Consider the following 250,936-nt stretch of genomic DNA (forward strand, 5'->3'; position numbering starts at 1 on the left):
CTGACCTGATGTATATAAGAGATGTGGATCTGAGTCAAAATTGCTATCACATCTTATGTTGGACAAAGTGTGCAGAGTGAAGAGCAATGAGGTTTGAAGGGATAGAAAGGACTGAAGCAGTGTATGATGGCTCCTTTGAATTTATTAAATATAACGTCCAAAAGAATTTAATTTGCTGAATGGGCTGTCCTCATTTAGTAGATAATTCCAGTCCAGAAACTCTAAATTCAATTATCATCTCTCACTGTTTTATTGCTAAACAATTCTGAAATGCAAGATTAATTTAACATGTTTTTGAGCATGCGTTCAGCAAAGTATAATTTATGATTTGTTTGGATTTTTTTTCATTAGACAGATTTGCTGAGAGTCAGTGATTGCTTAAGAGGTGACAAACAGTTTGGAAAGCATTAATCATTTAATTTTTGGTTCAGCTGTAATGTTGTTTTGTCATTTGGTTATCTGTAAGACATCACATTTCTGAAACCTTTTTTGGGCCCTAAAAGTCAAATGAATCACAAGAATTAATGTTCTCCCAGTGAGTTATTATTCCTCAGAACTCAAGTGCAGAGCTCTTCCTGTAACACAGCAAAGAGGTGGACCAAGGAACTGAAGCTGTGTGTGCAGGTAAGAGGAATGATCCAGGATGGGAATTGGGGAAATATGAAGAGGGGAATGGCACACAGCAGGTAGGCATCCGTAGTCCAAAGAGCAGGGGTCAAAATATGAAAAGCAAGTCCAAGAGACAGGTCGAGGTTCCAAGGGTGTGATATGAAGGATTGTGGCTTGAAAGCAAGGGTCGAACTTCAAAGAGTCATGGCTGTTGTCCAAAAAGCAGAGGGGTCATAATCCAAAGACCAATTGGAGTCATCACTTGCTATTGATTACATTAACCTTTATGCAGGATTTTGGTACATAGCAGGGACCAATATGGACACATACACACGTTCATACACTGAGGGAAACAGAGGGTCACCAATTCACCTAAAAACACATGTCTTTGAACTGTGGGAGAAAACCGGAGTACCTGGGAGAAACCCACACAAGCATACAGAGAATATTCGAACTCCACACACACTGAGCCCTGTTTAAACCCACATCTGATTGCACAACCCAGGAGATACCTGCGCAGCCTCACTGTGTGCCCCGTTTTAGTCGCTTCATGTAAAGAAATGATCTCTTGGTTTCCAAGCAGTTTTGTATGTTTGTTATTCCCATTTTAATGCTACCACATTTTGACTGGGCATTAATATAGGCAATAAACATTTTGCTCCATTTTTCTCAGTGTACTTTTCAAACAAAGCATTGCAAAGATGGCACATTCATTTTCAAAAAAAGGGGACAAGAAAATTGTTTGATAATGACAAGTGATTATCTTTCCTGATATCTAGGTAATTTTCTTTTGGCAGTTTCTTTTATGTTTGTGTATGGAAGATTTTTATTTGTAATAAATTTACATTTTGATGCAGACAAAGTCTTTTTCCATCTGGTTTTGGGTGATTCACCCAAAATGAAATTATGACAATCTAAAAACTTTACTTGCTTATATGGTTAAGAGCATGAAACACTTTTCAGAGTTGTAACTGAAAACTCTTAGGCTATGGAGAGGTTTCAGCTTTTCTTTTGCAATAAACAAATATTCTGATGTGTTTCTTTATATACACTGCAGCATTTAGAATGAGTTTATTGAGCTAAGAAATACGTAATCATCACTTATCTCTTCAAAGTAATAATGATTCACAAACCTCAAACCTGCTAAAAATGTTTTCCTAAAAGTACCTACACATTTACAGTCCCATTAAGTGATGCAAGTTTTATATTCTTTCCGCACAAAGAACACAAATGTATGCAAGAGACTTGGATCCCTGAAATTGTTAACCTGCCCTAGAGCTCCTGGTAGGTGTCACGCCCCCGGGAACAAGCAGATCGGCAACACCTGTCTCTAATCAATGAGACCCAGGATATAAGGAGCTCCGTGACAATGACACAATGCGGATTCTTGCAAATGCCTTTGCGGTTTCGCGGTTTCAGCGGTTTCTTGCCCTGTGCCTATGACTTCTGTTCCTGATTTCTGACCATCGCCTGTTTCCTGACCACTGAAGTTTGTCTTGCCCTTGTTGTGACGTTCATGTCTCAAAGACCTTTGTCTGTCCCTGACCTTGATCCTGTCCTGCCCTTCGAACCTGGAGAAAAGAATAAAACCAACCCGCACTTGGGTTCACAACCTACCTGTCTGTCTCCAGTCCATCTGTTGCCATGACAGTATGTCTTCTGTCGTTCTTTTCTTAACAAGATTATCTTAAATACACCATACAAGTGGCTCTTATGACAAGTATCACCGTCAATGTAAAAATTAGCTTTATTTTGCCATCACAATAATCTGAATTCCTAATAATAGTGTTTGTATTTTTCACATAAATTATGAAATTGTTGACAAGAAATGTATTAATACAATAAATTTTGAAAGGCGGTGTAGCAGCATGGGACTGGACTTGGTGAGATGCTGATCTTTAACATGCCACCCATCTTCATGTGTCCTGACTGATGAAGCTCAGCTAGCTGCCTTTCCTGGGGGGTGAGTTGAATTCATTATTGTGACCAGCTGAGCTGAACCAGAGTGATCTGACATGGATAATTCAAAGGGTAGAAGAGTCTTTTTAGAGATTTTTTTAAAATATGTATTAATTTTCATTGATTATTATCCCATCCATCATCAACAGCCACTTGTCCCAAGTGGGGTTGTGGTAAGCTGTAGCCTAACCCAGCAACAGAGGGCGCAAGGGACACACCCTGGACAGGACACCCGCCCATCGCAAGGCACCCCAAGCAGGACTTGAACCCCAGATCCACCAAAGAGTGGGCACTGACTGAACCCACTATGCCGCCACGCCGCCACACCACCACACCCCCCCCTCATGAATACACACAAATAGTTTAAATATAATTTCCATATATCACAAACTATTTTATTTGTTTATTTTCCCCGGAGACTCTAAGAACATTTTTGGGAAAACGAATTAGAAAAACCACTGCCTGTATGTATTGTCTCATGGTCTGTTTGACAATGCTAATGTGAGGCTCATTTTATTCATATTGTGCCTCATGGCTACATTGTTATGTAGCTACATTTTGTGTTATTATTTGTACTGTACACAATGCTCTTTTGTCTTCTACTCCAATCTAATAAACTGCTCTGCTAAATAAACTACACCAATGTTTGCACAAATGATAATGAAGCAACACTTGCCCCACAAAATTCTCAGTGACAAAAGTGACACTTCATTTATACAAGGACCATAGGCATAATTAGTTTGAAAAAGAGACTTATTCGGAAAATAAGAAACTCCATACCAACTGCACCAGTTGAATCTCTATAAATAACAACTTCAGTATTGCTAGTATTCAAAGAGCACATAGAACTGGATTTTTTTTTTTTTTTTTTCTAATATACTGTCCTGAGGAGGATCATGGCACTATATATTATATGTTTCTATTTACCCACAAAAGACATTGTAACATATCCAAAGAATCGGGAAGCCTAAGTGACGTATAGTAAGGTTAGCTATCACACGACATAAAGCTCGACATAAGAGAAAATAACACCCTCATCTTCAAGAAATAGTATTCTGCTTTCTGCATTGTGAACAAGGTGAGCTAATCAGCAACAGATTTTATACTGTGCTAATGGAGTATTTTTCATAGGGGGTGTAACTAACCAATCACCTTATACAGCAAAGTGTATAAATGTTGGTCGCATTTTGATGATATGCAATACTTTCATAGGTGCTCTGAACTGAAGTTAATCTGAAAGATCTGCTGCCTTCTTCTAAAATATTGTCATTTCACCAAAGCTTTGTAATAATACATATTTTTCACTGTATTTGTCATATAAGTGTACACACACACACACTTTCTGAACCGCTTGTCCCATATGGGGTCGCGGGGAACCAGAGCCTAACCCGGCAACTCAGGGCGTAAGGCTGGAGGGGGAGGGGACACACCCAGGACGGGACGCCAGTCCGTCGCAAGGCACCCCAAGCGGGACTTGAACCGCAGACCTATCGGAGAACGGGACCCGGTCCAACCCACTGCACCACCAGGCCCCCCATTGTATAAGTATTAACTCTTTAATTCTCCTGAAAAGTACTTTCAGCTTGCAGCCCAGGATACATCAAGCATGAGCATGTCCAGGCAAAACTCCTGTGGGTCAGATCTTTGACTGGATCAGAGTTTATGCCGCAGAAATATAATTCATAACATTCTACAAAATGATTTTCATTACAAATAAGTCTTGCCTGCAGCAATATTTCCAGAGTGACATTACTGATTTATGCTTTTGGAAAAAGTGCTAATTTCTATCTGCAAAAATTTTTTTATAAAAAGTATTTCAACTATTACCCTCTGGACCACCCGAAGAGTTTAATCCAAATTCAATCTTGCCGAAAAAATGTTCCCCTTCTCTGATATAAAAGTTACAAGCTACATTTGGACTTTGCCCAATGATATCGTAATGCAGCTGTTTCTGTGTTTGCGAGATTATATTAAACTTTGGAAGTCAATGAAGTGATGCCTCTGTGCAAGTGGAGATAAATTGCCGTCTGCCTATATCCCCGGTTCCATCTGCTGCAGCGCTGGAGTGAACTCCCACTGCAGGTTGCACAGCTCACCTCACGGCGCTCACTTCTTATCACTGACATTTTGGGAACTGACGGAAATGTACAACTTACAAAGGTAACATTTAGGATGATCTAGTGGTTGAGAAGGTACAAAATATACATGAAAAAAAAAACTTTTCATTAAATAATATGCATTTCTTAGCAGCATTCATAAGATTACATACAGAATTTGCTGTATGTAATTTACATTGCTGAATTTATTTCAGTTACTCTATCTGACCATAGTTGTACATGACACATTTAAAGCAGTCTGATACACGAATGGGAAAAAATTTTCAAAAAATTCTCATAATTACTTCATACCCAAATCCTACTGAAAGAGGATTTGATTAATAAGAATATGGTAATTTCTGGTGGTTTGCCTTTCTAAAAAGAATGGGAAAATGAAACAACACAGGGCTAAACAGTCTGAAAGATTAATATTAATAGAATATTGTGACACACCTGTTGCTCATTTTCCCTTTAACGAGTTTCTCAAAGCTGTCAATCTGGCAAAAGTGGGTGTGGCCATATGGATTTAACTATATAGGTGTGACCAGGGCACATCAAAATCTCAGTTTGATGCTGTTTGAAATACCATTGGGGAAAATAAGGCAAAGATGTACCATCTGCGGTATTCAATAAATCAAATTGTTCAAAGATTACTTTTACTGATTTTTTTTTTTTTTTAACAGTTTTATTTTAAAATGCAATTGTACAGTATGTGTGGGCAGAACCAGTACATCCGTGTTTAAAAATGGATCTGTACAGAAACCACAAAAAAATCTTTATGTGAGGAAAGCAGCACAGACAAGAAGAGGACCTAGAAACATACTGACAGTGAATTGACAGAAAGGCGGTGATGGTGTGTTGAACTAAACAATGAACATGATTACGGTGATTTCTAAAATATGCTGCATGTCTTTTTATGATAAATTTTCAAATCATTCCCAGCCCATGTAACAATCAGCCCTGAATGACTTCTGATGAAAGTTTCAACGTCATTAAATTATTATTACTTTATTATTATGGTTCATGTGTTAGACATATGCTGAAATACAGAGATTTTTCTCTGCCAAATATCTATCACAGTTACCCTTTTGCCATCCACTTTAGAGCAGAGCAGCTCTCAGTAAGCCTCAGTAAGCCTCACTGGAATTGATATGCCATCAGTTTTTTGGAATTCTGGCTAGTAGTGTTAGCTGGGGATGCACCTTTAGTGACTCACCATCTCCATCGTCTTCCAGAGAGTTCCACAGTTATGCTTGTATAACCCCAAGAAAGGGATGATTGGTCACTGCAAACGTTTGACCTGCTTCGTGAAAGAGGCAGATATAATATTTATCATCCATTTAAAATGCCACTCAAGCTCCCAGCAAGCCAAGATTTCAAGCCGAGTGAATTTCCTGAGTAACCTGTGTAAGAGTAGATGCTATGCATTGTTAGAAGATGGAGACAAGAACTCCCAGGGATTTCTGAAGGCCTCAAGGTGAGAGAACAGTGAGAGAAATTCTACTGCTTTTACATATTGTAAAAATGACGACACTCACCCTAAGAAGAGGTATACAACATTTTAAGCTCTTTTGTACGTTTTATATATATACTTTTTTTTCTTTTTCCAACCACTGAATATTTAAAACATGTAAGGAAATGTAACCTACCCATGGAGAGCCTAATAATTATGTTTAAAGATTATTATTTATTCATTTAACTGATGCTTTTTTAAACGAATAAAGTCAGAGCTAGTCAAACTTGGGTCCTTCCAGTTCCAGGCAACAGCTCTAACCACTATGCTCTTTGCATTCAGTGCACAATGGTTCAGATATTATCCCAGAAGCACAATATCGCACAATGTCATTGAAATGTCCCGACACAGTGCTGCACAAAAAGAAAGAGAAATCATGCCTATTGATCAATGTAGCCATTGCTGGTGATACAAATATCATGAAACTCAGATGGAAACTGAGGTCAGTCAGACGTAGAGCATCAAGATCAAGATGGTACCAGTAGTGGTGGAAACACTGGGAACAGAAAAGAGACACCCGAATAACAATTTGGAGATTCTCCCAGGCTGACAAGTTACCTGGTAAGTGCAGTAGATCACACTGATGGGATTAATTTCTTTGTCCTCTTATTGAGATCTGAATTCACACCACCTGGTCTTTCTTGGTGTAGGTTCATATACTCTCCTGGACAGTTGTAACATATATTTCAATTTTTTTGTGGAATATCTTGAGAAGCTGCTTCTGGATGAATTATTACTGCTGTTGTTGTCAGTAGATTGAATTAGGACTTTGCAACTAACCATTTGACCCTGGTGATACCACTAGTGATGGCACTAGTACCTACATGAATATAGCTATTCCAGTAATATTTCATCCACTCCTGCAGGGCCACATCCAACAAGTTTTTGTTTCAGTCAGACAGTGAACCAACCAGTTCAACTCATTATCTTGACTGAACTCAATTAGATCTCTTTCTGAACTCTTGTAGATTCAAGAACATCTCAAAATTCTATACGAACTAGCCCCCAGGACTGTATGTTGTGGAAGCCAAAAGAATTGTTAGATAATTATTTAATATCCTGTTCAGGACTTCAGAAGATTCTTTACTTTTATAGCCAGAAGCTTTTTAAAACATTGAAACTCTTGAAAACCTTAGATTTAATTTGATTTAAACTGGTTTCTCTATTTGCAGAAGACATAGTGGGACAGTCTGTTAAATTTAATTTGGGAAGACAAAAGGCAAGGAGAAACACCTTAAAGGTAAAGTTGTACCCATCAATATCTATGATAAAGCTGGTTTTTTGAAACCTTAATTTTAACAATAAAACTTTTGTCCCTGAGTCTGTTCATTTGTGAATGAATGTGTGCCTTATTGCCCTTTGATGAGCCAGCAGTCAGCCTAAGGTTAACCCTCCCTTGCACCCTATTGTTCCAGGTTAGGCTTAGATCATTGTGACACTGTTTTGGATACTTAAAGATTCTTAATAAAGGACAGATGTATATGTCCCATTAGAGGATCTAACACACACTGTAAGCTCCTAAGCAGAGATCAAAAATATATTTCCCCAGAATATCATTGCATTGAAAGGTTCTAATTCTTCTCAAACACAAAATATAGTGCCATCTTCTCCTGCTTCTGAGTTCTGTTTCTGAACAGGTTTAAAAAACCCTCTGCATAATCAGTTACCATTATTTCTTGCAGGAATAACAACTGGACCCCAAATGCAGTATTAATAGCCTTCAATTTATTTAAATGCTTAATATTTCTTGGTGGGGGGGGGGGGGGGGTGCAGCAGGCTTGGCCAGGTCCTGCTTTCTAGTGGGTCTGGATTTCAAGTCCTACTTGGGGAGCCTTGCCTTGCAATGGACTGGCATCCTGCCATGGGTGTGTCCCCTCCTCCTCCAGCCTTGCGCCCTTTGTTGCCGGTTTAGGTTCCGATTCACCATGACCCTGCTCAGGACAAGTGATGTGTGTGCGTGAGACTAATGGATATTTATGACAGAAAGAAATAAAGATCACAGCCCATGCCTTCCACTCTGCAAAGCACACGGACATTAAGCCATTACAAGTACTGTGTAGAGCCACTAATTAATGTTTGACATTGTATGATCCTCATTTCTTTGTAAGATTAAAATTAACGCTTTATTTCCCCTAGTGTGAGGCTATTCTTGCTGTTAGAGCAGTTTACATGATTTAAATTAGTGAATTAATATTTACTTGTTCATAGTTTCTTTACAAAAGCAAGTATTAAACGTAGAATTTTAGTTGTCGTTAATGGTTGTGATTTCCTGAGATTGTTAATGTGATAGAGAAGTAGGTAAGAAGTAGTACATACTTTCTTTTCTATGGAAGAAGTGTGACCATGCTGATAATCTACTGCTTAAAGAAATATGTTTCTCCATCCAGTGCCTATATTAAAAGAGCCCAAACATTACCGCTGGAACCCTGCTTGTTCACTAGCAATGATTGGTTTTAGGACAATGTACTTCAGTCTACTATATTTAGCCAGAAAGTAGAAGGGCTGAAGTCACTGAGGGACAAAAATCATTTGGGATTGAGACTCTTTTGCCTTTAATACAAAATGTCTGATGTACAAACGAAGCAATGCCACTGTACAGAATAAAATACCCAGTGTGGAAGTTAATGACCACAAAACAGGCAGAAATGTCACTTTTACTGAATAAAAAGGCTATTGCATGAAAAATGGTTATATATTTTCATAAGACAGTGCAGCATGAGACCCCATTATATAAGGGCTGAGTATATTACATAAAGGACGCACAACTCATTCATCTCACACTGTCATTCTTCAGAAGAACTACAGGCTATTTTTGGAGGAAACTGAACTTCAGAGTTGCTGTTTAAGTAAAAAAAAAAAAAAAAAAAATTAAACAGTGGCCCAAATAGTGTCTCACTGACTATTCCTTGTCCCTTCTATTTCTGTGTCATTCGATTCCTTGCATTAGCAAAGTCGAGGCAGAATGTCCCAAATTGTTGCTTTCACATGAGATAACACTGACTTTTGGCAGCTGCTCATCACTGATGAACAAAGATATTGTCTGGGTTCTCTACTGCTAAAACGTAGAAGGATGATCTTATAAAAGACTTGCACAAACTTATTCAGTCTTTATCTTTTAAAATCATTGACAAGTTTTCTATTCTGCAAAATCTGTCAAAATATAAAGAAATAATATTAATAGCTACTTATTTCATAATTTATGTCAGCGGCCTTTGTTATTATTTATTCACCTATTTGCAAATGCTGCTCATACTAGAACACACTTATTTTTTCTGTATGGCTATAGCCACAAGCCATCCAGTATAAAAATATTGTGAGCTGGTGGGTGTACTGCCTTGCCTCGAGGGTTTAATGAGGACCAGCTGCTACAAGCTGAAGGAATTCAAGATATATATAACAGTAGCTGGCCTGAGAACTGGGAGAGGACTGCTTGGGGAGTTCTTACTTTGTTGTTGTTCTGCTGAAAAGGTTCTTTGGTTTTGTTGGTTTAAAATAAAAGCCTGTTTCTGGTGGAAAACATGCAGTCCTGCACTCGACTCCTGCCCATGTGGTTGCGTCCACTCCGTAACTGCCCACGGTATTTGTAAGGTTACCCACACTGTTGAATTCATTGTTAGTTTACATTCTATCATACTAGGCACAGAACAGGTAGTCTCGCTAGATAACTACGAGAAACTCTTCAGTTGCATATGTTGCAGCATTATCGTCTGTAATTAATGTACAGGTCAGAACGTTGCATACAGTATTTGCATGAAGTGTACAGTAATCTTAAATTCAATTCAGTGTATTTTTATAGAACACTCTTCTCATACAGTGACACAGAGAGCTGAACAAAGGCATAAAACAAAGAAACAAATAAGAGAGTTGACTATATACTAGAGTAAGACATTATCCATGCAGTTATTACAGCTATAAGTATGCCGACAGGTCACAGAGGAAAGAAACTAAAAAATTCCCAACTGAAAGTCAAGGGAGAAAAAAAAAACCTCTGGGGGTCCAAGCAGCAGTGGCTGTCCACCCCTACTGGACATTGTAGATTAAAAAAGACTTTTAAGTCAATTAAGTAAGTTAAATTGATGTCTCAGTTCACAAAGGTAGATCTTGAACATCAGGCAGTTGGTCATCAGTTTCAGTCAGCATGCGGTGCTGGTATGACGACTGGCGGGCCTCCTCTGCTCTGCTCCTCAGGTTAAATGTAAGACAAATTGGATAAGCTATACTGTATAAATCGGATAAACTATACTATATAGCTATACATCTCTGCCATTTTTGACAGCAATAAAAAGGTGCTACATGAATTTTTGCATATGCCAGGAATGCAAAAACACTAATACAATTATTTTTTCCTCAGTATGCAAATGTTTGGGGAGTTTTGGGGCTTTGGGATCAAAGCTGCTTATTACAGTGTGGATTTACTGCTGATGTAAATGAATCTAGCAAGATCATTCCTACTGCAAGCAGCCTTTGTAAACAGCACCAAGAATATAAATAGCCCTTTTATCACAACTTTGAAAGAAAAAAAAAAAATCTCTTCAGTAATTAATCTTAATTTAAGGGGAAAAAAGGTTCAGGAATATTTCTTTATCAATCAAGAGTGGTGCTTTTTGAGTGTTCAGAACTTTCTGTTGCTTTCAGTTTCCAATGCTGATTACTAAGCCGTGTTATTGTTTGAATACAATTGCAGAACATCTGTTGAAAATATAGGGTTACACTATATGCAGAATGAGTTTCAAGCCACCAAAGTACAAATTTATGATGCTGTGAAAGAAAAAGCCTCACAAATTCCAATTTTTGGAGAAGCCCATAAAAATTTTTGACAAGTAATTTGACAGTAGCTTGAGTGATACGGTAGCTATTCAGGTAACTTAGCAGGAGTTGGATGCCGGGTTAGTAGTACTAGACCACTCTTGACTTCTAGGTAAACATGGGTATATTAGCATAGCAATCTGCCACAAATACTGTTTCCCCTTCTGGTTCACCAGGTGTCTATATCAAGAGTCAATTTTCCCCTTGAGAGAAAGAAAAGCTCTTATTTCTGTTGTCAGCTTGGTCTACTTTGGTGCTTGGACAGCATTGCCTTGTATGGGCAGAGCAACAAGCTGAAGTTGTGCTTTATGAGCCTAGAGGAGGAGTTCAGGGTAACATAGACACGGGAAGTGGTACAGCCAAGGGTACTGAAGTGATCCATGGGACACAGCAGCTGAGATTGAGGTGGGGAAAGGAAGGAAGGGCAGTTTACTAGTTGTAGTGGGGCACAGTCTAGAGATGCGTACAGCAGCATCTAGAAGGCCTGATCTGGGCAGCATTATATCACTTTTCCTCTCCATAGCTGTTACTGAAGCTGTGTAGATGGCATATAGATGGCTATGGGTTCAAGGTAGTGCTGTCTGGATAACAGGCTGTCTGATCAACTAATAATATCACATTATCAATGATATAACCCAGGGTCAACATCGGACAGCCCTGAAGCACCCAGTGACCCTGGGTTATATCACTGATAATGTGTCCAGGAACATCACTAGATCTGTGTAATATATGTTGTTTTTTAATAAAATACATGAAGGATACTTAAAAGTCCTGTTTTGCATCCCACTCTTGATGTGGAACAATCACTATGGAGCCTGACTTGTTCACCTGTTTGGAGACTGGAAGTTTCTTTGTAGTTGGATGGGTGTTTGGCCTCAAGGCCCTGGGTGACAGATAGCACGAATAGGTATTTTGAAAATAATTATGAAGTTGGAGAAGTGTAAAATGTTTCAATATTACTCTACATTAACAAGAGATGTACTTAACTGTCTACATGATTGCAAACTGCAAGGCTCTTTATTATAATAAAGAGAAAAGGTCATAATATTAGATAGAAAGAATGCATTTGTACAAGTGAGATAACCTGAGTCACAGACTAAACTGAAGTGCAGAATTCAAACTGAAGAGAGTATAAAACACCACACATTTGGATCACAGAAAGTGTATACATACTAAGATGAACCAGTTAAAATTGCCAACCCAGAGAGGTTAGGTTGAAGGTACCACTCATGGAACCTCAATGTAGGTTCACATTTGATGTCTCATTGGCTGTTTTGCATTAGCCTCAAAATTCAGCCTAGCTTTAATTTAATTAACTATTACTCTTTTGAAATTTGTGGTAAAATTAATGCTTACATCAATATCAATCTATTCTGTGCTTTTTTGTATGCGGTTGGATATAATGTTGCATCTTTCCCCAGACACCTGCTGCGTTTGATGACAGCAGTACATCCTTGATCAGGTGTTTTTATTCATGGATAAGTAAGAAGAAATCACTTTAACAGCATGACATCCAGAAAAGCAAAAATAAGTGCAAGGGACCAGAATAACACCCAAAATAACTAGGCAAACAGCAAAATTATTTTATTTAATGCTTAATCTTGGCCTCATGCTAATATAATACATCATTGATGTTTTGTATTCTGAATCTAAAGATTTATTAAATGTATTCTCCTGTATGTATAAAGATTTGCTATAAATATATGTAAATTTGTGTGGATTTTGTTTCTGTCTGTCATGGGTTTAAAATTTAAAACTTTGATGCACTTATTGCTTTTTTCTTTTTCAGACTCTTGAGATTACTCTTAACCTATTGAAGCTTTCAGAACATGAAACTGTACTTTCAAGACCTTGACAGCGAGCTTTGGGAAATACCTGACATTATGTAAGTTGCCAAATGCAATTCTTCTGTGAGTGACAGGCAGGCAGCATTGCATAGATGAATATAATAAGCTACCAAAGAGAAGTATTTTGAAACTTCGCACTTTCTCTTGAGCTTCAAGGTCTTGGTGTCGTAACGCAAGCCATTAGTTTCTGTTTAAGTATTACACAGATTTCACAAAAGTTTGTATGAAAAATTCACAAAAAAAGTGCTCTTGAGATATACCAAATTTCCTTGAATTTTTATTCTAGTTTACGCGAACATTTTTGGTATTAAAGGCTGTGATCACAGCAGTTAAAATAGCTAATTAACCAGTCTGTATTTTTTTTTTTTTTTTCTGATACTGAGATTGTTTTAAACTTTAAAATTGCCCACAGAGGAAAACGGAGTAAGGTGTGCAACTCAGAGAGGCATAATCAGTTTGGAGGTCAGAGAGATGCAAAGGAGGGGCTTGAGTACAGGCAATCAATAGCACCACGCCGCAAGTCAAAATTAATTAGGTGGGAGTCCACGGAACTAATGACCACAAGAACAGTTATCAGAATGCAATACGCCAGATACACAATCTGCATCAGTACAGGGGCATAAACAGATAGTGTTGCTTGCCTGTCACTTGTTCGTGTCCATGAAGCAGGAGTGGTACTTTGTGGATGTTGAGTAGAATAACTGAGCAGCTGGCACAGATATAAAGGGCAGCCTCCTTAATGGAGCATGCCTCCCCCACCCTCGGTGCCAAATGGGATTTCAGTGATCTGTGTATATGGAGAGTTCTGCAAATTGGCATGGAACCATACTTTCATTGTACCTCTGTCTTTCAAATCTCATAATCAGCATTAAAACGCCATGATTTTATTGCACCCAAGATTTCTTATGGTGATTTCTTTTTTCTAAATTCACCCACAGCCATATTGCAGGTTTAAACTGAAGAACGGAAGCTTTCTTGTAAATAGAAAAGTGAATTGCTTCAAAAGTTTAGTAACTAATCTCTGGTAAAAAATAGAATGAGCTTCACGGTTGTGTTAATTATGTTTTGATAAAAAAAAAAAAGTTTTGCTGCGTGTTATTTCTAGATTTTTGTGCATTTTCTAAGAATTTCTCAGATGTAAATGATTTGTTTTATGTCTAATGACAAGAAACAAACAGAAAAACCTCAAAATCCCTTAAACGTGTAATTTCATTTGTAGTCACACAAATGGATCTTCCTTTTCACTCAATGTTAAACCCCTTTGCCCTCAGAGGAAGGAAAGTGTTTTGATGAATGCAGAGCTGTGTGCCCAGAAACCCTGCTTCAGTTTTCCACATTTGCATGGTTTTCCTTTTTTCCGCCTTTTTTTTCCCAAGAGGTACTCAATTTAATACCACAACTAAAGAAAGTAGCCATGAAAATGTAAGTAAGTAGGGCAAATTAAAACTAGCCACATGAGATGAGCTAGAGAACCATTTGAAGGTTAGAAGCTCACAGCCCAGAGGCAAAAAAAAAACTAATTTTACACGTTTGTCCATTTCCACAAGCTGGAAATTTTTAGGGAGCAAATTAAGTATTTTGTTCAAGAGTACTGCAGAAGATCCTTTCTTGCACTTATACCTCTCTGTAGACTCATGGTAACTCCTTGACATATTATTCTTGTGCCTGAAAGCCAGCTAACCTGGAGAAAAATTCAAAAAGACAGAACTCACAAGGGTATGAGGCATTAAAAGAGTCTTGACTGGAAATTCTTATTAATTGCTCTATAGATGGTCTGCAACTGCTTGTCCTGAGCAGGGTTGTGGCAAACTGGAGCCTAACTCAGCAACACAGGGCAGAGGGGGAGAGGACATGCCACCAGCCTGTCACAAGGCACCCCAAGCAGGACTCAAACCCAAAACCCACCACAGAGGAGGGCCCTTCCAAACCCACTGCACCACTGCACCAACACACCCTCCACATAGCCCCATACATCCTACGTTAAATTTAACCTATATATGACGTTCTTGTGCTCAAACATGTGACATGGAAAAGGGCCTTCTGCTAAATAAATAAATAAAATATATAAGATAAATAATAATACGAGCTGTCATATCACTCAAAGCAAAAAGCAAGGCATGGTAGGGCAAGTCACAGTGACATATGCGCTCCCATTTTAAACACTGGCAGCAGTCAAGCAGCAAAAGCTTACAGCTAAATCCAAGCCATACATTCTTACGTGACTTTAGGTGCCAGCACGCTTGAATGGTCCTTCACCTGCAGAACCCAGAGAGCTCATCAAGTGAGGAGGGGAAACAACCCCCATCAGGGAAAAAAAAAACATCTACCTTGAGGAAGGAGCTTCAGTGTGATTTTAGAAGAAGGATTTTTTTTTTTTAATGAATGTTTAATTAATATATTAGTCTTCAAAGGGGAGTAGTGTGAGAAGTCCCAGTATATACACACCCACTGTATGTCCACAGTACACACATTTACATTTATTCATTTAGCAGATGCTTTTGTCCAACATGACGTACATCTCAGCAAAAGTACAATTTATGCATTACGTTGTACATACACAAATAATTTGGTTAGTGCCTTTTTCCCCAAAGCCAGTTAAATTTAGAGAGTCTGGTAATTTCTACTGGAACAATTTTGCATAAGTCCCTTGTTCAATGGTACATCAGAATGAGAACATGGGATTTGAACACAGGTCTTTCAATGGGAAGGTGAAAACATGAACCACTGTGCTACCTGCAGGTTGCCAGACTTCAGTGAACAACATTTTATTTAGCTTGTAATACACAAGATATGAGGCATGGACTGCAGTAAGTGCTAACAGTAGATACACATTTCCTAAAAGGACAAAATCCAGTAAAAATATTTCAGTATGTTTTAATGGGGCCATAAGACAAATTGGAAACAAATGTTATTGAGAGCTTTTCTTTATGTCTGAAAAGCTGCAGCTGGCACACAATAAATGATACATTTCTCATAATGTTGCAGTTTCAATATAGCATATTTTATCCTGCAATAAATAACTAAATAAATGTAAAGTTTCTGAAATCTCACGTTTAATTGAAAAGTGTCAGCACATCAAACAGTCCATCATATGGATGCTTATAAAGTAGGTCTCTTAAGTTGTCAAAATGCCACTTGAGAATAGTAAACATTTAATGATGTCATGTGGCTGAACCATATTTCTAAGTAATAATACAGATTAGTGTCTCCCAATGCAATGGTACATATCAGTGTGTTAACTGTCAGGCAGAGGCTTTCAGGGGTATCCATTAAGAAGAGTTCAAGGCCTATGAGGAAACCAAGGCTCATGAGAATTGTCCCCAGCTGGGTCTGGGCTTACTCTGCTAGTGCCTACAGTGTCACTTCTTATATGTTCAGACACCCTGCGTGCTGTTTCCTGCACCGCTAAGAAGCAAGGCTTGTGTAAAACAGGAATATACGTACGTTAACCCCTCAGCGCTCTCAAAGATTTCTTTGAGAAATGGGGCGTTAAATGAAATTGCTCTAATTAATGCAGTGCTTGTATTGGTTTTCGTATTATTTAGTACTGGAAATAAGCATATTGAAACTAGTTTTGCCAACATGAAATATAGAAATATGCTTGTAGCACAGGATCCTGTGGGAGACGAATGAAGGACAGATATTCAAGTTGGGTGTGAAAAATGGTGTACTTTTGTTTCTTTCATTTATATTTTTTGGATGGGGCTGAGTGGGAAGGAGGTGGTGAGGACTTGAGAAATTCACAAAGGATTTTGTGTGGGTCAAGGCTGTGGTCGATGCCTTTGGTTCGAGCTCTGGCTCACGTGAAGGTGTTTGAAAACTGTGTATGTTCAATAAAATACAAAATACAGCACTGCATGGATTACTGACTCACTTTCACTAACCACTTGTTTTGGTCAGGGTAGACCAGAGCCTAGGATACCAATCCATGGCACGTAGCCATACAAACGCTCACTAAGGGCAATTTAGCATCATCAGTAAATCTGTACTGCATGTCTCTGGGTTTTCGGAGGAAACCAGGGTACCCAGGGGAAACTTCCGCAAACATCGGGAGAATATGCATCACAGACTCAGCTGGTTTTGACCTTACACCTAAACAGCACAGACACTAAGACATCACAGCATTACCCACTGCACCACTCTGCCACTTCAGCAGTACATCTTTAGATGATATCCACAGCTGTGTTTCAAGTACGAAGCCGTTCTGGGCGCTTTGGAACATTCATTGTGGGAATTTGATAAGATCCAAGCCTACTGGAACAATAGCACCTTATGGGGACAGCTGGTAGTATAGTGGTTGGTACTGATGGATTCAAAGGTTGATAGTTTGAATCTTGCCAATTACCCCAAAATTGCTCCAGTAAACTTATAAGGGGTAGGTCAGTTTGGAGAAAAGTGTGAACCAAATGAGGGGGTGCGGTGGCGCAGTGGGTTGGACCACAGTCCTGCTCTCCAGTGGGTCTGGGGTTCGAGTCCTGCTTGGGATGCCTTGCGACGGACTGGTGTCCCGTCCTGGGTGTGTCCCCTCCCCCTCCAGCCTTACGCCCTGAGTTGCTGGGTTAGGCTCCGGTTCCCCGTGACCCCGTATGGGACAAGCGGTTCTGAAAATGTGTGTGTGTGCGCCGAATGAATGCAGTTGACTTAAGTGTCTGGCTTTTTTAATATAAAGAAATTAATACTATACTTGTTACGTAGGATAACTTGAATGAACTCTAGAATATTAAGTCACCACTTTGGTTCTTCTTTGATAGAGTTGTATAACCCACATGCACACACTGACTGAAACTGCTTCTCCCAAGCAGGCTCAAGGCAAGCCAGAGCCAAACCTGGCAACGCAGGGCACAAGGCTGGAGAGGGAGGGGACACACCCAGGACGGGACGCCAGTCTGTCGGAGGGCACCCCAAGCGGGACTTGAATCCCAGACCCAACAGAGAGCAGACACAGGCCAAACCTGCTGCGCTACTGTGCCACTACACCCTGCCCTTTATAAATACTATACCCTTTACATTTGAGTTATATTATGTATATCGGGTTAGTTTCATTTTCTTGGCACATTGATTCTGTGCCTGGGTTATTGTGACCCAGATCTGTTAAAAAAAATAACTGTATATAAAATCCATAGGGTGGTGTGGTGGCAGGGTGGCACAGCGGGCTTCCCCAGGTCCTGTTCTTTGGCGGATCTGGGGTTCGAGCCTTGCTTGGGGTGCCTTGTAACGGGCTGGCATCCAGCCCTCAGTGTGTCGCCTGCACCCTGTGTTGCTGGGTTAGGCTCTGGATTGCTGCAACCCTGCTTGGGACAATTGGTTTCAGACAGTGTGTGTGTTTGTAATATCAATATACTGACAGTTTAGTATTGCAAAGATAATAAAAAATACATCTGTACACAAATCATACAGTAGTTCATGCTGCTCACTGAGGAGCAGAACATGAATCCTGATCCACTGCTCTCACTGCAATAATGTACCCTGGAGATTTCATTAATGCTTGTAATTAACCATGACACTGATCATGCGGAAACCACAGGTTCCTTGAAATCACCAAGCAAACGGCTGTCAGTTATGCCTTGTCTCTAAGGCACACATGATGAGAGATTGCTTCAAACAGCCCATCTCCACTTTTAATACCACCTGAAATTTTAATTAAACCTGAGATATATGGCATAGCAATGCTACAAAAAGCTCTCCAAAGAGATTTGTTATTTACGCAAAAAAGCAACTTGGTGACAGCTTTGATTTTGCTCTCACTCGGTTTTATTACTATACTCACCGTGACATTTTCTCAGCTGGGATCAAAAATAAAGTGTTTTGCCTGTGCCATTTAATAACTAAAAATAACGCAACCGTAATAGTAATCGCGTTTTTTTTTTTTCCTCAGATTTAAATGCCAAAATTTAACATTTGAACTGAACTTTTGAATTGCTGTTTATACCAGTTCTTTATTTAGGATCTCAGTTCCAGTTTCTTGTTCACGGCATTTGCAGCACAAAGTGAAACTGTGACACTCAGTGACATTATGGGATGTGATTTTGAAAAATTCCCAAAGACTGTGAAAAGCATAAAAAGCAAAGTAAATTCCACGATAACGCTGCATCGGTCGAAAAACTGCTTTAATGTTAAAACCGCAGCTATACTCGATAAAATAAACAGCTCATAAACACAGAAACCTGGTGTGTCCCATTATAAAAATTTTAGAGCACTTAGTCTTGGGTGAGTGGAAGCAATAATACTAGATTAGCAAAATCCAAATAGAAATGTACCCAAATGGGTCTTCAATGCAATGAGAGTAATTAGCTAGATGGGAGTCAAACTCATTCCTCATTTCTCAGGAAGTACAAACATGTGGTGCTGCGTAATTTATTAGAATGTCTTTGGGTCGTCATTTCTGCCCCATTACTTTTTAAGTTTTACTGCTTGGTTTTTACAGCAAATCCTGAAGGTAACCTTGTGCTGCACGAGAAAAAGCTCTCTGTAACTACTAAATCCAGGCAAAATCCTGGAGGACTATAGATATAAATGTTTAACAGACATACAGATCATTTTGGCCAACTAAAATTTCTGCAGTGGCAACTTGTTGATTGATATATTTTTTTTAATTTTTATGCAGTTTGCATTTAGACATTTTTGGAACCATTTTCTTATAAATTTGTCAGTAATGATTACAACATTGCGAGCAGCACACAAAGCACAGCAAGGCATCCCTCACAAGTTTTCAGGTACTCAGGGAAAAATGAAAGAACATTTATACTTTTAAATGTGCTAAATATACCAAGAGTGGCATTATTCTTTCATTACTGATTTTAAGATGTCTAAAAGCCAGTAAAACTTGAGACAGCACTATTTGTGCCTTTTATTACTATTATTTCTTAACAGCTTCAAACAGGATTTTTAAAATTTCTAGACACATAATTCTATGAAATCAGCAATCACACAACAAGATTTGATACCACGCTTTATTTGAATTTCTGGTTGTCACAATTCTTTTGTGTCACAGTTTTTTATGTTCTTCGTTTTCTCGAAGGTGAAAAAATCAGTTAAATTTAGTTACATTAATCGTAATTACATCAAGATATTTTTACAATGGAAAAGATTTTAAAATTTTGTTTTAACACTCAAGGAGGCAGGAGCCTCCACAAAGCACAAAATATATTTATTAGTTAAATACATAGAGTGTAAGGTTTTTTTTTTTTTTTTTTGCCTTCTGACTCGTTCAACGACAGTAGAAAGCAGCATCTACAGTGATAACGGGCACATCTTCTTCTTCAACAAAAGAGAAATTATGTCACATTAAGTAAAGACCAGTGCAGTAGATCAGACCTGCAGAATCTCTTTATCTAGTGATGACACAATGAGCATTAATATCTGAACACACGAAAAACTTACAGTGCTGGTTTGTATTTATCAGGCCTGGGTTCCTGGAAGACATTTGATTGTATACACTTCATTGTTGTAGTGGTTTGGTTTTGGTTTGGTTTTGTGAATAAGATTCACAGACTTTTCACATGGCTATTAAGAGTGGATGGAAATAATCCTCAGGAAACAGATTGAATCACTGTAAGTTTTGCTTAGGTGGCACATTTGTAAAAGTGACTTACAGTAGTTTGACCCACTTATACAGCTGTGAAATTTACCAGGCAGTTACCCTGCAATCACCAGCTGTATTGCAGTATGACGCTAGGATCAGCAACTTTCAGTTTACAAGCCCATGTCTAAAATCACTATATCATCTACAGCCATTCAGTTCCCAGCTCTTCTAAGCTGACAAAAAACAATATGTCCAGTTAAAGCAAGAAACGTGTCCAGAAATATTATAACTTTGCTGCATTTTGCAAAGGCAAAAAAGAAAGTGTTGTACTAATATAATTCAAAAAGCCTACAGAGATGATGGGGTTGCTGAAATCAAGGTTATGTCATTACCATACAAAGATTAGTAAGTGCTTTTGTATAATGGTACAGTTATTGAAACCTGGGAACATAAGATCTTAAGTCATGAAAGAAATACTTAATATAATTTTATTACCACACTTGAAATTGCTTTATCTAAAGAAATACAAATACAGTGTGTAACAATACAATAACAGAAGAGACAATAGGGCAGTTACCACCCTGTCTTTGTAATTTGTTAGGCGTGGCAAATACATGAATATACTTGAAGACTGTGTTCTTAGCTTTAGGTAAAAAGAATCTCTATTCAAATCATTTCCTTCTCTAAGGCTCTGCATTACCGTCATGTTCAACTTGTAATATATGAACACGTCAACACGTAAATGATAAAAATAAAAGCAGAGTTCAGCAAACCTTGTTACATTAATTATGACATCCATTTTTTCTTAATACCAGCAGCAATCTGTATGCTTTTTTTGAGTTCTTAGTAGTTAATACATGAAAGGTAGTATGCATCACATCCAACTAGCCTGTCCCAAAAGCATAGGGCTTGAAACTAAACAGGGCAAATCTTAGAAATCACATTAGTGTATCTGATGACACACAAAGACCTACAGACTAAGGCCAGCCAAGAAACACCAGTTTACCTAAAACACATATCTTTTGATGGTGGGAACAAACCCATGCAAGCACAGGGGAAACATGCAGCTTTGAACCAACACCCACATGAATTGCCCTGGCACTATGACACAACTGCACTAACTACTGTGCTACCATGTTACTCATAGGCCTTATTTAGCAATTCAAAAGTGATTCAGACATGGATGTCCAAATCTATGCAGTTGGATTTTCTTTCTACACAAGTTTTACATAAAAGTAGTTGAATAAAACAGAAAAAAGAGTACTTTTAGACAACAGAAAACAATACGATATATATTGATATATACACATACAGTATAGGATACAATTAATCAAATGTATATCCAGCTGCAGCAGGTCTCACAAAACATCCTTCCCACCATTGTCGGTAGCATATGGTAAGAAATTAACATTAAGGAGTTATTAATGAGGGGGTGCGGTGGTGCAGTGGGTTGGCCCACGGTCCTGCTCTCTGGTGGGTCTGGGGTTCGAGTCCCGCTTAGAGTGCCTTGCGACGGACTGGCATCCCGTCCTGGGTGTGTCCCCTCCCCCTCTGGCCTTACGCCCTGTGTTACCGGGTTGGCTCCGGTTCCCCGCGACCTCGTATGGGACAAGCGGTTCTGAAAGTGTGTGTGTGTGAATTATTAATGAATTAATGCATTTTTTACTTTAAATCACCTGTATGCTTTAGACTTGAAATCCTGCAGGAAGTTCAGCAAAAAACAAGGGTGAAAATTGCATGTAAACGCTAAAGAGGAACTTCATGCGATTTCATGCTTTCATAGCACTGCTTTATTGGGGAGGTGAACAAGGTGATGTTCTTCAGCAATCATTCCATCCATCTTTCTGTCAAACTTCAATGTGGAACATTAAGATGGATTTAGGAGTTGTTTTCTAACATTCTAGGAGAATAAAAAATAGATAGGCACTAAGTTCATAGAAAGCGCATTGGAAGTTCGGCAAATAAATGGATTGCTTGCACTTGCTCGACAGCAATAGTGTAATTGACTCAGGCACAGCATTTTTGTTCATTCAAAACATTATGTCTAATGACCATGCTGGGTTAATAATGAAAGGAGCTAAATTTTCGCCACCAGATTCTTGACAGTGAGTTTCTACATACATCTAGTTATTATGGAATTACTGAGATAAACTGCGCTGGTAAAGCGCTGATACATGGGGAACTCTACGGGTGACCTGAGATGGAGCGTAATGTTTTTTTCCACGGGCAATATGTCACATTTCTGTGGCGTAAGCTTTTCCTTCCAGTCCTAAAAAAATCATTAGCCAAGTAGATTTGTAATAACTTAATATTGTGTATCATGTGACAGAAACATATTGCATGGGGATGAAATGGGCTTAGTGGAATCCTGAAAGTCTTTGTGACTTATGCTGTTCTGCAGAGTCACAATAATATTTTCTAACTAGACACAGGTTAGGAAAGCAGGATGATATGTGCTCCTTAGACTGTGGGAAGAAAGAAAAAAACAGGAAAAGCAATCATCTTATAAATACAATCCCAGAGATAGACTGAACTTATAAATGAGGTCTGGTCTCGGTGGGGCACGCAACAGGACGGGATCGTTATGTAGATGAGCAGCTGACCCACATTGTGACAGTACCAGGAGCACCTGGTCCTGCACACAAACCACATTGAGTTTTGTTGCCCCATAGAGAAAGAACATCATTTATTCTTCTCCCTTCAAAAAAATTCACTCACAGTCAAAATACAAATGTACAAAATACATATAGTAACACATTATGCTATTGAGTGACTTTTACCATGTGTGTTTCTTTGTGTGTGTGTGTGTTCCACAACTCAAAGTGCTACTCAGGCACTGACCTGATTATTACAAGACCAGCAACGAAAACAAAAGACCTAAATACTTTCTACACCCCAACCAGACTGCTATGCTCCTCCACCTCTGCCCGCTTGGTGGTAACATGAACAAAACGTCCAAAAATCAAAAGTTCAGAAGTTTTCGGTTCTGGCTCTATTGTGGTTGAATGATCTCCCCCTCTCACTCAGAACTGCTGGATCTCTCTCGGCATTCAGGAAGGGTTTCAAAACATCCTTTTCGGACTCACTCCCCTTTGATCCCCTAAGCGCTTGATAAACACGTACTACGCTATCTGTTTAATAATAAGTTCTTAAAAAAAAAACTTTAAAACAAAATAAATCCTGTATATATAGCTCCTTGTGAACTGTATACTGGTTTCTATGATGGTCTGTGACAAATTGATTATATTTAAGAGTTATTGGAATGTCTGCTAAACGAATAAATGTAAATGTAAAAAAATGGATTGCAATGAAAATAAATTAATCACTATTAATAATCTGCAACTCTGGGACTGATCTGACCGTTTAGAGAAGAGTTCTCTTTTTGTCATTCCAGAAGAAGAAAAAAGTATCTTAAAAAACAAAAACACAACAATTTCAGTTAATTCCAACCAAATCCCAGGAATTAGAAGGCAGAATTTAATATTTGTTTCTGCTATCGAATTCATTAACTTGGTTTTCTCATCCATATATGTGAAAGGACAGCAAACTTGTGTCATTTTACATAACTTGTCAGATGGGATATCGGGCAAAGGAAAGTGTGCAAAACTCAGATAACAGCTTGTCGTCCATGTCTCTCTTTCTCTGTCTGATCTGCTCTGCCTTTCAGCTCCCCTCTGCCTACATGTTGCTGCCATGCCTTCACCCACTGAAGCCTTGGAAAATACTTAAGTGATGAGAAAGTTTTCTACAATACCAGCTGCTCCAATCTGTATGTATGAAAATATGTAAAGTAAGAAAATATGTATAGTCTGCAATGTTCATTAAAATTTGCATATGAAAAAATATTCACAATACAATAATTCTGATTTATTTAGAATTAACAACATAAAGCCTCAGGAAACAATTATAATAAACAGAACAGATTGGTACTCATGGTTCAAACTGCATCATCTAATTAACATTTGTGCCCCATAACAGACAGTGTGATGTCTAGTTAAAGAAATGGAAAGGACAGCTGCTCTTCCTCGACTGGAGAAGTACAGTGAAAACCGTGAAATTGTGACCTTTGGGAAATGGAATCACACATAATTTATTCTCAGAATTTAATTAGTTCCCCATTGCAATCATACAGCTATGATACTGTCCTTCTGGGAGATACAGAAGACTTAATACTTATTATGATGCTGGCCCACACAAACAGGTTCGAAACACTATTTCCAAGCACACCGTGTAACATTTCAGAATTTCTGACAACTTACTTTAAGGATGGCTGTTTATATATAGTACACTGAAAAAATGGTTGCCCGATTTTCTCAAGTTTTAGACCTTTTTGACAATAAATTGATCGCATCCAGATGGCTCAGTGAGTAGCGTTGCTGTCTCACAGCACCTGGGTGGTGTGAGAGGATGTGGGTTCAGTCTCTGCTCAGTCTGTGTGGGGTTGTGTGGGGTTCTGATTTCCTCGCACAGTCCAAAGACATGCTTTTGAGGTTCCCCCACAGTGTGTGAGTGAAAGAGAGGGAGTGTGTGTGTGTTCCACTGATGTATGGATGAGTGACCCATTGTAAGTAGTGTATCTAGCAGTGTAAGTCACCGCGGTGAATAAGGTGTGTGGGCTCATAACACTCCATAGAGTTTATTGGAAGATGTTTTGGAGAAAAGTGTCTGCTGAAAATGTAAAAATCTTTATCACTTCTAATAGTCTATGAATAGAGGAGTGAAAAAGTGATAGGAGTCTTGTTCATGTCATTTCCTTGGTGTAGACGGTAATGGAATGTGCAATTATGGATGAGAAAAAGTGATTGACCACTTTCAGTTGACTGACTGCACCACATTTAACTGGAATAACCACAAAAAAAAGCTTCCTGTAGCTGTTAACCAAGGTCTTATTTCTGTGGAGGAACTTTGGCCCACTTTTCTAGGCAAAACTGCTTTAGTTCAGCAACATTGGCAGGTTTTTGACCATAAACAGCTCTTTTTAGTTCTTGCAACAACAGCTCAGCTCAGCCAGAGTTCCGCAGTATACAGTGTTTCATAGACTCTTTTCTTTGCTAATGGGTACAATGTTTTACATTATTTTAAGATATTTGAGGTGAAAAGGTAATGAAAATTTTAGAACGAAAACCATATCAGTCCCAATACAATACCATGTGCCTTTTTATATAAGATATAGCCATGCAGGAGTGTAACTTTTTTTTTGCAAGAATTTTGCAGAGGACATAGTGACAACGTGTTGTGCATTGTCAGCTTTTCTACTCACTGAGCGTTGAATAGTGAAACGTTAATAGATTTCTCAATGTTGCAAATAGTTCTCGGTTATGTGAAGTGATCGAGTTTCAGAAGGTGACAACAGCAATAAAGTAATAAGTTGTAGTGAAGCATTGTGTTGGCTAACATTAGTCAGTCTGATTGCTGTCACTGAGAAGAAATGCATCACTTTAAGTATGAGAGGTGAACACAGTAGGAGACACCTACAGCATGATGCATATATGGATACAGATTCCATAATCAATATAGGTATAAATTTGTTTTCTTTGTTACATTGTTTAACACTAATGATCGTGTCATTTTGAGAAAAGAAATGGCAAGGTATGAGGCTACACATGCACGCATGTGTTAGATATTAGACCTAAAGTCATTAAAATAGACCATTAATATAAGTATGTTGCACTGTAGTCCCAAAATATATGTTCACTGAACAGAAGAAATGCTGGATTTATAAAATTTTAAATGTCATTACTATCCCCTTATTTTATCAAATATCCTTGCAAAACACCATATAAGAAATTGTCATTAGTGATTTGTTGTGTATGAATGTAATGTAATTCTTTGTAGAAACAGGATAAAGATGAAGTTTTAGAATCTATTGGAAGTGCACCATTAATCGTACAATTGGTCTATTAGAAGCACTGTTTTATTACATTTACATTTATTTATTTAGCAGATGCTTTTCTGCAAAGCATCTTCCAGTGGATACTATGTAGTGTCGTCAGCCCACACATCTTATTCACCAAGGTGACTTACAGTGCTAGATACACGACTTACAATGGGTCACTCATCCATACATCAGCGAAACACACTCTCTCAATCACTCACTATTATTAAGATTCTTTACAGGAATTTTTTATTAAAAAAAAACTTGAAAAATTGTTCTCCAAAGTTCTGGGGATCATGACTTTGCAATTTTTTTATGTTCTCCGTGAGATTAAGACAGATGGCAGGGTCATAATGCTCATTCAAGTGCTGTTTCCACTACATGGAAAAGGAAGGAATATATGCAAATAATGTGCGAGTGAGAGATACAATGTTTTTCACTGAACATATGGAACCATACTAGTTAAAAACTTGAACGTGAAACTTTTACACTTTAAGTTCAACTTCGGGAAGTTACTTCCGTTCTCCCCAGCAAGGGACTCTAGTGGTTCCAGGGTAATTTTCTAAAGGTAGGAAAAAGTTGCACTGGAGGAAAATGTCAGCTAAACCTATTAGAGGTTATGTCATCTTTGTTTTGAACCTCCATAATGGCTTTCAGACTAAAGAAAATGTTTTATTCTTCTGCCTTTTTAGCTTTTAATCTTAAAGACTGTTTTTCTCTTTTTTTTTTGAAAGCTTTATATCCAAAGCCTTAATTACCAAATTTACAATATTTGCTTTTTGGATGATTTAACACAGTCAGTGCTTCTGCTCTGTCAAGCTTGCGTGACAAAGACAGCCGTGACAATCTGCATATTGATGTAGCTAATATTTACATGGCAATAAGTCATTACCATCTGTTCCACCTCTGCTCCATTCCTTCACAGGTTAGTCCATTTGCTTTCTGCAATTTTTAAGCGAATGTCCCACTTCCAAATGTTCTGATAATGGCAGTTACATGAAAGGGGTAACTACAATAGAAAGATATTTCTTCCCATAAAATTACTTGCTACTAAGAGTTATAATTCTTGAACAATTTGCATTGCTCTATAGAAGGGCCATTTTCCACCGACAGGAAGCAGTGGGTCAGAACACAAACTGATCTCCAGCTATAATAGGTTTAAATGGATATTGTGTTCAAAGCCTGAACATTCATAGGACCGAGCATCTTTTATGTTCAAAAGAAATGGCTTCGATGCTTGAGATTTATATTATCTTTGCCCTTTTTAAGATGCTCTTCAGAACTATTAAAAAGTGTTAGCCTGTTCACGAAATGAGCAGTGAGCATGGGGCAAATTAAGCATATAAATGCCTACTTTGATCTCTTTTGAGTTTTCCCTAAGCTCATTTTCTTAGGCAACTGGTCTTCTAAATTACGCTAAAATTATACTAAATGTCGATAAATCTCTGGTTTGTACAGAGGACAAAAATACACCTGATCTTCCATTGTAGTCTGTGTGACAGGATGTCTTGCAGATATTACATGGAAGTGGACACGCAACACTGGGGCACAAGTGCATGATCAATAGTTTCTTTTTCGATATTTTTCTATTTCATTTAATCCCAAACACGGATAGACTTTAACAAAGACTATTTTCAAACATTCTGAAAATTTTAACAAATGCCTTTTTCCATGCTAATGAATTCAATATGATTACAAAAGACCTGAGAAATACCAGCTCAAAAAATAGAAGGGAAGAGTTTAGTGGACCATTACGCATTTGGGATTGTTCTGTCTCTTTCGTAACTTTTAGGGCCTAAGTGAAAACGTTTTTAAAATGTTCTTTAGAGTTAAGTAACTGAGTTGTTACAGAAGTGAGTCAGAGAATTCTAATGATTTTTAATACCAAACACACCAGATAATTTATTTTGAATCATGCTATTACATGAAATAAATTGGTAAACTGAACATTTCATTGTTTTTTTCCACTGCCCAAGGTTTGTCATTTTAAAAACAGTATAACTAATACATAATTACACAGGAAGCCTATGGTTAACTGGAATTACTTTTGATTTTGTTTCATAAACATTGCTTGATGATGCAGCAAACATTTTACATTTCCATTCCAGAGTAAGGAATGTTTTTTTTTTGCTCTGTAAGTGTATATAGTGTGTAGTGCAAATTTCTTGGAAACTGTTACTGATGATTTACACTTGCTAATATTTGAGATTTTACCAGGAATTACTACCAAGAAATTACTCTCATGGGTCACCACCTATAAAGATGGAGTGTGCTCAAGAGGGAGCAGAGTTAAGCACTAGGACCGGCTCAAATTTTACAGCATTAGGAAAAGCTATCATATACATTTCTTGTATGGAAATATTTTGGCTTGGGCCTTCTGTGGATTGTTAACTTACACATGGTGACTCTGCCAGTTTTGGAAACCTCTGGGACTCACAAAGGGTTCCTTGTCTGTTGTTCAGTCCCAGCCTTGAATCAAACCAAGCCAGTGAAGTTTAAATCACTTCTGAATCTGGTGAACGAGCAGCTGAAAGAATCAGTTATACATTACAAATTTGAATAAAGGTGACTGGAATAAGATTCAAAAATTCGATGCAGTGCATGGTAAGGGAAGGAAATGACCTTTGTTTCATACTGCTGAATGCTGAACACAATATATTTATTTTGGTTCATATTTAGATTATGGTTTACATCATGGAGACTGACCATGATCTAATGTTAGAGGCCCTTATGCTGACATATCAAGTTTCAAGTCTCAAGTTTATTGTCATAGGTACAAGTACCGTGTACAAGTATCATGAAATTCTTCTTGAATGCTTCTCCACAGATTATGGACAAAGACAAAGACAATAGAAATACTGCACAAAACAAAACAATGACAGTGAGTAATGCAATAGCGATAATAATAAATAACGGTAACAGCAATAACAATATTACCAGTAGACAGCCAGAGAACTCAGAACGTGAGAATGAGAATGAGAATGCTTAAAGTGACTATATAATCTACCAATGTGCTTGGGTGGAGCAGTCCAACTCTAGATACTCAAGGTGGCACATTGGTGAGTGTTGTATAGTCTTATAGCACTGGGGTAAAAGCTGTTGCTGTACCTAGCAGTGTGGGTTCGAATAGACCTGAGCCGTTTTGCAGAAATAACTGAATGATTCAAAACAACTCAGCAGTGTATGCAAGCTAAGCCACTAATCAGGCTTTTGGCTCGTACCAAAATTGTCTTACCTACAAGTGCATCTTCCTAGGTGATTTGGGTTGGTTCAGTCTCTCTCAACTGGTGTTCACAGGGCTCAGTTCTGCAAAAGCAAAAAAAAAAAAAAAAAGTGGGATGAAACCCATAAACCAACGATGCTCCAAGAATCACATGTCTGCATCTAAGCTCTTCGTTGTGAAAAGTATTTTTGTTTACTGTTAGTTGTCACAGTGGAGAAAAATGATTGCTATATTAAATGTAAAGGTAACATACAGGTTTATCATCTAATTATTTAGCTTTCATCTTTATGTAATTTTGAATGACACCCTGTCCTGTATGTTCCCCTCAAGGTGCTTAACAAAGAAAATACAAATACCATAATACAGTCATGCAGCAGTTAAAGTAATACAATTAAGGCAGATTTATTTCGAACAAGTGTGCAAAGCCACACAACAAAATTCCTAAAGCAGTAACAGGAGAAAATAACCTCTTGACCGACACGTTGCCCACCCCTCCTGGGCATGCTGACAGTATACAATTAGAACACATTACTAATAGCTTTGTTCAACAGCCACGTTTCTACAGGGAATTTTTGTGGCATTGCTATTGCTGAAATATTTTTGTTGGTCTCATTGTAGTTTCATATTTATTTAAAAAAAAAAACAACAAAAAAACTCTTCTCCAAATATGAAGAGCATTAACCTAAAGATTATTTTTCCTATCCACTGAAATGTAGCAATGCCTGTCATTCCAGAATCCACAGTAAACACAACGTGAGCGAAACCTTGGTATTGGCTCTTACCAGACTTGACTGACACCTCCCCAATGTCCACACCATGCCAATTCTTTTACTTAATGCAGACAAGTTGCTGGCTGTTAGGGGATCAATCAAGGCTCTGATACAAAGCGGCTGGTATAAAGCCCAGGAGAATTTGAAAAGCTGATAGAGGATTAGAAGTGAGATATGTGTCATGGTTTGGGTTTGGGTTTCTGGTTTCAGTAATGTAGGTATGTGCTGTTTTCAAAGGGTCACAACTCTTCTTTCTGCTTGCCTGTAGAGTAATAAAAGTCTAAAACTTGTTGACAAGCCTGCTGTACTGGGGCTCCTGAGACATAAAATAATGTAATTCCATGGAACAAAAGTTCATCGCATTGATAATGCAGCAGATATTAAATGAGGAACCGAGCAAAAGAAAGAAGGGAGGGGAAAAAAAGGACAGCCCACCAGAGACTGAGATTTTGACTGTGTCTCTACGTCAGACAGAAACACTGCAAATTGCTAATCAGCATCTTGAGAAATCTCCAGAGTACTGACAGCCAACTTAATTAGTGTAGCATTTACTTCCTGAACAATAGCAAACATCATTACATCTAAGACCAAGACCATTTAATTGATTAAATGTGCTTTCAACATACAATTTAATTATTGGACTTTAATTGCCACTTTTTCAAACTAGGAATACAAATTTTCATGTACATAAAATCTCACATAAAATGTAGTTAGCTGGCTCACCAAATAAGGCTGTATGACTCCACACAACACATGAACACACCAGCCAAAGCTACACAATATGGGATCAACAAAAATGCCACAATTTCCTCATGATTACCAAACTACAACAAACAAATGAAAAAAAAAGGCAAGACCATAAAAAATTACACAATAAATGAGATTTCATAAAAAAAAAAAAAAATTAGTAACTGACACCACAAACTTCATACTGGAACATGAGCAGCAATGCATCACCACTGCTACATTAGAGCACATATAGAATTCTACTGAATATTGTTACAACCCAAACATTGTCTAGGGCCATAAACAAAGGATTTGTACCAAGTTATGAATTGACAAGACAACAAATGGGGTGTACAAACAACAGTGTGTGTTTAATGTTCTGGTGAAAAGGCAGTTTATAAAAATGTACAAAAATAAAGAGTCAACAAGTAGACCTTACAAAAGTAGATAGAAAGCAAAGGGTAATCAAAAAGTAAAGAAAAAGCCCTAACCAACCTAACCCTTTATAGACAAGCCACTTTGTTTCCAACTCCAACTAGGAAACAACAAAAAAAAAAGGTCAAAACCCAAAATGAAGTCTTCTACCACTTCCCTAACTACACTACTTTCATACTATCGAAAGAAAGAAAAGGAGCAAAATATGCATGCAATGTTAAGATGATATCAAGACCCCACAAAGAGAAGCCACAAGAGCATTATCAATATTGCACTCCAACAGTTCACCAGTACCCTAACAAACACTCTCAAAAGCCTCCAGGAAGTGTCCTTTCAATACCCGGGAAGTCGCGCCTTTCCCGTTCCAGCGAATCAGGTCCATTTCTTCATGACTGCTGCTGCTGGACACTTCTGACTCCGGTCAAAATGAGGGGGAGGGGAAAAATAAAGAAGAAAACAAAATGGATACTCACTGTTAACGTAACAGTATATACAGAGAAATACGAAGACTTTTACCTGCCATGGAACACCCTTTAGTTTTAATAAAGAGTGTCTGAGAACAAGGGGTGTGGTGGTGTAGTGGTGCAGTGGGTTGGACTGGGTCCTGCTCTCCCGTGGGTCTAGGGTTCGAGTCCTGCTTGGGGTGCCTTGTGATGGACTGGCATCCCACCCTGGGTGTGTCCCCTCCCCCTCCAGCCCTACGCCCTGTGTTGCTGGGTTAGGCTCCAGTTAGCTATAACCCTGCTTGGGACAAGTGGTTTCAGACAGTGTGTGTGCGGGACTCATTAAAACATATGAAATGGGATGTACACCATTAAATGGAAATTAGCATGTAAATGTGTACAAGGACTATTATTTGTTGCATTGTTAGATAGCTTCATATTATTGTTTTATTACAACCATCCTCTACATCAGGGATTGAGTGAAGATGTTATTTTCATTTCAGATTTCTAATTTTTGGAAATTATTGTGCCAAGGTATTTCCAAATAACTTGTAAAATTTTAAAGCGATGACACTGACCATTTACGGAAAATATTAAGGCATGAAAAAGTATTTAGAGTTTAAGAGAAAAGCTAAGTCTTGTGATATTGATGACTATGAAGGCATTTCTGCTTTTAAGGTCAGTATCCATGATAATATCTTCTTCTTTTGGCTGTACATTACATTTAGGATTTGTTTGTTTGTGTTTCTGTGTGAGATGTTTGGCTCAAAAGCAAATAGTAATATGTCCTTTGTTTAACTGATTGGAGGTACGCTTGCCGGGCTATGAACAGGCCCACCTTTACCTCAACCCTGCACAGAAAACTTGCTGACTCAACTCAGAAATGATAAAAAGAAAGGAACAAACACCCACACATTGACTGAAACCGTTTGTCCCAAGTGGGGTCGCAGCGAGCCGGAGCCTAACCCGGCAACACAGGGCGCAAGGGGACACACCCAGGACGGGACGCCAGTCTATGGCAAAGCACCCCAAGCGGGACTTGAATCCCAGACCCGCCAGAGTGCCACCACGCCCCCCGTAAGAAAAGAAAAGTGATTAAAAAAATATAGTTGAAAACAGCACTTGATGCCAGAAAAAGGAAAATGCTGTTTTTATTTAGAAAGCAAGAGTTTTTATACTGGTCTGGTTTAAAATTCCTGATTTACTGTTTTCCCTGATGAATGTCTGCTTGACGCTTATATGCCAAAGAGTATGTTGTGGGAATGTTTCATTTCATTATGTCAAGTATTCAGCTGCAGCAATGGTAAAATGGCTGTTCTAACCAGGCTCATGTTAGACAATTTTTGTAAATTTACCAAAAGATAAGTTAACTGCCCACAAAGAGGGCTTTTCTTCTTGTGTTGCTTGTCAGATAATTACAAAGCATTATGAATTTAAAACCTTTCTTATCAGCAAGGGAAATTGCAGTATTTTGCAAAAGACACAAGTTTCAATCGTTTCAAAGCAAGAATTGTTCAGCCACAGATCCAGAGAATGTATCATCATTATAAGCTTAGCTATTGAAAAAAAGGCCCGATATCACATTCTGGGCAGCATGCACAAACTTTGCATAGCACTCTTTGCATTATACAATAATAATTTAAAAGAAAAAAAACAGAATTTTAGATTCCAGGTCATGATTTACATAACTGGTGTGATATCTGATAATTTTGGTAATAGAAATTAGAGTATACTATAGCTTTGCAGGTTGTTTGAATTAAATAACACTATAATGCACAAATATACAATCAAAAATGCACTGATTAACAAATTTTAAAATCATGTTCCTGACATCTGTTATTACACGTAACTTATTTGTAATCACGATTCTTCAAAAATATCTTTAGACTACTATGCATTTTTTTAAAAAATTGGATCCATTGTGTTGTTTTTCCTATGTGGTAATGTTTTAGTTATTGACTTCTGAGCACAATCAAGAAAAAAGTAAACGGAGAAAACGAGAAATATCCAATATACATAACATATTCCTGTGAAATATGGTTGTAATTTATAAATGAATAAATATGTTAAACATCTTTAGTCAAAGACTCGGCAAACTGAAAGAAGAAGAACTGTCACTCTCCTTTTCCTTTCTGGTAGATGAGTTTTTCCTGAACGTACCTTTGGAACTGCATTTGAATTTGAATTTAACTATTTTACAAAGCTGAGGGAAGATATCCCTGTCCTTGCAGAAATTATTCTTATGATTGATAAGCATATTCCATGTTGACCTAACCCAGGAGGATCCATGGGTTGACCTTGACTGGCTTCACCATGGGCTAATCCCTGTTGTATATAAAGGCGGTCCTTAAGACTCTTTGAGTGTCTCCATTTACGATTCCACTGCTGGGCCTTAACTAGTTAAGACCCTTCTTCAGAAGAGGAGCCGGATCACCAGCTATTCCAGATGTTGTGTTTCTAGGCGTATGACTGTATTACCAGGATGCAGCGACGGAAAAGTTCATCATGTAGCACTGGGGCTCCTCTAGGCACTGAGGGACCCGAGTCGTGTGGAATTGTAAGAAGAGGGACTTTGATGATAAGAAGAGGCCTGTATTTGATGTGATACCCAGGGAAAGGTTTCCCAAATCAAAGCAATCTGCAGTCAAAGCAACTGGCAATCCCAGTATACAGTAGGGGGAAAAACACAGAAGTGAGTTATAATACAGCGTTAGTTATGGAAATGCAGTGTAAATTAAAGCCCTACAGCTAAGATGTTTGGATTTTTTTTCTCTCTCTCTTATTCACATTCAAACATGGCTTGCAAACTTGTTTTTTTCTTCCAGTTATTCCAGACTTATGAAATGCTGAAATATTTGAGTAGCAGCAGTGATCCTGGTGGTTCCAGAAATGGAGTCTCTGTTTCTGAACTTAATCTTCAGTGCTGATGCATTCGGCAATTACATTATTTTTTTCTAGTTGTCAACAAACGTACGGTAGAAGATCTAGAAGTGGTGTCACAAATTTGTTGTTTTTTTTTTTTTTTTTTAAAAATTTGTTTATTTGTTTGAAACATATGATGTTAAAATATCACAAAAATTGCTTTTATATCCACATTTCCTTATGGAACAGCATAATTACAGGCAGAGTTGCAAGTACTGTCGGTGTGCCACTTATTTATTGTTCCTACTAGGCAATACATAAGAACAGAAACATTTCTCCAAGGCTTTTGTGAAGTAGTAGCCAGCTGGAGGGTCATTTGAAGGCTCCCTCCTGACTGTTTAAAAAGTGAAAGCACAGCTGCAGAAGGAGGGACTGCTGGAAAAACACGGTGAAATGAAGTCAGAGGCGGATGTGGTGCATCACAAAACAGGCTAAATGGGGTCACCTTCCAGTCTGTTTGGGCAGCCAGCAAGTAATCTGTACCTCTCCACCTCCATATATTGACAGCTGAGGTAACAGCTTGGCAAGGGAAAAACAAGCTTTGTAAATGAACATATTGTAAAGTGACTGATTGCAAACTTGATATTTAAAGTGTTTCTAACAGATATTCATAAGAGAGTTTACAAACATTCCTTAAAAATACTGATGCCAACCCCAACAAGGGAGAACTATGAGACAACATAATCAACGTAATCTTGGTTAAACAAAAAAATATCTGAAACATGCAGCAAAAAGATATTGCTATTAAATCATTGTTCCAGGAGGTTAGCATTTATTTTAGTGCAGCATTCATTAGAAAGAGAACCTGGAAGAGTGAGTTCGGGTTAATTAGGGTCAGTGGTAGGGTTAGGGTTAGGGTTTGAGTTTGGGTAAGTGATAAATGTGTCAGGAAAGGGGAAGGGAGTTTTGGTTATTATTAGGCTTGCCTGTTACATGAAATGAATTAAACATAAATTTAAGGGTTATCCATCTAAGCCATCTCGACATTATGAATACGTCGCTCTCATAAGTGAAGTCTGACATAACCAGTCTCTGTAGCACTGCCATCATACTCTTTTCAGCTTTTGCATCTAAGCTAAGCTTCCTCTGATGGCAATACTGACACATTTGTTTGTTTGTTTGTTGTTTGTCTGTAATGGTATTAGGAATTTTCCAAATCAAAACAGGTGTTGCTAAAAACTGTTGCTATAAATTGCAAAAAACTTAATTTATTCTCGGTCTCAGTAGGTTGTCCGAATTTATTTACTTTTTACAACTTCATTATTTTTTACTCTATTATATTATCATGGTTTACTTATTATTATATTATATTACTTACATTGTTTAATTGTTTTTTATTATATTATTCACCATATGGTTTTACTTTAATTTTGTTTTTTTTTAACCATATTATGTCTTCCTTGAATACTTTTTCTTGTCTTTGGTGAGTATGTGCCTTTGGGATGTTTACCTGCTGGGCCTCATTATTAAGACTCCACAGAATCTCAAATTGTTTCAAAAAGGCCAGTTCCAACATGATGTTGCTTGCCTCCAGGCATTGATTATGATGGCTGAAATATTTATTTTCATTACTGTATGTGTGTGTTGGATTTGGTATAAGTGTTATAGATTCTATGGTTACGAAATTGTACGTTTGCATTGTTAGCTGAATATTGTTACAGTATCGAGCTAGACCTGTGTACCCATGGAATAAAATGTTGATGAAAACAGAATCAAAAAGCAACAATACATCAATATCTTGTTCCTCACCATCATTCCATTTCCTAAGATTGCAAAGTAGAAGTACTACTTATAATATACACAAACTGAGCACTTTTCTACTGATGTTGACAGCATGTCCTGATATAGCCCTTGCTTGCCTTTCAGTTGGAAGTTTCAAAAGAAAGATACTTCTCATGGAACTGTAAAGTCGACTGAGATATATCGTAAATGTGAAAGACAGTGATAAGAGACTTTTAATGTCAGACAGTGTGCACTTAGTCCAGATCCAGACAAGACATGATGCGAGCAAATTTGTTTCAGCCATGTGCACTCTTATAATGACTTGAACGAGGTTGGGATAAAAAAAAAAGTAAAAGGTTTTTTCATTGGTTCCAAGTTGTACACATAACTTTCCATATACAAAACATATATAAATAACATGCCACTTTGTATTATTCTATTCTTCAGCTGATCTGTTAACTGGTGTTAAATTTGTTAAGCACTAATTCAAACTATGAGAGAATTGTCAGTCATTATGGACCCATTCTTGCCTAATATGCCTTTTATGCAAAGCACCTGTCTCTAATTCCACCAAGAGGTTCATTTCGTATCCATCATGATGTTCATCACCTGTGTACTCCCAGGATTTCACTGTTTTCACTTAATATTCTTTACTTGTTCTCTTTGTCTTCAATATGCAGTGTTCCTTTGCATTTTGGGAATCTTTAAATTACTGTCATCACAATGTTTCCCTTCGAAAGTTTTTGACTGGATTTTAAATAGAATTCAAATGGTTTCGTTATAAGGGGGGCATGCTGGTGCAGAGGGTTTGGCCGGGGCCTGCTCTCTGGTGGGTCTATAGTTCGAGTCCCGATTGGGGTGCCTTGTGATGGATGGGTGTCCTGTCCTGGGTGTGTTCCCTCCCCTTCCAGCTTTGCACCCTGGGTTGCGATCCCTGCTTGGGACAAGCGATTTCAGACAGTGTGTGTGGTTTAGTATAGATTTGCAGGACTTTTTCAGACAGGTATCAAGCCATTTTGTGTAAAGGTCTTGAAATACATCAAATGAGGTATGAATTAGCAGAAAAATAAGAATGCAACAGAGAAATGTTACAGTGCACGTTCAGGAATTGAAGTGAAATAAATTTTCTATTTATTACATACCCTCCAGGCAGCGCTATTCTCGCTGAAAATACAAAGTATAAATTTGGTGTTACTGTCTCATTCTTTTTACAATAAAGTCTTCACAGTAGCCTATTTCTAGAAATATGTTAATTTGAAAAAAATGTTTCATTATGCATATGCAAATTTAAATTCTTTACATGCACAACACTCTAAAAACTGAGCTTAAATTGCTTGTTGTTTGTAATAATACATACCTTTGAATGGTGTACCTGTGTGCCTGCTGGTGTGAAACTTTACGATAACCATAAATCACCATAAAAACAAAGGTGTTTACTGCTCTAATGCTCCTTTTACTTCACTGCTCACTTACCATTGTCAACTGCTTGTCCAAGTCAGGGTCATGGAGGTGTGGAGCCTGTTCCAGAAGCACAGGCTACCAGGCTAGCAAAGATAAACCACAGACCAGATGTCAGTCCATCATAAAGCAGGCTGCTTTACTTTACAACACATAATTAATTAGAGATTCAATCATGTAAAACACGTTGTCGAACTGAACACAATAATGAATTTTTAGGTATCTAAGAAATATGAATCACCAGCATATACTGATTAACTTTCACAGTGGGAAAATACTGAAAACAAGGGAGAAGAAGAAACTAACTATTACTGTCATATGTAACTAATATGCAATGTGTTTTTTCCTGTAATTGTACATTTTTACAAATAGCCATTGTTGCTACTTCATTACCAGTCTTGTTTTATGACAAAAAAAACCATTTTAAGTTTCAAACAATACCACAGTTGGAAACCATTCTGCTGAAACCAGATGTTTCACTTGATTGAGTCATTTTCACATTTTGGTTCACAAAGGATTAATTTGTGGCTGGTTGGCACACTTGAACGATGAGACAATATTGATTGCTTGCCTCTAATTTTTCAGTTTCATTTTTTACACTGAAGTATAAAATTAGCCACTTTAGTATGGAATAGTGTTAATTATGCATTCTTCCTCATTTAGTAATTAACATGTGTAAAGGCTTATGTGCAAAAGCCTGACTGAAACTCGGATGAATAAAAGCTTTGAACACACAATATGCTTACAGTGCTACAGTTCTGTTATTTCTGAAAGCTGCTGCATGCTAATATTTGATCACTGGTAAACTATAAACTTCCCAGTACCATTGTCTCTGGCAATACAAGAGAAAATTGGTGACTTCAAACTTAGATCTCTCATTGCAATAATACTTTGAAACCTCACGACATAGAAAAGAGACACATTGTAAACAATGTCTTAACATTTGTAAATGGTTGAAGGAGAGCTGAGGTCATTAAGTTTTGTAAAATTTAAGCCAAAAGCTAAATATATGAACCTCAAGCAATTAAATGTTCGAAGCTTGCAAAATGCTTCATAAATCTCTGCACAACATAATTTGTATTATTTTACCATATTTTCCTTCAATAACTGAAAACAAAATCTTTTTTTTTTTCATATTGCCTGGTATTAAACATAGACTTTTGCTGTGAAGAACTACTCCATTATTTTGCTTGGTAACAAAGCTATTTTCAGACATTCCTGATTTATTATTACCAGCATGTAAAATATGTTCTCCTGTGATGGATACCTCTTTGAAGCTGCTGGACAGATGTTGTAGCTCTTCACTAGTGATAATTAGTTGACTGAACATAGAGACATACAATAATCCACTTCAGGATTGAGCAAGATGTGGACTGCTGTCTGGATTTTGGGGCAGGTGCTATAACAATGTGGTGGTTATATTTTCCGAAATGAATGACAGCTTGCCATTCTATGCGTTGGAACTATTGCGCTCTTCATCAGTTGCACTGTGTCAGTTTCTCCTGGAGGATCACAGTGTACAGAATGTACACTGAAGCTGTTTTCAGGTGACTCAGAGGATAGATGCTGTTGGAGAAGCAGTACTATCAACAGGAGCAATATGTCAGCTTAGCTAAACCTATGAAACCAAAGGATTCTTTGACTGAAAGCAAAGAATCCCTTTCAACAGCAAAGGTTCGCCTCTGCAAAATGAGTCAATACTGGGATGAAACCAGAAGTGATGCATGTAGGAGTACTCTGGATTCTCTTCTAAAACCAATCACATCTGTGGTATGAACAATGAAGAGACCGCTGACATCTATTTCAGTGCACAAAACACATCTCATGAGCTGAAAAATGGATCCATTAGACACTAGATGTACCTTAATTACCAGGATACATTGATTCTGCCTTGAAACGACAGTTAAGCGTGGCACAGGGGATTTGGTAAATTGACTCATTTCACTGTTGCTTGTCCAGAGTACACATCAAAATATTGAGTTTCAAGAACTAAGATATATCCTTCTGCAGTCTGATAAAGTGAATGGGGATTTCAAGAGCCTCTTATTGTGTGGTAAAGATAACAGGGTAGGAAACTGAAGTCAATAAAGTAATGAGAAAAACAAACATGGTACAAGCCAATGTGATTTGACAGAAACTCCTTAGAAGCTGTCAGGCAGCTGGTTACTTGAAGGAGCTTTCCTGTCTTGTTTCTTGCCCCAAAACCACACAACTCAACAAATTAATCAGAATTGATTTACAATCAAGTAATTTGGAGCTTTCACTTTTTCTAAGTCTTACCAGCCCGAAGTAATGTATTTTTTTGTATCCGCATGAGATATACTGCACTGGCACTGAAATTAATGCCATACTTCCCTTGCATTTTTGCTTCATTACGTTCTGTATTTCTTCGCAATTATATAAATAAAAATTACATAAATAATCTGTTTATACACAAAATAAGTTTAGCCAGACATTCTATACAAGGCCATGCAGCATTTCACTCACTAATCCTTTATCAGCGCTCCAGAGGTGTATGAATGAGGGCAGTCTTCTCCTGACACTGTAAATCTGTAAGAAAAGTACTATGTTTCTGAAGTAAAGTCTCACATTTTCACATTCATCTGAGAAGCATTACATGTATACAGCTGTTTCCCTCTTAGAAAACAACACAGTAGTTTAAACTGTGATTGTTAGCAACACTCATAGGACTTAAATTGCTTTTTCTACTTCATCACCTTCAGTCATTTCCATTAGTTTACATTTCACCATGAGGTACATGATTTCACAGCAAAAAAGACTGTTGCACTTTTCAAGTTCAAGAGAAAAGAAACTATATTTATAAAGGAAGCTTAGACAAGCATGTACAAAAGGACTATATTTATTTAAAGTGCATTTTCTCTTTTGTAGAAAAATATGATCAATTTAAGTCAACAATAATAAATAGAGAGCCTGACATTTACCCAAACTCCAGAGGTACGCAAGGTAACACAATCAAAACCCAGTTTAACAATACAGCAAAGGCACTGTCAGTTGACACACTCAGCACAAGCAGGATGGGAGGAATGGAGCGCTTGTCATAACCCCGCAGCCATCAAGGAACAGCAGCATCTGCAGCTCCACAGTTCCCCAATATGCCACCCAAGTGACCATGAACTGTGTCCATAAAGCTTTTATGCTTATGAACCTCTTCAATAGTGGCTAAGACTCACTTTTTTTCACTCAGAGGTATAGTTGGGAATGGCTTCATCAGCCCAAGTCGTGTCCTTCATGTAATATACAGTAAATATACAATAGGCCTATGGTGTAATGGTTTATGCGGGCAGGAGGAAGTTGAGATCATTAACGTTCAAGGTAAAGAAAAAAAAATCTATATCCTCTGATTTGACATTTAACGATTTTCCATAGGTCTATAGATTTTGGATCCATTCAAGTCCACTGCTTTGGTTTCTTTGCCATCTTATGGATCACTTGGCTCAAGACTTCACTGGTTTTGAAAAAATATCTCTAATGTTTTTTGTTTTGAAATGAGGAGTCATGTCCGCATGTCCTCATGTGTTTTGTGGTCATTGACTGAATTTGTGGATGCATGAAAACATACAATTTAGTGTAAAGGTTTTTGATTGATCATTTCAGGCAAAATGTCGCAATTATTCCAATTCAATTGATATCTGCAGAATATATAATGATTCACTTGTGCAAAAAATACATAAACTAATTAAACTCTTCAGCAGACATCTATATAACTATGGGCTGACTAGGAAACAAATTTCTCATATTCTCTGTTTTTAAAATATTATTGAGATTAAGCATTTGAATTATTTAAATCATTAAAATTATTCTTGTTTAGAGAAATTTTTAAATGGTTAAATGCTAATGGAAATTTATAACTCAGAGACAGCAGAAGTGGAAAATGAGATTCAAGTAATCCATAATCCTAATTCTTACTGACTGAAAGAATGTACTTTCTTTATAAAACAATAAATAAATATTTCTCACAAACACTCACTCTATCAAATATGAACTGTAAAATTTATTTCCTCTGAGGGGCAAAACATAGAAAAGTAAATCATTCTTCAGTGATAGCATAATCAAAACATATACATAATTGATCTTTCTTTATAGTCACTTATGTAAAAAAATGTACATTTTAATATCAAGAAAAACAATAAGGCTAAATGTTACTTTATTTTCATTGGCTTTCTCTCTGTTGTCTTTTGAAGAGTCCAGGGATGATAAATTTTCCTTGTGAAGTGCCCTCCAGCATATCTCCAGATTGTGATACAGAACTGTTATCTGTGACTAATTTGTGATCCATTAGTGAACAATTCTGCATTACAGATGTTTTACAAAGAATGTGTTTGTCTTCACAGCAGCTTGGAGGCCTGGTATGACATTTGGTATGATTGTCAAAAAAAGAATCTGAAACATAATTGTTTTCAAGCTTTAAAGTAAAGATTTGCCAGATGTCAATCTCCTCACAGAAGTCCAGTTTCCAGCGGACATAATTTACTGTATTTGGTACTTGTTCCATAAAACAGTATGCATTTCCTAATCAAAAAGGGACATTTGGAGCAGCCCTTGTTTGGTCATCCTAATAAAGTTCTCAGTTCTGTGAAGTACGTCCTTCTTGCTGTTCCAGGAGAAAATCAACAGGTAACTTTGAAAGCCATAGGTGTATTTATCTCCAAACTTCTTAAAAGTGCCTTTAGCTAGGATACATAATGTTTTGCAATGCCACCCTACACTTCTTCTGTCCGAATTAGCTGACATGTAGGGAGGCACACCCAATAGTGTCTTAGCTTAGATGTTCCTCTCAGCAGTAAGGTACTTAAGAGCCGCTGCACCATACTTCCTGGACAGGTCCTGGTGGAACTCCTCCTTGAGCGTTGTCAAGCAGTGCCTGTAGCTGGAGCTGGAGCGGAACTTGGAGATGTCAAAGCTGGGTGCATGGGGCATGTGGATCATGAAGGCATTGGGCAGGACCACAAAGTCATATTCCTGAGAAGGAAGGAAGAGATTTTTTGCTTTTTTGACTCATTGAATAAATGAGCAAACTGAAAGCACACTTGTTTGCATAAGAGGTTAAAAAAGCCCTCCAATTTCATTGCAGTGCGGTACATTCTACAGCCCAGACCAGTTTGAATTTGAGCTTTGTCATGTAGACATTCTCAGATTTATACAGACAAATGCTATCATTCCAGTGCCAGATGGCAAACCAGTCAAGGGCAAACTAAGCACAGAGAAGATTCTACAGTCTGGTTCACCTGCGCATCAAGTTCCATGATGTGGGAGACTTTGTTCCAGCCAAACCCCACAAACCTCTGGTCATACTCGGGGCAGTCCCTTCTCACCACCACGTAGGGCTCAAAATCAGCCTCCCACTCCACTTTGTAGGCTGTGGTGGCTGTCCTCCATTTGGCGTAGTTGGTGGGAGCGTGGCCCTTGGTCCACACATGGTACCTTCACGCAAGTAACAAGTCAACAAAAACAGTCAAAGTATTAGATGTTTGGCATATCCTTAAAAATATACCTATTAAGCTTTCAAGATGATTGAAGATGATATTAAACAGTCATTTCACCTGTGCAGCAATAACAACAAGCACACACATAGCAGCCATCAGGCGGCAAAGACGCACTGAAGACTCCTACCTGAAGGTATAAAGGGTCCCCATGTCCAGCATGGAGAGCAGCTCAGCTTTGGATTTGGGGAAGGAGAGGCGGTAGCGTAAGGTCTCAAAGGCTGGCACCACCAGCGCCTTCTTCGTGTGGGCCAAGTCCAGCTGAACAATGGATTTTCTATAAAGACAGAGAATGGGAGTGTGTCAAGGAAGACATAGTGCCATACTTTGAGGTTAAAATTTTTTACTGCTATTCCTAAAGTTTTTTTTTCTTTTGCTCTAAAAAATTCATTAAAATAAACAAGAAGAATTAAGCTTAATACACATCTTAACTTCTTAGTGATAACAATTAAACAGATTTGTGACGAAAACAAGTTATAGTACTGCTATACTATATTTACAAGATTCATGGCAGGAAACAGTGAACCTAAGTATCTCATGGATGGTCAGGAATATGACGTGACGGCAAGGTGCCTTAATAAGAACAATCAATAAGAATCCTTAGTAAGAAGAAATTAGATACTTGTGATGGAAATAAGCCAATTGTACCAATTTCATTTGCTGAATTCACAATGCCAAAACATGAACCTGTCTATGTAATTGACAGTGGTGTTTTTATACATAGTGCTAGGCAGAGTCAGGAAGATGATATGAAAGCGAAGGACCCCACTACCACACGTATTCCTCAAGGTCGGAGTAAGCAAACTCGGAGAGAGAGAGAGCTGTTCTCTAGCATCAGGAGACCACCCTTAAAGAAGTTGGTCTGGGGTACTATCCGCAGTGCATGCGCCTGGAGCTGCCAGCGGTCATACTGCCTGATTGCAGGAAGCGTAAGAGGAGAGCGAGGTACTGCAGAAGTCTGGTACCCCCCGGCAATGCCGCAGCTACAGATAGGCACTCCACTCAATACCAGGTCCAAGCCACCCAGAAAGCTCAGTGAGCCTGAAATACTTTAATATAATGAGTGAAATATAAAACTGATCTCTGCACCAGATGCATACTACATAGAGTATATGTACAGTATACAGAGGGGCAACTGCATTGCTTGGGCATATGAATCAATAAGAAGAAAGTGATGCAGTGAATTACACTGTATAAACCCATAAAGGTATTTTCCTTGCCAATGTGTGAACTTGTATTAAATTAACAATGAATGCTTCTAATAACTGTTGTGAACTAAAGTACTTCTACTGATACTTTGAAGTACTGAAACTTTATGGTCCAAAAATGAACTTAACTTTATTTGAATGAAATCCTTCAGCTGTAACATTAGCAAGTTTGGTAAATACTTGTGTATATCAATATCTATATATTAACAGTGTAACCCCACTCAGGACAAGTGGTTATTGAATTTGGATCGGATGCATATATATTTACATGTATTCATTTAATTGATTCCTCCAAAGCGACTTACAATGTTAAGGAAATTATTTATCCAATTATACAGCTGGGTAATTTTCATGGAGCAATTACGGGTAAGTGCAAGAGGGATTTCAACCTGCAGGCTTTGGGTCCAAAGGCAGCAGCTGTAATTGTTACACTACCAGCTGCCCCACTTATACAGCTGGTAGTGTAGTGGTGTTTTGTGTGTGTGTGTGTGTGTGTGTGTGTATATATATGTATATATATAGATAATTACAATATATTTTAATTGCAAAAATTGTATACTCAAGAATGACATGCAAAGTAGCTTCTCCTGGACAACTGAAAACATGTTGCAGAGGGTGATTCATTGCTACAAGCTAAAACCTTAGGAGGCAGCATTTCAGCTTACGTGAACAGAGAACCCACAGACTCTGGATGAAGCCTACGGTACATTGACAGGAAACATGAGCCCCATTGCGTGGCTCACCTGAGGTAATCGTAGAGGTCGTACATGGGTAGAAAATCCACGTCTGTCAAAAAGACATACGGCGTGTTCGCCTGGCGGAGAGCAATGTTCCTCAGCAGGTTGACAGGGTAGAACTGGCCCTCCTTGTAGACAATGTGGTAGCCGATATTCTTGCGGTGTTTCAGCACGTCCGAGGCCTGGGCGTAACGCAGGAACTGCTGGGCCTCAGCATCAGACATGTAGAGGGCCAGGCTGATAGGGCCCTCCCAGTGGTTACAGATTGCCTCCAGCATCTGAAGTCTGCATAAAAGGTGAATGCAGTTTTATTAAGTTTTCATGCATTCTGTGTCCATCTTCTAGAAATCTTAAGTCCGTTTTATGTTACAAAAAGCAGTAAACATTATCTGTAAGTGGAGTTTATTGCCATCACTTAACTCCAAGGAGTATGGTCAAGCTGACTATGGAAATTGTTTAAAACTCTAACCTGTCCATAGAAAGCTGAGCGACTAATGTGATGTCCACGCTTTCATCTGTGGGGACATACTCATACTGCAAGAAGTAGAGGTGCAGGCGGTGCACTGTGATCCGCTCACGGCGGAAATCATAGCACTGGTCGTCCTCATCCAAGTCTTCCAGTGCACTCTGTACCTAGACCAGGAGGAAGGGCACTCAATCCATTCAAAGTACCACTACTGACAATAACCGTTACACATAGACATTTGGACAATTTATGTTAGATATGGGCAGATCCTGGAAGTGTTATTAAGGAGGTATATGCAGGTGCAGCTTATGCCTTCAATGTCCTGGGAAAAGGAGAGACTTGAAATGATTGTTACTCCCAGGTTCTTGACTGAAAAGGGGGATGAAGTGAGAAAACTGTTTAGTTCGATGCAGAATTCTCAACAAGTGGATGGACTGATGCAAGGAAGCCAGTCTCCATGGAATGGCCGATCTCGAATCCAGAAGCATATCCATCAAGGAGATCATTCTGACCAAGGACTGGAGATAACAGGTTGTAAGTTGTATGTTGAAAAGTTTTGGAAAAGAAAAAAGAGAAGAGAGAGTGGTCCATAATTCCAGATTTAGTTTGTATCGAGCGAAGGCTTCTTTAACAGTGGGGAGACGTGAACAGTTTTAAAGCTAGAGGAGAATCAACCTGAGGAAAGTGAGGAATTAGTGATGGTAAAAGACAAAAGAGGTCAAGCGAGAGGTGGGTGTCACAGGTCAGGATGAAGCCAGCCTTCTTTGTCGCACACTTGTAGTTCCATTGGTCCCTGAAGAAATTAAAGCTAGATACAGGAGATGACGGTGGAGAACACAAAAGGTTACTGTTACAGTGGCAGAGTTTCAGTCTGCAATGACAGTGATGATGCTTAGTCCAGGCGCCACAAATGGCCTCACTGTCAAACATTTTTGAGACATGTTACAATGTGGAAAATGATATGGACAGCACCACTCATGTAGTATTGGTGTCTGCTCTCAGTATACTCCCACAGGTAGGTTCCCACGTCTTTGCACACTGAGATTTTGTGCCACGATGCTGCCGCTGAAAGTGCCACAATAAGAAACTAATTTATGCCAGATGAGGACCGAAACTAGTTCATTACTGACAACACAAAGAAGGGCTGGTGTACATGTGCTAAAAAGAAAAACCAAGTCTAAATGTTGCAATACAGCCGTATTTCTTCAAAAAAAAAAGACAAAATTGTCAAACGTTAGTGGTGCAGAATAACCAATTATCTACACTCAGTTTACATGGAGGTAACACATGCAGGATAAGAAAAAAATCTGTAAAAATACAAAGTAAACTGACTTTTACCCCTTTGCATGGTACCCGGAGCAACAACTCTCCATACAAAGGAATATAGAGAAATGATATCAATAACAGGAAAAAACAGTGTAAGGTACCAACACACTCCCAGATACAAAGACTCCAGATATGAGGAAGCTCCTCTCAAAGGACATCTCAGAAACCTCTAGGATGAGAAAGAACAGAAGAACTTTATCCATGTTTACAACAGGACTGTGCAGTGCTGTAGCGGGATGGAACTCACTCGAAGGCTGTCGGCGCTGGGCTGGCTGGGGCAGCCAAAGAGCTCCCTGCGCAGGAGGTTGCCGTCGTACTCCAAGAAGGTCAGGTAGAGGTTGCGGAAGAACTCCACGTGTTTGTTTTTCACCCGCAGCTTCTTGGGGGAGTTCCAGTGGATAACCTGTCGATGTGAGTCGTATAACAATGATCACCCCTAAGCTTATGAGGTATATCACTGGTCAAAAGGGAAAAATGGTGGTATATTCTTGGTATAATGTATTTGCAGGTATAACTGAACTATGTATTTGGCAGTCTGAAAAAAGCAACAAATGAGCTTTTATGGTTGAAAATGGAGGGGGAAATCGCTTTCTTACAAATACAAAAAAGTAAGGGCAAAAACGGATCATTGTTACAACTAAATGTGTTTAAAAAACATCAGTTATTCACCTTTCAGAAAAGCACTTCATGAAGAAGTGATAAAATAAAGTTATTCACACTGTGAAGTCTGGCACACTGAACTAGGAGTCTGCTTTTCAGTGATGGCCTGAATTCTTTAAATGACTATAGACATATTTGACATCTTTGCTTAGTATTTGTATTGAACTGCGAACTGCTGATCACTGATCTGTTTCAGTGTAATCAATTCTCTGGGGAGAAGAGTACAGGTGGCACCACAATTCTTCAAGTACACCCTTGAGACTGTACACTTTCAAATAAATGTGTTGGCCTATAGCTTTAGACACCAACCAATTTCAACAACCACTTGTCCCGACAAGCCGAAGCCTATCCCGGAGGCATCGGGCACAAGCTGAAGGTGTGGGGGGGCACACCCTGGACGGGATGGCAGTCCACTGCAGGGCCATAACTAGTTACCCAAGCACACAGCCGGGCGAAGGTACTGGAGCAATTGCAGGGCAAGCACTTTACTCAAGGGCACGACAGACGGATGAGGGGATCGAACCGACTACCTCTGGAGCCAAAGGCAGCCGGTCTAACTACGGCGACACAAGCCACCTTAACTTTAGACACAGTATATTAAAAAAAAATAAATAAATTTTTCAAAAAAAACTGATATTATGTACTTCTAATCAATTTAAAATCGTATTTATTTCTTTATTTATTTTTACATTTTCTATGCTAAAATTTCATCCAGGAAGCAGTTTAGAATTGTTACAGTTGCCCATTATCAGCCTATACTGAACACTGTATAACAAAAACAGTGTCAATTTTATTTTATTAATTTTACAGAGATATATTTAATACATTTGTCTAAAAGGAATTAGGTTGCTTGTGCAAAAGTTCTTATTATTGTCAAATATCTCATCTCTTCATTGGACTGTACCTTGAGGTCGGACACCTCCGTGTAGCACTGCTCTGAGCGGGTGTGGTCAGATAGCTGGACGTTCCAGAAACAGGGCAACTGGTGCACCAGGACTGGGTTCTGTTTTATAAACGCGTTGAAAATGTCCTAGAAATGCACACACATAGCATTACTGAGTCCCACGCCATTTAAAAGAAATTATGTTTAATCTTTATTAAAAAAAAAAAAATCCATTCCACTTTCAAATTTTAAGTCTATTAAAAATAGCTTGGTTCAAATGGAGGTGGGGCCCTCTGGGATACAGAGAGAAATGTGCCATTACAATCACTTTTATTCTTTCTCTACATATCAGTTTATAATGGCATACAATTTCTGTTAATAATGAAGTATCATTATAATAGCACATAGACAATATTTCCAAAGAATAACATTTGAGTTTAAGAAATTCATACAATCAGTGTTAGTCTCCTCTTTTTCATCATTGATTTTTTTCTTGCATGTTTAATTTTAAATTGTGTGACACTGAAAGAGGACAGATAAAAAGATGGCCATTTGCGGTTGGCAGCACCCCAGGCAACCCACCTGGTCTGCGAGCGAGGTGGACAACATGCTCATGAGCTCCCTCTCCGCAGTCAGCCTCCACATCTGCTCCCAGCCAATCCTGCGCAGCCGCTCCAGGAGCAGCAGGATGACCCCTGTGTCAGGACAGCGACCAACAGGAAGTCATCAAACAGAATGCATCAGAAGCCCACCACTGATCACCGTCAGCAACATCATCAATATCAATGAGTCTTTCGCCAGCCGCTCCTGCCACTGTTCCGCAACGTCTACAAACGCGACACTGTATAACAATATCTGCTTGAATAAGAGGATCCGAGTCTCCACCTGTGTTGAACCCGCGCCCCAAGGCTGGCCAAGGCTTATGGTTCTTCCACAGGTTCCCGAGGTACCAGTCGCTCTGGTTCTCCACCAACCCAATCACTTGCTTGTCTGAAAATTGTACAGGTCAAAGAATGCGGATTGGTCCCACAATGTCAATGCATAAGTCAATGATGAATCGGAGAGTACTTTAACACTCCAAGTTCTCCCCACCTGTAAATTTTCTGAAGATGGCCCAGAGCTCAGCGATGTCAGTGGCAAAGGTGATGTCCGTGTCCAGAACGATGACTTTGGTGAGGTCAGAAGGAAGGGCTTTGGTCAGGGGGAGCTTCATCAGGCCATATATCCCTGAGTAATGCTTGTTAGGGATCCAAGCCACTTCTGACTATGAGTGGAAGAAAGTGAGCATAGAAGCTAGGTTAACATAACATGATACTTAATTGCTCCAGGGAAATTCACACATGACAGCTCAAGATGACATATAACAAGACATGACACATAACAACAAAGAGCACAGTTATAGAAGCAAAATAATCAAGTAACAAAAAATAAGTAGACAGTTATGAGTTACAGACACTAGAACAGATGATTCATTCTGTTTTAGTTACCATTAGTACTGATGAGTCAAGTACACGAAAAACCGCAGTCTTATTAGTTCCTGTCCATCTGCATTTATGACCCCATTCTGTTATACTGTAAGAAATGATGGGACTTATGATGGAGGAGATCGCTTTACCTTCAGCTCCTCCGCGTCGTAGAAGCTGACCTGCACGGAGGGCACCATCCATGACTGGAAGAGGGAGCTGAGGATCTGGTGGGCCACGGCATCCGTGATGAAGTGGAAGTGAAGGGGGTTCCTCCTGGGAGACACACAGAGACAGCGTGTTACCAAACTTGATGGAGCGCGCTGGGTCCTCGTCACGTTACCGAGCCTCATGTAGAGCACTGCTCTCTCTCTCTCACCTGTGGAAAAGGATGGACTTGACCAGAGTGACCACGTCCCGACTGGCGTTGTGGCCGGCACACACACACGCCACATGGATGAGCTTTGAGAAGATGAAGACAACGATATGTCAGACTGAGGGCCTATTATTCTCATGCTAATTTAGGTTAATTGGGTTACAGAACAAGACAGTGGGAATGTTCCAGGGTCATGGAAATAGCTATGCAAATTAATTAATAATTGGAAAATTATTATTATTATTATTGACCCAGTGGCTCTGAAGTTTCCTCCATACCATACCTCACACTTCTCCACCATGGGCCGTCTGGCACAAGTGGTGTGGTTGCCCTTTTGGGTACTCCTCTCCTCCGCTGTGTTCTCTCCGTCCTCGGGGCCCGTGTCGGCGGACGCGACCCACTGCGCATTCCCGTAGCTCCCGTCCTGTCCTTGCACGGCCGCCACCTGCGATTGGCTCAGCTGCAGTCGCAGCTGCTGGTTTTCTTCCTCCATCTCCCGCACCCGAGACTCCAGCAGGTCCCGCTCCAGGTACCGTGGCTCGGACTGGTCTAAGGGGCAGGGGGAGAGCAGCAAGGACCGCCCATCTGTGCATGGAAAACATGGCTTTACTTTGGCTTAACTCTGCAATGGTGACTCTCTCTCTTAGTCAGTCAGTGGCAAGAGAGTGTGTTAACGTCACGAGACGTATCGAGAGCCCATTCCAGCTTACTCAGTGCACTACATAAATAGCACAGCATATAACCAGCATTTATTAGATAAACTTCTGCTATTATACAGGTGTGCAGAAAGTATGAAAGAACAATATGAAGGAGACTTTTGCCCTACGATGGGGGCGCGGTGGTGCAGTGGGTTGGACGGGGTCCTGTTCTCTGGTGGGTCTGGGGTTTGAATCCCGCTTGGGGTGCCTTGCGACGGATTGGCATCCCGTCCTGGGTGTGTCCCCTCCCCTCCAGCCTTACGCCCTGTGTTGCCGGGTCAGGCTCCGGTTCCCAGCAATCCCGTATGGGACAAGCGGTTCAGAAAGTGTGTGTGTGTGTGTTTGTGTGTGTGTGTTTTGCCCTACGATCAAAGAGCTGACAGTACATAACTAAACTGTGAGGAGTTTCAGAATTTTAGATTTTCTTTTTACAACTACTTCCTAACACTCCAACAACTTCTGTATCATGTAAGGAAATTAAATTCAAAAAGAAAAGCAAATTGGGTACTATTAAAACATTTGTACTGTCAAAAACATCCATCATCAGTCACTTGTTACCCAATCAGTCTATTTGACTTTGATTTCTGAGACCAATCTCACTGTTTTGGCCTCTAAGACATGGACATGTTTATTCATTATCAACAACCACTAGTCCAGTGTAGGGTCTTGGGGGTCAAGAAGTATATTCCCGAAGCAGGGTACATGCTGGACAAGATGCCACTCCATCACAGAGAAATCATACACAATCCTTCACTCACACACACAGTAAGTAGTTGGGAGTTCCCAGTTCACCTGCAACATGTTTTTTGGACTGTGGGAGGAAACCGGTGCATCTAGAGGAAACCCACACAATGCGAGAAGAACTCGCGAAGTCCCACAGGGTCAGATTCGAACCCACATCTGAACCACAGCACAGGAGCTGTGAGACGCCATCACTACCTGCTGCATCACCTAAGTCATTTCAATCAGTCAGAGCAGTGGGGAGCTGTGTCCTAGAAAGGGTACACCGTTTAAGTTTGTCTTGTGTTTCAGCACTCACATTAACTCTGTTTAGAAAAAAAATCCATTGTAGGCAAAATCAGTTTCTAACTGGAAACTAGTTATACCTGTAAAAGTCAACTGAGTGCCTGAAAGCATGAATGATGATACCATCCAATTCATCATCAGTAACCATTTGTCCTGAGCAGGTCTGTGGGGAACCAGAGCCTATTCCGGAATTACTGGAAGCAAGGCTGAGGGGTGAGCACCCTGTACGGGACGTTAGGCCATCGCACGGTAAGGACACCTTATCCAACAGATATTACCACGTATTATTATTCTTTGAATGAAAAAGCACCATCATAAGGGCAAATGACAATTCGGAGGGAAACACCAAATTTCAGTTTCTGCCAGGTTGTGTTTGGCTTAATGCTGCCTGCCAGCAGCAGAAGGTATAATTTCTTAGCCATCTCTTTGAAAATTACATTGAATCCACGGTAAATTCCAATGTGGCAAACCCAACAAATTACCCACTCCTCTTGGGCTCTGATGAGACCTCTTTATGAAGTAGTGCTGGGAGAACCGCATTAAAGAAACCATTCTGGGCATTAATTTTTCATTAGTCTCTGAAGAGGCCCTCTGGGAGATTTAGGAGAGGTGTGCGTGAAGGAGAACGTGTGTGTATGTGTGTGTGTGTGTGTGTGTGTGTGTGTGTGTGTGTGTGTGTGTGTGTGTGTGCCAGTATCTGCAGAGCCAATGCAAACCTCGCTGTGGAACACAAAGTGCACTTTTCCATTTGTGGTCTGGAGCTGAAATAGGAGGTTCTTCTTGGCTAATGGAAGGCTCCTGTGCAACACAATGACTTCTGAAGCAACTCGTTCACAGGAGGTTCCTCTGAGTCCTGGTCTTGCCATTTGATACCATCATGGACTGCACTGATGCGTGATTTTTTTGCAGCCATACATGTGATCTGTCCCATCTTCCTTTAACGTCTACCAATGTACAGACATAAGTATAGACATAGGGCCTCTTTCACCTAACTAATCCAGTTGACACATATTGTACTGACTTGCATTATAGCTTAATGAGCAATATTAATCTTGTAACCGCTGTTTTGTTTTTTTTGTACTCGACACTGATTAACAGTTACATCAGACAGGAATGTTTCCACTTTGACTCAGATGGATAAATGGAAATGATTTCAAATGAGAAGGAGCAGCCCATGTCCTCAGCTCAATGTACAATTAATATGTCTGCTTCTGATGTTAAATTATTCACAAGAAGAAAAAAAAAAAAAACAAACAATGTTTTATTCAGGAGTGTGTTTGTTTATTTTGATCTCGCCTTAGTGTCTCCCTGCATACATTTGTATTAATGATCAATAGATTGACTGACTTCAAAAATGTCCTCATTTTGTTCAGTGTCTGAAGCCCTATTTAAAGGTAGCTCGCATAGAAGATGTATCTGAACACATTTTTTGTCTGAAGTCACCCACGTATGTCAATTTACAGGCACACCAAACATCTGAAAAAGACAGAAGCACGTCTGGGCCCGTGTTCATCAAAAAGACAAGATGGCAGGTCTCCAGTGGGGCAATGAGCAAGTGAACGGGAGACGGAAGGGAAAAGGGAGTCTCTGGTCTGCTCCATTCAGTATTCTGGGCCATCTTCCAGTATATTCCCTACTTAACTCAATTGCTTATCATTATTGCTCCTTTCATTGACAAAATCCAGTTGACTGATGGATTAGCGTAGGGTCCACTGTGTCGATTGGTGGTTAGTGGGGACTGAACTCTCAGATGTAACTTGTGGTTTACAGGTCAGTCTCTGTTCTCATCCTCGCCTGTAAGCTCTGTGCTATGACACATGGACGAGAGGAGGAGATCACAGATACAAGAGACCAATACTGGCTTTTTGGAGGAGTGCATCCAGGCCCATTCTTTGAGATTAAGGGCATTTTATAGATTTAAGGGATCCTCACAGTAGAGTGCCTGAACCTCTATATGCAAAACTCCTTTTAATGTGTCCTCTAAGATACTACCTCTGGAAATTAGGCTTACTGGGAAATCAATAGGTCACCACAGGGCCCGGTGTACCTAGATTTCACATTTGAAATGGTAGCAGCAAGAAATCCAGTAGGAGGTAAACAGCTGGCATCAGGGTAATCGGGTCTGCCCCATTTGATGGACTCCAAGCATGACCCTCCACCTCCTTGACGGATACTCAAAGTGCCCTATGTTTGCCTAAATTCAATAAAACTATACTGCAAATTCGCACTGCAAATGTAATTTGCATCTCATGTATTAGAAAGGGGTATCTACATCAGAAGATCTTGAGTTCGATTTTTATGATTTAGTATAGTGCATTGTTTCAGATACTCACTCTCTAATTTCCCAACCCAGAGGTAAAGCCATGTTAGAAGTGCCATAAATGTTGCAGATACAGCCAGCAGCTTCAGTTTCCCACGGCAAAGGCAGGGCATTGTGGGAAGTTGAGGGTAAAAGGACAGGAAAGTGTTCAGGTGGGGCTCAGTCCCATTCCAGCTTGTAGCAGCATCCTCTGGTCTGAAGATATAGAAACAGAAGTGAAGGGACATGGTCAACCATCTCATACTTACAGTACATTTAAATTCATTCATTTAGCAGATGCTTCTCTCCAAAGCAATGTACATCTTGTAGAAAAATACATATGTGAACAGTAATTACAGCAGCACATGAAATGTGAATGCCGGTCATACAGAAACCAGAAATTTACTTATTTGCATTAAATTTACATGTATTCATTTAGATTGCACTTTTCTCCAAACTTACAATATTAGGTTACTTAGCAATGATTTATTCAAGGATATCACGGCATTAGGCTAGAACATGTGTACAGGAATCATACTAAAAGTCAATCTCAGTATTTCAGTTTGTCTCGCATGCCACAAAAACAAAATGATAATTTTCACTTTGTCATCTGTGCGCACATATGCACTTTGTACGAGTTAAAGCTACTGACAGTATGATGTCATGTATTTTAATAATTTTGTCAGCTCTTAATTACTTTTTTAAGCGCTGTACAGTGATTGTTCTGTCATTTAAGATGCTACAATGCATCATTCTAAGCTTTGTAATATCTGCTATATCTTTAAAATCTTTCCAAAAATAGGGGTGCTTTGGTGAATTTTGGCAACAAATTGTGGTGATTTTAAGTATTATTGAAAATTGCTTGTATAACATAGCCATAGACGTATTTTATTTTATTCATACTCTCAGAATATGCAACTGCAAACTGCAGAAGTTTCGTCTACTTGAAATGCATTACTGAGAAAACCTGTTTTTCACATTCTAAGTATAGTAAACGTCTGGAATGGAAACTTACTGCACAGCACCCTGTTCCTGCAAACACTATTTATCATGTATGAAGTGTTAAAGATGAAAAAATGTGATTTCACCTTGTTTTACTATGTGCCTAATTAGGCCCAACGCCACTGCGGTTGGAAGCCATACAAAGCATGACAACTCACCTCAGAGAAAGTGGCAAAGTGCACTAAACACAGTTTTAATAAAATGCACATGGGTACTGTTTGTGACATTTATGACCTAGAATAAAATTTAGATGTTTATGGGCAAAATTAATTCTTACATGATGTCAGAAACACCAATTTAGTATTTAACAGAGTTTGTTTTCACACACACACTGTCTGAAGCCGCTTGCCCTGAGCGGGGTTGCGGCAAGCCGGAGCCAAGCCCGGCAATGCAGGGCACAGGGGACACACCCCAGGCGGGACACCAGTCCATCACAAGGCACCCCAAGCAGGACTTGAACCCCAGACCCACAAGAGAGCAGGACCCGGCCAAATCTGCTGCACCACCGCACCACCACGCCCCCACGCCCCCCGCAGAATTTGTTTTCCCACAGTGAAGTACAAAGATTATTGACTACTATTTAGATGACACTTTTATCCAAGACAACTCACAATGCTATAGAGATGCTCCTTGACTAATGATGGGGTTACGTTCCGATAAACCCATCGTAAGTGGAAAAATCGTCAGTCAAAAAAGAGTACAGCACCGCACCTGCCGAACGTCATAGCCTAGCCTACCTTAAATGTGCTCAAAATACTTGCCATGGCCTACAGCTGGGCAAATTTAAGCAGGAGACACACATGGGCGTTTAATAGACATGATGGGATGTGAAAACACAAAATTAAAAAACGCTTTCAACACAGTATTGGTTGTTTACACTTGTTCGTGTGATCGCTACAGAGACTGCGAACGTGGTTGAGCGGATGCTACGGCTCGCTGCCATCACCCAACAGCGGGAGAGAGTATCGTGCCACATATCGCAAGTGTTGGAACAGATTGAAAGTCAAAATTCGAAGTATGGATTCTACTGAATGCATATGGCTATCGTACCATTGTCACTTTGAAAAAGCTATATATATATATATAATATAATATATATACACACACTAAACTAAGCTACTTAGTAGCATTTACACATCTACAGAGCAGAGCAATGTAACCGTCACGCCCTCGTCTGCCGGTCAATCGGGGAAACACCGGATAAAAGGCAGACCCAGAAACCCTTCCTTGCAAAACCTCTTCCAAGAGTACTGCGGCAATCTGCGTTCGGCTTGTGTCCTGCTCCTTTTGTGTTTGATTCCCTGGTTTTCTGATCCTTTGCCTGGCTTGCTTCACTATGATTCTTGTTTCTTCTCTTGGACCACGTTTGCTCATCGATTGACCCTTGCCTGTTTCCTGACGACGCTTTTGCCTAACCCCTTAGGCTTAATACAATGAGTTCGAGTACCGAGCTTGAGTCCGTCGCTCCTTTCCATCCAGCGCCGTGACAGTAACAGACTCACATACTACATGTTATTTAGAGTTCCCCTGAAACACATCTTTGGACCATATGATGAAAAAGGAGCAACCAGAGAAAATGTATCGAAATACAAGGAGTACATTTAATCTCCAGATGCATGGAATGGAACCCACACCCAAAAAATGTAGCTCAGGTCCCGTGAGGCCTCAGTTGCAACCTGCTAATGCACCCCATGCAAAGGAAAGCACAGAACTATACGCTTAGTAATTAAATCATTCTTATCCATGTGTTGGATGCTGAAGCTTTAGCATTAACAAATAAAACATCACCGATCATAAACCTCCTAAAATACTCCTCACTTTTTTTCAGGGCAGGAGTGTGTAATAACCTCACCTGCCTCTCAAAATAGTCTTCAGGAAAACTTGAATCCCAGTTCATGGCCTCACTTAAAAATTTTACGAAGACATAAGTGCAAGTGTACACGTGCAACATTTATGATTTTGAAATAAGAAAATATTCCATTAAAAAACAAAGCCAAGCAGAATGGTTGGCATATATACTAACTGCATAATAAAAGCGCCACAGTCCTGGGACAAATCCAACATGAAACAGCTGAAAAAGAGGAGAGATTCTTTAATTCAATTAACAATACTGTAGATACAGAGCAAAGAATAGTTCATTTTAAAAACAGCACTGAAGCAAGAAAAACAAAAATAAGAAAACAGACATATGTAAATCAGCTTACTGGAGGAGAACGCCATGACTGCTGACCGAGCAAATAAACCCTGCCGACAGAGCCCATTGAAACGCTGAGAAGCCGTGACTTTTATGGTTACAGTGTGCATTTGCTTAGCAGATGCTTAATCCAAAAGACCTAACATAGCTCACAGTTTTACACAGATGCTTATTTACGGCTGTACCCTTTCTCAGGGCTGAAATGGCAATTTCTCACTCGAAAACATTTAGTCGCAAGTCAAGCTTCCGAACCACTAAACCACAAAATTGTGCCAGGAACTTAGAAGTTTGAAGCACCTATCTAATTAGAGAGCTTAAAAGAGAAGGAAAAATATTTTTTATGAATATAAAAAAAAATAATAAAATCCCCTGACATCTCAAGACAGAAAGAACTTGCCCTGTCTCATTTCGCCTCTTATTTCAAGCAATCAAAGGGGCCATTCCCGTTAGGCTGGCAGTAAATTGCCAGAAAAATGTACCGTGATAGTGTTTTTCCCCAGGGGTCCTGCTCCCCACCCCTACCTCAGCTCTCGGGTATTGCTTTCTGACTCACAGCAGCCACAGATTGGCATTGAAACAATTAGGCATCACTGATTTGTACCAAGTCTTAACCCCGCCATACCTTTACAGGTCATTTAGTAGAAGGCAGGAGGCCACAGCGACATCCGTGTCTTCACTGTATCAGAATAACATCCTCACTTCGATCACTGTCTCACAATGCCGTGGGTGAAACTGCATGTGAACTCCTGTTATATTTAAGATTATAAAGTATGTGGGGAAGGAACTGTGGCAAAACACAGCGGAACAGACCACCCCAGCCAGTAAAGTTATGAGTCATAATGCAGGAGCTAAAGCCCGAGTTGTGGCTCTAGTGCTTCCGTTCGCAGTAAACAGAAACAGAACGAAACCCCAGAGGTTAGAGAGTACGTGTAAAACCATCAGCTTGATTCACACCTTTTTTCCTGCTGGCTATACACCCCCTCTAGTTCCTCTCGCTGGCATTCTCAACTGTTAGAGCGTTTTCAGTTGTTTTACAATGTGGGCGGCGAGATTGGCATTTTAACCCACACTTTGGGAAGTGAAACGCAGAGATCTGCATGCTGCTGGAGCAGAGAGAACGCCTGAGTAGAGCCGAGAGGAGACGCGGGGCATGAATAGAGGACTGACTTCTGGCCCACTGATGTCAGTGAACATTCATAGTTAGTGGCCTCCCATAACCCACAAAAGGTACTAATCCAGACACTTGGAGCCATTGGGAAGAACTGCAGATATCAGAATCTATTGTTAACATCCTCCGCACACTTCTGCAATACATAGTTTCCGGACGAGAAGAGTGCTTTATGAAAATAAAGTGAATAGAGAACGCACACTCGTACATTTAGTCTCCAGCACTTTCCTCTGCTTTTTTCGACACAGTACAGCCATTTAGTATGTAAATAGGTAATTGAAAGCTATCCTAAGTTAAAATTTGCCTTCAGCTAGAAATCTACATAACAAACAAGGAGTTTGAAAGTGATGCTCGATAGAATTAATCTATTCTTGTAAAGTTTTCAGGATTATTTTCATTAGGTTTTTTTTGACATCTGGTCATTGTAATTGCAATCTGTTCTTATTGTTGTTCTGTATTTTGCCAAAGAGCCAAGAATGTTCCTGCATACTGAGCTACTGTCTAATTTTATTGTGGATTTACTCAAGTCCTGAGAGATTAATTTTGAATCAGCAGATCCCTATGATAGCTTTATGAATCTTGCAACCTTTCAGAATCAGTTAGAGAAGCGCCGCTCTTTTCTGTGCATCTGCATAAATATCCAGTGGTCTTTTTTCCATTCCTTAAAACAGGTTCTGTAAAAATTGTTTCATGAGACCTGTGAAAAGAAAGGTATTTGTTCTTTATATATGTGTACATATATATATATATATATATATATATATATATATATATATTTTATCACATTGTGCCACAGTTCTCACAGGATTTGATATTTTTAGAACTGCTTAAATTTTCCGATGAGGCATGAGAAGTTTGCGATCAGAAAAAGAAATATATGCCTGTGAGGGATCCTGTACCCTTGGGTGATTAATTTTTGTCACATAATGCTGAATTTCTGCTCAGTGCACCGGGGGAGCTTCCTTTATCTTCCTTAGCATGAGGTCAATCAAATAAACAGACTTCTCCATTCTTTATTCTGTCTCTCATGGCTTCCGGCAATCACAGGGTAGCTCAAGTCCCCTCCAAAAGACAGTAGCTGACTCCATGGATTTTTACCTATTAGAGCAGCAGGCATTCAATGTGACCATCTGGGCTACTATAAGAAGGAAGAAAGGAAAAGACTGGCTGAATTTTCCATGATGGTTTGTTGAGAAGGTTCTCATGAAAACACACTGCCAGATAAGGTGTAAAGCCCACTGGGTGCCTTCATCGCGGCCATTGGTTTCTTAACCCACAGTCGCGGTCCAAATGAGGGCCATGAAGGTGCCCCTGAGAGTCATGGAACAGTCTTAATAAAAGACCAGCAAGAAGCCTGTTGTTAAGTAGCACTCTTATGTAAATCTGATATGATATGATGTTGCTGTAATATTAGCAAACTTAGGGGAGATTATCCCCAGAATAATGTAATGTCATGGGAGACACAGAGAGAATCTTTGATTATATAACAAAGTGTAATTTTAATGCAAATTTTTCATTTAGTCCAATTAAAAACTCCTAAAAATCATTATGTATTGGTAATTAACTCAATAAAAATACAGCGAGAAGCATACATATTAAGACAGGGATGTAAAATTGGAAATTTTTGTTTCATACTGGGCGGGGTGGTGCAGTGGGTTGGACCACAGTCCTGCTCTCCGGTGGGTCTGGGGTTCGAGTCCCGCTTGGGGTGCCTTGCGGCGGACTGGCATCCCGTCCTGGGTGTGTCCCCTCCCCCTCTGGCCTTACGCCCTGTGTTGCCGGGTAGGCTCCGGTTCCCCGTGACCCCGTAAGGGACAAGCGGTTCTGAAACTGTGTGTGTGTTTCATACTGATGAAGTGTGTGTTCTCAAAAGAAAACAAGAATATGTGGCTGAAGTACTAAATGTCAGCTTTTATTTCTGAGTAAGGTTTTCCAAATATCCTCAAACATATTGGAACAGTGTCATTTGTTATTATTAGACCCACAGTTTCAGCTGAGAATAGGTAATGTTTTTAATTGTTAAAGTGTTCCTTGGTCCCTCAATCGTGCACATATGGAAGAGCAGTGAATGTGCAGAACTGGTTGTAGCCATTTCGGCTTGCCTTATGAGTCTGGTTGATGAAACTGGGACAAAAACTAGACTTAGATGGAAAAGCAAACAATTCTGAAGTTCAGATAAAGACAGTTATAACCATTGCAGAGCTACTGGGCATGGTAAAATCAACAGTATAGAAGATCTTGAAAAAGAAAATATTACAGGAGGAATAAAGCATTTCCAGTGACTAGGTCATTGAAGGAAGACCACAGCAACTGTGGCAGAAGAATTAGTACACTATTGTGGAAAACCCCAAAATAGCAGGCAAAGGAATCACAGGCTATCTGCAGAGTGAACGGATTAAAGCATCACGGTTCAGCATTCATAGAAAATTTTGAGAGAAGATATACAGTACAGAAGCTACAGAGCAAGACACACGCACTACTGTGCAAAATACAAACCCTTCATCAGGACCATGAACAGAAAGGCCTCATTGAAATTTTCAAAGAAATACAAATATGAGCCGGAAGAGACCTGGGAAAAAGTTTTCAGGACAGATAAATCTTATCAATCTGAATGAAATGTAAACGTGTGGAAAAACAGAGGGACTGAAATCACCCCAAGCCCATCAAGTCATCGGCAAAGCATGGGGGACGCAGTGTCGTGGCTCGGCCATGAATGGCTGTCTGCGGAAATGGCTCATTGATCTTTATTGATGACACAAGTGATGATGGTAGCAGCAGAATGAATTTGGAAGTGTACAGAAACATCTTGTCTTCTGTGGGAAAAAAAAATCGTCTCTGGTGAATTCGGTGCTTAATTAACCTTCTAACCTTGTCAATAACCTTAACTTTATTGACACCAATGGTTGAGCACTCCAATCTTGTTTATCTCTTGCTGCTTACCTCTTTGTTTCAGTATTTCACCTACAATTTTACCTTATCTTAGTTACTATTTTATTTTTTGTGCTGTGCTTTGTCTGAACCAGTAAAGTATTTTTGCTAACTGGATTCAGGGGTTCTTGCTTTCTTCAGCATATCCCATGCCCAAAAAATGCCTCCAAACTCACTGGACAGAAGTTCATAATGTAATAAGACAATTATCCATTGGGGAGACTAAAAAAACACATGACATTGTTCAAACAAGTCTTAAGATGTATGTAAACCACAACCAAGAAATATAAGCCTACATTCTGTATTTTAGCCTCAAATTGATCTTTCAACCTGAAATACAAATTTAATGAATATGTAACAAAAGATAACCGGTTTTCCTTCACTGCTACAGTAACATGATGCAGTGTTTAGGGTAACCAGAGCAGAAAAAGACTGAACTGATCCCTGCCACCAAGAAAGTTGGGGAACCACTTGAACAGACTGCAAAGGAGATGTGGCTGTGACTGCAAGGTGAGCCTCTGCAGAGAACGAAACAGGGGACTTCCTCAGATCATGCCTGGTGGCCCAGCAGTCCAACCAACAAGGGTTTGAGTCCAGCTGCTGTTACTTTCAAACCCCCTCAGGGACTGATGTTATGAAAGAGATGTGGTTGGATTTTACCTTACTTAACTGTGCTGGAAAAATGTAGGTATAAGGGTAGGGGGGTCCTAAAACAAAACAGAACAGAACACACCCTTGCAGAGGAAAACACACACACGCACACAGACCTTTGCACCTAAGAACTAAAAATGTTTTAAAGATAAAAGAAGCAAACCACCTTTGCTAATGTGAATCAGTCCAGAATTTTATGAAACACTGTGTAATATAATTAGGATGCAAAAAGCTTTCATTTAAATAGCCCGGCCTTAATGGTATCCCTCCCTGTAAAGCGAGATTTTAATTTTTTTAGCAAAGCATTGATCAGAAGAAGAGATCTTGTTCATTAAACGAAATCTCACACCTCACACTTTTTCCATTAGCACAGCATATGATAAGTAGAGCTACGATAATGAACTCCTTTCTTGATTTAGCTCTTGAGAACCCTTTCCCACCCAGAGAGGGAAAAATGTCCTTGTTATCTCATCCAGGTCTGATTTTAGACACAGATTTTTGTGCATTTTTTAAAAACAGATGAGGAGGAATATGCTTTCATTATTTTACTCTTCCTTCAGCTTTAATGTTTAATGATGGCATTATAAAACCATGCCAAATCTCAGCCCATGTCTTTTCTTTGCACTGTAAAATTAAGAGGTTGGTCCATATGTTGGCTTTAAGAGGAAAAGAGGAAATAAAAACTACACTGTTCAAATGAAAAAGGGTTCAACCTCTTTTATAGGACTCAAGCCACAGATGTGATATTGTGAACAATCATTTTGCTCACAGAGCTGCCCAACATGGCTTATGGTGTACAATTTCAATTCTAAACAACTTACACTTATTTTCCCATTTTATACAACTATGTTTTTTTGTTCTGGAACAATTTCGGGTACGCATCTTACTATAGCAGGAGGTAAGGTTGAAACTTGAGTCCCTCAATGGCAGGAACTGTATCTGCTGCCCTGAGATGGGATGTTTTGGATAATTTGGACTATGAGAATGATGTAATCTAAAATAACAGCTTTTACTCTATACTATAATTTAATAGTTAACCTCAGATTTCTCTGCCCACTCATGGGTAAATGATGAGGTGAAGATGGGATCCAGGATGGGTCTTGGTAGGGGAACACTAGATCTGGCATGAGCTAGATATGAGTTATTTTGCAGCTCCAATGAACTCTGCAAAGTAGGGCACATACTGTATTTGCCACAAGGGGCCTAGTAATAAACCTTGTTTGCCCATGAGACTCTTGCATGGATACCTCATCATTAAGCTGTGTTTCTGTGCGACTACACACGTGCACCTATTGTAAAACAGGGCAAAAGAAAGAAACTAACCGACACTGGCAAGCAGAGGAAAGAAAGTTTTCTTCATCAACAGTTTGCAGTGAGCAAAAGTCATAGCAGGTCATTAGAATAACAAGCAATAGCGCTGTTATGGATCATGATTTCCCCTCAGAGGAGGAAACTACCCAGACCCAAAGTCTTTTTTGACTTAGAAGGTACTTAAAATTGCTGATGTTACGAAAAATTAAATATTATTCACTCATCTAGCTAATGCTTTTCTCCAAAGCAACTGATTTTACGGTGCCATTTTTTGTATACTAAGCTACTTACAATATTTACCAATTTCTACTGCTGGGTAATATTTGCTATAGCTTTAAGGGTAAGTACTTCGGTTAAAATTACTCGAGGAGGAATTTGATTTAAACCTAGTTTCTTTGATTAGAAGGTCATGACCCTAACCATTATGCTACAGGCTACCCCAGAACATAGTGCAGTCTTTATACTGGTTTAGGTTAGTATTTACAGTATATTGAAGGATGAAAAGGAAATATGTATTTTTGTATTTGTGGCATTTCAAGAAAAAAAAAAAGTAATACCTGAATATAAAGCTATGCCCCAAAAACAATTTTTATGCAGGAAGAATTTTGCTGATCCATGGATACACTTAGAGAGGTATAAGCGATAAAGTGTCCACCCCCCTATATGATCACCGTATGCACAATCATCTAATAACTGGACCATAATCGTTATACTAGGTGGAGTTAATATTACATTAAAAATAAAATATATCTTTTATAAAAATTCTTAGTGATTTATCCCATTTAACTACTATGTACTTATGTAAATGTGGAGGTGTCTTGGCAAGCCTCTGCAAAGTGTAGAGCAACAGGACATCAGTGGTCTCAAGTTCTAATCAAACTCCGATGTGGTTTTATTTACAGAGGTCAGCGTGCTGTAACCACACACAAGTCTACACTAGCCCATATTTGTGATTTCAATATGGGTTAGGAAACAAAAGAAAAATGTGCATGAGTGCAGAGGACGTGAAACCAATTTAACGATAACTTTTTTGATTTGACGGGGGTGTGTGAACGAGTGTGGGTGGTTGCTAAAATTCAGTGGATAATTTTAAATTTGTGCTGAAAAAGATGTGAAATTCTCTCCTGAATGGATACAGTACATCCACCCCTTACTGTAAATGGTCTTAATCTCTGCTACAAGATCTTAAAAATGTTCATACTGCTTTGTATTGGTTTAGGTTAGGATCCATTGAAGGTATGTAAAGACTAACGATATCATCTTCAAATAACAATCTGTACACAGATCAGTGGTTTACCCTTGACCTTTAAATAAATTGAAATAAACTGGCATTAAATCAATGCACAGCAAAGGATATAATTAATGTAATAATTCCAAAAAGGGTCAATACAGAAAGCTATCAAGGTAGTTTTGATGTTACCAAGCAGAAAAGGAGCCTAGGTTTAAATCCTACCTCCTCCTACAGCGCCCTTGAGCAAGGCTCTTACCATATAAATTGCTCCAGGAAAAACTACCCATTTGCTTCATATCTATGGGGTAAATTACCGAAAGTAGCTTAACACTGTAAGCTACATTAGCGAAAAGGGTTAAATAATGTAAGAGTACTATTTTGACAAAAACAGTATATAGTCTCAATAAATGTGCTAATTGTGTGAGTGTGTGAGTGATAGAGAGAGTGTGTTCGACTGATGTAAGGATGAATGACCCATTGTAAGTAGTGTACCTAGCAGTGTAAGTTACCTTGGTGAATAAGGTGTGTGGGCTCATAACATTACATAGAGTTCACTGGAAGCATCTGCTAAATAAATAATGTAAATGTAAATTTATAGAGTCTTGTCAATGCCATGGGTTCAATTTGTGGCGGCAGGAATATTAGCACATCAAAACCACCTGAATGGGTGGTATTGCCATGCAGACCTTGCACATCCAGAGCAGTAAGTAATACCTCACCCTTTAGAGGCTATAATGATTTGAGGACACTGAAGATGTCCAGTGAGTTTTGTACCAGGGGTGTGTGCAGTACCAGTCATTGAGAGTCCTATCATTACAAAATCATGCTCATCTTCAGTTATGTCCACTCCCAGGCTACAATGCTAGGGACATGGCCCTTTTAAATCAAAAACTCAAAATAAGCACTTGCAATACAACTCAGAAGTGAACAAAAATCCAAAAAAAAAACTGAGCAGGAAAACCACTACCCTGAGAACCTCTCAGCTCCCTGAAAACACCTACATTTACATTTATTTATTTAGCAGAAGCTTTTCTCCAAAGCAACTTCCAAGGAACTCTATGTAGTGTTTTCAGCCCACACACCTTATTCACCATGGTGACTTACACTGTTAGATACACTACTTACACTGGGTCACTCATCCATACATCAGTAAAACACACTCTCTCTGTCACTCACACACTATAGGGGAACCTGAACAGCATGTCTTTGGACTGTGGGAGGAGACCAGAGCACCCAGAGGAAACCCACACAGACACGGGGAGAACATGCAAACTCCACACAGACAGAGCAGGGATCGAACTCACATCCTATCACACCATCCAAGTGCTGTGAGACAGCAGCACTACTCACTGTGGCGCTTTGCTACCCAAATACTTCCCAAACTTCCTCTCACAAAGTCATCAGACCAGCTGCTTTAACGCCCCTTCTGATGCTGTCTCATTGGACCGCAGCTGGTCATTATTCTATTTGAGCACAGGGCGAACTGCGTGGAGCTGTCCATCGATGCACCCCCGCCTTTGCCACAGCTCGGCTGGTACTGCCCACCAGCTCCAAACTAACAAAAACCATTAATGTAGTTCTGATGTAGGTCTCTGCATAAAAACTGCAATATTTAGACCCATCGTCAAATGAAACATTGTTTCTCAGGAACTGATTCTTTGCATCACTTTTTCATTTTAGAAAAGTTAGAAAGTAGCTAGTCTACAACAGTTAGGGTTTTTTCTTTCTTTGATTTCACTTTTCTTTCTGTCCACTTTTGTAAGGTTTACTTGTCTCTTTATTTTTCTACATTTTCATTTTCTGCCCTTTCACCAGAACATGAAACACACTCCTGTTCGTGCACCCCATTTGCTGTCTTGTCAATTTATAACTCATAACTTGGTACAAAGACTTTGATGTTACACCCTTCTACACTCCTAAACCATCTTGGGGTTGTAACATTATATAATTTTGTATATAATTCATCTTATTTATGCACTGGAATGTTAAAAAAAAACTTACTTCAAGAAGGTCATTTTGAATTTACACACACCATCTGAAACCACTTGTGCCATATGGGTCGTGGGGAGCTGGAGCCTAACCCAGCAACACGGGGTGAAAGGCTGGATGGGGCAGGGACAAACCCAGGAGAGGATGCCAGTCTGTCACAAGGCACCCCAAGCAGCACTTGAAGCCAAGACCCACCGGAGAGCAAGACCCAGGTCAACCCGCTGCACCACTGTGCCCCCATTCTAAATTGAATGAAATTTAAAAAACTTGTGTTTGAAATGGGAAGTCAAGGAGTCTAGAAAATCCTACATTAATCTGTTCAAGGTTAATTTTCCTGCTTCCTTCATACATCATTGTAGCCTTTTGTAAATCACTTCCTCATGGTCTGATTTTCCTTTTGATGGCAGTCTGCTTGCTAGTCTAGTGTCCCTGGTTTCCTGTAAATTCTTCAAGCACTGTCTCAGCCAGAAGAGTGTCCCTCAAACAGTGCACATTTATATAGATAACATCCTTCGAGAACGCTCTTTATCTGGTATTTGATATGTGGACCTTCGGTGCATGAAAGACAATCTTAGTACAAATTACCAAAATATGAGACAAAATACAGGATGAAAAGCTGCTGCCAATCACAAGTGACATTTTGCTTTTTTCCTCAGCTCCATTAGTTTATGACATTATCACCATAATTTTTAGTAGCCTATCCAAATAGAAGGTATTATGAAAATGAGCAAGACCATGCTAATGAAAACAGCCACAACAGCATTAATAATAATAATAATAATAATAATAATAATAATAGGCTTACAAGACACCTTCAAATGAAATGGATAGAGCACTGAGGCTTTGCTTTGTACGATTTATTCATTACTACTCTGGCACCAACACGACCTCTGCTCATTTAGTAAATGTTCTTGTTACCTTCCAGGCAGTGTACCATTCAAGCATGATCTTCCACTCCACATGACTGCAGCTGCAATCATGGAGAAACGAAAAAACTAACCAAAAATGTGTCAGAGAGATGTAATAGGCTCACTAGTGAAGTCATCCCACCAGACACTGTAATGCAAAGAGGGAGGTTTTAACGTGATGTATTGTCTGCAGTATGCAGGTGTCCTGAATCTGTCTTTCGAACCCTGAGAAATGTTGAGAACTTCTGATTCTGAGGGAGGGAACTTTCAGCCAAAGTCCGATACAATGAAAATGATGTGGAATCAAAGCCTCTCTTTTCTTACACAATAAACAAATTAGTAACTTATAAACAACCAATGCAGGGGGCCATGATGGCACAACGGGTTTGGTCTGTGCCTGCGGTCTGGGGTTCAAGTCCCACTTGGGGTGTCTTATGACAGATTGGCGTCCTATCCTGGGTGTGTCCACTCCCCCTCTGGCTTTGCGCCCTGTGTTGCCGGGTTTACCGCGCCCCGGGTTGAGACAAGCCGTTTCAGACAACATGTGCGTGTGTAATAATCAATGCGGTATAACAGAACCAGCAAAGATGAAAAACTACAACGCTTATGTTTTATCAGATTTGAAATATTTATTAAACACCTTTAAATATTTTTGTATAAAATAAAATTGAGCAATTATGTACCATGTAGAATAGCTGCCCTTTCAGTTTCAGTTCGCAGCTGGAGACTTTTGTTGGTATTCACTAGTCCATTTTATTGTGATATGGAACTGAGACCCAGCTGAGCCCTGCTGTGATTTGTGCTTTGTTTTGAATTTTTAAGGTAGTGCTCAGCAGATACCCTTATATGTTATAGTTGTGGCTTAATAACACTCATCTGTATGGGCAGCTCACCAAAAGATCTTGTTTGTTATGCGTCATGTTTTATAGGCAATTTTCTCAGTAGTGACCAATTGAGATGATCAATTTCACTGGGAACAGCTTTATGGTCTCCACGCAGGGCCAAAGGCTCCAGCACACTAGTGTTGTGGGCGCCTGATCAGGGAGTCAGGGAGAGGCATATTTTGAGAGTGCCTGCGGCACAGCTTATACACTGGCTGTCATGACCAAATGCATCCAACCCTGATTACCAACAATTCTGGTTGTTCGGTTGCACAATTATGTTTTTGTTTTTATTTTATAACCATACATTTCATATCTGTTCCACTTAGCCATGCGGTGAAGCACAAACAAAAAATGATGTCTGATGCTTCGATGACTGACACTACAATGAGATCACTCATCTCCCAGCAGGTCCATCCACTGTTGGCAATTTTTATCAAACCGGTAAATTTACTCATTTTATCATCTTCATCAGTCAAGAGCCCAGGATTAACAGTCAACTCAAATCTCTGCTTCTTCAAGCATAATGAAGGCATAACCTGGTCCTACAGATACCTCTTGTATGACATTCACAGGATCACCCCTACCTCAAAACATACTCTACACCGCTTCTTGTCCAGGCCATGGCGATAACCCACTTTACCACTGCTGCTCTTTCCTGCCTGGTCTTCCGGTCTTTGCCATCAAGCCTTTTCCAAGGTTACAAACACCTTGACTTGGGTTGTGTTTGACTTGAGAAAATTTTTTTCAAGTTTGTCCACCTTGTTTCTCTCCAATGACTGCCTGTGGCTGTCCATATCAAGTCCGAGACTATAATTACAATTAGAAAAGGCAGTTAAAGTATCAAGTAAACCAATATTTACACAACCTGATGATAACCTACCCCGCCCCCAGCAAGAATGCTACTCTTCTTCACCCGTAACCACTTAATAATTCCAAAATTTAATGTGTAAAAGCTAGTGTTTTCGGCCCCATTATACTGGAATGAGCTCCCTGTCTCCCTCAGCAGTGCTAAATCCCCCCAGCAGTCAAGAAGGCTTTCAAAACTCATCTCTCTCTGACCTCACTTCTTTCCAGATCTCCTAACAGCTACATAAATTTGCATAACACCATCTCTCTTAATCACCTCTGTGTTTCCTATGAAACTCTAAAATGTATAGGCAGCGACATGAGTGACGTGCCAACGAAATGGTACGAGACAAGCAACATATAGTTTGCTCTTGTTTACAACTAAATCTCTTAGTCTGGGATGGTGGCAGCTGGTCGTGAGGTGGTTGGAACTACTGCCTCTACACTTTAGAGTTGCAGGTTTGATTCCCACATCCAGCTATTTTTAGCAATTTTTTTTACCATAAATTGGAGAAAAGCATCAGCTAAATGAACATATGGTGCAGAATGCATTTTTGTATACCCTGAAGTGTGCATTGCTTTGCATAAAAACACCTGATAAACCATTAAATGTAAGTGTGCCTGGGATTCGACAACCAGTCAAAGAAGCAAGGTTGTACAGGGAGATTCATTTGCCAGTGTTTGCTGCAACTACTGAGGCCAGGTGGAGAAAATCCGAACAGACATATTTTATGTATACGCCAAAAAGTGGAATGATCGAGATGTCTGAATCACTTCAGTAATGTTAGTTTGAAAAACTTTCTGGGGATCAGTGATATCTCTGAGGCTGGTGCATAGCCTGCACTCAGTGCTGAGGATATTATTGAGAGATTGCAGCACAGTGCTATGAATTGCACACACTTGCAGCTAGTCAAACTGGACTACAGCAAATGCTGCTTTGGGCGGTTGCTCTAATCCACCACCGGAAAGTAGCAGCGATAAAACCAAGCAAGACTCACTTCACTTAATATGTGGGTCTACCCACTATGCATTATTTTATGCTCTTTTTTTTACCTGCCTCTCAGCTCAAGAGCCAGATCCTGAAACGTTGCCAAATTATTGACAGTAATGGAGATCTGTATCCCAGCACTCCTTCTTCAAAGGTGAAAGGTCTTTCCGGTTTCATAATGATACAGAGAGAAAGAACATCCTAATATGGCCCAAGTCCATTACCTCCATTAGAAAGCTCTATATTATTGTCCAGAACAAAAATCAGTATCATCGATTCAGCATTTCTTACGACAGGCAATATACTCTTATGGATAAACTGCATAATCATCATGCAGACAGAAAATCTGACTCTCTTTCAATCAAAACTCATCCAGTCTCACTAGATGCATTGTAATGCCAGTTTGACTCTTTCAAAGGTAAAGGTGATAGAACATACAGTTTTTTTTCCAAAACACCAAATTTAAAAATAGCACAGTTAGTGGTAATTATGACAGATTTATAGGAAATGCTGTTAGGTAGGTTAAGTTCTGACCTCACCATTGGCAAACTGATATTGACTGTTCTTTTAGCAAAAAATGTGTCCTTGTGAACCCCATAAAACTACTTCTAGTTAATGAAGGGTTTGCCAAAGTGGTGGACCGATTGTGTTTCATCCTTGACATAATTGGTATAATTATGGCCTCTATTATTTTTGATTACACAACTCCTTGATATAAGCCATCCAAATCAACTCCAATCAAATAGAAACCCTCAAGGACCCTTTGATGCAGAATTACAGATTGCTGGAGAAAAGTTCCATTGCAAGTTGTTTCCCCTTATGAAATAATTTCAAGACCCATTAATGCAGACCAAGAGGTATACAGACAATTTTATATGTTGCTATTATATGTAGACAAAATAAAATATATAGTTCAAAAGTTAGTCCATTGGTTCAGTCTGATATAAAGATACCAAAAATTACAAGATAAACAAATATTAGATAGATAGATAGATAGATAGATAGATAGATAGATAGATCTACGACACCACAATGGGATGTCCTGTCTGTGGTCTTGCGACTGTAATGTTCAAAAAGAAACTACTGCACAAAAGAATGTAAAAGAGATATTATAAAAGACAACTGCGGTGAAAAACTGTCATAAAATGTTATTTTCCCCAGAAACTTGCCAGCCTGCATTGCATTTAACCATAGGATGTCAGCAATACTGACACGAGACAGACAGGCCTTACATCTGCACACAGCCGAAGTTCCCCTCCATCCCCGCTGACCTGCCCTTTCTGTACGACTCCTGCTCACCCTCTCTCGTCAGACACGAGACATCAGCAAAGACTGCCACAGTCTGCCTCCCTTACCTCTGCAACCCCTTCTTTCTGTCCTCATCTTCATGCATGACTAACTGATGACTTCCACCAGGGCTGGCTGCCTTGGCCTGACTTCGTTGGGTTCAATCCTTTTACCTCTGACTCCATCCATAGCTTCAACAACTTAATGCACACTAACCCTTCAGTGGCTCACGTGGCCTCTTCCCATCTCTCTTCCTTTTCCTCTATTCCAGATAAATAACTTTGCAGGAGATGTGATGAGATGCATGGGGAGGAGAAGCAAAGAAGCAATCTACCGACCGACTTTCAACCATGACAAAAGGCAGGACTCAAGCTACTCCTAGAGAGGAAGAGCACTTCCTTGGCTTGCAAGGACAGACAAAACTAAAGACACAAAAGGTAAGACCTGCTTCATATATTCTATTTTCCTTATATGAAATCCTGCTGTTACATATAACACATTTCATGTCTGATATACAAACGCTGTATGTCTTTATGACCAGCCATGATCTTATAGCCTGCATACTGAACAGCAGCAATATTGTATTTTTAAGCTGTTCACTGTGTCTGTTTGGTTTGGAGAGGTTTAAGTGAGAAAGATTATGTAAGGTATATTCTGTGTCTGGCAGAGTTCACTTGCATCTATAACTATAATAGTGTTGGGTAGCAGAGTTCTTTGGCTGAATGCATTCACTAGAGAGAATGACATCAGCCATAAACACTACAGATCTTCTGTGTCCTTAGGATAAGAACTCCACAGTTTATATATTTTTGGGTCTGCGGTCAAAGGTTCAGTTCCTTTTTTTTTTTTTTCTGTTTCAATGATATTAAGGGGAAAATGATGTTCAGCATAAACTGTCATCATACAAATTATTTAAGACCTAATAATCATTCCATCCAAAAATACTCTGTGATCCATAGGATAAAACACCATTAACTAATGAGAATGTTTTCAGAAGGACTGAAGTTTTTTACCATTTAAAAAAAAAAAAATGTCACTTAGCAAAACACAGCTTTGCTGTAATTTCTTTTCTAAAAGTAAAAGCCTGTAATTACATTTTCTGTATTTGTTTGTACTATTTACGCAAAACTTTTGATCAAGAGTTTTATTGTGAAACTGCATTAAAATTTTTAAAAACTTGTTATTTCTTTGTTTTTATATATTTCAATTAGTGAGGGAAAGCAGGAGATCTACAGCTCAAAAGTGCACCATCATTTTCCATTTCCATTCCATTCTGATTCCATCAGCAAATTAAAATGAAAGCAACAAAACAGTTTCAGCAATCATTTGCATTACAGTTTTCGTTCACATATAGAATAAGTCTCACACTGAGTTCATCAGGGTACCAGGGCTCTGAAATCTTACAGGTCTGTGAATTGCATGCCCTAGAACACCTTAACCCCTTGGTTAGCCACCTTCATTGTGCACAAACACAGCGGGACCTGTCATTTCCAGCTTTTCCTCCAGGAATTCCAGGAGGAGGACTTCAGAGATCATGACTGCTGAAGTGTCATAAACAACATGAGGCTGACCTCTGAACCTCTTAACAGGGAAAGCCTGATACTATAAGCCTGCGCCATAAATCTTTACCCTGCCCCCACAGCAGGGGTCTTTGCCAGGGTTACTGAAACGCAATGATGTTACTGTAGCACAGAAACCCTCTACGCTTATCTGTATGACAAGACAAATAACACCAATATGCAGTAACCAGAAGTGAAACAGAAAACACACTGAGCTGCACACACACACACACACCTCACTTGAGCCTCATAGACGACTCGGTAAGGATAAGACTGATCCAGCATCTGCCCAGCATCTAGTTATCAGGTTTTATTTCTTACAACAGTTTGTTCAGAGATATATGCCCTTATATGTCACCCTCAGTTTGTTATAAATAATACGCGCTTTCATATGCATGAAAACGTGCTATTTTTTACCCTGTTATATATTAAGATTATATATGACTGGAGATAAATGTGATGTTTGATGAATAATACTATATTTGCCACAATTACACACTACAGGCACAGTGAAAAATTGAAAGTTCATAAAAAAAGTGTTCCAAGTCAATGCATCCATCATTAATATCTGAAAATTATAGTTATTATTGTTCAAAAATATGTTTTGCCAGCTTTGGCCATTTTAAAACTATTTACACACTGAATTTCCTGTAACTGCACTGTGAAGGATTCATATGTAATTTTGTGAATTTAATATGTATGCTGACTAAGACTCCATAGTGGCACTTTAAATCTCCCCAAGCTCTAATGTGTTGATCCTGTTCAATCACGTTTATGTCCAAAGACTCTTTAGGGACACACCACAAACATGCTTTTATTTCAGGCATCGTATCTGATAATCTTTTTACATTCTCATCTTGGGGAGATAATATGGTATGATGGATTCTACCACATATGTTGAATTTTCTTTTTGTGAGAGGACAGGGTTGAGCCAGGTTACACAGGCCCCACCAGAGCATCTGGAGACAAACACGAAAGCACAGTGTAGACACCATTGCTTTTGCCTCCAACATTAAGACAAAGTGCAGACAAATAAATGCACTGAAATTATGACTCTAGTGTGTATTCCAGGGGTGTAGGGAATGATACCTACTGTGTATAGGGATCTACTGTGTATTAATGTGTGTTAACATTCTTATTAGTGGTACGGAGAAGTTTCAACAAAATGCAGTGACCAACAAGCAGTTTGAACTCATAAATTCCAATACTTTTATCAACATATACCATCTGTGGACTCATCTATTGTATTTGCTTCTGCTTAGTTTACATTTATTTATTTACAGATGCTTTTCTCCAACGCGACTTCCAACGAACTCTATGTAGTGTTACTAGGCCACACACCTTCTTCACTGCGGTGACTTACACTGCTAGATACTTTTACTTACAATGGGTCACTCATCCATACATCAGTGGAACACACTCTCTCTGGCACTCAAACACTATGGGGGAACCTGAACAGCATGTCTTTGGACTGTGGGAGGAAACCAGAGCACCTGGTAGAAGCCCACGCAGACACGGGGAGAACATGAAAACTCCACACAGCCAGAGTGGGGATCAAAACCACGTCCTCTTACACCACCCAGGCACTGTGAGACAGCAGCACTACTCGCTGTGCCTCTGTGCCACCCGAAACCTAGTTAATCCGAGGCTAATGTAAGGATACAGCAGATGAATTGTGTGAATTCTAGAACAATCCCTTTTGGTGTCTTTCTGTACAACACTTTTCCCTACAGGTAACCTCAGGGCATTGCCACAAAGGCATCTAAAAGACTGACTATGACACGACTGAGTGCTTAAAGACGCCTTTCTCACTGCATGCTTCTGCATTATAAATAGAACCACGAAGACTCTTCAAAATATGGTTGAAATATAAAAGATTTTTTTTTTCACAATCTATATATGTATATATATATTCAAAATTCACTCAGTAAAATATGCACTGCAGAAGAGTTGCTGACTGTATAAGTGGATTTGTATATCAGCACTGGCGTAGCAAAGGAGTGTGGGAGGACATACTGTGTGTGTGTGTGTGTGTGTGTGTGTGTGTGTGACCCCCAATACCTCATACATTGTTACACCACAGTAATTCAAACTGGTCAAACGGTTCACTCAACAGTAATGGCCAGGTAAGTAGGTAGGTCTAATGGGGAGGTGGTAGATCTGAATTTGTAAAAGGGAAAGTGTATCCATGTGTATGACCACCTAAAAATTAACCCTGTGTGCTGATCAAGGTACACCTTTGCATTGTACGTAATATTTGATGCAGAATAAAGAAGAACAGATATACAGTACACGTAAATGTATGGTTCTTGTGAAATGTACACGTATCGTAAGAAAAGCGGATGCCACAGAACTTTTCTTACCCTTCGTCAAAGATATTGAATATAAGACAAAACATATAATTACTTCATAATGGATGGGACTGTTAAACACATTTGTACACTAGGTCAATTTTATGTATAGTTTTATTATTTTTCAGTGCATGAGAACTATGCATATTAGTGATGCATACTTTATAAGAGTAAATTAAGTATATACATTTAACAGTGTTTATGAGTACTGCTAGATCTTGTTGACTTACATTTAGAGTTTGTTTTTTTTTTTTTTTTTTTTTCCCTCCCCTCCATAAGCCAGTCTGGAATTGTAAAAACACGAGTTCCATTAGCAGGCTAAGTACAGTGGATTATGTAAACCAGGGAGCATCATACTGAGGGGCAGAGCTCATCTAAGCTTAAACAGATTTGTTAATCAACATAATTGCATTCCAGAAGCACAATGGAAAGTGAAAAAATCCTTGTCAGATGTGCAGCCTTATTTCTGTCCCAAAGCCAAAGACGAAGAATTGTTGTTTTTATATAATTACTCCGCATAGGATTTTGGGGGGTCCATTTGGTGCCTTGTTTGTCTTTTATGTAAGGCATCTCTGAAGTGTGAGAGATCGATAGCGCATTTCCTCACTAGTGTGTAATTTCCACCTCAAATTAGCCTCGGGTGTGTGTTGCCTTACACAAGCAAAGGACCCCAAGTCTTTTCTAACTGGATTAACTGTGTTTACCGCATGCCAATGGCAGAACTGTCAACGTACAGTAGCGAGCCCATCAGTCTACTTATGAATGAACAAAGTGAAGTAAAACAACAACCTTATCTTTTCTCCTCACTATTATGAAGGTGTCCCTCACTTTGTGCAAAATTATAATTGCAAATATCTATTTGTTAAATAATACAAGCGTCAAGGTACTTTTCTATTAAAACTATACATTTAAATGATATATTTAATTCAGTGATTGTGTGTTTGAAGGAAAAGAGTGTGTGTGCCTTCCTATATGTGTAATTCTTCTGAGTTGTCTCATATGCCCCTCTGCTTTATGTTGGTCTTTTGCTGGTAATTTTGCTTAGTTCAGCAGGCTATTGTTTGTTTTCCCAATACGCTTGGTCATATTTTACTGTTTGGGTTCTTTGTTGAAAATCTAAGGCTCTGTGTTAGACCATTTCCTCCTCAACCAGCTTGGCGATTCCACAATTGTTTTCCTGCCTTTGCAATATCACATCTCATAGGATAAGGATGTAAAGCATAAAGAGGTTTCTCACCATTCTTATGAGTGATGAGTCTGAAGCGGGTGATTTCATGCGAACCAAAGACCACGTGCTCTTTGACCACATCTGAATTGGTCCAGTTTGCATATGATGAAGCATGTCCTTTAATGTGGAGACTATTAGCACTAATCGAGACACATGACCTCAGTCCTCTAACCGTGCAGAAGTCCTGTCTGCAAAGACCTAATTAATGTCTGCTAAAAGACTTCTTAAAAATCTGCGAAGATGTGTCGAAGGTATTTATTCTAGGTCCAAATCATGTCTCACAAAAATTTATATTGTTAGATGCTGTATTTCTTGTATTGTAAAAGACCATTTTCTGACTTCAATGGATATTTGCACTTCATCTGAGTTATAAAAAAGCATAATTGCATACATCACAAAGGAGCAGGAGGAAAATTTGCAGTCTATTTTCAAAGTGTCAAAGCTATGCACAAGCTAGAGAAACCACAAAAAAACACTAAACAACAACCATCAACTATGGTATGAGGATAAATACTGTATGTCATAGACAGAAAACATACCTATGTAAATTGGCTTTTTAAAAAAAAAGCTTAAAATGTGAACTGTTTCACTGCATGGTAAATTTACATTTATTTAGCAGACACTTTTCTCCAAAGCAGCTTGCAATGAACTCTATGTAGTGTTATCAGCCCACACACCTTAACTCACCAAGGTGACTTACACTGCTAGATATACTACTTACAATGGGTCACTCATCCATACATCTGTGAAACACACGCTTGCTGGGACCTGTAGCAAAGATCCTTAAAGCCTTCCGAGATGAATAAAAAGCTAGCTGAGCAGAAGTGTGTTCTGGGTTAAGACTGTGCCTTCTGCCTTGAAAGTCATGTAATTCATTCTTAAAATCATTCTGAAGGCAACCCTGGCCTCAGAAAGCAATGCTACAAAAGGAGGAACCAGAGTTTTGATCTTTGATTTTTTTTTTCACTTTTTCAATATTATATTAATAAATTCTGTTGAGTGTGGTGGCACAGTGGCACACCTAGTAGCACTGCCAGCTCTGAGCGCCTAGGCGGTGCACGAGAACATGGATTCCATCCCCACTCACTCTGTGTGGTGTTTGCATGTTCTCTTAATGTCTGCGTGGGTTTCTGGGTGCTCTGGTTCCCTCCCACAGTCCAAAGACATGCAGTTCAGGTGAACTGGTGATGCTAAATTGCCTCTAGTGTGTGAATGGGTGAGTGACCGTGCATGTTAGTGGCTACCCTGCAATGGACTAGTGTATCCTCCTCCAGCCTTGCATCCAGTGCTCCTGGGATAGGCTCCAGATCACTGTGACTGTGCATGGTGTGTACAAACCATGAAAAGAACAGATAAATATTCCACAGAGTTCAGGTACACAGACATTTGCTTCTGTTATTACCTCTAGATAAAAGTACAATATGCCCTTGTAACTTACAAAAAGGAAATGCCTTTGTGGTTTTATGATAAATTATTCTAAGAAACAACTTCGAAAAAATTGCTTTAACCTCTATTCAATCCGAAGTAAGTGTAAATAATAGTGAATGTCAACAATGAATTGGTGAAGTGATGGGAAAGAAGTAAATCGCATAGCTGTTATGTCCTTCAGCACATCCAAAAGTCCTGGGATATTCCTACTGCAGTACCTTTTAGGCAAGGTATTTGACTCGTTACGTCATGACTTGTTTTGGTGAAATAACCAGTTGGGCAAAATTTAAAGTGACTTTGGTACAAGAATAAACCAAGCAACCTGGAGCAGTAATAAACTAACCAAGAGGAAATGTGTTTCGATAATAAAGTTAAGAGTCAGCAATTACCAGAGCTGATGTTTGGCTGACCTCAGACAATGCAGTTATAAAGACATCATGCAGCCTTAGCCATCGATAAATGGCATTAATACACAGTAAATTTACAGCAACAAGAGCAGCACTTCAATGGTGAAATGCAATAAAATGTAATAAAGAAATATAAAGAGCGGGAAAACAGAAAACAAAGTTCACATGTACTCCAGCTTCCGGGCAGATTAGGTCAAATTAACATAAATATTCTTGATGATTTTATAACTGATTTCATTAAAACGGGGGCGATGGAAACAAGGCCACTGCATTCGGAAGCGCTGCGAAGAAAAAAAATGCCCTTGATGTCGCACACTGAGTGTTACATTCTGGATATTAAACGTGCCTGCATCAATTGTTAAACCCTCCCACGGCGTGCTCATATAAACCAGGGCAAAACAGCCACACCGCATTGCAGCACAGAGCCTATGGATGGGGCGCAGCCTTCACTTTCCGGACACCGGATCCACACCTTCCGTGCGACCTGGCAGCCTGGTCACGTCTCCGAGGCTTGAGCGCGTCACCGAATGGCAGGGAAGGGTTCCTCACCGCATGTGAGGGGTGATTCGGTCACCCTTGATGAATGTTATTCAATAGCAAACATAGAGCCCTGATTGATTTGCAGTTGGGAAGCTGCAAAGCCTCTGGGCCAATTAAGACATTGCCTGGATTTATGGTAAACTTTGTCATTTGTTAAGAGCACCGGAGGAAACCCGGGGAAAAGTCACGTCGGGTAGGTGAGGTGACACATAAGTAGGATGAGTCTCACTTAAATGTGTTTATATATCCTCTCTGGCTGTCTCTACCCATCTCCAGCCCATATAAAATTTGAGTAGACATGCATTAGGTTTATTAGCGTGTACATTTATATATGAGGACAGCCAAATGAGTCAACTCACCGAGAAGTTTGTATCTCAACTACAGCATGCCAAAGTAATGAAGGCTGCTTCCGAATGGATTTATCTTTCCTGTGCTGGAGGAGAGATGGATTGAAAAGCACAAGCGCAAGTAAAAGGACTGAAATGGTGATGTATACCAGGCACATACAGTAAATAAACAGTACACAGTAAACAAACAGCCGTGTAACGGAAGCATAAATTATAGGACACGACAAATTATAAGTTAATCAATGGACCTATAGACGGGCACAGGTTTCATTCGGATGCAAATAAAATAAATATTGATTGAAATTCAATTATGTTAAACCTCACCCCACAAATCTTTCTCTCGCTGTGATATCTTTGCCAATTCATTACAGCAGCGTTTATACATTTGCAATTCAGCACCACGCATGCAAGTGAGATGAAAAGGAAACTCGTGTATTTTGGCCAGAAGTCTCCGAGTGGGATAAATGTCAAAGGTAAATTTTATAATATTACTTTCATGAATTCAAACAAGGATACTGATGAAACATTTTAGCATTTTGTAGCGTCTTGTAGGGGAGGCAAGGAACTCAGGCTACCCAAAATTGTTTTTTATATACCCAAGCACAATTATATAATGTAATGAGTAATGAATAAATTAACAGCTTGAATAACCAGAGATGACAATGGCCCGACATCATTCCACATTTAACTGTTTTAGAAAGCTAATACAGCTGTAGTTATGTGGAACTTAGCAACGACTACTCTTCAAGGAAGACATTCTGAGTAGTTCAAGTCATGATCTTGATCTAATCTCCTTGAAAGTCAGTGGTCTGCGTAATATCCATTAGATATGCTTAAATAAATGACCCTAATGACATGTAAGCCGGTATTTCGATTTGCCGTGTAAATTGACTGGACGTCTCAATGGATTTATTAAACAATCATCATATGCAATGAAACTACGGTAAAGCCACCATGGGCCCCTTGTTGTGCGATCTGTTAATGTAATGTGAGTTTTTTTCAAAAACCACGCGGCGTATGATATAGGCTATTTTTCAGTACTACAATATTACTACGGGTGTAGGCTGGCAGGGGTGATGAATGAGAAGGAAGAAACTTTTTCAGGGAATTTTGTTCTATGGAACTTGTGGTAACCTTCCACTGCGGAAGTGAAAAAACGAGTCGGCTGTTCACAAACAGTTGGGTACATCAGTAAACACCAAACAATTTCAACAACCGCTTGTCCCCGAGCAGGGTCACGGCGAGCCGGATTCTATCCCGGAGATATTGGGCGCAAGGATGAAGGGGTGGGGGGGGGCACACCCTGGATGGGGCGCCAGTCCATCGCAGGGCCACTACTAGTTATCCAGGCACACCGCCGGGCGAACGTACAAGAGCAATTGCAGTGCAAGCACCTTGCTCAAGGGCACCACAGCTGGAGATCGAACCGGTAGCCTTCAGAGCTGAAGGCAGCCGCTCCAACCATGACGGCAATGGCTGCCCTTTTTCAGTACACACCAGGACCCCTAAAAACCCTAGTTATCAAAATGAATGTACAAGAAAGTCACCATAAAAATGCGTTTGTACTGTATATCATTTCATAATGAGTCTGTTTGATGAATCTACCTAAATTTAGCTAATGTCAGTCATTATTAATTCTATTGCACAAGTTGTTTTCGGGCAGATAAATACATTTTTGGCATCTCGAACTGTTTTAACTGCAAAAGACTGTTTAATGAGCTCAGTAATATGTTTTGTCAGTCGGCAATCGAAGCAGCCTGTGCTATTTCGTTAGTTCCCCTGTGTTAAATTCTTTACGAACCTAGCTACCAAAGCCATCGGACTCAGTTTACTTGTCTCTGTCATTACAAATATTCTTTCAGCTGACACTTTTCTCCAGAGCACCTTATAATGTCAGTCTCCCCACAATTATTCATACAGCAGGGTAATACTAGTGGAGCAGTTTTTAGGGTAAGTACCTTGCTCAGTGGTACTACAGCTGGAAGTGGGGATCAAACCGGTATCTTTTGGATCTATAGCAACAGCTCGAACCCTTACGCTACCAGCTGTCCCACTAATTAAATAAACAGATGTTTAATGTTCTTTTACCCAGAAACGGAACGACTGATTCATTTGTTGTCGAAAAAAGATCAGCACTGAAAAACTCTTCACTTCTGAACTAAGATGCAATTATTTATCACGCTTTGTAATCTATTCAGGTGGTTAAATATAATTATTCTAAATTTAAAATAATTTATGTTTCATGCTTCCTGTTTGCAGATGGTAGGTAAAATTTCCTTTGTAGCACAAAAAGTTTCTACTTAATATTAATATTGTGTTGAAAACACCCAATCCTTTAAATATGGTCTATGAATTCCTTTATGACTGATGTGGATCAAGTGTAAAACTAAAATGTGGCACAATTTTGACCTACAAAACGATTTTCTCAGTGGACTCGCTGTCATGAGTATAAATGATACACTGGACCAGCAGCTTTAATATAACAATATAACTGATGGTTTTTCCTCCAGGAAGTCTAGATCATGCCAAGGTATCGAAATTGTTTCACTCTGATAAAAACCCTCACTTTTTATAACACAAGCGATGCTCATTAACTGCAATATTTAGAATTTTGCTGTGATATCATAGTTTATCATTGTTTCTCTAATGTGATATTATTATGATTCTTATATTTTTAAATAATAATAATAATAATAATAATAATAATGTTTATTAATCATACGATGGTCTGGAAGGGCCCTTTTCCCAAATTTTGCCTAGGGCCTCCAAAGCAGTCGAGTTGGCACAGTTCCCTGATATATCTGACGGAACATGTAAAGTGAAAGGGATCAGCAAAAGGAAGACAAAACAATCAAGTGCAAGTAAATAATTCTGGAGTATACCATACTTCAATAAATATTCCCAAAATATACAGTTTTCTTTCTTTGCGGCACTTATAGTCCAAATGCTGCAGTGCATTATTGACGTTTTCATCTATTTTTATGTAAAGCAATGCTGTATATTGTTTTCTGAAGCTAGACCTTTAGACACAATGTTTATACAAAGTACACTACTGAAAAGTACAGCAGATGCTCGTCTCCAAATTTTGAACTTTATTTGGTTGCCCACTGATAGGTTTAGACCGTTGATTTTTTTTCATGTCGAATTTTTTGTATTTTTTTTTTAATTTTTTTTTTTTTATGTCAAAACTTGCCAATAAATGCAGTAATACACTATTTTGTTTGGAGGTAATGGAGTATTAGACTAGGATGGAGGCATAAACAATGGCACATTGACTGACAGTGATAGACTTCTGCACAATGATGGAGTTCTAAACTTTTATGAAAAAGACAAATGGGTAAAAAAAGAAGACAATGAAGAGTTTAAAATGATTTCATGTCATACCATGAAACAGGGTTGTGAAGGGAGATGGTAGACAAAAACAGATATATATGAGCTGGTAGGCTGCAACATAATTGTTTAAAAAAAGCAATTATTACATTATGTTTCATGTTTTCAGAATAAATTGTATAGAAATCTTTAAGTGAAAAACTGCTTATATGGCTGTTTTATAATCTTTGGACTTATATTAAAATGTTTTGCATGTGTATCTATGTCAGTCCGAAGGCATGTGTGTTTGCATATTTCCTGTGTCACATGTTGTACTGCATACTGCATAATCACATGTGAGCATGTGTAAATGTGTATTATTAGTAACACAGGTGCTGTGATAAAGTTGTCCTTGAAATCCCACTGCAGCCTGGATAAAATAAGCCTTACCATATCAGCCAACATTATTAATAACCAGACATTTTTTGCAGTTTTCGCACTGTCACATTGATCCTATAGTGACAAAAGCTATACTGCAGATAGGTATGTATGACATTAAAGTTTTCCCCAGTTTACACCGAGAGCATAACAAAAACATTGATTTTACTCTGGAGCTTATCAGTGTGTCCCTAGCTGGCCAGAATGTGTTCTTTGTAAGGGCTGCTCTCTCATCTCCCCAGAAGATTAGTCTCTGCATGCAGAGGACACACCTAACCTGAGCTGTCAACAGGGTGTCTCCACATGACCAAGGGCCTCATGATTACAGCAGCACTTGCAGCAAGACTCCCGTGCTTTACTACGGCTTATTTTTCAAAACATAATCTCTTTCTCCGACCTTTGGTCCATGCATTTTTTTATATGACCTAGAGGGCCAGGAACTGATACTGGACATAATGGCAAAATGCTCATGTGCAGGTCAGACCGAAGCTGAATGGAAATCCACTTAGTGCAGCACTCTTGCTAGTTTAGAGTGTACTGGTGTGTCCTTCTGCAGAAAAAAAAAAAAAAAAAAAAAAAATGTTTTTCTAGCTACCTATAATAAGCAACAATTCAGAATGACTACTGTCTCCATGGCTTTACTATTTCACTTTAGCAAACCTGTCGAATTTACATTGATAATTAAAGTTTCAGTCAATTATACTGATCTCAGTTTTTGAAATTTGTATATTTGTGTAAAATTTTGCTTTAACTAAAACCTGAGTAACCGACACACGTTTTCTTTTTCTTTCTTTCTTTCTTTCTTTCTTTGTAAAATAGTGGGAAGCACGGGTTCTGTGCATATAACCATGGCATAGTGAAAACCCTCCAGACGCTCAGATTACTTTAATTTATCATCTATAAAGCCTGACAAGCCCCTGTGTGTCGGATCATCCAGGGGTTCGCAGTCTAAAATGCGCCAAATCCGTTCGAGAACCCACATGAAGAATGAGCTGCTTTAAGAGAGGGAAACAAGAGGCGAATATAGCGCAGATCCCGCGGGTACACCTCCACATTTAGCACTCGACCCGCACCGGGAGCGCCTTTCGGGGGCGCTACAATGCGCCACAATGAGGAGCGCAAAATTCTATTTATACCGGCGTTAAATCTTCTTAGGTGAAGTTCTGCCAGAACTGAGTCCTGCGTGAGGACGACACGAGAGGGAGATGATGATGATGCTCAAGGATGCGCTCTCCCCTCAGCGTTTCGGAGTGGAGAGCCCTTCAGCTGGCTAGGCTAGGGTTCGAGTCCCAGGCAGGAGCATCGCAAAGACGCAGCCCTCCATTAATCGTGAAGATAAGCACTGACTGTCCAAGGCGACTTGCAGCGTGAGTCAATTCACACAGCAAGACATTCTTACTGCGCCAGTTCGGGGTAAACGGGGTCCCATAACACGAGTGGGATTCGAACCAGCGTGTCGTAGGGAAACGCCGGTCCTGAACAACACCTGCTCCTGTTCCTAATCTAGTCTCTTCCTTGAGACTGTCCAATAAACGCAGGGCTACAAAAAAAAGCGTGACCGTCACCGTGGACGCGCACTTTTGACATTTCCCGGCCGTGACGCGGACACGCGCGAGCGGACAGGAGTAAGTGCCGCACCGCCACTTAGAAATTAAATGAAATCAAAGCAGTGAATAATGACAGCGCGAGACGAGTACGGTTCTCATACCTCAGCCGCCGCCCCTTCTGGGGTCTTTAAGTGCGCTTTTTTGCCCCGACGAAAGCCCGATTCCAACCAAGTCACTGAAAGTGAGGGAGACTAAAAGACGACCCGCTTCCCTTCCTTCTCATCCGTCCCACGTCCCGCCAGCCAGGTGCGGCCGCGGGTTCGAGTCACTCACTCGTCGCTCAGAGGTGAGGAAGCGAGCCTTGGCGGAGGGGGGGGGGATCGCAGCCGGACGCGTCGTACATCCACACGGTCTCATCCGGGCAGCGTTCCCGTCATCCTGGGAACGCATATAAATCACTAAAAATAGCTGAAAGAGACGGCAGCTAGAGAGCGGAAGGGGGCGGTTGCTGCGAGGACGGCCCACACCGGGATGGAGATGGGAGATCCGAGCGCAGGGAGCGCGTCCTCGCTGCGCGGTGCCACCCTTCCTGGAGCTGTGCGCGCTCCCGGGTCGAGCGCCGGGAGCTCCGGGAGAACGAAGAGCGCCAAGTGGGCTGTCCAGCGTGCGGCGGTGGGTCCAGCCTCCTCCGCGGGGTGTAGGACCCACCCTGGACGCCCCCGCACACGCGGACAGAGCCAATGGCGTGGGCGAGCGCTTCTCACACTCCTTGCGCGCGTACGTGTGTGTGTGTGCGTGTGTGTGTGTGTGTGAAGGTGGGGTGCGGGGCACATGATTTAAACCCGACAGCAGAAATCCGAGGGAGCAGAACGCCACATATTATGACTAAATCTGAGAAAGAAACGCATGCAGCTTTTCAAGTGAATCATATCATTCAGTGTTTTCTGCAGCGTGCGTTTCGACTTCATCCCTCCGACTGATAATTCCCACCTTCCACATTCACATTGTCCCGCCATAGACTGAGAAATTACTCGATTTAATGTCCGAAAATAATCTAATGTGACATTAGCCCCCCTGCCATGGGTCGCTCTCAACCACAGCGAGCAGCCATACAGATTCAATGCACTCATTTTGTAAGCTAAATTATTAATATCTACCATAGTGCAAAGTGCTTCTCGCAGAGAACAAGTGAAAGTATAAATGGAATTATAGAGAGATTATGTTTCGTATGAGCAGAATATGCCTATTTTTAATGTATATCACCAGAGAGCAGCAGGTGGTGCGGTGTTTAGGGCTCTTATCCTGCAAATTGAGGGCTCTTGATTTGAATCTGACCTCCTGCTCTACTGCCCTGGGTATTTTGCCAGCTTGTAGAACTGTGTACTGCTACAATATTCCATGTAAACACATGGTTATTGTATAGCCATACAAATTCTACCATCAAAACGTACAGATATTATCATCCTGTCCAGTGTCCTCCCTTCATGTTACATCTGTTGGCATAACAGCACTCCAGCAATAATTGTCCGTGCATCCATTGTCACTGACCGCTGACCACTCAAGCTATGGCCAGTTACTGGGAAACACAGGGCAAGAGGCAGGGTACACCATGGTAGGGTACACAGATAGTCATCCATTCACTTGCAAGTTAAATTTAAAGCATATCAGGTGCCATAGAAGTTAGAGCTACTACCTCATGTTCAAAAGGTTTGAATTGCACCTCCTGCCATAGCACCTTTGAGCAAGGTACTTACCCATAATCGACATGGTAAAAATGACCCAGCTGTATGAATGGGAAAGTCGCCGTCTGCAGTTTAACACTGTGAGTTGCTTTTTGAGAGAAGTATCAACTAAGTGAATAAAAGTAAAATCAAAGTCGCCAGTGAGTTCACTTGAATAGCATGTCATTGAAATGTGGTTGAAAGCAAAGTCTTGGGGGGGGGCACAGAGTACTAGGAGGTCCACACGCAAACATGGAGAGCATGCCAGGTCCTCATAGACGGTGCAGAGGGGGTCTGCACAGATACGAGGTAACGGTGCTCCCCGCTGAGCCACAGTGCCGCCGGTGAGTATATTGTGGCTCCTTACTGCACATCCAGTAATCAATTAAATTATTGTAATTCCTCCAAACAACCTTATAACTAGATAATGAGGAGAAAAAAAATCTGAAAGCTCATTAAATCCACCACCAGGGACAAAATATACATTTAGATTACTTGGCAGGGAGTGAAAATCTCTCACTGAGTAAGCCCATAAATGATAAGAAAGTTCGGTAAAGCCTGTGTTTTTGCCTGGCGCCTATGACATAAATGGAGGTTTATGTTTTGCTATGTGGCTTTCACAGCTAAGCACTTTTCTTCTGAAACCTGCAGGGGTGTTTGAACAGAAGGAAAGGAAAAGGAAAAGGAAATAACGCATAATCAAAGACTTTTTTTGGACCCCTCGACTCGCACCATACGTGATGCTGCATGGATCAGATCTTGCTTTTGGTATTGAGCTGGAAAGATGTCTTCAAAAAGCACAAAAATACTAATTTTTTTGGGAGATTAATAACAATGCCATATTGGAATAAGCATTGCAGTCCATACAAGCTTTAATAATTTATTCATTTGTTTCAGAGAAGCAAAAGGATGGGATCCCAGTCTATCATTGTTGTTTTTAAAGTGGAGCATTTTTGTTGACATTCCACAGTGCCACTGTTTACCAAGTGTCAATCATAACGCCAAAATTCATACAGCGCATAAACAGGGCTAAGGTTAGTGCTCAAAGCACCGGACACATAGGTCAGTATCTCAGGGATGCATAGTGAACTGTTCTTAATTTAGTGCTAAGACACCCCAACCTGCCCGGCTGGAATTCTTAATGTGTTCACACTATCGTATCTCTCAGTTGCTTTTCAATCATGTATTTAGAAATGATTTATTTATTCAATTATTTGAATAGTGATTTACTTCACCTGACACGGGAGGCACAGTGTGGAGTTTGCATGTTCTCCCTGTGTCTGCGTGGGTTTCCTCCGGGTGCTCTGGTTTCTTCCCACCATCCAAAGACATGTTGTTCAAGTTCACCCATAGTGTGTGAGTGACAGAGAGAGTGTGTTCCACTGATGTATGGATGAGTGACCAGGTGAAAGTAGTGTATCTAGCAGTGTAAGTCACCACGGTGAATAAGGTGCGTGGTCTGATAACACTACATACTATCCACTAGAAGTCGCTTTGGAGAAAAGCATCTGCTAAATAAATTAATGTGTGTGTGATATTGGCATTGAGAATCAAGGGTTAATAAAGATGTATTTTAAACCCACAGGAGTCCAGTTTAATACCTCGGCAGTGAAGTGAGAGGACAAGGAGAAGGTCCTCCTTTCAATCAGTGTGCAGAAGAAATTGTCTATAAGCTCATACGCTAATAACACGTAACAGCAATGGTATCGCATCACTGTAGTTAATATTCACACATAGTTTTCTACTTAAAAAAGCCTTATGTAGAGCAATTGAACAAGGACGGGACCCCATTGAAATGTGTGACAGAGAGACGTGATTGGAAGCGGCTGCTGTATCCGTTTTCAACAAGCCCCTCAATTGTCCTGCTTAGTGGGCTGTAAACCGTGCTGGAAAGTGTTTAATTGTACATCCTAGTATTTCTCATTTCACCCTGTAAGCATTCTCTTTTAATCTTGCACTTCTGCATAGACAGCTGTCTGAAATTACATTTGTGACTCAAACTCTGAGTGGATTGCAGCACTTAGATAGCAAAAATCACAGGATGAATGCTGAAAACTGCCGCGTCTCGGCTAAACTGCGTGTGATAGTTTCAGTTTCATACAAAGGAATTATTTCTGATCCTCATGTGGGATGTAGTGTCACTAGCACCTATGTAATGCAATCACTGGGTTTCGTGCCACGAGGTGTCCTTAACCAGACCGCAGTGGCACTCGGTGTATGTGGGCGTTTCAAAGATCTGATTTGATTTATGTGAAAATATATTTACAGAACAGATTTTTGACATTGATGGAAGTGAACATGAAGCCAGACTTCTTACTTTGCAACTTTCTTAGCTCATTGCATTGACAGCAGTTCAGCATTTTTGTATGCGATTTATTATGTTTTTCATTTTTTGAATCTCCCACTCAGAGCACATCTCCCAAGCCGGAGTAGAGCGAACGCAATGACGCACCACCTTCTTTTCATTCCATCGGCTAAATTCGTCACCTGTCTGATCACATCTGATCACGACTAAACCAGGGCCACAGGCTTCACTGGTCACCCCTTGGTTTCCTCGTGATCAGATGTCCACTTCTTGAATCTCCCACTCAGAGCACATCTCCTAGGCCAGAGTAGAGTGAATGCAGTAACACACCACTTTCTTTTCCCTCCAAAACCCGTGTGCTTTATTGACCACCTAAACCCATGGAGGAGAGCGCTATTTGCCCGACTTTACCTGTAGCCCTACAGGGTCCTTGTCAATCACAGAGCTTTCACTGAGCAGCAAGGGGGAAAATACCCTCCCCACTTCTTCACATTGGTGTTCTTTCAGTCATTCAGAGTGGCATGGCACAGATTCAAAATCAGATGGCTGCCTTAGGGCTTACAGCAATTTACCAATGCACCACTGGGAAGGCCCAGAACTTCACTCACTTTATTGGAAGAATACCAATGATTCACATAAAAAATGGTTCATCCAAGTTTGCAGTATAAACCATCAAGATACATGATCAATAGCACTTGCGGTGTAAAAAAGAGGACACATTTTATGACGTACGTGTCTCTTCTAGACTGATCAAGCACCCCTATGCCATTAGCGTCGCTGACTACTTAAAGTCATTTTTGGTGACCTCACTTGGGAGCAGATGGAGGCGCAGAGGGAGGCAGATGGCACTCTCTGCTCCCTCTTGCAGGGCATCCCACTGTTGGCAGCACTCCTTTAATACCGGCTCACTGACACAAAAAAACAGAAACATTGGAGTGTCACCCACTAAATGTGAGGGGTAGCAGACATGGGACAAATTCCAAGGTATCTATCTATCTATCTATCTATGTTTGCTTGTTTCTTTAAGGTCTCGCAGGAGGTTACACATGTTGTCAGAAACTCTGTGTGATATAGTGCGATATTGTGACTTAACACAAAAGTAGAATTTAGATTTAGTTCAACATCCATCAAAGTCACCCAGTGCACTGCATCAGCCTTACATCGAAGACATGGTAACTTTCTTATAGCCAGTTATATGCAAACTTAAACAAACTTCAACCTTACCCCAGAAAAACCATGTGCATTTTCATAGAGTGATTTCATTATTCAGCACCAGAGGAGAATCAGAAAAAATTTCTTTGACCTGCAGTACTTGTTGAGAGACAATATGTGCTGCTGAAACAAACATTATGTCATTCTAGCATCATGGCATGAAACGTCTGGTACCCTGGTATTATTTTGTTGCTCTGAAGTCACATTTGTCTGAAGAGGCTTACAAGTTTGCCCAGATGGAATGTCGGTTCAGAATAAGAACATGTTAGAAGTGTGTGCTTTAATACTTCATCACCTCCTGCTCTCGGTGTGATGTCATACCATGTAGCACTGTGACTGAGGCACGTTTTGCTGTTAAATGAAAATACCACAAAAAAAAAAAAAAATTCAAGACACGTAAAAGCAAGTCATGCATTCCTATTATGAAATTCAAAATCTCATCGGGTAAAAGTATCACATCTTACAGTGGTTTGTTTCAGGCCAAATTTTACCCCAACTGGTGGTTTTAATTGCCATTTTAAATGTGCTCGACTGCTTTCAACCCAGTGGCTGTAAAGAACCAGTGAGCCAAAAGGAACACTGTCAGCATCCTCTAAACATAGCCAGTACAGTCAAGTTGCTCAGATTGCCCTATTCAGGCCATCTATTTAAAAAGCAAAAATAAAAGAGGTTGTGCAATCTCAGTAGGTCAACTGAATTCACAGAATTGGGTAATTTATTAAACTATGCTGTATTTCATTGTCTATATTATTTTTTACAATTTTCTCTTTATTTTTACGCACACAAAATTACATCTAATTTTAAATATATTAATAGGGTTATAAATATGTTAAATCATTTTGAGAAAACCAGTCAAGCTTAGAATTTGTACTCAAGTTTGTTTTAATACGGTACAGAAAGCATTCGTGATTCTCGTATTTTATCGGATTTATACAAACTGCTGTGGTGCGTTACTACATACAATTGTAGTCGTTTTTATTTTTATTTATTTATTTCATTATTTATATTATTTAGTGGAAGGATTAAGTTGTCCTAATCTTAAGCAATCAAACATTTTTTCCTTTTCTTCTTCACATGTGCAGAGCACATAAATAATCTTCACTGCAAAATACGCTTATTTTTAATTCTGTCATGATGCATTGTACATTCAAGGTTTTAAAAACAGAAGCCTAAAACATTACATTCTTATTTAATCGGACGTTAAAGGGCATTATAGATAAGAGTTGAAATGAACTTTATTTCTGCTTTGTGAAATGTTTTTATGCATTCATACTGTATATCCAAGGCTAACCATAACTAAGGTATATAAAAATAGCACAGTTAACAGTAAGGGTCTCCACAACTTCTGATCAGAAGCTTTGCTGTCTGCTGCGAGTTGCAACCAACAACATGAACATTAAACAGTGGAAAAATCCTATTCGAGTACAACAGTCATACATTAGAACTCCTTACTGGAACTTGCTAAGATAAAAGACAGGTTTCAGTCATGGAGGTTATTAACATGCAGGTCAACAATCTCAAGAACACACAGCTTCCAAGCACTGCATACTAAAACACATGCCCGTTTTCAAAGTGCATGGGGCCTGTGTGTCTAGTGTTGTAGGGCTCTACGTTTTACATGTGTTTCTTAGCGCGTATCTTACTACGCTGTCAGGTTAACAGCCGTGTCAAACCTCCATTACTTTTCTCCATTAGTTTCTAAATTATTATCAGCTCTTCCTTTTGTGGGATTCACACATTGCCTTATCTGCCCTGCACACCCCAGCCCACCCCTGCCCACTATGTTCAGGTGTATTTCTTTCTAAATAGGAATGGCACAGGAACACTGAATGCAAAGGAACTGCACACAAACCTTTTTTGTCCCCTAGGTATTGTCAAGAAGAGATACCAAGTGAAATACGAACTATCCTCTTCTATCCATGTGTTTAAAATACACACAGCTACACACACACACACACAATTACACCGCTACCACCAATGAAGGGCTAAAGCTGAACATGTAATATATACTCTTTTTTATATGACACATATTATAATTTTTTATAAATGACAGTATGCATACATGTTTGTGATTGTATCTCTATGTCTGTGTCTTTGCTGCGGATATAATATATAGGATTTCTGTATATATTACAATTAATTCCAAACCAGCCTCAAATGACAACATGTACAGTATGTGTGTCTGTGTCTTTTTCTATCTATGTGTCTGTGAGAGTTTCTGAACATGGAATCGAGTGCTGCTTGAAAGTATGTGAATTGTATTCTTGTGTACTACATTAAAATAATGCTTAAAATCTAAACTCTTAAACTTATAAAATTAATAAATGATTGTGATTTACAACCTGATTTTACTTACCTTCTTGATTTAACCAATGCAGCTTGGGTTCACTTATTTTTGCTTCTGCATCACTTCCGTTTTACTACTACCTGTATTATTTCCTCTTAAAGAACATATTGAACTGGTGATTACACACCTTCTATATCAGACGGCAAGGACTGGTTCCGATTAAATAACCACTTTGTGGTAAAACTAAAGGACACAAGCGGTTCAAATACTTTGAAGCAGCACTGTAGGTATATTTTGGACACATTTAACTATTTATTGAAAACCTGTCAAGGATGTTGATGTGTATGCGTGTGTGTGTGTGTATGTGTGTGTGTGTGTGTGTGTGTGTGTGTGTGTGTGTGTGTGTGTCTACGCCCACTGAATAATTAATATCAGACATTTATGAATTCCTTCACAACTAGAAATTAAAGCAGACCTGTTTAAGGGTATGTTGCCTTGAAGTTATAAATGTGTTCAATAAGTCCAGTTTTTGCTGTATGACTGTGGAAGGCTTAGTCACTTTTGACAAAAATTAAACTTTTGACAGATGTGAGTCTACAGGGTGTCTGACATTTACATTTAAAACACTTTTGTCTCAAAGGAGCTGGCAAGGAGACCATGTTTCTCTTTTCCTCTCTTGATATCCCAAGCCTGCATGGGAGCGGTTAGAGGTAACCAACTGAGTCTCAGTGGGACAGCTGGAAGACTATGACAGACTGATGTGCTTATAAGGCAGTGTGGGAATGATGGTACAGTGGCAGAGCAAGTAGTGCTGCTGTCTCACAGCATCTGGGTGGTACAAGAGGATGTGGGTTCAATCCCCACTCAGTCTGTGTGGAGTTTGCATGGGTTTCCTCTGGGTGCTCTGGTTTCTTCCCACAGTCCAAAGATATGCTGTTCAAGTTCACCCACAGCGTGTTCCACTGATGTATGGATGAGTGACCTATTGTAAGTAGTGTATCTAGCAGTGTAAGTCACCTTGGTGAATAAGGTGTGTGGTCTGATAATGCTACAGAGAGTTTGTTCGAAGTTGCTTTTGAGAAAAGCATCTGCTAAATAAATGTATATACTGTGTAATAATAAATGTATCTCTTGCTCTCTCACTGAATATCCTCTCTGTATAAATATGTGCACCATGGTGTGGTTTCACGGGGAATGGCAACCCTGCACCATAGTCAACTGTTTGCCATGCAGGGTTCCTACAAATGGGATGAGTTCAAAGCCTGAGGACCTTCTGAGCTTGAGCAGCAATAGGCAACACCCTGTACTACCTTGCACTGATACTTCTGTGATTGTGGGTGATCATTCCACTCGTGTCAGCCTGTCCCTCCGTAAATTTTACATTACATTTACATATTTAACTGGTGCCATTCCCAAAAGCAACATTTAATGTTAAGCTGCTTAAAATGACTTAGCCATTTATACAGCTGGGCAATTTTTACTGGAGCAATTCAGGGTAAGTACCTTGATCAAGGGTGCTACAGCTGAAGGTGGGATGTGAATCAGGGTACTTTGAGCTGCAAAGCTGCAGCTCTAACCACAACATTACTTGCCATTTTAACACATTCCATACCTTATTCTACATTCCAGTAACATCTGTGTGTGTGCGTGCACATCCGTTTTGTTCGCCTGCACAGAAATTAAAGCAAAGCTAAAATTAAATGCACAGATTTTGTGCGAATTGTTCAGAAGCCTCAAGAAATACAGGGTCATCTACCCTCAGTGCCTGGGGAGGTAAAAATGAGAGAAATGTAAATCGTTGTAAAACCTACCTCCCATTCAGCTCTTGAGACCTTCCAATCCTCTTACCTATATAATATACACCCCAACTTTGATCTTCATGGGAAAAATCCACATCAAAGCTTGAAGCTTTATGAAATGGTTTTCAGTGTCTAATTCTGCGCTGATGGTTAAGGTATATCACGGGAGAGGTGTTACGTGACCGGGTATTAAACTTGGAGGGAGGTATACCTGACTATTCAGCTCAGTGCTGTCTCTCAAAGCTCCGCTATGGGCAGCAGTCAAAACCCTATACATTACAACATAACACAAAGCCTGTAAGATAAGGCCTAAACCACAGAAGGCTGAATCATCTTTTCTTGTACAAGCACGCAATACGCTTACGTTTATTCCTCTAAAAGCTATGTACCGGTTGCATAAGCGATCGGGAGGCTGTTATCCGAGAAATTAGCTTCTTTTGTGCGGTTTTAATGAGTTGCATTAAAATGTCATCTTTGTTCTACATCCGAATGTAGGCCTGCTAATTCTGAGTCATTCTTTACTTTCCATTTTAAACTCGAGAAAGTGTCGCGGCCCTCTCTGCCAGTGTCCGAATGCGATCGCCCGCCGCGTTATTAACACATGCCTACATTATCGCCGAAGCCTGGAGCTCACGTGTAAAACTCACAGCGGTATAGATGGCGCTACATTGTTTCTCTTTTAACACCTATTTGCTTGTGAAGATGGAATGCTCTGGATTTTTGGGGGGTTTTTATTTATTTATTTATTTATTTATTTTAAATACACTAGTGCTCTTGTGGTCAGCGTGGTCCGGAGGAGATGTGGCGGGCAGCCAATCAATGGCACAGCGATGCGAGTCAAAGCTAATGAGGTGGGAGAAGACTCTCTCTAATGGCCACAGAGATGGCAGACCGAACGCAGCCTGTCATAGGCATAACTTGGATCAGATAATTAATAGCGGAATAAGGCTGGGTAAACAGCTGCTGCCTGCTTGCTAGTCATGGAGGTGCACGGGAGCTCACCGCGGACGCCGAGCGGAATAGCTAAGCGGCTGGCAGAGAGACGCAAAGGGCAGTCCACATAACAGAGCAGGTCTCTCGCCTGCTCCCTGCCAAATGGAATCTCAATTATCTCCATAGGCATCGTACTGGCTGGAGAGGAAGAGCATCACGAACAAGATTTGGGTCCACTTTACTGCCTAAAACACCCCGCAGCAGGTCAAGAGTCCTCAGTACCATGTCGCTCAGAGCGAGACGAGCCAGAGTGAAATTCAAGTCTGTTTTTTTTTGGTACTGCGTAATGAATAATGAATATTAATTATTAAAATTAATAAGAGATGCCGGCAGCAGTACAGAGTTCCGATGAGAAGTCAACCTTAAGAAACACTGCTCAAATTCTCATGCGGAAACGCGGCTGTTGAAAAAAAATACAAACAGAAATAAAGGAACGCAAAAAAGGAACATTACGGTCCATCGGAGTTGTTCCGTGTGTTTTTATAAAGATCCTATAAACACAAAGGTGAGAAAAACGTCTCTTTCGAACTCAAACAGCTGACAGTTCCGAGATTGATTGCCTGCAGCTCAGGATGAAAACCCAGCGATGCGGAGCAATCTGCGATAATTTCCATCAGCGTCAGAGACAGAACGCGGACTCGCGGTCTCGCGAACGCATCAGCCGCACGACTGAGCGTGAGGACGGCTCCTCACTCACGCGTTCGGCGTTGACTTTAAATGTCAGGCCGGAGACGGCCGAGTCACCCGCAGATTAATGTGCGTCTGCAACGTGTAAACGCTCTGTCAGTCACAAGTTATGCATTTCGGATGATCTTGCATGTCTCACAACTATCAGGTAGATTGCACCCAGAACAGCATGTTCGGAAAGAAAGGACACATCACGGGTTCCGCGGTTGCCCTAAAAGGGCTGTGACGGAAAAAAGCGCCCTGCAGGCCCTGCATCACATTTCAGCGATGTTACGAATCAAAAGATCATTTCTCCTTTTTTTCTAATAAGCAAACCACCAATACCAGCAAGTGCTATTCAAAGAAAACGTATCGCACGCTTGTTCGGCCGACGAGTACGAACATCGGCACATGTGTCCTTCCTGTTGTTCTGCAGCAGCTCCCGGAGATGTAGAGCACCTGTGAGTTACTCTGCTTCGACTCTTCTGTCCAGATCGTCAGATACGAGTATTAGCCAGGTTGCCCTGGTGTACTCACACTGGTACTGTATGTCTTCAGTCTTGCAGAACTGAAATCTGAGTAGACACACTAACTAACTGTGTGGGATCTGCTGGGCTCTACAGTATGCAGCTTATACATCCAAGAAACACCATACCCAAGTAAAAAGACAGATTTGCTTATAGGCTTCAGCAAATGTTTTAACTTTCATCTCCGAGTCCACGAAACAGCTCAATAAATATTCTGACATCGTTTTTCCTTTGTCTGAAGTGTTCAAGTGTTCAGCTTTTACTGAAGCCACTCATAACCCTTCCAACGTTCTATCATATATTTGAAAAAGTTCAGCATAATGCAAGGTTTCAGGAAGCATTTACAGCCGCAGTCATGTTCCAATCGTGATTACCAGCATCATATCCTATTTGTCCACTGCAAGTTCTGAGATTCTAAATAAGGCCTTGAAATTGCTGCAGAAATATTCCACACTATTCCGAGGAAATGAGCAAGAATATAACCTTATACAGGCTTTTAAATTCAAGCCAAGGATCATGAATACAATAAATAGTTTGAAAAAAAAAAAAAAACAGAAAGTCAGGATTCAAGCATAAAGTAATTTAATATTTCAGCATGTTTTCATAGCATTTTGTTTTTTGTTAAAAACCCCCACCTCCACAAAAGGATAGGATTGCCCCTTAACTAAATATGGTCATTTTGCACGTAATATTCTGCTCTTTCGCAGGGTGGGAGCAGATAATTTAATAACAAAAATCGAAATAAAAAAAAATTGAAATTAATAAATAAACAGGACTATTTTTTTTCAAAATCTAGAGATAGCATATTGCGACTATTATTATGTTTTAGATTTCCAGCGAGCATCCCTTCTGAAGCAGAGTGTTGTCAGGATAAAATGTTAAGTTCCCAGTAACCATGCAGAAACAAAGGCTTTGAGCTTTTATTTTCCTTGGATGAGAGAAGCCGTGCTTTTTATTACACGCATAAAAGAAGCCGCTTCAACCGGTACAGACACATCTGAGCGAATGTTAGCTTGCAGTAATAATAGCAACTTGCTTTACACAGGGTACGCTGTCGTTTTCCACAATTTCCACAATTGTGTTCTGCCACAGAGGTCATATAGTGTAACACAGAGCAGGTTGAATGCAAGCGCAAGCAAAGTAACGTAATGTAAATTTACCGGACAGTGTAAGCACCGTGACGTTGTTTAGAGCATGTTTGAAAATACGTAACGATTTGGCTGTTAAATTTATTGCTTGCTTAACTCACAAAAATCACATTCTTTTGCCCCTCTCAGAAAGCAACCAATGGATGGTTCAAAAATTAAATTTTGGAAATTAGAATTGAGGTCTATGGAATGGAACGGAACACAGGGACTAGTTTGTCCTTAATAATTGTTCACACCTGACCTGTCTTGAACGCTTTCCATGCAAAGGATTGCCTATGAAATCAGCCTCCTCTAATTCTGAATTCCATATTTGATCTGTGAATGACTCTGGCTACAGTTTAACAACTGATAAGGTTCGACCATGGTAAAAATGGAGGATTTCAAATGGAGCATTTTACTCACCATTTCATCAAGATAGTTTTTTTGTATTGTAAGTTAAAAAAGGACACCTGTTTTTTATCATAAAAGCTTGCAGTTCAAATATGTAAATGAAATACTAAAAATACTCAAATCAAACTTCAGAGCTTTGCGACACAAAAGTAATAAATTAAGGAAATTATCTGTCTCATTGGTTTGCCAAGCAGGGAGTCATAAAGAGCACTATTTCAAATACGCATGCGATGTCCATTACGGTCGCGGCTAGTATCTGTTTGATTTTGCGTTCGCCATTAAGATCTTTCCTTGCACGTCACCGGGACGAGGAAGGATTGCTTGTCACAGATGTTTAATGTTTTCTGAGGAAAGGATGACCCCTCCACCCGCCTGCGTAGCCCGTTGTCATTGTGCATTACAGCCGGCCATTGAGAAAGGATGGGTTTGCCATCCTGTTGACAGAGGCTCAGTCGTGCAGGTCTGCGAGGTCGAGCTTTATTACCCCATTCCTCCAGTGGCACCTTGTGCACCGGGAGAGCGGCTCTGCCGCACAGTGGGCAAAGACAAATGAAGCATGCTCTGTTTTTATTCCTTGTACCTCTGGAGTTCACCGGTGTCTTCATTACAACTTGACCAGCAGGAAATAATTGCTCTGACTTTTTCCCGTAACTGATTTTAATGCTGAGTGTCGGGACGAACGCTATTACACTACAGTATTCAGACCATTTCAGAAGTGCTTTCTAATTCAGAAACAGATCCGATGAAAGTGCCAGTATGCATTTCAACTTTCGGAGAACTTACTTTGTGATACTATAATATGTAGGTATTGCATGGTAAACGTTATTCATGGTCAGTGATGGCACACTTTAACAACCATACAATTTTTGGACCATGGTCACTAATGTGGAACTTAGTAATGGTGCTGATAAGTACATATTCATTAATTCACACATCTATGACCAAACCTCTGCCCAGGCAGCACAACTTATGCATGTGCATTTCTGAGGGACCTACAATGAATATACTGTATAGAGCTATTAATTAGCTATTTATTCTCAAATAACGACTTAAAACATACATTACAGTGTTCCTCACTGTGCATCATATGACATCATAGACAAAAGTAAGAAATTACACACACGCACGCACACACCATCTGAAACCACTTGTCCCATACAGGGTCACAGGGAGCCAGAGCCTAACCCAGCAACACAGGGCATAAGGCTGGAGGGAGAGGAGACATACCCAGGATGGGACACCAGTCCATCACAAGGCACCCCAAGGGGAACTTGAACCCCAGATTCACCGGAGAGTAGGACCTGGTCAAACCCACTGCACCACCATGCCCCCAGTAAGAAATTATTCGAAATTATTTTAAAATATTTAGGTTTTTAAATTAATTTTGCAACTATGGGGATTATGTTTAAAAAGCACATTAATATACCACCAATAATATACTGCCAGTTCCCAACTGTTTAACTAAAATGATACCAATTATAGGACTTCACAGGACAGGACATGTCTTATAATTGCTCATGACAAGTGCAGAAAAGTGCAGTTATTGGCAGGGTTTTTGGTCCTAAACCCTCACATTAACCAAGCAGTGACTGTAGTAGTTTTTCAACCTAATCCTTGACTTTTTATTTGACCACCACTGGAATTTTAGCAGGACATGGCTAATTCTGGCACCATTTGCCTGCTCTTCTTACCCACCTTTTTTAGATCTACTGAAGAAGGAAATTAAAAGTAGCCAGTATTTAAAAGAAATCTTGAGCCTTTGTGACAGACTGAGATGATGTGATTGGAAAAGTCAAATCCTTGCATTCAGGGATAACTTTCACTCTTTCACTTGAAGACCACTTGAGCTCATGACAGCAGCACCACTACTGGTTAAAGCAACAAGATCACTCATTGAAACTGAGCTCTGTCATACCAACTGGGCAAAACGAAATACACATCAAAGACCAAAATCCATCATTATGCCTTAAGAGTCAAACCTCTATGCGCTCAAAACCTTCCTTTGTAGGTGTCGTCTCCATCAGCTTCATGTTAGCCCAATCACTTCAATACTGAAAACAGATCTTTTTGAATTACTGAAACACACCTTGACAAGGTAGCGAGCGTTTAGAGTGAAACCAGGTTAACTGGCCTGTTGGCTCAAACAAAAAGAATGGTCCAATCGGCTAACTACAAAATCACAACTCAAATATTAACTATATCCTCCAAAACACAATAAAACTCTAAAAATATTCAAACTAGACCACCAGAGCACAGCCTGCTGCCTGCTGCTGGCCACATCCAATTTTCTCAGCCCCTCTCAGAATAATACTGAAGGTCTGCAATGCATGGCATTTTTAACACTTTATGTTAAGCATTTGTTTGATGGCTGCATTTAACTACCTTCCTAATGTCCTCAGAATGAATCCTGGAGGGAGTGGTCATCTGAAACTGTAACCTGTTTTGTGGTATACTGAAACAAATAAAAAAAAAAAAAATCCAGCCAATCTGTTATGGTGACCACAAGGAATCGGGGAGTCATACCCAAATGCAGCAGCCGTTTATTTAGTGCAGGTGATACAAGGGCAGGCAGAGTCATGGTCCAGGACAAGCAACTGGGTCACCGAGGTACGTTCCTCAATAACTGAGAAGATCCAAAGACAGGGTCCGAGAAACAAGGCAGGAGGTGAGAACCCGGGAGAGCGAAAGAAGGGGTGTACAGGGTAAGCACGAGGAAGGGACACGGAAAGGCAAGGAGACACGGTGTGGTTCTCGAGGCTGATACGGTTATTCAAGAAGGTTCCATGAACCAGTGCGTCGGAGCCCTTGCCTTGATTGGCAGCAGGTGCAATCCTCTGGCGTCAGAGTGACACAAATAGTTATGGCAATAAAAGAACTAATAATAACTGAACTCTCTACTGCATGGTATATTTACATTTATCTGACACTTTTCTCCAAAGCAACTTGCAAGGTTAACCCACCTATAGCTATTTATACAGGTGCGCAACTTCAGATTAAGTACCTTGCTCAAGGGTACTACAACTAGAGGTGGACATTGAACTTACAACTTTAGGGTCTAAAGGGAGAAGCACTAACCACTACACTACCAGCTGTATCTATACAAAAGATGTATATATGGTTAAATATCCAATAAACATTCATATGTACTTTTAATTCATTATCATCCACTCATCCCTCATGTATCAATAACTGCTAGTCCAATGGTGGGTTTTGGTCATCAAGAATCTATTCTGGAAGCCCAGGGCATAAGGGAGGGTACACTCTGGACTGAGGGCAGTCATAAAAACTCATTCACTTACTGATTACAACTAGTTTGACCTGAACAAATCACCTGAAACAAATCTTCGGCTGTTTTTTGAAACCAGAGCACTTAAATAAACCCAAGTGAATACAGGAGGAACATGCAAAGTCAACACAGACTGAGCTGTGAGCTCAAACCTGCAGATCAGGAACTGTGATGCACCAGTGCTGTCCACTGCAAGACCGTGCCACATACATTAAAATGACAGCTGCAATATAATTTTAGTTTAACTCTGACATTAAAGTTACCTGACATATACGATTATGGTAAGACAAACATGCCACGATTGATTTTGCCATTAGCTGATTTACTCTGGTGGAGTAGTGAATATTCTACTTTGTGAGTGCTGGATTGCTAAATGCAGAAGAACATCTTTGACATTTCAGCACTAATTTGGAACTTTGTGTCACAAAAAATGAAAATGAAATAAATTTGAGCACCAAAAATTGTACAGTACATCAGCTGTCAGACCTTGTATGCAGTGGATCCAAGTTTAAAAAAAGAAAAAAAAAAGTGTTATTTCACATCTGTGGTGCTAAGCAATGAAAAAAAGGTGCTAATGCATTAATTCTTGTGAAATTCCTTATTTCATTTCTTCAGTTATTCAAATCAGACATTTTCCAGTCTTTACAGTTTGTTTGGTCTCTTCAGTGATCAGATAACCATTTAATGCCAATAAATTACACTGCATATTAACAAAAAGATACTCTTTTTTGTGGAATCTGGATGCATTTCATGTTAAAACTTTGGAAAATTCACTTGACTATTTGCATACCATATAGATAATGCATATGTTACCTCTACTGACCTCAGGAGAAGTATTGTGTCGTACATATAAAATACGCAACATAAGAGACTTTCTCATTTTTCTTCCTAAATACAAAATTGCCTCCTTTATCTGAACTCCATCCCTGTGATTATGGGCAAATTACTTGCCTGTTATTTACTTTGCCTGCGCATCTTTCTCCATCCTTTTAAAAGTGAGTAAATGAGCTTTCTCTTCATTCAAGCCAACCCACAAAGATGATGGTAGCCCTTATTTTGTTCTCTATGAACAACACTGCACGTAGCCAGCACCCAACTGCATTGAGTTTACTTTGTTTTTGACCTCTACAGGCCCCTATTCATGTGACACTAGCTTGGCAGTGTATTTATTACACAACCTAAAGCAACTTCTTCTTTTGTTAGAAGAAAGCACAGATGAGGGGGACAAATGCATCTGTCAGCTATTACCAATGAGAGAATTAAGCATACATATATCCATTGAGTACAGAGACCTTATTATTTTTACACCAAGCAGAGTGTAAACATGGACATGTAAGGGATCATCTTACATCGATCTTGTTTTCAAGTGTTTCTGTCTCACCGTTTTATTCCGTAAGCCAAAGCCAGTCTTGGTGATGCCTTAAGAGCAAGATTGAATGTTTTTTTTCCCTGTGACACTAACCGTCCAAGTTACTGGAGCTCTAAAATGCATTCCATTAAGTGCATCCATCCCTGCATGTCCAGAGCGTGTGTCTCTGCCTGAACAAAGAGCTCAAGGAAAGTGTATAACGCCCAAGTTGTACACAACACTGTTGCAGCTCTTTGTTGCAGTAGTCCTGGCACTGCATTCCTAAAATCTGACTTTTATGATCCATAAGCTAATAAAAACTTTTTAGTATTTACAGAGAAACCAGACATACACTGTCTGAAACCGCTTTTCCCATACGGGGTAGCGGGGAGCCGGAGCCTAACCGGGCAACACAGGGCGTGAGGCCGGAGGGGGAGGGGACACACCCAGGACGGGACGCCAGGCTGTCGCAAGGCACCCCAAGTAGGACTCAAACCCCAGACCCACCGGAGAGCAGGACCTGGGCCAATCCACTATGCCACCGCACCCCCCATTTACAAAGAAACCTCTTTTTCCTATTTGTATAAGACACATAATGTTCCAGAGTACAAGCAATCAAATTCCCTGTTAATGGGAATTATGCACAATTTATAGGGACTGTTGCAAAAATTCCATATTTAATATATTTTTCTTCTTTGATGCCTCTTTAAACTGTTATGCTGAAATTCGTTGAGCAATTTCACAATATTCTATCAAAAAAATATCATTTAAATTCATAACAATTCAGCCCGGTAAGCAGAGCTGCTTCTCAGATGACAAACTGTGGCTTCACGCAGCAATGATAGCGCTTCCCTAAGAAGGAGTGGAAGCGACGCATTTTAATGACACCTTAACACATCAGCACATGGCCTGCTGTTGATGAAAACACCTGTGAGGAGTCGGCCGCTGTTGAGGCATAAACAGAAAAGGCTCGTGGTGCGCTTTTATTTAGCCAACTGTAAAGCATGTTTGTGCACAGAACGGCGCGTATTGGGGCACATGCTCCTGTTTCCATTCATTCCACTCTATGCATCAAGTTCCCTGCACTTTGGGACTGTGGATCTATGTTCTTCCAAAAAGCGGGTGTATTTTTAGAAAAACTACGGACCTTTTCAGACGCAGTTTTAAATTCCAATGAACTAAACAAGTATATGTTTTCTGCATAATTTATTCCCAAGTCTTTTTTCTACAGTAAGCGTATTTATAATTAGTGCAACTTATCTCTAAGCAGCACTAAGTGCTCTGGATATGACTTTGGTACAGACAGTGATGTAAAATTCCCCTAATGTGCAGACAGGAGTGTAATCAGTCTCTGTGGCCTCCACCCTAGTCTTCAGCACCAGGATGGAGCCAACCGTATCGTTTGGTGGGTGACTGTGTGGAAGTGATTGCTCATTCAGACTGTTCCGTTCCACTGCATGTCAGGATTGTTACCACAGGATACCTGTGTGTTTGTCTGTGTTTGTGACAGCGAGAGTGACCAACTCTGCAGATGCAGAGGAAGGGTTAGGGTTACAGGTCAGGATTACGATGCAGAGTTAGGGTTAGGGGTAAGAGATGGAGCTTCTTCTTCTATGATTCTCATTGCTGCTTTTGGTCTGAGTCTTGAGAGAGGAAGAGTGCTCTGGTTACAAAATAGGCTTCATTTTTTTTTAAGTATGGGCAGGGGTTAAATCGGTCATTTGTCATTGTCTGAACCGCTTGTCCCATTTGGGGTCGCGGGGAGCCGGAGCCTAACCCGGTAACACGGGGCGTAAGGCTGGAGGGGGAGGGAACACAACCAGGACAAGACGCCAATCTGTCGCAAGGCACCCCAAGCAGGACTCAAATCCCAGACCCACCGGAGAGCAGGACCCAGTCCAACCCACTGTGCCACTGCGCCCCCCTCATCGGTCATTTTTTTTTGAGCTTATTCCTTTGTTTTCTATTTTTAATTCTTGCATGGGGACCTAGTTTATGCTAAAGGTTAGGGTTAGTAAAACTCCTAACCCCTAATTAAAACAACTACATATTTTACCTTTTTTTAAATTTCATGCCATGGATCTGAACTTCATAGTGAACTCTAGACCACTGGCTACTGCGATGTAGGGAGAGAAGTAGAAGCGAGAGAGAGAGAGAGAGAGAGAGAGAGAGAGAGCCACTCAACATTCAGCAGCTACACTATGATGAAATCAATGCAGATAAATTTAGCGTGCTGCCCCGTAAATGGTTGTAGCCTTTATTGAACGGGCATAATGAAAGGCCAGGGGAGGGTCTCGGGGATCATTATCCTCTCCGCCTATTTAAAAGAGCTTGAGAGTCCAAAGGCTTCGGACACAGAGAGACGGGGGACGCCATCGCCCTTCTGTTTGATAACATGACCTTAGTCTCCCCCACTCTGATGTGATGTGGCCGTGTTCCGTGCCAAACCACCCCACAGCGCCTCGCATGGCAGCGTGAATATACATTTCCGCGAATCATCGGCAGTTATGTAGATTGCGTGCGTTCACAACACGAGAGTCCTTCAGAAATCCATTAGAGCGTTCGAAGCGATGAAGCTGTTCCACCTGCTCTTCCGCCTGCTCTTCACAGAGTTAAATATTTAAAGCATGAGGAATGCAGGCAGCATAACAGCCCCGTAGCAAACTGAGGAAAATTGTAGAAGTAGAGAGAGGAAGAAAATAATTATTTTTTATGCCTCTGCTGCATTCATCATCAGCTGGGCCATGAAGAGTGGTGTTTGCAGGCTGAGAATAAATCAGACCATCATCTAGAATGAAGAGACTCCTTTTACACCTGAACACGAATGTACCGTACCAGTCCAAAGTTTGAGGCCACGTGCTAGAAACTAGTTTTTTTTTTTTTTTTTCTTTCTCTCAAGACATCGCAAGTCTGATGAGGAAATGAGTCGGGTCACATTTCCAGCTCTTCTGCACCACTTCCCGAACATGTAGGACACTTATGGGTTGTTTTGCGTCTCATTCTTCCTTCCAGTTCATCCCATGCAAGTATCAGCTAGGTTCAACACATGGAATCCCACATTTCACTGGTCCTGTACAACTCGACAGGTCATAAACCAGCAGATCTAACCAGTTTAGCTACTATAGACTGCTGTGCTACTTACATAGGTCAGGGTCTCTTCCTGTCAGTCATCACACGGACTTGATGTATACAGGTGGTCCCCAATTCACGATGGTTCATCTTACGATTTTTTTGACTTCACGATGGTGAGCTGGCGAGAGACATTCAGTAGAAACTTGACTTACAATTTTGAATTTTGGTTTTTTCCCGGGCAAGCGGCATGCGGTGTGATAGTCTCTTGTGATGCTGGGCAGCGGCAGCGATCCGCATCTCCCAGTCGGCCACGCGGTTGTGTTTTGTGCATCCATAATGTCACAGAAACGCCCATCTGTGTCTTCTGCTACTGGTGGGAACAAGAGGAGAAGGGCAATTACTCTTGAGAAGAAACTTAATTGCCCAGCATGAAGGCAGCAAGCCCGTAATGACCATCACACGTACGCTAGGCTATGATGTTCGCTAGGTTAGGTGTATTAAATGCATTTTCGACTTACGATATTTACGACTTATGGTGGATCTCGCGGAACGTAACCCCATCCTAAATCGGGGACCACCTGTATACATATTCAAACTCCTAGAGATTTAGAAATGATTTAGGCCTAGAGCTGTAAGAGCGCAATAGTGAGGGATGTGGGAGTAGGGAAACGTGCACCTAACAGCATCACAACCTCGTGATCCTCGTCTCTTCATGCAGTCTCAGGGGTCTTCATTGTAATCCTGTCAAATCCCTTTGATCCCTTCTGAAATATTTCGCTTGACAGTGAACCCTTTCTCCATAGCTTATTTTCACATAATTTAATGAGTGTAACTCTAACCTTGGTTCCAAGAGCGCTATTAACACCTGGTTTTCAGTCGAGCATTGTGTGCTTCTAATGTATGACAGTAAGTGTTCCGCACAGCCTTTAGTTTCATTATTAATTCATTTATGTTATCTTGACTTATTGAACCACCGGACTGAACTTCAGCCACTATATGAACCGAGTCCAGAAATAAATGAAAACCGGCCAGCCATTAATCTCATATCCCATATCATATATTAATCTCTTGATTTGTTTGTTTGTTTGTTTGTTTACTTATTTGCCTGCGCGTCCACATGCACCCCACGTGACCAGACTTATCATCCTTTGTCAGTTGTCAGCTTTAACCATTTGTCTCTTTTATGCCAAATTTTTCTTTTTATGAATCATTTCAATCAATTTTTAAATTTATTTTAATTAAATGAAAGAAATGGGGGGTGCGGTGGCGCAGTGGGTTGGACCACAGTCCTGCTCTCCGGGGGGTCTGGGGTTCGAGTCCCGCTTGGGGTGCCTTGTGACGGACTGGCGTCCCATCCTGGGTGTGTCCCCTCCCCCTCCGGCCTTACGCCCTGTGTTACCGGGTAGGCTCCGGTTCCCCGTGACCCCGTAAGGGACAAGTGGTTCTGAAAATGTGTGTGTGTGTGTGTGAAAGAAATGATTTTATAAATGGGGGGGGGGGTGCGGTGGCGCAGCAGGTTTGGCTGCGGCCTGCCATGCGGGGGATCTGGGATTCAAGTCCAGCTTGGGGTGCCTTGCGATGGACTGGTGTCCCGCCCTGGGTGCGCCCCCCCAGCCCCGTGCCCTGAGCTGCTGGGCTAGGCTCCGGCTCGCCGCAGCCCCTGCTTGAGACAAGCAACTGTTGACAGTGTGTGTGATTTTATAAATCACTTCCACACGTGCCCTAAAATGTAAAGATTCGCAGCAAGTTTATATGCAGAAAGAAACACATTAAATTATACGATAAACAACGCATAGCACTTTGTGTCATCACAGCGTCATCGCAGTGGTGGCAAAAATGAAACATTTTAATATGGGCAATAGAAAGGAGAGCTAAACCGAGCCCTTGCTCAAGTGCCGTAATTAGCAAACTGGGAGGCAAGCACGTTCTTCATTCTCAGAGCCCGAATATGAATATGAGGTGATGTACTATTAATTACAATAGGTTCTTTTTTTGTTTTGTTTAACAGTGTGGTTGTCTGCAGCCTCCGAGGGCATAATTCTCAACGGTGTAGAGGGTTATTTGCAACTTCAAAGGCATTTATTCAAATTCCACAGTTAATTTGAGGAAAAAACATTCCTCATTTAAATAAAAAACTAACATTTGATTCACCGTGTCACCTTTTTCAAGTCATTCCTCTACGTTCGTTTTAAAAGGTGTACGGGGATTTCAGGCCGTGCCTTTCTCTATCCGCCTCAATCCCGTCACAAAACGTTATTTGTTTCATAACCGTTCCTCTTGTCGTGAACATTGCAGCTCATGCCAAAGCTTTCCCGGTGAGGAATAAAGAGGTGTTGTGCTGTATACCATCCCTTATAGAAGGTCTCACAGGGTTCCTGCAGAGATCTGAAATTTACTCTGTGAAGGATGATGAGCTGCTAAAGCAGACCTGCCAGTGGGGAAGCTGTAGGTGAGGAAAGCTCGCTCCTCATGTTCTGGATCGCTTCCACGTGACCCGATGTGTGTTCTCACCCCGAGACACGTCTAACACTGTGAAGGAGTGGAAACAATGGCCAACACATTGCACGAAGTGTACTCATAAGATGCCACTATAAAGTCATAGCAGGACAATTTAGAAAGCATCCTTCAGATACTGGATTAGCTTCTTCCAGCAAGAGAGCAAAATCACTTTTTTACAGCCTGTGTATCTCTGAGATGCCAGATGATTCCATTTCCTTTTAACTGAGCCTGATAACCATCAAACTTTAATGATGCATAATATGAAAAGGGCCTCAACAGTGGAATGTTTTAAGTAAAGTGAGAACAGACTCATAGCACCTTACAATTTCGTTTATACTGCCCAGCCAAATATTTTCCTTAACAGTACTATAACATGGCACTATCAGATTTCAAACCCTGATTTCAAGACACTAGGCTAGGGAGGGTATGCTATAAGCACGTTTACTCACACACATACGCACACTGTGGGCAATATAAACTCATGAATTGACGTGGAACACATGTCTTTAGACTGCGGGAGGAAAGCCAAGAAAACACGGGGCGAACATGCCAACTTCACACAGACCGAGAAGGGATCGAACCCGCATATGATCATACCGCCCAGATGCTTTCAGGATCCTGCACTGGCCAGTGCATCAGAGATCACTTTTTTCCATTAACTGGCTGTTCATTTATCTGTTATTATGTTATAACATATAATGATCGGACACCGGGCGGCACGGTGGCACAGTGAGTAACACTGCTGTTGCACAGCACCTGGGTGGTGCAAAAGGACATGGGTTGGATCCCTGCTCAGTCTGTGTGAAATTTACATATCCTCCCTATGTCTGTGTGGGTTTCCTCTGGGTGCTCTGGTTTCCACCCACAGTCTAAAGGCATGCTGTTCAGGTTCCCCCATAGTGTGTGAGAGAGAATGTCTTGCACTGATGCACAAATGAGTAACTTATTGTAAGCAGTGTAAGTTACCTTGGTGAATAAGGTGTGTGGGCTCATAACACTACATAGAGTTCATTGGAAATCACTTTGTAGAACACACACACACACACACATTTTCAGAACCGCTCGTCCCTTACGGGGTCACGGGGAACCGGAGCCTACCCGGCAACACAGGGCGTAAGGCCGGAGAGGGAAGGGGACGCACCCAGGACGGGACGCCAGTCCGTCACAAGGCACCCCAAGCGGGACTCGAACCCCAGACCCACCGGAGAGCAGGACTGCAGTCCAACCCACTGCGCCACCGCACCCCCTCCTTTGTAGAACAGTGTCTGCTAAATAAATAAATGTAAATCTATGAAAGACTAAATGCTGCTGTGTAGTTTGGGTCACAAATAGTTGCACTATATTCCACCAGAATGCTATACTGCTTAAAAAATTATTTGTAGTTCACTAAAAACACACACAAACCTTGACTGAAACCGCTTGTCCCAAGCGGGGCTGCGGGGAGCCGAAGCCTAACCCGGCAACACAGGGCGCAAGGCTGGAGGGGGAGGGGACACACCAAGGATGGGATGCCAGGCTATCGCAAGGCACTCCAAGCAGGGCTCGAACCCCAGACCCCCCATAGAGCAGGCACAGGCCAAACCCGCTGTGCCACCGCACCCCCCTCGCTGAAAACAGGGAGGATTCTATTTTGTTCAATGGGGCAATACAACTGCCGTGTCCATTATTCTAGTCATGCTGTGCGTAGGTGCACACCAGGGCACAGCTTCTGAAAGATTCCCATGTGCAAAGCCAACACACGTCAGCTTTACAATCTCACACGCGGAGGCAAGCGCGGCCTATGAGGAGGGACTGGCCTTTCGTGATCCTCTGAGGAAAGCTGTTGTTTGTTTGTGTGACTGGACAAAAATCAGCACCGGGGGAAGAGGTGGGGGGGGGGGGGAGGGGGTGAAAACCCGGTCGATAGCTCTGACCTTCATGAAGCTTTTGTGTCGGGAAGGTGCCGCGTCCGATGAAACGAGTCAGGTGACCGCCGGCTGCTGAGGGGGCGGCCGCGAGCACCAGGGGTGACATTTCTGTGTCACGGTTTGACATTTCTCCGACGGAGGGGGGAGGGCGGATGGGAGCGGGACGCAGGTCGGAGCTGCTGTTTCACCGCCCGAAAAGCACACACCCCATTGAGGTGCGAGGGGGAACCATCAGCAGCCACATTCATATACAAGCGAGCAAAAAGCAGCAGCGATAACAGCGAGAAAAGAAATTATTTTAAAAATCAGTTAGAGCAGTACTCACGGTAAAAAAAAGATTTACAGGCTGAAAAGCAATATTCGTTTTTCATTTGTCAAACTTAGGTACCACCGAGTTTGGGGACCTGAGCTGACAAAGACCTTGCACACAGGGCCTGCACCATACCTACCGGCATTAAAATGGATTGAATCCAACCTCAGCGAGAGGAGTTCACGTCCAAAGAGCTGTTCTGGTGCAACAGACCCTCAGAAATGGAACGGGTTCGATGGGTTTATCCAACCGGAGTGCGCCGCACAAGAGAAGCTCAGTGAGGGTGGCGAAGAAACGACAAGAACGAACCGATTAACAAAGGACGGCTCTTTTTCTTTCTTTCCACATTTAGCAGATGCCTTCCTCCAACAGAACGTACAGTGATTATTACCTCGTTTTTAGCTCGCCTCTTTATCCAAGGCAAATTACAACGCTAGATACGCCGCACTAAACTCCCTGCAGTCATTCACGCATCTATACAGCCAGCAGCTCAGGCTCGAAAGTAACCTGGAAGGGAGGTTTTTGGAAAGAAACTCATAGGAACAACATCGAAACGCCACACAAACTGACCAGGGATCGAAGCCTCGGCCAATCACGCAGCTCAGGAGCCGCGAGACCCCGCTGCACCACCGTGCTTTCCTCCCATGCTCTTCATAGTACTGGGTCTGCATGAATCCAATATCGAACCATACCGCCTGTGACAAGAAAATGTCATCACTTCGTTGCACAAACAGCTGCAAATGTCCTTTCGAGCAAACGATCATCGGTGAGGAATGATGCGCGCAACTTAGAATTGACACGATCCGCATGACAGCCATCCAAGGTGTCAGAGCGGCGGACTGCGTGGCTACAAGGCAAGGGTCCGTCTTATCCCTGCTGGCAAACAAAGCACGGCTGACTCACACAATGCGGGACTGAAGCTTACTGCAGATAAGCAAGGATTGCGCAGCAGGGACGCATCGTAGCACGAGTAGCTCATACAGCACAAAGGCTTCCGGCCCCACATGTACTTTCCCCGCTGGGAGCTCAGCACTCCTCCACGCTTCCTTGTTTACTGCTCCATTCCCCCTCGCGTACTGTGCTGCTCCACCTCCCACGGTGTTACCCTGGCCTCGGAGAAAACCCACAGCTGGGACCCTCACCCCGAAATGGGGGGACGGGGGGACGGACATATCTCCTGCAATGGGATTGCAATGCTTCAAAGGCCATCAAGAGTAGATATGCTATATGCTTAGAAAGAGACAATAATGGCAGTCTGCAAGCAAATGGACCTTTTTTCCGGTGGCATCCATGGTTGAATAGTACACAAATACACACTGGCTGAAACCGCTTGTCCCGAGTGGGGTCGCAGCAAGTCGGAGCCTAATCCGGCAACACAGGGCGCAAGGCTGGAGGGGGAGGGGACACATCCAGGACAGGACACCAGTCCCTCACAGGGCACCCCAAGAGGGACTCAAACCCTAGACCTGGCTAAACCTGTTGCACCACCGCACCACCACACCCCTCTGCTACATAAATACTGTATGCCACAATGTTGGCATCTGGATACTGTTAATGTGCAAGGTAAAGTCCCTAAAAAAAGATGTTTTTACATAGCCAGTTAACTTTCATCACCATATTGATGAGTGTGGGCTTGGAGTATAAAGGAAACCCGCTTTACTACCTCTAGCACATGTTGAATAATGTAAAAACAGAGGATGTTCAAGTTTTATTCTCTGCCTGCAGCACAACACTCCAAGAACTTAACTGTTAGATGTACAGTAGGGAGAAGAAGCTTGGCTGAGAAGGCTAACATACCTAATGTCACCCCCCACCCCACCTTCTACTCAGTATGTAACATGGCCACTGTTTTGTAATGAGAAGTTTCATTTGTTTGCAGGAATCTCACTGCCTTCATTGATTTGATGAATTTTGCCTTATTACACCTTACAGAAATTTTTACCAGAAACACCACGCACATCATCTGAAACCGCTTGTCCCATGCGGGGTTGCAGGGAGCCAGAGCCTAACCTGGCAACACAAGGCACAAGGCTGCAGGGGGAGGGGACACACCCAGGACGGGACACTAGTCCATCACAAGGCACCCCAAGCAGGACTCGAACCCCAGACCCACTAGAGAGCAGGGCCTGGTCCAACCCACTGCACCACTGTGCCCCCTTAGCAGAAACATTTTGGTTTCAATTAAATTTTATATTTAATCTATATATTTTTAATTATTAATAAATTCTAGCAAATGTGTAAATATCTCACACACGTGATCATCTGTAAATTCACACGACACATACACTGCACACGGGAATGCCAGTAATAAATTGTTAGAGCGTGTGTTTCCCCATTCTGCCAAAGAGAAAGGTACACCGTCATGGCAACAGTATATTTATTGCTCCACATGTCGGCAGTGTTCCCCATGTAGCTCTAGAGGAGCACATCTCCTGGCAGCAATGAAATAATGCAGCAGGCACACAGGGAGCTAATTGCTTTGTAGAAGATTGATTTTAATTAAAATAACAGCTTTTAATTACTAACAATTAATTTAATTCAAATAAGGGATCGTCTCCTTCAAAGAGAATGACTGAACAAACTCGTCTTTGCATACAGAGCGCTGTGCATACAAACGCGTATATTGTCGCATATGTGTTTATATACAGATATGTAAAAATAAACAAAGAGAGAGAAGATGAGACAAAGCAGTGGAAGTAGAGAGAAACAACGATATATGATTCTGTTGTCCTCTTTAAACTAAGTTTTACAGCTGATAGTGTAGTGGTTAGCGCTACAACCTTAGGACCCAAAGATTGCAGGTTTGATTCCTACCTCTGGCTGTAGTACCCTTGACCAAAGTATTTACCCTAAAATTGCCCAGTTCTATAAATAGGTAAATATCTGTAAGTAGCTCAATATTTTAAGTCGCTTTGGAGAAAAATGTAAGCCAAAGGAATAAATGTAATGTAAAATGAAAGTTTGCTGTCAACCCCTTTGGGTTTACTGGCACACCACTAGGAAGTCATCAGCGGTGATTTTGCAGGTACACCGAGCGCGCGGTACCGGAGAGGCAGCGCCAGGCCACTCGGCTACGGAGTCGCTTTTCTCATAAGCAGAGCAGTGACTCACTCACAGCACACTCCTGTTATCCTATGCTGTAAAAAAGGCATTTATCAGCTTCTGCACTTTTCACGTTTGTGCAGCTGGCACTCCGGCTTCACCCCGGAGAACCGCACGTAAGCTGTGGTTCGCGGCAAACAGAATTCCCAAAGCCGAGCCGATGCCTATATTAAAAATAAAAGAAATAAATAAATATTTTCAAAAAAATACAACTTCTTTTTTGATTACACAACAGAGCGAGACCTACAAACTGCAGAGGTCAGCACAGCAGGATGTCAGTTAGCTGGACTGGGAAAAGATTTCTAGCTGAAGTCACTGCAAACCTGCCAGCTTTTCTGGCAGTAAGCAGTTTTTGTCAGCTGCCATCAAATCCCACAGAGTCTGCACTACAGCAGCTAATGTGCCTATGACTACATGAAGGTTATGTCAAACACCAAATCCAGCAGAAGCTGCAAGCTGATTAAAACAACCCGTTGATCAGAAGTGTACTGGGATACGAGGTCCTGGGGAACCACAGAACCTAGAGTAGTCCTCACTCCGCTCTATTTATGACGCTGAGCACTTCCATCCTGACCATTAATGACCACAAGCTGCTCTTAACTTGGTGGGAAGGAGCTCTTACAGGGTTACTGGCTGCTGAGATGCAGTCTTGATCAACACGTGGGGAATAAATAACTTGAACAGATTTAATGAACCTATGTGTAGTTTGTACTGAACATTCATTTATTATTTATTATTTATTTAGAAGGAGTTTAAAAGAAAAAAAAAATCATTTGAGGGCTGGAGGTTTAATCCTGCTCTGGTAAGTATTTATTCAAGACAAAGATATTTAAAATCCCTCCACCACAAAAATACATCATAAAATACAGTGAATGTAAATGAAAAATAGAAACTATATTAAAAATACTTTGTAAAAGAATGAAGAGACCTGGCGGGGGGGGGGGGGTTGAATTGGGCCAGACTGGGTCAGACTGGGTCAGACTGGGTCAAACTGGGTCAAACTGGGTCCTGCTCTCTGGTGGGTCTTGGGTTCGAATCCCGCTTGGGGTACCTTGGGATGGACTGGCGTCCTGTCCTGGGTGTGCCCCCTCCTCCTCCAGCCCCACACCCTGTGTTGCCGTGTTAGGTTCTGGCTCCTTGCGACCCCGTATGGGACAAGTGGTTCAGACTCTGTGTGTGTGTGTGTGTGTGTGTGTGTGTGTGTGTGTGTGTGTGTGTGTGTGTGTGTGTGTGTAGACCTGCTGTGCGGTCACATAGCTGAAGACAGTCATGATTTAACTGCTCATTAACTCAAAACAGTTAATTTGATCTGCTAATTCAGGGAAAAAAATGTCTTGCACCAATATACAACATTCAGCATACAAATAACGTGATTCTGTAAAACAAAAAAAAAAAAATGGTACAGTTGAATGAAAAATATTTCCATTTCATACAACAGGCTTATTATTCAGTACAGCAGCATTTTCATTAGTTGTTTTACGAACAGTTTTTGCCAAAGCAGCTAACAACATTAAACATTAAATTACTTACAATGATGCACCGAATGGAATAACATTTACTAGTGCTAATTGCAATGATTTGTATAGCAGGGTACTCTTTATTGGAGCATTTCAAGTACCTTACACAAGGGTTAGGGGGTGCGGTGGCGCAGTGGGTTGGACTGCAGTCCTGCTCTCCCGTGGGTCTGGGGTTCGAGTCCTGCTTGGGGTGCCTTGTGGCGGACTGGTGTCCCATCCTGGGTGTGTCCCCTTACGCCCTGTGTTGCCGGGTAGGCTCCAGTTCCCCGTGACCCCGTATGGGACAAGCAGTTCTGAAAATGTGTGTGTACTCAAGGGTTCTACAGCAGGAGCAGGAATCAAACCTTCATTAGATACAGGCAGTGATTTTGTAACCTTTACTTTGTATCATAAACATACAAGATATAAATTATCAATTTGTCTCCATCTAGGGCGTACCCTGCCTTACACTCTATGCTTCCTGGATAGACTCTGAACCTCCATGAACCGGATACTGATATTGGATGAATTAATAAATATAACATTTAAAGAAATGAATATACATACATATGCCTTTTATTTTAATATTTTAAATAATTTTATGTGAAATGTGTCACCCAGAAATCCACCACATAGAAAATAATGGTAATTTGACCCATTTGAAATGGAAGTTCACCTAATGTGGTGATTTCATATAAATCTAATTCAACGAGAGAAGGTAGCTTGGTTTTTTAAAAAACTGAGCAGTATGTTCGGGAGTGAAAATACGGCAAGTTTCGATGTGTTCTCAGACTTACCTGGAGATATCAGCATTTTAACTTCAGGGTGTAAGAGTCTATGAGGAAGCATCAAGGGGGAGTGACATTATCATGCTCACCTAAATTGAAAACCAGATGGGGAGAGGCATTCCAGATTAGCAACAGTCTGGATTAGCCAGACAGATGCAGGAAGGCAGGAAAGGGAACCAGCGGTACTGCAGATGGTGCAGAATAAGGTCCCGGACTAGAACCGGGGCTCAGCAGCCGGCGATGAAAGGTCAGGCGCAGTGGATGATGTGGAGGGAAACGTGGGCAAGATTTGTTTGCTGACGTCACGCTCTCCAGCAAGCCAGGCTGCTATCAATGGGAATGCTCTGGCTCTTGGCAGCCCGGGAAGGGAACAGTGTCTGAGCCATCTATATTAATTGAGAGCTTTTGGAAGAGTGACAATTTAGTAGGCGCACAAATCAGTTCTTCAGGCAGATTGACTCACAGGTGGTGGGAAGTCATCCAGTCAGAAATAGCAGCACGAGAGCCAGAAAGTCAGAAAGAGGAAAAGACAGAAAAAGTTTTATTCTGTGTTTGAAAAAAATTTAAAAAAATAAATAAATAAAAGTGATAAAAATCAGATTAACTCCAAAGAACCATGGGATTTAGCATAGGGAAAGGATAGTAGCGTGGCCAGAAATAAAACCTGGGTTTAAGGTTACATAGGGTCACAAGATAAACCTCACCAGGTCCCAGTCTACTCATCTTCTACTCCTTCAGAAAAGCTTACCTAAGCTAAAGTTCATAACCAAAGCCTGGCTATTACTATTATTGAGTCTATGATGTCACTTTGGAGAAACACATCAGCTAAAGCGGCATAGCGCAAACTGCTCTCTAAACAAGAGGGGCATGGTGGCTCAGCGGGTTTGACCAGTACCTGCTGTGTGGCGGCTGTGGGGTTTGAGCTCTGCTTGGAATGCCTGGCCATGGACTGGCGTTCCGTCCGAGGTATGTCCCTTTGCACCCTGTGTTGCCGGGTCAGCCTCCGGCTTGCTGCAACCCGGCTCGCATCAAGCGGTTGTAGACATCGGTTGGCTGTTCTCCAGACCACCTTACAATGCTATGCAGGTACAAAGCTACTTTTAAATATTCACAGGTGGGTCATTTTGACTTGGCCACTTCAGGGTAAGTACTTCGATCAAGATTACTACAGCAGGGGGTGGGATTCAAACCTGGGACTGGAGTGGAAGGCAAACTGGAGCATCTGAAGGAAAATGTGGAGAACGTGCAAACTCCACACAGACCGAGGCAGGTTCGAACCCGCAGCCGAACCCACAGTCCAGGTGCTGTGAGGCATGTGCACCGGGGTCACCATGCCACCCTAACGAGAAGTAATATGACGAAAGCACACTCACCACGCTCTACCACTGTATAGTTTAAACAGGGCAAAATTTTTATGAGTGAAATAAAAAAATGAACAGTAGAGTTGAATCTTCCCATTTTAATTGACTATTTATCAGATCAATGACAGTAGATGGCAGTATAACACAATGATAAACACACATTCTCTGTGTGTGTGTGTGTGTGTGTGTGTGTGTGTGTGTGTGTGTGTAAAGGCACTGGGGGTGACATTAAGTAATCAGTAAGGTATCAGACGTAAGGCTTTTAGGGATCGGTGAAGATTGACAAGATTTGGTAAGGGGAAGGGAAAGTAGATTAGCTGCAGAAATATAACACATTTTTCATATTATTACTACACTTTCTGTGCACATCGCCCACATGCGATTGTGTAGCTAAGATCAATATTTCCAGAGAAAACACCATGAAATTATTCGCTTATATCACGTATTACTGCGGTACGCTTCTTAGTCAGTGCAGACAACATTTTCCAGCCGTCTTGTACCAAACCCCGTTCCCATGACCTGATGCCAAAACATGTTTTCTCCTGAAATAAGAGACATAAGACATGGAACTGCAAAAGTATATCACCACTCTCCTCCTTTTTAATCTGCTTCGCTATTTCTGTCACATCAGATCAAAATGACTGAATAAAATTCATGTTGCCAATGCAGCCCAGGTTTATTAAGCTCTTTACAGACAATGTTTGTTTTTTCTTTTTTTCCTTACAGCTGAAATCACTCTCATGGCAAAAATCATAGTAGTCAGTATTAATATATTGTTAATTTGTATTACCTTACCTAAAAATTGCCATTCTTGCATATTTTATGAACATTTTATGATACTTTATGAAATGAAATGAAATACATTTCTATGTTACAGTAAGTTAAACCAGAAGTCAGTTCCACAGAGCCATCGATGCCACCATCATCGTTGACCTGATCTCAACTGCTTTTGCCTGCGATACCCTAGTAATCCTTGCTTCTCGTTTACTTACCCGTTTCCAAAGTTCCCTTCACAGTGCGTTTCCGTTCCGCTCCGAGCTCCCGTCCCGATTTGCCCCGTTCTCTGCGCTCCTGTCCCTGTCCTGTGTCCCAGCCCTGTCTACATCACGCTTCTGTGTACCAGCTCTGGTCCAGAACCTCTGTTCCACTCACAGCCCATGTACAAACACCCCGTGCATCTCTTGGATCCATGTTCCTCCTATCACCTCAACACATCCTTTCATTTGCACCGTGAACTTGTATATCCACTCTACAACTGAGATCGCTACCCCTCTTGTCCACGCCTGGACGTTAAAGCAATAAACGTCCGCGCCACCTCCAAACCCGACAAATGGTGTATTAAACTTACAAACTTACGCAACGCTTACAAAATACTGCAATCAATACTGTTCTAGTCTTCAATCCCAGTGTTTGAAATTAAGTCTTTAAATCAATATTAAAAGGCCAACTCAGTTTTCGGGCACTTAAATCAATTCTACCGTCTATAAAGAAGAATTCCAACGCTTCCCACCAGCCACACTCACATTCGGACTCAACCCACTGTGTGCAAACTCTGCTAAGACTCTCACGCACTTCCGGAACTTTTTTTTATAAAGAGAATCTCTGATAGGTAAAGTAGCTGCGCCTGGTACTCCTTTTCCCTTGGGTGTGGTCTGACTCCGGTCTACCATATTTCCATTCCCGAAATCACACACACTGACTGAAACCGCTTGTCCCAGGGGGGGTCGCGGCAAACCGGAACCTAACCCAGCAATACAGGGCGCAAGGCTGGAGGGGGAGGGGCCACACCCAGGACAGGATGCCAGTCCATCATAAGGCACCCCCAGCGGGACTCAAACCCCAGACCCAGCAGAAAGGAGGACCCGGTCAAACCCGCTGCGCCACCGCACCCCCCTCCTAAAATTTTATATTCTCAAATCCCTTTCACTTTCCACTAGCTGCTATTATTTTCTGTTTTTTCTATCGCCTCTTCTCAACACCTTCCTCCTCTATCTTCGAACAGGTTTCGCGAGTTCCTCCGGAACAAATAAACAATCTCTCCGCTCTCCTGTTGTTCAGACCTCATCTCCCTCCTCCGGCCGCTCTACCTAACCATCAAAGAACAATCATAAAGCAACTTATTCTTCCAAAATAATATCCTTGACCACCGAGCCGTCAGGACAAGACAGTCCACCGAGACAATCATTCTTTTAGTGTTGGATACCCTCCGCTTCACGAATCTGTGTCCTTGGTGCTAATCCAGCTTGATCCCGTCCAGCTCAGCAGCGGCTCCGATGGGCAGCGCAGGCACGGCTTGTTGCAGCTCCCAATCGATTTATTGTCTGATGAGTTTGCCACGTCTTCAAAAGCACTCCATCATTTTCAACAGCTCTGAAGCGTCAGGACGCTCTTAAAGCTGTGTGCGAAAACTTTTTTTTTTTTTTTTTGGGCTTTTGTGGAATCAGCAGGTTCAGCTTTGCCTTCTACATCCAAATATCTAGACTGCACTACGCATTACATGGGTTGGCAATGAAGCTCTTCAAGGGCAGTACGGTCTGAGGACTCTTGTTGTGTCTCACCAGTCTTTGTTTGGACACAAAATAAAATCAGCTGAATATTTTAGGCCATGACCGCCTTCCTTTCTGTCAAACAAGATACAGATTACTTTGGCTACCTCCTTACAAACTGAGCCCACACATATAAAAAACATCGAAACACACCCATAAGCCTTTTTCACGCCTAACAAATCTTAAATTTACATCTATTCATTTAGCAGATACTTCTCTCCATAGCGAATTACAATGAATACTATATAGTATTTAGCTACACCTTTTCATCTAAAGTGACTTATAATAGTATGGGGGGTGCGGTGGGTTGGACTACAGTCCTGCTCTCCGGTGGGTCTGGGGTTCGAGTCCCGCTTGGGGTGCCTTGCGGCGGACTGGCGTCCCGTCCTGGGTGTGTCCCCTTCCCCCTCTGGCCTTACGCCCTGTGTTACCGGGTAGGCTCCGGTTCTCTGAATGGGACAAGTGGTTCTGAAAGTGTGTGTGTGTGACTGTGACTTATAATACTAACACACTAGCTACAGTCAATCACTCATGTATACACCAGAGCAATGTAACACACTATGGGCCTCTTTTTAAAGTCAAAAATTCCCTCAAATACATCCCATGACACGTGCTCCTTGGAACAGTGGGAGGAAACCAGAGCGCCCAGAGAAAACCCGCACGAATACGGCGAAAACAAGCAAGAACCGCACAGACGGAGCAGGGAAACATCCACCAGATAGTGGAGGCCATTTATGAAGGTACTAATAATGTGATTTTCCCAGACATCAGGCAGACAGTAAAGCATACAGCGCACACAGGCCTTTGGAGAATTGGTTATAATAAAGCAGTTTGTGGGCTAGTAAAGGTACGGGAAGAATCAAAGAGGCCTAAATTGCTTGCCCTAGCAACCTCAAAGCTTCAAAGAGGAGCATGGGAATCCACGTTCGGCTCAGTCTCAGCTCCAGCAGGCAAACAACTAAGCAAACAAGGAGTACCGCAAAACGGGGAGAGCCTACTTTATGCAGATGAAAGCGCAGGACAAAAAGATTCTTCCTTCAAGTTCCAGTCTGGGAGAATAAATAATATCCAACACAGCATGGGTCAGAAATATGCAACTAAAAGGATTTTTTTTTTTTATCATTTTGCATGAGGAAATTGGAGACTCATCCAGGTGCAGTTTATTTTAATTGTGAAAATATTCATCAATAATGGAAAGGTTATGAAGGAACCAAGAACATGAATATGACTGCAACAAAAGCCACTGAAACCCTTTATAGCACCATGTAGCCCTTTTAAAACTTTATTTAGTATTACATTTCATTGGCAGTTATTTCCGAACACTCTGCTCAGTTTGTAGAGCCAAATAATGCTAACTATTCCCTTGGTTGCAAGTTTGACGACAAACTAATTAACTTAGCAGGAGACAGCAGAACAAAGCTCACTATACTGTTATTATCTCAGAGGCTGAAGAATTTGTAATTCCCAGAATAAAGACACATTCACAAATAAATTCATTAACATGAAGAGTAAAGATCTAATTTATTTTTTTTTTTTAAAAAAAGCCTATTTCTTCTAAATTAATTACGTTAAGCCAGAAAATATGAACTACAGCTATTGATTGTCTCAGAAGTTTCATGTTAAAAATTTTAATTGTTTTAGAACTAATGCAAAACAAGCATAAGGATAAAAGTATAAGTAATATAATTGTTGCATCAAAATTTATTACTAATCATGACATGTAAATTAATCTCATGTCCTTCACTGAAAATATATGTAAAAAAAAATTGTTCTATTAATTGAAAGAAGCAAAGAAACACAACATTTACGGTATGGCTCGCTCCTAAATTGTTAATTGGAGATGTTTATTCACGAGTGTCATGTTTGAAGAGTACACAACTTTATCGATAATACACTGCCTGGCCTACATTTCTCTATAGAAATGTGAATCATTCATAGCGTACTGTCAAACATCAAACAGATTTATTCATGCTTTTTAGTTACTGCAGAGCTTACAAAACATTATACTGTATAAGGTCATAACCTTCTATAATGCAACAGACCTAATTAGGAAAGCCGCATTAGGAAATATGCTAATTCCCAATTACACCAATGTTTTATTCATGACATTGTGGCAATAGCAGTTCACTTTGCCATCTCCGAACATTCAGGATGAATGCGTCCAAGCAAATTACAACAGTCCGTTTCCACATTTTGACAACATGCAGTGTAGCTACTGCAATGTTATACAAGGAAATATAGTGTTGAGTGCAACAGATGGCCCAGTGTGTGCCAGATTAGAGGTGTCATTGGAGAGAATCCTCATTATAAATCAATTTTGATTAAATTCATTTTATATTGTGTTTCATGTCCTTCCTACCTATGGAGGCTCAGAGCACCTATTATTTATCCATTTAGATGTTGCTTTTCTCCAAAGCAACTTACACTCTTAAAAGATTGTATACTAATCCAGTTACGATCATTTACTCTTACTCAAGGGTACTACACGGGCGACATGGTGGCACAGCGAGTAGTGCTGCTGTCTCACAGCGCCTGGGTGGTGTCAGAGGACATGGCTTTGATCCCTGCTCAGTCTGTGTGGGGTTGCATCTTTTCTCTGTGTCTGCGTGGGTTTCCTCCCACAGTCCAAAGACAAGCTGTTCAGGTTCCCCCATAGTGTGTGAGTGACAGAGAGAGTGTGTTCCACTCATGTATGGATGAGTGACCCAGTGAAAGTAGTGTATCTAGCAGCGTAAGTCACCTTGGTGAATAAGGTGTGTGGGCTGATAACACTACATACTATCCACTAGAAGTCGCTTTGGAGAAAAGCATCTGCTAAATAAATTAATGTAAATGTACAATGCCAGCACAGATTTGAACCTGTGTCCCTCCATTTGCAAGATAATACCGCTAACTATTATGCCACCTACTGTTCAACGTGATAGTGTGACCAAATACAGAATTATAGCAGACAAAAAGCATATGAAATAGGCTTTTCTTCCCAGCTCTGGAGTGAGATCATGCAGGAGAACAACACAACATTAGTCTTCATCCTGATCAGGGTGTGCCCCGCCTGGGTAACACCCTGTGCTTCCAGGATAGCTGCAGAATTTACACTTGACAGTTATGTTACTAAATCCATTGCGCTAATTCACAGTTGGGGAGTTTCACAGTATTCAATGAATATGTGATAAAATAAAATAAAATAAAATAAAACATTATTTTAACATCATACGTATACAGTTTGGCCAAAATTGACCTCAGCAGTTTAGGGTTTTTTACCACAACAGGGCATTTGACACAATTTATACCAGTTAAATATTTGGTTAATTTGTAAATCACACACACACACACTTTCTGAACCGCTTGTCCCATATGGGGTCACAGGGAGCCGAGGCCTAACCCGGCAACTCAGGGCGTAGGGCTGGAGGGGGAGTGGACACACCCAGGACGGGACGCCAGTCTGTCGCAAGGCACCCCAAGCGGGACTTGAACCCCAGACACTGCACCACCGCGGCCCCCATAATTTGTAAATCACCGTGAATAAAATTATTTACAAACAACACAAAAAAACCATAAATTTTTTTCATTTTAAAGAGCAGTGATACATTTTAAAATTGCAAAAATATCATTACTTGCTTCGAGCAAAGGCTAATTAGGGACTTAAAATATATGGCATAATAAATTGATAACAAGACCTCAACAATTTAATAAAGCAGAATTAAAAAGTACTGCGGGAGGAAGACGGAGCAGTATAAGTGTGTGTCTGTAAAAACAAGTTTGACATCCAGTGGGCTGCAGAATGGCAGATTTTCTTTTTTTTTTTTTTTTTTTTTTGGTTTTTCTCTTGACGAAGAAAAAATAAGTTTCTGTACAGGAAACATTGACATATGTACTTTACTTTTAACTAAATTAGTCTTATATAAAGAACCAAAAAAAAAAAAGCCAGTTTCAGTTTAATTTTCCAGTACGGAAAGTGAAGAAATAGTCTGGCAACGTTTTGAGGTTCTGATTTTAGTATGGTTATTCTGCTGGAAGAGAATGAACTACAGAATGTCATGACTTCCCGGAAAAATAAAGAGTTGAAGTCTCTCCCAAAAGAATCCAGCTAAAATACAACTATACAGGATGGGAAGGGCAGATTTTACTTTTTGTGTGTGTGTGTGTGTGTGTGTGTGTGTGTGTGTGTGTGGGGGGGGGGGTGCTAATTCTTATTACTGGCCCAGGACACACTGACCAGTGAAATTCTGACATTTGCACATATTTTAACATGAGTGGAGTGAAATGATAAAAGGTACAAGTCCGCTTGGAAAGATGTAATTTAGATGAACATACACACAATGAACAGTCTTCCCCTCATATGGTGTCGGATGAAGACCATGGCTTTGTACTAATTTTATCAAGCAAGATAACAAAGCTCCTTTTTTTCACCTGAGAAGCCCGGTGGCCGAAAATTAACTCTCTTAAAAAAACAGCATTTTCTTGCCTGAAAAGCAACTGTACATGACCACAGACGTGGCGACGAGGACAGCACTTTGTCTATGACGTTATAACAAGCCTATCAAAACTATACAAAGTTCCGCTTTATTCGTGCCAATTTTCAAAGTGTGTCTGAGAGAAAATAGAAAACTGCGAGAGAGCAGCAGCGGAGGTGCCTAAAAACAGAGAGGGCAAAGTGACCTCATTTCATTTCATGTGGCTGAATGCATAATGTGTGCAGAAAGCCCTACAATAAACGCCAGCAGCCTGAGAGCCGCATCATCTTGACCTTCAACGCTCGCACACCGGAGGTTCACAAAGCTGGGGCCCACCTGAGGTTTCTGATTGCCATTTTCTACATGCAAATGTCATCGCAGCCGGTGAATTCCGAGAGCTTTTGCAAAAGGTGTGCTCCGCTCCACACCGCACCGATTGGACAGGAGACTCGGCCTTAGGGACCCGGAGGAGGAAGAATATGAGCTTCATCTTGTGGAAATAGACTCATACATCTGTTCAGGTCAGAAATGTATCCTTCCATGTAGGGGGCCTTGAGTGGGCGGTATGTGGTTCACAGTGCTGTACCCTCTTCTGTTTGTATCATCATTCAACATATGCTTTGCATACATTACTATACTCCCCTGCATATCTGCCGGAGCTGCCGCGTTTCCAGTTTACGTAGACGAGCCACGATTTAAAAAGAAAAACACACACACACTTTCAGCTTCACAATTTCACTGCTGTTTGTCACCGCTGTGACCTGAAAAGTGAAGCATTGCTCGTTCTCTCCGCACACAAATCTGTCTCATAATGTGAACAATTTGTGTCGTTTACCTATTTATGTTATGATTTGTGCATTTGTTTGTTTCCATTGTTTTACCTGTTATGAATAAATGGATTTGTTATGTTTATGAGTTATGCTTTCTGTTTTGCTTGTTTATTGATTGAGGTATTATACACTAATTAATGACATGGCACTTTCACTTTCAAAAAGACAAAGATACGTAATTTTACACTGAATGGAGGAACGGTTTCCTATGAACTGCACGTGCGTTCCCTGGGTGTGTTTTTTTTTCCTGGTTATTATCAGGTTGAGTCTCATTCTGAGACTTGTCTATGGTGCAACAATTGACAATTCAGCTATTTAGAGTCTTACATATAATTACAGTCAAAAACACGTAGCACGTCTAACATTTAATATTATGCCATGCGGGACAAAGTATACACATTGCTCATTTAGCTTCAGTAATTTAGCATGTGCAAAAATATTAATGTCTATTAAGGTATCTCTTGTTCATTTATTGACTACAAGATGCAGATGATTAACCTTAAATGCTTGGCGTTAATTAATGCAGGAATGTAAGCAGTGCTGACAGTATGCCATCACTGGTTTTGACTATGCAGATAATTGAGGGAAAAAAATATTGTCTTTGCTTCTTACTGTCTTAAGAAAACAAGTGTATATTTGATTGTGTTGCACACACACACACACACACACACACACACACACACACACACACACAGAAGGCATATCCACAATGAAAATGGAAACCTGATACCTCAATTTGTCATGCTTTACTCTCCATGGCAGGCTATCAAAATTTACACTTTATTTTTATTTTGTTTTTGGAAGATGAGAAAATTTGTCATTATGGAACTGGATGATAGGGTACCAGATGGGTGTAGCAGATTCGTTGTTTTCACCTATGTGAGAGGAAAACATTTGAGATGTTGGTCTCCATTTATAATGGTTTGTTTTTCTTCTCTGCAACATTTTTCCCTTTGTTTTTATTTCTAGCAGATTACAAGACAGCATGAGGTCTACACAGTTTCAAAATAATATGTATTCCATGATATCTTTATACGGAACAGTAAAGGAACATGCTCTGCATTTAAAATATAAAGTCAAACTGTTCTACAAGTTGTTATGTGTGCCTGTAGAGATGAAGAAATCCACATGGCCTTTTAGTCTCAATTCACAGGTTTTCACTCAGGTCCAAAGGCTTTTCTGTGACACACACCTAGCAAGGTACCTGAACTGCACAATCAAAGCATCCAGCACTGAAAGTGTATCATTATAATAAGAAACGGCTACCTGAAGACAGATAATAATAATAATAATAATAATAATATGCAAATTATTAACTAGTATGATATTTCCTCACAGCTCTCCTGAATACATCACATTAAACTCAATTAGTTTTGCAAGAGGAGCAGTTACTTCGTTGTGTTTTATGCATTTCGTCCTATTTCCATTAATTTGTTACGGTTGCCCAGAACTTTTGGATAAACGACCTAATCGCTCCCGCTTGAAACAGACATCACAGCCCGTCGGTCTGTCCGTCCGTCTGTCCGTCTGTCCGCTGCGCTCGCCGCGCTGCGCTGCGCTGCTTTCGGAAGAGGGAGACGCTGTTTGCGCCGGGGCTCCAGAGAGCGACACTGATACTGAATTAAAGACAAACTAAGTCGTCCCAACCCACGGGGAACAGCGAGATCTACCAACAGTGAGTGAGTCACATTCTCCACAGGTCACCGGGCCGAAACAGAGAACTAATAAATCATTTTATTAACACGTGCAATTACACGAAATGTCATGTATCATGTATTCATCATTTAGCTGACACTCAGTTTTCTCCAAGCGCCTTCTTCTAAGCTGTTTACCCATTTTATACAGCCGGCTAATTGTAAGCATTTTTTTTTGGGGGAAAGTAGTACCTTCTGGAGGGGGGTGCGGTGGCGCAGTGGGTTGGGCTGCAGTCCTGCTGTCCGGTGGGTCTGGGGTTCGAGTCCCGCTTGGGGTGCCTTGCGACGGACTGGCGTCCCGTCCTGGGTGTGTCCCCTCCCCCTCCGGCCTTACGCCCTGTGTTACCGGGTAGGCTCCGGTTCCCCGTGACCCCGTATGGGACAAGCGGTTCTGAAAGTGTGTGTGTGTGTGTGTGTGTGTGTAGTACCTTCTGCTCTTGACTCAAGGTACTACAGCCGGAGGTGAGATGGAACCCTAGTTACCTACGACCTTTGGGTAAAAAGGCAGTAGATCTAACCACTGCGCTACCAGCTTTCCTGATTACTCACATTATTATTATTATTATTATTATAACCTGAGAAATACTCTGAAACTTGGTTAAAAATTCTCTCTGTTACAGAGAAATATGAAGTTGAATATCAGTTGGTCGGCCAGGAACATTATATCATTACTATTATTATTATTATTATTATTATTATTATTAGGTCGCACACGGAAGGAACTCGCGTGATCCGTGACACGACACAGCGGAGAGAAAAACCAGCTGAAAAGGGAAGTTGACAGCAGATATGCCACCTACCGTATTCCTCTTCAACAAGAGATGCTCTTCCAGCTCACATCTGCAATCCAGGCAAATCCGGGGAAATTCGCAACAGCGCTGCGCCGGGAACAAACACTTCGTTCCGCTCCGTATCCGCACCGATCGCGCGCAACTTTGCTCTCTTCTTCCGTTTTATTCCTCGGTCGAGCGGCGCCCGTTTCGCTCTCCCTGAGCCGGCGACGCTTCTGGGACCCGAGCGGGGAGCGATCACGGAAGGAGGGAATTAAAAGGCATCGCAAGTTCTCCACAGCCCCCCGCGTGGTGTCTCGCTCGTCACGTGCGCGATATATAGGTGGACCGCAGGCGGCGGCGCGCGGGCAGGAAAAAAAAGACAGCGCTCCACACCCTTCAGCTGTGCGATTTTACATATTAGTGCATAACTAACCTTTATCTAGTCGCAGCCAAGTCTTAACAGTGGATAAATCTCATCTCATCTCACAAACCAATACATAACAGATTTTTGTCGTTACTTAGTTGCAATGAATGACTCCAAGCTGCCCGTAGGAAGTGAATATGGATGGAGTGAATTCCCTGCAATGGTCTGGACCCTGTCCATGGTGTACCCTGCCTCCAGCCATGCGCTTATAGTTATCTCTGAATGAATGGATGGGTGAATGAATTATTCACCCAGAATAACCAAGTGTTCACGATTAGCAGATCATCAGGCAGTGCAACCACCTGTATAGAAAAGATGCAAGTTTGGTAGGTGGCAGCATCGAAAGACTAAGCACATTCACCCAACACTTTGTCCAAAGCAACTTACAAATGTCAAGGTTCTAATTATTCAACCATTTACACAGCCAGGCAATTTTTTACTGGAACAATTTAGGGCAAGTACCTTGCCCAAGGGTACTACAGCCAGAAGGGGGGATTGAACCTCCAACCTTTGGATCCAAAGACAATACCTCTAATCACTATGCTACCAGCTGCACCCTCAGTACTTTTTTCTACATCACTATAATGTTGCATCAGTAAGAGTTACATCTGATGAACATTTTACAGAGTACTCAGCAACTGCCTGATACAAATGCCTACAAAATATGCTTATAGGTTGAAGCTACAATAGTAATGTGGACAACTGTTGGATGTAGATTTAGTTAGGAAGATGTGCAACCTTATCCTTATGTGTTATGATAAACACATATCATATATCATGCTATTATCAATGTTTATGCTGATTAAGAATTTATTAAAAATGTAGGGGTAGCCTGAGGTACACGTCACCTGCACAAAGTGTAATTGTTGCACTGGAGTCCGATTAATCCCACTCTTATCTTCTGCTCTAAATGAAGGTAGATTTTAAAAGATTATGGTGATAGGAAGGAGATTGTTTCTATAAAAAGGGATTTCTACAAACTTTGTGGGATTATAGCAATTCTATCTGATTTAAGAAAATCCTCTTTTTGATAAATAGTGATTTAAGATAGAGAAAAAGGTCATGAGTCAGTTTAATGATGGCACCAAAATGTGCTATCATGACCCCAGAAGCACTACACCAGGTGATCACCAGAGGCCCTCCCATGGGACAGCCTATTAGAACCCAACACTCCTGGTCTTAGTCATTCCATCAGCCAGTCTGTCAGTTATGCAGTCAAATATGTCGTTAAAAGAGAGAAAGACAGTTGGCTGTGAGACTGTAGAATCTCAACCACTGCCAGGCATCTACACTTTACTGCCTAGTGTTTATTGCTCAAGCGGGTGCGGTGGCGCAGTGGGTTGGACCATAGTCCTGCTCTCCGGTGGGTCTGGGGTTCGAGTCCCGCTTGGGGTGCCTTGCGACGGACTGGCGTCCCGTCCTGGGCGTGTCCCCTCCCTCTCTGGCCTTACGCCCTGTGTTGCCGGGTAGGCTCCGGTTCCCCGTGACCCCGTATGGGACAAGCGGTTCTGAAAATGTGTGTGTGTGTGTGTGTGTGTGTGTGTGTGTGTGTGTGTGTGTGTGTGTGTGTGTGTGTGTGTGTGTGTGTATTGCTCCTCTTCGTATGCTCCTGTGCCTCACCACTTTAAGGACTCCCTCTTCCCCAAGTCTCTATGCCTCCTCATTCTTCAAGTCCTCCAGTCATTGCATCTTCAAGTCTCTGTGACTCCTCATTTTTAAGCCTCCAAGGCACCAGATCTTCATTTATCACCCATTGTACTTTGCTTCTGTAAATACACTCTGCACTTAAGTTCAGCACAATCTGTGTCTTTGTGTGATTATGAGATGTGCACTGAGAAAAATGTGGTATAAGTCTGGAATAAGGTCTTTGTGCTTGCAATGCTTTTCATATTTTGTAACTGTTAGTCCATGAAGTCTAATAACAATAAAATAGTATAATAATACATGTTTTATAGATATTGATTTGATTTAATTTAACAAGTTTTTCCAACACACCCCAATCACTATAAAAAAGCAGGTAGTTATAGTGGTTAGAGTTGCTACTTTATATTTGGAGGACTCAGGTTTCAATCCCATCTCACATTGTAGTACCCTTGGGCAAGGTACTTACCATGAATTACACCTGTATTAAAAATACCCTGCTCTATAAATTGGTACATTATTGTAAGTTGCTTCAAAGAAAACTTTCTCCTATATGACAAGCTTCTCTTCAATCACAGTTTCCTATGGATGTGTGATCCCTAGTGTTAGCAGTGACTGTGGTTTAGATGACAGATGTGTGAGTGAGATGAACAATGTGATGATGCTTAGCAGCCTTGGAGGACAGCCTATCTGTGCCAGAAGCTTAACAAGAATGCCCTTCCAGTGTAACAGCTTGTCAAGTACCAAGGACATTTAGATTTATTTATTTATTTAGCAGACACTTTTCTCCAAAGTGACTTCCAATGAACACTATGTAGTGTTATCAGTCCACACACCTTATTCACTCTGGTGACTTACACTGCTAGATATATATTACTTACAATGGGTCACTCATTCATACATCAGTGAAAGACACTCTCTCTGTCACTCACACACTATGGGGGAACCTGAACAGCATTTCTTTGAACTGTGGGAGGAAACCAGAGCACCCTGAAAAAACCTATACAGACACTGGGAGAACATACAAACTCCAAACAGACTGAGTGGGGATCAAACCCACATCCTCTCACATCACCCAGGTGCCGTGAGACAGCAGCGCTACTCGCTGCCCAGACCAAAAATATTAGGAGCAGTAATTTATAGACCGACAAAGCTTAAACTACACTTGAATGCTGGGGAAAAACGTTGGGGGCAAACAAACGATGCAAAACGGTTCAGGGGTTTTGAGGAATGCATATTTAAAGTAGAGGAGGACAGCAATTTTTGTTCCCACTTGACTGCCAAGTGCTTTTCAATTTGTCTTCCCATTCAACCGTGATAATTGGGGTTAGTTTCGAAGTGTAAGCACCTCTTTTAGAGGTTTTATGGTAGCCGGAAGTCGTGATATTTCATTAGGAACTATTGTACAAGATTTACGGTAGTAGGAAGGGGATACGCTATGTTTCCGGAAGAGAATGTTAGGCGGAAGTGTTTTTCGAATGGGCATGTGTTTGTACTCCGGTTTGATTTTCGGCAGTTAGCTATTAGAGAGGTTAGTTTTCTTTAGTGGAGAACGATGTCTGTGGAAAGCATTGAGAAGCTGATTCGTCTCTACCAGCGGTACGAGGACTGTGTAAGGAAGAACCCAGCGAGCGCGGCTCAGCTGGAGAGCGCAGTGAGGACCCTGTCGTACCTCATCGCGGGTGAGGAAAACCAAAGCGAAACCAAAACCAAATCCTAAATAGAACAGCAAGCATTTTTTTTTTTTTTTTTAGGGATTTTTTAAGGATTTTGTACGTTATGTTAGTACGCTTAATTGAAGGCAGCAGACAGTACAACAGCAAAAACAAACAAGCACTGTGTCTGACTGTGTCCTGAGATACGTAATAAAAATATTTGTGAGAATGATACACACAGAGAGAGAATGAGAGATTTACTAACCAAGTGAATGTAAAATAGTACAGTTATTCACTTGATTATTTTTATTTTTTTTTTTACTCATTCATTCATTGTGAAATAATTATTAATTGTAAAATGCAATGACTTGCCAACTTGCAAAAATTTTACTCCTCCATTGTCAGTTGTGTGTGCAGTGCAGGAACACGGTGGTTTATATATCCTATCAAGGCAGCGTGGTGGTGACCCAGGATACACCCTGGGCGATGTGCCAGTCCATTGCAAGACAGTCACACATACTACTCGTACACATTTACAGTTATTTATTTAGCAGATGCTTTTGTCCAAAGCGACGTGCATCTGCCATCTCAGCAAAAGTACAATATGTGCATTGCATTAAGAGAAAGAGACAAAGCTGCAGACATGTGACTCAAGTAAATCTAGTTTATTGCCTGCCAGTTGCTGCACCGACCGAGGTTTTATCGTTCAAGTTGGTGCAAAACACAGGATAGACAAATCCTGATACCCTCCTACCAATTTTTTTTTTTTTTTTTTTTTAAATAATATTATAAGACACACAAGCATGCAAAAACAATGCCGGAGTAGTGGCTGAATAAAGGCTTTATTTGGTGATGCTTATGAAGCTACGGTGCATGAACATTTACATCGTACGTGAGCTGGAGAGATCTTGGGCGAAATGGGTCCAGAAAAGTAGAGTTTTCAGACCCTTCTTGAATGTAGACGGAGTTTCCGCAGTTCTGAGTGAAAGGGGGAGTTCATTCCACCACAACGGAGCCAGAACCAAGAACCTCCTCACTTTCGTGCACGGGACCACCAAGCGAGTAGACGAGCGAAGGGGTCTAGCTGGGGTATAGCGGTTGATTAAGACCTGTAAATAGCTGGGAGCAGTTCTCACATACACTAAGGACAGCTTAGAACTACGAGTCTAGCAGAAAAATGTGTCTCTGGACTGGTGGAAGAAACTGGAGTCCCCACTCAAACAGAGGGAGAATGAACCTCACAATTGCTGAGCCTGATTCAAATCCACTGCCTAGGAGCTGTGAGGCACCAGCACTATCCATGGTACCATAGTGTTGCCGAACACCTATTTCTGGTTTTTGGGACTTTAAATTTTCAGTTAAAATGCATCCCTTTCTTGGTATCTGTGGGATGAAAGTATCTAACAGTGAGATGGGCTCACAAATAAGGAATGACTTACCTGCCCAACAGTTTGCATGGGCATGGTCTGTATTGGCATCTTCATGTTACTGTGTTCCTCTGCAGTTATGTCTCCAGTCTTTGAAACGCAGGTACTTGTCCTAAATAAATAATATGGGTTATACCTTAAATGAAATAATTTCTTAAAAGGCTCTTACAGTTCAGTGTCGTCCAGTTGTTGTAGTTACTGTCAAAGTAAAAAAACTGCTGTCCATGCCACTTAGAGAGCTATACATACAAACTGGTTTATCTTAATTTATCTGTATGTATCCTGTTCCGTTTGCATTTTCAGCCCCTTCGCTTATCCATGCTAGGAAACATTTCAGCAAAAATGGAAGCTGTCTGAATCAGGTTAGGTAAAGGTAGTTAATACTTGCAATTAATCTCTTAAATCATGTTGTTTGTTTTTGTTTGTTTCTTTTTTTTTAATAAATCTGCAGGGCGGTTTACGGATTCTCATGAACTTTCAGAGCTTGGTAAGATTTACATCAGTGTTTAAAATTGTGCAGTGCTACTTGATGTGCGTTTTAATAAGCATATAACATTTACTTCACCACGTCAGTCATAACTAATGCATAGCCTTCCAATGAAATACCAGCTGACCTTCCAAAATGTCCTTGCACAATGAGCTTCTGTATATTGACCTCAACTAAAGATGTATAAAATGCCCTGCTGCCCCTGAGTAAATTGCAGAGCTGTGATTTACACCTGACACTGCTCTGTCCTTTAGTGTACTCTGCCTCCAATCTACTAGTGCTGCTGAATGATGGGATCCTTCGCAAAGGACTGTGCCGGACCCATCCCATGGTGAGTTCAGTGGTTCACTGTGTGGACTCTGTAACTACTAGAGCAAAATAGGGGCAACTTGTAGCATAGTGGTTAGAACTGCTGCCTTTGGACCTAAAGGTCACAGGTTTGAATCCCATCTGCATCTATTATACCCTTGAGCAAGGTACTAGCCCTAAATTTGCTTCAGTAAAATTACCCAGCCGTATAAATGGGGAAATAATTGTAGGTAGCGCCACATTGTAAGTTGCTTTCGGGGGAAAAAAGCATCAGCTAAATGAATAAATTTAAATTTGTTTGAATCCTGTTTAACTTGAAAGTGGGTGTGGCAAATAATCTAATTACATATTTTTGTCTTTGGCACTTCAGGGTTCTTTACTATTCTTTTTTACCATGTAGGTTCTGTGCCATTACTTTTTCTTTCCACAGATAGGCCTACAGGGTTTTAAATGAGAGGAGCTGTGTGGAATACTGTCAGCAGTTGGTTCCCCAAGCTGCAGTAGTGGGCCTGACTGGTCAAGGACATCTAGCCGTAACCTTTCATTGACATTGCTTCTTGGCATATGAGAGTTGTTTCTCCCAAGAACACAATGCTGGCATTTAAATCTACAGATGTTCAGAATATCTGCAGGTTTTAATTTCCCCCCTAGAGAATTGGAAGTAAAATGCACAGCTTGACAACATGGTAACAGTGTGAGAGTTTAAGAGAGCAGTGCTTGCTTTCTGCAAACGTCATTCATAGCTTGAGCTCAAAGATTGAACTTCAAAGGTCAATCTTTTGCCTAGCAATAGTTATGCAGACCTTTGGCTCAAAGCTCTTTCATTCCTTTCTGTGACTGGGCACAGAGCTCTGGAAAGATTTTAGCATCCAGTTTAACATATTGAAATTTTGCGGAGTTCAAGAGCTCTGAACTTTGTCAAGGTTGCTGCTGCTGCTGGATAGGTCACTTATTGAAATTTTTTGACTTGCAGCGTAAAAGTAAAAAAAAGTTTTCAAAAAAGTGAACATGAAATACAGAACTCAAAGTTTTGGACAAATGTAGTTTCTCAGCCCAAAACAGTGCAGTTTTATAAATAATATTCAGCTGCTTCCAATTATAAGACATAATTGACTTAATTGACATAAAAGATTAGTCTCTATATTACGGTGCTAAAACGTTGGCATGTTTTAAAGGGACAGCGTGAGGAATTCCTCGAATGTTTACCCTGGTGGCATATGTCTTTCTGCAGCCTTTGTCTCAGCAAAAACTGCTCACCTGGCTGACAGTACTGGAGTACGTGGAGGTTTTCACTGAGATGGGAGCCAACAAACTTTGGGGTGACGGGGGCCGCTGGCTTGTCATCGTTCTTATCCAGATTGCAAAGTAAGATCCTCAGAGCAGCACACTTATACTTAATTTGTCAGACTAGTAGAAACTGAATCATTTTACTGGGAACAATGTCATCAAACATCCGTGATGGTTGCATTTCTCTTCTCTTGTTCCAGAGCAATTTTTCGCATCCTGCTTCTGTTCTGGTATAAGTCTGGCATCCAGACGTCTCCTCCTATCATCCCCTTGGACAGGGACACACAGCTCAGTAAGAGAGGTGAGAGCCAAGGTGCTGATTCAGCATACAGGAACTGCAGGCACGCACCAGCATACGCTGCTGGTTAGCGTCTCTATAAGCTGTAAATTACTGAGAAGTAAAATACAAAACAGTGGTGCACTCAGTGTTTCTGCATTGTTCTGAGCTTTGATTTAGAAGCAGGACTACGGATTTACTTAGGCAAACAAGTAAAACACCTTTGTTGTGCAAAAGATTCTAATCTGAGAAATAAATATTAGATTATCTTATTGTTTTTAGACCGTTTGTTGAAAAGGATCAGCTAAATGAATACTAAGCAACTAATCAATATGACTTCATTTAACAAGCAACTAGTGAAAATGTACTTAAATGTGCTTCATAAAATAAATATTAATATTTAACAGCAGTGTCTGAAAGCACTGTACAGTACTTTGAGAATGGTATATTGGCTATAACTATAAATCTGTTCATAGTGCCTGCTTTGAAATAATTACGATAATAAAAGAGCAAAAGAAAAAATACCCCAAAAAAATCACAGCACTTAAAAATTATCATAGAGCAACAACAAAATTCATCCATGATTTACAACTTCTTATTCAATTCAGGCTTGTGGTGGTAGCAGGGGGTGCAAGGCTGGGCACGCTCTGAACTGGACACCAGTTTATTGCACGGCAGTCACACGGTGAAGGCCATGATGTGTTGGATGCCTGCTGCTGGTTCTCTTTGCAATTGTACTGGATGGTATGTTTCTGCAGAGGAGGAGAATGAAGTTGAGGAAGATATTTCTTTTGTGGGCCAGCGATCTGGAAGGGTGATGCGACCCTTGGGCAGGGGTGAGCTTACCCAAATCCACAATTTCTCTACAAGAGTGCAGTGGGGTAATGTCCTGTTGCACAGATACCTCTCTCTGTGTTCCAGCTCCGTCACTGCACACTCGCCTGTGGGGAGCCCCCCAGCTGGTCAAGAGACGGAGCCACGAAGAGGACGTTCACCAGCCCCCAACCCCGCTGGGTCTGCAGGAGACCATTGCAGAGTCTCTGTACATTGCAAGACCCCTGGTGCACTGTATCCATCTGTCCTTTATATGTTCATGATTTCAAATTTTCAATCTTCTGCCTGCTTCGTATGGAATTTTTTTGGATCGTTCACTTTCGGGTTCATTCTTTCTGTGTTTGTAGGAGTCACTTTTCAGTTCAGTTTTCAGTCTTCTTTGTCCATAAATTGCTGTTAACACTCTGTCATAATGAAGTTCAGCTTATGTAGTACAAGTTGACTTTTTTAGATGATGAAGCAGGTACTCCCAGCTCTTCTAAGGTCTCTGATTCTGGTGCACATTAAAAGAGACTGAATTCATCTGAACAAGGTTTGCACAGAGCAAATGCAGTCGTAGCTCTCTCTCCTTTCAGGTTTGGAAACCCTACCTATTACAGGTAATAGGCAGTAAGAGAGACCTAAAGTAGCCATATAAAGTGATGTTAAACTTTCCAATAAGGTCTCCTCTTTCAGAAGATATACAGAGCAGAGATTATAGGAATTTGGAAAAAATGTTCCCTCCCCCTCCAGCCTATGCCCTGTGTTGCCGAGTTAGGCTCTGGCTCGCTGCGACCCAACTCGAGACAAGCGGCTTCAGCCTGTGTTTGTGTATGCGTGTGTCCGTGTCTGTGTCTATAAAGAAAAGAAAGTCAGATTGATAAGGCTGTGTGAGTAAGTGCTCTGATGACCAAGGATACCTCATTTAATATGTCTTTGTTGTGCTTTCAAATGTAAAATATGTTTTCCTTAAGTTCTTGTCACAGTACTCTTCTTGGGGATTTGTGGAAGACAGTCATGGAAGCCATGGCTCATCTCTGGGATTCTGGAGGTAACAAGGTAAAGGGATACTTCTCTCTGTTTAATTCACATTTCAGTTTAATGTCTATTTTCTTAAGATTTTTTTATTACTTTTACTTTTTTATTTTGTCTGCAGTTTCGGTCTGATGAATGATACCAAGTCTCTGAACCGACGGGAAAAAGCTGAGATGCGACGGAGAGCATTCTTGCTGCTCTACTACCTGCTCAGATCGCCTTTCTATGACCGATATTCAGAGTAAGTCCTCAGGCTGCGGAGCATGTCGATTTTGAGTTCACAGGGGTATTCTGAGCAGTATGGAGTTGATCATCTGAAAAATAAAGTTTTGGAAGCTGCAGTGTGTCACAAACACAAGAGACCATTATCTGCCGTGGCTCAGCTTAACAGAGGTGTCTTGAGAGGTAATGGTGGATGTAGATTACCACAGCTGAATGGGAATCCGCATTGTCTGTGATTAAGGCCAAGTCAGCTGTGGAAACGCTGTTTTCTCAAAGGCAAGAGCCAGGAGCCCTTGAAGTTTACAGCTATACAGTCCAGTAAGAAATTCAGAGCAAGAGAAAAAGTGCATCCTTATTGTAAATCCTGCATCGGACTGTGGAGCTCAGCAAGTTTTGCTTTTGTAAAGACAAAAATGTGCGAGGGGTTTAAACACTAATAGTGTGGTTGTGACAAATACAGTGTTGGGCAGCACAGTGCGGGCTATGAATCGGTCAGTAGTTTCCACATTTTTCCACATTGCTTGGAGTCTAACCAGCAACGCTATTTGTTCCACAGGACAAAGATTTTGTTCCTACTGCGGTTTTTGGCAGACTACATCCCAGGTGTTGGGTTAGTCGCACGTACGTATCAGTCCACGGCGCTGCGCTGTTTCAGCTCTTTAACAGGAACTTTGTGCACATTTACGGAGGAAACCGCTTTAGCCTCTGACAGTTACCACTTGAACTTTACAAAGTGTAGTAACTGATACATTTGTTGTCAATACCAGTTCTTTTTAACCCACAATCCTTTCCCCTAATTTTGTGCTTCGTGACAATACTGAGATGGAAGCACTTAGCTAATATCTCTAAAACTAAAGCATCACATGGCATAGTGCAAAAAGATGGTGAGTTCATATGAATTTATTTTTATATCGCAGTCTTCTCAGCAAAGTGGTACGGAGTGCTGAGCATTACAGCCCATACGGTTGATACATGACTGACCATGAAAAGAAAGCAAAAGAGCAAGAAAGCACAGAAAGTTGTTCGCTCTTGTTCTTTTATAAAATACAGTCTCTCTCAGATGAGGAAAAAGGAGAAAAAACTCCTGGATTTGGGCAGATTGGGAGAGAAATAAAGTTGTGGGCGGTCAAGTACAGTAGCTGACTGCCCCCTGTGCTCATTTGAACATGTATTACAATGAGCTTGTGTTGAGTGGCCCTTAGATATATTAGTAAAAATATTCACCCATTTACATGGCTTCAATGTTGCTTATAAATTAAGAACTAAATGATGCTGTATTCTGAGGTGGTGGTGTTTTTTTTTTTTTTTTATGTCCTCAGGTCCGCTGATGGAATATTTGCCTATATGGCAGAAGATCTATTTTTACAACTGGGGCTGATGGTGACAATATGCGAAGGATCTATATGATATGATTTCAATAACAGGAACTCTGTAGAGCGGAAACAAAAGAAGACAAATTGCTGTAATTCAACTCATGCCTGTGTCAGGTTTTTAGAAGGTATCTTTACATCAATTTAGCAGATATTCTTAGAGACATTGTGCTTTTTGTTTACGTGGGCAGCTCCTCCACCTTCCCACTTTCGGTGTCTTCTTCGAGTGATCCTTTTTCATATGAGTAGGAAAGATAGATGTACATTTAAGGTTTTGTGGGATTTTACAGATCTTATTTGATACAATGAATTGTTTTAAGTGCTTTTCCTTTTGTCACATGTTTAATTAGACTTAACATCTGTACATAAGGGCCTACCTTTCACAGATATCCTCTGCCTTGGGAAATGCCCTGTTACACCAGTGGGTGGTGAATAAGCTACTGTGTTTCTGTGCAGGGTTGATGGCAGAGTTAATCATAACAAGACAATTATTCTCTGTAAACAAATCAACTGTGCATTACTCTGGAATCAGACTCTATCAAAGTTATCAGATATTGTCACTTTGTGTTCCCCTTTGGCTCCAAGGTCACTTATAGTGGGTAGATGTGCATATGGCAGACATCATTACCAGTCGAACGAAAACTCTTTACAGAGGATGCCTTTCCTAATGGGCATTTATACCCTAGCAGGAGCTCACATTAAAATTCTAATGAGACATTTCCATAGGGTCATAGGACTAATTGAAACCAGCTGGATATTTATGGAAATTGGGTATTTTTTTCACTGTGTGAAAAGTGCTTAATTGCCTTTGTTAATGCTGATCCCAAGAAAATAGAAAATGTGAATGCCACAAATGTGTCAAGCATAGCCTGAAGAGCCAAGACTGTTGTTGTGGAATCTCTTCATGAGAATGTGTAATTGATTTTTATATATTACCTCTAGGTATTGTCAATAAATCTCTAAACAATAGTAAGAGGTCCATTATTGATTTATAGTTTGTCTGTTTTCATGACTTCTTGTGTTTTTTAGGTTAGAATTAATATTCAGATGCTACTGCTGACTACCACTCATACAGAGGAGACTTCATATAGAGGCTTTTAGTGGACAACTCATACCATATTGAAATGCATCTCTTTAGGCTACGGCAGAAATCATCAGCACAGGATTAAGTGCTGTACTTTAATTGGACATATTTAAATAAACACATTTCAAAGACACTAAAACATAAATACTGTAATGTAACTAAATATTTCCAGTATTCTTAGAGTGATTCTGCATTGAAGTGACAAAGTACACACTAATAGGACCTGAAGGGGGGGTGGGGGAGCTTGCACATGTCTTTGTCTGGGAGAAGACTGACACCTAGTGGCCAAACTGCAGACATTTATGTGCCCAGTTTTGGTCAGTAGTTGCAGGTATGAACATCACCTCACAATATTACAATTCCAGAAATCACATTGCTTACTGTGTAAACCACACAACAAAAAAACAGAACAACTATGTCAATGCTTCATACCTGAAGGGTTTTTAATTCAATTTTCTTATACCTAAGAGCAATTTAATAAATATATTTAAAATTAAATATCAGTCAGTCGTTTATCTGTTATTTGCACAGTTACGCAGGGTACACCGGGCATTGAAATGCTTGTGACGAGGCTCACGTTAGACGTGAACACACATGAACAAACACATATTTATAAAATAATACATGTGGATGCTTGTCAAATTCCCTGCATCCTAAGATAATTATATTAAACAGTATCATATCAAGCAAAACTTTCAAAAGTTATTTGACCCTTGCTAAACAGTTTTACATACAGTATCAGTTGGAGTTGAATGTCATTCCACTATTGGCTAATAATAAATCTCTGCATCCAGTTGTTATATGTGAAGCAACAAAGGTTATAAGTCACAAAAAACACAGAACTGCCAGAGAGCAGGCACACGCCACGCCACGCCACTACCTCTATGAATATGTAAAATAAAATTGCAAGTCAAGGTCAATGTAACAAAACACATCAGATTCTGCAAAGTAACGCAGTCCAATATAAAACGGTGAGATGAGTAATTCCTTTCACTAATAACAAATACAAACTGCCAGAGCGGTACAGTACTGCTTTTACTGACTGACATGCACCTTTATTGTGATTACAGACATATGATGTGTTGCATTAAGTCTCACACCCACACCCATAGAAAGTATCCCAATACAAGTACTGCTTCACACAGAGGCGCGATGCAGACCGGAAAAGACCACATTAAGACACCGACGCCTCTCCAGAAGCAACTCCTGTCACTCTTCTTCTCTGTACAGCATGAGCTCCTGGAATCAGAAGAGAAAAAATGAGTATATGTTTGAAATACACAATTTGTTCTGTCAAATCATATGTACTGCACTAGATAGGAAACAGCAGTAAGTGAATCCTACCCAACAGTATAAGTTTATTGTTTGTAAAATATTTATGTTTAGTGTACAGACAATATATGTATGAAATTGACAAAAATTAAATGAGAATCACATTTACTCATTTCACTGACACTTTTCTCCAAAGCGACTTGCGATGTTAAACTGCCTAAGATTATTTACCCCGTTATACAGCTGCGTAATTTTACTGGAACAATTTAAGGTAAGTACCTTGCTCAAGGGTACTACAGCTGGAGGTGGGGTTCAGTCCTGTGACCTCTGGGGCCAAAGCCAGCAGCTCTAACCACTACCGTACCTGCTGTCCGTAGTTGTAATAATTTGTCTCAATAACCTTTATAGGTTTAACTTAACATGTTACTAAAAATCACTGAATACACACACACATTTTCTGAACCGCTTGTCCCATACGGGGTCGCGGGGAGCCGGAGCCTAACCCGGCAACTCAGGGCGTAAGGCTGGAGGGGGAGGGGACACACCCAGGATGGGACGCCAGTCCGTCGCAAGGCACCCCAAGCGGGACTCGAACCCCAGACCCACCGGAGAGCAGGACCCGGTCCAACGCACTGCACCACCACGCAAAATCACTGAAAAATCAGTCTCTAAATAATTATTAAAATTTCAATTATGCTGCATAACAATCTGATATATACAGTACTCAAGATATTTTTCACAGGTATTTATGGTGTTCGGTGGACGTCGGACACTGGAGTTACAGTATTTAAGGAATATTCACAATCCGTTCTGCTGTAGAGGTTCTCACATGCAAATTGTGGCTGATATGGGAATATTATAAAGGTTCTGATTTATTAATAGGCTTTGTGCTCTCTTTGCACCGGTGGAGTCAAACCCTTGCCCAGCATAGTTAATAAGACACAAGAGTAAAAAAAATTGTAATAAAAAAAACTCACAGCACTCACCTTCTAACACTTGTACAGCCTTTTGACCCTCAGGATGTCATTGGCGCTCATCTGCGTGGCCATTCCGATTTCCACGTTGCTGTTCGGGATCGGCACCATGGTTGGCTGGTTATTCTTGGAGAAAGCATACCTGCAGACAAATAAAGGTGACATTTAGTGATTGTTTACATCCTAGGGCTGTAATTGTGTTTGGAAACTGCAGAGATGGATGAATGAGGAGATTTCCCGGAGCAGTATGATTAATCACACTCAGTGAGGTTTGCTTTAAGGGCTCAAAGGACGCCGAGGACGGTGTTACACACTGAATCGAAGTGTGACTGTTGCTGACCTGTGGTACTGCATGACGGAGTTGTAGTCGTAAGGAGTGTCCAGGTTCTTTGTCTGGATCCTGTTGAAATTGTGCTCCATACCTGGAAAAACACACACACACACACACACACAATTAATGACCTCACTGCCATCGTACAATTTATCTGTATTTAGAAGGCTCTTCCTGTACCATCTTGGGGCAAAAATACCTCTGTTAATGTCTGCCAGGGCAAGTAAATAATCATTTGTTTTATTTCAGCGCAAGTTGTGTCAGGAGCCTTCTTATTAAAACAAAAGTTTACTAACATACTTTGTTATATAAACGTCATATATACACATTCATTATATATATATATATATACACTTTATTATACTTACATTATACCTCATTATGTATATACTAGAATAATGTTAATATGTAATATACACACACACACCATCTGAACCACTTGTCCCATATGGGGTCGCGGAGAGCCGGAGCCTAACCCAGCAACACAGGGCGTAAGGCTGGAAGAGGAGGGGACACACCCAGGACGGGACTCCAGTCCATCGCAAGGCACCCCAAGCGAGACTTGAACCCCAGACCCACCAGAGAGCAGGACCCAGTTCAACCCACTGTGCTACTGCACCACCACACCCCCTTATGTAATACATAAGACATATAATTGTATAATGAAATACGTTGTATTAATTGTAATTGTATTAATGTAGTAATTCCCAGGAACAGCTAGTAGTGTAGTGGTTAGAGCTACTGCACTGGATCTGAAGGTTGTAGGTTTAATTCCCACCTCCAGCTGTAGTACCTTTCAGCAAGGTACTTATCCTAAAAATTGCTCAGTTGTAGAAATGGGTAAATAATTGTTAATACTTTAATATTGTAAGTCGCTTTGGAGAAAAGCATCAACTAAATGAATGTATGTATTGAAATTGGGCTCCATCCTTGAAAAAGACAATTAATCCATTAGGATACTGTATATGATTTTATTTACATATCAAATAATTAACAAAAATTTAAAAAAAACAATGAACAATCTTGCCTTATGAAAGAGATCAAAACCAGACAGGTGAGAGAAGCACCTGGTGTTGTGCAGGGCACACGGATGTGGTTGTCGCAATCACTGCGAGTCTGCTCGTGGTTGAAGCCCAGGGCGTGGAGCAGCTCATGCTGGACTGTACCATGGTAGATGCAGCCCTGGCGGCTCAGAGACACCACTTGGCCATTGCTCAGGCTGCCGACGTAGGATTAACACCTGCAAACAGTTACGATGACTGCGTTGCGTTTGTGAGCTTAAATGGGAAAACAACATTTTAATGAGAGAAACTTGTGTTTGATTCAATTTCCTCAGCGCGAACAATAAAATTGCCCATCCGTTGTGTTCCGGTAAATAATACAAAATTGCAGTTATTCTAGTTATAGGCCCTATAAACTAAATGAGTAGTATGTCAACACTTGCTGATGCTCATTTCCTTTCCAAATGTCTCAAAATTAATGAGGATTTATGCAGATCATTAACTCTGAATGTGGGACTGGAATGAATGATACCTCCAAACTCTCTCACACTCACACACACACACACTTTCTGAACCGCTTGTCCCATATGGGGTCGCGGGGAGCCGGAGCCTAACCTGGCAGCTCAGGGCGGAGGGGACACACCCAGGACGGGACGCCAGTCCATCGCAAGGCACCCCAAGCAGGACTTGAACCCCAAACCCACTGGAGAGCAGGACCTGGTCCAACCCACTGCACCACCATGCCCCCCCCTCCAAAATGAAAAGTAAAAATTAAAATTGAAACAACGTATCTCACATGAACATATAGACAGTGATCATAATGATCTTTTTTTTTTTTTGTGCTGTATAAAGCTATTCCTACAAGTCACTTTGGACAAAGGCCTAAAATAAACAAGCAAACGAATAAACGAATTGTGTATTTTTTTCTTTTTCTCTCTTTCTCTAAGGTGTTGAAATTAAAACACGCAAGGCACATATACCCATTAAGAGACTGGATTAGTCCCGCTCGTTTGAGCGCCGCTTGAACCGGATGCAGATGGAGGCGGAAAATGACTCCAGCGCGCGCTGGATGACGGACAGCTCTAGGGATGCTGTCGGATGCGTGTTTAACGAAGGAAGCAGAGGCACGAAGATTTTATTATATCCGAGTGCTTCTATCTGTGACTTAGAGAGACTGATGTCCGTAACACAAGAACGCACCGAAACATTTAGAAACACAAAAGCAATTATACAGTGCTGCTGGAAAGTATGTGAATCCCTTGCATCCCTTAATTTTACCACAAAATGGTTATTTAATGAGAAGCAGTGTTTCTCGTGTCACATAATATGTGTGTAATGACCGGTTTCATATTTTGATTTAAAGGAAATCATGCGTTTTGTTGAAAAACAGTAGGAGTGCAGGCGCAAAAATAAGTGAAGCCCAAGGTGCATCGGTTAAACCAAGAAGGTAAGCAGAATCGGGTGTGTAAATCAATCATTTATTCATTTTATACATTTGATTTAATTTAGGCTTTGTAAGTATTTGTATTTTCTAGAAGTATCTTGTATTTTGTTCAAGAATAATGTGGCACGCAGCCCTGTGGGTTTAGATGGGGCGAAGAAGGACGTGAAGGCAGCATTCATGATGAACAATTTATTAGAACACCAGCACCAGGGAAATAATGCTCTTGGTCTGAGGACCCCCCTTTTCCTTTAGGACCTGCATTTACAACCAGCCCCCCCCCTAGCACCTCCAGGCTCTCTCCCAACACACTGGCAGCCACAGTCAACCCACCATTTCCCCCCAACATGCCCCCAGTGGTTACACACGCTATTTACAGATTTCCCAGAATGCAACTATTTACACAAAACCAGTAACGCGGGTTGTTACAATAATGACCATCCCTATAAAGTTCACACACACCATCTGAAATTGCTTGTCCTATATAGGAGTCACAGGGAGCCAGAGCCTAACCCAGCAACACAGGGCGAAAGGCTGGATGGGGACAGGACACCAGTCTGTCGCAAGGCACCCCCAGCGGAGCTCGAACCCAAGACCCACTAGAGAGCAGGACCCAGTCCAACCCACTGCACCACTGTGCCACTGCACCCCTGTGAGTTCATATACATTCAAGCAGAATTGTATGAATATATTGATGCATACTGATATACACGGTAAATATAAATTCTATTACACTGAGATTGTTGAAATATATTTATAACATGATTGTACTTGTTTCACTGTTTTCAGAAGCACTCACAGTAATGGTTGGCAATGACGTATGGCATGTAAACTTTCCCATCGGAGTATTTGGGCCAGAGGCAGCCACGAGAGGTGCAGGGATCAGCGTTCCTCTGGGCACTAACGGCAACGTCCCCCACAACTGTAGGCCCATCACCGCCACACACTTGTAGCAAAAGAGCAGGGACTGGTGTCACTGTCATTTTTCTGTGCTTATGACCATATCAAGTGAGATTTACATAAATAAGCACCTAGGAAAACAATATTTCAGTAATATTAAAATTTGTCACCACAGATTTATGCAGCATTATTTTTTAAGGCTTCAAGTAGGTGTGCTGATGCATTCATTTTATTAATAATAAAGAGAAACCCACACACATTCTGGTTTGCCCTCTCAAGTAACACCGATACAGGGATATTATCCCCCTTGATAATTTCAGCTGCTGGGAAAAGATAATTTAGTTTACAGAAAAAAACAGATCAAATTTCATTTAATTATCATCATTCATTGGCATCATTTATTCAATGGCTTAATCAGTTCAAATCACACACACACACACACACACACACACACACACACACACACATTAATTTATTTAAATGACATAAATCCATTTTTAATGTGCTTACATGACTTTGGGCAGAACACAAAGATTGTAAAAAAAAAAATGTTAGAACATGTTAACAGATGTTGAGAAAGTGTATCCCCCATTAAAAGTACAAACTGTATATCCTGTTGTGTTTGTAAATTCACAAAAATATCCTTATTTACATGTTATTAATAATATCTCACTAACTATCAATAATGCTTGTTCAATGCAGGTTTGTGGAAACCTTGGACAGGTCTGTTGCAGGGCAATCACATGCACACACACACACACACACACACTCTGCAGACTTTTAGACACTCTGAGACCCAGTTCAGTCTGAATCGTATAACTTTTTTGGCCGTGAGAGGAAACCAGAGTACCTAGCATCCAAACTCCACACATTCCAACTGTACAGGGATGGACCCCTTGCCTGATCACACAGCCTGGGTCCTTTGAGGGACCTGCACTCCCTGCTGCGTCACCATGCCCCCTATTAATGTTAACCAAACCTTTGGTGTTCAGTCTGTTGTTCTTCAGTGTTAGCAGGGCACTCAGACCAAAAGTTTCTGCTCTACCTAGTTGAGTTTCAAAACGGAGAAGGTAGCGACAGCAGGGTTTTACTTAACCTCCTGTGCCCAGACAGAGGACACCAGAAGGACAGCGAGGAGACTCACAGCAAAAGCAGTCATTGCAGCCAAAGACCTAGAGGGTTACAAGCAGGAGTCACCATGTTGCCAACAGCAAGCAAGAAATGTGATCCATTCGTTGGTTCGAAACAGGACATGAAAACTTTTCTAAAGGAAGCAGCGATTGACATTTACCCCCAAGTGTTTGAAGAGAAAGAAAGGGCAAAATTTCCCTGTGAAAATCTGGTTCATATATTGTGCCTGGGACTAAGTGACTACAGTGGTGTTCAGATATAGAGCTGCAGTTAATAATCTGCTCTGAATGTTTATTTTTTTTTCTTTTTCTTCTATTGGAAAGATATATTATCTGAACAAAAAAAATACACACACACACACACGGAGTTTTCCAGTGATAAACCTTGAAATTTGCATGGCTTACCATGCATCCAGTGTAACGTGATGTAATGATACATAAATGTGTGTGTAACTTTGCTAGGGCTTAAGAGATATCTTTGAAAAAAGTACTGAGCTAAAAGCTGAACTGACACTAACATGGAACATGTCAAAGCAGTTAAAAAGTATTTTTAGAAAACTGTGATTGGAGAGTTAAAGGAAACATTATTGTAATGTATGTTTAATGTGTGTTTTGTATTCAAATCAATACATTTTGTTTAGTTATATTTGGAAATCACCACTGGTTTAGAAGAAATGAAACAGATAAAAAAGTATCTGATAGACCACAAAGGAGAAATATCATATATGGAGAGTATTGACATTCTTTTTAACCCAGCAAATCAATGACAGGTGAGAATGTGTCTTTCTGTTGATATCTAACGGAACTCCAATAAAACCCACTGTGACATTCAGTCAGTAAATGTTTTCATATCTATATGGGCAATGTAATGTAATCTACAGTGGAGGTCTTAAGACACATGGAGTGTCGAAAAAAATGAAATGTTTTAGCTAAGATTAAGGGCTCAGGTTTTTATCCAGATTTTAAATTTTATTCCCTTACATACCGAGACAATTTTATATATTTACCATGGTATAAGTGTTTGAAAAGCAGTTTGCCTTACAGTGTGAAATGGCAGTAACTCCTGGACTCTTTTCTGTGCTTTCTTTTACACCCAGTATATCAGTGTGTTGCTTAACACTTGTATTTAAGACTTAGGTAAGGCTTCTTTTGAAAACATTAGAATGGGAATTAATGTGTCTGTTATCGCTTTGTGATGTATTTCTTTTTATATAGTATATATAGCTCAAGCAGATTCTTTAGAGAAATCCAAAGGAAAAGGAATTCACACACCAGGTATTGTGTTGCCATCATATTGGAGTGTTAGACAGGCTGTGTTAGTAGTATTATTATTTAATTACAAAACATATTCCTATCAACCCTGCGTAGGGATGCTGGCAACACAGTAGCCTACTCCTAGTAGTACTTCTACATGCTGCTCCCAGAATCATGGAAAATCCTTGAAAAATTAACCTTATTTGACACAGGTGTGAACACGTGTTCCCCTTTGTTGATTCAGCTGTGCTTTCTCCCTGATTTTCCCAGTTTCGTTGTAAATGCAGTAATTAGTACAGCCATTTCTCCCATTAGTCTGAGAACCAAGTCAAATACTGTAGGCTGGCAACCGTTTTTCTTCTTTTTTTTTTAGATTGTTAAAGGTTAAATAGTCAATAAAAGCAGTGCTTGCCATTTTTGTATTTATATACATATATTAATAAATATTATGAGTTCAGTTATTAATGTATTATCATCCATAAATAATATAGAATAAAAGTCAATACCTTTAAAAATGGGGTATGAATGTGTGAATTTGGTAATATAACATAATACATTTATCTGACATTTTTCTCCACAGCAACTTGCAATGTTAAGGTTACAATTATTTACCCATTTACACAGATGGGTAATTTTACCAGAGCAATTCAGGGTAGTACCTTGCTCAAGGGTACAACAGCCAGAGGTCAGGCTCAAACCTGTTACCTTTGTATCCAAAAGCAGTTTCAATAACCACTACTCTACCAGCTGTCCCTCTGTAGTGTAATATTATATATACACACACACACACATTTTCAGAACCGCTTGTCCCATACGGGGTCACGGGGAACCGGAGCCTACCCGGCAACACAGGGCGTAAGGCCGGAGGGGGAGGGGACACACCCAGGACGGGACGCCAGTCCGCCACAAGGCACCCCAAGCGGGACTTGAACCCCAGACCCACCAGAGAACAGGACTGCGGTCCAACCCACTGCGCCACCGCACCCCCCAATATTATATATATTAATATATATATACATACACACACACTTTCAGAACCACTAGTCCCATACAGGGTCACAGGGAACCAGAGCCTACCCAGCAACACAGGGCGTAAGGCCAGAGGGGACACACCCAGGACAGGACACCAGTCCACCACAAGGCACCCCAAGCAGGACTTGAACCCCAGACCTACCAGAGAGCAGGACCCAGTCCAATCCACTGCGCCACCGCGCCCCCAACTCTATATACATATATATTATATATATATAAAAACCAGTGTTGTAGTGATTTCATATCTACTTTGGAAGAAAACGCAGTGGACACAATTACAGCAAAAGATTGAATATGAGCTTCCCTCGTGCATTTTGTATCTTTTGCAAGTACAACTGTCAAATTAGGATTATTATCATATTAAGTTAGTTCTGTTCTAAGGTGTTCAAATCTAGGCATCACAATAGTAGACAGACAGTGAAAAGGGACTTATTGGTGATAATAATAATAATAATAATAATAATAATAATAATAATATAATTTGAAAATATATTGTGTTTTTATTATTAAAAGATAATAATAATGATAATAATAATAATAACAATTTTGGACATTATTATTATTATTATTATTATTATTATTATTATTATTAATAATAATAATGAAAATAATAATTTATTTTCTTTACTGCTTGTAAACACACGAATCCTCCTTCAGCGCTAGAGACTGTTACAGACCGGAAGTAGTGGACTCCATTCAGCGTTGCTATGACGACGGTCGCCACTGACTCCACGTTGTAAACCTGCAGCGTCGCGCTGAGAGCGAAACTTCGCTCTTCATTCTCTTCATTCTTTCTGCAAAATAACTAATGTTTACCCCACTCACTTGTGAGTATTTCCTTTTTGTTTGTTTCTTTTTCTTCTGAATCTTTTTCTGATTCGAAATCGCCGGCGAGTTCATTTCGTACGCTGAGATTTTGCAGAAGTAGTGTGAGCTTCAAAAAAATGAAGAAGTTTCTAGTTGTATGTTAACTAAACTTTATCGGCCCCACATGATTTCCACTGCCTGAGTAAGGATGCAACAAAAAAGGAATTTTGTAAAGCCGTGCAATTATATTTTTTCCTTCATCAGGGCAAAAGTTTGGAGGGCAGATGCAGTGATGAAGGTTAGTAACTAAGAGTCTAATCCATACCAAGGTCAAGGAATGAATTAATTTACATATATAAATAAGAAAGAAAGAAAGAAAACCCCAACTTTAAATTTCACCCCATGCTTGACTTGGTCCATCCATTTTGTATTCATGAAAATATACTATGGTTATAGTAATTCTGTAAAATGTACAGCTTTTAACTTAAGGTGAGATATTTTATTAACTGAACTGATTATTTGTTTACAACTACAGTTTGATCAGGTGTGATCACAGGTGTGTAACAGAGTAATAACAAGTGAAACAATTTTTCTCCTGGCCGCTATTGAATAAAGACTTGTAAAGACCCCTATGAGAGATTCATGCTACACCATCTTCAGTACTATGGATTGTTTGCAGGTATGGACACAGCAAATGGAAACTATTCATGCATCAGCAGAATACATTGATTCTTATTATTAATAAGATACATAAACCAGAAAATGGAAAAACTAATTTTACTCCTTAAGGTCGTGACACCCCTTTCCAGAGGAGCTTCTCCCCCGATAGATCCTGGGAGAAGGTCCGGAGGTCCAGGCACTCGGACATCTTTCCGGACAGTGACGATTCCGGATCTGACCCTGCAGATGATGACACGCAGACGAGGAGGATGTTGTGTGAGTTTCTCCTACGTTACCATCACACACTGGCTTTCAGATTAATTGCTTTTTTCTTTGGGCCAAAGACTGTGAGAGAAATATCTCAGATAGATCAGATGCTGGCAGTGTTTTTTTTTTTTCATTTTTTCAAGTGCGTGTGCAGGTTTTGTGCTTTTAAAGTTCGACGTACATGCTGGTTTGATTAATCTGGCACAGTTATTCATTTGTCACATTTTCATTTGGTTAATTCAATTAGCAGTTGTGTGTCATTGATTGAGAACTTTAATTTCTGCAGTATCTAGCAGTCTCTCCATCATGCTGCTTTAGAGCTCTTAACATAAAGCAGTGCAGAAATTCAAAATGATATACAAGTAGAATTAGCAAGAACAAAAGTACAGTTAAAGTGCGGGGAAAGTAACAACACGACAGAGGAAAGGAAACTAAAGCTGGCTCTGGATTTTAAAACACCTATGCCCACCCCGCCTAAATAATTCTTAATATTTTTAACAGTTTCATGCAAAAGAAGATGAACTATTTCCAGATATCATGAAAAAAAAAAAAACTATCGCAGAAAATAATAAGAAATATATTTTACATGAGAATATTCTCTATCCACTTTTGGTTGCATAGCAGGGGTTCTTGACTTGGAGGGGTCCGTGGATGGCCTTCAGGCTTGCTTTGAATCAAACATGTCTATGATATAGATTATTTCGATGTCTAAGGTCATCAATTTTCACAGCAGTACGTTCAATGTATCATTATTTATTTATTGTTTGTTTGTTTTTTGTCTGTTTATGTTTTCTGTGAGGTGGGGTCCTTATATTTCATGAGATCCATAAAGGACTCATAATAGTCAAATAGTCAAACTCTAGAACCTGCCTAGAATAGAATAGAAACTCTGCTATATAGCCTTGTTGCCCTGAAGATTGCCAGTAGGTGGCTGGTAATGGTCCTTCCCGTGGCACACTTAAAGATGGCAGTTATCCTAAAATGTTCCACTAAAATACACAGCTGTCTAAATGAGGAAAAATGTAAGCCACTTTGGATGAAAACATCGGGCAATTATAGTAATTGTAATTACAGTAATAACATGTTATCGGCAGTCTCCCGGCCCCCGGAGCAAGTGCGAGTCAGGAGCAAGCAGCTTGTGTTTGATTTTGACGGGGATCGTCCAAAACCTCGGCTGTCGGAGCCACGGGGACTCTTCGCCATTCTGTCCGCAGCCGCCTCGCACCAGGGAGTCCGCTGGCCTGTCGAGTGTCAAGTCATCAAGGATGAAATTCGACACATCGGTACAACGGACATGTCTCGCTCTCACACCTAATGCCCACGTGTGTAACACATTAAAACATAGTTTAAAGCCTGCTACGTGCCAGTCCTCCAGCTCCGGTGTCGCTGCGACAATTAAACAGTTCATAATCGGCAATAATCCAGACTGCCTGATTGATATTCTCCCGATACAGAATGGGAACCCGCCGAACCCGAGCCGTTCTACCAGTCCACTGGATACGAGCAGATGCCGATGCCCGTGGGAGAAGGGAGGGGAAAGGTGGTTTTCTGCATTGACTCAGGTAGCATCAAAAAGAGCTCGTTTCACACACTGGAAGTTAATCCTAGAGGAGTGCGCGGTGGCGCAGCGGGTTTGGCCCGGTCCTGCTCTCTGGTGGGTCTGGGGTTTGAGTCCCGCTTGGGGTACCTTGTGATGGACCGACATCCCGTCCTGGGTGTGTCCCCTCCAGCCTTGCGCCCGGTGTTGCCGGGTTAGGCTCCGGCTTGCTGCCACCCCGGTCGGGACAAGCGGCTTCCGACTGTGTGTGTGTGTGTGTGAAGATAATCCTTTGTCGCATTGAACTCGGGGGATTATTTTCAGTTTTATTTTTACAACAGCACTGTCTATTGCCTTCTGAGAGCCCCTGCTAGAGTTTTATGCCATAGTTCTTTGTCTCACAGCCACAAAATCGCCCTTCTACACCCGTTCTCGAGTGGGCGGCAGCAGAGCACCAGCCAAGGGTCCCGCTTTTTGTGAAGCTGGCGGCGATGGCACAGCGTTGGCCTTCGAGTCCCGCTTTCAGAGTGGAAACCTCCAGAAAGCTGTGCGGATGTGAGTGGTTGTGTTGCTGCGCATGACAGCTGGAGATACACCCATTAAACACACACACACACACACACTATCTCCTTTAATAGAGAGACTTGTTACTATTTAGTTATTATTTATCCATTTAGCCAAAGTGGCTTACCAAAATGGTTACAACATTTACACGTCAGGGTAATTGTCACTGTGTGAGTTCATGGTAAGTACCATGATCAAGGGTACTGTAGCAGAAGGTGGGATTCATACCACTGGTCCTTTGATTTTAGGGTGAGGACACTAACCAGTATGGTACCAGATGCCCCCTTTTATGTTCTGGAGTTCTGTTTCGGTTTGCTTTGTCTGCATCATTTTTTAGATTAAAAATCAGAACCTATCCTGTGCAGTCCGTACTGTGAACATATGCTGAGAAATATTATTATCGCGGTCATTAAGTGGAGCGTGTAATCATTGTTGACAATGTGCTTAGAATAACTTTAGAGATGACACTTCAGGGCTGCATGTGCTCATGACAGGCAAACCTTAACAATTATAGTGAAGTGAAAAACACAGGGAATGTGAACTGAACTTAACTGTGAATAATTATTTTTTCATTGATGGCTGCGTTAGGGACATATGATGAAAATACAAAGCCGTCAGCGGTTTAATTATTGCCGTTTTTGCAGATTACATGCATTTTAATTAAAACAGTCCTGTCGTTTCCTCCTAACAGAGGCGTGTATGATTACGAGCTCACCCTGCGTACCGACCTGTACACCACAAAACACACACAGTGGTTCTACTTCCGAGTGAGGAACATGAAGGCTGGAGTGACCTACCGCTTCACCATAGTCAACCTGATGAAGTCCAGAAGCCTGTACTGCCTAGGAATGAAGCCCCTGCTCTACTCGGAGAGGGCCGCCAGGGACCAAGGGGCGGGATGGGGGCGGGTTGGCTCCGACATCAAGTACTACCGGAACCAGAGCGAGCACGGGGGTCAGGCCCTGTACTCACTCACCTGGACATGCCAGTTCCCCCATGAGGCTGACACTTGCTACCTGGCTCACTGCTATCCATATACCTACTCTGACCTGCTGCGCTACCTCACTGCTGTGACCTCTGACCCAGCCACTGCTGTCCACTGCAAGTTGCGTGTGCTCTGTCGCAGCCTGGCTGGCAATGCCGTTCACGTCCTGACCATCACCTCGCCTTCGTCGAGCCGGGCTAAGAGGGCGGTGGTGGTGACGGCTAGGGTGCACCCTGGTGAAACCTGTGGCTCCTGGGTGATGCAGGGGCTACTGGACTTCCTCCTGAGCGACGCTCCAGATGCTCGGCTGCTGCGTGACACCTTTGTCTTCAAGGTGGTGCCCATGCTGAACCCTGATGGGGTTGTGGTGGGCAACTACCGCTGCTCACTGGCTGGACGTGATCTCAACCGCAACTACTGCACGCTCCTGCGTGACTCCTTCCCTTGCGTGTGGCACACTCGTAACATGGTAAAAAGGTAATGGGGGAGGCTCCAGCCAGGGAGTGTGTACAGTTCATAAGCAGTTAATGGCTGGAACCCTTGAACCGGTGACCTTATACTCTGCTGCATTAGGGCAAGCAGAGCTTTTGAGGATAGATGGGTAAATTTACTCATTTAGCTCACTCTTTTCTCCGAAGCAACTTCCAGTGTAAATCTGTTTACAGTTATTTACCCATTTTATACATTTGAGTAATGCTACTGGAGTTATTCAGGGTAAGTGCCTAGCTCAACAGTACTACTGGAGGTGAGATTCTAACCTGAAACCTTTGGGTCCAAAGGTAGTGGCTGTAAACACTACGCTGATGGATGGATGGATGGATGGATGGATGGATCTGATAGCACAGTAGTAAGAGCTGCTGCCTTCGGAAATCTAGATAGATAGTTTTGCGACTATTCTTTTTCAGACCTTGCAGACAAGACATGAAAAAATAACTCCTTTTCACTGTTTAAGGTGCCAGAGTGTACAGTGTGATGCCAAAAATATCTGGTCAGGAAAACATTTGGTGTTCTCTATTAAAAAAAATATGGAAATTGTGTAGTTCGGAAAAATGCCTAATTTGTTCTTACTAATGGTCACCTTATTAAACAGAGAAGGATCTAGCTGTTGGCTTACTGTGCTGCTGGGAAAACAGCTGAGGGCAGCACAGAGCTGAGCTCATAACCACATTAATTCTCGTTTATATTCCAGCTGGTGTTTCGGTAGAAGCGATCAGCTTTGGGATTTCTTACTAATTCCACTTTACCGGGCTGTGGTCTCGTTGTCCACGTTCCGCAGGCTGGTGGCTGAGAGAGAGGTGGTCCTCTACTGCGACTTCCACGGGCACAGCAGGAAGAACAACGTCTTCATGTATGGCTGCGACAGCAAGAATGGCGCTGCACCTCGCCTGCAGTCACGCGTCTTCCCTCTGATGATGAGCAAGAACACAGGCAACCAAGTAAGAGCTGCCCCATGCAGCGTTCACATTTCTGCAACATCTTCTCATTTTTGAGTGAGCCCTTGATATGTGTCAGCTTTTTTTAACAGTTACAGAAAAGCCTCTTTTTTATAATTCACAGCAGAAAATAACGGTCTGGACTGCAGAGACAGAATCAGTGTACTGATATACTGGTACTGTGTACAGCTAGTAGTGTAGTGATTAGAGCTGCTGCCTTTGGACCCAAAAGTTGCAGGTTTGAATTCCACCCACTACTGAAATACCCTTGAGAAAGGTACTTACCCTGAATTTCTCCAGAAAAAATTACCCAGCTGCATAAATGGATAAATAATTGTAAGTAGCTTAACATTGTAAGTTGCTTTGGAGAAAAGTGTCGGCTAAATTAATAAATGCATACAGGTACAAGTAAATACAGCACAAGTGCTAAAGGTTACAATATTTAGGAGGAGTTGTGATGTATCACTGTCTAAGACTTTTCCAAAAAGTTTGGAGCGGACAGGTTTTTTAGGGAATACGAGGGTTGATTAAGAAGTTTTGTGACCTTACAGTTCATGTTATTTTACATCTGAAGATTTCTCAAGGCTGGAGACCTTTTCGTTTTCAAAGTCCTTTACTTCAAACTCTACACACTTCTTGCAGAGCACCATAAACAGCTTGAAGACGTGTAACAAAGATATATATATATATATATATATATATATATATATATATATATATGTATAGCATCGTTCTGAAAGCAACATGAAAATTTCATTCCCCGTAAATGTTCCATCACCCTTCCTTCACCTCGATTTAACTCTTGAAATGTCTCTTCAGCACTTTTACCCAGCTTTAGGCAAAACTCACACGTCTTTGCTGCACAGTTCAAGAGACATCACTTTAGGCCTCTACTGGAAAAGTGGAGTTAACTTTTTTGGTAGAACAATTCCAAGACTGAACAGACACTGGTCCTGCTACTGGAGTACAGTCACAAGGCTTTGACTCCTCTACCACTGCCCAATCGCAGCACACATTGGATGCATGCAGTACAGTCAGTCTCAAAACTTTTCAGTCAACCCTTGTACATTTCAGCCCTTTTCCATGCAGGTAAACTCTTATGGAACCAACTCAAGTTGGATTTGGTGGCAGCACTACCTGTCAGTTCAGTTCAGCACGAGAAAATAAGTATATCGTCCAGATGAAGTGATGTGTTGGTGTTCGTTTCTCTCAACACCCCAGTTTTCTTACAAGAGTTGTAAATTTAAAGTCCACAAAAGCAAAGAGGGCACAGGACGGATTGTCATGTGGAAGCTGGGGATCACCAACAGCTACACCATGGAGTCCACCTTTGGAGGGTCAACTCTAGGTAGGATACAGGGTACTCCGGGTAATACAGCCTGAACGGTGAGATACAGTATGTTTCTGTTCTCAGTTGTTTGTGTTTGTGTGTGTTTTTTCTTCAGGGAGCAGGAAAGGGACACATTTCTCTACAAAGGACTTAAAATCGTTGGGGTATCATTTCTGTGACACCCTGCTGGACTACTTTGACCCCGATACAGCCAAGGTCCTAAACTTTACTGTGGTTTGTCTTCAAACTTTACTGTGGTTTGTGTAGCTGGAAACAGGGACGAGGATGCTTGAGGATTTGTGTCCGGGTGGACTAAGTCCAACAGGTCTTACAGCTCTTCTTAAATTACTGAGAGCTCAGAAAGGCAGGTAATTTGGTCCAGGCAAGACAGTAAACTAAAAGACACCTGGGGACTGAACTTGAAATGTCCCTGCTTTAGAAGGTCTGGAAAATTCATTTACCAGTGATATGTGACTTAATGATGTGTATTACATTTGTAACGACTCTTATGACTGTTATTGACTTGCTTGCCCTTGCAGGTGCACCAGTGCCTGATGGAGCTGAAGACATTGTTACGACAAGAGATCCGGCAGAAGTTGGGCAAGGAGGTGGATTCTGAAGGTCTCAGCAGTGTTTCGTTGTCAGACATCGAGTCCAGGTAACAGATTTACACTGCTCTGCTTATATTTATTCAAAGTGTTGCACTTTCATTCAGGATTTTTAAATACTTTTTGGAGTATTTGCTCAACGTTTGGTTTGTAATGTTAATTTTGTATGAAATATGAGTTCCTGTCAAATCTTATAAGCATTCGGATGTATGTAGCTAACACTTGACTTTATTAATATATGCAATATTATGTGTCCATGCTTCTTGTGTTCTCTCACAGTACAAGTGGCTCAAACAGCACAGAATCTGATGGTCTACCTGTTCACCTTATTTACGGAGCACAAAAGGTAGAGAACAAACACAGAACATACACAAATGGTGGAAGAATAATGGAAACACCAAACAATTGATAAATATTAAGTAAATAATCAATCGAGGCTTAAAAATACTGTTGCAAGAGTTCTTAACGTTGTGAACTGGGATATTAGAGCAATTTGAGAGATTGAAAAATGTTCCTCAACACTGTAAAACCTCACATTAATGTTCAGCGATGTTTAGATCTAATGACTAGGGAGGCTGCAGAAAGACGTGACTTTTTTAGTGGTCTTCGTTATACCAGTATTCAATATGTTCAGCATCTCAGCCCTATTAGATGCTGTGCTCAGATTATTCTGTGATATTGTTGTAGGTAAATATGCTTGGCCAGCAGTTATCAGCATAGGTAGCCATCTATTACTGAAACAAACCAGTCCTTACATCACTTGTATTACATCAACCCTAAATAGTTACATTTGACAGTCATCTTTTTGCAGAAGAATCCTGCCCTCTATTGATAACTAATTGTGGTACCACTTAGCTGTGCGATTCATTCACGTCGCAGTGTCTTGTCCCCTTTAGGTAACGAAATGCAAGAAAAAGCATCTGAAGACACGCAAAGAAAGGAATAGACTACGTCAGCATCAAGTACAGAGCACAGTACCGAAGATTATCCACCAAGACATTAAGGCAATGTACCTTTTACCTCCACTGCGGTAGCTATGGTTTAATTTGGGGCAGCTGGTAGCAGACTGGTTATAGCTGTTGCCTTTATGTCACATAATCACACCTTTGAATCATACCTCCAGCTGTAGTGCCCTTGAGCAAAGTTCTTACCCTAATTTGCTCTAATAAACTAACCCAGCTGTCGAAATGGGTAAGTAGCTTAACATTATAAGTGACTTTGAAGGAAAGCATCAGCTAAATGCATACATACAAATGTTCCCTGCACATAAAATATACTTTGTTAATCTTCTATGTATATTTTGTGAAAAAATTGCGGTGCAGCTGGTAGTGTAGTGGTTAGAGCTGCTGCCTTTGGACCTAAAGGTCACAAATTTGAATCCAGTCTCCAGCTGTAGCACCCCTGAGCAAAGCACTTACCCTAAATTGCTCCAGTAAAATTATGCAGCTGTACAAATGGGTAAATAATTGTAGGTAGCTTAACACAGTAAAACACTTCGGAGAAAAGGTTCAGGTAAATTTTCAAAAAATGTGCTGAACATTTAATTATTTGATTATGTTGAGGCTATAGTAATTTGAAGCTATTTTAAGTTACTTTTTCTATTTTGTTATGCATGGATTTTTGGGGAAAAGTTGATTTTCCATCATGCTCATTATGTCCAAAGAGAAGGACATTGGAGCACATCCTCAGCAGCTGCCCAAAAGAGATAAGTGAGGATCACTGTCGTTGGCATCAAAACCAAGTGCTCAAGGCTATGGCAGAATCTGTCGGTGTTGTAATGGCCCACAGTAGGACCTGCTGGCAAGACAGACAACAGTGTTCGTCAAGGAATGTCAAAGAGTAGGATCAGCACTCACTGCCAGTTCAGGACCTCTGGTGATGGCACAAGGCTAGCGGTTGATGGTTGACTTGAGATGTACGTTACTTTGGAGAAAGCATGTGCTAAATGAATAAATGTAAATGTATGTAAATATAAATGACTTAGGAAGGCTATTTAAGTTTCTAGCCACCATCACAGAACTCTCTCTAAGATCAGAAATGCTGAAGCTTAGAGTTTCTTGACAAGAATGGACAGAAGGGTCTAATGAGAGAAAGAAGGTGAAGGATGAGGAGCTGGTGGAGTAAACGGCTGGAGAACAAGGTATGTGCCTATCAAAGTAGGCTGCAGAGGATTTGCAGGAAAGTCAGTGTATAGGCCTACAGTGTGTTGGGTGTCACAGGCAGCCAGAAGATGGAGGCCATCAAAGCAGATCCTGATGCTACACAGAGGACATTTAAATGGCTGTAGATCAGGAGAGGTGAGCTACGGGATCAAAGGAACATTCCCTGGACATAGACTTCATCCGCATAAGTCAAAGTGTCTGATTTTGAAAGACCCAGAACACCCAGTGACCTCAGGTTACATTGCCGATGATACGTCTCAGTGCATTGTGTGATGCATAACATAAATACATTTTATACGGTTTTATTACCAGTAATAAGACCTGCTATGTTCAGCTACAGCGCATCATATATTAGTGGTGGAATGGGGATACAAAGCAGCATACCTGTTCACTTGGCTGATGTGTAATTTAGTTGATCAATGATCTGTGCTGAGGAGTGTGTTTTCTCTCCCTACTAAAACTTGCAGATGCCAGCACTAATCAGTAGAGGACAATTAAAAGTAACATTACAACAACAGTCCATGGCAGTGGAGAGTGAGAACAAGAACGAAGTAAAGGTAGGCAGAATCAATCAATTTCTACCTTCGTAAATGTGTAGCATTGGGTTAAATGAATTATACAGCAGTTCTCCTGTTATATAAGGTACAAATTCCTATTACTCTCTTTTGTTACAGATACCGTGGTTGACTAAGGAGACTGGCCAGAGGGGGCCACCTTGGGTCCCTGCGTCTAGTTCCTGTACCAGCACCACCGGACAGATCCCTCTACTGGAAGACAAGCCGGTGAAGGTTGTGTTCTTTCTGGGACGCTCTGGGTAACAAAAATGGTTTACTTTGCCCTGACTACTTGATGATGTGCTGTGCGAGACATTGCTTATGAACGTTTCAGAAAGCGCAGCTAGAGACAGCGGTTTCAGCTTCCCGGCGCAATGGAGGAGGGATCAGATCTGCCCAGCTTGTCAGGGGTATGTGTAATTTGAGATGTCGAATATTTTTTTTTTCATTTTCACATGAATTTTTTTGAAAAACTGTTTTAAAACGAGGGGGGCGTGGTGGCGCAGTGGGTTGGACCGGGTCCTGCTCTCCGGTGGGTCTGGGGTTCGAGTCCCGCTTGGGGTGCCTTGCGACGGACTGGCGTCCCGTCCTGGGTGTGTCCCCTCCCCCTCCGGCCTTACGCCCTGTGTTGCCGGGTAGGCTCCGGTTCCCCGTGACCCCATTTGGGACGAGCAGTTCTGAGAATGTGCGTGTGTGTGTGTTTTAAAACCCAGTGCCCCCCTTCACCGCACACACCTTTTGTTGGCAGATCAACGGCACCTAGGAGGCAGAGAGGTTCCCCAGCACCAGCAATCTGAAACGACTGTCCCTCAATGGCAAGCTCCACACTGCCGAGCCCCCACCATCTCAGCTGTCACACATCGCTGGTTATCTCAGCCTGCCCACCAGGACACAGCCCGTCCCATCACTGTTCATCATCAGTCCATCGTGTTCAGCTTGGATCACACATGTGCCAGAGGTAATAAATTAGCCATTGTTTCGAAACCAACTATCTGTACAAAAATGTGATTTTTATTGCCTTAAACAAAACAAGTCATCTTAACTTCCTAACTGTACTCCCCAGGAAGTTTCCCAGGATTCCACAGTTCAGGAGACAGGTAACGTCAAATGCAACTTAAATCAGCTTTGATAGAATTCGGTTGGTTCTGAGGGATTATAGTGTCAGAGATGGCTTCACTCTAGTAATTTTATGCCGAAATGTGACTGTGATTCTGTCCGGAAGGTCTTCAGCTGCAAGCCTTCAGCTACGGCCCCGGGTGTTCCCAGAGTTCACAGCAACACGAGGGTTACTGCCTTCCACTGCCCTCGGCACCTCTGCCAGCTCTGCTCGAAGAGAGAAGCACAAACCTCCATTTAGGATTCCATTTAAACAAGCCACCATTGATTATTATGTCCCCAGACCTTCAACTAGCAACACGGACCGTTTGGAAAGTAACAAAAAGAGACAGGAAAGAGACACAAAAAATACATAAAGTGAGATTCTGCTTTAGTCTAATGAGTGCTCCTTTGGTTTATGTATGAAGTATATAAGTTATGAATATTTTATTTTGACTTTTTTTGACCCAACGGTGACATGAATGGGCTGCTAGCTGTACAGTGTATGTTACAGAACTTAAGTTTATGAAAAAGTGCATGCAAAATCCACTTTTTTTTTCATACCAAAGAGGGTATGGCTAGAATATAGATGCAATAGTTATAGATGCTGCAAGATTACTGTATATTCAATGTGATACTATCATTTTATTTGACTTAATGAAGGAAAAAGAAAAAATATCTCCTCCAAAGGAAGCTGGTTACTCCTGCAGGAGAACTGTCAGTAGTCTTCATTGTTACACTTTTACCTGAGTTTCCTAACATGACTATTCGTATAATAGATGGTGTTCATCAAAAAAAAAAAAAAAAAACGTTATTTTACTTCTAGAGGTCAATTTTAAGGTATTTGTGTCATTAGGCTAACTCATTTTAATCAGTGTAAACTTGACACCTCCACAACACATGCAATCTGCATATTGCAGTTTTTCATTCATTGTTATTAAAAATATTTTCAAACTATTGAAACTATCATAGTTACTATGCATTTTTAAATATTACAGACAGAGAGCATAATTTCAATCAATATACCATTTCGTGAAGTGCTCAAGAGTACTGAATAGTTATGGAAGGCATAGTACACACACACACATTTTCTGAACCGCTTGTCCCATACGGGGTCACGGGGAACTGAAGCCTAATCCGGCAACTCAGGGCGTAAGGCCGGAGGGGGGAGGGGACACACCCGGGACGGGACGCCAGTCCATCGCAAGGCACCCCAAGCGGGACTCGAACCCCAGACCCACTGGAGAGCAGGACCTGGTCCAACCCACTGCACCACCGCGCCCCCTGCTGGAAGGCATAGTAGTTTTTTTTTTTTTTATGTACATTATCATTCTAACCTATTATGGACTATGTTGAAAAATAAAAATATCCAGCTATGTATAATATTTACTAGCCACTTGCTTTTTAACTCTCTCGTCACGAAAGTAAAAAGTAAAATTGCTTTATTTAAAAAACAAAATGCTGCACTCTTTGAGTTAACACTGCTAGAGATACACTTGGAGATGTGATTTTAAAAAAAAAAAAGTTCCGAACTATATGCCATGGTTTGATACTACAACAAAATTAAAAGCCTCGGTGTTTCCTGCTTGTTGCTCATCCGCGGTAAAATTTAAAGCGATCGGAGGTCATAAAGGGGAGTGTCAGGAGCGTATATCCCGTTGCTGTAACTCAGAGTTAAAGGGAGCGAGCCATATACAATCACTCCCCTTTAAGAGTTTTTGTAGCCTGTTTACGGAAAGAGACGAAGCAAATGTGTTCCACTTAATAAGGCAGAAGTAAACTTAGAAAACTTTGCTATAACGTTCAGAGGCTGAGATAATTTAATTAAACTTCCGAACAAAGCAGTTGCGGTGCCGTTTGCTCCTTCAGGGAATGTGCAGCGATATTTAAAAGCACCTGCTCGACTGCCACGCAGGAAAGACAAATTTTTGATTGCGTGACGAGGGGAGTTCAGTCTCGGGTCGCGTCGTCGATAACATGATTGTTTCCTGATTCCCCGTGACTATTAATTTCGGTGGGTTTATATTTTTGAGCAATTGCTATTTTTATTATTTTTAAGGTGAAATTTCCGGGAGGAGCAGTGCCGATGCCTTTTTAGCTCTTCTTCATCATGTTGTTGGGACTAGACTAGTTTAGACTAGTGAATCATTATTTATTATTATATATTCTGAATACAAACAAAGACTTCAAAGACAGATAAAGAAAAATAAAGTGCTCATGGGGGGAAAAAAGAATACCAGAGGATAAGTGTTAGACAAAAAGTTTGAAATTAATACATAACTGAATAATTTTAGGACTTTTCCCTGGAGGTCAAGATGTGATTCTGCTGAACTTCAGCCAAGTGTGAGGCTACATCCCTATTAAATGCTGCCATTAGAGATTAAGAAGAAACATCTTCATTTAACAAAAACCTTTTTCCAGAGCAATTTACAATTCAGTTAATAAAAATTAAAAAAAATATAAATAAAAGTGTATTTCAATGGCAGAGTTATGGATGTAATGGTCAAAGTGGGCAGGCTGTCCAATATGACTGTTTTTGCGTGCACACAAAATAGGACTGAATGTCTAGAATCTGTCATTTAACTAAAGTATCTAAATACATTTATTTAGCTGACACTTTTCTCCAAAGCAACTTATAATGTTAAACTACCTGCGATTCTTTGCCAATTTATACCGCTTGGCAACTTTTACGGTAAGTACCTTGCTCAAAGGTATAGCTGGAGGTGGGATTCAAACCACTATGCCACCAGCTGTCCTTATTTAATATGTAGTCTTTTCAAGATGTATTTGCAGGCTTTACAAAGTCATGGGGTGTGAAAGGCTTCCTCGTCAGCCTGGAGGAGATGGAGAATAACATCCAGCTGCTTACCTGGAACTGTTACGTTCCTACACTCTAAAGAATGTTTTGAGACTGATATTGGTGGTAGCTCTTTTTTAAAACTGTTGGTGTGTTGGGTCTATTAAGTATGTTCTTTAGAGTAGAGGATCAAAACACGTTTCCAAAACATTCACCAGGTATGTGGTATTTACAGATACCAATATCAGAAACTGCCCTCGGCTGTCCTAGCAGACAGACCTCGGTTTAATTTTCAGCTCTCGTCTTAATTTGTAGTGTGGCTGCCGAGCTGTGCCTCTGGAATGGAGGGCACTCCGGTTTCTGCTACAGAGTACATAGATTCCGGCAGGGCACTCCTTTTGGAGGGACTTCGCAACCTTGAACTCCTTGTGGAAGAGCTACAGGAGCGCCGGGTCTTCACTGAAGATGTAGCCAGCAGCATTACTGCCAGTCCTCAGAGGCTAGAGAAGGTGAAAAAACTGCTGGACACGATCATTGAGACAGGTGAAGGGGCATCCTATGCCTTTTTGGAAGTTCTGTGCCTCACAGCAGACAGAACATGCCTCCCTCAGCAACATTCAACATCCGAGCAGGCTTTAGATGAGTGGGTCAACTTGTTCTTCTCCAGATACAAGCCCCAGCTGAAGTCGGGGTCTCGTAAGTCAAGTCTTTTATATTGTCGTGTGTATGTATATATACAGTGTGTGTGGTTGTGTGTATATATGTATGTATCTGTATGTAATTTTCTTTTGTATATGAAAATACATAAAAGAAGCATGTGTAAATTATGTAGCAGTAGTAATACAGGCCTTTGAAAATAAGTGAATGTATTTCTTCTTCAAATATCAGGTTCAAGGTGTTGTCTCATGTATCAGAATGCCCTGCGATTAAAAGCAAAAGAAATTCTGAATAATGAGTGGATCCAGATCAAGAGAATCCTTAAAGATGACACCAATCTAAGAAATGTGCATATGCCATTTGTGTCAAAAATAACGAAGAAGTCCTCGGTCCGACAAAAATCCTCCTCAACAGAGAATGAAGACCTGTCTCCTGATGACTTGCTAAAAGTGTACGAGAAAAAGGTTCTTATACTAGGAGAATCTGGCATAGGAAAAACAGCTCTTGTACTGAAGGCTCTTCGCCAGTGGTTGGAAAAAGAGTACAGTGAAACTGACTACATGTTCTACTTCGACATGGATACTTTGTGCCTTTCAGAGCAGTTGAACTTGAAGTCCCTCCTTTTCAGCAAATACTGTAACTGTCATTTTGGGATTGATGCTGATGAAGTTTTTCAGGATATTAAGGAGCATTCCAACAAAGTGGTCATCATCTTTGATGGTGTGTCTGAAAGTATGTTTAGTTCCAAGACATCAGGTACTGGCATATCAGGTACTGTAAACGTTGACATAAAATCACTGATGGGCAACATTTTGAGAAAAAGCATTTTGCCAGAAGCAAAAGTTATAGTAACTTGCCAGCCACACTTTGAAAAGAAATTTTTGGGATATGTACCTGACTGGCAGGAGAACTACAGAGTTGAAATCTTGGGTTTCAGTAAGAGCTCCATCAGTAAGTTCTTTGAAGCAGTACTGAATGAAACTCTGGATTTAAGCTACGTGTTGAATAACCCGGAGATGTTAAATCTCTGCCGAATTCCACGTTATACCTTCATGTTTGCTGCTTGCATTTTATCTCAAGGCAACAAGTTCAGTGGTCTTCCTACCACTATAACAGAGTTGTACCTCCACATCTTTCATCTCTGCTTGGGAAATCAGAGTGTAAGAAAAGAAGGGATTGACCAGAAATTGGATCTTGGCCAGAACACTGAAGAAAGCAGAGAAGAGGTACAGCGTTTAGCAGAGCAATGTTTTAATCGGTTAATGCTGAAACCCTGTGGCTCTTCTGGACTCACTTCTGTCAACAACATGCAACAGGCTGACTCTGATGAATCACATTCATCTCTACTGTCATTAATGCCTAGCCACCACTGCATGGAAGCTTTCTGGGCTTCCTTTTGGCTATTAGGGAACCCAGAAAAGGTGAATGAGGTCCTCCATCAATGGAGGACTGATAGAGGAAAGCAAATGGAATTCATGATCTCTTCTCTGTGTGCACTTATCTCTAGTAAAAATACCAAGCTGGTCAAGTGTATAGTTCCAGAGAGCAAGATGAAGGTACTCACTGATGAGTGTCGTGCAGAAGTTATCGATATGCTCCTCTGCTCTGTTGCTGGAGATGTGTGTGAAATGGGTTTCAGAAACCTCTTTGCTTGTTTTTGCTTGTATGGGTATCAGTCTCCAGAGGCATGCATCCACTTCTTAAAGGAACAAAAGTACAAACTTGACCTTAGCAGCACAACACTGGACACCTTTTTGTGCTGTGCAGTGTCATACATCATTAAGCAGTCACGTGAGAAGAAGGTGAGAGTGAACTTGGAGAATTGTTCATTGTCTGAACCAGGACTAAATGTGATCCTGAGCTGTTTACAACATGTTCAGTCTTTCAGGTATGTAACCAGTACCTAAGGTATGTGCACTACTTCCCGGTTAAACATCTACACTCCCATGCACACATACAGTAGTGAAAGTTGTAGGACACTTGTTTCAATTCTGCAGTGATTTTTCCTATGTTATATATTGAGGTAGATTCCTATACATGTAGGAAAAAGAAGGATGTTGCTGAGAAATAATTTTTAATCTACATATTAGTAGGACTTCTTGCAAGTCAGTTTGATCATGTACCATTTCTCTGCATTTGTTGTGGTTCCTCATACTGCCCAGAGGGACCTCACTGACGAGAGCACTTTGGAAGACCGCACTGCAACACGGGCAGCAGAGAGAAGCTACCAGCTTGCTGACGCTTAGTGAAAAAGAAGTTCATTTTCCTGTTCAGGACCACTGTGAAAGCCTTATGTTGGCGACTGCAGCATTTGTGATGAAGCACAGTGAGGAGAAGATTCAGCTGAATTTAAACTTTGCTCAAGACAGACAACAGCCTTTTGACGCTCTCGTTGAAATGATTCTTAACAATCTGTCCAATATCCATACAATCTGGTACAGTTCTGTTCACTGTGGTTCACATTTTAATAATCATATCCTATATATGTTTGTTTACACTCTTGATAAACAAATTACCTGTTATTTCATTCTTTGTCTAACTGTGGGTTTCACAGCAAGAATTCTGTAACGTTTTTCTGTAAATTTTCTTTGCTGAACAGGTGCCTTGGAGTTCTGATTTTTTTTTTTTCTTTTCCGTGCAGTTTTTCTGTAGAAAGTTTTACCGCAGACTGCTTTGGAATGCTTGGTCCGAGTAATTTGTCTGAGCAGAGCACAGAGACCATTATTAGCTTTCTGCTGGATCTGTATCTGCAAGCTGCCATCACTGATGTCCGAACTGGAAAAAATAGTGTGCAACTGATGCTGCTGTTGTGCAATTTTGAAAAAATTCCTTTTAAATTAAGCTTATGGGGAAATTCCATTTTTGGACACAACATCCAAGAGGAAAAGCACTGTGATTTCCTACTAAAGCTGTTTTCAAAGGCCAAAGAATATGAGACTGTAACAGGAAGGAGAGTTTTGCGAGCGCTGCGGGTGGTATACGACTCAGTCTCCGCTGACTGGGTTGTAGACCTCACCAAGACGAAAGCATCACTTTTCCTTGAAGTGTTGAAACTCCAGTCGGCAAAAACACCTGTGACGCTTCTGGGGTGCTCTCATGAGGAGAGTGAAATGAGGAATTTCCTTCAGTGTCTACCCTACATTTCTACCCTGAGGTACGTGTACCTGAGGAAAGTCGATTGTTGTCAATCAGAAATTGCTTACAAAAATTTCGGTAAAAAGACACTAAACTCTTAACTGCTGTTTTGTTATTCAGATTATTGTATTATGGTATTTTCATTATGTACCGTAACCCAAGTTGGTATCAGTACCTTGTGGTTAATGCTTTGATTAATTTGGAATATTTTATTACTCTCCTGCTTTTGTTACTGATATATAGTTGTCCTGTCAGTACTATTTTAAAATTTGTTTTTCTATAATAATTCTTCAGTACATGTTAAAGCTGCGACAATAATTGTGAAGTAATTTTTTCTTTAAACCTTAAATGAATGTCACAAGAAACACCCATCCTTTGCCAAACTGATTAATTCAATCTGAGAAATGACCCCATCAGGCAAGTTCCTGTTCTGTAGGGATCAGATTACCATTGTTTCTTACGGGATTTAAAAAAGGTTCCTGGAGGTGTGAGACTTCATGGCGCAACAGTAGCATGTCTGGCTCCAGATCGAAAGCTGTGTATCCAAAACGCTTCGGAGTTTATAGTGTTTGGGTGGCAATGAGTAGCACTGCTGTCTTGTAGTGCCTGGATGGTGTGAGAAGATGCAGGTTTGATCCCCACTCAGTCCGTGTGGAGTTTGAGTGTCCTCCCTGTGTCTGCATGGGTTTCCTCTCTCAGTCCAGTGATATACTGTTTAGGTGGATTGGTAACTAAATTACTCATAGTGTGTGACTGACAGACAGGAAGTGTGTTTCACTGGTGTGTAGATGAGTGATGCAGTGTAAGTCACCTTGGATGAATAAGGTGTGGGCTGATCACACTACATGGTGTTCACTTGAAGTTGCTTTGGAGAAAAGCGTCTGCTAAATGAAGTCATGTAAATGTAAAAATGTCACTTAAAGTTAATTGAAAAACAAAGTACAGGGTAATTTTTTTAATAACACCAACATACTTTATCATTTTTGAAAGAAAAAATTACTTTAATAGTTTTTAATACTGTATTTTCATTCCTTCATTATCAATAACCTCTTGTCAAATGCAGGGTCCCTGTGGTAGGGAGTTTTTTCCCGCAAGCACATAGTAAGCATTGGCAGTGTATACCATAAGGGGGGTTCAGTGACACAGCAGGTTTGGCCTGTGCCTGCTCTCTGGTGGGTGTGGTGTTAAAGTCCCGCTGGAGGTGCTTTGCAACAGACTGGCATTCTGTCCTGGGTGCATCCCCCTCCCCTTCCAGCCTTATGCCCTGTGTTGCCAGGTTAGGCTCTGGCTCACCACAACCCTGCTCAGGACAAGTAGCTTCAGACTGTGTGTGTGTGTGTGTGTGTGTGTGTGTACACACCATGGATGGGAGACATTGATAATGTGGCTCACACACATCATCCGAAACTCTTTTTCCCATATGGGGTCACAAGGAACCAGAGCCTAACCCAGTAACAGAGGCCATAAGGCTGGAGGGGGAGGGGACACACCCAGGACAGGACACCAGTCCATCACAAGGCACCCCAAGCAGGACTTGAACCCCAGACCCACTGGAGAGCAGGACCCAGTCAAACCCACTGCACCACCGTGCCCGCTCCTAGTGTGGCTCATGAATGTTTAACATTTATAGAAGAAAAGTTCCTAAGAAAACAGGCTATGTTTTTAAAGGCATGGGGTAACGTTACAAATGTTTCATGCTAGATGATCTTCATTGATGACAAGATTAAGGCTTTTTTTTCTCTAATGCAACTGTATTCACGTTGTTAAGTCTGCCGGTTTATATCATTGTGGTATGCATGGCTGTGGAAACAGAAAGGAAGGAGGGACAATATCGTCATTGTACTCATATTTACACATCTCATTGTAGTGGTTTTTCATTGTGCAGAATCCCCAGTTACGCAAGGGATGGGTGTATAGTAAGGGTTGAATCTGTCATGTAAACAGTTTAGCGTGAATATTGTAGCATTTCAAGAAACTGTCATATTAATAGATTTTTTTTAACATGTCCTTTTTTCAGTTTCCCATGGAAGGATGCAGGAAACGACTGGCAGCAAAATTGCATAAAGTTTCTGGTCAGTTTGTTTATTCAGGCAACACAGTACAAAACCACTGAAGGAGACAATGCCCTTAACTTGCTGACATCAGTTTGCAATTATAGTACTTTTCCTTTTGGAGAACATTGTGCCAATGCTGATCGAAAATGTGACTTCCTGCTGGATCTGTATTCACAACTTAAAGGCCATGGGCTTCAAGTTTTCACAGATGTCCTCCCAGCATTACAGCCTATTTTCGAAACAGTTTCAGAAGTGTGGAATGTAGACCTGTCTAAAAGAGAAGCTGCCCTCTTGCTCGAAGTGCTGAAGCTCACTTTGTGTAGAAAACCAGTAAAGCTGAAGGGATGGACGTACGATGAGACAGAACAAAGCCTTTTTCTTCAGTGCCTGCCATATATCTCACAGATAAGGTAAATCCATTAACACTCTAGGGTCCAGGTCTGAGAAATAGTTTTGCCAAGCCAAAGATATTTTTCGACCTATTACACAAAGTACTTAAATTTACATTTTACATTATGCATTTTAAACTTTCTACAAAGACATTTTCCAGTTAATAACTATGATAACAGCATAACACGGAAATCTGATGTGACCCCATTAGGATAAATAGTTTAATCCACTGTGTATTAATGAAAACTATCAGATTGATTATTATTTGATAATTAGTGTGCCAGGAAAACCTTCAGCTTTCATGAAACTGCTTCTGTATAGTGAAATTGCCATTCTAAAAGCACCTGAAACAAAAGCAGTTTTTCGTTTTTGTCCCCCCCCCCCCCCCCCAACATCGTTTGTGAGAATTGACTTCAAAGAAATGAAAGTGTCCATAATACCTCAGGATTGTGTCATATGGGCATGCTATGTTGAAGTAGCTGCTGCATGTCATTGACCTATGAGGCATTCTATTTTTCAGCTTCTCTGAAGTTGGTTTTAAGACAGAGGAGGAGAGGCGTGGTGCAGTGAAGTTCATGCTGGATCTATACCTTCAAGCTCAGCAGACTGTGGAGAGTGATGATGGGACTGGAGGAGACCCCGTTGCTCTGCTGTCGTCAGCCTGCAGTTTTAGCAGTTTTCCTTTTACTCACTTGGTCTGTCCTATGAATCAGTGTGAATTTTTGGTGGATTTGTACTTCTGCGCGAAGGAGCTTGAGGCTCAAACAGGCAGGGATGTGTCCTCTGCTTTACAGCCCATTTTCCACACAGCTCCTGCGTTCTGGGAAATTGACCTCTCCAGGAGGTCAAGTTCCCTCTTTCTTGAAATCCTGAAATTGCACAAACAGAAGCCAAGTGTGCAATTACTTGACTGGTCAGAAAGTCAGGATGAGCAAAGGAATATTGTTCGGTGTCTACCTTACATTTCACACCTGAAGTGAGCATGTTTAAAATCACTTACTTACCCAGCTATGGACCATAGTTTCACTTGTAAATATGTGTCCATGTGTAGAATATAAATATTTCTAAATGTTACAAAGTAAAGAAAAATTCAGCAAGAATAGCAAGTGTGTTTTTTCTGGTGTGTAAAATAAAGTAATTCTTAGGGGACATGCCACATTATAGTGCAGTATCTGGAATTAAAAATCTTGCCAAATAAATCAAGTACTTATTTTTCTTACAGAATATTTGATATTAACACAAGAATTGTGGACCCAGGAACATTTGCGAAGATTGTTAGGACTCTAATTAATCTGCATCTGCTGGCCGCAGACCAGGAGACACAAACTGGAGAAAGATTGGTTAGCATGGTGCCACAGTTATGCTGGCTGCAGATCCTGAACATCAGAGCCATGGAAAGAGGAAAGGATGAGTGTGAAATGCTCCTGCACCTTTACTTACATATGCTGGAATATGAGGCTCAAACTGGCAGGCAAATTCTTCCAGCGCTGTTGCCAGTGTTCCAGTCCACTCGAGAAACATTGGTCGTTGACCTCTTTCCAAGTGTAAAGTCCTGCAGAAAACTACCGCAGACCTCGCGCGTCTTCCTCTTCCTCAGTGTTTTGAAACTTCAGACGGAGAAGAAACCCGTAGAGCTATGGGGATGGCCAAATCAAGAGGAGGAGGTGCTGTGTTTTCTACAATGTTTGCCGTACATCTCACAGCTAAGGTAGATGGATAGATGGATGAGAACTTTGTTCATCCCAAAGGAAATTGCACGATTCTTGTGTCAGCTTCCAAACTGGATATTTGTCATGTATAAATGGGATGCTTGAGTTGTAGGAGATCCTGTTTATGCTAGTGCTTGTACAGGAAGTGCTAACACCTGTCTGCCAACACCTGCAATCTGGGTTTGACATTTCACCAACAAAAATAACTTTTCCCTTTTTCTGTAGTTTTTTTCCAGTGTTTTTTAAATATTCTGTCAGCTCTTTATCCCTGTATTATATACTGAGTAGAATTAAGAAGAAGAATTAACAAGAATTATTTAGAGGTAGAGGGGTGTGGTGGCACAGCGGGTTTGGCCTGTGCCTTCTCTTTGCTCGGTCTGGGGTTCGAGTCCCTTGGGGTGCCTTGTGATGGACTGGTGTCCTGTCCTGGGTGTGTCCCCTCCCCCGGCAGCTGTGCACCCTGTGTTCCCAGGTTAGGCTCCAGTTCACTGCCACCCCACTTGGGACAAGTGGTTTCAGTCAGTGTGTGTGTGTGTGTGTGTGTGTGTGTGTGTGTGTGTGTTCAGAGGTATGTGTTGTATTAGTGTATCCTTTTTGAACATATAGCACAATTCTGTCCTTCTAACAGTAAATGTTTGTTTAGAGTTCTGTTTTAAAAATTTATTTGGAATAATAATTGGACATTTTTCATTCTCCTTTCTTGATGTAGCATTAATAATGGTGAATGATATCAAGCCACAGTAAAGTGCAATTGTATTCTTATAAATACTCATTTTCAATCTTTAGATCTGTTTATATATTTGCGTGATTAAAAAGCAAAGAATCAAGTTTATTTTTTGATTAAATTGCTTCTTCTCTTTTAGTTTCTCCTTATATGATGCAGTGGAGATGCAGCAGGACTGCCGACTTCATCAACCCGGATCACATTTGGCTGAACATTTCTCTGAGGAGCGAAAACAACGGCTCATGTCCTTCCTACAGGATATGTGTGTGTGCGCGGTCAAACACAAAGACTGCGCAGGAGAGAACTTGCTGCTACTACTGCAGTCGGTGTGCTGCTACAGCAGTTTCCCTCTGACTCACAGTTTCTACAAGCATGCACAGTCCAATTTCCTTCTTGATTTGTATTTAAAAATGAAAAACTGCGAAGCATTTGCTGATGGGAGTGTGCTGTTGGCGCTGCAGCAGGTGTACCAGTCTGCTCCTGACATGTGGGTGCTGGACTTCTCCAAGGGAAAATGCACCCATTTTCCAGAAGTCTTGAAGTTTCAGGTTGTGAGAAAGCCGGTGGAGGTCAGAGGTTGGTCAGATGACGAGACGTACCTCAGGATTCTCCTTCAGTGCTTGCCTCATATCTCCCACCTGAGGTGAGTGTGGCCTCTGCCTTGGAAATTCTGGGGTTTACAGTGATATACGTGAGTCGGTTACCATTATATGTTGAATATTTATTTTTCACGTATTTATTATAGAAGAAATACTGTCTTAGAACTAAGTGTATTTCTTTTGCCTTTTACCAACAGAAAGTATGGCTTAAATTTCAGATGCTTTAAAAGACTAATACGTTGTCTTTTAAGAAAATAACACGTCATTTACAGCACCTCAGCTTGGGTCTTCATCTATGTTTCACAGCTGATCAGGTTTTGATAGTTGTAATGCTTGTATAGTATAGTCAAATATGTGCATCTGTGGTAAAGGTGCTACATTTGATGTTAAATTACATTTACCTGTACCACATCAGTTGTGTAAGAGGCTCTTATCCTCTACTTGTTAATGGACATTAAAGCTGTTTTTTTTTTTTTTTTAAAAAAAAAAAAAAACTGTATACCCTCATTCCTAAGTGATGGGGTTAATATGTTCTGTGAAATCAACCAAAATATGAGTATTGAGAAAATGTTGTGCAAGACAGCAATAATCATGTGAGTTTTGAATGTATTGTTTGTTTGATACCTGTTGAGATGATTAAAAAAGGGAAAAAAAAAAAAAGCAACTGCTAATAAATGTGAATTTGTTCAATACAGTTGTCCAGTAAAAATTAGTTATATATAGGAGTTGTCTGCATAGGATATGGTAATTGTTACTGTAATATGGAAATAAGGGAGTCATATGATAGTAACAGCTGTAATATCTTGACAGTACACAATAGGCAATATTGAAGTATCGTAATTCTGTTGCTTTCATTTTTTTAAGCTTTGGTCAAAGGTATTACGATGAACAGAACAATAAGGAATGGGGGGAAAACCTTCAATGTTTCTTACTGAATCTGTTCATTCAAGCGGAGAAGTTTGATATCCTAGCTGGAGAGAAGGCTGTGAGGCAGCTGTCGTATGTTTGCAGTTCCAGCAGTTTTCCTTTTCTTGACACATCTCTTGTAAGAGCAACAAAGCTGGATTTTCTGACGGATCTGTACTCTCATGCCAAGGTGTACGAATCTCAAACAGGCACATCTGTAATTCCCTCAATGTATCCAGTCTTCCAAACAACTCCTTCTGTGTGGAAGTTAGACTTTTCCAAAGGGAAGGTATCCCTCTGTCTTGAATTACTGAAGCTCCAAACAGAGAAGAAGACATTAGAGATTGAGGGATGCTCAAATTTGGAAATGAAGAATTTTCTTCAGTATCTACCTTACATGTCACAGCTAAGGTAAGTTTGCCACAGATCATCTCCTTATGTTGCCAATATGTTTATGTTCTGACCATAAAGGGCAGCATGAAAAGGTTTGTTGTAACATGAAGGCTTTGACTCTAATTGCAGAATCCAGATTCATTTTGTCATTGGTATTATAAAATATATAACACAGACAATCCCACTTGTGATTGGTATTGCTGTTCAATTGATTTTCTTCATTTTCCTCATTATAAACAATGTGAGGCAATGAAAACTTTTAAATGTCTACAAAAACACATTTTGACTGTTTTTACATTCTTACCATTGAGAAATAAATATCAGTTGTGTACTGTATGAACATACCTATCAGGCATGAAGGGCAGGAATGTGAAGGAAAGTTTGGACCTAAGAGAATGGTTGTAGTTTTTTCAATTGCTTAGTGGTCAGTCCAGGATCAGCTCCCAATCAAAGGCAGATGTAAATTCCTGTGTAGTCCTTTCTTCCACAAGTTCTAGAAAACCTAAAGGGAAAAATGGTGAAGGCAACTGTCATGCAAATATCTCTGGGTGCATTTTGACTGCTGCAGAACCTTCCCCTAAGGGTAAAGAGATATGATCAGGTGCCGAGGTTAAATTGAGTTTCATTATGTGTTTTTACAGTCTTAGACTCATGTTGCATTTAATTCCCCTTTGACCTTTCAGATGAATTTTTGGATACCTTTCAAACTCAAATTATTTTGGTATACTATGCAAATATTTACTACTCTGCATATATAAATTAAGAAGTTGCTGGATATCAGGCTTACAAAATATTATATATAGAAATGTTTTCTTATGTTTTAATGCCTTTTTACATATATTTCAATAACTTTCATACATGGAAAATTATATTAATGAATAAATAGCTGAGTACTGCTGGCTATATTACTATGAATTTGTTCTAAACTGTCAGTGTTTCTGTTATGGGACATGTGAAATTTACAGTTCAAAAACCAAGTCCTTGTTTTAAAATGTCTTCTTTTTTTAGGTTCTCTCCATGGCCATGCTATGATGATGTATGTGATGAAAAAGAAGAAGCCTTGATGTTTCTCATTAACCTGTGTGCTCAAGTAGAGCACGGTGATGCATGGAGAATTCCCCAAGTTTTAGACCTTTCGGGACACAGTGACTTTCTGCTGGACTTGTACTCACACGCTAAAGGCTACGAAGCCGAAACTGGCAAACGGGTTCTGTCTGTGCTGAAGCCAGTTTATGAATTATTTCCTGCTGTGTGGATTGTAGACCTCTCTAAGACAATGGTGTCTCTCCTCCTCGAAGTGCTGCGCTTGCAAAGTGGCAAGAGGAAGTTGGAGCTCCTGGGTTGGCCAGCTGAAGACAGTGAGATGAAATGTCTTCTCATGTGTCTGCCCTACATCTCACAACTGAGGTAGGTCTAAAGGAAAATGGCAAATTCTTAATATTACCCCAATAAAAACTCTCTCCTTAACACCAAAGAACCTCAGAGGTTTTTTGTAGGTAGCAAAGTTTTACTATCATCCTGGATTTCCCAATTTTTCAGGTAATTGTCATCAGTTATTTGTCTCCCATGGTTTCTTACAGAATTACTCCTGGACTAAGGATTTCTGCTTCTCCAGAAGAGAATTCTGCCAAGTCCCTCATCCGTCTGTGTGCTGAGGCAGCGCTCTGTGACATGAAGACAGGAGGAAATGTCTTGCAGTCGTTCTCCTCTGTGTGCAGTTTCAGCGTCTTCCCATTTGATCAGAGACACGCACAGCTGCAGTGTGACTTTCTGCTCAAACTCTATTCTCTCTCAAAGAACTACGAGGTTCAAACTGGCCAGGTCATTCTACCTGCACTACAACCCATATATCAGTCGGCTCCAGAGATATGGGCAGTAAATCTCTCCAAAGTAAAAGCCTGCTTTTTCCTGGAGGTTCTAAGATTCCAGTCTGTGGCAAAACCAATAGAGTTGGAAGACTGGTCAGAAGAGGAGAGTGAAATTAGAAGTTTTATTCAATGTCTGCCTTATATTTCACAGCTAAGGTTATTTTTCTTTTATTGTCAGTAATTATTATGTTCAGTATTTAATGATGATAAATACATTCTAAAAGGTACATTAAATTCTTTCAAGTTATCACTGACAGAACTTTACCAGTTAGGCATTAGTCTGTTCTGATTTTATATATGAGTTCTTGTAATTTCAAAAAAACTCAAAAATGTAAGAAATAGATAATCAAATAGGTCAACCTAGTAGCACAGCAGGTAGCATTAGTCTCATTGTGAGTTTGAACTTGTATCTGGCTCAGTTTGTGTTCTCCCACTGCTGGGTATGGGTTTCCTCTGGATGCTAACGTTTTTTTCACTCGGTCTCAAGAAATGCGGCTCACAGGAATTGGTGATTATATATTCCTTGTATAGGGGGGCGCGGTGGCGCAGTGGGTTGGACCGGGTCCTGCTCTCTGGTGGGTCTGGGGTTCGAGTCCTGCTTGGGGTGCCTTGCGGCGGACTGGCGTCCCATCCTGGGTGTGTCCCCTCCCCCTCCGGCCTTACGCCCTGTGTTGCCGGGTTAGGCTCCGGTTCCCCGCGACCCCGTATGGGACAAGCGGTTCTGAAAACGTGTGTGTGTGTGTGTGTGTGTGTATATATTCCTTGTATTGAGTTTGCCCTAATAGATTTGTCTGCTATCCAGAGTGCTGGGCATCCTGTGTTTCCCAGCATTCTCTCTTGTCTCACTGCAGTCTGTGAAAATTATGCTTTCTAGGAACAGTCCACATTCAAGAACAGGCTTTTTTAGTCAATAACTTAGTGGATTTTTTTTTAGCTAATCCTTATGAGTGAGCTGTTTCTTTTCATCTCTTCTCATAGGTTTCCGAGACTGAGTAGTGATTCAGGACAACACAAACGTGCCATTATGTTCATAATGAATGTGTGTGTCCAATCTCAGGAGCATGACATACAGACAGGAGGAAAGGCTTTGAACTACCTCTCATCCGCCTTAAGTTTCGTCAGCTTTCCTTTTTGGTACATGCATGATGACAACAGTCAAACCGACCAGTGCAATTTTCTCCTTGATCTGTATGTACATGCCAAAGACATGGAGGCTCAAACTGGTAGAAGATGTTTGCCAGCACTGCAATCACTTTTCCAGTGTGCTCCAAGCACCTGGATTATAGACCTCTCTAAAAGAAAGGCCTCGGTCTTCCTAGAAGTACTGAAACTCCAGTCGGTGAGAAAACCAGTAATACTGACAGGCTGGGAGGATGATGATTGTGAACTGCAACATTTGTTGCTCTGCCTGCCATATATTTCCAAGCTGAAGTAAGTGGAGCATAAAATTCTCTGCTTTAGATTTATTTAGCTTGATTAGACATATTGCTATAACTAACTTTATTTCTGTTTTTATTTTTACTCTTTTTCACATTTATATTGGTGGTTATGTTTTTTTACTGGAGCAGTTCAATTTAAGATCAAGGATTCTAAACAGGACTTGGACTAGGAGTCGTCTTCATACCTTAATATCAGTTGAAAAGCTTGTCAATAACCCATACCTATACTACTGGTTGACAGCTCAAGAAGATCTCAATAACTCTGAACCATACTATTGATTGACTATTGAACATATCATGATGTTTTTATGGTTTTTTCCTATCTCAGGGTGCTTTATTTCCATGAGGACCAAAGGAATTTTGAGAAGGACAAGGAAGTGGCTTTCTTTCTATTGAAGCTTTGCTTTAAAGCTGCAGAGAATGAGCGAGGGATCGAAGCAGTGCTGCCTGTTCTCGGTTTCAGGGAATTCCATTGTCATGACTGTAAAAATGCTCACAGCAGATTTCTCCACACGAGTTATTTGTTAGACCTTCATGCTCTCATTAAAGACTATGCAGGGGAGAGACTGGACAGTGTCCTTCCTGCACTAAAGTTTCTGTTTCAGACTTCTGCAGAGGTTTGGATTCTAGATCTGTCCAAACATCGCATGTCCATTTTCCTTGAAGTGCTGAAGTTTCTAACAGGGAAAAAACCTGTAGAGGTGAAAGGCTTGCCATATGATGACAATGAATGTAGACTTTTCCTTCAGTGTCTTCCATATATTTCAAAGCTGAGGTACAGTATTTACAGTATCTAATCCAGTACAGTATTTAATCCAGACAGTTTTTCATGTAACACTGCAGCAGGATGTTTACTATTTAACTGTTCTTGTTCTGTTCTGTTATAAAATAAAGTTCTTAACGGAATGGACCTATGCTAATTTGACTCTGTTTCTGAACAGATTCATTTATAGTATGATCAGTAATTTCAGAGCAGAACATTTATCCAGCACTGCTAAAACTTAGTTAGAAAGGAGTTTACTTTATGTAACTTTATGTAACTGAGTATTAATGAATGTCTTCCTGCTTTTTTTTACAACTCAGCTGATCTTCTATTTGTTTTTTCTTTTTTCCAGCTGTGATGGGATTTTTTTCCAGGCAATGTGCAAGGTTCTTCCCATGAATACACAAGAGGAGGAGACAATTGCATCACTCCTCCTTGAGGCCATGGATTTCAGCATCACTCTGGGAGGACGGCTGAGCGAGGAGGACTGGAGTTCTGTGGGAAGAGTTCTTGGTGTCTCGTCCTCCACAGTGAAGCTCACGCTCATACTTGAAGATGTATCAGTGCAAGGCGTCCACTTTCTCTTAAAACACACAACTCATCTCCGGCACCTCAGGCAAAATTTTTATACATCTACTAAATTATTCAAGAGATTTTCTTCAAAAGTGTTTTGCATACACCAGGGTTTAAACAACGCGAAATGTTAAATTGCTTAAGAGATGCTGTATTTAAAATTGTGTGTGTGTGTCATATATATATATAGCTTTCCTACATCTGGATGTTGACAGTTGGAATTATCTTTACCTTAACAGAATGAATGAAAATATCACAGTCACTATGGCCAGAAATGAAATACTGATGGGAATCCATATGGAAATTGACGAGCTGTCAGTGACCATGTCCACAACTCCTCCTCAAAATGAGATGTGGTCCGAGTTTCTGTCAAACCTCCTCAAACTTTTGACGTATTGGAGAGTTCAGTCACTTGACCTCAAATGTTGCTGCATTGATGGTCATTCACTCAGTCCTCTGCTAGGTCACCCAGCACCATTGGAAATAAGGTGAGTTTGGACATCTTGCAGAATGCACACAGCACTTTAAACAGATGAAAGAGTAGATCACTCAAATATATACTGTACATCTATCCATTTCTGGCTTTCAGACTGGGTAAAAAGAGTCTGCAGCAGCTGGCTTTTGTGGTGTACCAAGCCCAGGAAGAAAAACTGACTCTGTCATTCCTTGAAAAGATTGGTGGAGACCTAACTGCCATGGCAGACTGGGAGGTGATTTTTTATCTACTGAAGCATGCGACAAAACAAGTCAGTCTTGATCTCTGTAATATCTGGTTCAAGGAAGAAAACATCAAGGATCTTCTTCCTTTATTGGAAAAGGTTCGGTTCAAAAGGTTGGTACGGAGGAAAGTATATGCTGAAAAACATTTCCATGTTTTCCTGCAGCATTGCTTGTGGTTGATCCAGTTGTGTGATTTTTACTTACCTGTTGACACAACACTGCATTTCATTGTATTAGCAGATAATCACATTTCAAAAGATAGAGTTTAGAAAGAGTGGTTTAAGAGGGATACTGATATGTAGGGATCAGCCTAGTCTGAGACAGTCTGACAGACACCCCTGTGACTGAAGACAAATTACAGTGAAGCATAGAGAATTGAATGGTCAGGGACCCCCCCAATTGTTATATTTATTGTTGGCAAGTGTCAAAGAAACTGAGTAATAACAAGGTGCGGCACCTTCCTTTTTTAGGGATATATTGACTAGTTCAAAGTATGTAAGTCAGAGTAGGGAACAATAGGTGTGAAATGTTAGATGGATCTTCCATACTTCAAGGTTTTGTAAGTTAGAGGACACCGTGGGAATTAGTAAATGAGTGTGAAATTGCTTTAGCCTGGGCTCCAAATGGAGACATATTGTCTGACCAAGATGGATACAAGCATGCGGTCTTGTTAAAAACTGCTGAATATAAATACACTTCCTTCTTAAACCTAATGTTGCAAGAGTACATTTATTACCATTGTTGCCTGGCACCAGCAGAGAATTAGTGTCAGAGATGTAGAACTAATCCCAGTTCACATTATAAACTGACTGCAGTCAGACTTTTTACGTGACTCTATACACTGATTGCTTTTCCTGCTGCCTGCAGGTTGGAGGCCACCTTGCTGCTGGCATTCATCAGGGAGGTTTTTGAGAGCACTTCCCATGACTCAGTGACCAGGTTACTCACAGCAACAGATAACTGCATAAACCTTGATGGATGTGTGCTTCAGAGCAGCGACTGTGCCGCTCTGCAGTTTTTCCTCCATCATACGGACAAAATCTCACTCAGTTTGCAGTGGGTTTCCATAGCAGAGGAAAACTTACCTAGCATACTGACACTGCTCCCCACGGTCACACGTTTGAGGTGAGCCATTTTATTTATGTTGTAATTATACGTCTGTGGATGTTCCTTAAGTCATTAGAAGAGATGAAGTACCGATTACTAGGACGATTTTAAAATCATAAACAGGGAATCATTTCTGAAAATGTGAGGCTGTTACTGGCACTAAATCTTGTACTCAGAAGTATAATTATCTATTATGTTTCTATCATCCTGAATTACTTTGTTCTTCATTTCAGTTTGTTTTTTGTCCACTGTTCTCTGTGTAGGGGGGTGCGGTGGCGCAGTGGGTTGGACCTCAGTCCTGCTCTCCAGTGGGTCTGGGGTTTGAGTCCCGCTTGGGGTGCCTTGCGACGGACTGGCGTCCCATCCTGGGTGTGTCCCCTTCCCCCTCCGGCCTTACGCCGTGTTACCGGGTTGGCTCCGGTTCCCCGCGACCCCGTATGGGACAAGCGGTTCTGAAAGTGTGTGTGTGTGTGTGTGTGTGTGTGTGTGTGTGTGTTTTTTCTCTGTGTTGTTGCTGCTGTTGTTATGATCACTCTCTCTGCTTGGTTCTCTATGTTTGCAGTTTTGTTGTCATCCATGTCACGTAGGCATGTATCAGAGAGATGGAGAGCCAGGTCATTGCTTTTGTATCCTGTTTTCTGTCTGTGTCCGTTTTCGCATGTAACATGTGAAAGCTCATGGTATGTGTGCTTCTGTAACAGGGTGGACAGTAGACTGCTGCTCCAGTTACTCCATGCCAGCCTGTCCACAGAGGAGCAGCAGAACATAGTGGCACCGCAGCTGCTCCGGGCCCTGCAGTATGAGCTGGATCTGTCACATTCATCTGAAAGGGGCCCTTCAAGGAAAGAACAACAGATCCTGCCTCTTCACCTCAGCACGGATGACTGCAGGGCAATCTCTAACATCATCCAGCTAGCTAACTGCAGTGCAAGACTGTGCATTCAGCACTGTGAGATCCAAGACGCAGGGCTCATGGAGCTCTTTCCGGTCCTGCCGAATGTCCAGTTATGGTGAGCAGTGTGTCATAATCTATTTGTACTGACATTCAGTAAACAGTCCACGTTTGCCTTGGTTTATTTATGAACGTTGATATTACACTTGAGTTGCATATGCTGTGTTTATTTTATTGTGGCACTCAATGTATACATATTTTAGTGGCTAAATAGTCTACTTTTTTCTCTGTAAGAGAAAATACATAACCATAAGTGTCTGCAAGCTTGGTATAATAAGTCACCTATCTTTACATTGTTTGTGAGAAAACTTGCTGTCCACTGACTAGCATTAACGCTTTAGTCATGCATAAAATGGTCGCTTGTTGGTGTAGATGTATGTTCAGTGGAATTCCTGTAAAGCTTCTTCATGGTGAAAATGCATAAAATCAGACAGAGTCCGAAAAATAGTAGGCCTGTTTATAGTTACACTTTTTGTAAGTTGGGGAATAGTAAATTTCTCTTAAGTCACTTGTCACTGTGAGTAGACAAACAGTGACATGAAAAGCTGAGCATGCACCTGGTTCTCCCCTACAGTCCAAGCAAGGATATCCTTCACCGTTTCTTCACCCTGATGGCAGCAGGAGATGACGGGGACTCTAAAAGGCAAGCGGAAGCTCTCTCAAGAGCCATTGGCAAGAGGGTGGACCTCAGCCATAAGCAGCTGGGTCTTAAGGCCTGCAGACAATTAGCCTGGGTTCTGAAGGCATCGGAAGGCTTGTCAGAGCTGAATCTGAGCCACTGCAGTCTCACTGATGACTGCATTCACCTGCTGCATGCACACCTACATAAAGTGCAAACACTGGAGTAAGTAAAAGCAGAGCAACTGCAGGAGACTGGGCGATCAGTATTCCATTTTAGGCATTATATGCATTTAATGCATTCGCTTTAATGTATTTCAGTCTAAGTGACAACAGAATAACTGACAGAGGGGCATTGAAAATTCACCACGTTGTGTCCAACAGCACCGTTGTCCAGACTGTTCGGTAAGTGGAATTAGTCTCCCACTATCTTCCAAACGCTACGAGAATGAAGAAGTTTGCAAGCAATACAGCTGAACTTCACATGGCTACTGTTGCATTAAACTTGCAGTTAATAAAGGGAAAAAATAAATAATTCTCATTCCTATAACTTGAAGGCACAGACTATAATGAACAACGAGATCTTCACAGGAAAAAAAGGTGTTGAGCCTTTATGCGAAGCATGTAGAAGCAATATGGCTGCCACCACAATCATCTTGGGATTCTGTGAAATGTTAGTTGTTCACAGACTTGTACACAAAGGAGCTTTCATGAAATTATTATTTACAGGGATCTGTGCACAAATAGAAAACCATTTACCTACCTACATGACTGAACATGACTGCTACAACCCAATGAAATCCCACTATGCCAAATTTGATAAATTCACATAAAATCTGTTTGTGACCCCACGTTTTACAAATTTACATTTATTCATTTAGCAAACACTTTTCTCCAAAGTGATGTACATCTCATAGAAAATGCAATTTGTGCATTATATTAGAAGAAAGAGACATAGCTGCAGAAGTGTGCTTCTTAAGTACAGTTAGTTTGTTTCCTTCACCATATGCACTGGTGTTCACCACACAAGTAGCTGTATAAAAAAATTTTGGGATCACTGATTAATAGCCTAAAATGTTCCTGTACTAATTGTATATAATTGTGGCTTCTAGCTGAGACTAGGGACATAAACCTGGAATTCAACACGTTTATTTGGTTAATTCTTATCGTCTCCTTACAGGCTCTGTAATAACAAAATTCACAAGAAGACGCTTTTCATGTGGGATGAGCGCTATGAAATCAAGGTCTGGAATTTCTTTCATTCTTGGTGTCCTCCTTCGAAATGTGGTTTGGAGTATCCAGAAGAGCTCGATGAAGTGTTCCCCAATGCACACAATGAGAAACAGGAATAATGCTGCATCTCATATAATCACTAGTAGTGATGGGTCAAGGTAAAGAGACAGATAATATACATTGAAAGCTATTACCTTTGCCCAGGAGAATTTACAGTTGTAATTGCTTACAACCATTTACACTTTTATACATCAGGGTCATTGTTACTGGAACAGTACAAGATACTTGCATTGTTCAAGGGTATTATACAGGAGGTGGAGATTCAAACCTGGGACCTTCTGATTACAAGGCTACCTTGTTAACAACTACATTATATCTCTTGTCCTCAGCAGACAAGTACAGGATTCTTTAGTCATCCACACTTCTTCCATTCATTTGACAGAACTTTTGGAAAAATTCTGCATTAATACATCTGATGAGCCCCCTATGCTCTTTCATTTGGAGCTGGAGTTGGAGCCCTCAGTGTCTGTGTTTGTACATGCAGTACATTTCAGTTTTTTTTTCAAATTAATCTGACTTTTTCCTTTTGCAAACAAATTTCAAGTAATGAAGTACATAGGAATGTATCATGTGATAGTAAAACATTTAAAAAGATTAAAAGAAAGATTCAGGAGTGTTGGTAAGAAGTAAACATCTAGCTCAACTGTTGCACGTGGCTGATTCTTATGTTGTAATATAAAGATATTTAAATGTTTTGGGGGCTAAAATATCCATTCATTAATTCTGTGCCACTGAACTTCCACTCATTTTACATTATTATTCTTTTTAAAGCCTGCAGGCCTTATTTACTACACCATCAGCCACCACAAAATATTTTAAACTTATTTAGAACTAGGTTTCAGTATATGAATTTCTTGAGTTCCTTTTATTTAATTTCATTTTCCACATTGAAACATGAATGAACAATGACTTTATTCACTTTGAATTGCTATGTTCTGTTTTAAGTTTGATGTAACCCGGGGAATGTAAACTGATCTTTTTTATGCACTTCTCTGGGTGTTCATGAAGTTGGGTTACTGAGTTTCATCATTTTAAAAAGTACCTATTGGGTTTCGTTTGTGAAAGTTATGTTTTTTGCTGTGGTTGCATGGATTACTTTATATTTACACTCTGACTTTAAATAAAGGCATGAAATCTGGTACCAGGTATGTAAAGCTATACAAATCAAAGGTTTAAATGATTCAGCTGATAATTTTTTGCACCTTTAAACTGTATTTGCTGGACAATTATACATTTTTTTTATAATTATAAAAGTATGACTAATGTGACTTGTATTGCATTATTGTCCATCATCTCCACAACATCCAAAATCTGCTTAAAATTTCACATGTACATGAGTAGCAAAGGCTGCCGGTAGATGCAGTCTGACAAAATTTCTTCAGTGAAGCTGAGGCTCGGTTACATGTATAGATTTCTTTTCCCTGCCTTTCTAGCAACCGCCCTTTACCAAATCATTCTCTAATCAAACCTCATAATGAGTTATTGAGAAAAAAAAAATAATAATGTTACCAGGTTCCTTTAAAATCAATGTTTTCTATGGAATTTCACCACAGTTATTACAGTGGGGTTCTTCACAGCCTATGACATGAAATCTTAGTACTCAGACTCAATTCCCCATTTCTCTACTTCTAAAACCTTGTCTCTGTGACAAATCCAGAATTGTCATGGCTCTTTTCCTGTTCCATGTCCATGGAATCTTTTTTAGTGCTCTCTTCAAGGTCTTGATCCTTTTCTGAGAGCTGAACGTTATGAGATAAGTGATTATCCAAATCCTGTTAATACAAACAGACATTAACCCAGTGGGATTAAGTGGGATTCACTGCAGGAAATAATAACTTTCCATCTTCCAATGGATAAAAATCTCCACAATATGTGGTCCAAAACATTTTCACTATTAGGTTGTTAAATGGTAATGTGCAACACAGAAGTGGATATAGGGTTCCTCAGATGTCAATATGTTGGCAATTAGCAATTAAAATATTTCCCGTTTAGATTTAGTAGACGTGTTGAGTCATGAGATATTCTGTGATCAAGTCACCTACAGTGAGCTTACTGGTATTCCACTCATTCCCCTGAGATGATTATTAATTATTTATTGGCAATCGTTGTATCCTGTATGTGCGATCTGTCTTACCAGTTTCTCTTTGTCGTGTTCAAGGCCGCACCAGCAAATCCTCTTGTACTTTTCCGACCAGAAGCAGAAAATGTTGCAAACTGGCCGTATAAGCCAGGGTTTTACATCTTCAACTGGTGTGGGACCTGTTAAGGACAATGTGTCTGTGAAAGCAATATATTTACAAAGACCATCTCATAGAACATCTCTCGTAACATCATAGAACAGAATATGTTTACATTTATTTGTTTACCTGATGCTTTTCTCCAAAGCGACTCACAATGTTAAGCTGCCTACAATTATTTTGCCATTTATACAGCTGGGTAATTTTTTACTGGAACAATTTAGGGTGAGTACCTTGCACAAGGTACTATAGCTAGAGATGGGTCCAAAGACAGTCCCTCTAACCACTACACTACCAGCTTCCCCCTTTGGCAGTAACATAAACCTGCGACATCAGCTTTAACTTACTGGCAAATATTAACTCTGACTGAAGAAAGTTTTTAGTGTAATGGGCACAGGAAGCTGTTAAATTATTCTTGATAGGCTTTCTTATTAATCCTGAAAATCAGAATCTGGACAGGTTTGCTGACTAGACACATGAATGCCTGTGGAGTAAAATAATATATTTTTTAGGCTTTATCAAGCTGGACAATGCTTAAAAGGTTGAAAAAAAATAAATATGAAAGCAGAAACAGAATTTGAATCACAAATTGGGCAAAGATACATTTTTAATATGTTGCACAAATTTCTCTCACTAATTTAACTCAAGATTGCTTGAATAAGCATTATACTTTATACACAGTTCATTACCTTTTTTGATTCAGCCAAAACATTTCCTTATTTCATTTAAAAGTAGGTCAATGATTAAACAATTAAGGTTATGAAAACAATTCCCAATTATGTATGCCATTTTCACCAGATGTTTATAGCCTCGATAGTTTGTACCCATGATAGTAACGTACCTGTGAAGAGAGTAATCAGTAACCCCAGTATGACTGTGGTGATGTACCCTACTGCACTATAGTACAGATATGACATGGAGTACCAGGAATTTGCCAGGGTTGACCTGATAATGGAGAGGGGGTAAATGATCAGTTGCAAAATAAATGACAGAAAGTCTTTTTAAATTGTGTGGGAGGTTATTTAATTCCAGACTCTTCTGTTGGCATTTTATTTATAAAGCTAAAGGCACTAGTTGTGGGTGTAGCTCTCATTAAACTAGGGAAGGTGCCTACCTGGGCAGGGAAGGGGTTGGGACAGGGCGACTGTGAAATGTGGTTACGTTTGTGGGGGCGCAGCCAGCAGTGCTCAGTGGCAGGGGAAGTGTCTTGTGGCTGGGTGCTGGGTAGACAAAGGCACCCAGCGCAGTCCAGAAGGACAGCACCACACCCAGCAGTAGCCCCCCTGCAGCACCCTGTTGAAATAACCACATTGCAATAATAGCAGCAATAATCAGGTTGTGCAGTTTCCTTCACGATTAATAAAGTCTATCTATCTAATCCAATTCGTGAAAATACTTATGTAAAGTCAATAAAAGGATTAGAAAGTACATATATCCAAAGAGAGGGCATGGTGGTGCAGCGGGCTTGGTCAGGTCCCGCTCTCTGGCGGGTCTGTGGTTTCCTGTTTGGGGAGTCCTGCTTGGGGTGCCTTGCGACGGACTGGCGTCCCGTCCTAGGTGTCCCGTCCTAGGTGTCCCCTCCCCCTCCAGCCCTACGCCCTGTGTTACCGGGTTAGGCTCCAGTCCGCCGCGACCCTGCTTGGGACAAGCAGCTTCTGACTGTGTGTGTGTGTGTGTGTGTGTGTGTGTGTGTGTGTGTGTATCCAAAGGAATGTGCATGGTGTGTCTGGAATGTAAGACAGGGTGGTTGAGGAGTAGTAGTACATGGAACCCTAATTTGAAAGTTGTGCAAGGCCTGTTTCTTAACACTCTCTGTTTAGGACTTGCCAGTTTGCAACATTACCTACTTTTTAGGAAAATTTCAATCAAGGAGCTTAAATCTTTGTCATACCTAAGAAAAGGGACCTGACTGCTCGCAGGTGTGCTACACAGTGTCAGCATTATTCATTCACCCCTGGTTAAGTATATGTAATTTTGCATGTGAGAAGAGAGGCAGAGTGGCTCTCGGAAGCACGAGACCTGCTCTCAGATGCATCTTTATTGAGGTAACCATATGATGAAAGACCAGCAACCTGAATAAATAAGTTTTCTGTGTGAAAATAATGTTCCAGAACTATGTCTGACCTCTTCCTCTGTCACCGTTGAAAGTGATTATTTTTATGAACGGAACTAAAAATAAAGCTATCGCTTCTGCAGTATTAAACCTCTGCACTTTTATGCGCTTTTATTCAATGACGCTGTGTAGCACACCTGGTAGCAGTCAGGTCACATTTCCTAGGTATGACAAAGAATTTTTTTTTTCTGAAGAGACTAAGCACAAGGCTTGATACACAACTCTCCGCTGGGCTGGTATTTTACAGCACAGGTCTCGGAAGTGTTCACCTTTGAGTTGGTCCAGGGGAACAGGATCCCCAGGGAGAAAATGCCCAACATAGGGCCTCCGCACATGCCATGGATGCTCAGGGCTGCCTGTAGGACAGAGAGAGGCACAGCATCATATAGGCAGAAGCAGATGCTCAGCCCAGCTCTGCTCAACATGGTGGCCACGTCTTGCACTCACTTGTACAATTCCGCCCATGTAGGATGCTGAAACAGCCATCGCTGTGCAGGCTGCTCCAAACACAACACCTAGGAGAACATGCAGGGGTCACGCATTCACCCATCTGACAGCATGAGTTTAGCTATGAAACAATTCTTATAATATGCAGGAAAGCGAAGAAGCAACTTCCTCAGCAACCTTCACATCTATACGTCCATCGCGTCTTCCGAAACATTTTCCAAAGTGTTAAATAATAACATCGCAAGTTTCATTGGACAAAGGCATCAGCTGGTGAATAAAAACAGAATAATAGGTGATGCTGTGAGGCTATATAGTAAGGTAGGTATAGTAAGGTATTCCTCACACAGTCCTTTGCTCATCCAGGTCCCTGCTCTGTCTGAAATGTTTCGAAAGCAGTTCTTGACAAAGTCTTCATAGGTTACAGTTGCCAAAGCGTTGATGCTCGCTGCCACAGAGCTGTGGAATTAACACTGATGTGCATCTTTCTTTACCAAAATTTCAGTTTTGCTGTTTATTGTATAGAACTGGGATTTGGAAACAGCAAAAGTATTATACTGAATACATTTTTTTAATGGACATTTTACACGATCGCCTTCATACACATACATAGAAAATGTATCTACGTTTAAAAAATGGTAGCCCCACATCGATATATTGTGGTATGTGAGACTACAGCCACTGTAATTATACATTTTGTCATGAACTCAATATTTGCCCTTGGAGGGGACTAAGGATTCCATGTTATTGTTTTATTGTTATTGGTATGATACTTATGTAAATGTTAACTCACCTCAGAGTCCCACTGAAGGCACAGGCCACAAACAGTCCCGGTAACCCTGGTAGCTTTCCCAGAATCTCCATCACAAAAAATGGCATTAGCTGGAAAGGTACTGAAATATATTATTTTCAAGTAATTAATATAAAACGTTTCTTCAAATCACAGTGTAGCGATTATTTGAAAATCTGATGAAATTATGAAAAAGGCAGTTTTAGGATTCTGGAAACTTCCGTGGGATGACAGAGATAATTTTGCCTCACATGGAAGTTATATAAAATTTTCTACAAATTTCCCCAACTCATGATTAGGTATTTTTGCCGGCACTGGTTAAAGCTTTGACAGTTTAATGCACGTGAATTACACCTATCCCACGCACAGCACTGGAACAACACTTTTTCCACTTGCTTAGTATTCTAAAGAAACTGCTCTCTGCACTTTTCAGCCCTTAATTCTCCCATACATTCACAATCAACAGTTTTACAGGCTTTGTTTATATCTTTAGACTTTGTTTATTAAAGCAGCTTACAATGTTCAGCTTTATACAATGATTTACCCACTTTTATACAGCTGAGCATTTTTCACTGGAACAATTCAAGGTAAGAACTTTGCTAAAGGGTATTAAAACGAGGGCAACGATTCAAACTCAAATTCTTTAAAAAAAAACCAGGCAGCTCTAATTACTTCTCCCCCCTGCTGTACAGTCAGTGATTGCAGGAGCGCAAACTTATATGGCAAAAATGATGTATGTTTTTTTGCTGCCCTTAGTATTTATTGAAAAAAACGCTTTCAAGCTCAAGTTGAAACTGAATAGTAATGAGTAAAACAATGTTTGTACTTCTTAATGATATTATATTTTTGTTATGTTAATGGTAATTAGTAAAAATGACAAATAATAACTTTCCTTGTTTGTAAAAGTACAAATGATTCATTCAAAGCAAGAAATGGGATGTACAGATACAGGTAAAGACGTTAAGAGCCTAACTGTTTTCAAGATGTTACCAGAGAATTTATTTGGTGAATTTCATTTGAATAATGAAACAAAGAATGTTGCATGAAAATATTTTAAATCACAAAGGGAGCGTGAAGAAAACATTCATATAGAATGTTCAGTAGCATACCTGATCTGGAGCCCTGACATATCCAGCAGTCCAGGGATCACAGTTATAATAGAAAGCATACATGATGATGCCAGAGGACGCTGCACACCCACAGATGACAAGCAGACCAAGCAGGTTGAGGTATAAAGCCCTGGGAGGAGGAAAAGGAAATATGCAGAACATTTTGGATGGCTGGATGGATGGATGGATGGATGGATGGATGGATTTGTACTGTATCTGAATTTGTAAATTAACCTCCTGAGAGTTTGCCTAGCAGTAGAACTTCTAAGACATTGAAAAATCATTGAAAAATCCACAAGCCTGAGATCATTACACTAACGAAAGAAGGAAACAGATGCAATGCTTGCCATGCTCAAAAGGTGACATGGTGGACATACTTCTTGGCATGTCTCTCGCTCTTGCAGGAGATGCACCTCTGAATGGTAGACTGATTCACTCCATAAATCCCCAGCCAAGTAAACATGCCCCCAACAGAGATAGTCCAGAAGGTGTGGCGTTTCAGAGGATCAAGGTCAAAGCTGAGAATGCAAAAGACAAAAGTCAAATTGGCTAGGCTTTAATGTCCAGTCCTGTGCATCTATTGACTTGTTTTTGCCTTTACCAGAACTGGATTGTGTCACAAAGTTTTTTTTTTTTTCCAATAATATGACATTATCTGACCTTTGAAAACTTTTTAAATACATCACTAAAAAGGTTTTAAATGTAACTGAAATAATTGTATAGCTTAGGGGATGTGATAGCACAGTGGGTTTGGCCAGGTCCTGCTCTTGGGTGGGTCTGAGGTTCAAGTCCTGCTTGGGGTGCCTTGTGATGGACTGGTGTCCTGTCCTGGGTGTGCCCCCTTCCCCTCCAGCCTTGTGCCCTGTGTTGCTGGATTAGGCTCCAGCTTGCCATGTCCCCCCTTGGGACAAGTGGCTTCAGCCATTGTGTGTGTGTGTGTGTGTGTGTGTGTGTGTGTGTGTGTGAGCTCTTAGCTTGAAGTAGCTCTTATGCCGGTGTTTTGGTTGCATTCAGGTTATAAACCCATGAAGACATGTTTCTTGTGGCTTGACTTACTTGAACACATTGAGCCGAGAGCCATTAAGAGCTCGGTCCCACACAACACCCAGACCTCCAGTCTCCTTGGTTCCCTGAACCAGCACGGTCAGGAAGCCCACCACCATGACCACCATCTGAAAGGCGTCTGACCACACCACAGCTTTCAGGCCACCCTAGTCATATCAAAAAGAGCTTGTAAAGCCACCCATAAACATACCCTAAAACCTTCTCCTATAACCTACTATCATGTTCTTGTCACAATGAGGGCAGCAGGTTTCTTTAGAAATACTCGTTAAAGGTCTGTGTATGCTACATTTACAAGAATGCATTACTATATTTAGTTAATCTCAGTCACTCGCTTCCATTAACTGCTTCTCCTGCTCAGGGTCATGGCAGTCTGAAGCCTATCCTGGAATCACTGGGCACAAGGTGTTCAGTTATTCCCTGGACAGGACAACAGTCCATCGCAAGGTAGCCACACATTCACATATTACAGGCAATTTAGAGCATCCAATTCAGCTGAACTGCATGTCTTCGGACTGTGGGAGGAAACCAGAGCCCTCAGAGGAAACTCACAAAGACACAGGGAAACCCATTCAGTAGAGCACTCAGCCTGAAAGGATACCAGATAAGGATTCCAGCTGTTGACAGCTGTGCTGTTAAAAGGTCCGAAAAAGAGTAGGAAATAATATACTTCACCAGAGTTGGGTTTATCTAATGTCATCACTGACATAAGGGAAAAGTGCAACACTCAGCAATTTGAAGGTGTAGTACAGCATTGTGCACTTTTCACTAGTGTGGGGATACCACACTACCCTACCAATGTGAGGGTGTAGTACACTACTCACCAGAGTGCAGTAAAAGGTACAGACAACTCCTGTGGCAAATATTGAGCCCCAGAGGTTAAATCTTGTTACTGTTGAAAATGAATGGATTAAAAAAAATATTGTTTAAAACTGAAATACCTCTGAAAAAAAAAAATTAGTTTAAATTATTAACGTAAATAATATGAATGCATAATTTAACATGTAAATCCCAAGAAATTGCAATACATTTTACTTATTAATGTTTCTCGATTTATTCACTTTTTTTGTTTGATGGAAAAAGCTGCAGGGACTTTAAAAATGGCTCACCTTGGTTCAGGGCAAGAGCGGGAGCGTAGACCACCACTCCCGTGTACACAATCTTGAGAACGACAATACAGACGGCAAGTGTGAGATGTAGCACGGCAGCAATATGCAGACCACATCTCTGATGAACGTCGTGTGATTAACGCCACATGTTTCTAAACTTACCGTCTGTACAATGTAGATGAGCGTGGCAACCACTCGGACCGCTTTACAGAAGCGCAGCTCCAAATACTAACAAACATGACATTGCATACTCGTAAGATTTAGCTACGAAAAAAGTCATTGCCCAAAGTCAATACGGGTGGTCCCCGATTTACGATGGTTCGACTTACGATTTTTTTCGACTTTACAACGGTGAGCTAGCGATACACATTCAGTAGAAACTAATTAAAATTCTGAATTTTGATTTTTTCGGGGCAAGCGATATGCGGTGTGATATTCTTTCGTGATGCTTGGCTGCGGCAGCAATTCGCATCTTCAAGTCTGTCACGCAGAGGTGTGCATTAGGTGTATTACATGCATTTTTGACTTATGATATTTTCGGTTTACGATGGATTTCGTGGAACGTAACCATCGTAAGTTGGGGACCACCTGTATTACGTTGCAAGAACCAACAAAGCTTTATTCCCATTTATTTGTTTAGCTGATGCTTCTCTCCAAAGCAAGTTACAATGTTAAGGTTACCATTTTTACAGTTACAAGCTTACAACTATTCAGTCGTTTATACAGCTGGATAATTTTAGTGGAGCAATTTAGGGTAAGTACATTGCTTAAGGGTACTACAGCCAGAGGTGGGAATCAAATCTGCAACCTTTGGATTCAAAGGCAGTAACTCTAACCACTACGATACCAGCTGGAATGGAATGTTAATGTAAAATTGTGCAGGAATCTCTGTATGATATTCAATTTTTATATAGAATCAGCAGAGAAGACATGAAAGTAGTTAAAAATTGTGAATTTTCATTTTCTTTCATATCAGTTCTTGCAGCTGACATCTATCATGAATTTGGTCGGTGAAAGTAACCTTTTTTGTGGCTTTTTCTTTTTCTTAGCACTCTGACTTTGTAAAGTTGATACAATACCTCATTGTGACTGAGAAATGAAATCTGGGAAACATTACACCGCACGTTTTAAATGACAAGATTTCAATATTTCACATCTAGGAAAGCATATAGAAGAACTATTGTTTTTAACCGTTGCAAACGATATCAATAAACAGCAACTGTCAAATCTGAGTGTAACTACCTCGTACGCGCTGGTGATTCCAGACCTGTAAAAAACGGGCACGAAAAGCTCAGCCGTGAGCATGACCATCAAGGTGTAAGCGATGCTGAAGATGACGAAGGAGGCTCCAAAGCGGTACACATCAGAGGGGGCCCCCAGAACCGTGATGGCTGACATGAAGCTGGCGGTGAGAGACAGGGCCACGGGGCCACTGCTCATCTGCCTGCCCCCGACCAGGAACTCTCTGGAGGTGGTTTTCTTCCTCTCCTTGATGGCGAAAAAGACCCCGATCCCAGAGGAGATCACAAAAATGCCGGCAAACACCACATAGTCCAGAATTTGGAATGTCTCATCTCTACGGTGTGACGACTCCATGATACCGGGACTGACTTTAACAAATTATTTATTTTCTTTTACGCTCTCCTCAACAAGTTCATCTGCAGTTCGCTGCAGTGCAGTTCCTAAAAAAATGGACCTTTCCAGAAACGGGCTCTGAATAGGTAGTGAGCCTCTGAAAAGGCAGGACCTTGCTAGGGTTCTTTGTCCCTACATGGTTTCAGCACAATAAGCAGAATTAGACAATCTGTCAGTCAATAAGTATATGTTCACAAGTTGACTAAAAAGCATTTCATAGGCTTTTACAGTTACTGCCCCCTGCTTCATTGCTCTCTCTGTTAAATATTATACATAACAGTAATATTAACACTGCTGTTTTCTGTCAGCTACGATGAGACTAATACGGATGGATTTTTCATTTTTAAATGACCCTCCTCTGATCTGTCTCTGAAGTGTTATCAGTTAAATATACTGTGGCTAGATTAAAAGGCAAGTCAATTAAAAATTACACGAAAGATTTAACTGATCAAATTCCCAAATCTCAGAGTGATGATTACATCATAAAAAAAGTGCTGAGGAAGCTTTTAGCCCATAAGTTAACCAAACTCAAAATGTTATTTATTAACCACTGGGAAGAAAAAGTAAAATGCAGACATGGATATTAAACAGCAAAAAGTAAGGAAAAATATTATCATGAAACAAGGGGTGTAGATGAACATAACTAGGAAAAATTAAATAAGGCACAGAAGGATTCAATACAGCTCTGAACTGAAGAAAAAAAAAAAAAACCTTAATCATTGGTATAATAGCAAAATCATAAGGAAAAAGTAATTAAGAAAAGAGATTAAGTTAATTTAGATAGATAGATAGATAGATAGATAGATAGATAGATAGATAGATAGAATAAAGTAATGTGAATATTAATGATGGACCACTTAGCCAGTGACAACTGGTTCTCAGATGATGTTACACATTAACTACTGATAATTTGTTTCTGAGAAAAAAAAATACATTACTAGGCACCGCCTCCCTGCTGACTGCACTACAGCTTTGTTTTTATTCATTAAAAAGGTCCAAAGCTCACAAATGGGTATGAACACATTATTTATATGAGCAATGTGTGGAAATGAGCACTGCTTGTAAAAGAACATCTTTGGTGACTTCTGGGTGCAGCAGACGTTAATGAGGCGAACTGATTGATCCAGAGCTTAACATCAAGCCCTTGCTGAGAACCTCCTCTGTAACTGCTTTTATCCACAAAAACTCATCATAAAAATATATACTGTACCTATATACACTATACAAGTGCCAAACACAGTACACAGATATCCTTCAGAATATAATAAACATGGAGTTTTCAGTTGACGGAGATCTAAAATATACATTGCAAAGAATGTATGTGAAGTGAAATGTTAATTACCAAGACAGCCAAGTCTGAATCCAAATGGACAATTCTATGTGTATTTGTCTTAAATCTCTTCGGGTGAACTATACTGACTTGTAACATCTGCTGTGATGTTTGTGGCAAGTCCTAACAAAAAAGAAATATTGTGGAAACAGCTGAGATACACAAAGAATCAAAGAGCGAACAGGGAGGTATGTGCTGAAAGCATTACAAAAAATAATAGAATTAGTGTTGAACTGAAACACAGCACTAATATTATGAAGATGCAAACTCTGGGTGAGACACAAACTCATGAATGAAACAAGTCTAATGACTTGGATATAAAATAAATCTAAGTACCTCAAATAGTAATATTTTAATATTACTAAGAAAGTAATATAATTTTCTTTTATGTGTATATTACAATATAATATTTCTTTTATGTTCATATTACAAAGCATTATAATAATCATTTTAACTAATATGTATTAATATTATGTCTAAAAATATTAGTCAGTTACTCATTTAGTTAATAAATATGCTTTGTCATAAATAAGATGAACTTATTTCATTTAAAATGTTTCAAGTATTGACTGACCTAAGTTTTTCATGTTTGCAAAAGAAGGTCAATTAGAGCATTTTATCAAATTGTTTGTACTCGCCATCAATGTATGGTATTGGTTCAAGTCTGGATTACAATTAAACCTTGCATCGTCTATATTTTTGCTCAAATGTAATATAAAAAAAATTACTTTTAATGCAACATAATACATAGAACTAGCACTGGAAGTGATATTTTTTAGGTTTGCAATGGTACAATTTTCAAGTAACACATCCAACACTGCTCGTGAAAATATTGAAATATTCATTTTCATGGAGCCCAACAATTAGCTGTGTTACATGAATAAAGCAGCCTGATGCAACTTTAAGGATGGGGGCTTCCAAAGCTTTGGAAGTGTTCCATGTGCTCTTCTGTTTCTTGCAGCCATAATGTGGGAAACTCTTGAATGTGCATTTCACTGAAATAAATCTAGTTCTCTTAATTGGATAACGTTTTTTTTAAAAAAAGGTCAAAAACCATCTTTTTAGAAACATTTCTAGTGAAAAACACAGTGATCTATCAAAAGATGTATATTATATTGTAATAACAGATTAGTTATTCTGATGCTGTACATGATTGTCCACAGCAGGGATTAAGATCTTCTTCACCACTGTATGTGGAAAGTCACACAACTTGAGCATGTGAGTTATCACTTCTACCCCATTTCCTGTGCGATTTAGCCTTGTGTATTTATGAGAAAGTGCTTGATGACATGTGAGGAGCTCACATCCTAGAGCATTCTTGATGTGGGACAGTCATGGCTCTGCTGCAGTGCTCAGCCTACACTTCTCGGTGTGGGAGCAGAATTCCAAGAATCTTGTGTACGGAGAGTACGCCCAGCACCTAATCCTATCCGCCGTCTTCTGTTGCTCCTACCATCCCGCACAGGGCTCATCAGGAACTGTCGAGTAAAGTTCTGAAGTATCTGGAAGGTGCTCTGGTGGGTCACCTTTCTGTGTGCACAAGTAAAGGTGACCGCAACTCCTTCGCTGGTCTTCATAACCCGAGAGGCGCCATCGGAAGTGCCATCAAAGCAGCGCCCTAGAGCAATTTCTTTGGCCGTGCGGGGATCCTGGTCAGTGACAGTGTAGATGCCATAATTGTGACCCAGTGGGTCCAGTGGTGACAGCATGGTAAACTCGCTGGTGTCATTGTTGACAGCCAGTGGTAGGTGGTTTATCAGGTACTCTTGCAACAAGGAACCCACACTGTCACGTTTGCAGCTGCCTTGGGGGAGGACCTTGACAAGAGTGCGATCTGCACGATCCTGGTCATACAGCATCCCGCTGCACTTGAACTCCAAACACACCGCTGATACGTTTGGCTTCTTCATGTCGCGGATGCTCCGGCTGTCCCTGATGCCGTAAAGCTTGCCAACTGTCTGTGGATGGGTGCCACCCATGTTTTGGGAACGCACATTGATTTCATGGGGACCATTGATCTTGACCTTGAGGTAGCAGGCTCGGTACTCCATCGGCTTGGGCCACCAGCTCAAATAGTGCTCTGTCCAGCTCATGGGGTCATCCTCAGTGAAAGGCACGGTGTTGTAATCGTAATGATCACCTTCCACCCTATAAAAGCGAAAGTGCGCTGAGCTAAATGGAGCCTCTTCACACTCCTTCAGATTTTCAAGTGCATAAATAGGGCCATTTCTCTCTTCAGTTCTGTTGGAGTTTGGCTTGGCGACATTGACACTGAAAGCTGTTTTCTTCAGTCTGGAATCATCATGATCTGTCCGACGGTAGTTAAATTTGCTCAGAAGGGCCTGGGGGACTCCAGTGGCTTTTGGGGTGGTCTTTGTAGACGCTACTGCTTCCAACTCCTCTCCACCAAGGCTGGCTGTGACAAATGCAGAGTAAGCATCAACTCTCTGATCATCACAGAAAGCAGGAACACAGGCACCGTCTGGTCCAGTGATTACACTGTCAAACCTGCCCCAGGCCCGAGGATTAGAAGAAAATCCAGGTGATGGTTCCATGTTGATGAGCGTCACCACCACCCCTTCTACCTGCTCACTGGGCATGAACCGATCACTGCGGAAGGTCCGCACCTTTATGTAACACATCCTGCTCTCTGGCACATCAATGTTGAACAGCCTTCTCTCCCTGATTTGCATATTTCCTATAAGGAAAGTGCGCTCTTCCCGCTTTCTCCTTCTGATTTTTTTCTCATAGAACTCCCCTTCCTGCTCCCACAGGCCAGTATTGGGGTTCAAAGACCACAGCTTCATTGCGTTTATATGCTCTTTAATTTTCACCTGGGCTAAGTCCAGCAACACCTGGACCTTACCCACATTCAGAGGTTCACCAGCTTCACTGTCACGAAAATCCACAGAGAACATACCATACGTTCTCAGAGGAAGTATGTCGCCTTCCCCACTGACAAAATTAAGGTCACTTTGAGCAGCAGATGCTGTCGACACATCTCTGGGGTCCAAAAAAGTGATGCTGGTGGACACATTGCCAATAAACACCTCCCCATTTTCTCGGTAGAATTCATTGGGTAGGATTTGGAGTTCAGCTATGGGATCTTCGCCTTCAACTTCTCCCAACTGGATTGTGTTAGTCTCTGATGACTGCAGGGTCATTGGCTCCTTTTTCCTGAACATTTTAATCTCGTGGTACACTGATCCCCCTTTTTTGTTGTATGGCAGAATCTTGGTGGTATTCACAAACTTCTGCATTTTGTCTACAAAAGTCAGGACCAGCCTTTCAATGTCTAGTGGCACCTGGATGGAGAAGGTGCCTGTGTAGCCTGTGCGGCTGACCCTTACACCATTCATGAAGATGTGTCCAAATCTCAAAGGTTCTTCATTGTCTGCTGCAGCAGCCCGTCCCCGCACTATGGCCTTGGTGTCTATACACTTCTGGCATCCACACTGGGTGACTACCATGATTGGCAGCTGGTAGCCCTGGCAAGAGATCTGCCTCATCTCTGTCTTCACTGATCCACAGCAGTACGCAACCAAGTCCTTGCAACGAAGCCAGTTGTCCAGCCGCCCCACGCATGCCCCAGAAGGGCATTTACCAACGTTGTAGTACAAAGGCTGGCTCTTGTTTTGAAAGCAGTCATGGGGAAGACGGACCAAGTACGTCTCAGGTTTAGCATTGCAGGAAGGTTCGTCATGACCTATTACAACAGAAACAGGTAACAGATTGTGATTACGTTACATGTTTAGGATTCCTAAGAAAAATATAAATTGCGTGCAACATAGGGGGGTGCGGTGGCGCAGTGGGTTGGACCACAGTCCTGCTTCTCCAGTGGGTCTGGGGTTCGAGTTCCGCTTGAGGTGCCTTGCGACGGACTAGCGTCCCGTCCTGGGTGTGTCCCCTCCGGCCTTACGCCCTGTGTTGCCGGGTTAGGCTCCGGTTCCCTGTGACCCCGTATGGGACAAGCGGTTCTGAAAGTGTGTGTGTGTGTGTGTGTGTGTGTGTGGGTGTGTGTGTGTGTGTATAAAACAACCTAAGTAATTTTAGTGGCTAAATAATAGTGTGTGGAAAATATGCAATGCAGTATTTAGGATGTTCCTGATTTGGAGGCCTTTAGCAGGGTTGTTAAGCGTCAGTACATCTGAAATTTTTACACATAATTGTAACAGGTGAAAACAGTTATAGGAACCAGTGAAAAGAGTTCTTTATGTTTTGCTCATTTAAAAAGTTCTGTACTTTGCAAACCAAATAATTGACAAAGAGATATATCTCCAGACGTCCAAGCATGGGTAGTACAAACAAAATCAACAGTCGTTTCAGATTTAAGGTCAGCTGGCAACCCTTGAAGGGTTTGACTTCAGTGAGCCCACCTGTAACTGTAAGTTTGGCTGACTTGGATTTGATGGCTCCAGCCTCATTGCTTGCCCTGCAGTAGTAGTCACCCGCCTGGTCCAATCTCAGGTTCTTCAGCACCAGGGTGCTGTCGTACTGCAGCTCTGCCTTCTCCAGCAAGGTGTCATTGTGGAACCTCGGAGATCACATGGAAAATTACCAAATGTGATTTGAATGAGGGGTTAGTGGAGGAAGAGTCAGACATAATATTTCTGTATTGCACCAGTACAAGTGAAGTATATTGCCAGAGAGTACTACAGCAAAGCCTCTGATCATTACATGAGTTTTACAGTTTTTTTTAAGCTCAGGTTCCCATATATGCTTGTTCGCCATGACGTCCTGTCTGTACGTTATGGATGTTGAATCGATAAATGCTTAAATTCCCTTTCACATTGTTCTACTGATGAACAAAGTATTTAGACTGAATGGCTCCAGCAAAATAGCCAAGCAGTATAAATTGTTAAAAAATTGTATCTTAGTGTGCTTACGTTGTAAGCCACGTTGAAGACAAGTAACAGCGAGACTAATGAGATTTCATTAATTTTTTCTCATTTTTTTCTTCTCCAGAAAAATTATTCACGTGACAATCAAACGATAAATTCAACACCTAAATGAAAAAATAATCAATGGACTGAACTCTAAATGTGATAACGTGCGAACACAGTCATTGTCGCTCAGTATCTTGGACAACCTTTCCTTCAGACTTACCACTGGTATTGATTAGGACCAGGCATCCCTGCTACATTGCAGCAGAAGGCGGACATCTGGCCCACTCTCCTGACTTTGTCCTCAGGGTGGCTTTGCATGTAAAGGCTCTCTGAGAGACACCATCACCATCAGGGGAATACTTGGTAAAATTTCATACTGACATTTTACATTTCCATAAATTCTTTTAACAGACCCTTTTCTCCAAGTGACATATAGCTCAGAGTGAACAAAAGCGTATTTCACAAAAGATGAAAAGTTCGGATACAGACGTGATTTTTGACTTACATTACAATGCACATTATACACTGATGCTTACAAAACTGATAGTGTCTATAGAAACAATTGTGATCTTAAAAATATAAAGCAACTGAACAACATTAAAAACATCAGTTGCTGAAATATTATTTGGGTTTCTATAGTCAAACATCTCAATGATTATGCTCAGCGCATCATTTGGAGGTTGTGGTCTCTCTCTTACGTTACCTTGTCTCTCCAATTTGAGGTGGAGGACTGAGGTGCGCTCTGCACTGTAGGGCACAACAAAGGTGAGCGGCAAGTGCCTCTGCAGGCGGACCACTAACGTAGTGTTGCCATTGGGACAGATCCCTGGGAGGCGAAAGTGGCCGTTGTGGTCGGTGACAGCAAGAAGTTTCTGAGTGTTCCCAGCCCAGAGGAGAGCTGCCCCAGGTGCAGGGAGCCCCCCAGCACTGCGAACTGAACCCAGGACGAGGTGGTCCTCACAATGACAAGCACTGCATTCTGCATTCGGTTTCCCCATCGCACAATCCAGGGCACACTCTGCAACAGCACAGGATAGAGCATTAAGTTACTATGAAAATTAAAAATCGCATGTTACAATTGTACATTGCAAGCTTACAATACCGAACCTGACCCAGAACTGTTCAAATTTAAAGATTAATTAAAAGATTTGAATTCTCCTGTATTTGTTACATATGCAGCAGAGAAAAGGTGTTAAAGATGTCAATAAGAGAAACAGTTGCACAGAATACCCTGGCATGCAGGTCCTTTGCACATCCTGCCCTTCACTGCTGGGCCAGCACAATGCTGCTCCCAGTGCCGGGAATGTGAATTACAGTTCCTGGAGCGCACTTGAACGGCCATCTGGCCACATGGGGCGGAGCACTGGCTCCACTCCGACCACGGACCCCAGGCTTCTTGAACTAGGGATCCAAGGGTTCCTTGAAAGAAAAATATGCCAACACTCATTTTCGGTTTATCTTGAGTTGATAAAAGTTCTGTTCTGCGGAACCTCATCAGTCTCTGTGTAAGCAAAGGACTGCATAGTTTAAAAGAAAGCACAATCCCAACTTCAAATATAGCCTGCTGTTTGCAAAACAGTACAAAGCAGCATTACAAAGCAGCATTGAATTAAACCTGGTAAATGTGTACATTTGATAGTTCATGGGAATTAAGCTCTACTATAATTAACTAGAAAAATTCAGGAATTCCAAAAAAGGTTCACCAGTTTAGGACTGACCTCTGGGGCACAGGAAGCGCACAGTGTAGTTGGAACAGTTTCGGCCTGGCGGCTGCTCGGAGTTGACACACCAGAATCCCCGTGCCGGGTCTACGTGCACCCTCTCCCCTGTGCTGCTTGCCGGGACCCAGGTGGTGGTGCGGGCTTCCAGGGCGATGGGCGATGCACATACGCGATTGGAATAGTAGAAGCGAATAGCGTCCAGCTGCTCGTAGTCACCCTGTCCGCCAGGGTGGTCCACATTGAACCATGTGGTCCACTCAGTCTCATCTGGACATAAATATCGATAATACCATTGATTAACATGCTACAGAATCACTAACAATACTAACGAAAGGAAATAAAAGTTACATGTTTGTATTCTACGAATGGGTACACATTAAACTTTAAGATAGTAATTTGGAGCATTATGATGACGGTTCTTCAGAGCTCAGTTACATTGTCTTCTGGCAGATGCATTCTAATTTTTCTGAAAATTATGCAAAAAAAAATTAAATCACTGAAAGACAGACTCAACTGCTCAGCCCGTATTGTAATTCACTGGCATGGTGGTGGGTTCAGGCATCTTAAGAGCTCTACATATTTGATCATCGTGAGGAAGGCAGATTTACCTTCAGAGTGATGAAGTGCAGGGGAGTTATGTTCTGAAGGCCTTAGCCCACTTCCCTGTCTCCATGACCCTGTTAAATACGTGGACAGTTGTGTGTCCCAGCACACAAATTCCTGTTTGACAAGGACATAGATTCCCTATTTATGACGCCAGTAAGTCCTGTGTATGACCAGGGTGTCCTGCTCTAGACCACCAATGTTTCAAATCAATAAAATCCCTCGCAGTCAACAACAGTCCTGCTCTACAACAAGCTCTGGTTTATACCGTTTACAACATGTCAGTGCTAATTAAAGACGTGTAATTACTGTCATCGGGATTACATCATAATTCACTCTCCTGCAGCCAAATGGTCTCAGATGTTTTCAAGGGAAACAAATTTGTCCTCTGCATAATAACATTTTCCATGGTCAGCCCTTTTTTTGTGGTCTAAATGCGTTTATCATCTGTAAATTGGAACCTAATGGTAGCGCTAACAAATAACTCCAACGCTGCAGTTAGGAAAGTTCTCTCTCCAGAGAGAGCTCTTCTCAGCTGCTAACAGTTATCTCCCGTTTTAACATGTTTTTCCCTCCATTTTTCAGCTTGGCTACAAACAGCACTGTCTGTAGGTAAACATCGGCGTGATTCCAAGATCAGGCACGAGTTACAGCCTGGACCATCTCCAGTGTGCCTCAGCGCCCTGAACCCCCGAAGCCCTCTCAAACCTCACTCCAGGTGGAGCTGGATAAAGGGAAGAACCAGTATAGTGAGGTACAGCTGCACACACACACCTGTCCTCAAGGGAGTGAGAATTTGTCTCACATGTGAAGCCCAGTAACTGTAGAACAGATGCGTGCATTACAGCGATAACCCAGCATTTTTTGATACGATCCCCCCCCGCCCCCATGCTGGATCTAACATTTACCAAATAAGCACATTTAGTTATAGGCTGTGCTGACTTAGAGCAGTGCTCGATGGAACTCGAGCACATATTGCATACCAGGAAAACAAAAATTCATGAATAACTCATATTTATTTATGTTTATTGATTAGAAAATGATTCTACCCAAACTTACCTTCAAACCTGAATACTTTCAAAATTTTGGACTGTGTTTAATCCATATATCCACACTAATATATAACTGAGTTATTTTTAGGCCACATAACAGCAGGCTTGCTCTAAGAATCAGGTGCCTCATGTACATGTTGCTGTGATCATAGCATAGAATCATCAATGACTGTACCCAACAGAATTTTTTTTAAATTATTGTGACTATTTATATTTAGTAGTATTACCTCTAGCTCAGTAAAGAGGTGGGATAAAAATATGATGATGATGCTGAAACATGTAATAGGAGACAGTGAGACATACCTTGAGCCAAGATGCCCTTCATGACACTTAAGATTACGGCGAAGGTTCTCACTATTTGACAACTCATCCTTGCCATTCTATTGTTGTCTCTGATGACCTCTGACCTCTTAATGAACTGCAGCCTGACTCCCTATCTGTAGTGGAACAGAACAGAGGAGAAGTAGTATTTTCTATTGCATTTTTTTTAAAATCAGTATTGTCGTCAGTCAGCAAATACTGAGTTTAGCCAAAATAAAGAAATGAAATCTCAGTGTATCAATAGAAAATTAACTATAGTATATTATTACATACACATATACAGTATATGCAATAACTTTTCTTGTGCTGACTTGCATAACACATACTGAATAAATTGCTGTTGCTGTACAGACAAAAAAGATTAACAAGGATATTAAGAAAAAGGCCAATCAACAAAGAAAAGAATGAATTAATTTGTGAACCTAATCTTACATTTTTGCATGGCAGTCCTCACAGATTATCCACACTTTTTATGATCCACAGTTAATTCTTTCCTACAATTCCTCAGCTAATTCTTTGTAGATATGACCAGAACTCATTATTATGTCCTTTTAAGCAATGCATGCAATGAATAAATATCCATGCGTATTTCTTACAATGACCTTTGCAGTTCAATAAAACACAGGGATTTGGGATTATTTAGGATTATTTAGTAGGACCTTAAATGTTGTGTAAAACATCCCTATTCTCAACACATCTGGACAGTTTTTCCCCCTCCAAGTACTAAGCTAGAACATCATACTGAATCATTTATCTGAAAATTACTATCCGCATTTTGAACCTTAGAGCCACGTTCAGTTGTTCATTGCAATACATTACATGTTAACAGCAATTATTACTTTTACAAACATGATACGTGATGAATGCAAAAAAATGACATCAATTTAGTAAACATAAGCTTCTCATAATGCAAATGCACATGTCTGTATTGCCTGAACCATTAGTTCAAGTCAGTATTCAATGAGTTACACTAAAAGCATTTTACCTTGTGTACAAACTTCAGAATCTGGTTACAGTTATTTACAAAATAAAGAAAGAAACGAGTGGAACGCAAGCATGACAATTAATGGCTGTTGAAAGAGAAAGAGTGTGAGCCTGGCTGGGAGGGTAAGAAACAGGAGTGACGAAGAAAGAGGTGGCAGTGGGGGAGAGTGGGATTGTAAGGCTTACCCTAAACCGCGCAGGATCCACTCTGCTTCAGCTGCCGCCCTGATGCTTTTATAGCTGGACAAAGAGCTTGCATGGGTCTGCTGCCCTGCCCCCCCGAGGCTGCCAGAGAAAGTGCAGGAATGCTAGAAGCCGGAGGGCACACACAGCGCACCACTTCTACTCTATCTATCTCAACACAGGATGACTGAGCTACGCACTCAGAAGGGCTAAGGGAAGCATACTTATGGTAATTATACTCATCAGGGCAGCATGGTGGTGCAGCGAGTAGTGCTGCTGTCTTAGAGCACCTAAGTGGTACGAGAGGACATGGGTGTCTGTGTGGAGTTTGCATGTTCCCCCTGTGTCTGCGTGGGTTTCCTCTGGGTGCTCTGGTTTCCTCCCGCACTCCAAAGACATGCTATTCAGGTTCACTCACAGTGTGTGTGTAACAGAAACAGTGTGTTCCATGGATGAGTGACCCATTGTAAGTAGTGTACCTAGCAGTGTAAATCATCTTGGTGAATAAGGTGTGCGGGCTCATAACACTACATAAAGTTCATTGGAAGTTCCTTTGGAGAAAAGTGTCTGCTAAATATGTAAATGTAACCAGAAATTGACATGTGCCAAGTCTGTTTCCAGACAACCAACAATATGAAAACATTTACACTTATTCCCTTAACATTTTCCTCCCAACTGATGTAAAGCAAACATGCATCTCAGAAGAGATTAAGATTTTTAGATGAAATTATAACAGCAAGTAAAGAAAAATGTGAACACCAGTACTGAAGGCAAATGCAAATGGTGGTGATTCTCCAGCATTTGGTTAGTTCAAATTCAAGGCCTTAGGGCAGCAGACTGACTACATGTTTCTCAAGCATGAACAGTCTACATCCACAACCATCAACAGTTTAGATTACAAGCCTGGAATACAGCAATCCATTAAGCATACTGCACGGCTGTGATAAACACACCGACTTATGCCTCAGCAGTCCCATTGATTAATATGGATTTATCATTCTGCAGATAAACAATATGACCATGCTCAACCATCCCATACTGCCAATAATAACACAGCATCTTCTGAGAGCTCCGAAAAGGGCAAACCATTGCTTCATGGGGGGTGCGGTGGTGCAGCGGGTTTGGCAGGTAACATACTTCATAGGGGCAGTCACATGAACGCTGCTACAAGTGGCCCTACTCCTGAGCCCTTGAAAATAGTCAAACTACATACGGGGGGTTGACTTAATAGCAGAAACAACTAATGGTATGTTAATGTAAAGGACCTAATAAGGAGTAAGACCACCATTTGCCTACTATTAGCCTCTGTCCTTCTTTGAATGCTGTGATACAAGTTCTGAACTGCGTGTAGTCGGACATTGCACCAGTCTTCAAGTCTTCTTTGAAGGATGAATAAGGTGGAGATCTACTTTGCACTCTGTGCTCCAGAACTTCTCACAAAGGTTTGGTGACGTTTTGATCCGATGATTGGGGATACCATGGAAGGTGTTGAATTTGTTTAGCACTGCATGTGGGGGAATTATCATCCTGGGATATGGGAATGTCATGAGGAAATAGTGTTTGCACCAGAAGGTGCACCTGGCCTGTAAAATGGACTCATATTTCTAAACTGTCATACTAGAGCAATCATCGAACCTAATGACTCCTTTCAGTTGGCTGCCCATTCCATTATGGGCCGCACCCCATATTTAACAATTGACAACACACATTGTTGGTTGAAGACATCATTTGGTTTCCTCCAGAGGTAAACCCATGCTGATACTGGGATGGAAATAGGGTGAAAGATGATTCATCAGACCACGTCTCGTTTCTCCATTGCTCTGAGGTCCAGATTTTGTGCTGCTCGTACCAGGTTATGTGTCTTTGTGCAATGAGCATCACAGGACAGAACCATGTTTTTCAGGTTCTGACCTTCATCCCCACTGTCACAGTCAGCTACTAACAGGTCAAGATCGCAACCCAGTGAGTTTCTACAAACAACGGCTGATGGAACTTCACTTCACTGTTTCCCAGCTGGGCTCAGTGGAAGATCCACTGTCAGACCTCCAGCAGCTGGGAGCAGTCTCTCATCACCTGAAGTCACAAGTAAGAGGACAACGGATTATAATTACTACTTATAACAGATGAGGCTCGTTACTGTGCAAATATTTCTCTTATAATCAAACCAGTACCTAGAAAAGGTCTTAAACACTTATATGTGGAAATATAAACAAAACAAGAAAAATGAACTTCTACATATACAAAAAGTCTTTCCATAATGAATATATTGACCTTACAGGTGAAAGATTTTGGTGTTCCCTGAATGGGTTTTAGGCGGCACTATTCCAAAACTCGATTTTTCCATTTCAACTTCTATTTACTCCCATTGCTTTGGATGTAGGTTCCTTCTTCACCTCAGCCTATTACCATACTTACTACCATATGATTATTTCAGTCTCATTCTTTCACTACCATCTTGTAAATTAAAATGTACACCAGTTTAAAAGAAAAAAAAATACATTAATATATGAATGTATACATGCATATTCACATCATATTGTGATATTACTCTAATATACTTTCTAACGTGCTCATAATTCTGTTATAATTGCCAGGTTTCAGGCTACCTTTCAAACAGCTAATGCGGCTTCCTAGGATCAGTAAAGCCTTTGCTGAAGGCCAAGGTTTTTTTCGGAGATGCTCAGAAAGTGATGGACTGTGCTAAAAATACTCAGCCGTCGTAGCTGCGTGTGATGCTAAGATGTATGCGGAGTCTGACTATTTTCGGCAGAACATCGTCAAGTCGGCTCATTATGCAAATGACAAGGCCCGGTCAAGGATCGGATCAGCACGGAAGCATCCAGGCCTTTCAGGAAGCCAAAAGACAAGAGCACCAGAAGCGATAGGCCGGAGCCTTTCTTCGTGTTCTCCAGAAGCACAGCACCGGTCCAAGGACGGGTCCCCGGTGAGCACTGAGGCTACATGCTGGAAAAGCTTAGACATGAGTATGAGAACACCACCAGGTACGGAGGTCTTCACTGCAGTCATGTCTGGCATTGTGTCCTGTTGTTGGCAAACCATATCAAATATTCACAATATGCTTCTATAATATACACTCATCTCTTGCTTTATGGCTCATATTTCTTGTGTAAGTAAAAACTGCTGACCGTTTACATGAGAATATCTAGGACACGTAGTGTAAACATCCAGCACTAACGATTTGGTGCTAGAAATGGCTCACAAAAGTCGACTGTTTTGTTTCATGTTAGAATGTCTTACTAATGTAATTCAGTACATAATGAATAAAAGCTTCCACGGCTTCTAATGGAACTGAGAAGAGCAGAAGTAAATGGGCCACTAGTGTGGAATGTTATACTGAGGAAATAAAGCTTTTTAATAAATTTATGCTTAAAAAAGATCCGTGTCCTTGTTAGTGATGTGTTATAATCTGAAGGTTCGCGGAGGAAATCCTCTATCTGTTGTCGTACCCTTGATCATCGTTCTAACCCTGAACTGACAGGGTCAAAATACACTGCTGTATACATTGGTTAATAAATGTAAAGCCGATTACCAGACATACTAAGTTCTTCCAGAGATAACTTTTATTCCACTCACAGCTTTCTCTTGTCGCTATCAAATCTCACATATCTTTACATTTTCCATCATGTAATATTTTCCATGCACCGAGGCTTTTTTAATGAGAAAATGTAAAATTATTGATAATTATAGGTCCCGAGTACCTTGGCAACAGAAAAGAAGAGGTTAGAATCTGAGTGGGCCGTTATGGTTCGTTGAATATTAATGCTCTCAAAAAACCTCTCTGCACAGTATCATACATTTTTATGTAAACAGCATGTGCCACTTTGTATTTTTTAACCATGTAGAGACCGCTACACTATTCCCCTTCTTTGGCACTTGCCACCAACAACTTGGTTTTTATCAAGCAAGGTTGTAGGATTAGTTATTTTTCCTCATTGCATTCTGAAACAATTAGAGCAATCGAAAAGGTATCCCCCCAGTATCACATTTCAGGCATTCAAAAGAAAACTGGACGGAAACATGACATCTATTATTCAGCCTGAATGAATTCACAGTACCGAGACGATGCAGAAGACAGGACCCCACATTAAAGAAGTGTTGCCTGGCAGCACTGGAAGAATGACCTCAGAGCACATTGCCGCATTCCCACAACAGCCATGTGACCCAGATGTGTGTAGGAAGACTCAGACGGCAATTACCTACAGTGTGAAATCTGTGCAATTTTCTGCTTCTTCAGAGGCAACACCTTTATGACAGGCTGTGTCTCCTGTAAAAGGCGCCCCGGGCTACAGAGGAAGGCAGAAGAGGAAAAACAATAGCGATGGAGAAGGAGTTAAATAGAGACGCGGTTGCTCCATTCCACGGCTACAGGCAAGAGCTCACATGTGTGTGATGCAAATCATCCCTGAGTCTCACTGCACCTTTCTTTGTCTAACAGTCCCAAATGCCATCTGCTGAAGATCAGGAGTTGCCTGTACCGGAATGCGTAATGATACTTACAATTAGATAAGCAATGCTTGCGCTCAGCCTTTCTTTGCACTGTTTGCAGGCTCGAAAACCAGACCAAGATCATAGTTGAAAATGTGAAGGTATCACCTGCATGCAGCAGTGTCCATTACCAAGTGACGGAGTAAACCACGAAAGGTCAAAAAAGCAACATGGATGCATAGAGGTGGGAATTTAACAGTACAGAGGAACTGTAGTAAATACCCAGCAGAGATAGAAAACCATGTTACGCTTAATATGTAGAGCAGGAGGCAGAGTAGTGATAAGAGCCATAGCCTTACAATCTTAGGGTTCGAATTCCACCTCCTGCAGTACAACCCCTGAACAAGGTACTTACTCTGAATTGGTACAATAAAAGAGACAGTAAAATAAGTAAATTAAATGGAAAGCTTCACATAGCTTCAAACTATAATTTGAAATGGAAGAAATTTGATTTCACGGTGGTTGCTGGGTCCTTTTTTCTGCATCAATCCCAAAACATTTGACAGCTGATGATATCATGCCGCTGTCTTCCATAGTGAGACAGACATACACATACAGAGAGATGGAGGGGAGACAGGGCGATGGTGATGGTGGTGATTCCTTTCACCTGCGAATATTTAAAGTAGTCTTCCTGGAAGAAGTCCCACCCAACTATTTCTGGAATATTTCCCACAAAGAACAGCAAAAATAGCATAACAAATTTATCTTAAGTAAGAACTGTGAAGTAATGACCAAATATAAAGTTAAAAGCTCTGTACATTGCTGAATACTATAGTAAAAGGTATATCAAAGCAACATGTAATGGAAATTCAAGTTGGAGGTAAAATAAACAGGAAAATATTACATTAACACAACACAGGTCATTTAACTTTTCACAATGCTTAACTTTTGTATTTCACTTTTTGTGCATAACCTTATGTTCCGCAGTCTCATATTCTACACAAGTATCCTGGCTATTACTGACCTGCTCAGTTTGATCTAAGACACACACCAGGACAGGGTGTCAGTGGTGTTCGAACTCTGTGGCCAGTCTCTGCTGGGTTCATGTTCTGGCATTTTGGTTTACAGGCCTGTACACCAGCTGTGGAGCCAGCAGGAGAGAGTGGCAATGTGCTCCACCTCATCATCATCGGCTCCTCTCTCTCCTTCACTCTACCAGCAGACGCCTGCTGCTTGATGTCCGAGACGGTTAAATTTCTCGCCGCTGGCAGAAAGAGAGCGTTCTTTCATTCCAAGTGTGGTGCAAGGTCACGTTGCATGTCTGCCCCTTACTACATGAAAAAAGGTTGCGTATGCACCTGAGACAAAGAAAAGTGCAGACATGCAAAATATTCACGAAAACTCAGTGCTAATAGTATATTGGCAAACTTACCCACTTACATTGTTCAACCCATTTACATAGTTGGGTATTTAACTGGAGCAATTCAAGGTAAGTAACTTGCTTAAGGGGAATAAAGAAGTATGGGGAAGACAAGCATCTGCTAGGGAACTTCATGCTTCAAATGTATGACCTTCACTGCTTTCATCACATATTTCTAATATCCATCCATCCATCCATCCATCCTCAATAATCACTTATCCAGTGACTAATATCCTACACAGGGTGTATCCTGTCTTGCGGCCTGTGATTCTAGCATAGCCTCCTGAGCTCTGTAACCCTACACTGGACAGGAGGTCCAAGACTGTCCAATACATTTTTTTACAAGGTCCCTGACCCTAATAACCTCATTAGGCCTTAATAGCCATTAGCAGTTGTCACCTGTTAACAGCTGCAGAGTCTAATAAATTCCCTGACACTCAAACTTCAGACTGTCACTCAACAACCATTGGCTCCTCTAAGCAACTGAGTGAGGCTCTGAAAATGAAGCTAAGGGAAATACCTTGCTAACTGTTAAACATGAGGGCGGATCCATTATGCTTCGGGGTTGTGTGGCACAGGAAGTATTTTACAGGTAGAGGGAAGAATAGATTCCACTAAATATCAGTAAATTCTGGATGCCAATGTTAATCAGTCAGTCAAGAAGCTAAAACCGAAAAGGAGATGGCTTCTACAACAAGGCAATGATCCCAAACATACCTCAAAAGTCACGATGAGCTATGTGGAGAAAAGCAAGCTGAAGGTTTTGGAATAGCCCTCACAATCCCCTGACTTAAATATCATTGAAAATCTTTGGGTAGATCTTAAACACGCTGTGCATCCAAGACGCCCCAGTAACGTCTCGGAATTAGAAGCAATCTCCAAGGAAGAGTGGGCAAAAATCCATACAACAAGAATGGAAACACTCTTAGCTGGATACAGAAGGCATTTACAAGTTGTGATATGTGCTACAGGAGGTGTTTCTAAATACTGACTTACTAGGCTCTCCAGACTTTTGTGCTTTTTCACAATTATGATTTTTTTGTTCCTGTGTCTGAAAGTTCATGAAATAAGTAACTGAATTAACCAATGCATGCAAATGTGTGTTTTTTTTTTTTTTTTTAAAAAAACATATTGTTTTCCGCAGGAAGGGGATGTGGTGGCGCAGCGAGCTTGGCCACTTAGGGTGCCTTGCAATGGACCGGCGTCCCGTCCTGGGTGTGTCCCTTACACCCTGTGTTGCCAGGTTGGGCTCCAGTTCACCACGACCTCGCTCGGGACAAGTGGTTTCAGACAGTGTGTGTGTGTGTGTGTGTGTTTTCTGCATTACTTTTCACCTACAAAATAACTAACCAAATATGTAATTTGGGCAGAGGTGCCCAAACTTGTACATATGACTGTACACACTACAACAATAAACAGTGTTGACTGTGGGAGGAAACTGGAGAACCTGTAGGAATGCAAACACGGAGGGAATATGTGAATTCTGCACAAACTAAGCCTGATTCAAGCCCATGGCCAATCCCACAGCCCAGAAACTGTGAGGCACTAGTGCTACCCACTGTGCCACCATCTCACACCTTTACATAGCCAGTTATTCTTAAAACATGAATACACGTGAGTTTCCGGAACAGTCCTTGATATATCTTCCCATTGAAAATGGCCATGTGCACATTTTGCAGACGATGGCATAAGACTCCCTCCTAGACAGTCACATGACAGGAGGAGAAAGTGGGCCTTGGAGGTCCAGTTCTGTTCACCATTAGACTAACAGCATGAGGGAGGATGGAAAGGGGGAGGACAGATGGTTCCACTGGCTCCCGTGCTCCAGTGCCCAGAGTCATGTACTTCTCCACATCATTGGCCTGTTTCTACTTCTCTTACTGTCCGTTGTCTGGTGGACATTTACTGAGAACCTTAATTGAACACAGATCTGCACAAAAGCGCACGTTACGAAAGGCTGAAACACTTTAAAGAAGATAAGATGACTTTCACTGCAGGGATACCAGGGTTTTCATTGCAGAAGAGTAACAGTCCATTAGTACTTTACTGTAGTCTGAATGCTGTACTAGTTTATTATGGGCCACAGTAATTGTAGTTGATCCAGCAACTAAGGTCTTATATAAATTCACATGGTGCGAATTAGGGAAGGTGGTGACTTTTATAAGGTGAGGAAAAATCTTCTTTGAATCAGTATGTTTCAGCACGCTGCACCTCACTAAACCTTTGTTTACACTTACTCATTCAGTCCATGTGACATTTGGTTTTGGAATAAGGCATAGCTCTCAACAAACAGTTCACACACACACATATATTGGCTGAAACCACTTGTCCCGAGTGGGGTTGCAGCGGAGCCGGAGCCTAACCCGGCAACACAGGGCATAGGGCTGGAGGGGAGGGGACACACCCCGGACAGGACGCCAGTCCATCGCAAGGCACCCCAAGCAGGGCACGAACCCCAGACCCACCAGAGAGCAGGACCCAGGCAAACCCACTGCACCACTGCACCCCCTTCAAGAGTTACTTTTTGGGACCATTATGTAGCCTACAGTCATCAAATATTAAATCCTAGCTTTTCCACTTTAGAGTCCTCAGATGTATGATTCCAGCATTTCTAAAGTTTGATCTTCACCCGAGGAGTTGTCCAACTTTGACTTTAACGGTTTTTAATCAGTATTTCTTTGTTTTATATAAGATGGAGCGCATTAATAGGACAACAAGCTTCACACTGTGTCAAGAGTGTAACTGAAAATTTTTGTAAAAGGTAGTAAACCTTTTGGACCCCACACCTGTAAAAAAAAAAAAAAAGAGAACTGATGAAAGCTGAAAGTTTACTAGATTTCATAAAGAAATAATAATTAGCATATTTCAAATATCCAGTTCCAGCTACAATACTCTTTTAAAAAGAGGCAGAACATTGTACAGTTGTACTGTATGTTATAAATATGTATCAGCTGTGTAACAGATTAATAATAAAGGTTCTCCTTAGTTTTTTCGAAAAAAACTTTTATGTACTTGGTTGTGATAATACTGAATTAAATTCATTTTAAAGGCATTGGCACACAGTATTTGAAGTGAAAATCTACAAACTTGTTTGTTTTCAAGAAGAGACTCGTGCATTTCACTAGAATTCCATTGAGCTGTTTTACAAGTTTATGTGGCCAAGAAGGCAACTGTTAAAAAATCTCACCCTGGAGCTGAGATGGAACAGAAAGAAGAGTGGTTGACAAAAGGAAGGAAGAAGGACTCAGAAAACTAGTTTCCCATAAATTCGTAGTGAGCCCAAGACACTGTAGGCACTGTGAACTCTTTTGCGTATCCTTTCATAAACACGTTACATCACTGTCTAAAACTTCCCAATTCATCTCAGCTGGAGTCGCAGTCCTTGTCCGCAGCCTCCACCTTATCAAACCGCTTAGAGTGGAAGCTGGTAGACAAGATGATTCGAGATGATGATTTGAGAAGACTGTAATCGCTCACTAATATACCACTTTCCTCCTGAGTCTTCATACCACTACGGTTACAAGCAGAAAAAGAGTTTTTCAAAATCCCAGACAGACATCTGTTCCTTGTTTTATAGACCTGGACCAAGATCCTCTTCTGAGAGAGAACATTTCCAGCAGTATAGTTCATCCCGATGTCCACAAATACTTGGAAAGGATGGTGACCTTAACTCCAGTTCCATCGCCATCCATACTTCTCTAAATCAATGTGCATAAAGATTTTTTCCTCTGGCTTTGGCAACAACTCAAAATTATGCTGAAGTGGTCATAGTGTAACTTGCTTTATAACTTGCTTGTCCTGCTTCTGCCTTGGACCACTTTATTGCTCTATGGGATGATTGGACATGGCAACAGATACCGTGGATAAACTGGCATAGAAAGAATGTTTTGTTTGTAGTTTATTCAACCTGTAGAAACTTTCCAAGACCTTCAACATGACAGATTAGCCCATGTATCCCAGGGACTGAAACATACAGTGAACAAATGAGATGCTTCATTATTCATTAACCATCATTCACCAAAGTGTGATTTGAACCTTACTCTGGATTGCATGTAATAGACCTCAAAAATCAACGAGACAGTTAAGCCATTATTGTCAGTGTCGGTGTATTATAAAAAATGGAGATGACGATTAAAGTGCATGTGTACTGGATTCCCTCCTCATCTTTTTTGGAATTCCATGTCTGGGAAGATCAAAAAGATCCTTTTTATGGCACCTGTTTATGCTGCCCAAAACAGAAGAGTCCAGCAACCATTGGACCAGCCCTTTCCCAACATGATCTTTCCTCCCAGGATCTCAGAACCTGACACACTCTTCCAGTTTGCTGTATGGAGCGCTCTGTTTCCTACAGCCAACACACTCATCAAAAGAACGGAGTGGTAAAACAGGCCCCAGCTGTGCAGTCAAATTTCAGAGAATATAATTAAATTCATTTTTATTATCTTTCATGTGGACTAGACATGGAAACACAAGTGTAATAATTGTAATAGTTAGATATTAAAGAGCTACTCATTTATGACTCGGTATATTTAGCAATTTAATTTGTCTTATTGTATGAGACGAGAAATCACACAAGACATACTCCAGAGTGAGGGCGTCCTGTAACGGGCAATCTGACCTTTTCCATTTCCTCACAGTCAACTAAAGACATATCATCCAATTGTCCTCATATCCCCCAAATTTAAAAGACAAAACAATTGTAGTGACATTTTTCTTGATAGTAAGAGAGCATTTGACACACTAATGACCACATCACTCATTCAATTTGGCTACCACCGCTGTATGTATACTAAAAATCATAAAAAGCGCAATTTGCACAAACTCTATTCCTAAAAACCCAATAAACTTCTTTGAAATGACGACCTAGGAACATCTTAAAGAATGTAACTTGCCAAAATCAATGCATCTATTACCTAGTTTGAAGTCGACGTATTATCTACGTTTAAATTTAATCATTTAGTTGATACTTTTGTAGAAGTGACATGTAATGATTAATAATCAGTATTTACCTGTGGAGAGCTGTGAAGCACCCCCTCTCCCCGCTGTGCCACCATGCTGCTCTTTGTTATTGCCAATATGTTCAGATATTGGTACAGGAACAAATTGAGTGGTTGTCTTTTCCTGGGAAATTTGCATCCTGAGGGCAACAGCTAGAAACAGTGATTGAGAAGATGAGAAGGGTAACCCAACATCTTGTTTCTAGATCTATTGATTGCTTTCTTGTAGTGAACCAGTAGTTGTGCCTAATCTCACATCATTGATGGATGGCCTTTTTTTTTACTCATTTACATTTACTCATTTAGCTAAAGCAAATTCTCCAAAACCAACTTACAATTATTTGTCCTTTTATAAAGCTGGGCAATTTTACTGGATTAATTCAGGGTAAGTATCTGGCTCAAGGGTACTACAGCTGGAGGTGAAATTGAAATCTGCAACCTTTGGGTCCAAAGGCAGCAGCTGTAACCAGTGGGGTTACTCTGGGGTCACTGTTATAACTTGTTTAGCTGATGTGTTTATCCAAAGCAACTTACAGTATTCAACCCATTTAGAGAACAACTTCTTTACTGGAGGGACAAGTACCTTGATCTAGGGGAGTACAGCAGTGGCGGGGACTGGGGCTGAAATGACACTAACTGGACAGTTTGTGAGCCTAAGTTTTCAAAATACACCACCAACTCCGGACAGATGCATATACTCGCTCATTGATTGACCCACTCATCATTAACTGCGTGTCCAAGTCAGCATCACGATGACCTGCGGAACACAGGGCAGAAGGGAAAGTAAGGTTGCCGGTCAATCACAGTACATGCATTTAAGATGTATCTGCCAATTGTACACTTCAGAAGTTCACTTATAATAATAATAATAATAATAATAATAATAATAAGAATAATATGTACTTAGTTAGGGGGTGTGGTGGTACAGCAGGTTTGGCCTCTGCCTCCTCTCCAGTGGGTCTGGGGTTAAAGTCCTGCTTGGGGTGCCCTGTGGTGGACTGGTGTCCTGTCCTGGGTGTGTCTCCTCCTCCTCCAGCCTTACGCCCTGTATTGCCGGGTTAGGCTCTGGTTCGCCGCAACCGCCGCTTGGGACAAGCGGTTTCAAACTGTGTGTGTGTGTATATTTAGTTAATGCCTTTGTCCAACATGACTTACAATGTTTATCATTTAAATTGCCTACAACAATTTACAGTTTATACACCAGTGTATTCTCAGTGTATCAGTTTAGTTAAGCCGGACATCCAAAGTACAATAAAGAGGCCTGTGAGTAATACCACCTGCTGCCCCGTGTTACATTTCATACATGTACAAAGAACTAGAGGCAACGTGAGGCATCTTTGCCTGATGAGCAAAAATATGATCCTTGCTGACAATTTATTTCATGTTAAAAATGGACATGAGTTCAAACTTCTGGGATCTTTGAAAAATACATTTGCAGACTGACAATCTAAAACATAGTAAATGTGTGTGGTGAATGTCTGTGTGTGTGCGTGTGTGAAAGCACTGACGCAGACACTCAGCTGCAGGGAGTTAACTCAAGCTCCGACTGGATTTTGCCGCACGCTAGCGAAACCTTGGCTCCCGTACAGAAGGTCTCAACAATTATGGCATTTTGCTGCGTGTGACTCAGCCTCCCTTAGGCAAGATCACAGCAATGACTGAGGCAACCATCTGCTCCGAGCCTCGGTGGCTTCTGACATGGATCTCGCGCACTCATCTCTCAAGAGGTCAGTCAGCCATCCATCAGCATGAACATGATCCTCTTCAGCAACCTCTCTACAAGTGGTGCTCTGACCAGAAGGTTATTAGTTCCACTTACAGCATGTAGAATCCTTAAAAGATGCATTTAACCAGTAATGCTTCAGAAAAAGTAACTCTTAAGCAAAATAAACTGTTGAATTAGAAAATGTGCATACATCTTTAGATAAAAGTGCCTGCTCGGTAACGCGATGCTTCGTTTCTTTTAACGTACCCTCTAGACACATAACCAAGTCATATTAGTAGTGGTTCAAGAGTTGCCCCTCTACAGTAGATGGTTCCATAGGTCTGTGTAATAAAGGCATGAAAATTCTAAGTGCGACAAAGTGCTGCAGTGATTTTCCCCAAAAATGCAGACATTTTCAAAAAAAAAAAAATGTAAATACAATTCTATACTGTTGTGTCATGGGCTCCAGTTTCTTTTAATCAGCAAAAAAAAAAAAAATGCTCAGTTAAAAATAAAAGCCAAAAGCCAACCTTTCCAAGACACTGAGTCCAGAAGATTTCAGACGCATGAGGTAGGTGTTGCTGGCGGTGCTGATCACCCTCTAGTGGGAAAAAGATTTATTTGTGTTAACACTGGAAAGTCCACATTTAACCAAAGCAGTACTATCTCTACAATTATTGAATTTCCTTCTTAGTTCTACTATAAATTCTACTGCAGATGTTACTATATCATTGTAACTTAAGGTGATAATTATAACATGATCAATATCAGCCTTTGCCAGTGAACAACTCTTTTTTTTTTACAAAAATGTGCTGTATTATAGTTACAAATTCAGCTGATGCTTTGCAATTTTCGCCTATTTACAATTATTTAGCAATTTATGCAGCCAGACAATTTCACCGGAGCAATCTTGAGTAAGGGCGTTGCTCAAGGGTACTACAACCAGAGGTGGGATTTAAACCTGCAACCTTTGGGTCCAAAGGCAGCTCTAACCACTATGCAACCAGCTGCCTGGTAAATGCTGCATTTACCTGCTATGAGCAATGTTTAAAATTACATTGATGTGAAACTGTTGAAATGTAATGGAGAAAAAGTAAATGTGCGATTTGAGTTTCATCTCACTGCCGTGGATATCAGCTCTCTCTCTCTCTCTCTCTCTTTTCCGTAAAAGTGCCTGCTAAATGAATAAATGTAAAAGTAAATGTGGTAATAATTGTATGTCCTAATGCAGGGTCACAGCGATCCAGAGCCTATCCTGGAAGCATCGGGTCCTATGAACACACACACACACACACACATATTTTCAGAACCGCTCGTCCCATACGGGGTCACGGGGAACCGGAGCCTACCCGGCAACACAGGGCGTAAGGCCGGAGGGGGAGGGGACACACCCAGGACGGGACGCCAGTCCGTCGCAAGGCACCCCAAGCGAGACTCGAACCCCAGACCCACCGGACAGCAGGACCGTGGTCCAACCCACTGCGCCACCGCACCCCCTCGTCCTATGAACATGTGATGTTTATTAATTTAATTTTACATTTTTGAGGAATATTTTGTCGGTAGTGTAGTGGGTAAAGACACGGATCTCAAGGTTGCTGGTTCAAGTCCAATGAGGGGCCCTGCTGTTGTACCCTTGAATTGATCCAGTGCACTGCACAAGCTGTTTAACGACGCACAACTCTGCCTTTCTTTTTGTAAGTGTCGGCTTTTATTAGGAATCAATAATAACCTATAAAAGGACAATAAACAAATAAGCTTCATGTCTTACTTCTTTATAAACAGAACAGTATTGGTTCACTGACCTTTAGATTAAAACAGATAAATGTGATGAACGGCCGACTGTTGTTCTGAGCCTCTGCTGTAACTTGTCAAGGGGTTGACCTTATCCAAACTGCTGAGACAGCGCAGCATGTCCTCGTCCTGTTGTCTCCGCTCACAGAGTGCTCTGTTTGGTGGCGAGAAGCTCCAGAAATCCATGGCTCTGTGTGTGTGTGTGTGTACAATGTCTGCTGCTTCAGGCTGTACATTTGTTGCTGCGGTAACACTATCATTAGTTTCCCACACAAACACACGAAGACACACACAGTCGCTCTGCCGGACATTCTGTCTAAGGGATCGGCACCCAGGCGATGCCTTAGCGTGCTGCACTGTTCAAACTGTGGGACTCCCTGCGTGATCCTCCTCAAAGTGTCCGAGTTACAGCAGCGTGGAGTCACTGCAGTAGCCTGAATTTCTCATTTGATTCACTTTAAGAGTAGCAACAGCCAAGACCACAGAGCTGAAGACCCCGAACACAGTCATTGTCAAGGTTGTTTCCTTGCTGGTGTGCTGATCTCCAGTCTTCATGCTGGGCCTACGGTACTGGAGCCAAAAGCACATGTTCTTGGAGATCCCAAAATGTATCAACCAAACCATTTTCATATCTGAGGCCCAACCACCAGGATCAACCCCATTACTCACCGGATGTAAACCTGGGTGTCCATCACTGCTGCTACAATCCAGTGCTCTGGGACCCCAGATTCTGACCTTCTCCCCTTTAGAGTGTTGCAGGGCATGTGGTTCTGAAACACGTTCCTGTCTGGCCAGGGGTGTGGCCTCAGCACAGGGCTTTCATTGCCAAGGAACAGCAGCTCTCATGTACAGACAGAAGATCATTTCTCAGACATGCAGACAAACCCAAAGGACTCAGGAGTAATGAGAAAACATGAATTCTGTTATACTGGGAATTATTTATTATGCATGCAACTGATATTATTTCCTTTCTATGTGAATATAAATCAGGTTGCTATGCATCAATTTGTTATTTAAGCACAAGCTATGTAAATATGTGGTTGCAGTGAAGGCCTCAGTATGAGCATCTTGGAAAGGGTTTTAATGTATGTGTGTAATGGGGGGCGTGGTAGTGTGGCAGGTTTGGGGTTCAAACCCTGCTTGGGGTGCCCTGCAATGGACTGGCGTCCCATCCTGGGTGTGTCCCCTCCTCCCCTCAGCCCTGCGCCCTGGCTCGCCGTGACCCCGCTCGGGACAAGCGGTTGTTGACGTTGCATGCGTGTGAGAGAGTGTATATTGACACAAGCTCTGGACAGCTAAATAACAGCAGATCTACAGTATAACCATAGGGTTTACAGTCTGTATGAGCAATTATCACATTGTTACCAAAGCAAGGATAACACAAGAGCAATGTCTACCTTTAAGTAAATATTTAGCGTGACACCTTTCACAGTTTTTTATGTGCTTCGGTGGTGGAGAGTGTTTCAGAAGTACCGGGTGAAAATGAATGGCGGTGCAAACTCAGATCAGCTATATTAACGGCAATAAACACCTAGCAGTTCGCTGACAAAGAGCACCACTGCAGTACATTCATTTCCACAGCTAATGCTTTTCTCCAAAGGAATTCACAGTTATTTACCCATTTATAGAGTTGGGCAATGTGACTGTAGCAAAGCAAGTATTTCACTCAAAGGTACTACAGCTGGAAGTAGGATTTGAACCTAGAACCTTGGGGGCCAAAGGGAGCAGCTCTACACTACCAGTTAACCTACATCTAACGCAAAACTTTCTTTTAAGTTTTGTCATAAGTAAGACTGTCAGTTACATCACATATCAATAGAACCACCAACGCACCATAACCGGACCAGAGTGCATAAGAAAGACAATTCAGCTCTTTATGATTATCTTGTTCATAAAGTTATGCTGCAGAATACATAGACAGCCTCTAAGATCATTCTTGAAGAAGTTTCCAGAGAACAAATACCTTTACAGAGCTGACCACTGTGGCCTTGGAAGCAGACCAGTACTTCTGATCAGTACTTTCCATTTTCATGGCCAGTAAAGGCAAGAGAATCGCACTATCAATGTTCCTACATCCAACCGTAAGTGCAGAGGTAGCTGTGCATTTTGCAGGTGCTCCTGTTGAACCCGATCACAGGGGCAAAGGGATGATGCTGATAGCGTACTGGTTGGAGTTACTACTTTCGTATTTGAAAGTTGCAGGTATGATCCTCTCCTCTACGGTGGCACAGCGGGTTTGGCTCGGTCCTGCTCTCTGGCGGGTCTAGGCTTCGAGTCCCCCTTTTGACAGACTGGCATCCCATCCTGGATGTGTCCACCCCCTCCTCAGCCCCACACACAATTTTCCTCTTTCTACGCCCTTTTTGTCCATGAATCCTCCCACGATGACAATGATTAAAGCATGACAATGTGTGGCACCCATGGGTTCCACTGATGTTGTTAAAAGCAAATTTCACCAGTGGGAATGAGCATCCATCATTTAATTTGGAACGAGAGCGGAGCGCAGCTGCGGTTCGAGCTTTCAAACAAATTCTGTGTGAAACCAGAGTAAAACTTTCAGTCCCAGTCATCGCTGTAGAAAGAGGCGTCATATTTTCTACGAACATCAAAGATCATTAGCATACAGCAAAATATGTTTACACCCTTCAAAGCATAAGAATAATGAATTCCACTTAGCAAATATATTCTTAAAACATATACAGTACACACACACACACACACACACACACACACACACACACACTTTCAGAACCGCTTGTCCCATACGGGGTCGCCGGAGCCTACCCGGCAACTCAGGGCGTAAGGCCGGAGGGGGAGGGGACACACCCAGGACGGGACGCCAGTCCGTCGCAAGGCACCCCATGTGGGACTCGAACCCCAGACCCACTGGAGAGCAGGACCCGGTCCAACCCACCGCGCCCCCCCTACCATATACAGTATATATACTGTATAATATATATGCATAAACATACATATGTATATATACATATATAAATATATTTGTTAATGTTTCATAACTCCAGCAGTCACATTTTGTCCATTTGCTCCGTTTTAAAACAGTTCTGCATAGAGGGATGTCTGCAAATGTACATTAACGTAATTGATGCTGGAGCTTTCTGATGTCCACATCTGCACACCATCAGGGTGTACCGACTGCATGAGGAGGCTAGAAATATTAAGTAAAATTCTGTGCAGTAATAAAGCCTTTGCTGGGAGAGCGTCTGATGGTATCGACTGCACTCCTACATTGTGCCACACGCTGCCTGCTTTCATGCCGTTGCAGGTCGGTGTCCAAATATCCAGAGTAAACCACACCCTCAGCCTTCTTTCTCTTCTAGGAAATGCCCTCTTTGATCCAGCAGATGATTTACAGGGCAAAAAGTAAAGAAATAATAAAGCATTGCGTGAGGAAAAAGGATTCAGTTATCATACAGCTACCCTAGACAACTGTAGTCATTCACATCAGAGCTGTCAAAATCTAATTCCCACCTGGTTGTGTTTCCCCACATCATCTAATCAGACATCTGTACCCCTCATTGTGATGTTTCGATATAATACAGCTCTGAATGCTGCACGTATTTCTTCTGAACATTTTGTGTAAACTGCAGGATTCAAAAAACACACAACACACACACACACACACACTGTCTGAAACCGCTTGTTCCATATGGGGTCGCGGGGAGCCGGAGCCTAACCCGGCAACACAGGGTGCAAGGGCTGGAGGGGGGAGGGGACACACCCCGGACGGGACGCCAGTCCATCACGAGGCACCCCAAGCGGGACTCGAACCCCAGACCCACCAGAGAGCAGGCACAGACCAAACCCACTGTGCCCCCCGGTAAAGACACAGGTATAGTTCATTTAATTAAAAAACAGAAGAATGATAAACATTGTACTTTATGATGTTGAATTTATGAGGGGGGGGCGCAGTGGGTTGGACCAGGTGTGTCCCCTCCCCCTCCAGCCCTTCACCCTGTGTTGCTGGGTTAGGCTCCAGCTCCCCGTGACCCCGTGTGGAGCAAGCAGTTTCAGATGATGTGTGTGTGAGATGATGATGTGTGAATTTATGATGGAGTGGCCATCAAATATTTCATTAGTCTAACATGGCACAAGTTACTTCAGATACATTACTCCATTTACCCCATGCTTTTCTCCAAAGAAACTTCTAATGAACATTATGTATTATCAGCCCACACACCTTATTCACCATGGTGACTTACACTGCTAGATACACTACTTTCAATGGGTCACTCATCCATACATCAATGGAACACATTCTTCTGTGCCACTCACACACTATGGGGAACCTGAACAGCATGTCTTTGGACTGTGGGAGGAAACCAGAGTACCCAGGAGAAATCCGTACAGACACGGGGAGAATATACAAACTCCAAACAGACTGAGCAGGGATCGAACCCGTGTCCTCTCACACCACCCACTACTCGCTGTGCCACCATGTTGCCACAAGATGGGAACAACTTTGACAGATTGTTTATTCATTTAATTACATTTTTATGCTTTAACTCCAACTATTTTTATACAATTAAATGGACCCAAACACCTCCACCACCCTTCTCCACCTTTCAATTCCATGGATATCTGCTTCGACCCAGACAGAAGGGCACCCAGTGGAAACAACTAGGATATGGTAAAATCTCATTGAATTTTTACTCTTACCAGTTGGGTATTGATTTGGTATCCATAAGTTCAGCAGCACAACAACACAGCCAAGCTGTTGTGCCAGTAGCATAAATGTACTTTATGTTTTTTCTGTTCTCTCTAACACCAAGATGCCTTCAGCAACACTCCTGCCGGTTCATCACAGACACCGCAGACTGTCAAGGATTTTAACCTTCTCTGGTTTGACTCGAGCGTGAAAAACAAAAAAATATTCTCATGCATCGGTTGGGTTCCATTCACGTATGTCATTCAGGGTCGTCCATTTAGATACCAGGTCCCTGCCCAGACGTCACACTAATTCTGAACCTATGAATGAGGTGATGCAGCAGCATCTAGCAAAATCATATTAACAATGAGATGCAAAAGAAAAAATTTTAGCCAGGAACCACATAGCAAACCCTGAGTCAATAAAATCTCTTGTGTTTAATTCATGCCAGCTTGGGTAAGATTAAAAAAATTTGCCTGAATTCATAAAAGTCTGGAAAACATGTATAATAATTTTTAAAATATGGCAATTTATTTTGAATCCGAAATCTCAAAGGCAACAACGAGCCTCACCATTTGAGTTTGTCATGAACGATAAATATAAGGTTGTCCAGGGCTCTGTGTGACACCAACTGGATACAGTCGTTGTTGATTTGGACATCTTTGGTGAGCTCAGTGTCCGAGGCAGCCTGACCTCTAGACTTTCACACATCTGCGTTGAATCACTATGCAGTTATGTGGCTACAAACAGCATAAGCATTGATTTTGACTCAACAACATGATGCCAGACACTGGTTATTCCAGCAATAAAAGAAGGACAATAAATCTATTTCCCTCTCTGGAAAGTTCTCAGTCCATCCCAGGAGATGTTGCACAATGTATGAGAGAATGCTCTCGACGTAAACCATGATGAAAAAAGGTTAAAATCATATCTAATGTGGCCAAAAACTTCAGGTTTGCGCACCAACGTGTGATAGGAATGCATGGGAACTGAACAGAAATCACACTTTAAAACTGGAAAATCAAAATGTTTTAAATGGCATTTAGACCAAATTATGAAGACTATGCAGTCTTATATCAGAAATCACATGAGAAATTCTCAAGTTTTTAAACTTCAGAAATATAGTGCATACAGTGAAAAGTCTAAAGAAACAACAAAACAGAGCTTGCTTATCTTGGCGTTAATAAAAATTTCCCATAGCTAAAATATAATGAGACCATGGAGAAGAGTGCAATTTTCTCAAAAATATTTTCTGAAAATGAATCCAGGTTCTGTGAAACAGTATAAGTGGAAAATAATTCAGAGCAGTGTTTATTTGGACTTTGCCTAGAAATTCTTTATGGATTTTCAAAGATTTTGTTGCCAATGTTTGTTTATTAATTAGGCTGTATTGAGCTTTGGCGGAATGTAAACCTAGTTTAATATGTGTCTGAATATTATATAGTCACCTAGTTAGACAAACAGCTAGAAACACATTCTTCAGTAAAAGGAAAATGTTCATCTTGAATGTTGCCCAATATTGCTTCTCAAACAAATGATTAACAGAGATTTGTTTTAAATAACTTTCTATGTACATATAATTAAACATTCAGCTCATTCTAAGGATTAAACTATCATTATATTGAGTATCTATGTATTTAGCTTTACTTAAGTGCCATTATTTAATTAATTGCATCGTTAGCTAACTGACTTAAGAAAATGGCTATGTGCATTCAAAATACTTTAATTAGTGCAAATAAGCATCTCAGACAGGTTAATAATAATTTTTTTAAAAAAATCACAGTCAAAGTAAATTCATTGTTATGTTAATCTGTAGCACAAAGAGAAACTTTGAAGTATAAGACTGCGATGGGCTGGCATCCTGTCCAGGGTGCATCCCCTGTCAGCTTCGCACACAGTGATTCCAGGATAGGCTCAAGACCTCCAGGACCCTGACCAGTACAAGCAGTTAGCAAATATGGATGGATCAAGTATAAGAGGAAAGTAACACAAACACAGTTGTCTCAAAGTCACTCAGAAATCTTTGTGACTTTTCATCATATTTAAAACCATCATTGTGGCATATGGGGGAGACAGAACATGTACACCCGTGCTCACGCACGCAGACACACACACACACGAGCAGTAGCGTTTTGGCGAACATATTACCAAACCTTTCCAAGTCTTTATAAGTTCTCTCCTGTGAGAAGTCCAAGTTTGAACGCAAGTTTCATCCAACTAGTTAAGAAAAGTGTCAGGTTGGTCAATATTCCGGCGTTGGTGGAAAGAGATGGAAAACGTTGTTTCTTACAAAACTTTTGGGACACGTCTCATGGAAGTTGGAGGCTGTGTGTCATCGAGCCGATTTTACAAAAGTCATTAGGCTCATTTTGGGAGGGAAGCCTGTATGCTGTCGGTGCTCAGCTTACAGTCACTATTGCTCTCTCTGCTCAGTTAACCCTTGTGTTTAATCCGGCACTTGGTGCCTGCTTGATCAATGCTTTTTCATGATTCAATGTAGCTTAGCAACTGCCCTAGAAGGCTTAAGTGTCACCCGTTGTCATGGGGACAACAACAGCAAGTTGCTGGGTGACCAGTGAGACCGGTCTGTGAACACTACAGTGAGGTCGGCACACAAAAAAAAGCCCTTAGAAAGAGCGAGGATCAAACACGTCTGAACATATTTCAATTACTACGATAACAGACACACTGCGATGATCATTTTATAGGTTTCACTTACCTGGGAGACTGGTTAGAAGTAGAAAAGCTTTAGTAGGAATAAAAGGCATAATAAAAGTGATGAAAGTAGGAAAATAAGTACCCGAAATTTTGGTGTTTGCTGAAATTTTCTGGGTGTGTCCAGGGTGTTAAAGAAGACGACTATGAGAAATGTGTAGTCTCTGTGGGGTAGAAAGTATTGATCAATGATACCACACACACATTTTCTAAACCGCTTGTCCTAGACAGGGTCGCCAGAGCCTAACCTGGCAACACAGGGCATAAGGCTGGAGGGGGAGGGGACACACCCAGGACGGGATGCCAGTCTGTCACAAGGCACCCCAAGCGCGACTCGAACCCCAGACCCACCGGAGAGCAAGACCTGGCCCGACCCACTGTGCCACCGCGCTCCCCTTGATCAGTGATATTCAATATTTATTATTTTGATGAACCTGAGGTAAGGTAGAGTCAAAATATCACGACCGCATCCATGCTGTGTTCGACAGCCAGTGGAAGGAGCCGGAGAGGGTGAAGAACATTGCCTGCCTAATTTTGTTGTTAAGGGCCATCAGGTTGATATCAACTTGGTTACCGCATCGTGTCCTCCAGTTGGGTCCCCAGGGTTGAAAGGGATGTGTCCACTGTCACAATGGCCGTCTCCATCCGTCAGGTTGCTGGTCACTCTATTGTCCTTCTTTTGTCGGTTTTCCGAGGTATTACGGCCTTCTCGAGAGAATCCGAACTTCACACGATGTGTGCAAAGTGCAATAGCTTCAGTCTCCTTCATTTATGCCCCTGGCTTGATTTGAAGACCCGTCGGTTTGTCTTCCCGGCTGATCGCTCTTACAGCCAAGCACAGCAGATGGAAAAACTCCAGATATCTTTGTCTCCATTCAGTGCATCTGCAGCTCATGAAGTCATTTCACACGAAGCTCTGCTGTTGCATCTTCCTTCCGTGAGCTGCAGGGCTTGAGCGCGTCTCGGCGGCCGGCGTTACAGTTTGAGAGCCCGTGTGGTCAAAGTTCATCCCAAGGATGGATGACTTGGGGAATTTGTCAGTGCAGTCGATCTCATCTTTATTCACTCTCTGTCTCTTGAAGCATCTCGGCTCTCGTGCGATCGCTGCACGTTCAGGATTCAGCAGACTGAACGCTGCTTTTCATTTCTTTTTCCCACTTTGGAATTTTACCAGGCAACCTTGGTCTCATCCTCTGTTAGCCTGGGAACGTATCTCCTTCGCACGAGTGTGGAGACGAGTCCTCGGTTCTCACTCGCAGTGGTGGACATCTGTTACTGCCACTGTCTGGCGCCCACTGAAAAACATCGCATGTCGGTCAATTGGTGACTTTGGCTTGCAGGAGCGTAGTGCACATTCGTACTCTACCCAAAACATGTTCCGCTGAGAGATTTGATCTTAATTAGTAGGATTCCCGAAAGCCCAAAGCAATCTGGACACTGCAGCCATGTAAAATTGGACAGTTGTAATTGTAAACCTCCCTCCAAAGCAAAGTGTGACCAGTGATGGATAACCTTCCAAATACATTTATCATTTAGCTGATACTTTATTCTGAAAAATGTCTTACAATTTTAAGGTTACACTTATGATTCTACTGGAGCAATTCCAAAGTAAGCACCTTGCTCAGGGGTATTACAGCTAGAGAGGAGATTGAACCCACAATCTATAGGTCCAAAGCCAGCAGTACTAACTACTATGCTACCAGCTATACTGGCAGGACCTTCTGGTCAGTGTACATGATCAGTGTACATGAATCAGGAATACACTAACAAGTTACTTCAAGTGACTCGAATGTCTGGTGAATCACCTGTTTTACTCTAGCTAGGTGTTTCACCGCAGTCCCACTGCAAGGGTACGAGGCTGAGATCCGGTGCAGCGTGCACTATTTATGCACTCTGTACGCAGTATTTTCGGTGTGTGGAAGGGAACATGACCGATGCTGTGTTGCATCACAACCGGCAGTGACGCGCGGAGGCACGCTTTAAACATCTTCTGCCAAATTAGTGCAGCACACTACCCTAACTATTCTTGCACCCTGGGTCTACAGCCACAAGACTGGTGAGTATCGCATCTGCATTTCTAAAACACACGGGTTTCCCAGGAAGAAGGCATCGGGGCTGATTCAGAAAGATTTAAATATAACATAACAGTGGATGAAATGATTATGTAATAGTGTTTAAACAATAGCTCAGTGAAGGAAAGGATCTTTCATCAGGCCGTTGTGTGTATATACTCACAAGATGGCCACATTCTTTATTATTATTCTTCTTATTATTTTTTTATTTTTCTTATTTTTATTGTTCTTATTTTTATTGCAATTATTATTATTATTATTTTTATTATTATTATTATTATTATTGTTATTATTATTATTAATATTAATAAAAATAATAATAAAAATAAAGATGGTGATAATAATAATAAAAATAATAATAATAATAATAATAATAATAATAATAATAATAATAATAATTGATGGCGATGTAAATTGGAATTCGGAGTGTTAAATTAGCTTTGTGAAAGAAGCCACAGGGAGGTGCTATAGTGTTCTTCTCCATCACTTAACGTGCAGCAAAGTCTAGGATTTTCTTCTGAATAGCATTTTGCTGGTCAGTGGTCTTGGAAAAAAATAATAATAAAACCCCTCTGTCTCTCCCGTGCCCTTTCATTTCATGTCACTGGAGCTCTTCAGCGAAAAACTTCAGAAGCACTCCGTGTACCGTTTTACAGTAAGTTCTACTACGTGTTATGCTGGATGTCACCGACACCTCATAGTGTGGAGCAGCGGGAAGAAACAGTTTCGTTACCCAGAGCAGCTATGGGTAAATCTGGTAGGTCTCCTCAGTACGGGTTTGCTGTTCTCACCAGTGGACCCAGGCGCGCTCAGGCATCGCAGCACTGCTAGGGGTTTCACTTGGAAGATTCTGGAAGGATAGAAGAAATTTGTAAATGCAGTAAATCTGTAAATTTATCTAATATATTTTTCCGTTATGGAACAAAGGCTCCTTTACAAAAGTTTGAGTGGGGGGGGGGGGTTCTGTTGAGTTGACGAAGTGTCACGTAACAATAGGAATGAGCTCCACCTTCAGCTCTGTGTGTGTGTGTATCCAAAGGTTGCGGGTTTGAATCTCCCATCCAGCTGTAGTACCCTTGAGCAAGGTATTTACCCTAAATTCCTCCCAGTAAAATTACCCAGCTCTATAAATTGGTAAAAAAAAACTGCAAATACCTTAACATTGTAAGTCTCTTTGGAGAAAAGTGTCAGCTAAATGAATAGATGTACGTCTACATACACACAACGCATCTTGCAAAGCTGCAGTTGTCTGCGACAGTGTTCCTCACATGGCAGCCTTTGAGTCGTAGTACAAACATCCAAGCCCTTGCGTCCCGCTCTAGTATCGATAAAGCAGGAGCGAAAGTTGCCAGGCGGCACGTTTCAGCACGTGAGCATGACGGCAGCTGCGTTTCCACAGCGGTGGCTGATCAGACCCGACACTTCTTCACTGACGTGACAAGAACGTGAATCATCTCGGCTCATTCTTCTCCACATCCTGCAGGGCTGTTTGTTCCGACGGGGCGTCAGCGTAGCCCAGGAGGAGAACGTTTCCAAACGAACTTGGTAATAAAGCGACACCGCTCCGATGCTGTCGTTCGCTTTCACGCATCTTGAGAAGAGCCCTTCACGGGAATGGCTTCTGATGAGCTTGGCAGTTAAACGTCACATTGGCTTTGCTGCATTGAAATGCAGGGGTGCGTGAGATGCAAAACCTACTGGGAACAGGCCTCAGTTAAACCACGTCTAGAGCCGGTAAGTGTGTGAAAATCACCAAGGGACCCATGGTTATTGCGACTATGGGAGACTCACCGGGGGCATAAGGATTCATCAGGATCTGTTACTCCCCCAGCAGGGGGCGCAGCGGTGTAATAATGAGGTATAAAAGATCTGCAGACCTGCACATTCCGGTGGGTTTATGCTGTGCGGGGACATCAGGTAAGCGTCTGGGCCCCGAGTTGAACCAGTTCACAGAACACACAGGGTCCCGTCACACAGTCTCCGAAATGTGGACTGTGGGTCTGGGCGAGAGACGCACACAAACAACAGGACATTGTATAGAGAAGACCTCTCTCTCTGAAAATGGCTTAGGATCGATAAACCCCTTTTTGTACTCCTCCAGGCATTCATTCCTTTTTTCCCGGCGGCAGGCTCCGTCTGCAGAGCTGCTCAACGTAGACGATGGCGGGGAAGAGAAAGGAGTCTTTTGTTGGCGATATGAAAGAGCAGCCTCCACTCCGACAAATGGCAACACGCTGATATGGAGGGACGGGAGACCGTACACACGCGTTCCCTCCCTCTCTGATCTCGCGCAGTGCTGCGATCCCGAGCCCATCTTCCTGTACCGGCCGAGTCCAAGTGGGGAGAAACTCCTCCATCCAATCCCATCCAATCCCCAAACAGCGCTGCTCTCTTCTGTATGCTGGAGTGTGTTCGAGATTAAGAGGGACAGCAGGTGATGTAGTTCTCAGAGCCGCTACCTTGACCTTGAAGAACCCCGGTTTAAATCCCACCCCCTGCTGTAGTATTTTTGATCGAGGTACTTACTGTAAAAATTACCCATCCGAATAAACGACTAAATCTTTGTCAGTAGTTTAACGACGTAAGTCGCTTTGGAGAAAATGATCAACGAAATACATCCATGTGATGTAAAACATATCTTCAGGTACCGTAAATGCTTTGACTGGATGTGTCAAACTTCATGACTGGTATCTTTAAGAAGAGTCTAAAAGTGTTGAGGACCCCAGACTTTCTTCACTGTAATCAATGCCAGGGCGGCATGATGGCACAGTGAGTAGTGCTGCTGTTGCACAGCGCCAGGGATGGGATGCCACTCTCTCCCTTGGCTGAAAATGCTCTCTGAAGCCCCAGAGCCACCACCTATTCATAACCAACAAAGGTGGACCATTTGAAAAGTTGCAGATCCTAAGCTGAGCACAGACGCAAACATCCTTGACTCAGAAAACAACTATTCTTCCCAGGAGGGGCAAAGAAACAGAATGTTACTCTAGCTCATGACTTCTTATATTAACATTTGTTATTTTAGCTGATGCTTTTCTTGTAATGAACTTACACTGTTAAGCTACCTCCTGGAATTATTGACCCGTTTATGCCACTGAGGAGTTTTTACCAAAGGAATGTAGGGGAACTACCTGGCTTAAGAGCACTACAGGAGCTAGGGGAGATTTGAACCTCCAAAGGCAGCAGCTCTAACCATGAGGGTACCAGCCATCCCTGGCTTATATGTCTGAATAGCAATTTGACCAGAGGTCCATCGGTGTGTGTGACCGTCACTGAAGCCTTTTATCTCCAATAGCAGCTCGCCTGACCCCTGTTGAAACTGCCCCCGCCATGTCACTGTCACTGTTGAAGGTTCAAGCTACGATATCTCATTGCTCAACAGCCGCATACAGCCTAGACAAGGGCATTTTACACTGTCTCCGCTCTTCTCAGAGGACTGAATGCATTTCTGTCTACAGCCAGACTACTGATAAAGACACACCAGAGTTTCCCCTGGGGCCTGGCGTCATAATGGCAGATGCAGCTGTTACCCACAATACCGCGCAAGCATTAGAGCGCGGCGCTGCCCCCTGGTGGATGCTGACAGACACCCACTCAGACGCCAGCTCCACACTGATCCCTGTCGGCGACAGGCTCCACTGGACGCCGTTATTGTATTTCAGATTACTTCTAAACCCCTCTTTTTGTTTCCTTGGCTTCCAAGCAACCAGCTAAGCAGCTCATGGAGACAACAGGGTCCCTGTGGATCATCTGAGCTCTAGAGAGCCCTTCTCAAACCTGAGGCACTTCATTTATTGAAGCCCTCCTTCCTATGGTTTATCCTCAGGTCACGGTTTATTCAATAATTTCTGTCTCGCCGCTATTTTTCTCCAGCCCTCAGCAGCCTAAAGGAGCATATACATCCGCAGCTTGTGCATATACTACACCCCTTAAGGGGAATGGTGACTAGTGAGCCATATTAACCATATTCTCACCATCCATTTTATTAGGTACACCTAGCTTGGAGGACCATCTTTCACCTCGAAAACAGCCTGGATTCAGTAACAAGGTACTGGACATATTCCACAAGGTTCTTGGTCTCTACTGGCTGGAAAGCTTCATGCAGTTCTTGCAGTGTTGGCAGCATGTTATGCTTCACCTCTTCCCAAGGATTCCCTCTTGGGCTGAGAGCTGGGGACTGAATGTGGCTCTTTCTGAGATGCTGGAGCAGTGCGGCTGGCGCCAGTGACCATTCCACCTTCAAAGTCACACAGATCACACATCTTTTGCATTTTAACCCTCGTTCGAGCAATAACTGGACCTCTTGGCCCTGCCTGCATTATTTGTATACTAAGTCATTAACTGTGAGGGGTGAGCTGTGTGTGTAACTGCCCAGATGTACCTAATAAAGTGGCTCCTTAGTGTAAAGTGCCCCAGTAAAAAATTACACATGAGGAACATTTTAGTTCAACGTGATCTAGAAAATAAAATAAAATAAAATAAAAAAGTGATAGCACTGTATTTGCACTCATCACACCATATCTTAATGATATCTATATCTTACGCAGGGATTAGTGATGAAATGCATCACCGAAATGTTCTGCAGTCACAGTTTGAGACATACGTCCAGGTCACAGGTGAATCTTTATTAAAGGCAAGACAATAAACACCGTGCCTCTGTGTGAATGACTGGGAGTTTCAATCACCTGCCTTCCTGCCAGTGGACCGTCTTGGAGCAGTGCCTCATTTCACAGACCTGACCTGACAATAACATTTTAAACCCTTTTCAAATGATCAGAGCAATATATGTTTTAACTTGCTCCTTATTTCTAGTCCCATTGAAGCAGTTCAATTACCCAGCTAGTGCCTGCTAACCTGGTATTAGATCATTGATTGTACAGCAAGGATATATTCCCTAGCTGAAGATTGATTTCTGCGGAGAGATCAATTAATCATGATGGATTTCTAGTTTGAACACAGACTGCCACTGCCTCTCTTCCACTAGGTTTGAGGAGACACCAAATGTTCACCTTTCTGGCATTGACCTCATCTATTCCTGACCTAAATATGGAAATTTGCTTGAAGGAAAAGCCTGCTCAATTAGCTAGAATGGATCCAGATTAATGCCATAATTTAAAATACATTAGAGGACAAACTCCTCGGAACACAGAAATCACAGACCTCCTCATTGCAGACCAGTAAATAGTCACCGCTATTTCACTCTGGAACATCTCATTTGTGGAAATGTAGGAGTTTCTGATTTACTTGCAGACCAAAAAGAAGAGTCATCTAAACCACAGAAGGTGAAACCACATGAGCACAAGCAGCCAATCGGGTTCTGAACAGATCACAACGGCGCATGAAATTCATTTGGTGGAACGGAGGGTCTCGACCACATCGCGATGAATTCCTACCAGGTGACTCATGGTGATTTCTGCAAAAGCATCCTTTGAACAATTGGGACCTCTCCCTGCGGGTACGGTTTTTGGAAGTGTGACCCACACGTTCCACATGTTGTGCGGAGCACAATGGAGACCAGCGTGAAAGAGCAAACGGCTTGCAGGAGTTCGTCTGCTTGGGCTCGTTTTGAATAGATATCATTTGCATGAGGGGGGGAAGCAGACAGAGGGCGAATTGATTCGAGAGGCTTTTCTTCCCTTCCCTTCCTCAGCTGTGTTGTCAGATGAGGGCCATGGACAGTTACTGCTGGGTGTCAAGGTGAGCAGTGAGGAGTGGGAGTGGGGGCATCACGCTGATTCCCAGTGGTAAGTGGATGAGCAGGAGGAGGGTGGAAATTTGAAAGTTTCGGACTCACAGCTTAGATCCTCAAGCGTCCTACATTTGACCTTCGGTCGTTCCCTCCACAAACTAACAATAGAGCTCCAGCAATTTCTCAGACTTCCTACGTTTTTCTTTTGTTGAACAGTAGCTTACTGTTTTAAGACATGCATGAAAGCTTCATGGACTCTCTCTCTCCTTCATACTCCTCCCCGTATGAGACAAAAGCAGAAGAGATGTAAAATAAGAAGAGTTCCTCTTCCGAAGTCGTACGGAATCCATCGATCTTGAGCTGCTGCATTAACATAACACAGTGCAAAATCTACAAAGGAGCCTGTAAATAATCCCAATTTAACATTTAACATTTAAAATTCTGAAGCCATCTGGAATGAATGCCATTTAATTTTTTTATGTTACCCACTTTGTCACCCACACTAGTAACCTTAGATGTGGCCTATCTTTACCACAAAGTGCAGCATTAATCAACTAGTTCTTATGATTCGTTTCGCTGACACTTCTATCCAATGAAACTCAGTGTTAGGTCTGTACAGTATTACACTTGCATTTACCCATTTCAGACAGCTGGGTCATTTTTGTCCAGGAGCAATTCGGGCTAAGTATATTTCTCAAGGGATTTAAACGTGGCCCATTTGCGAGGCTACTTGCTGTGGCCGTCATCTGAGAAAACTTCACCTTGTTTGTCTTTGTCTTTCAGAGTTAGGGTTCAGTTTTCAGTCTCATGTTTGCGTCATCTGAAATATACACCTTTATCGGTCACATGTCCCATGGGAAGCAACCGTGCGTACAATTACCGAAACCTGAGCAGCAACCTGATGAAGGTATGTTGTTGCCATGGATTGCAGCTACAAGCCTACAAACCAATTTTCTCACATAACAACCACACATTACTATGTGGCATGGTGGCACAGATGTCTCACAGCACTTGTGTGGTGCAAGAAGACTTGGGTTTGATCCCCGCTCCATCTGTGTGGAGTTTGCATGTTCCCTCTGGGTGCTCTGGTTTCCTTCCACAGTCCAAAGACATGCTCTTCAGGTTCCCCCATAGTGTGTGAGTGACACAGAGAGAGTGTGTTCCACTGATGTATGGATGAGTGACCCAGTGAAAGTAGTGTATCTAGCAGTGTAAGTCACCACAGTGAATAAGGTGTGTGGGCTGATAAGTTTACAAGTAGTTTTTATCGTCATTCCTCCGTACAGCTTGTGTACAGAGGAATGAAATGTCGTTTCTTCGGAGACCATGGTGCAAGACAGAACATAGCATAAGACAATGAATAAGTAAATAAATAAATAAATACACAGGATAGGACACGGGTATGGCTGTGAGCTGAAGGCTGTTGTGGAGTAGTGTGGTGCTGAGTTAATTGGTCAACGGAGCCAGTTGAGTGTTGGGAGGTAGCTGGGTGTTGAGGAGTCTTACTGCATCAGGGAAGAAACTGTTGCGGAGTCTGCTGGTGGTGGCGCGGATGCTCCTGTACCTCCTGCCAGATGGCAACAGGTCGAAGAGTCCACGAGAGGGGTCATCCACAATGCTGTTGGCCTTGCGGATGCAGCGGTTGTTGTACATGAAATCGATGGAGGGAAGAGGAACCCCGACGATCTTTTCAGCTGTTCTTATCGCTCTCTGTAGGGTCTTGTGGTCGGAGACTGTGCAGTTCCCGTAGCACGCGGTGAGACAGCTGGTCAAGACGCTCTCTATCATCCCCCTGTAGAACGTAGTGCGGATAGGGGGAGGAGTTTTACTCTCTTCAACCCCCGTAAGAAATGGAGACGCTGCTGGGCCTTCTTGGCTAGGCAGGTGGTGTGCAGGGTCCAGGAGAGGTCCTATGTCATGTGCACACCAAGAAACTTGGAGCTTTTGACTCTCTCCACCGCTGTTCCATTGATGTGCAGAGGTGAGTGGTCTACTTGGGTCCTCCTGAAATCAATAATCATCTCTTCAGTCTTGTCAACATTTAGAGATAGATTGTTGTCTTTACACCATTCTGCGAGCTGGGTCACCTCCTCTCTGTATGCTGACTCGTCATTGTTGCTGATGAGGCCCACAACTGTAGTGTCGTCAGCAAACTTGATGATACGAATGATGACACTACGTAGAGTTCATTGGGAGTCGCTTTGGAGAAAGTGTCTGCTAAATAAATAAATGTAAATAGAAGCACTCTTCCACTGCTGAACATTTGCACCCTACTGAGTTTTGACAGAACTCCCACTGAGTCACATGAGATCATGGAATTAAAAAAAATAAAATAAAAACACTTTTATACATCTGTGTCTCTGAATGTTTGGTGTAACTTACCCAAATTGAGAACAGGCACCATGCTGGTTTAGTTATACATTCAGTGGCTGTAAATCATGACCTCAGAAAGCAACAAGTCTCACATACACCTTCACCCGTGCCCTTCGCTTCCAGTGTGAGACCACATGGGGATAACGCTGAACTCAGACGCGCAAACACACACTCATATGTGCCATCATAACGCAGCAGGTGGTGTAGTGGTTAGGGCTGATGTTTTACCCTGAAAATAGTTCACAGATGTATAAAATGGTAAATAATTAACACCGTGTAGGCTAAATAATTAAATAAAATCGAAATAAAAATTAAAATCATGCATAAATATCCGCAGAGGCAGCCATGCAAAAGTGAGCACACAGACATTTAGTCACACATAGAAGCACGTATCCACCTACAGAGAAAAAAGGCCTCGCTGTGCTGTGGTAAACACTCGTCTGAAAAAAGAAGCATGAATATTTAAGAAGGATGTATTCTTGAGTCCTTACCAATGCTAGAATATAGCACATGGTACTTCGTAACTCTGGTGAGCACACAGGACCTACTGGGAACCAGGCAACTCACAGAAATAGCACAATGTCAGATCTGACATAGCTTCTTACTGGTGGATGACTTGGTGCATAAACATTCTTTATGTCGCGAGCAAAATAACACAGCGCACCAAAGATGTTCTAAATTCTTTTCTTATTCACCCTCTCAGCGAGCGAGCCTTAAGTTATGCGCAATGAATAATTCAACACATCCGGCTGTAATTTATAGTAGATTGTGATAATAATTGAATAAAGGTGGAGGACTCACAGTGATTGCAAGTGATATGAGAAGAGGGACAATTATTTTTATAGCACATCTTGCTCTATTCCTTTTTTCATTATTCAAATCCTCCAAAGGAATTTTGTCATCCCTGTCAGATTCGCTTGTAAAGCCGTCCGCATGCCTGCCGCGGAGTAATAATAGTAGTGAGGACATATATCCGTGGCTTTGATGGAGGAAAGGCCACGCAATCCAACATGCGGATCCGAGCAGAAATGATTCCCTTTATCAGGGCAAAAGCGATGACCTCGCCATCTTTGTCCAACTGGGGGAGCGTACAAAGAGGGAGGGGTGGGGTGCTAGGCGATGCCGAGTGTGATTTTCTGCCATGTGATTAAGGCAAAGGCCAGGATTCGGAGGAGCAATCAAGGAGCAGCGTGTTCTGATGCAGCCCGCATATCCATACGTGATGATCACTTTTCCCTCGTAGTTGTTGCTCATCATCTACGTGACTCTGATCCCAGTGCCTCAAGAGGTTTTCTTCCAACCATCCAGGGTAGGAAATCTATACATCTGATGTGCAGTTTGAGTAACAGGTGAATGGATTTGTTTTAGGGGACTGCAGTAAGCCTGTGGCTTAAGCTGATTGATTTGAAAGAAAAAATTAAAAGAAGACCAAAGAAATGCTATGAAACAAAAAAAATCATTAATGGGGTAGAATAAATGAAAGGCCACCACTTTCACCGAAAGCAAAAAAACATGTTCTCCACACAGGGTCTGCTGATAAGTGGTAAATTTAAGAGGATTTCATGTGTTCTGTGTGTGAGTGATTGTACAAGTCAGAGTCACCTTGGTCTGAAGCCTAGCCTGGAAGCATAGAGTTCACCCTGGATGGGATGCCAGTCCACAGCAGGGCAGCCACACACATTCATTCACTCACACAGGCACAGATTTTGGCTAATTTAAGGTCACCGGTCCCCCTGGGACACGTGTTTGGACTGTGGGAGGAAACCAGAACGCCCAGGGAAAACCTATGCAAACACGGGGAGCTGACAGCTGGATTTGAACCTTTGCCCAAAGAGCAGCACTGTGCTACCCCATTCAAAACACATATAAAATATACATATAAATGTATTCAAAATAGCAAGAGCTAACTGTGACAATGAGACCACTGCACCTAATACTTCTGATGGTCAACAGGGCTGGGAATTCTCCATTCTTGACAAGTTCAGATGGGCCAGAGAATCGGTTTCAGGAGACAGCTGTGCGTGTAAAATGCTTTGCCTTTCCAAAAGACTGTCTTCAGTAGAATGTGTGATGGGACCACATGTATGAGACAATCGTTGCTTTGACCTAATGGTCAAAAAGCTCACTTTAGGAGAGCGTGATGATTACATGACAGGTGCTTCTCATGGTCCAGGGAACTGGCTTTACAAGGACTTGTTGCTGTATGAGGTAGGTCCTTCTGGTGGTGGAGCTTAGATGGATGTTCATCTAAGAAGTAGTGCTGGTAGTGTAGTGGTCAGCATGGTTGCCTTGAGACCCCAAGGTCAGAGGTTTGAATCCTAACTGTGACACTCTTCAGCAATGCATTCACCCTAAATTGCTGAAGTAAAATTACACTGCTGTATAAATGGGTAAAAAATTTAAAGTAGCTTTGGAGAAAAAGCATCAGCTAAGTAAATGTTAATGATGGAAATGCTCTGTAGGTTCTTCCAGAGTGACTCCAGTGCAGCTCAACTGCATGACATCCAGTGGACACCCCACCGCTTGCCAAACAAAGTTCTCCCACCAGCGATAAACTACCTGCAAGTCCCAATTTGAAAGAAAGACCCAGAACTTTTCTGTACAAGTAAAGCGTGGTTGGCTAAAAGAAACATAAAGTCCATGCATTTTTGCTGACTGCGTCCTGTCGGTTGGAGAGGCACACATTCCGTCACAGGGTCTTGGCGTGTGTCCATCGCTATTGTTGTGTATGTCGCGTGGATGTCACTGTGCGCGTGGATGTGTCATACCAGTGCTTGGTGTTCTCCGCCGCTGAACTGAGGACGAGCTACATTTCACTGAGGAGCACCAAGATAAGAACCATTCCAATTAAAAGTGTGTCTAATCCAGGGGCTGCTGTTACAAATGGAGCAAACCGCAGAAGGCTGAAGAATAGGAGAGTGACGGCAATCCTGTCTGTGAAAGAAGCAGTCTTTGAACCGCTCGTGTGAACACTGGACTCGGAATGCTCCAGTGCCATTAAGAAGGAAATTAACAAAAGACGAAAAGCAGCTGTTAACTTGGGGCTGTAGTGTTGGTGCCGACAGTTCGGCTCATTTTACATTTATTTATTTAACAGACACTTTTCTCTAAAGTGACTTCCAATGAACTCTATGTAGTGTTATGAGCCCACACACCTTATTCACCGCGGTGACTTACACTGCTAGATACACTACTTACACTGAGTCACTCATCCATACATCAGTGGAACACTCTCTCTCTGTCACTCACACACTATGGGTGAACCTGAACAACATGACTTTGGGAGGAAACCAGAGCACCCAGAGGAAACCCACGCATACACGGGGAAAACAGGCAAACTCCACACAGACTGAGCAGGGATCAAACCCACATCCTCTCGCACCACCCAGGACCTGTGAGAAAACAGCACTACTGGCTGGGCCACCGTTCTATCTCAATTTCAGCCGAGGTTTAGATTTAAAAAGGCTTCAGAAGCCACTAATCCAAAAAACTCGGTCTTAGATGAAGGTTCACGTAAATCTGCAGTGAGCTAATTGGAGCCTCGCACAACTTTCATTACTCATCGAAAGACTTTCTCATTAGCGGAGACATTAGTGCAGCCATTTAGCATCCTCTGTGTCGCTGTGTTCCATGTGGAGCATACCAAGCAATACAGTAAACTCAGTTATAAACAAAAAACAAAAGTCACATATTACGAGCCATGTCTCATGCAGATGCTGAAGAACATCAAATAATGAAATATAATGCACCAAAAAATAACAGTTAGAATGGGGGATAAAAATCATTTGAGAACCAGATGAACTGAAAGAGTGAAATGAGCCATGAATAAAATAACTAGTGTTGGGGGGGGGGGGGGGGGGGGTGTTACTTGTGTCCTCAGGAAATGACAAATCACAAGAAATCTGCTCAGCAATATTAGCAGACAGTAGGTCATTCAGCAGCGCAAAGAGAAATTGACAGTAAAAAAGACAGCTTGTAAGAGATGTGCTTCTAGAAACAGAAAATACACAATGGTGGCCAAAAATTTTGAGTAATTATCAATATGTGAATAATAAGTAGTACAAAAAAAAGGCCCAGAAAAAACATATTTATAAAAAAAAAAATTATACATTTGGAAAAGTGGCCTCAAAGCTTTACAATGCAGTATAGAGTATGTATTAATGACAAAAGAACAAACAATTAATGGTGCTGATGACAGTATTACATGGTACTAATGAACATGGACTCAGGGTGAACCAAGCTACACCATGGGAGATGATGAAAGTAAATTAAAAGCTTACGCTAGTACAACTGAAGGGAGAGAGGCGGAATAGTTTTGCAGACGGATTCGGAAAAAGAAAAAAAGAAAAACGCTTACGAGTACATTCCATAAGCATAAGCAAGCAGATCGAGAAGAAGTAGACATGGAGAAGGAAAGGGACGAGCTCTGTGGGATGCCAGAGAGGGAAGGGAAAAGACTCCCTTGGGGGTCTGTTACAGGCTGACCAAGAGATGGCAGTGTTCTTCTTCCCAGGCTCCTACTCGGCATGAACTACTCACACACTGTTGTTTCTTCTAACAAACAGTAATTCCTGATGCAACACCATGCTGATGCTCAAAAGAAAGTGAAGTAATCAGCAACAGAAAATAGAACAAAACAGTGAATAAAAGCAAATAAAAAACAAAAGCACCCACCACTCCTAACTTGTGAAGTCTCGCACAACGCTGATCCTCGGGGAATGTGGAGATGACTGACGGAAACCCATAGGAGAAAATGTATCTAACCTATCAAGACATTTTCATGTTACTTCCCAAGAGATAACGTGGAAGGAGAAAGAGGAGTAAGAAAAACGGAAAATATGTAGCACATGAATACGTAAGTGAAACTGTGAATGATCCTAAAGGTCTGTGCTCAAATCATCTGACAAGAATCCCACCAGATTCATCAGTTCACGTTGGTTTTTAAAAAATGATGCAGTCCTCTATAATGAAACGCTCCTTATACATAGTTGCAGCAATGCTAGGATTGGTTACTTTAAACAGCAAACTCTTGTTCGGCTCTTATCATTGACCCTGGGATTCAAGTGCACCAGATGTGTGATATTACACTAAGCCTTGAAGCCTCTAGTCCTGAAACAACTCTTCCATCTTTATATTCAAAGTCAAAGCTCTCCTTAGACTAGTCCAGCAAGACCATCAACCTGTGCTGGGCGAAAAACTCCAACACTCAGAACCAGGCCAACAAACTGATGCAATCAATAGGCAACAGAATCTCTCCGTGGAGCAAAAGCATTAAACGCTGGATTAAATACGAGCCTGTGGAGGGATTTCACTGTTTGTTATCTTAAATAACAGGCAGCCATAATTCTGGCCACGGTGAAGAATTTGAGCAGGAAGACACATTTCGGTGGAAGTGAGTTAGACCCAGTCGTCCTAGAGGCATTTACCATAGACCAGTGCCTGATTCTGAAGAGCTTCCTTCATGCGTGGAAAATCAGAGCCTCAAGGGCTTCCGGGACTCCAGAAGCAAGCTACGGACCCACAGAAATAAAGTAGACAAAGATCCGGCAGCAAGGACATGTCCCACGTTCCAACCAGAGCACGCAGGAGCACAAATGATGATAAACGTAGACACGTACCACAGAAAACACAAACCACAAACTGGAACTTCTTCACCTGACATGGGTTATAGCACACTTTCAAATTTCCAAGAGCACGTCGGCATTTTACCTTTTCCGATAGAGCGAAAGAGATGGAAGTTCAAGAGAGGAGGGAAGGTGGAGGCGAAGGCATGCATGAGGATTTGTGAAGAGCCATGAAGGAAGGGGCTTGATAAACAGAAGCATAAATAAGATTTTCAAGAGCCCATCTTCCTCTTTGCCAGCAACGTGCTGCGCTGTAGTAGCAACCTGCTGGACAAGGAAGACACAAGAAGAATATATGTTAAAAGTATATAACAGTATATTAACATTGCTTCCAGTGTGGATGACCCCTCTCTTACTCCACAAAATGATAATGTAAAAGGGCCATTAGGTGGAAGGGGGTGTCATTACTAGCTGCGAATGTGACGTGACCTCTATTCCGAGAACCTGGCTACCCTGCTGCAGTCACCCGGCTTCGCCCATAGATGCAGCTGGGTAAACACCCACCCTAACTCTGGTTAAATCCCTTCCTTGGCCAAACAGTTTCACCTCACCAGCCTAGCAACTAGACCCGCCGCCCACCCACATCACATAGCCACAGAGGCGGCTGCGCGCAGGGGTCCCTTGGAGACGGACGTGTTCTAACCACTTAAGAGCAACGGCAAACAGAGAAGGCGAAGCGGGATGGGCAAAAGGCCAAATCCATTTGAATATGTGAGTATGGGAGAGGCTTCTCTGTGGCGAAGGAGGCGGATGAAGATCGGGGGGGGGGGGGGGGGGGGGGGGGGGAGTTAAGACCTCAAGCCTCAGGACAGAGCCACACCCCCTTTTGTGCAGCCTTGTTTGTTTCTCCCCCTGCGTCCCCCTAGAACAGCATGGGGCAGGGAGGGTACCGGCAGCCTGGTGCAGCGTGGTGCAGTGAGGATCTCCCCAGGGTGCAAGAGAATGGCTCATTTTCATGACAACGATGCCCCCTCCTTGTACAGTGAAAGCATTGCACCCCCTGCAGGCAGTATTTGTGGAAGATTTACTGTGCACCCCCCTCAGCAGCAAGCCTTTGTAGGCATACAAGGTGAAGACCATGACCCTCTGAGGGTGGGAAGGGTGGGTTAGGGACATGGAGCTGCGGTAGAAGCAGTGGAGGACTGCAATGTGGTCAGACGTGGCTTTGCCGCCACTTACTTGTCTTACTTACTCCATCTCCCTAGATGAAAAAGAAAGCAGTAGCTAAAAATATTCCTTGTATAGACAGTGAAAAGGCTGGCTGGTGGGGGAGGGGACACACCCAGGACAGGACGCCAGTCCATCGCAAGGCAACCCGAGCAGGACTCGAACCCCAGACCCACCGGAGAGCGGGACTTGACCAAACCTGCTGCACCACCACACCCCCCAAGAATAATTTCATTTTGTCAGATTTCACTTGATTTCATCAAAATTTAAGACTCTTCAGATTTAATAACATGTGTGAGATCAGAGAAATTGAGCAGGTCTCAGCCAGAAGCACAAAAATTGAAGTCCCAATGTCTGAGTAACACAGACTGGCACACAAATACACACACACATACATGTACACACACTTTCCCCATAATGGGGTTCCTACTCTGTGCCCTGCACTTAACAAGGGAGAACAATATGTGCAAAGTGCATTTGCATATATTATAGCTGAAGCCCAATCAGTGGCACAGCATTCATGTTTATGTTACTCAAATGTCAGTGTGACAAAAGCCATGGGTGTGAGAGGAGCCCATGATTGCAGACTTTTTACCAATGCATATACAAGGAGGGATCATCTGGTGGTCCTTAATGGAGAGATCTAGCCTTCAGAACACTGATGAAACTGAATTTGATTTGACTGTAGCTTGATTAAGAGCCATGTAACTCTGAGCATCCATCGCTCAGATGTGTTCCTATCACAGAGAGCAAAAGCCCTAAGAAAGCATGTAAGACATCGGGAATGACACAATATTTACTTACCTGCAGATATGATTCAGCAGATATTTTATCATTATGTTCTAACAGTGTTCACAAGGCATACTGATCCATGTGGTGTACAGACAAGAGCAATTTTTTTTTAAGGGGAAACTGAAATTCATTCACGTCTTTGTGCATTCCTTCTTTACTGTTGCAGTCTCGCTCCCTTGAAGGTTTAAACCATCGAATTCTCAGGTCGAACCCAGAAAACAATCCAAAACTATGAAAACTAAGACGAATTTGAATCTGGAAGAAATCTGGCTGTATTTTTAAATGTTAAAGCTCTTATTAGATACATTTTACTCAATAGAATCTAAAATACAGTAGTTCACACTACTTAACAGATTAACGAGTAATGACTAGTTCAAACTGAACTGGCAGCACTACATCGTGTTCTTATAAACCTTCCACTACATGCTTTGCCACTTTCAAGACTCGAAAAAGGTGGTTCTGATTATTTGTGATTTGTTGGGAAACATTTTTTTCCAACCATCAACAAGTGTAAGTTAGACTAACAAATCTGGAAGCAGTAAAATAAAAACAGGGTAGTAGAAAAAGAGAAAACTTCAGAAGGAGCAAGGCATTAAAGCTGGTTCGTCTGCCCTCTGACCCATCCTCCCATCCACCAGCCTGCATGAGCCTCTCTCTTTGAGCTGTTAAAAGGCGTGCACCCCAAAAAGCCAAAAGACAGCTGTGGCCCTCTCCTCTGTGCATCCATGGGGTTCCTCCTCTCTCAGGGACCTCCATCCCATAAGGTCAGTAAGGGTGGGTATGCTCCAGTGGAGGTGGTCCAGTATGGGACGCCTTAACTGAGAGGCCACTATCCCCATGGGTCCAGCTTCCTGCTTTTAAGTTACTGTGCACCAAGGTAATGAAGAGAACAGTAGTAGAAAATGAGAGATGGACTTTTACTACGGGTAAGATGCAGTCCACAGTCTGTGGAAGGGGGATATAACAACGGGCTTCTCCCGAAGAATGCATGCTGTAGATGCTTTTACTTCCAGTGACTTTGTTGTGCACCAGGTCTGAGGATCTTCATGTCATCAGTCCCATATTTCTGATTGTTACCCACTGTCATGCTTTACCAGACAAAAAAAAAAAAAAAAAACATGTTAGTATTGTGCTACTGGACTAGTGAAGAATTAGTTTGCAGCTCTGCAGGTTGCTTTGGTTTTCATCGACTTCCCCTTTTTCTGCACTGCGGAACTGAGGTACATACAGCCCTTGGAGTTCTCTACCTAAGCTTCGGCTGTAGGAGATTCTCAATGGTACCAAGGAGCACATGGAGATGTTTTGGATAGTTTGGATGCAGAGTGATGCCATTCAGACTATGGTATGCCCCTGGGAGGCTGACGAGTGGAGCCAAAATGACAAATGGAGCCGTGAATCATCTTATCAGGAAACTGCAGCAAGACATGGCTATGGAGGTCTTCCTGAACAGTGGCAGGAATGGAAATGTGTCAAAATGAGCCAGCTCTCAGCCAACCCATGAGAGCAGGGATTCAACTAAAAGCAGCTGCAAACAGCACGTCAATGATGAGATATATTTTATGTATAATTAAACACATTCATTGAATGAAACAAGGATTCCGTGTATTTACATATAACATCTGACGATTGTGAAAAAATATATTCATGTTTGCATGATCCGTGTTTTTTGGATTTTTTTTTTGCTCCAGTATGACTACACACAACAACATTGGTAGACTTTAAATTTCCATTTACTATGAATCCAGGCTGACTGTGAAGTGTTTTTTTTTTTCTCTATTTCCTCTTCCCTGGATAATTTATATCTGTGGAAACGTAACCATAATAATAGCAGGGCTGTGTATTTCAAGGATCAGCTACTAACCCTGAAGAAACTGGGTATGTTTGCCCGGCAGAGGATGGATATTCTGGAAAAGCTTATGGAAAGTCAAGATGACAGGGTTGCAAAGTGGGAGTGAAGCAGTAAGTTAAAAGAAGGGAATAAAACCATGTATGATTGTGTGAAAATAAGGTGGAAACGGTGGCAATGCTGGCAAGGAGGAAGCACCATGAATGCAGTATCACCTGCATTACAGACATTACAGATAGTAAAGGCACCTACAGTAAGCTCTCTTTAAATGCATTGATCATATTATAAGGATCCTATTAGTGATTAATCAGGTATTAACCTAATCACAAAATTATTACAATAGTCAACACAGTAATAATAAATACACACAAACACGCACATTTGCTGAAGCCGCTTGTCCCAAGCGGGGCCGCGGCGAGCCGGAGCCTAACCGGGCAACACAGGGCCTAAGGCTGGGGGGGTGGCGAGGGGACACACCCAGGATGGGATGCCAGTCCGTGATAAGGCATCCCAACCAGGACTCAACCCCCAGACCCGCAAGAAAGCAGGACCCAGCCAAACCGGCTGCGCCACTGCGCCCCCCGTAATCATAAATAATAGTAAGCTATTTATAGTCCACATATAATGGATTTTTTTCTGTTTTTTTTCCCCCGTTTCCTACATGAATAACTATTTATACACACGCTACACAGGGTTCGATTCCTTTAATTTCACTTTGGGAAGCACCCATCCCAACATGATGCTCAGAACGCTTAACACAGAACTGAGGAAAAAATAAGTAACATTGGTCACTACAGTGGTGCAAATCCACATGTTCTGTATATAGTATATGTTGTAACTTTGGCTGAATGTCAAAATGTCTTGTATTCCCACGTTTAGTCATTTAATGATGCTGCAAGCGAAATTTTGCAAGGTGCAAAATCACTATTAACAATAACCTCTTGCTATAAAGTTATAGAATGTAGCGTAGCACTGCGGTGACATGTCGGCTGGTTTACACACAGTTTCATCATCAACACCCCCCACTCCCACACTGTCTGCTGCCCGCTGTGTTTCTTAGCCTGCTTCATTAGTTTTTAGCTGTGTGTCGTGATGCCTCGAGGTGAATTCCGATGAGGTGAAGACAGTCTATTCATAGGTACCCCCCAAACACACACACACAATGTCTAATACTGATCATATTCATCTAATATTCTAGGTGTTCTGTTCTCAAAATCCTTTCAAAGCTTCGGTCGGTGATCCATCATGGATGCGAAAAACCACACAGCGAAATAACACTCGGCACGAAAACTCCCATACATAAGCGACCTATGCAGATGTGATCACGAGCAAGCGGACGCATGGCAACAGCGGTGGAGGAAAAGAAACCATTTACGATTTACATTAACCCGAAGTGGGACGAGAGCCAGTCTGGGATCGTTGGTCGGATGAGGAGTTACGTAGAAACTGCAGAGAGGTTGCACACCAGTCCAGCCAGCATCCGTTAGCCAGTGATGTGTTGCCCCAGTTGATCTCAGAAGTCAGCACAGTGAGAAAAGAACTCGCTAGAACTGGAACAGCCCCATAAGGAGGTAAGCAGGCATACGAGTATCACTTGCTACAACTGTTAATCGCCCGTGTCCCCGGACATACTCCAGTCAGGTTCGAGTTGGCGTGGACCGAGTTGAATGAGCTGTGTTCCTCAAAAGCCGGCTGTATAGACTAGAGGCATTAAGGCTGCGAAGGGCTGGCTGGACCAGCCATACTCCAGAGGCCCAAAGATGGACACAGATTAGGATGTGGAGGATAGCGGAGGGTGTGGCATGGGAGTGTGGGAGTCCTGGCGGGCTGAGTTGGGGAGCTGCTTAAAGGCATCAGTGGGAGTCCCTTGTTCCCAGAACAGCCAAATAGTGCCACAATAAAAATGTTTAACACCACACATTCATAAGACCTTTCATCTGTTTTGCGAAAGGGGGGTACTGGCCAAGGAGAGCGCGGGAGGGAAAATTGTAGCATTTTAATCCCTTTTGTTAAGGGATTTAATAAACTGAAGCGGTAACACCGTCGTCATAGAAAACGCTGTTTGTTTTACAGATCCACAGTGTGATCTTCTTTCTACATCTTAAATGCCCCCACTGTTGCCATAGCGCTGCCAGTAGCTCAGCTAGCAACATGTTAATGTTTCGTCTCTTATTCTCTCCAGGGGAATCTGGGCCAGGAGGGGTGGTAATTCTAACAGACAGGCCTTTCTCCACAGAGATTTAGAGAGGGTGTGTGAGGTGGGGGTTGAAGGAGGGGAAAAAAAGAGAGAAAGGTATTGCAGAGGAGCGCGGTCCTCAAATGCGCTCACAAACACAACTGTAATCTTTGCGGTGTGATGCATCCGGATGACGTTGTTTCTCGTTGCTCTGTTTCATTTCGTGGGAAACGCATTTTGATCAGCTAGTAAACTACAATCCCCTTCCCAAGCCAGGTCAAAAGAATTTGGGATTGAGGAACATGATAGGTCATTAGTAATAATGTTTTAAAACTACTGGGTAAGTGTTTACTGGAACTCACTGGACAACTCTAAGGTGAACCTCGAAGTTTAAGAGCCCAGACATTGGAAAGATAAAGAGTTAATAAGCATTAAAAACATCAGAGATGAGTTATTATATGGGCATAGGTTTATAAATACAACATTGTGAGTCACATAACATCAGGACATCTTTCTATTTCTGCTAGATCGGCAGCCAATAACTTTCATGGAGTCTAAAAAGGCTGCGAAGTGTACAATAACAGAGAAAGAAAGGGAAAAAAAATCTCGGAAAAAAAAATCCATACGAAAACACAAAAATCAAATGTACCGAACATTTTTCCTTCCTACTTTAAGTCCCAGAACATGTAGTATGGCTTCGTCGAGTGCTGGCAATGGTGATGCAGAACAACCAGGAAACTTCCAGTTATAGAAAACAAACACAAATGTCTCTGGAATGTGGTATTACAATAGTACAACAGGGAGTCCATACAGAATTGTATTAACATCAACACAGTTCAACAGACGGCTCATATTTTCCCTTTAGTCACGGTCATTGTGATACTCCTACCAAATATGTAGAAAGAACTTACCACTGGATACACTAACACTCCTGTAAAATTGCACTATGCACTACAGTCCCCCTTTCTTTTGAAATTTTGCCCTTTCTGGTTCACTGCATTTCTAGGGGTACAAGTTAAGGGATGAAAAAGGTTCTGCAACGTACATGGACAATAAATAACAGTTTACACTTTATAGGGTGTTTGGGATGTGTTATCTGTATGTATTGGAAAAACAGTAAGAAAAATAGAACCAATGTCCCATTTTATCGCTATTTACACACACCGATTGTTGACGCTTATGTGAATAATACGGGATTATGTAAATAATCATCACAAATTATTAAAAAAAGGGTAGAGTAAGAAAGCAGTTCTTCAGAGAACCGTAAGTAGTGTTTTCAACTAACAGAATGGGGTTGCCATCACAGCATTTGACACCCCATTCAGATGACGAAGGAAAAATGAAAAATCAAATGATTAAAAACTTAAAGGGCTTTTGTAAAAAGGTTATGCATCGTACTTCACACCCATAAAGTGTGGAAAAAAAAAAAAAACCTAATGGTCTTTGCTGCTCTTTGTTCCAGTATTGCACGGCTGACTGGCCGTGAGAAGAACTCTTATAAATACCTTTTACGTTCACGTTTCCTCCTCCAAAACTGAGGAATAGTCACCTGAGAGTGCATTGGGGGTAGGATTGAGGTAGGTGACCACGGGGGCAGACGTGCACAAGGGCCCCGGACGTGCCTCGGTATGATCCGGGGCCCCACGGACATGTGCCCGCAGTGCTGGGGTTGCGCCACAGGAACCAGAACCAGCACCAAAGAGATCAGGGTTGTGTGCTCTTTACACAGTCTGTAGGTAATAACAGGCAGAACCATGTCCTAATCATGAAGAACACGCTCCACCCTCAACCCAGGGCAGGCTTTCATTCTGACCAAGCTACATTTCACAAGAGGATCGTGTGGGAAGCGTCTCCTCCCTTCTCCGGCTTTGCTGTACCTGCACTTGATGGTCCTGGGTGTGCTCCTGAAGTTTAACACTCAATTTTTTAGTATCAACTGAGAGGGGACGAGATAACGACTGTTTCTCCAACGACCGACCGGTCGCCTGGCTCTTCATGGGTCCTTTGTGCCGGCCTTCATCCATGTCCATCTTACCACGAAATATCATGGTTCTGTTACCAATTTCAAACAAGTTCATCAACAATAACGTACCTTATGAGTGTCCAAACCGACATTTAGATGAATCTATTTAAACTTCTAAATACATCATATATAGAAATATATATACACATGCACACAGAAACACACA

The 250,936-nt window shown here is 41.3% G+C and overlaps 7 protein-coding genes and 1 pseudogene across 13 annotated transcripts; 4 read left to right on the forward strand and 4 right to left on the reverse strand.

Annotated features, from left to right (window-relative positions):
• Positions 1-41,959: 41,959 nt before the first annotated feature.
• On the reverse strand, positions 41,960-127,828 carry LOC108941133 (LARGE xylosyl- and glucuronyltransferase 2). 4 transcript variants are annotated; one of them, XM_029256055.1, is made up of 15 exons: positions 127,652-127,828; positions 54,604-54,785; positions 50,830-51,131; positions 50,550-50,632; positions 50,323-50,446; positions 49,800-49,971; positions 49,593-49,697; positions 49,290-49,402; positions 48,729-48,854; positions 47,412-47,567; positions 45,842-46,005; positions 45,379-45,657; positions 43,558-43,704; positions 43,173-43,368; positions 41,960-42,906 (listed from the first exon to the last, which is right to left on the reverse strand). In XM_029256055.1, the coding sequence occupies exons 2-15, from the start codon at positions 54,701-54,703 to the stop codon at positions 42,709-42,711; spliced, it is 2,265 nt and encodes a 754-aa protein (XP_029111888.1). In that variant the 5' UTR covers positions 54,704-54,785; positions 127,652-127,828; the 3' UTR covers positions 41,960-42,708. The 4 variants fall into 4 exon arrangements, with proteins under 4 accessions (XP_029111888.1, XP_029111887.1, XP_029111889.1 ...); XM_029256054.1 differs by lacking the exon at positions 127,652-127,828 and adding an exon at positions 85,444-85,681; XM_029256056.1 differs by lacking the exon at positions 127,652-127,828 and adding an exon at positions 85,272-85,681 and having other exon boundaries at positions 50,830-51,095.
• Positions 127,829-131,144: 3,316 nt separating this feature from the next.
• On the forward strand, positions 131,145-139,447 carry pex16 (peroxisomal biogenesis factor 16). The gene is made up of 11 exons (XM_018763411.2): positions 131,145-131,371; positions 133,223-133,258; positions 133,513-133,589; positions 134,799-134,932; positions 135,055-135,155; positions 135,890-135,967; positions 136,053-136,199; positions 136,931-137,003; positions 137,101-137,220; positions 137,758-137,822; positions 138,521-139,447. Exons 1-11 carry the CDS (start codon positions 131,245-131,247, stop codon positions 138,577-138,579), a joined length of 1,017 nt encoding a protein of 338 aa, XP_018618927.2. The 5' UTR covers positions 131,145-131,244; the 3' UTR covers positions 138,580-139,447.
• A 2,469-nt stretch (positions 139,448-141,916) lies between these two features.
• On the reverse strand, positions 141,917-146,733 carry LOC108941020 (high choriolytic enzyme 1-like; annotated as a pseudogene).
• A 2,986-nt stretch (positions 146,734-149,719) lies between these two features.
• On the forward strand, positions 149,720-159,403 carry agbl2 (AGBL carboxypeptidase 2). 2 transcript variants are annotated; one of them, XM_018763228.1, is made up of 15 exons: positions 149,720-149,817; positions 150,062-150,095; positions 150,413-150,476; positions 150,587-150,733; positions 151,819-152,007; positions 152,179-152,286; positions 152,666-152,816; positions 153,517-154,287; positions 155,087-155,246; positions 156,465-156,591; positions 156,689-156,789; positions 157,113-157,231; positions 157,461-157,527; positions 158,078-158,190; positions 159,256-159,403. In XM_018763228.1, the coding sequence occupies exons 2-15, from the start codon at positions 150,090-150,092 to the stop codon at positions 159,263-159,265; spliced, it is 2,133 nt and encodes a 710-aa protein (XP_018618744.1). In that variant the 5' UTR covers positions 149,720-149,817; positions 150,062-150,089; the 3' UTR covers positions 159,266-159,403. The 2 variants fall into 2 exon arrangements, with proteins under 2 accessions (XP_018618744.1, XP_018618743.1); XM_018763227.2 differs by lacking the exon at positions 159,256-159,403 and having other exon boundaries at positions 158,078-158,531.
• Positions 158,671-162,122, forward strand: LOC108940836 (uncharacterized). 2 transcript variants are annotated; one of them, XM_018763229.1, is made up of 8 exons: positions 158,671-159,321; positions 159,401-159,478; positions 159,811-159,900; positions 160,018-160,131; positions 160,232-160,307; positions 160,646-160,855; positions 160,961-160,994; positions 161,120-162,122. In XM_018763229.1, exons 1-8 carry the CDS (start codon positions 159,286-159,288, stop codon positions 161,367-161,369), a joined length of 888 nt encoding a protein of 295 aa, XP_018618745.1. In that variant the 5' UTR covers positions 158,671-159,285; the 3' UTR covers positions 161,370-162,122. The 2 variants fall into 2 exon arrangements, with proteins under 2 accessions (XP_018618745.1, XP_018618746.1); XM_018763230.1 differs by having other exon boundaries at positions 160,018-160,125.
• Positions 162,123-162,725: 603 nt separating this feature from the next.
• On the forward strand, positions 162,726-184,490 carry LOC108941173 (uncharacterized). Of its 2 annotated transcripts, none has more exons than XM_018763792.2 (22): positions 162,726-164,007; positions 164,105-164,485; positions 164,678-166,334; positions 166,609-166,881; positions 167,088-167,600; positions 169,599-170,045; positions 170,546-171,001; positions 171,248-171,733; positions 172,598-173,101; positions 173,922-174,374; positions 175,365-175,763; positions 175,937-176,380; positions 177,203-177,655; positions 177,992-178,438; positions 178,779-179,042; positions 179,239-179,487; positions 179,589-179,831; positions 180,587-180,844; positions 181,528-181,836; positions 182,353-182,622; positions 182,718-182,801; positions 183,577-184,490. In XM_018763792.2, the coding sequence occupies exons 1-22, from the start codon at positions 163,959-163,961 to the stop codon at positions 183,746-183,748; spliced, it is 8,811 nt and encodes a 2,936-aa protein (XP_018619308.2). In that variant the 5' UTR covers positions 162,726-163,958; the 3' UTR covers positions 183,749-184,490. The 2 variants fall into 2 exon arrangements, with proteins under 2 accessions (XP_018619308.2, XP_018619309.2); XM_018763793.2 differs by having other exon boundaries at positions 162,726-163,006.
• Positions 184,491-185,317: 827 nt separating this feature from the next.
• slc5a12 (solute carrier family 5 member 12) lies at positions 185,318-194,149 on the reverse strand. Its single transcript, XM_018763302.2, has 15 exons — positions 193,796-194,149; positions 192,716-192,781; positions 192,554-192,605; positions 192,269-192,336; positions 191,439-191,593; positions 190,760-190,900; positions 190,383-190,512; positions 189,277-189,365; positions 188,830-188,942; positions 188,487-188,554; positions 188,309-188,395; positions 187,041-187,219; positions 186,768-186,871; positions 185,824-185,948; positions 185,318-185,461 (listed from the first exon to the last, which is right to left on the reverse strand). Exons 1-15 carry the CDS (start codon positions 194,147-194,149, stop codon positions 185,318-185,320), a joined length of 1,875 nt encoding a protein of 624 aa, XP_018618818.1.
• Positions 194,150-196,135: 1,986 nt separating this feature from the next.
• LOC108940856 (cartilage intermediate layer protein 1-like) lies at positions 196,136-205,321 on the reverse strand. Its single transcript, XM_018763261.2, has 8 exons — positions 205,272-205,321; positions 204,084-204,217; positions 202,123-202,392; positions 201,635-201,823; positions 201,108-201,422; positions 200,625-200,733; positions 199,895-200,052; positions 196,136-199,224 (listed from the first exon to the last, which is right to left on the reverse strand). The coding sequence occupies exons 2-8, from the start codon at positions 204,157-204,159 to the stop codon at positions 196,871-196,873; spliced, it is 3,471 nt and encodes a 1,156-aa protein (XP_018618777.2). The 5' UTR covers positions 204,160-204,217; positions 205,272-205,321; the 3' UTR covers positions 196,136-196,870.
• Between the last annotated feature and the right edge of the window lie 45,615 nt (positions 205,322-250,936).

Source organism: Scleropages formosus, chromosome 11, assembly GCF_900964775.1.
Source record: "Scleropages formosus chromosome 11, fSclFor1.1, whole genome shotgun sequence".
Classification (NCBI taxonomy): Eukaryota; Metazoa; Chordata; class Actinopteri; order Osteoglossiformes; family Osteoglossidae; genus Scleropages; species Scleropages formosus.

Coding starts and splice junctions, on each gene's coding strand:
- pex16 (XM_018763411.2), top strand. CDS start 131,245: ATGTCTGTGGAAAGCATTGAGAAGCTGATTCGTCTCTACCAGCGGTAC. Junction 133,590..134,798: donor TGTGCCGGACCCATCCCATG/GTGAGTTCAGTG, acceptor GTCTTTCTGCAG/CCTTTGTCTCAGCAAAAACT. Junction 137,823..138,520: donor AGGTGTTGGGTTAGTCGCAC/GTACGTATCAGT, acceptor TTATGTCCTCAG/GTCCGCTGATGGAATATTTG.
- agbl2 (XM_018763227.2), top strand. Junction 154,288..155,086: donor ACTCGTAACATGGTAAAAAG/GTAATGGGGGAG, acceptor CACGTTCCGCAG/GCTGGTGGCTGAGAGAGAGG. Junction 155,247..156,464: donor GCAAGAACACAGGCAACCAA/GTAAGAGCTGCC, acceptor TCAACACCCCAG/TTTTCTTACAAGAGTTGTAA.
- LOC108940836 (XM_018763229.1), top strand. CDS start 159,286: ATGAGGAGCTGGTGGAGTAAACGGCTGGAGAACAAG. Junction 160,856..160,960: donor GGATCACACATGTGCCAGAG/GTAATAAATTAG, acceptor TGTACTCCCCAG/GAAGTTTCCCAGGATTCCAC. Junction 160,995..161,119: donor TTCCACAGTTCAGGAGACAG/GTAACGTCAAAT, acceptor TCTGTCCGGAAG/GTCTTCAGCTGCAAGCCTTC.
- LOC108941173 (XM_018763792.2), top strand. CDS start 163,959: ATGTTCTTTAGAGTAGAGGATCAAAACACGTTTCCAAAACATTCACCA. Junction 177,656..177,991: donor CCATATATTTCCAAGCTGAA/GTAAGTGGAGCA, acceptor TTCCTATCTCAG/GGTGCTTTATTTCCATGAGG. Junction 178,439..178,778: donor CCATATATTTCAAAGCTGAG/GTACAGTATTTA, acceptor TCTTTTTTCCAG/CTGTGATGGGATTTTTTTCC.
- LOC108940856 (XM_018763261.2), bottom strand. CDS start 204,159: ATGGCAAGGATGAGTTGTCAAATAGTGAGAACCTTCGCCGTAATCTTA. Junction 201,824..202,122: donor GCGCTTCCTGTGCCCCAGAG/GTCAGTCCTAAA, acceptor TTTTCTTTCAAG/GAACCCTTGGATCCCTAGTT. Junction 200,734..201,107: donor CCTCAAATTGGAGAGACAAG/GTAACGTAAGAG, acceptor GGTGTCTCTCAG/AGAGCCTTTACATGCAAAGC.
- slc5a12 (XM_018763302.2), bottom strand. CDS start 194,149: ATGGAGTCGTCACACCGTAGAGATGAGACATTCCAAATTCTGGACTAT. Junction 191,594..192,268: donor GTACCTTTTACTGCACTCTG/GTGAGTAGTGTA, acceptor TGATATGACTAG/GGTGGCCTGAAAGCTGTGGT. Junction 186,872..187,040: donor CCAACCCCTTCCCTGCCCAG/GTAGGCACCTTC, acceptor CTCCATTATCAG/GTCAACCCTGGCAAATTCCT.
- LOC108941133 (XM_029256055.1), bottom strand. CDS start 54,703: ATGCCCTGCCTTTGCCGTGGGAAACTGAAGCTGCTGGCTGTATCTGCA. Junction 49,698..49,799: donor CATCTTCAGAAAATTTACAG/GTGGGGAGAACT, acceptor TACAATTTTCAG/ACAAGCAAGTGATTGGGTTG. Junction 49,403..49,592: donor GGGGCGCGGGTTCAACACAG/GTGGAGACTCGG, acceptor GTCCTGACACAG/GGGTCATCCTGCTGCTCCTG.